The sequence below is a fragment of the Schistocerca piceifrons genome, chromosome 1, assembly GCF_021461385.2.
Source record: "Schistocerca piceifrons isolate TAMUIC-IGC-003096 chromosome 1, iqSchPice1.1, whole genome shotgun sequence".
Classification (NCBI taxonomy): Eukaryota; Metazoa; Arthropoda; class Insecta; order Orthoptera; family Acrididae; genus Schistocerca; species Schistocerca piceifrons.
The window spans coordinates 47,751,405-48,039,762 of NC_060138.1; the positions used below are offsets into that span (position 1 = coordinate 47,751,405).

The 288,358-nt window shown below is 42.7% G+C and overlaps 1 pseudogene; it reads right to left on the reverse strand.

Moving 5' to 3' along the window:
- Positions 1–81,356: 81,356 nt before the first annotated feature.
- Positions 81,357–81,538, reverse strand: LOC124721486 (annotated as a pseudogene).
- Between the last annotated feature and the right edge of the window lie 206,820 nt (positions 81,539–288,358).

The following is a 288,358-nucleotide window of genomic DNA, read 5'->3' on the forward strand; positions in this document are numbered from 1 at the left end:
TAGTAAGTCTCTCTAGACCTGCCGTGTGGCGGCGCTCGGTCTGCAATTACTGACAGTGGCGACACGCGGGTCCGACGTATACTAGCGGACCGCGGCCGATTTAAAAGCTACCACCTAGCAAGTGTGGTGTCTGGCGGTGACACCACATAATTCATAATTCTTACTGTTTTCTGTAACACTTATTTGAAGACGACCGGAGATGAGCCATCACCTTGTCTTATACCTATATTTCTTTACAAGGCCCATGAGCGTTACTTTCGAGGTTGCTGGTAAGTGTTTGACAGACTATATTTACGAATTTAATTTTGCAGTATTGCTGCTCCCACAAATGTGTATCGTTACTGTGACAACTTGCATCAGTTGACACTGGTGGTGGAGCAGCAGTCCTTCATTTCATTATTAAGTCTAAAAATGAGCTGGTTGGACCATAACCGGCCACAACAGTTAAACAGAAACACGATCTACAATATTTTGTAGATAAGAAAGCTAAACAAGTTCACTGACTTTCCTTCCTGTGCATTGGTGGATCTCTATAATTATGTATATTACGGACGGGTTCACCTTGTTTGTCTCCAGTGTCTCGATAAATATACTGCTGTTTAGAATTTATTTCATCGCTCTAAACAGGTCACACCAGCTGCTTTGACCTGTCGTCCATTCACGTTTTCTCGTTTCTGGTCTCCTTTGGACGACAAGTGCAAACACACAGACCGCTGGCGGCGTAGCCAGCAGAATAGCTGAGACTTGCCGGGGGGTTAGTAGTGATTCGGCAGTTTGGCGCCCTCCCAGTGGTGGGTGTCTCGGGAGCTGAGGCCTGCAGGACAGACCGGAATTTAATCTCGCGGCCAATGCGGAGCGGGGAGCCGGAAGGCGCGGCGCCGCGGTTCGGGGCACCCACATCTGAGACAGGCGCGCGGCCAGACACCCGTCTCCCCCCCCCCCCCTTTCCTTAATCCTGTTGCTGCATTTCTTTTGCCGCAGAACTGTGCAGGCGACAGATTATGCGTCCTCTCTGCTCCTTCCTTGAAGTAGTAATTGTTTTTTTTTTCTTCTTGTGTGGACGGTAATGCAGTCTTACGCAAAACGGATAACAAGCAAGGATCAAAAAATTTTGAAAGTGGTTTCAATAATGCGATTCACGTAGTTGTACGTAGCTTTAAATTTTTGTAAACGCATTGTAGGGTGCCTACCAAGTGACAATTATTGAACTATGTGAAAGAAAAACGCAAAAGAGTTACAAACTACGGCGTGTGCACGCTTTATTCAACTCGTAAACGTTACCACAGGTATTGGCGAAATTCTGTGTGGTGTGCGTACTGTAGGACCTTCGGTACACACACCATCAGATTATTTGACTTGTCGCTCTAACGAAGTACGCGAGTGTCAGCATTATGTCTCGTGGTCTTATTGTGGCGTGTTTGTCTTCTGCCGTTAGGTCAGACGATAGAAATGCCACTTGCACGCTCAGAGTAGCAGATAGACGGTGACCAACTTTAAACAGAACTTGATTAATTTTCACACACATTTATTAAAATAATAACAAGCATAGAAAATAACTTAACTTGGTTCTGGATGCTATTTACAATTGGCAATCTGAAGTTCCTTTGGTCTTGGTACGTTAATCTTATTCTCACATATCTCTGATACTTGACAAAGTGTCTATACATTTCTCTTCATGGCTACGTACAGGAATATGATAATCTTATTATGCGTAGACTGAAACTTGACTACAGACTAATGCAGACTAAAGCAGGCTGATGCAGACTGACTAATCGGAGGTCTGTACACTCGTTATAATACCTCGAGCGTTCAGGTATCACTACACGATTGTGATGCGCGAGGAGAAAAGGTTCTACATTAGCAGCAATCTCTTTGGCTGCGTTACATATTAATACACGCATCGGTGGAAGCAGAATTTGGTCCGTCTCTAAGACAGCGCCATCTCGTAGTGCGGAGGCGGACGAGCGCTGCGCCTGTGCTGTTGTGCTTAGCGGGGCGCGTTCTAGTGGGAAATTTGTGTACGCGCTGACTACGCAGAAATATGTACACAACATTCTGCATGACCCGCTGGTGTGTCAGAACATCGATGCTGTCGATGACCTCCTGAATGGTTCGTTTTTGGGTTTAATGCTGTACACCTTCTCTTTAATATAGCCACACAAAATGGAGTCGCATGCCTTCAGATCCGGAGAACATGGCGGCGGCCAATCGAGGCCCATGTCAGCGGCTTCTGGATACAGTAAAGCCAGAATTCCACCTCCCCCCTCCGAAGTGCACCTCCTGCTTCGTCGGGGTCGAGCTTTGTCTTGTATGAACCACATCTTGTCGAAATCTGGGTCGTAAAGTAATGTATTACATAAAATTTCTAATGTTAGGAAACTTTTAATGTCTAGATCGACATTTTCATTATACAGTTAAAGTGTAATGGCTAATTTCTGTTGCCTTCCACATCCATCTTCAGATCTGTAAAGAAGTAGAGGAATATTGGACTAGGAAAATATCGTACAATAAAGTAAGATGTAAAACAATGTATAAGGAGAGCCAACCCCAATGCTAAAATACAACGTTTAACAAATCCATTTGATGACGCTGTGCAAGAATTACCATGCTGCTTTTACGATGACCAACCGTTCAAATCGTAAAAACAAGTTGAATGTGTTTTAAAAACATCAACACTAACTACACTCATGAAGTGACATGTATTGATATTATTGGTCAGGAAGACGATGACAGTCTGTAGGTAAAAGCTTCGTCAAGAACGAGCCAGGTTTTAAGACTGCTGAAAAAAGCTCCAGACCAAAAATCTCAATCAAGATTGGACCTAAATCCAAGAAGTTTTAAAACTGAAAGAGGACTTTTTAAACCTTGTTTTGGTAAAGTATGTTGTTGGGTTGTTGACACATAAATATATATGTTAGCGTTAAAAGGACTTCATTCTTACCAATCTTTGACCAAACACCAAGGCATGATGTAGTGTCAGTAGGACTTAAGTACAGAACTAAGTGCTTTTCATTTTGAACTCTGTGTGAACAGAATGAAAGTCACTACACACGGAAGAAATACACTAATTTCTGACTACAAAGATAATACAGAAGAAGCTGCAATTCCCTTGTTTTTTATTGTTCGTGATTATTTGAGAGTTTTGAGATGGCTGACTTAGGTGAAATTGTTAAAAAAAACAACTACAAAAAAGATAAAAAGAGGAATTGTATGAGGAATGACAGCTCATTTTTAAGGTAGATAATAAAATAAGTTCGTGTGAGAGGAGGAAAATACGTAAACAGTCGGAAGAAACTTGTAAAATGATCCAATCATGTGATACACTGAATATTAATATTTTGTGGGCACAGTACTACAAGAAAATAACAATGAAAATCGAAACAATGAAACGTTCTGTGCCCCGATCTAAACAAGTTAAAATTAAGCCTTGTGCATGTATGGAATTTAAGTTCTCATCACATGCGAAAGGAAGTGTAGTAACTTGAGAATAACACTATCGACAACAAACAACACTACATTTTGAATATTTTTACAAATGAAGCGTTAAATGGACTATAAACACCATGCGCTATAAACACCTTGAAAATACGTCTGAATGGCTTCCTAAATGAAAAGTATTGTAATAAACATGATCAAAAATAACTGTACCAGCATTTACAGCAGTCTGAATTGAAGTCACGGAGCTGAAGAAGATTTCAAACAGTCTTTTTAGTTTTCTCAAGAGCAGAGGCAATGGACTTAAGCCCTTTTATCAAATCATGAGTGAATGACAAAAATAACAAAACAATGAAGTTGAAATTACAGGACGTTGAAGCTGGCTTATATGCTAAACCGGCAATGTGACTTAAGTGAAAGATAAATCCTACGTAACTATCAAATTACAAAAAAAAAATTAGTTACAGTCTAGAGCTAAAAATATGAACATGCCATAACCTCGCAAGATGCTGGTAATAAAGAAGGAAAATGGCCAGTTGTGTTAGTAAATTGCATAAAATATCCATCATTTGCAGTAGATTTTGTAGTGAGAAAAGTAACAAGATTTGCCATCTGTTCTATACTTGTGAATATACAAACGACACAGTATATAGTAATTTCATAAAAGGAGGTGCGTGATTATTTCTTTGTCACCCAGAATATGGTATTTCCCTCTAAATTAATTACCGTTCATCTAAGCTTAAGGCGCTGAAGTCGTATGGGTCGGGCGAAGTGAACAGTATATGTTTTCTGTAATATCTCTAAACATCCCTAGTGGAGCGTAGAAATGATTTCTTAATTTTTCATAAGACCATCTATGACGCATATCATTAGTGCCCCCTCTTACTCGTGGAAAATATTTCGCATCTGGAAACTTCGCTATCGTGAGAAGACGCGATTTTTGGGGTATGAGGTCAATCAGTTGTTGACCTGCGATGGTGAAACGTACAGTTACCTGCAGGCACCCTATCCTTGTAACTGCTTTGCTAGTAGTGATCGGCATGCGATGACCATTACCAGTTTTGTGATTAAATATGTGTAGTTTTATAGCTATGAAACTTCATAATGGAATTGGGGTCATCTCTTATCGGAAGTGTTACTTTTAAGTACGAAAGAGCTTCATTGAATTTTTTAAAATGAGCCAGTTCGTCCCTTTAAGAAAAACCCAGATTCGAAAAATACCTTAATACTGAAATAAGAATTATGTGGAAGAGCACAACAGTATTATGTGCAAGAGGAAATATTACGTTGTTAAAAACGAATGAGCCAAGAAAGAGGCTGCTTGTAGAGAAAAAAACATTCGAATTCGAGACACTCAGGTTGTAACGGAATTGCGCTGTCACATACATACGCAGAATATATTCAGTTCTGTGTTTACGTGTGTCATCTACGTAACTATGATTGTATGATGTGATGTATAATTTCAATTGGTGTATTGCGTATTAAAAACAATAACTAATATTTTACTAATTTGGTTAAAATTGTAACAACCTAACAATCAGATTTAATTTGTGGATTGAAACTACAAATACATTGTTGGAAGTGATAACCGTGTCCGCTTGTGTTAAACACAATCCTACATCCTACTTCGTATTATCTCATAATTATTCTATATTGCTAATCTAAGGAAATATTTTACTTATGTCTCTAGAAGGCCACGGAAAAAGACAGTGTTTTCTACTTCAAAGCACTGAATTTTGGCAATGAGTATCAAACTGTGTCATTCAAAAGGAAAGTTATAAGAACAACATTCACAAGTATTTTAGGAAGGTGACTATCAACAGCCGACAAGCTATGTACAAAATGCATCTTTGATCACCAACTACTTTTATTTTGAACCCAAATATTGACCGATTTCAGTCGTGGATCATCTCCATGGATAAGAGTTAAAATGGTTTATACTGCCGCATTATATTTGTTATTACTTAAACAATGGGTAGAGCATGTCATGAATCCCATGAACCATGGACCTTGGCGTTGGAGGGGAGGCTTGCGTGCCTCCACGATACAGATAGCTGTACCGTAGGTGCAACCACAACGGAGGGGTATCTGTTGAGAGGCCAGACAAACGTGTGGTTCCTGAAGAGGGGCAGCAGCCTTTTCAGTAGTTGCAGGGGCAACAGTCTGGATGATACACTGATCTAGCCTTGTAACACTAACCAAAATAGCCTTGCTGTTCTGGTACTGCGAACGGCTGAAAGCAAGGGGAAACTACAGCCGTAATTTTTCCCGAGGACATGCAGCTTTACTGTATGATTAAATGATGATGGCGTCCTCTTGGGTAAAATAGTTCGGAGGTAAAATAGTTCCCCATTCGGATCTCCGAGCGGGGACTACTCAAGAGAACGTTGTTATCAGGAGAAAGAAAACTGGCATTCTACGGATCGGAGCGCGGAATGTCAGATCCCTTAATCGGGCAGGTAGGTCAGAAAATTTAAAAAGGGAAATGGATGGGTTAAAGTTAGATATAGTTGGAATTAGTGAAGTTCGGTGGCAGGAGGAACAAGGCTTTTGGTCAGGTGAATTAATGGTTATAAATGCAAAATCAAATTGGGGAAATGCAGCATAGTGAACGCATTATTGTGGCCAAGATAGACACAAAGCCCATGCCTACTACACTAGTACAACTTTATATGCCCACCAGCTTTGCAGATGACGAAGAAATTGATGAAATGTATGATAAGATAAAAGAAATTATTCAGGTAGTGAAGGGAGACGAAAATATAATAGCCATGGGTGACTGGAATTCAAGAGTAGGAAAAGGGAGAGAAGGAAAGATAGTAGGTGAATATGGATTGGGGCTAAGAAATGCAAGAGGAAGCCGCCTGGTAGAATTTTGCGCAGAGCATAACTTAATCATAGCTAACACTTGGTTTAAGAATCATGAAAGAAGGTTGTACACATGGAAGAACCCTGGAGATACTAAAAGGTTTCAGATAGATTATATAATGGTAAGACAGAGATTTAGGAACAAGGTTTTAAATTGTAAGACATTTCCAGGGGCAGATGTGGACTCTGACCACAATCTATTGGTTATGAACTGTAGATTAAAACTGAAAAAACTGCAAAAAGGTGGGAAATTAAGGATATGGGACCTGGATAAAGTGTCTAAACCAGAGGTTGCACAGAGTTTCAGGGAGAGCATAAGGGAACAATTGACAGGAATGGGGGAAAGAAATACAGTAGAAGAATAATGGGTAGCTTTGAGGGATGAAATAGTGAAGACAGCTGAGGATCAAATAGGTAAAAAGACGAGGGCTAGTAGCAACCCTCGGGTAACAGAAGAAATATTGGAATTAATTGATGAAAGGAGAAAATATAAAAATGCAGTAAATGAAGTAGGCAAAAAGGAATACGAACGTCTCAAAAATGAGATCGACAGGAAGTGCAAAATGACTAAACAGGGAAGGCTAGAGGACAAATGTATGGATGTAGAGGCTTATCTCACTAGGGGTAAGATAGATACTGCCTACAGAAAAATTAAAGAGACCTTTGGAGAAAAGAGAACCACTTGCATGAATATCAAGAGCTCAGATGGAAACCCATTTCTAAGAAAAGAAGGGAAAGCAGAAAGGTGGAAGGAGTATATAGAGGGTCTATACAAGGGCGATGTACTTGAGGACAATATTATTGAAATCTGAAGAAGAAGATGTAGATGAAGATGAAATGGGAGATATGATACTGCGTGACGAGTTTGACAGAGCACTGAGTCGAAACATGGCCCACGGAGTAGACAACATTCCATTAGAACTACTGACAGCCTTGGGAAAGACAGTCCTGACAAAACCCTACCATCCGGTGAGCAAAATGTATGAGACAAGCGAAATACTCTCAAACTTCAAGAAGAATATAATAGTTCCAATTCCAAAGAAATCAGGTGTTGACAGATGTGAAAATTACCGAACGATCAGTTTAATACGTCACAGCTGCAAAATACTACCGTGAATTCTTTACAGACGAATGAAAAAACTGATAGAAGCCGACCTTGGGGAAGATCAGTTTGGATTCCATAGAAATGTTGGAACACGTGAGGCAATACTGACCCTACGACTCATCTTAGAAGAAATATTAAGGAAAGGCAATCCTATGTTTCTAGAATTTGTAGACTTAGAGAAAGCTTTTGACAATGTTGATTGGAAAACTCTCTCTCAAATTCTGAAGGTGCCAGGGGTAAAATACAGGGAGCGAAATGCTATTTACAATTTGTACAGAAACCAGATGGCAGTTATAAGAATCGAGGGGCATGAAAGGGAAGCGGTGGTTGCAAAGGGAGTGAGGCAGGGTTGTAGCCTCTCCCCGATCTTATTCAATCTGTATATTGAACAAGCAGTAAAGGAAACAAAAGAAAAATTCGGAGTAGGTATTAAAGTCCATGGAGAAGAAATAAAATCTTTGAGGTTCGCCGATGACATTGTAATTCTGTCAGAGAGAGCAAAGGACTTGGAAGACCAGTTGAACGGAATGAATGGAGGGTATAAGACGAACATCAACAAAAGCAAAACGAGAATAATGGAACGTAGTAGAATTAAGTCGGGTGATGCTGAGGGAATTAGATTATGAAATGAGACACTTAAAGTAGCAGATGAGTTTTGTTATTTGGGCAGAGAAATAACTGATGATGGTCGAAGTAGAGAGGATATAAAATGTAGACTGGCAATGGCAAGGAAAGCGTTTCTGAAGAAGAAAAATTTGTTAACATCGAGTATAGATTTAAATGTCAGGAAGTCGCTTCTGAAAGTATTTGTATGGAGTGTAGCCATGTATGGAAGTGAAACGTGGACGATAAATAGCTTGGACAAGAAGAGAATAGGAGCTTTCGAAATGTGGTGCTACAGAATAATGCTGAAGATTAGATGGGTAAATCACACAACTAATGAGGAGGTATTGAATAGAATTTGGGAGAAGAGGAACTTGTGGCACAACTTGACTAGAAGAAGGGATCGGTTGGTAGGACATGTTCTGAGACATCGAAGGATCACCAATTTAGTATTGGAGGGCAGAGTGGAGGGTAAAAATCGTAGAGGGAGACCAAGAGATGAACACACTAAGCAGATTCAGAAGGATGTAGGTTGCAGTAGGTACTGGGAGATGAAGAAACTTGCACAGCATAGAGTAGCATGGAGAGCTGCATCAAACCAGTCTCAGGTCTGAAGACCACAACAACAACATGTCATGAATGTCAATATACGACACAGGACTTTTAAAAGAAAACATACTGCCACTAAGGGTACACAGTACAGTACTGAAGAGAAGATCAGGGCTATAAGTATTCAATTGTACAAAATACCGAGTAATATTTTGTACAACGGAATACTTGTTGTCCTGATCTTTTCTTTAGTACTGTTCTGTGTATACTTAGCATTAGTACGTTTGCTTCTAAAGGCACTATGTCGTATATTGATATTCATGACATGCTCTTCCCATTATTAAAGTAATGACAAATGTAATGTGTTGGCTTAAACCATTGTAGCCCTTATCTGTGAAGATGGTCCATGACTGAAACCGGTTGATGTTTGGGGTAGAATAAAAGCAAGTTATGGTCATGCATGCACTTAATACGCTTTCATAAGGCTTCACCCAAGCCTTAATCTTTTATATGACTTGGGGTATAATTTCAAACCGCAGGGTGGTTGCAATTAAACTTTCGATAGTTAGAGGGCCCCCACGAACAACGAGTGGCCGTAGGACCATGAAATCTTAAGGACGTGCGGAAGACAAATTACAAACCTTTGAAAGGAACATTTTAATTTCTACATGAGAGGGTAAAATTTGTTACAGTGTACCACTTTTACATTCCATGTGACAAACACTGCTCAGTGTGACTTCCATCTACTTCCACGACAGCCTGGAACCACAACAGAGATTGCTCCACTGCTGCCCGAAACATTTCAAGTGAGATGCTCATCTTCAGCCTACAACGTGTGTTAATTTAGCGTCGATAAATCCTGTCCTACAATGAAACCCACCTCCAGAAATCACGTGCGTTCAAAAGTACTAATCTTGGTGGTCTCCAAACGTGTTACGGAGTAATCGAGCGACCTCACTAGCAATGGAATGTGGAGCTCCATCGGGCATCAGAACTGTTGAGTCCGAAGCACCTGTCTCCCGGAGAGCAGCGATCACTTGTTGGCGAAGAAAATCACAGTAACGTGTACCGTTCACGCTGCCATGTTCTTGGTTCTTGCGCTCCGAGTTCCTCCTTCGTCATCGTACCAGTACCGGCGCCTAAAGGCTAGTCATGATAGTAACATTACTTACAACGAAAATCCTGCAGCAAATAGGCTGCATATCGTTCCCCTAAAGTTAAGTACCCATATCGTATACGTCTTCACTGGCTCAGCTAGCGAAAGTTTAATTACAACCACCCTGCATAACGTGTAACAGAATTTCATTCAGTGCAACAAATATTAGCAGTCAATTCTGATCTTATGGTGGCAGATTTTTCAGGTATGAACCAGTATTTTCCTTACAATACAGTACAGTTGTTAAAACTGCAAAGATTTCGTTAGTTTTCCAAAAAGACAGAATTTTCAGATGGAGTATCTAATGGTGAGTGTAAGGGCACTTGTTCCAGGAAGTGGGAGGGCCACTGCACGTGGCCGACGTAAAGCTCGGAGTGAAATACACTACTGGCCATTAAAATTGCAACACCAAGAAGAAATGCAGATGATAAACGGATATTCATTGGACAAATATATTATACTAGAACTGACATCTGATTACATTTTCACGGAATTTGGGTGCATAGATCCTGAGAAATCAGTACTCAGAATAACCACCTCTGGCCGTAATAACGGCCTTGATACGCCTGGGCATTGAGTCAGGGCTTGGATGGCGTGTACAGGTACAGCTGCCCATGCAGCGTCAACACTATACCACAGTTCATCAAGAGTAGTGACTGGCGTCTTGTGACGAGCCAGTTGCTCAGCCTCCATTGATCAGACGTTTTCAATAGGTGAGATATACGGAGAATGTGGTGACCAGGGCAGCATCGAACATTTTCTGTATCCAGAAATCCTCATACAGGACATGCAACATGCGGTCGTGCATTATCCTGCTGAAATGTAGGGTTTCACAGGGATCGAATGAAGGGTAGAGCCATGGGTCGTAAAACATCTCAAATGTAACGTCCACTGTTCAAAGTTCAGTCAATGCGAACAAGAGGTGACCGAGACGTGTAACCAATGGCACCCCATACCATCACGCCGGGTGATACACCAGTATGGCAATGATGAATACACGCTTCCAATGTGCGTTCACCGCGATGTCGCCAAACACGGATGCGACCATCATGAAGCTGTAAACAGAACCTGGATTCATCCGAAAAGATGACGTTTTGCCATTCGTGCATCCAGGCTCGTCGTTGAGTACACCATCGCAGGCGCTCCTGTCTGTGATGCAGCGTCAAGGGTAACCGCAGCCATGATCTCCGAACTGATAGTCCATGCTGCTGCAAACGTCGTCGAACTGTTTGTGCAGATGGTTGTTGTCTTTCAAACGTCCCCATCTGTTGACTCAGGGATCGAGACGTGGCTGCACGATCTGTTACAGCCATACGGATAAGATGTCTATCATCTCGACTGCTTGTGATACGAGGCCGTTGGGGTCCAGCACGGCGTTCCGTATTACCCTCCTGAACCCACCGACTCTATATTCTGCGAACTATCATTGCATCTTGACCAACGCGACCAGCAATGTCGCGATACAATAAACCGCAATCGCGATAGCCTACAATCCGACCTTTATCAAAGCCGGAAACGTGATGTTACGCATTTCTCCTCCTTACACGAGGCATCACAACATTTCACCAGGCAACGCCGGTTAACTGCTGTTTGTGTATGAGGAATCGGTTGGAAATTTTCCTCATGTCAGCACGTTGTAGGTGTCGCCAACCTTGTATGAATGCTGTGAAAAGCTAATCATTTGCATATCGCAGCATCTTCTTGCTGTCGGTTATATTTCGCGTCTGTATCACGTCATCTTTGTGGTGTAGCAATTTTAATGGCCAGTAGTGTAGTTTGCGTGGAAGAGCTTCGATAAACGGCCATGACGTTCAGTGCGTTGGAAGCCTTCATTGTGTGATAGCCTTTCCATGAGTGATATAGACCGCGATTAGTTCACACAAAAAATTTGTAATAAACAGCAGTTTGCCTGTAGTTAATGTATTAATGGTTGACTACAAGATCTTTTGATCAATGCACAGAAACTGAACATCGTGTAAATATTATCTTTAATGTAATAACTCGTAAAGTAATGTTTTTATACGTCGCTTTACAAGTTGCACAGCGTATGTATATATGCATTGTTATCACATTCGTATAGTAGCCACCAACTGGAACAGTACATGATGCAACTCTCCGTACTAGCGTATGCTACTATGCAAGCCTCTTCGGCTGGTCCCGGCGTAAGTTCGAGTCCTCCCTCGGGCATGGGTGTGTGTGTTTGTCCTTAGGATAATTTAGGTTAAGTAGTGTGTAAGCTTAGGGGCTGATGACCTTAGCAGTTAAGTCCCATAAGATTTCACACACATCTGAACATTTTTGAACAAGCCCTTTGGTCTCCGAGTAACTGCTGCAAGCTTATTGTTTTGTTACCACGGTCTTCTTTCAATAGTTTTTACCCACATTTCCCCACCTTCCCCCACTCTTCCCTCCATTTCCAAGTTGACAGTAACTTGGCTCTCAGGATGTATTCTATCAATAGATCCCCCTTTAAGTGAACTTCTGCCATAAATTGGTATGCATGCGACAGCATGCTTACCTAACTTGTTCCAAAACGCCGCGCATGAACACGCGATTTTCCGGTGCCCATACCTCTGATTCTACTGTTGATAAAAATTTTGGATCAAGTGTTCTGGATAGCGCTTGCACTACGCACCTTTTGTATACCCAACAAAATGAGCGTCTTAGTGTCACTAACCTACAGTACAAAGTCAATATATGAATATTGTACACTTCCTCCTGCTTGAGCAAATGGAGCAAATCAGTTGGTTTCTTTTTGAATTTGATATGGACTACGGTTGGCTTGATGGCACTTACGGAGCCACCATTAATTCATGGGTGGTTCCTCGGAAAACCCAAAAAAGAGGGTTTTTACTACACTTTCGACGTCACCAGCGGATCCAAACCCATCCGAGGATTCCAAGATGACTATGCACAGCAATTGCTAAAATTTTAACGATGTATTCCAAAGATCCCTATTTTTAACGATATTGATGGCAAATGAGAGAAAGAGAGGGACACTGTGACAATGCTACGTAGTTGACCATTACCGAACAGTGCTAGGATAATAGTGAAGGAGACAGTGTCAGGAGGGGGAAGAGAGGAATGAAGAGAAAGTGGAAGTGAGTGAGAGCCAGAGATAACGAGAGACAGAGTATATGACAGTGACGACGAGGATGAGAGAAACAGTGACAGTGGGAAAAGACAGCAGCAGTAGGCAGGGAGGAATGATATATTAGCTGTAAGAGAGAGCAAGAGGAGGGCAGTGACACTGAGAGAAAGCCGTAATAATGGAACACAACGAAGGGGACTGTGGCTGTGACGCAGGAGACAATGACAGAGAGGTACAAAGAGATAATGACAGTGAGTTGGGCTGAATGTGTGAGTGAGAAATGGCAACTGGGAGTGGACTGATCAGAGCGATTCACGGCGGCGGACTAGTTGGTATGAGTGAGTTACAGTTAGGCGAGCCTGTTGGAGTCTGAGGTGAGTTACGTATTAAAAACGCACTAATATGTTCACATGCCGAAATTTTTGGGAAAATTTGTAACGTTACTGAGGAAGGTAGAATGAAGCAGCTGGTACCCCGCTTGTCGGTCAGAATATTTTAAATAAACAGCGACATACTCGCATTTTTTGTGCCACAATAGGCGAATTTTTCCGCTGTTTTCTTTCTTCCCCAATTCGATTCAGAACCTACTCATTAGTTATTTCACCTACCTAACTAACTTTCAGCGTTCTTCTGTAGCACCACATTTCAAAATCTTCTGCTCTCTTCTTGTCTAAGCTACTTATCGTCCACATTTCATTCCATACAGACTACGCTACAGAAAAATACCTTCGGTAAGAAATAATTAAGACTTGACGTTATATTAGACGTTGAAAAATTCCTCTTTTTTGTAAATTTTTCTCTTGGAATCGCCAGTCTGCACTTTTTATCTTACTGTTTCCAATGTCATCACTTGCAGCCCAAATAACAAATTCGACTACTACTTGTTATGTCTGATTTCCTAATCTACTTCTCTCGGCGACTGATTTAATTCAGCTGCATTTCATTACCGTTGTTCCACTATTGTTGACGTTCATCTAATGAGTTCTTTTCAAGGCACTACCCAGCCATTCGCTAGAACTGCTCTTCCATGGCATTTGTTCTCTCTGACCGAACTGCATGCCTTCGACAAGCCCCTTTTCAAATATCTACTTACTTTAATCTCTTGTTTATCTTGCAAACTGACTAACAATGAGGATATACTACAATCCTGTCCCACTCTCTTCTCAAATACTGCTATGCGTTATACCATGGAAACGTTAACTTTGTTCTGCTAACGTAAAAGTAAAAACCAACGTATTGAAATACACATAGCAGGGTCGGTACTAATGGGTTTTGCTTCAGTGAATCTGAAGAGAATATCGACATTTTGTTACCACAATAAATTTTGTAGCTCAGAAAGCTAAGAAGTGTAATTATCAATGATTTTTTTCTTAATGTAGTGCATCCATGTTTCCTTTCAGTAACTTCCAGTTTTTATAACGCAAACTTCAGTGAAGTGAGCAGATCGGGATATTTATTAGTCCTGTGAACCATGTTACAAATCTGTTCAGTTACAGATTCATCTCTGCTTAGATGAAAATGTATAACGCAGAGTATGAAAAGGTGTAACTTTTCATTACGTACAGAGTTGGAAACGGCTGGTGCCTTATTATAACTAGTACATCATCATGGATGACTACCGGGAAAAAGTTGTAAGAGCTTTTGAGAGTTTTCCAGTAAACTCAAAATGTATTATGAAGACAATAAGTATGAGTACATGTCATGATTAGCTTTACGGATCAACTATTCAAGCGGTTTAAGGTTGCATGCATGGATCTATTCTGACACGGTCATATTAGTACACGGCGTGGCTTCTACGGACAGCAATGAAGACACCAGCTAAGATGGGATTACGCACCAATTCTGTAATGTTGGTTTCCACTGTCACACAACACGAAGACAGTTCTTCCTACCCGTGACTACCATTGGCAGCAGTCAGTTTCTTCCAGCAAGGGAGCTCTGTTACGTTCCCTGTGGTACGATTCCTCAACGCGAGAACATCGTGAATTTTTTAATATTCCTCTCTACATGATGGAGGCAGAAGAAATGAATTTTTCATGACAGATACTCGCGGCGCTAGTACTCATTTCTCGCAGACACTAAGGCGCGCGTCACAAATCCCGGCGTATGAGAACACACGACGGCGGGTAACTGAAGGCGCATCAAATATTGAAGAAGCCCGTCTAGAGGCATAGCGCCGCTCGGGTGACCCTAGCAGGCTTTGATCTTCGTCTCCACCGACAGCTGCAATCGCTGGCTTGCCTTCGCGCTATTTTTCATTTACGTCGTCTCAGCTGGATGAAATAACCCCGGTAATAATCATGGTCTTTCAAGAGTAACAGTGAACTAATTCCGAAGTTCAAAGTCGACTTGAAGTATTCGGAGAGTTTTCCACTACACAGATGTCCAGTTTCACTAAGCTTTGTTTACGAACTTGACTACGGACTAAACTATAATGACCGTCTGATTTCTATTTTTGCGTTTCATCGATGTCTGTTTACAAACACGATGGTCAAAATTGACGTTCGAGTAAGGACCTTCTGACCATTTGTCTATTAGTTGAAACAAGATAGGTTCACTAGGCTTGGAATAATCAGGAATTAACAAGAAACGTAACTTAGATATTTTATTTCTGTTCATGTCTTCTAACGGTGAATGTTCGAGATAATTTTGATGCGAAATTATTGTACATAGATTTGCTAGAAAATCTAGGACCTGGACGAGTAAATTCTAAGCGTAATGACCCTTTGTACACAATGAATGACATGAAATTCATTACAAGATAGAAGTTGTCTAAGAACACAGTACCGGTACTAAAACTTTTGGAACAAACTGAAAATACACAATTACATCCTACTAATAGAAACAGACCATTAACTCCAATAGCCGACCGGAGTGGCCGAGCTGTTCTAGGCGCTACAGTCTGGAACCACGCGACCGCTACGGTCGCAGGTTCGAATGCTGCCTCGGGCGTGACTTGCTGTCCGCATTGTGGCGGCTCGCGATGGGTGATCCATCATCCTGTGTAGTAAACACAACAGCCTTCGGCGAACGGTGTTGTGTCAGGTGTCGCGTTTTACAACCTGCATTTAAGTTAATGGCACCCTTCGTAACGCTTTGATTTGGCGCCTGTCTGCAAAATTGCCAACCCAGCCAAATGTAATTCCCAAGCAAGTCTACAGTCACTATTGGATAATCTTCAATAAAAATAAGGGAATATGCTATTTTCCAATGAATTCGAGCTACATATAAAACTATGTAATTTGCATAAAAAATATCGATAATGTACAACTCGAGAAAACCCTCATTTTCGCCTTCTTTCACTTTGCTTGTAGCACGGGTGTCTTCATCTTCTCTTTTTCGTACTTCATTATTTCGCATCGCCTCACATTCTTCTTTATGGTTTTTAAGACGTAAAACTAATTCTTGGATACATGGATTTATTCTCTCTCCTGATATTTCCAATTTTTTCTCAAAGGCTCTTGCAGCTTTTTTTATTTTATTTTTTTTTTTTTTATGGGAGGTCTGTTACTTGCTGCCCACGGCCTCTCGCTTGAGGATGCTGAAAATGCATGTTCAGTAATATTGTTGCTGATGGTCGGTATTGTTTCTTTTTCTGAATGTACTGCTATCCCTATTCACATCTGCATATTTAGGACAAGTTCCTCCGGAATCAAGATTGCGCTGTCCTGAGCGTTGAAAAAACGTTGGATGATTCCTGGTAACCACCAGATGCAAGTGCTGCGTAGATAGCATAACAATCAGCCCTGATGGGAAGTGGATATTCACATCTGCATATCTAGGACAAGTTCCTCCGGAATCAAGATTGCGCTGTCCCGAGCGTTGAAAAAGCGTTGGACGATTCCTGGTAACCACCAGATGCAAGTGCTGCATTGATAGCATAACAGTCAGCCCTGATGGGAAGTGGATATACCTGAAAACTGATCATCTGCACCACTTGCGAAGACGTTTTGTCCAATAATAGGGTTATAGCAACGTCACCTGCTGTCTTAAACATGTTAACCTTGTCTTGGTTTCTTTTTTGTTTTGCCTCTCGTTTGAATTTGTCACAAAAAATTTCACGTACTTCACTGGTCTTTTCTGTATGAATTCATTCGAAATGAAGCAGTTTGCAAGATCTTCTCGGGGTTTGTCTGTTTCCTGCAAACGTTGCACCATCCGTTTTCTTGTTTCCAATTACTTCTTTCAGTTTGGAAATGACGCCCAAAACACACTTTTCCCATCACCAGAAAATTCGGATGCTCTCTTCTTTGTTTCAGAAGTATTTTCCATTTTCTTTGCATTTTAACGATGTACTTTTGAAAGCAAATGTAAATTACTACTACAAGAGATCGAATAGTTTTACTTAATTACTGTTATATTTGAAACGGCAATAAAAACTAAACGAGCAGCGATAGAAATATACCGTTTGTTGCAATATGCTTGGGACAACAGTACATTTTCAGGCAGACAAACTTTCGAAATTACAGTAGTTACAATTTTCGACAACAGATGGCGCTGCGGTCTGGGAAACTCTATAGTACGATATTTTCCACACATCCACCATGCGTAGCAATAATATGGCGTAGTCTCTGAATGAAATTACCCAAAACCTTTGACAACGTGTCTGGCGGAATGGCTTCACATGCAGATGAGATGTACTGCTTCAGCTGTTCAATTGTTTCTGGATTCTGGCGGTACACCTGGTCTTTCAAGTGTCCCCACAGAAAGAAGTCACAGGCGTTCATGTCTGGCGAATAGGGAGGCCAATCCACGCCGCCTCCTGTATGTTTCGGATAGCCCAAAGCAATCACACGATCATCGAAATATTCATTCAGGAAATTAAAGACGTCGGCTGTGCGATGTGGCCGGGCACCATCTTGCATAAACCACGAGGTGTTCGCAGTGTCGTCTAAGGCAGTTTGTGCCGCCACAACTTCACGAAGAATGTCCAGATAGCGTGATGCAGTAATCGTTTCGGATCTGAAAAATGGGCCAATGATTCCGTTGGAAGAAATGGCGGCCCAGCCCAGTACTTTTTGAGGATGCAGGGATGATGGGACTGCAACATGGGGCTTTTCGGTTCCCCATATGCGCCAGTTCTGTTTATTGACGAAGCCGTCCAGGTGAAAATAAGCTTCGTCAGTAAACCAAATGCTGCCCACATGCATATCGCCGTCATCAATCCTGTGCACTATATCGTTAGCGAATGTCTCTTGTGCAGCAATGGTAGCGGCGCTGAGGGGTTGCCGCGTTTGAATTTTGTATGGATAGAGGTGTAAACTCTGGCGCATGAGACGATACGCGGACGTTGGCGTCATTTGGACCGCAGCTGCAACACGGCGAACGGAAACCCGAGGCCGCTGTTGGATCACCTGCTGCACTAGCTGCGCGTTGCCCTCTGTGGTTGGCATACGCGGTCGCCCTACCTTTCCAGCACGTTCATCCGTCACGTTCCCAGTCCATTGAAATATTTCAAACGGATCCTTTATTGTATCGCTTTTCGGTCCTTTGGTTACATTAAACCTCCGTTGAAAACTTCGTCTTGTTGCAACAACACTGTGTTCTAGGCGGTGGAATTCCAACACCAGAAAAGTCCTCGGTTCTAAGGAATAAACCATGTTGTGAACAGCACACGCTTACAGCAGAAATACGACGTACAGAATGGCGCACCCACAGACTGCGTTGTCTTCTATATCTTTCACATCACTTGCAGCGCCATCTGTTGTTGAAAATTGTAACTACTGTAATTTAGAAAGTTTGTCCGCCTGAAAATGTACTGTTGTCCCAAGCATATTGCAACAAACGGTGTATTTCTATCGCTGCTCGTTTAGTTTTTATTGCCGTTTCAAATATACCGGTCATTTTTAAAACACCCTGTACTAACGTCACTCCATTTCCCTGCCCTCTATATGAATTCCCGAAAGAATCTCCATCTCCTTCCGTTCCAGCCCGTAATCTTGTCCTCACAACTTACTCCTCCTTCCAATCACAATCCACGGAACCCATCCCACCCCAAATGATGACTGCAACGTATCCTTTCCTCGTCTGGCTGGCACCACACGCCTATCCAAACATCTCCATCCAAACTATCAGTTTCACCCCACAAAGACATCCCTCAGCCTTCTCCATCTAATATCCAGTCCAATACCTCCCACATCCCAGTCCAAATTATTAATTACCAGGAGCCCCATCACGTGATCCTCATTATGGTGTTGAATGTTTATCAGATCATCATCACTTTTTCGTAAATAGTATTATCTAATTTTGCCTGAAGAGAACGAGTAGAAAATTAGCTGAAACTTTGCAACAGTACAACGCCACGACTATACTGGTAACCCGAGAAGAATCATCAATGAAGTTCACGGGGAAAGCCGCATTCCCGTATCACAAACCTCTAAGCAGGAATATCCTGCACAGCTTCAAGATGCTCCAAAACTACGCATCAAGAAGGCCATTCTGCTCAACAAAGTGTCTTTCTTACAGCGGCGTCGGGAAAAGGCGGTGATAGGCAGGTCGCTTACTTGCGACAACCCGTCACATGACTGGGAAAGATTTCCCCTGAAGATGATTACTGGAGTATTCGCTGAAACACTGCGAAAACAAAAGGCAACGATTGGACTGGTAATCCGGAAAGATTTCATCAACGAGACTCGCTGATAATTTCTGCATTTCCATGTAATATTCTATATTTTAACTTCAAAAATATTTGCACTTTAATCTGTAAAGTTAATGAAAGAAGTTCAATAGCCGCTTCCACCCCACTTCTCCACCGCGGCGGGGGAAGTGTAGAAAACTTTTAAATAATTTTTTAAAAAAATCAGTGGTCTCTAATTCAAGAATGTACCTTGGAGAAACGAAGGAGACTCTTGGAGCAGGATTGCTTCCTTGCTTATTGAAATGCTGACCACTAAGATGAAAATTTCGTAACTGGAAGACGGTCGTGTGGAAATGGCAGTGAGACAATATTACATGAGTACCTGAGACAAGCGGTGGTTTGAAGAGCTCGTTTTTATAACCGACTGCAGCAGTGTATTGTACATGGTAACGGGTAAAAATGGTAAAAAAAATTATTATATTCTACTTCCATCATTTTGACTTAGCCTGAGGCAGTGGCGCGAGCTGTTATGTGAACTACTCTGCAGTACTAGTGTCTGGCTCCCACACTATTACGCTGAGTTAGGGATGCCACCACAGTGCTGCTGAGTGAGATACGCGAACTTTCCGCCACAAGCCCGGCAATGGTTGCCGTCAAGGGAGGTACGCTAGAGGCTCGACGAGGTAGATGCCGGAAACGAGGTTCGCCCTCTTGCCTGCCAGCTTCCTTACGCTCTGGACGTTTCCACCAGTCCTTCACCAGAGGGTGAAATGCTCTTTCCGTAGCACGTGCGGTTCACTCCGCGGCCGCTGCCAGTTTCCACGAATACTGTAGCCACTAGTGGTAGTTCTTGGAAATAAGAACTCATTTTCCCCTGAATCCTGGCATTTCTCAATTTATGTATCGGACAAATACTCCGGATGCCCGCCTGAACACCTGACACCATCCTGACATATACAGTATTTTGAGCCGGTAGTAAGTCAGTTCCTGAAAATCTATTTAACGTGAAGCAGGAAGAAGATGCTGTAATTAGCTGCCTAACAATGCCCAGCTGTAAGACGTACATCACGACGTAAAGTTTGCGTTGCATTGTGATGCAATTTGTAATGTCACCAATGTACACAAGCAGACTGTGATATAGGCAGTGACTGCGTACAAAGCCAGCTGTCTACAAGTTACATAAAACTTCCTGTCACTGAAACCAGTATGTAATAGTCGCCGCCGGCCCTGATGGCCGAGCGGTTATAGGCACTTCAGTCTGGAAGTGCGTGACCGCTACGGTCGCAGGTTCGGATCCTGCCTCGGGCATGGATGTGTGTGATTTCCTTGGGTTAGTAAGGTTTAAGTAGTTTTAAGTTCTAGCGGAATGATGACCTCAGATCTTCACTCCCATAGTGCTCAGAGTCATTTGAACCAATTCAATAGTCGTCTTTCTTACTAGGTCATTAACTTCCAGCATCTATTCCACAGACGTGTTGTGACATATCCGCGAACCCACTGTGGTGACCTAGGGACGGACAATTTGCATTATTTTGACCTAGAAAAGTTTCTTCATGACAAAACTGTAACTCCATTATAAGCGTCCAGCTTGTGCGAATTTAAACAGTGAAATCAGTTCCTGGAACTGTTTCAACAGAGGTGTAACCGGTCATTTAATTTATTTACGTAATTACGAAGCTCATGTGTTTCATTTACATTTTAACACTGACAAACGAACTATATTGCATGGAGTCATTATAAATTTTCAGGTGAATAATTAATTGCTAACAGAAAAACAGGAAAAGCACCACAATAATTTCCCAGCATTTTAGTGAAATCAAATTGTACTTATATTTATGTGCACTGTTTCGTGTTTAACGTCATACGCATACGGAAACCTGCGGTAAAGCGTATTTATGCGTAAATGTGATTTTGCGGCACTGTCTCGTTTCCCCCACTGCGCCCACTGTGTGTATGTGGCTGAAGAGAATGATCTGCATCCACGTCTACATCAACACTCTAAGACAAATACAAAAAATACTCTCCACGAAGGAATTATACGAACAGGACCGAAATCGGCAGATGTGATGTGCATGTGCAGAAAAAAAAAATTATGTAGATTTCAGAATAATTGAATGCTTTATTCAGTAGTAAGAGCTTTGCAGATGAGCAAGTCAGTAACGCGTTGGTCAACCCCTGGCCCTTATGCAAGCAGTTATTCCACGTGGCATTTATTTGTGTAGTTGATATTCTCCGGGGGGATATCGCGCAAAATTTTGCCCAACCGGCCATACCTGGTTGGAGGGCCATGCTCATAGGCTCCAAACATTCTCACCTGGGGAGAGATCTGGTGACCTTGCTGGTAGGATTTTACAAGCACGAAAACAGTCATGTCTTGTCCGGACGGGCATTATGTTGCTGACATGCAAGCCGAGGTTGGCTTACCATGAAGGGCAAATACACGAGCCGAGAATACCATCGAGGTGCACCTGTGCTGTACCGTTGTCGTGGATAACATCCACAGGTTTACTGCTATGGAATGACATGGCGTCCAGTAACATCACTCCACGTTGTCGGACCGTAAGGCAACTGACAGTCAGCTTGCTATCCGCCTGCTGTCCGGGGCGTCTTCGCTGATCATTGCTCCTCAGTTCGAAGTGGGTCTCATCACTGAAGAGTCCAGTGAATGAGATTCAAAGCCGAACACGCTTCTGGAGACCTCTGGACAGCGGCGGGATATCAAACCTAATGTCGCCCGCCATACTGCTCTATAACCAGGACTGATGGTCTGGGGTGCTGTTTATTTCATTTCAGGACCCTCTGGTTGTCATTCCCGGTAGCTTTGCAGAACAGCGATATGTCGACGATATTCTGCTCCCAGTTTCGTTGCTTTTCAGAGCAAACCATCCTGGACTTACATTTCAGCAAGATAATGTCCGCCCAAAAACAACGAAAGTTTCTACCGATTGCCAAACCCTGCCTTGGCCAGCTTGATCACCGAATCTTTCCCCAGTAGAGAATATTTGCAGCACTTTGGGTAAGGTCCTCAGATCAGTTTACGACTTAACGCGCCTACTGGGCATAATTTTACGCGATACTCCCCAGGAGGACTTCCTACAACACTGTCAATCAGTGCCAAGACCAATATCTGCTTGCTTAATGACCAGAGGTGGACCAATGCGATTCTGACTTGCTCAGTATGTGAAGCTTTTCCTTTTGAATAAAACATCCAATTTCCTTTGCAGTGCGTCGCTTTTCTCGCTCAGAGTGTATATCCACAGGGTGGTCCAGTGATCGCAACCGGGCCAAATAGCTCACGAAATAAGCGTCAAACAAAAAAACTACAAAGAACGAAACTTGTCTAGCTTGAAGGGGGAAATCAGATGGCGCTATGGTTGGCCCGCTAGAAGCGCTGCCATAAGTCGAACGGATATCAACTGCGTTTTTTTGAATAGGAACCCCCATTTTTTATTACATATCCGTGTAGTACGTAAAGAAATATGAATGTTTTAGTTGGACCACTTTTTTCGCTTTGTGATAGATGACGCTGTAATAGTCACAAACGTATAAGTACGTGGTATCATGCAACATTCCGCCAGAGCGGACGCTATTTGCTTTGTGATACATTACCTGTGTTACAATGGACCGTTTACCAATTGCGGAAAAGATCGATATCGTGTTGATGAATGGCTATTGTGACCAAAATGCCCAACGGGCGTGTGCTGTGTATGCTGCTCCGTATGCTGGACGACATCATCCAAGTGTCCGGACCGTTCGCCGCATAGTTACGTTATTTAAGGAAACAGGAAGTGTTCAGCGAACTCCTTCTAGACAATTCGTTTCTGTTTGCTTTCAAGTTCAGCGCTACCACTGCACTGTGTAATTGGAAAGGAAAGTTGCCAGTGCAGACAGAAGCAGACCAGCGAAGACAGGTCCAGTGAGGACCCGGCACAGTGGTGGGTACCAACCTAAATGTCGTCTGCCATACAACATGATAACGATGAATGACGATCTGTGATGCTATTTGATTTCAGAGCAGTACCCATTTGGTTGTCTTCCTTGGCACCATTATACATTCTGTGCTCAGTTTTATTGCCGTTCATGCAAGTCATCCTGGGATTACATTCCAGCAAGACGAGAGTTTTTGTTGTTTGTCTCAAAGCTTGCACCTTGGCTAGAAACGTCGCCTGGCTGTTTGTTTCAAATGGCTCTGAGCACTATGGGCCTTAACATCTGAGTCATCAGTCCCCTACAGCTTAGAACTACTTAAACCTAACTAACCTAAGCACATCACACACATCCATGCCCGAGGCAGGATTCGAACCTGCGACCGTAGCAGTCACGCGGTTTCGGACTGAAGCGCCGAGAACCGCACGGCCATCGCCTGGCTGTTTCCCGAGTGACAACATACGGAGAATTACGGGCAGGTGCCCCAGACCTGTTCGGGATTTTGAAAGTATAATGCGACGTCTCAGACAGAATTTGGCATTATATCCCTCAGGGGACATCCAAAACTCTATCACGTCTGTACAACACATCTGCCGATTTCCGCCTCGTCTTGATAATTCACTTGTGGTGCATCCCTTTTCACGTCTTACAGTGTGTTAAAATCCTGTAGTTTCAATAGCAAAATTCGCATGTTTTTGTGCAGTCAGCAATGAAACTAACACTGTTCATGCAGTCAGTGTTCAGTATAGCACTAAAGTGATTTCTGACTGCACTCTACATTCCGTTCGGACCAATAGCAAATTCTTTTAAGGTTATTTCTTTGCATAGGCAGTTACTGGTCGAATCATTAGTACACCACCTCGACCATCACTGCTGGGGGCAGCATTGGTAAAAAATGACAGTATCTTATTCTGTAATGCGTAGGTGCAGTTCAATTCCACAATAATGGCAGATACGGAAAAGTGAGAAATCTAATCGCACCAGCGAGGGCATGTGTGGGTACTACGTCGGTCAGTCAGAATCACAGCTGATAACGTCTCTGATCAGCATGCCTATGGCTAGAGGGCACCAGCCATCTTTGAAACGCTACGGAGATACGCTGATCGATAGACAGCCAACACATGTGCAGATGGAACCAAACAGTGCGATCGCTTACCCCCGCATTACATGCAGGTAGGTGTGTAGTCACACGTCATCTTATTTCTCTAAGCTATACCAACTGCTCCTAGCACATGAGCAGCTGATCTCATCTGCAAGTACTATATAGCGGTGCTGCACCTGCTCCTGACGTGCAGTTAACTAATAGTCACTTGAAACGTCATTTCGACAACTTAGTGGTAATCGCCGCTACCATCCTTCCTCTCCCACCCCCCCCCCCCCCCCCTCAACGCCACTGAGTCTCCAATCCATTACCTGCAGAAGCACTTCACATCAGTGTCTGCATAATGTCACCTCTGTTGATGCCTCCAAGCAACAGCGGTGAAAAACTTCAAATTATTGCAATCTGTTATTGAAGATACTGTTCATTGGCTTACTTCCCCTTACTCTCTGTTAGTAATACAGTGAATGCAAACATCCTGTATCCTTGATTGTATCCAGATTTATTCAGTATGCTGCGTCTACTGTCATCTGTAAACTTTGATTAAACAATGACAATATTTGATTCTTCCGAGCAGCAGTTTTATAGTCTTTCCTTGTAAAACTGTGTGTCACCGCCAGACACCACACTTGCTAGGTGGTAGCCTTTAAATCGGCCGCGGTCCGGTAGTATACGTCGGACCCGCGTGTCGCCACTATCAGTGATTGCAGACCGAGCGCCGCCACACGGCAGGTCTAGAGAGACTTCCTAGCACTCGCCAAGTTGTGCAGCCGACTTTGCTAGCGATGGTTCACTGACAAAATACGCTCTCATTTGCCGAGACGATAGTTAGCATAGCCTTCAGCTACGTCATTTGCTACGACCTACCAAGGCGCCATTACCAGTTACTATTCATGCTGTAAAACATGTACCGTCAAGAGCGATGTTCACCATTTATGGATTAAAGTTAAGTATTCCACAGCTACGTTTTTTTTTTGCTAGTCTCATTTCCTAGACCTGTTCCAGACCTCACGCCAGCCTGCGTGAGCTAAAACGCTTGCCTTTCGGCTTCCTCTCATAGTGGGTTGGCGCTCTTGCCAATCCACAACAACAACTTTCCACGTTAACAGCATTTAAAAGCATTAATTATTTAATTAGGATCAGTTGAAAGTCTAAAACATTGTTTTATTCATTTGTTACCATATCTGAAACAATACTGTTTGTGACAATAATAGCAGTTTATAACACTTTCTCCTTATGACCTGGGGAATAACAGGACGCATACCGAATTGAAGAACGTAAGGAAAGGTAAATTAACATTTTTCCAGAGCAATTATGAAATATGCCTCGCTGCAGTATCTTTAGTTATACATTGATTAGTATAACATCAACAGACTAGCTCAACCCTTCATTATTATGCTGGTGCCAGTATTATCCAATGAAACTTTTATCATTTTAGAGAACAAGACTGTAATGATGAGATTCAGGAAGCAGACGTTCTGAGTACTCATTAAGGATGATCGACGTACGCGTGTGTGTCGGTTCCATCATTATCTCTGGATTGACACAGGAAGAATGTAAGTTTCACTAGCTGCGAGAAGAAATAGGCCGCCGCGCATGATGGCTACGACAGTGAATCAAATATGTTCATTTTATGTATCAGTACGCTTTGAGTTTTAAAGCAGTACACTATAAAGTGATAGGCATACGTCACATAGGAATATATAACGACGAAAGACATCGGCTAAGGGCAAGGAAACACTATACATACATACACACACACCCACACACACACACACACCCACACAGACACAGACACACACACACACACACACACACAGACAAACACATTCACATATACAACAAAAGGTACGTCCAAGGTTTGAAGATATTCATGAACCGACCAAGCGCAGCAAGAATTCTGGTTCCTGATTCGTCGGGCGCAGAGTACATTTTACAAACACAAACTCCTTCTAGACAGTTCGTTTCTGTTTGCTTTCAAGTTCAGCGCTACCACCGCATTGTCTAATTGGAAAGGAAAGTTGACAGTACAGACAGAACCGACCTACTTATACGATTATCTACTTATTTTGGTCAAAACCTGAGAATTTCGTCTGAAGCAGACAGACATCTGGGAAAATGCATTCATCTCTTCGTCACTGGTAGTGTGTAAGAAGGCATCGTACATCCAGAAGGTGATACGATCTCTCTGCAATACCGCAATCGTCGTATCTTGCATCATCAAATTACAGTTACGAAAACTGCTCACAGTCATGCTTTATCGCTGCATGTGCAACTCAATTTGCCTACTTCTCTCCCAGAGGTTTTATGATTGTAAGGTTGAAATTGGCAAGGTAGAACACAGTTCAGCTCTGAACATTGAATTCCGTTTTCCATTCGGAAAAATGCAAGTGTTAATTTCTTGTAATTTTCGTGAGAGCAATAAGACGATCAGTGCAAGATATATAGGTTGGTTAGTTTATAATCTGATTATGGGATCCTACAATTGTGAGACAGTGTTGTCCTACTTATCATCGAAACATTAGCTGGTGCCGATCACAATTTTTTTTTCAATTAATTGTTCTTTCTAGCACCCATTTCCAGCGAAGAGTTCCATAGTCAAATGCTTTTCTAGTATACAGGGTGAGTGACGTAACACTTGCAAATATTTTGGACATGGAAGGCACTACAGATATGCGGCTTCCACAGGACTGAATTGTAGGTAAGGACATACAATTTGCAGACAATACACAGATGTTGAGACGTTTCCAAAAGTGCTGTTAATGACACCAGCTACAAATCTGTATATGGGAAATGACTATTGACAATAAAATTCAAAGAGAAGAATAAATGAGAATGGAAATGCTTTTTGTTGCAGGAAGCTAGTACAAGTGGTTCACAAGTTATCGTATTGTGAACACTGCAAACACCGACAGCCGTTAGTTTCATCGTATTGGTCAAAAGCTAGGCAACGACGCTATATTCATTTACATTGTGTTATGTAAATACTGAGATTGCGCTGCGACGGTCTTGTCATTTATGGTATGATACTACACTCCTGGAAATTGAAATAAGAACACCGTGAATTCATTGTCCCAGGAAGGGGAAACTTTATTGACACATTCCTGGGGTCAGATACATCACATGATCACACTGACAGAACCACAGGCACATAGACACAGGCAACAGAGCATGCACAATGTCGGCACTAGTACAGTGTATATCTACCTTTCGCAGCAATGCAGGCTGCTATTCTCCCATGGAGACGATCGTAGAGATGCTGGATGTAGTCCTGTGGAACGGCTTGCCATGCCATTTCCACCTGGCGCCTCAGTTGGACCAGCGTTCGTGCTGGACGTGCAGACCGCGTGAGACGACGCTTCATCCAGTCCCAAACATGCTCAATGGGGGACAGATCCGGAGATCTTGCTGGCCAGGGTAGTTGACTTACACCTTCTAGAGCACGTTGGGTGGCACGGGATACATGCGGACGTGCATTGTCCTGTTGGAACAGCAAGTTCCCTTGCCGGTCTAGGAATGGTAGAACGATGGGTTCGATGACGGTTTGGATGTACCGTGCACTATTCAGTGTCCCCTCGACGATCACCAGTGGTGTACGGCCAGTGTAGGATATCGGTCCCCACACCATGATGCCGGGTGTTGGCCCTGTGTGCCTCGGTCGTATGCAGTCCTGATTGTGGCGCTCACCTGCACGGCGCCAAACACGCATACGACCATCATTGGCACCAAGGCAGAAGCGACTCTCATCGCTGAAGACGACACGGCTCCATTCGTCCCTCCATTCACGCCTGTCGCGACACCACTGGAGGCGGGCTGCACGATGTTGGGGCGTGAGCGGAAGACGGCCTAACGGTGTGCGGGACCGTAGCCCAGCTTCATGGAGACGGTTGCGAATGGTCCTCGCCGATACCCCAGGAGCAACAGTGTCCCTAATTTGCTGGGAAGTGGCGGTGCGGTCCCCTACGGCACTGCGTAGGATCCTACGGTCTTGGCGTGCATCCGTGCGTCGCTGCGGTCCGGTCCCAGGTCGACGGGCACGTGCACCTTCCGCCGACCACTGGCGACAACATCGATGTACTGTGGAGACCTCACGCCCCACGTGTTGAGCAATTCGGCGGTACGTCCACCCGGCCTCCCGCATGCCCACTATACGCCCTCGCTCAAAGTCCGTCAACTGCACATACGGTTCACGTCCACGCTGTCGCGGCATGCTACCAGTGTTAAAGACTGCGATGGAGCTCCGTATGCCACGGCAAACTGGCTGACACTGACGGCGGCGGTGCACAAATGCTGCGCAGCTAGCGCCATTCGACGGCCAATTACCGCGGTTCCTGGGGTGTCCGCTGTGCCGTGCGTGTGATCATTACTTGTACAGCCCTCTCGCAGTGTCCGGAGCAAGTATGGTGGGTCTGACACACCGGTGTCAATGTCTTCTTTTTTCCATTTCCAGGAGTGTAGATGCAGAAGGATGTTGTTTGAAGATGGTAATGGGGAAAAAGCGGACACGATCATGGTTTACAGAGAATGCTGGAAATGTGCCGTTCGTTCGTGTACCGTGTACGCCGAAAGATATCCCATTAGACGTCTACCTCTTCTAAGAATTACTGATGATATGAACTGCTGTATTACCGCTACCTGCACTGTTATTTCTGCTGAAATGCTAGAACGTGTTTAGCAGTCTTTGCATAGTAGACTGCAAGCTTGTACAGACGCTAGTGATGGCCCTTTTGAGCACAGGCTTCGAGAGTACATTGGTTCTTTACATGTCAGTCCACATAGAAGTATTACATCCACCTTTGTTTATTTTTCCTAGGCGATGTCGCAGTCAACAGCGCGACACCTCCGGAGACTTATTAACATATGTGTAGGTCTCCACATACGTACTCAGGTGAAATCCACATTCTTTTGTGCTAAAACATCGAACAAACAACTGTCGACGTTTACAATGTTCAAACTATGGTATCTGGTAAGCTACTTCCACTAGACTCCTGCAACAAACACCACTGACGTCCGAATTTAGTCTTTCATTCCGGGATTGTCAATATGCATTATCCCAATCAAATATTTGTACCTAATTTAAAAATCCCCCCCATGAACCATGGACCTTGCCGTTGGTGGGGAGGCTTGCGTGCCTCAGCGATACAGATGGCCGTACCGTAGGTGCAACCACAACGGAGGGGTATCGGTTGAGAGGGCAGACAAACGTGTGGTTCCTGAAGAGGGGCAGCAGCCTTTTCAGTAGTTGCAGGGGCAACAGTCTGGATGATAGACTGATCTGGCCTTGTAACATTAACCAAAACGGCCTTGCTGTGCTCGTACTGCGAACGGCTGAAAGCAAGAGGAAACTACAGCCGTAATTTTTCCCGAGGACATGCAGCTTTACTGTATGATTAAATGATGATGGCGTCCTCTTGGCTAAAATATTCCGGAGGTAAAACAGTCCCCCATTCGGATCTCCGGGTGGGGACTACTCAAGAGAACGTCATTATCAGGAGAAAGAAAATTGGCATTCTACGGATCGGAGCGTGGAATGTCAGATCCCTTAATCGGGCAGGTAGGTTAGAAAATTTAAAAAGGGAAATGGATAGGTTAAAGTTAGATATAGTGGGAATTAGTGAAGTTCGGTGGCAGGAGAAACAAGACTTTTGGTCAGGTTATTACAGGGTTATAAATACAAAATCAAATAGGGGTAATGCAGGAGTGGGTTTAATAATGAATAAAAAAATAGGAGTGCGGGTTAGCTACTACAAACAGCATAGTGAACGCATTATTGTGGCCAAGATAGACACAAAGCCCATGCCTACTACAGTAGTACAAGTTTATATGCCAACTAGCTCTGCAGATGATGAAGAAATTGATGAACTGTATGACGAGATAAAAGAAATTATTCAGGTAGTGAAGGGAGACGAAAATTTAACAGTCATGGGTGACTGGAATTCGTCAGTAGGAAAAGGGAGAGAAGGAAACATAGTAGGTCAATATGGATTGGGGGGAAGGAATGAGAGAGGAAGCCGCCTTGTAGAATTTTGCACAGAGCATAACTTAATCATAGCTAACACTTGGTTCAAGAATCATAAAAGAAGGTTGTATACCTGGAAGAATCCTGGAGATACTAAAAGGTATCAGATAGATTATATAATGGTAAGACAGAGATTTAGGAACCAGGTTTTAAATTGTAAGACATTTCCAGGGGCAGATGTGGATTCTGACCACAATCTATTGGTTATGAACTGCAGATTGAAACTGAAGAAACAGGAAAAAGGTGGGAATTTAAGGAGATGTGACCTGGATAAACTGAAAGAACCAGAGGTTGTAGAGAGTTTCAGGGAGAGAATAAGGGAACAATTGACAGGAATGGGGGAAAGAAATACAGTAGAAGAAGAATGGGTAACTCTGAGGGATGAAGTAGTGAAGGCAGCAGACGATCAAGTAGGTAAAAAGACGAGGGCTAATAGAAATCCTTGGGTAACAGAAGAAATATTGAATTTAATTGCTGAAAGGAGAAAATATAAAAATGCAGTAAATGAAGCAGGCAAAAAGGAATACGAACGTCTCAAAAATGAGATCGACAGGAAGTGCAAAATGACTAAGCAGGGAAGGCTAGAGGACAAATGTAAGGATGTAGAGGCTTGTCTCACTAGGGGTAAGATAGATACTGCCTACAGGAAAATTAAAGAGACCTTTGGAGAGAAGAGAGCCACTTGTGTGAATATCAAGAGCTCAGATGGCAACCCAGTTCTAAGCAAAGAAGGGAAGGCAGAAAGGTGGAAGGAGTATATAGAGGGTTTATACAAGGGCGATGTACTTGAGGACAACATTATGGAAATGGAAGAGGATGTAGATGAAGACGAAATGGGAGATAAGATACTGCGTGAAGAGTTTGACAGAGCACTGAAAGACCTGAGTCCAAACAAGGCCCCGGGAGTAGACAACATTCCATTAGAACTACTGATGGCCTCGGGAGAGCCAGTCATGACAAAACTCTACCATCTGGTGAGCACGATGTATGAGACAGGTGAAATACCCTCAGACTTAAAGAAGAATATAATAATTCCAATCCCAAAGAAAGCAGGTGTTGACAGATGTGAAAATTACCGAACTATCAGTTTAATGAGTCACAGCTGCAAAATACTAACGCGAATTCTTTACAGACGAATGGAAAAACTGGTAGAAGCCGACCTCGGGGAAGATCAGTTCGGATTCCGTAGAAATGTTGGAACACGTGAGGCAATACTGACCTTACGACTTATCTTAGAAGAAAGATTAAGAAAAGGCAAACCTACGTTTCTAGCATTTGTAGACTTAGAGAAAGCTTTTGACAATGTTAACTGGAATACTCTCTTTCAAATTCTGAAGGTGGCAGGGGTAAAATATAGGGAGCGAAAGGCTATTTACAATTTGTACAGAAACCAGATGGCAGTTATAAGAGTCGAGGGGCATGAAAGGGAAGCAGTGTTTGGGAAAGGAGTGAGACAGGGTTGTAGCCTTTCCCAGATGTTATTCAATCTGTATATTGAGCAAGCAGTAAAGGAAACAAAAGAAAATTTCGGAGTAGGTATTAAAATTCATGGAGAAGAAGTAAAAACTTTGAGGTTCGCCGATGACATTGTAATTCTGTCAGAGACAGCAAAGGACTTGGAAGAGCAGTTGAACGGAATGGACAGTGTCTTGAAAGGAGGATATAAGATGAACATCAACAAAAGCAAAACGAGGGTAATGGAATGTAGTCAAATTAAGTTGGGTGATGCTGAGGGAATTAGATTAGGAAATGAGACACTTAAAGTAGTAAAGGAGTTTTGCTATTTAGGGAGTAAAATAAGCGATGATGGTCGAAGGAGAGAGGATATAAAATGTAGACTGGCAATGGCTAGGAAAGCGTTTCTCAAGAAGAGAAACTTGTTAACATCGAGTATTGATTTAAGTGTCAGGAAGTCGTTTGTGAAAGTATTTGTATGGAGTGTAGCCATGTATGGAAGTGAAACATGGACGATAACTAGTTTGGACAAGAAGAGAATAGAAGCTTTCGAAATGTGGTGCTACAGAAGAATACTGAAGACAAGGTGGGTAGATCACGTAATTAATGAGGAGGTATTGAGTAGGATTGGGGAGAAGAGGAGTTTGTGGCACAACTTGACTAGAAGAAGGGATCGGTTGGTAGGACATGTTTTGAGGCCTCGAGGGATCACAAATTTAGCATTGGAGGGTACCGTGGAGAGTAAAAATCGTAGAGGGAGACCAAGAGATGAATACACTAAGCAGATTCAGAAGGATGTAGGTTGCAGTAGGTACTGGGAGATGAAGAAGCTTGCACAGGATAGAGTAGCATGGAGAGCTGCATCAAACCAGTCTCAAGACTGAAGACCACAACAACAACAACAATTTAAAAATAGATACATATTTGAAATTCATAACACTCTGTGTATTTATGGGCTGTATAGGCGTGCCCCTGCCTCCAATCTGGGAAATCTGCATATCAGTGGTGGCTTCTATTATAGAAATATTTGCGGTGCAAGTTTTAGGTGATTCACCCTATATTATAAAGATTAAATTAATTTTATTGCGTATGTGAGCTGCAGCACCTATTTTGTTTGTAATGCTAATATATGTTCAGGAAATCCTACAAATCCACTTCATGGCTTCCGTTTAACTGGCGGGGATATTTTACATTTTCCTCTGTGTTTAGAAATGGTTGTTGTACATTGTATACGTTAGTGACCTTTGCTGAACTTCGGTATGTCGTCTGTGTAAAAACAACTGCGTAATTGTTAAAAGCGACGTATAAATAACAACCAGAAACACACAACTGCTGGCACATAAAACGAAAACGCACTTGCAAACATTGAATTAAATATTAGAGTGATCCTACAGATAAATAAAGGCCTTCAAATTAATCGACTGTACATCTGCCCTGACAAAAACCGTTAAGACACAACGCTGTCTGAAAAATCCGAGAGCATATCAGTGAGATTCTTCAAGAATTCGATAGTATTCTCAGAACCAGATTGAAAGGTGTCCAGTTGGTACTGATGATAAATCGAAATAACTGAAGGCTAGAAAATTTAATTGAAATTTTTGTTACGAGCATGCACATCTTTGTGATCCACAGCCACAGACCATTGTTTTAATCCTGAAGTGTTTTCATTCTTTATTAATGAAGTCAAGCCACTACAGCATGTTTACTGCTGCTGCAGTTTAATGAAAATAATGGTACTAACAGTTTCTTAAATGCATTTAAACATTGATTCATTATTTATTGGGCTTATCTAACATGCCTTACTGCAGATCAGTCTAGTTGCCCAATCCAGAGATAGAGCAGGTTACGCGTTTATGTTGTTTGTAATATCTATTTTCAGTTCAAGAAGGAAGTGTACGCTGTTGCCTGTATGAAATAAAAGACACTATTATAAATATATATTTACGTGAAGAAACATGTTATTACTAATTGCAAAATTACGTGATAGTTAATCCAATGTCCGCCATTATCGATTATACCTTAGCATCTTAGCCCTCTCTCCAGTAAATCGTCCACATTTAAAACCTCTAAATATCGTTTGGCCCAATTCGCAACGAATGTCTTTGACTTTAAAAGAATTTTAGCAGCAGCTCTATATGAAAGTTTTGGTCCCTTCGGATGATTAACAAGGAACACTGCCTCGTGACGCTTCAGATATTTTGCACACATTTTAAACTGCAACCGACAAAACAAAACAATCAACTCTTACACTGCTTATCTATACACTATGCAAAAGCGCATTGAGTACAGATTCGAAAACACTGCCAGAGATGTCAGGGCGGACGTTACATTTAAAATTATGTGGTACACTTTCTTGTGGAACGGACTGTATGATACTGTGGCCCTACTATGAAGCTATTGTATGTGCTCTTCGTAACCGCTTGTTAGGGGTTACTGACGCGTTAGTTAGACGCGATACAGTTATATTATGGTTAGACTTTCTGAATGCTCCGTTCCATTATCCAAAGGAAGCACATATACACCGCGAAAAAAAGTATCACTTTTTCGAAAGACCATAATTGTCTCTTACTGCGACGCATAAGTTTGAAATTTGATTCAAAGGTGCCTACAACCTTCGTCCGTAACGGTGCAAAAGCGTGGCGCAATGCGACGTCACCCTGGGTCTCGGCGGCGCTTGAAAGAGCGAGGTGTCGACAAATGCGAAAATGAGGCCACCACTCGGAAGTTATATAACGCGTAATGTGGGCCAGTGATGTCAGACTGGCACCAAATTTCATCACAGTTCTGCCCAACGTCATGTCGACTAGGCACGCGATGGCGAGGTCGTCACATGTAACCCCTTCCACTATGGAGGCCATTACCGCGACGCCCAGCATCGAAATCACGCCGTTTCCTTATGAGTGGCTAAAGGAAACAGAAGCGACACGAAAAGCCCTCAGGAAGTGGCATAAAGGACGTCAGTGTAAACATTCCTATCCTAGGGTCATTCTGGCCCACGCGTTTCGCATTTGAAACAACAGTTTGCAGTAGGATGAGCAAAGGACGACGTTCTTGACAACGTTCGACATTGTTCACACCCTCCATACGAGTCAACCCTACTCTAAATACATTGTTAGGCTGCAAGCCCACTGAACGTGATGTGACCCCTTTAGATTATGTTCTGACGTCAATTTTTGGTTCGGTATAAGGGATAGAACAACTAGGGATCCTTAGAACCACTTCACAAAATTTGAACGTGGTCCAAAGCAGCAAATGGTACTTTTCTTTCTTTTCAGCCAACCTGTTACACACCCTAATCGTAGAGGAGTGTAACATAGACACTGCCGGCCGGAGTGGCCGAGCGGTTCTAGGCGCTACACTCTGGAACTGCACTACCGCTACGGTCGCAGGTTCGAAGCGTGCCTCGGGCATTGGTGTGTGTGATGTCCTTCGGTTAGTTAAATTTGAGTAGTTCTAAGTTCTAGGGGACTGATGACCTCAGAAGTTAAGTCCCATAGTGCTCAGAGCCATTTGAACCATTTTTGAACCTAAAGACGTGATGTTTTGCATGGTATGTAAAAAGCTGCGATCAAAGCAAACCTGTATGTTATCAACAGCTCATTAATTTGTACTACTGTTCCCTAAGGAATGCTGTAAGATATTTTGCTGATTATTGTGGTACATTTTAAAAGCAAAGATACTCTACACTCCAGATTCAGAGTAAATACACGACGTAGCAATGATTTCTGGATGTCATTTTGATTCTAGCTATAGCTTTTGTCAATTATAAGATGCAATAACCGCTACCTTTTGTCTAAAGCATGAACTATACGATCTAATACTGCCATTAAGCGTTAATTTCATGACTAGAGTATACCACCATGAAATATATTATGCTGTTTTTTATATAAACAGTTTACTGTTCTAAACTGTGTTTCTATGACAGCTCTTTTAATTTATATACTACAACGGGCAAATTTTATTTATTGGACAGTACGAAACACTAGCAAGTCAACTTGTAAGTCCAGAATGTATTTCGTTATACCATCAGACATGAAGGTGCGCGGTAATCTTACAGACAGCGTTTACACCAATGGCTGCAGCTCTCCCTAAACGACGGAAACTAGCATCCCGTAATAATTGCATTGTTTGAAAACTCGGCAAGTACTGAGGTAGTGTCTCATAACTTCTCATCTTGAGTTTTCAAAAGCCACCGTACTCAATCCAACTCGATCTCATCTATTTCTGCCCTACTTTTGCATTTTCAGGTCTACGCTGTTTCACGAACACCTCTCTCTTTTCCCATGTCATTGCCATCACATCACATCTTAAACAAAGAGGTAAACACCGACACAGATGTCGCATACGAATCACATGCAGATTCAGAAACTCACCCTCACACTCATATGCGAACACGCGCAGACATTCAATATTTCGCAAAAAGGTCCTTTGTAAATTTGATCCCATGGCGTTTCAACTCATGCACAGTGCAATCAGCACGCAGTCGTCTTCAGCGTACCGTGAACATTGACATTGTTATCTCGACTACAATCTTCTCATCATCACGTCAGCAGGCGAAATGAAGCTAAGAATAACTGCTCCAGCCACACCGATGTAGACAATTGCTTCAGTATCGCAATCTGTTCAGAAGCCATTGCATAACACGTCATCATACTGCCAGCAGTCCTGTAAAAAAGGTCAGATTACGCTATCAAGGTCAGAGTTACAGTGACGATAATTTAGAAGTTTATAAATACGATGCGTATTTGCAGTCATGAGATAAAGTTAAGATTACTCCAGAAATGACCGACTATCATACAGATTCAAGTAGTTTTTCACCTCGTAAAACATAGCGTTTATAGAGACGAATACCTATCGCCACCTCCCAGGCGTACCGTATTGTATACATACAATACTGCAGTGTCTGCGCTTTCAGAAATAGGCACTGCGGCGAATACAATCGTTATGAAATACATCAAACGTGTTCGTAGTAGCGAATACTGACAACCATCAGCTGTATAATGGAATGAGGGCCACTAAAATTTGTACCGGACCTGGAATCGAACCCGAATTTCCATCTTATCGCAGCGGTCCCTGCACTATATTATACTAGAACTGACATATGATTACATTTTCACGCAGTTTGGGTGCATAGTTCCTGAGAAATCAGTGCCCAGAACAACCACGTCTGGCCGTAATAACGGCATCTATAAGCCTGGGCACTGAGTCAAACAGAGCTTGGATGGCGTGTACAGGTACAGCTGCCCCTGCAGCTTCAACACGATACCACAGTTCGTCAAGAGTAGTGACTGGGGTATTGTGACGAGCCAGATGGTCGGCCACCATTGACCAAACGTTTTCAATTGGTGAGAGGTCTGGGGAATGTGCTGGCTAGGGCAGCAGTCGAACATTTTCTGTATCCAGAAAGGATCGTACAGGACCTGCAACATGCTGTTGTGCATTATTCTGCTGAAATGTATGGTTTCGCTGGGATCGAATGAAGGGTAGAGCCGTGGGTCGTAACACATCTGCAATGTAACGTCCACTGTTCAAAGTGCCGTCAATGCGAACAAGAGGTGACCGAGACGTGTAACCAATAGCACCCCATACCATCACGCCTGGTGATACACCAGTATGGCGATGACGAATACACGCTTCCAATGTGCGTTCACCGCGATGTCAGCAAACATGGATGAGACCATCATGATGCTGCAAACAGAACCTGGATTCATCCGAAAAATGACGTTTTGCCATTCGTGCGCTCAGGTTAATCGTTGAGTACACCATCGCAGGCGTTCCTGTCTGTGATGCAGCGCCAAGGTTAACCGCAGCCATGGTCTCCGAGCGGATAGTCCACGCTGCTGCAAACGTAGTCGAACTGTTCGTGCAGATGGTTGTTGTCTTGCAAACGTCCCCATCTGTTGACTCAGGGATCCAGATCTGGCTCCACGATCGTTACAGCCATGTGGATAAGATGTCTGTCATCTCGACTGCTAGTGATACGAGGGCGTTGGGATCCAGTACGGCGTTCCGTATTACCCTCCTGAACCCACCGATTCCATATTCTGCTAACAGTCATTGTATCTCGACCAACGCGAGCAGCAATGTCGCGATACCATAAAAAGCAATCGCGATAGGCTACATTCCGACCTTTATCAAAGTTGGAAACGTGATGCTACGCATTTTTCCTCCTTACACGAGGCATCACAACAACGTTTCACCAGGCAACGCCGGTCAACTGCTGTTTGTGTATGAGAAATCAGTTGGAAACTTTCCTCATGTCAGCACGTTGTAGGTGTCGCCACCGGCGCCATCCTTATGTGAATGCTATGAAAAGCTAATCACTTGCATATCACAGCATCTTCTTCCTGTAGGTTAAATCTCGCGTCTGTAGCACGTCATCTTCGTTGTGTAGCAATTTTAATGGCCAGTAGTGTATATTCCCGTACAGGAGAGACATTTTAACTGAAAGTCGCTTGCACGGTGTCGGCAGATAAATACAATACCGCAGTTCCTGTGTTATTGAGTTATACGATGCAATGTTCCTCCGGACATGCATGAATTAAAACCAAAACAATATCATCCGTCACGTTGATGTTAATGGCGGACGAACCCATATGAATGGCATCCCTTTCCCTAGTCACTACGCTAACAAATTACGCTTCAAGACACGCGTTTTTCAGACTACGTTCATTTTATGTTCACCCCATGCTGTCATCAGTTGTTTACATCTTTACGCGTCCTGCACATTGTTTTTTTTTTTCTGCTACGCCATTAGTAAAGAAACAATGTTCCTTTCAATGGCTGTCATGCAAGTAATTCTTTTCAGAATGAGATTTTCACTCTGCAGAGGAGTGTGCGCTGATACGAAACTTTCTGGCAGATTAAAACTGTGTGCCAGACCGAGACTCGAACTCGGGACCTTTGCCTTTCGCGGGCAAGTGCTCTAATCTGCCAGAAAGTTTAATATCAGCGCACACTCCGCTGCAGAGTGAAAATCTCATCCTGGAAACATCCGCCAGGCTGTGGCTAAGCCATGTCTCCGCAATATCCTTTCTTTCAGGAGTGCTAGTTCTGCAAGGTTCGCAGGAGAGCTTCTGTAAAGTCTGGAGGGTAGGAGACGAGGTACTGGCAGAAGTAAAGCTGTGAGGACGGGGCGTGAGTCGTGCTTGGATAGCTCAGTTGGCAGAGCACTTGCCCGCGAAAGGCAAAGGTCCCGAGTTCGAGTCTCGGTCCGGCACACAGTTTTAATCTGCCATAAAGTCTCAAGTAATTCTTTCGTTATGTTGAACTCCACATATAAACCACGAACAATAATTATTAACTGAGCTGTGTCTGACAAATCAGTGCATTGCTCCTAAGAATTCGCATATGATTGGAATGTGACAGTATTACTTTTGATATCTTCATTAATCAGACCAATTGCGCGAACAACTGTTCATCTCGATAAAGCTAGTTATTCAAAATTGTTTTTCTATCGTGACATAATACCTCTACAATGTTCAAGATACACGCCTTTCCGTATTGACCTTCATCAGAAGGCTTTAACGATATGGAAGTTTTCGTATTTTCTATAAAAGTAGCTTGAATCGAATTGTTGCACTGTGCCCTCACTTTGGCAAACATACCTTTTGATTGTCCAAATTGGAAATTAGTGTTTTAGTTTTGTCTTTTCGCAGTGGGCTTGTAAGCTGCTGTTGAACCATGTGTCTCGTAGGAGAGTGCTTCCTTCACAACAAATAGTGATTCACTACACAACAAGCAAACGGGGTTATATTTGTGTATGCTAAAAAATATAATTTCATTTCTCCTGAAATTCGCTATATTCGGCACTTAGTTTTCTCTTCTTAATACCAGATTTCTTACGAATAAAATGAGTAAAGAGGCACGCAAACCCTTCCACGCAAGTAACAAACAACTAGCACAGAATCCCATTTGTTGATTCTTCCGTCACTTCTCGGTAGAAGAATTCTATATTCAATGTGGAATAACAAGTACATTGTTTTCCTTCTATTGATTTTTTATTATTAGAAATTAGTTTCCGGCTTATCAGGCCGTCATCAGGAAAAAACTGACTAGCGTCTAAAAGATACACTAGTTCTTAGGTAACCAAGTATTATAAACAAAGACACAATTATATGCGTAGAGTGTTGTGCATCAAACTTGTTTCATAAAGTTGAAATTACACAGTACATAAAGTCAATGTTAACCCCAATAAATAATTAAACTACACAATTTACGGGCTTGGTTATGATGCTAAATTTTGTGAGTTCCTGACATTGGCTGAGACAGCAATGACTGCAACAATCTATGATTTGGTCAGACAAGTGGAGCCATAACAAATAGGCTGATTGAACATGAACGCAGCTGGAAGCTACTTAAGTTAGATCCCACCTTTGCCAAACACGTGGTGAAAGAAGGACACAGATACGAAGTCGAGACGGAAGTAGGAAGTACGGCCAACAAAGGAAGAAACCTAAGCCTCTTAGACGCACTTAAGGGAAAATGACATTTAGCTCAAAATACCTAGTTGGTTGAAAATGATCAATTATAGGTGATGCAATCACCAAGCCACATAATCTCTGTAGGGTGGGCTACAGTTGGGGCCAGCTCCGGCACAAACAAGGAAGGAGAGAAGTTGCGATGGCCAGTGGCAAGAATCCCAAAAGATCTGTACATTGAACTTCCTGATTAATATGATACTTTATTTTTATAAAGAAAGAAACGTAACTAACTTATTGTTATCAGGTGGCTTCCTGTGCTTCGTCTGCATCCTTCTTGCAATTACTTTTATCCAGTATTACTATTCGGAAGTCGCAAGCTAACTGTCGCTTTCCATTACTCAATCCTAATGCTCTCGAAGTCTACGACCGAACTGGACTCGATCAGCGATGGGCGAATGGTTAAACCAGCGTTGAGTGGGGGAGCTAAATTTTGTTATCGTGGAGGTGTGACGCTGCCCGCTCTTTCCATTCGGCGCGGGATATCGCCTTCTCGAAGCCGTTTCGCGGCGCTGCGCAGCTCGGTGTGTAGTCCATGCCTTAGGACTAGATATCCCTCCCCTCCCCCCAAAACACTGCACCGTTGGCGTGTAGGATGCCATCTTACAACAACAGGCGAGGGGGCAGAAAGTTGGGGGGCGTGAGGAGCTGGCAGCCGCAACTGGGACCGACGTCGAGTCCCCGGCCGCGCCTCAACATCCATTCTGCGCTCCGAGGTTAACGTCGGTTGGGAAACCTCCGAAAAGACGCCCACACTTTTCTGGAGCCGGTCCGTAGAAAAATGGAGATGACGATGACGACGGCGGTAGCGGCGGCGGCGGCGGCGGCAGCGGCATCGTTGGACCAACGGCGGGCGCCGGGAAGTTGGTCTGCTGCGACGACGAAGGTGATGGGTCCAGTTCCGTCGGTTCCGCAGGTGCTGACGAAGAGGCACTCGTTACCGGCTGCGCTCTCCGCAAATCCCAGTAGGATGCGAATCTGGGGACAGGAAATCTGTGGAAGAGTGTCGAGATCGACAAGCGCGAATCTGGGTCTGACGGCGGCGATTCGACGCAGCGGAACATTGAGCTAAATATATGCAAGCGCCCAAATTTCGAGGAATCATTCCTCTGCCCCAGCGCCTGATGCGACTAAAGGCTCTGATAAGAAGAGAATCATTAGGTGCTAAGCAGGATGATACGGGACGATTTCAGGTAAATTACATCATGCTCAGACAGAGATTCCGAAATCAGATACTGGATTGTAAGGCTTACCGAGGAGCAGATATAGAGTCAGATCACAATTTAATAGTTTACGAGGTTAGTCAGGTATGCATGTGGGACCGAACTACTGAGGTCATCGGTCCCTAGTCTTACACACTATTTAATCTAAACTAACTTACGCTAACGACAACACACACACACGCCCATGCCAGAGGGATAAATCGAACCTCCGACGGGAGGAGTCGCATGAACTCTGGCAAGTCGCCCTAGACCGCACGGCCACCCCGCGCGGTAAGATTAGCCAGAATGGGCGAGATTAGTCAGAAAGAATCAATATGCAAGGTAGTGGAATACGGAAGTACTAAGGAATGACGAGACACGCTTGAAGTTATCTAAAGCTGTAGATACAGCAACGAGGAGTAGCTAAGTAGGCAGTACAGTTGAAGAGGAATGGAAGTTGCAAAGAAAAACTTAGATACAAAGAAGATAAATGTGAAGACACGATGGGCAACAGAAGAAATGCTTCACCTGATCGATGATAGAAGGAAGTACAGAAATATCCAGGGAAATTCAGGAATATAGAAATACAAGACGCTGAAGAATGAAATAAACAGGAAATGCAAAGAAGTAAAAACGAAATGGCTGGGCGAAAAATGTGAAGAAATCGAAAAATAAGTGATTATTGGAAGGACTGACTCAGAATCTAGGAAAGTACAAACGACCTTCAGTGAAATGAAAACCAAGGGTGCTAACATTAAGAGTACAACAGGAATTCCACTGTTAAATACGGAGAAGAGAGAGGATAGGTGGAAAGAGTACATTGAAGGCCTCTATGAGGGGGAAGATTTGTCTGATGTGATAGAAGAAGAAACAGGAGTGGATTTAAAAGAGATTGGGGAGCCAGTATTCGTATCAGAGAGCTTTGGATGACTTAAGATCAATTAAGGAAGAAGAGATAGGAAACGTTCCTTCAATATTTCTACAACCATTGGGGGAAGTGGCAACAAAATGACTATTCACGTTGGTGTGTAGAATGTATGAGTCTGGTGACATACCATCTGACTTTCTGAAAATTTCCCAGACTGCAACAGCTGACAAGTGCGAGAATTATCGCACAATTAGTTTAACAGCTCCTGAATCCAAGTTGCTGACAAGAATAATATACAGAAGAATGGAAAATAAAATTGAAGAAGTGTTACTTGAATATCAGTTTGCTTTAGGAAAGGTAAAGGCAACCAGAGAGGCAATCTGAGGTTGCCGCTGATAATGGAAGGAAGACTAAAGAAATATCAAACACGTTAATAGGCTCTATCGACCTGGAAAAAGTGTTCAACAGTGTAAAACAGTGCAAGATCTTCGAAAGACTGAGAAAAACATGGGGAAACTATAGGGAGAGACGTGTAATATAAAATATGCACAAGGGGCAAGCGGGAATAATAAGAGTGGACGACCAAGAACTAAGTGACCAGATTAAAAAAGAGTCTAAGACGGAGATGTAGTGTTTCGTCGCTGCTGTTCAGTCTGTCCATCGAAGAAGCCATGATGGAAATAAAAGGAAAGTTCAGGAGTTGAACTAAAATTCAAGCTGAAAGGACGTCGATATAGGATTCGATGATGATATTGCTATCCTGAGTGAACGTGAAGAAGAAGTACATGATCTGCTGAACGGAATGAACATCTGATTAGTACAGAATATGGATTGAGAGTAAATCGAAGAAAGATGAAAGTAATGAGACGTAGCAGAAACGCGAACAACGAGAAACTTAACATCAGGATTGATTGATGCTCGCTATGTGGATGAAGTTGAGGAATACTACTGCCAAGGAGCAAAATAACCTATGGTCGATGAAGCAAGGACGACATCAAAAAGCAGACTAACGCTGACAAAAGGCATTCCTGGCCAAGAGAAGTCTACTAGTATCAAACATAGGCCGTAATTTGAGAAAGAGATTTCTGAGAATGTACGTTTGGAGCACATAATTGTATGAAAAGAAGAGGATCGAAGCATCTGAGATGTGATGCTACCGACGAACGTTGAAAATTAGATGGACTGATAAGATAACGAATGAGGAGGTTCTACGCAGAATCGGAGAGTAAAGGGATATGTGGAAAACACTGACAAGGAGAAGGGACAGTATGATAGGACATCTGTTAAGACATAAGGGGAGAGAGTTACATGGTACTAGATGGAGCTGTAGAGGATAAAAATTGTAGAGGAAGACAGAGATTGGAAAACATCCAGCAAATAATTCAGGACGTAGGTTGCAAGTGCTACTCTGAGATGAAGAGGTTGGATACACGAGGGGAATTCGTGGTGGATGGTATCAAATGCGTCAGAGGATTGATGATTCAAAAAAAGAAAAAAAGGGGCAAAGCGGTACTTGGTGATTGTGGGAGGCACCGTGTGCTGAGGTGGATGCAGAAATTGGAGCAGCTTGTGGCGGTTCCGGCCTTGTAGAAACTCCCCCAGCGACGGAATGTCGTGGGGAGCGGTAGGTTGCGAGGAAGAGCAGCAGCGATTGCTCCAGTGTATGGGAGGTACGTAGTTTGTTCATCCGTTGCTTCAACATGCGCACACGTCGTTCAGTTTCTCCGTTCTACTGTGGATGAAACGGAGCACTGGCAAGGTGAGTGATACCATTGGCTGTACAAAACTGTTCAAAGTCCTGAACCGTAAACTGTTGTCCGTAACCAACACGTGAAGCAAAACATTTTAGCAAGAAAAAAAATGGTTCAAATGGTTCTGAGCACTATGGGACTCAACATCTAAGGTCATCAGTCCCCTAGAACTTAGAACTACTTAAACCTAACGAACCTAATGACATGACACACATCCATGCCCGAGGCAGGATTCGAACCTGCGACCGTAGCGGTCCCGCGGTTCCAAACTGTAGCGCCTAGAACCGCTCGGCCACTCCGGCCGGCTTTTAGCAAGAAATAGATGAGAATGCCTGAATGGTACCATGCGATTTAGTTGAGTGCATGGTCTCTGCAAATGGAGATTTGCTATAAGTGTCCACAACAGTAAGTCAACAAGTGTTCGAAAAGTGACCAGCAACGTCAATACGCACTCATTACCACGGCTATCGATACTTTGGCCAAGCTGAAGACGTTTGCGGCAGGGCGGATAGATTTTCAGTAAAAGCGCGACACTGTGACGTCATCTGTTCAGTGTGGACGTCCTTGCCCGGCCAAGCACAGAGCCGAGGCGCAAACTGTTTAGTGCGTACAATTCCCCAATGTCCTTGTTGGAGCAATCGCAACACAACTATCTCCAACGGTTTAGGAATAAGCACACACAACTGTCCAGAATCATTTTGTAATAAAATCTCACCGTGCTAGATGAAGAGGCTATCCCGACGAGAAAATAGTTCCGCAGTAAGGAATTCTGACTTTTCAGCAGCCAAACAGGGAGGAGGCAGTGCAACAAAAGGTTGAAGTCAGGGTCTGCTTCTGTGGTCTCCGAAATTTTCTTGTAGTGAAGAGGAAAACTACGTAGAAGTTCAGTGTCCAGTGCATCGATCTGACAAGAAGCGGTAGTAGTATCGGATTCAGAATCAGGACCAACAGGGAGGCGAGAAAGGGCGTCAGCATTTGCATTCTTCGACGTACGCTATTCCGCACTGATATTGTGACAATAACGAAGTGCAACGTTGCAGCTTCTGAGCCGTGAGAGGTGAAACTGGTTTGGACGGATAAAACGAAGACTGATGTGGCTTATCAACATCTACATTTATACTCCTCAAACCATCCAACGGTGTGTGGCGGAGGTCACTTTACGTGCCACTGTCATTACCTCCCTTTTCTGTTCCAGTCGCGTATGGTTCGCGGGAAGAACGACTGCCGGAAAGCCTCCGTGCGCGCTCGAATTTCTCTAATTCTACTTTCGTGATCTCCTCGGGAGGTATAAGTAGGGGGAAGCAATATATTCGATACCTCATCCAGAAACGCACCCTCTCGAAACCTGGACAGCAAGCTACACCGCGATGCAGAGCGCCTCTCTTGCAGAGTCTGCCACTTGAGTTTGCTAAACATCTCCGTAACGCTATCACGCTTACCAAATAACCATGTGACGAAACGCACCTCTCTTCTTTGGATCTTCTCTATCTCTTCCGTCAACACGATCTGGTACGGATCCCACACTGATGAGCAATACTCAAGTATAGGTCGAACGAGTGTTTTGTAAGCCACCTCCTGTGTTGATGGACTACATTTTCTAAGGACTCTCCCAATGAATCTCAACCTGGCACCCGACTTACCAACAATTAATTTTATATGATCATTCCACTTCAAATCGTTTCGCACGCATACTCCCAGATATTTTACAGAAGTAACAGCTACCAGTGGTTGTTCCGCTATCATATAATCATACAATGAAGGATCCTTCTTTCTATGTATTCGCAATACATTACATTTGTCTATGTTAAGGGTCAGTTGCCACTTCCTGCCTATCCGCTACAGATTTTCTTGCATTTCGCTGCAATTTTCTAATGCTGCAACTTCTCTGTATACTACAGCATCATCCGCGAAAAGCCGCATGGAACTTCCGACACTATCTACTACGTCATTTATATATATTGTGAAAGCAATGGTCCCATAACACTCCCCTGTGTCACGCCAGAGGTTACTTTAACGTCTGTAGACGTCTCTCCATTGAGAACAACATGCTGTGTTCTGTTTGCTAAAAACTCTTCAATCCAGCCACACAGCTGGCCTGATATTCCGTAGGCTCTTACTTTGTTTATCAGATGACAGTGCGGAACTGTATCTAATGCCTTCCGGAAGTCAAGGAAAATGGCATCTACCTGGGAGTCTGTGTCTAATATTGTCTTTGTCTCATGAACAAATAAACCGAGTTGGCTTTCACACGATCGCTGTTTCCGGAATACGTGTTGATTCCTACAGAGTAGATTCTGAGTTTCCAGGAATGACATGATACGCTAGCAAAAAACATGTTCTAATATTCTGCAACAGATCGATGTCGGAGATATAGGTCTATAGTTTTGCGCATCTGCTCGACGATCCTTCTTGAAGACTGGGACTACCTGTGCTCTTTTTCCAATTATTTGGAACCTTCCGTTCCTCTAGAGACTTGCGGTACACGGCTGTTAGAAGGGGGGCAAGTTCTTTCGCGTACTCTGTGTAGAATCGAATTGGTATCCCATCAGGTGCAGTGGACTTTCCTATGATGAGTGATTCCAGTTCCTTTTCTATCCCTTGGACACTTATTTTTATGTCCGCCATTTTTTCGTATGTGCGAGGATTTAGAGAAGGAGCAGCAGTGCGGTCTTCCTCTGTGAAATAGCTTTACGCGTGTCATCCTCTGTTTCAATGCCATCATCATCCCGGAGTGTCTGGATATGCTGTTTCGAGCCACTTACTGATTTAACGTAAGACCAGAACTTACTAGGATTTTCTGTCAAGTCGGGACATAGAAATTTACTTTCGAATTCATTGAACGCTTCACGCATAGCCCTCCTTACGCTAACTTTGACATCGTTTAGCTTCTGTTTGTCGGAGAGGTTTTGGCTACGTTTAAACTTGCAGTGAAGCTCTCTTTGCTTTCGCAGTAGTTTCCTAACTTTGTTGTTGACCCACGGTGGGTTTTTCCCGTCCTTCACAGTTTTACTCAGCAAGTACCTGTCTAACACGCATTTTACGATTGCCTTGAACTTTTTCCAATAACACTCAACACTGTCAGTGTCGGAACTGAAATTTTCGTTTTCATCTGTTAGGTAGTCTGAAATCTGCCTTCTATTACTGTTGCTAAACAGATAAACCTTCCTCCCTTTTTTTATATTCCTATTAACTTCCATATTCAGGGATGCTGCAACGGCCATATGATCACTGATTCCCTGTTCTACACTTACAGAGTCGAAAAGTTCGGTCTGTTTGTTATCAGTAGGTCCAAGATGTTATCTCCACGAGTCGGTTCTCTGTTTAATTGCTCGAGGTAATTTTCGGATAGTGCACTCAGTATAATGTCACTCGATGCTCTGTCCCTACCACCCGTCCTAGACATCTGAGTGTCCAAGTCTATATCTGCTAAATTGAAATCTCCACCCAAGACTATAACATGCTGAGAAAATTTATGTGAAATGTATTCCAAATTTTCTCTCAGTTGTTCTGCCACTAATGCTGCTGAGTCGAGAGGGCGGTAAAAGGAGCCAACTATTAACATAGCTCGGTTGTTGAGTGTAGCCTCCACCCATAATAATTCACAGGAACTATCCACTTCTACCTCACTACAGGATAAACTACTACTAACAGCGACAAACACGCCACCACCGGTTGCATGCAATCTATCCTTTCTAAACACCGTACGTGCCTTTGTAAAAATTTCGGCAGAATTTATCTCTAGCTTCAGCCAGCTTTCTGTAACTATAACGATTTCAGCTTCGGTGCTTTCTATCAGCGCTTGAAGTTCCGGTACTTTACCAATGCAGCTTCGACAGTTTACAATTACAATACCGATTGCTGCTTGGTTCCCGCATGTTCTGACTTTGCCCCGCTTCCTTTGAGGCTGTTGCCCTTTCTGTACTTGCCCGAGGCCATCTAACCTAAAAAACCGCCTAGTCCACGCCACACAACCCCTGCTACCGGTGTAGCCGCCTGCTGTGTGTAGTGGACTCCTGACCTATCCAGCGGAACCCGAAACCCCACGACACTATGGCGCAAGTCGAGGAATCTGCAGCCCACACGGTCGCAGAACCGTCTCAGCCTCGGATTCAGACCATCCATTCGGCTCTGTACCAAAGGTCCGCAGTCAGTCCTGTCGACGATGATGCAGATGGTGAGCTCTGCTTTCATCCCGCTAGCGAGACTGGCAGTCTTCACCAAATCAGATAGCCGCCGGAAGCCCGAGAGGATTTCGTCCGATCCATAGCGACACACATCATTGGTGCCGACATGAGCGACCACCTGCAAATGGGTGCACCCTGTACCCTTCATGGCATCCGGATGGACCCTTTCCACATCTGGAATGGCTCCCCCCGGTGTGCACACGGAGTGCACATTAGTTTTCTTCCCCTCTCTTGCTGGTCCGCACTATGTAAACACGTCTGACCTAACAGATAATGGTGAAACTTTGTCACGCCACAGATAACAGTGGGCGCTTCCTTCTCCATTTTGAATAGTTACACTGTGTCTTGGTCAATAACTTGGAAGCGAAAACGATCGGCCTGTCCTGTGAACCAAATCTGTGAGAGAGCGCAACTACGATCCCGTAAGAAGTAGCACCCACTGCCCAAACTACAGGCTTAGCGAGATCGAAATGAACAAGGTATTAGTCACTCGACAAGACATATTTAAGTTCTGGAATGCATCCTGACGCTCTTTGGTTAAAAGAAAAGGCACATCTTCTCACGCAAACGATGCAAGGGAGCCGAGATCTACGCTGCGTTAGTTGTAAACCGAATTTAGTATGTCGGCTTCCCGACAACTGACTACAGTTTTGTCATGTTCAATGAGGCTGGGAGATCCCGGATGGCCAGTAAATGTGGGTGGCTAGTAAGAACGTGGCCTAAGTGCGGAATTTCAGTCTGATAGAAGGCACATTTGTCCAAGCGACACTTCAAACCTGCAACTGAAAGTACCTGAAAAAGCGTACAAAAGTTTCTGGTATATTCCTCTGGTGTAATTTGAACAGAATGGGACTTTAGCAGTAAGCTAAGTAGCTATCGAATATGGCAGGCTTGGAAGTGCTACCAAAGAGTAAGCGCAAAAATTCGAGCAACGCTAAATGTATGTGGACCATAAACACTTTCTCAGACTCATTATTTTGTGGAATTTAGAAATATGCCACGAGTAAATCAATTTTCGAAAAATAACGGCCTGCACCAAGGCTGTCTATTAATTGTATTGTGCGAGGGTACTGATAATTATCAATTCAAATGGTTCAAATGGCTCTGAGCACTATGGGACTTAACATCTATGGTCATCAGTCCCCTAGAACTTAGAACTACTTAAACCTAACTAACCTAAGGACATCACACAACACCCAGCCATCACGAGGCAGAGAAAATCCCTGACCCTAATTATCAATTATTTTTTGTAGATTCACAATGAATGTTAAAGTCGACACAAAGACGAAATCTTACAGAAGGCTGTGGTAAGATTACTAAGGGAGAAGCTCATTGACTACCCCGTATAAGAGCATTGTCGTGCCATCCTTTAAGTTCACTTGACACTTTGTCTCCAAGTGCTTGAGGGATGGGACGCACCCGAAAAAACCTACGTTGCGCATTGTCCTTCATTGTAGCGTGCGCCACAAAATTATTGGCTCTGCCAAGTCCTTCAGGAAATCAGTCAGGAAACTCCTCAGTCAGATGAGTAACACTGTCTTTTGGGCTGAGAACAGAAACTGGAAGTACGTCGTCCTGAATACGTCGACCAATCACATAAAAAGAATCTAACCCAAAAATGTTTTCCCGGTCTCGCGAACGAAAAACTGTAAATGTCACTGTTCTGTTGTGAGACTAGAATGTGGCAGTGAAACTACATGTACCAAGCACTGGAATATCTTGACCGTTACATGCAATAAGTTCGCGCAAGATTACGTCAACTGTGGCGAGCCGTACTGTTCATAAGCGGCATGATTAAGGTAATGGAGGAGCCAGAGTGTAACCGAAGTCGCACACTGTGTCCGGCAATGACTAAGTTCACAAATACTTGTCTGCATAGCACTCGGGTGGGATGTAGGCACATCCCGAAGTTGGCCATTGCTGGCACCGGTAGACGGTTCACTGAGTGAGAAGGTGCTCCGCGCTTACGAGGGCGAATGTGGGTAGAGTTCTTTCTCAGTTGCAAGCACGCAGACTGTATATGGCCTTTCTTTCCACAACCAAAGCAGGTCGCGTTCTGCGAAGGGGAGATCTGTCTTTCATGTGTGGAAAAGCAGTGCGGACATGATTTCACAGCAGACACACCTTGACGCTTGTTTACTCTGTCCATGGCGCGTGGTCGTTCGAACGGCCATACCTGTTTGTCACTTTGCATTCATTGCAAATGGGAGCTACGTCCAAGTTTTCCACGGCGCTATCACACGCGTCTTGCTGTTTAACAACTTGTAACACTTGTTTCAAAGAAGGATCAGAATGTTTGAGAATTTGTTCACAAACCCTATAGTCTGGTACATTGTAGGTATTTGCATCACATACCATTGTGTCACTCTAGAACTGTCCACAGCTGCACTGGAAAAGACACTGTCGTGCCAAACCCTGAAATTCAGTGATCCACTCATGGTATGTCTCTTCTGACTTTTTCCGCCCTCGAGAGACCTTGTAACGAGTTGTAGCAACCTGTACCTCATCCTTGTATTACTTAGCGAGGGCAGAAACTAGCTCATTTAAAATTGGCACCTCTGACTTACTTGTCGGGAATAACTTCTGAGCGAGCGGTAAACTCACGTGCTAGCCGTTGACCAGAAAACAGGAAGTTTTACAGTACTTTACACTTGAGTGTAGCACAATGAGCATCGAACTGAAAGAAGTAACCGTTCCATTCCTCTCGTTGTTCATTGAAAGCTTGGAATGGTGGAATGCATAGAGACAATTCCGTGTATCAGTAATGCACCGAGCATAATGTCCATTTGCGGAATATCCATCAAATAAAAACCGGCCGGCCGAGGTGGTCTAGCGGTTCTAGGCGCGCAGTCCAGAACCGCGCGACTGCTACGGTCGCAGGTTCGAATCCTGCCTCGGGCATGGATGTGTGTGATGTCCTTAGGTTAGTTAGGTTTAAGTAGTTATAAGTTCTAGGGGACTGATGACCACAGTAGTTAAGTCCTATAGTGCTCAGAGCCAGCCAAATAAAAACCAATATCGAGCGAGAGGCCCTGTCGTATGGTACTCGCGGTGTATACGCTGAAATTAAACGCAAATAACACCTCTTCTTTTGTGGGCTTCGCTTAACTGCATTGTCACACATGACGCATAGACATGAAAACAGTAGATGTCTGATGAACATTCGATTAATTTGTCTGTTGTTAGTGGTACTAAAAGTGGTAGCGTTATACATACACATGTCTATTAACGTTCGATACGTATTTCAGTTGTTAACGAAAAGCAGCATTTTTACAAACACAACGACATTAACCCTCAATGTGTTTTTCAATTGTCAGCGAGAGTAAAAGTAGTAGCGCTGACAGGGGGCGCTGAACTCTGTCTTCCTGAAGGTGTGGCACTGTCAGTTGTCTCCATTGGCGGGCGGGTCAGCGCCTTCTTGATGAAGTTTCGTGGCGCTGCGCTGATCGGTGTTCAGTCGATGCTTTAGGACTACACTCCCACAAACCGTTGACACATACAGCTACAAAATCGTAAAACACAAGAGGGTTTCATGTTTCTTACCTTCCTTCTCCCAGAAACTTCAACAATATAATTTGTAACACTTAGTGTTGTGTTTTAGCCCTTAACTCACGAGGTGACTTTTCTGTAACGTATACCACGAGGTGGGGTCTCTGGGACACCTATGTTTAAACCGAGACTTAAGGCAAAAATTATTTGAAATTTTTAATTTATGCTTTATAACATTTATTTTTATAATTATGAAAGAGTTGTTTAGATGTTTCTAGTTCATTGTATTTCATTAAACAAAGCCTGCAGCATTTTACTATTTATCATACAAAAGCACTTAATTTTATGTGGTTCTTTTAAATAGTACACGTAAATAGAGTACTGAATTTTATGTTCCGAAAAGTTATACAGTAATTGTACCAAATAAATTTCCAAATAAAATTAAATTCCAGGGTTTAAATTTGTGCATAAAAATTCCACTCTATAGGTACAAAAACAAAGTCTGCCAAATTGACATTCTTTGCTGGGAACTATATTTTTATCACCACTGTGAACACATTCGATTTTAACAGACATTTAAAGTATTTCATTGAAGATACAGACAGGTCCCCATCACAACTTTCCTGAAGTTCTTGCTCTGAATGATACTATTGTTCGCTAGTAGAACTGTGATCACTGGCTAATGTAAAATTCTTTTTCGTTTATATTTTGATCTATGTCACTGACACATTCCTCCTTAGATGAACTAACAATTTCATCAAACACGGCAAAGTTAAAAATGACACATTCGTGCCAACACATATTGAGTTATACTATACCCTACTGAAGAAAACAGGTATGTAATTCACGAGGCGCGGTCTAAGAGACTCCAGCACCCATCAATAACACGTGTCAACAATAAACACAAATTCGATAACGCAGCCGACAACGAACATAGTATGCTTGGCAGTTTTAGAAGGGTAGGGGGAGTATAGAAGCATTCCACCACAACTGGCCTTGTAAGAGCGAGCTCAAAAATTTTCGCGTTGTCTGAGAGACCACAGTCGTGAGTTAAGGGTTAACAATGTACTGTGTATTTGCCAATTGCGTAAAACTGTTATTTAGAATGTAAAACATGTTTGCTGCGCAACGTAAGTTACTAGCCGTCAGTTAGATAGTTCTCAGCCAATGTCGCGACTTCACAAACTATGGCATCATAATCGTATAACCTGTTACACAGTAAGATTATGTATTTTAATTATTGTGTACAGTACTGTCCATTGCCTAATGTTTCACTTAAAATGTTAAAAAACATGTTTGTTGCACAACATAAACGAGATATGCTCAGTTTAACAGTTTCTCAGTCAGTGTCAAGGCCTCACAAAATTTACCAAAGAACCAGTGTTCCTTTCAGATGCTGGTAAGTTGTTACCTGAAGATTACCAAATAAGCCGAAACCTAGTTCGAAATAAATAAAAATTAGCAGAACAATAACAGTATACTTGTCATTCAATTTTAAGCTAGCACAGAACTTTACAAGTGAACCAAGAAATCACAACTACTTTATTCATCAAATTATCGCCCCTACTGCCGCTATTTCAAATTGACACATTTCGAGACTACTCCGTAATTTATGAGCAACATCCGTAATACGATCTCTCAGTTGGCGACCTGTGCGTGTAGCGCAGCTGTAAGCAGTGAGCGATCAATGACCTTGCTCTTACGTGCCAGCACTCATTCGGAGGCTAATATGATACTACACCCCGCAATGACGTGAGTTGTTTCCACGACTCATCGCATACGTATGACCACAGAGTCCACAACTTCCCTCTCAGACTGGAAACATGTTTGTTTTCGTTCTTCAAATCCAGCGACGTACGGTATGACATTACGTGTACGCAGATTAAGCAAAACTTTTAACGGAATGCGTCTGTGCTCGAAATCCGAGGCGAGCCGAGAGTCGGCGGAAATATCCGAAAATGTGTCCTGGCGCAGTGCAAAGCGGGCGCCTCGCTTTCTCTCCCACGAATTTCTTCTGCAGAGCCGGATTGAAACCGATCGCGGGCCGCGGGTTGCCCATCCGTGATATAAAGGATGAGATTTTTACTGTGGGCGATTAAAATTCACATCGCACGTAGATTTCCGGGTGGAGAGTCACAGAGAATCAGTTCTGGAACAAGCATCCACTGGCCAAACGGTCCCGCTGGTAACAGTACACATGGATGAACTCTGTGTGTCACTCACACATACAAACAGTGATCAGCGAGTAAAGGTTAACGAGTCCTGGGGCACGTCCAATAATGAATGATTACGTCGCTCAGCAGTTAAGAACACAGGCGCTGAGTGTATAACCTGGAAGAGTAACGAACAGTCTGATAGAAGGCAGAATTTGCGGATCTGCATTACCGGTAACTCGTCATTTTATGAAAGAAATACGTTTGCCTGTCGCTCTTCCACATTTCAAGATCTTCTATCCGAAATGAAACTAAAGACGTGCATTATACTCTTTACACATGTATCTGCGTGTAAATATGTGCGTGTGTGTGTATGCTACAAGTAAGCTGGTAAGGTAATTTACAGAATCATAATCATGCACGTGAAACGAATTCCAGTGGTCTAAAAAACAATATTGAAAGGATGTGTAAAATGGCTAAGTGGAAATGGCTAGAGAACAAATGTAATGATTTAGAAACATATTTCACTAGGATAAAGATAGATACCGCCTACAGGAAAATTAAAGAGGCTTTTGGAGAAAAGAGGTGTAGCAGTATGAATATCAAGAGCTCACGAGGAGAACATGGCAAGTGGCGTAACGCGTATTTCCCAGAAATTACACATAATGGAAAAACGGGTCAAAACAAGCGAACACGTTCCTCGAATTCTATGTAAGTTCTCGACCGTTTCTTAGAAAACTACGGTCAAAGTTTTCGATCTATTTTATGTGCCTTATAACGTGTAAATAGCTAAACCGAAAGGTGGCAGTCGCTAGTATCTTAGGTTCATACTTTCGCGCCCATGCTGGACACCTGGCTTATTACTTCTATTTTTGTTTTTTGTTTATCTACCCACGTCTGTAGATCACTACTACACGAATGCTTTTCACCGTATATTGAAACAACATTGTCTTCGAAGTGATTGGTTATGCGTGATTTGTCCCGAAATTACTGCCAACGCCTGAAGTATTCAGCGTTTTAACGTTTATTTCGCAAGCGAAATTCTTGCGAAGGAATGTCACTGTGTCAAACATGCCTTCAGGCGCCGCTTGCGGTGTTCGGAATTTCTGTGCTTCTCAAAGCACATCCGACGTTACCTGAATGGCACTATTCCACGACGTTGGATTGTAGATTGTAAAGGAGGAGCATAAGATAAACTTTATCGCCGGTGCCCTTCCAGGTCTCCAGATCTCACACCTTGTGATTTCTATCAGTGTGGTTACTTAAAATACGGAGTTCTTATCCCCACCCTCTGCCTGACATTCTTGGAAGTCTGCGACATGGCACTGTTGAAGCTGTGAATTTCATAACGAGAGACCAGCTGCTTTGTGTACGCCAGGAAATGACGTACCGTTTTGATATTTGTCGTGTAACACATGGAGCTCACATTGAATGTATAAAAATTTGAACTTTTCTCTTTCCAGGAACGTTGGGATTGTGTCTCTTTTGTAGTTTGGAAGCAACAAATGTTTGAAACCCATTCCTACTTTTTGAATGGCCCTTCATTTCTGTCAGAGATAGTAAAATACTTTGAAGAGCAGTTGCACGGCATAGACAGAATCTTGAAAGGAGGATGTAAAATGTAAATGTCGTGTGACTAGGGCGTCCCGTCGGGTAGACCGTTCGCCGGGTGTGTCTTTCGATTTGACGCCACTTCGGTTACTTGCGCGTCGATGGGGATAAAATGATCATGATCAGTACAGCACAACACCCAGTCACTGAGCGGATAAAATCTCCGACCCAGCCGGGAAGCGAATCCGCGCCCTTAGGACTGATATTCTGTAGAGCCGACTACTCAGCTACCGGGGGCGGACAAAGGAGGATGTAGGATGAACATCAAGGGATAGTGCAATGTAATCGAATTAAATCAGTAGATGCTGAGGGAATTAGATTAGGAAACGAGACACAAAAAGTAGTAGATGAGCTATACTATTTGGGCGGCAAATTAACTGACGGTGGCTAAAGCAGAGAGTATATAAAATGTAGCCTGGGGATGGCCATAAAATCTCTTCTGGAGAGGAGGAATTTTCTAACATGGAATGTATGTTTGAGTGTTAGGCAGTCTAATCTGAGGGTATTTGTCCGCAATGCATGGAAGTGAAACATTGTCGATAAACAGAGTAGACAAAAGAGAATAGAAGCTTTTGAAATACAGTGGTACAGAAGAGCGCTGGGAAATACATGGATAAATCGCGCAGCTAGTGAGGAGGTACTGAATGAAATAGGGGAGAAAAGAAATTTGTTGCACAACTTGACTAAAAGGGGGAATCGCATGACAAATCACATTCTGGGACATGAAGGGATCTCCAGTGTATCACTGGGGTGAAGTGAGTGGGGTAAAAATCGTAGAGGGAGGCAAAGACATGAACACAATAAGCAGATTCAGAAAGAGTTAGGTTACAGTAGTTATGAAGTCAGAGATGAAGAAACGTGCACAGGATATAGCTGCTTAGAGAACTGCATCAAACAATTCTTTGGACTGAAGCCAAGGACAACAACAGACTATAAAGTTTTGCTCGCCCAGGAGCAACCAATATCCAAATTATAGAAATAAGTATCGGTAACTGATTACACTCTTCATCAATTATCTGCATGAGTAAGTAGCAATATGCGCAAGAAACAGTTTTACAATGAATGTTTAACTTGGTGAAGCGGGCTATTTTCCATCTCTGTTCTATCACCCTACGCTGCCTTTCATCCAGATGTCACGGTATCCGCTACGAAGAAACGGAGATAATCGGGAATGTAGGACGCCAGTTTTAGGTCACACAGTACGCTGCTAGACGTGTCTGTAATAATGCGCAGCAGCTTAGACTGTTTCCACTCGTGGAGTGTCAAACGCCAGGGTTAACTTGGTCGGCGGAGAGCGGTTAGCTACAGACAAAGCCGACGCGACGGCAGAGAGCGGGTGTCTCATCCAAACAGTGCGGTCGTCACGCTCTCGCCTAGTTCCGCAGTCCAGCTGGAGAAGTCGCCTTTGGCGGGGTGCCCGCTCTGCGAGCGGCTATTGAATATTTACAAAGCGACGCGGAAATGCATAACAACGGGCAAGAAAACGCAAGCATCTGGTATGAATATTTACAATGCACCAATACTTGCATCGCTCGTTCACGTATTCAGCACTGCGTGTAATTAAGATTCGGTGAAGAAGCTGAACTGTAGCACAAAAAGTAGCGCTACCGGATGAAGTAGCAGAAAAAGCTATTCTTTCTTCTTGAACATGTAAAACAGTTTATATTTGTCTCTTTTCGTCGACCACCTGAAAAATTTTACTCAAATAACATTTGTAACTCTCCACTAAATATACACCAATGATCGTCCTTCGCGTGTACTGTGTCGCAGGTTCTGAGAGGTATTTTCTTCACTTCTTTTCACTTTATAGATATTTTTCGTGGTGCAGGTACACTGAAGAGACAAAGCAACTGGTACGCGGAGAAGTGCCAGCACATGAAGTAGCATGGACTATTGTCTGAAGTAAATTAGAACGATATATTAATACCTTCAGGTGCTGACGGGCGTTAATATATATCAACGCGGACGGGTGAAAATTTGTGCCCCGACTGGGACTCGAACCCGTGATCTCCTGCTGACATGGCAGACGCTCTATCCGTCTGAGCCAACGACGGCACAGAGAATAGCGTGACTACAGGGACTATCTCGCGCACGCCTCCCGCAAGACCCACATTCTCAACTTATATCTTCACACACTACAATCGTAGTGTCCCTACCCAACACATTCGTTACTCGTGGAAGACAATCTTACCAAGACCCGTAATAGTTCGTCTAATATGTGTGCATCTGCACAGAAGAAGAAGGACATGTTCCAAAGAACTGACACCATATTTATATAAGTATAATGTCTGAAGTAGTGCCTCGTGATGACTGGGTGTTGTGTGATGTCCTTAGGTTAGTTTTTAAGTAGTTCTAAGTTCTAGGGGACTGATGACCATAGATGTTAAGTCCCATAGTGCTCAGAGCCATTCTGAAGCAGTGCTGAAGGGATTTGACACCATGAATGAAGCAGAGCGGGTGGAGATCTCAACAGCATGTTGCAAGGCATCCCGAATATGCTCAATAATGTTCATGTCTGGGGAGTTTGGTGGCCAGCGGAAGTGTTTAAACTCATAAGAGCGTTCCTGGAGCCACCCTGTAGCAATTCTGGACGTTTGGGGTGTCACTTTGTCCTGCTGGAATTACCCAAGTCCGTCGAAATCAACAGTGGACATGAATGGATGCAGGCAAAATTGAAATGAGGCGTCATTGGCCGGGAGGCCCCTTACGGGGCAGCTCCGGCCGCCTTGGTGCAGGTCTTGTTACATTCGACGCCACAGTGGTTGACCTGCGCACCGGATGGGGATGAAATGATGGTGAAGACAACACTACACGCAGTCCCTGAGCGGAAGAAAATCCTTGACCCAGCCGGGAATCGAACCTGGGCCCGTAGGACGGCAATCCGTCACGCTGACCACTCAGCGATCGGGGCGGACATGGATGCATGTGATCAGACAGAATGCTTTCTTACGTGTCGTCTATCAGAGCCGTATCTAGACATATCAGGGGTCCCGCATCACACCAACTGTACGCGACCCACACCATTTCAGAGCCTCCACCAACTTGAACAGTCCCCTGCTGATATGCATGCATGGATTCATGAGGTTCTACACGTCCTTCTGCTCGATACAATTTGAAACGAGACTCGTCCGACCAGGCAACATACTTCCGGTCATCAACAGTCCAATGTTGGAGTTGACGGGCCCAGGCGAAGCGTAAAGTCTTGTGTCGTGCAGTTATCAAGGGTACACATATCCATGATGTTTCGTTGAATGGTTCGCACTCTGACACTTGCTGATAGCCCAGAATTTAAATCTGCAGCAATTCGCGGAAGGGTTGAACTTCTGTCACGTTGAACGATTCTCTTAAATTGTCGTTGGTCCCGTTCGTGCAGCATATTTTGCCGGCCGCAGCGATGTCGGAGATTTGATGTTTTACCGGATTCCTGATATGCGCGTCGCACTCGTGAAATGCTCGTACGGGAAAAATCCCCTCTACATCGCTTCCTCGGAGATGCTGTGTCCCATCGCTCGTGCGTCGAATATAACACCACGTTCAAACTCACTTAAACCTTGATAACCTGCCATTGTAGCAGCGGTAACCGAACTAAAGACTGCGCCAGGCACTTGTTGTCTTATTTAGTTGTTGCCAACCGCAGCGCCATATTATGCCTATTTACATATCCCTGTATTTGAATACACATGCATATGCCAGTTTGTTTGGCGCTACAGTGTGTATTGTCGTGCAGCATCAAATATAATTGTGCTTTACTTGTTATGATAGGAATGTTTTATTAACATTCTAGCTGATTACCCGGCAATGCCAGCGTATGTATTTATTCTAATCTGCTATTAGCCCATCTCCTCCTTCCACCTCTCTTAGTCATCGCAACCCTTCCCTCTATGTTCCATCTCCTCCACCCCTTCTCTCCACCTATTTGATCCATCCCCCATACCAACCCCCCCCCCCCCCAATCTATATCCTCCTGTCCCTCTCTCTGTCCAACTGCTCCCCACACACTGTCCATCTGCTTCTTCTTCACTTTCCATTTCATTCACTGACCACCTCTACGTCAATCCCCTCCTGCGACTCCTCCTCCAACTCTCCCTGTCTGTCTCCTCATTTCTATCTAATTGCCGCTCTCATCCTCCCTCCCTTACTATCCATCTCGTTGTCCCCTCTCTCTGTCATTCTCCTCTTCCTCTTTTTATTTGCTCCTTCGCTTCTGCCTGCCCATCTCCATCTTCTCTCAGTCCATCTCCTCCTCCACCCTTTCTCAGTCCATCTCCTTCTCCCCCTCTCTCAGTCCAGCTCCTTCTCTTTCCTTCCTCTGTCGATTAGCTCATTCCCCTTCTTTGTATCCACGTCCTACTCTTCTATTTCTCTTTCCATTTCCACCTCTCCTTACAGTGTCCATCTCCTCCTCCCTCATGTTCCCCCCCCCCCCTCACTCTGCCCATCTGTTCCTTCCCCTTCCCCTTCCCCTTCCCCTTCCCCTTCTGTCTCCACCTTATCACCCCCAATGCGATAGGAGGCTGTTGGCTTTTAGCCCTACAGTATTTCTTTCCAAAAAGTTGTATGTGCACCACAGTTGGAAGAAATCACTCCAGGTGAGGGGGAGCTTTTAGTTTCCCAGAGTATGTACATGTCACAAATATTTCGCGTATATTTAACCTATCTCACACTTACCTGTACGTGTATCTCAACCGTATCTGTAGCGAACGTCGTCCTGCAGGCTCGATTACATGCAGCTCAGCTGTATAATGTCAGATCTTCTGAACAATGTGTCATTAAATGATATAATTTTGTTGGTACATTTCATGGTATATGGGATACTCCATGTGAAACATGTTGCGAACGGAGTAAATAACAGAGAAGTCATACATTTAAACGTCAAGCATGGTGCAGCAGTTTTTCATGTATGACAGTGTTAATAACGTCAAGTCTCTTGATCTGTGTGAATTATAACGACTAGAGATAGGCAAACTCGTTCATCCTTGGAGACTAGTTCACTGGTGATTACTCTTTTTTGGGAACCGTTCATTTTTACTCGTTCACCGTTCATTTTTGCGTGGTATATGGTTCTTATGAAAAATTGAAAATTAGCGGCATAGGTGACTGATGATGGAATGCGCCAACAGAGGCACTTGCCTTCCCCCTGGAGTACAGAGTTTTTATTCATTACAGAATTATCACACATTTGTAGACGTAATTTTGTGATTCTGCAAAAGCTCTCGTTTAGCCAACTGTAGCGTTATGTGGCTGATCGTATAGAAATTACATAAGGTGGTGCACGAAAAGCCGGCCCAAGTACTGACTGCTCGCCAATTACGCACGATTTGTTGACCGCTACGAGCAGAATAGATAAACATGTAATAATTAGACAGTAAAGAAATAACAAATAAGCTAATGCAAACAACTTCGAAACAATAATGACGATTGGTGGGCGACAGCGAGCAGTCTAGTACTTGGGGCCGATTTTACGTGCACTACCCTGTACCACTGAAATACTCGTAATATTTTAGAAGTTGTTGTGTTGGCAGAAGAGCAAACACCGTGTTACGAGAGGAGGCCGAAATGCACGCGTTTTAGCTCACGCAGGCTGGCGTGAGGAGGGAAGAACTATACTGACGTGAGGTCTGGAACATGACAAGGAATGAGAATTCAGAAAACGGGCGTAATTAGTTTGATATTTAACTTTAATCCATTAATGAAGTACGTCGCTCTTGACGATACATGATTCACAATATTATCTGTTCAGAATAGTAACTGAATATGGCGCCTTGCTAGGTCGTAGCAAATGACGTAGCTGAAGGCTATGCTGAACTGCCGTCTCGGCAAATGAGAGCGTATGTAAACAGTGAACCATCGCTAGCAAAGTCGGCTGTCCAACTGGGGCGAGTGCCAGGACGTCTCTCTAGACCTGCCGTGTGGCGGCGCTCGGTCTGCAATCACTGATAGTGGCGACACGCGGGTCCGACGTATACTAACGGACAGCGGCCGATTTAAAGGCTACCACCTAGCAAGTGTGGTGTCTGGCGGTGACACCACAGAAGTTGTCGTAATTTCTATACAAAATATGACACTGGGCACTCGAATATGGAGCGCGGGCTTCATTCGGTTGTAAGTCAGTCTGCCTTCCATAACAACGAACATGCTGTTTTACCTTGGATCAAAAAAAGACGGAATATGGCCTCTCGTATGTGCCGCGCCGACTTCATTTGCATACGTAATAACAAAAAACTTGCCTTTTTATAAGTATGTCTTCTGCTGTTTATCGAAATATCGAAATAGTGAAGTAAGCTGATATGCCCATTTGTTACCTGAAAAAAATGTATGTATTACATACTACATAATTTTATGTAATTTATATAATTATAAAATACATTTTGGATGCTGAATAGAATACGAAATCAAACAGAAGTCCTGAGTTCAAAAATGTTTGAAACTGATCTAGAATGGGTGTGCGCAGAGAACAAAATGAACAACTGGATACTGAACTGACTAGGAACAGTCGGCAGGGGAACTGAGACGAGTGCCCATGCGAAGAAAGATGAGTCCAACCGAGGGAGACAGAGATCGAGATAGAGACAGGAAAGAAACCAAGGCTAGGACCCTATTCTATATGGTTCATATCGATCAATGCGTCTCGGTAGTGACGTCATTGTCAGTTCTTTACCCGAATTTACCGTTCAGTAAGCTTCTGAGTCCTGTTACCGAACTGTCCTCTCGCCAATTTTTCGACAACTATACCGAGAGGTTTTGGATTTCGGTATGGCCCCGTTGTTCGGTTACCTGTGGTTTATTTACACATATAATTTGTTATTTTAAACATATTGAGTAGTTTTAGCTTTGGCTTTAGTGATTGTGTTACTAAAGAATCACTACAGAACGCATCTGGTTGGGAAGTGAGTTCATAATAAACTATTTTCTTTTGTTAGAAGTATGGTTAGGTTAGGTTGCTACTGTGAATGATTACAACATCAAAAAAAGTTTTCGTTCTATATACTCTCAAAATACCTGTTAATTTATGTAATTAAGAGATCATTAAATATCAAGACATAGACTCTGCTTACGTATATTACATGAGTGTTAGCTGGAATTACTAGTGACTTCCCATACTCTTTTCCCCAAATGGTTTACTTATTAACTATCGAAACGCGTTTAAAACTTTCAAGGAACAACGCAAAGGAATTTTGTAAAGCCTGATGGAGGAAACCTTCCAAAATTTCACGCATTTACGGCTTACGCCCACATCATTCGGCAACGAAGTCAGCCTGTACCTCTCTCGATGGGAATTACATAAAATAAAGCGGCAGTAATACGCAAGCTTAGTAGCGAAGTTTGTAAGGCAACGAACTGCTCTGACAAAGGATGTAAGTTCGTATACTGCTGGCTGCGATAGTATTTTTTTCCTCTTCGTGTTTTCAAAGCATTCTGAGACTTCAAAAAATGGTTCAAATGGCTCTGAGCACTATGGGAACATCTGCGGTCATCAGTCCCCTATAACTTAGAACTACTTAAACCTAACTAACCTAAGGACATCACACACATCCATGCCCGAGGCAGGATTCGAACCTGCGACCGTAGCGGCCACGCGGTTCCAGACTGAAGCGCCTAGAACTGCACGGCCACACCGGCCGGCTCTGAGACTTCGTTAATCGTCAATGTTAAGCATTTTTCTGAAAAAATTCGTTGTAATTTACACGTAATAGCGCATTTTCTCAGAAACTATCTTCAATTTTGTGACTTCCATAGGTTCACGAAGCGAAAGATGAAATTTCAGTGCATGAAATAACTGACAGTGACATATATACTTCTTCTTGTCACAAATATTTCATATTTTTTTTCGGAATACGTAGCGGTTTCCGAGAAAATGGTCAGACAGGAATCTAAGAGCACAACGTAAATTACTGCTAATGAGACTAGCAGCAAACGTCTTTATACTTTAGCTTGTCACAAGAATTTATCTGCGATCGAATCGTTAACAACAGTAGAAGGAGAAGGAAGGTTCCAGCCACCATTTTTTCAGATTATACCACCATACATGAAACATTTTGATTCATCAAATGCATGTGATTAACTACAACGAACTTCCATAGCTGCACTCACCACATGCTCTCGAAAAGGCGATTTCTTAAACGTTGTTTTTATGAACCAAATTGTTGATGTATCATTCAGGGAAGTAGGCTACGAGTATTTCGTCATTTGGATCTCTAAGAGCGAGCTACAGCCACATTCTATGCATGTTGTTATTCTTTGAGACCCTCTAAACAATTTTTCTGGCTCTTGGAAATGTGTTCCGTCTATGCAAGTAATTGAAGGCAGTTTATTCCCATACGCGCTTCGCTTCTTTTATTTGTGATGCATCATCACGAATAAAGGAAGCGAAACGTGTATGACAATAAACAAACTGCCTTCATTTAGTTGCGTAACGACGGAAAACAAAGAAAATGGCGAGTTTTTTGGGTGTTTCTGTAGATGTATTTTTACAATGTGGTACTACACTCCATTACTAACTCATATTCCGAAAAGTAAAATCCAAAGCAAGACGTCGATGTGAATGAGAATAAAATGACATAATGTGACATTTACGACAGTTTCCAGAACATAGTCAATATTCTATCGTTATCATGCATTCATGGAAGCTCGTGGTCAGCGAAATTTGATCAGTATTATGTACTCCAACCACATTTTTCGGTACTGTGAAGAATGGCAGGCCTGTGTCGGCTGCTAGCCTTTTCGAGTTTGTGTCGCTGTGGCGCTGCAGTGCGCATGCGCGGATCTGAGCACATTGCTTTTCATTGGTTGATGTGGGGAGAACTGACAACAGCGTTTTGGTTTGCTAGGACCGTTCGCCATCACTTTCGAAATGCGTACTGAATAATGCTGGGGCTCTGTTTCGGGAACAAGACTGTTCGGTGCGCTAGCGTACCGAAACGATCGGAAAATGGCGGAAAGATACAGCATAGGGCCCCTGGAACGAGACACGCCTGTGTGCTGTTGCGTTTCCCATTCCTGGGAACTATAAGTAGAAGGCAACGACCGAAGTGAACTATGGAAGACCGTTCCTTATAATTCGTTCCTCGCTCCTTCCGTTCTTCTTGGTGAACCATTCCTTTGGACCTGTTATTTTGCGAACGACCCATCTCTAATAACGACATAAATTTGCAGTTACATTGAGAGGCATATCTGAATGCCGTCTGCAAATATGAATACAGTTAACAGCAAACTACGAATTCATTTAAATGTCATGCCTGATGTTGCAGTTTCACTACATGAACAGCGACAATGTACAAAGTGACGGATTTTTGCCTCTCATCATTTTGCGGGGTTGCCAGCGAGATAAATGTTGTAGAGATCGAAATCACATATAAAGTTTGTTCCAAGTCATGATTTACACTACTTTTTGACCTCTATCCTCGCTCCTCTCACAGGTACGAGGTCGTTATCCCCAGCGATTCTCTCCAGACAGGAAGTGATATGTGTATCAAGTTTGGATGAATTCGCTCCATTTGTTTAGGGGAATGTACTAGCTGATTACCTAACATTGCCTGGGTAAGTATCGATTCCAATCGTCTATTAGTCTATCTACTTCTTCCCCCTCTCTCTGTCCATCTCCTCCTAATATCTCTCTCTGTTTCCTCCTCCTTCCCTCTGTGTACATTTGTTTGTTCCTCTTCATCTGCTCATTCCTTCTATATCTTCTCAACCCCCTCTATGTCTTCTTCACCTCGGCCCATGTTCTCCTCCACACTGTAGTCCATTTCCTCGTCGCCTTCACGCTGTCCAACTCTTCCAACCCCTATCTTTATCTCTTTTTCCTCTCTTCTTCCCTTTCTCTGTCCATTTCTTCCTGCTTATCTCTCTGCCCATCTCGTCTTCCACCCTTTCCGTCCACCTTTCTCCTTCCTCTCTCTAGTCATTTCCTCTTTCCTTTATCTGTCTGCTCCTCTCCTCCTCTCCATTTTTTGTCCATTTCCACTCACAGTGTCCATCTCCTCCTTTCCCCCTATCTGTGCCCATCTCTTGCTTCTCATATTTGTCATTCATTACCTCCTAACCACCCCCTTCTTCTCTCTTTGTCTCTTCATGTTACTATGTATAGGAGTAGGAGTACGCAGGTTCCTAACCCCACATTATTTGTTCCCAAATAGTAAGATGAAAAGATAGAGAAAGTGTATGACGACATTGAAAGGGTAATGCAGTATGTAAGGGGGGACGAAAATCTAATAGTCATGGGCGACTGGAATGCAGTTGTAGGGGAAGGAGTAGAAGAAAAGGTTACAGGAGAATATGGGCTTGGGACAAGGAATGAAAGAGGAGAAAGACTAATTGAGTTCTGTAACAAGTTTCAGCTAGTAATAGCGAATACCCTGTTCAAGAATCACAAGAGGAGGAGGTATACTTGGAAAAGGCCGGGAGATACGGGAAGATTTCAATTAGGTTACATCATGGTCAGACAGAGATTCCGAAATCAGATACTGGACCGTAAGGCGTACCCAGGAGCAGATATAGACTCAGATCACAATATAGTAGTGATGAAGAGTAGGCTGAAGTTGAAGACATTAGTCAGGAAGAATCAATACGCAAAGAAGTGGCATACGGAAGTACTAAGGAATGACGAGATACGTTTGAAGTTCTCTAACGCTATAGATACAGCAATAAGGAATAGCGCAGTAGGCAGTACAGTTGAAGAGGAATGGACATCTGTAAAAAGGGCCATCACAGAAGTTGGGAAGGAAAACATAGGTACGAAGAAGGTAGCTGCGAAGAAACCATGGGTAACAGAAGAAATACTTCAGTTGATTGATGAAAGGAGGAAGTACAAACATGTTCCGGGAAAATCAGGAATACAGAAATACAAGTCGCTGAGGAATGAAATAAATAGGAAGTGCAGGGAAGCTAAGACGAAATGGCTGCAGGAAAAATGTGAGGACATCGAAAACGATATGATTGTCGGAAGGACAGACTCAGCATACAGGAAAGTCAAAACAACCTTTGGTGACATTAAAAGCAACGGTGGTAACATTAAGAGGGCAACGGGATTTCCACTGTTAAATGCAGAGGAGAGAGCAGATAGGTGGAAAGAATACATTGAGAGCCTCTATGAGGATGAAGATTTGTCAGATGTGATAGAAGAAGAAACAGAAGTCGATTTAGAAGAGATAGTGGATCCAGTATTAGAATCGGAATTTAAAAGAGCTTTGGAGGACTTACGGTCAAATAAGGCAGAAGGGAGAGATAACATTCCATCAGAATTTCTAAAATCATTGGGGGAAGTGGCAACAAAACGACTATTCACGTTGGTGTGTAGGATATATGAGTCTGGCGACATATCATCTGACTTTCGGAAAAGCATCATCCACACAATTCCGAAGACGGCAAGAGGTGACAAGTGCGAGAATTATCGCACAATCAGCTTAACAGCTCATGCATCGAAGCTACTTACAAGAATAATGTACGGAAGAATGGAAAAGAAAATTGAGAATGCGCTAGGTAAAGATCAGTTTGACTTTAGGGAAAGTAAAGGGACGAGAGAGGCAATTCTGACGTTACGGCTAATAATGGAAGCAAGGCTAAAGAAAAATCAAGAGACTTTCATAGGATTTGTCGACCTGGAAAAAGCGTTCGACAATATAAAATGGTGCAAGCTGTTCGAGATTCTGAAAATAGTAGGGGTACGCTATAGGGAGGGACGGGTCATATACAATATGTACAACAACCAAGAGGGAATAATAAGAGTGGACGATCAACAACGAAGTGCTCGTATTAAGAAGGGTGTAAGACAAGGTTGTAGCCTTTCGCCCCTACTCTTCAATCTGTACATCGAGGAAGCAATGATGGAAATAAAAGAAAGGTTCAGGAGTGGAATTAAAATACAAGGTGAAAGGATATCAATGATACGATTCGCTGATGACATTGCTATCCTGAGTGAAAGTGAAGAAGAATTAAATGATCTGCTGAACGGAATGAACAGTCTAATGAGTACAGAGTGTGGTTTGAGAGAAAAGCGGAGAAAGACGAAGGTAATGAGAAGTAGTAGAAATGAGAACAGCGAGAAACTTAACGTCAGGATTGATGGTCACGAAGTCAGTGAAGTTAAGGAATTCTGCTACCTAGGCAGTAAAATAACCAATGACGGACGGAGCAAGGAGGACATCAACAGCAGACTCGCTATGGCAAAGAAGGCGTTTCTGGCCAAGAGAAGTCTACTAATATCAAATACCGGCCTTAATTTGAGGAAGTAATTTCTGAGGATGGACGTCTGGAGTACAGCATTGTATGGTAGTGAAACATGGACTGTGGGAAAACCGGAACAGAAGAGAATCGAAGCATTTGAGATGTGGTGCTATAGACGAATGTTGAAAATTAGGTGGACTGATAAGGTAAGGAATGAGGAGGTTCTACGCAGAATTGGAGAGGAAAGGAATATGTGGAAAACACTGATAAGAACAAGGGACAGGATGATAGGACATCTGGTAAGACATGAGGGAATGACTTCCACGGTACTAGAGGGAGCAGTAGAGGGCAAAAACCGTAGAGGAAGACAGAGATTGGAATACGTCAAACAAATAATTGAGGACGTAGGTTCCAATTGCTACTCTGAGATGAAGAGGTTAGCACAGGAAAGGAATTCGTGGCGGGCCGCATCAAACCAGTCAGCAGACTGATTGAAAAAAAAAAAAAAAGTATACCAAGTTTGGTTGAAATCGATCCAGCAGTTTAGGAGGAACCTCCAGCTGTGGCATGTACACATGTCACATATATTTCACACTTACTTGTAGACATGGTTCACCTGTATCTCTAGGGAATTTCGCCCTGCAGTTTCGTTTTCAGGTACCTCTAAGTTCATAATGTCGTATCTTCTGAATCATAAAATCCTTGGTAAACGGGTAAAATAGTTAGGTAGCAGTTCGGCAAAGTCTGCGATGACGAGCCGCTGACAGGGACAGTAACTAGATACAGAATGATAAATTCTTAGCCAATGATTCCATATCTATCATCATTAGCCATTCTGGGATTAGGCCCATCGGCCTGTTCTGGCCCAGTCTATTTTCATTTCAGTCTGCCTTGGGCTCTCTGATGAGTAGGTCTCTACGTCAGTGCCATTTTCGGAATCCTTGTATTGCACATTATTTGTAAATGATCTTAGCACTTGCTTCTGCGTTCAGTTTATCGTGTTTTGGAAATATTTGTAACTGATTCTGGATATCCTGGTTTGTTATTTTATGTGGTTGTTTCGTGTCTCTATAGTGCCCCAAGGAATTTCATTTGTGTGCCTTGAACCTATTTTAAAATTCTCTCATAAAAAATAATCTTTCCGCTTGGAATTGGTGGGTGCCCATGGAATGCTATGGTTACTTATTTTCAAAGAGAAATCTTAAAGTTATATTGTTTACAACTCTCATGAAGGAAACAAGTAGCTCTTGGAAGATAATCTTCAGTACTTTCTGTAATCACTATGTGATTAGCATCATATGCTAGCATAGTTAAAGTAGAACTTACTAACTTAATTTCTAAGTTTGCCTGATACTTCTTCCATCTGTGTAGGATATCGTCCATGTAAATGTTAAAAATGCGCGAGTGATGTTCCACATGCTTGTCTTACTCTTTCGTTAATCACTACATTTCCCCCCCCCCCCCCTCCCCCTCCCCAGCAAATAGATACAATGAGTCCGAAGCAGGTATCATTAAAAACTTTTTATACAAATGATTATTTGTGGAGGGTAGCCCACTTAGCCATTGTATTCCACAATCCACGCATGTCTACCTTATAGATGACCTTCTTTAGATCTAAAAGCACCATATAGAACTGCAAACCGCATTCCCTTCTTTTCTCTATTAGCCGTTTCATAGTAAATACCTTCTTAATATAAGCTCTTCCTTTTCGAAAACCGTCATGTTATTCTTGCAAGGGTGATTCTATTGCCATTGATCGGTTATTTAATATACCAGTGTATAGTTTATACATTGTATTTGATATACTTTAGCTCTATGGTTTCTCAGTTTATTTCTTTCTCCTTTCTAAAATACTGAAGAAAGTCTTGTATTTGGTATCCTCATTGTGAGATGGCAGGTGATCAGTAGATGAAGAAGGTGGAGTTTGAGCAACAGTCCTCGAATCTTCTCGAATATCCCCTATGTGGATTCTCTATTCCTGGTGGTTTCTCATTCTTTTATTTTCATATTGCTACTTATAAAGCTCCTAATGTTAGTAAGTCAATATTTTTTACTATTTCTTCGGTCATATGTTCAGTATAGGTGGAAATGTCTGCCTTAACGTTTAATCAAAACTTATATAACACTCAATTCATTCTTGATATCTTATCACATCCATTCTCGTGTTGCCTCTTTCTAGTTAGTTTAAGTTCTTTAATAAAGTATTGTCTCCCATATACATCGTGTTCCACACTACTCACAAATTTTTCCCAACTGTCTTTATGTGCTCTTGTTAAAGTCTTTGGAATGATTCTTGTAGCTATATAATGTTGTATATCTTGCTGTTTTTAATTGTAGTAAGTTTAATGAGCTATTTCTGTATCTGTGAGGGCCTTTTTCTATTTTGTCTTTCCATATTCTCAAACATTCCTTTCGTTTCAATGTGGTTTGCTTGCCCAATAGTCTATTACCTAGTGCTTTCATACCCCTACCATTCTTCATTAGTATCCATATTTTTTATTTTCTACTAAATATCTGATAAATCTTTGTCGATAGGGAACTGCTACCAATTTTTCTTGCAGCTCTACAATTTCCTTCATTTTATTTTACAGTTCTAATTTGTTTCTTAGCTTTGACATATTTTGGCCACCTGCAGATAATGGTCAATGTAAATATCACATTTCCTGTATATTGCTACATGGTTGAAGTAGTAGCATAATATTCTTTCTAGGACTCTTTTGATATCATATTGATGTGCTAATTAATTAAATAGATCAATTGAAAAACCTTCCTCCATGTCCACTTAGTATATTGTTATCTTAATTGATTTAAACCCAATGAGGGTTTACTTATGACTGCCAGGCTAGAAACTGTACTTCTGAGAAACGCCTCCATCCCTTGCTTTCTCCCTTCTCCTTCCCCACCCCTGTGGGAAAAGTGGTACTTTCCTCTGTCACACCTCCGTAGCTCTTTTGAGAGCCAATTTTTCTCCTCCTAGTGACCCCTCCGTCCTCCCCTCCCCTTCCCCAATTACCCCCTCCACTCCTCCACTTACCCTCCCCTCCTCCATCTGTAAATAATCAGGGAAAATTTTATGTGTATGCTGGAGAGGAAGGATCTCACAACACGAAATTGAAATCAGTTTCAATAATAATAATATTAATAATAATAATAATAATAATAATAATATATTGTTCAATTTCCATATTTTTTATTTAATCAGTTTGCAGCAGACAGGACTTCCACACTTGGGTAGAGCCCACATCCACACCCCCTTCCTGCCCCATATCCCATGACGTAATAACTTTATGTAGGAATGGAATGAAGTGCGGTATCATAGCTACAGTTTTGAGTCATCCATGCCTATTACTGCGTCTGGTTGCTGCCATGGAGGTCAAAAGCCGCCTAAGGCCCTTTTACAGTTCACACTACGAAATACTACCGATCATGGACTGGATGTCAGCATATTTTCGTCTCGGAGCCTCAAACAAACCGTCAAGTGATAGCATTCTGTTGATTGGGAACTTCTACACTCGCATCCTGTCTCTGCCTCTCTCAAGTGGTTACTTCTTGTTTGTGTGTCGACCAACATCTTAAAACACGTAGATGGAGGTTTTCATCTCTCCGCTGAATACTGTGTTCCTATTAGCTAATGGTGGGGACAAAGGAAGAGGTGGCAGAATTACGATAACAAAACTGGTGGGAAACAGTCCATTTGCACTCTCACACTAAGTTAATTGTTTACCAATTTACAAGACTCAAACAGATCACCTAAAACACTCATCATCACTTTACAAGGAATCTTTTTCATAACATAAAATATTTTCATTGTCTGACAATAAGAAACATTCTGCAAACGACGTAATTGAATTTCCGCCACAAATAAATCATAGTGTTAAATATATCCGAGGTCCTGCATGCACTAACGTTTGACAACACAAGCATTTCCTCCACCACAACGTTCCCACCTTACACTAAACGTATCTGGTGAAAAGAACCTTACTATCACATAAACTCTTGATCAAGAAGAGAGCACCAACTACTGGCGTAGTGTGAACCGTGACAGCAGAACATGGCGTCTTCACACATGCGTTTGTCAGGAGAGGCTCGTAAACACCTCGGCAATGCCGGCGCTTGCGTGCACATTTCCAGATGTACAGGATGCTCGGATGTTGGACAGACTGTCACCATAACTACCAAGCAGTCAACCGATGAATTTACGTGGGGAGAATAATCGTCCAGTGTGAATAGTATACTACCGACTTTGCTACGCAGCCATCTGGAGGGCGCCGTCCCAGGGACTTGCCCTGTGGGCAAGAGCCGACAGGTCGAAGAATTCTTTGTAACTAACCAGTCATCACAGGCTAAGCCTTGGCTTCCAGTCGACCACTGACTGCAGACAGTGAGACACAAACAGGTGTGGGTTGGGCAATTAGTTCTAACTGCAATTCCATCCCAGACATAGATTTTCTTTGCTTTACGAATCCACTTTGCCCGAACCGAGAAAGGGATTTCATTGTCTATACACACCGAGTTTCTCACACAAAATGAAGTTTCCTACCTATTAAACGAGTTATTTTCGAAGGTAGAAGAAATAAGAGCATACACACATATTCACATTGCTAAAGTATGATTACTTGCTGTCAAAATCCTATACAACAGTACGGCATTGGGTATACCTCCTCTAAGTATTCGGTCATCAGGTAAAAAAAAATCTCTCTTCTTACCAGCTTAACATCTGCTATGTCCTGTATCACAGGACTAGACTATCAAACTCATTGTTGTCCCATTATGGAGTGCTAAGTGCATTCTCTACCTGTGTCACATGATGCCTTCTCATTTTCGAACTCTCTTAAAAGCAATCAAATGCTTCGTCACATACAATGTCTTTTAAGGTAGCAGAGCAGAGGAGTTGTATATATCAAGTTTATACTGTATATCCCTTTATAAATTCGGTAATACAGTGGACTTTATTATAATGGTCATCTCTGGCCTTGTAGGTGAGAGACTGAAATTTTGTTTAAAGATTTCGCCTAAGCACCGCTCCGCTCTCGAATCTTATCCATGGTACTCTAGCCTTCGTTTCCACCTGCACGGATAAACGGCACTGACAAGAAACTGAGTGACCATTTAGTTAAGGTGATCATGAGAATCACTTTGAATGGTGAGTAAATATTTTCTTTCAGTCGGGCTACACTCTCCAGGTACCTCAAATGGGAATTCCTGGAGGGTAGACGTTTTTTTCGATGAACAGTACCATAAAACTTAGAGAGCAGACATTGGCAGCTGCCTGAAAATGGTTTCTATTGCCACGACCATACATTTCGAATTCGGATCATGAAGATGGGCAGGCCGGAGTCGCCGAGTGGTTCTAGGCACTACAGTCTGGAACCGCGCGACCGCTACGGTCGCAGGTTCGAATCCTGCCTCGGGCATGGATGTGAGTGATGTCCTTAGGTCAGTAAGGTTTAAGTAGTTCTAAGTTCTAGGGGACTGATGACCACAGCAGTTAAGTCCCATAGTGCTCAAAGCCATTTGAACCATGAAGATGGGATACAAGAAATTAGTGCTCATATGAAGGCATCTAGACAGTCTTTTTCTCTCCCTCTGTTTTCGAGTGTAATAGAAAAGAGGTTAAGAAATAAGCATATAGATATGAATGTAAATTTAGTCCACCTCTTAAGATGTATTTATGGGCATGGAAGAAAGCTATGTCTTCTCTATCGAGAAGACAAATGATGGAACATTTACTGGTGATTCTCTCCCGGTAAAAGTCTTCTTATTAGGTCCTAATTGGGTCACTGCATTCACTTTGCGATATGTATGTGACAGGCTGTAATATGTGTTTGTTCATAACAATCAGAAGAAGCTGTATAATGGTCACATCTCAACCACCATTTCGTCAACTATCGCTTACCTCCTACTTTCTCAAGGTTCTTCCAGTCTTCGACGTTCAGCATTTGAATCCGCCTGATTCCGATGAGTAAGATATGTACCCCGCCAAGGCAAAGATCCCTACTGATTCTCTCGAAAGCCAATGATATTCTGACAGCACTGTTCCATTAGTTAGAAGACTGTCTATTCCTCCATGTGTCACTGACTAGATAGACATTTATCATAAGGAAAACACACTAACGTACAGGAGAAAATTCACAACCATACAAGAAATTCAGATGCATAATACCTATAATTCTTCGATATCGAATTACGGTGTATAAGTATCCCCTTGCACATATCCTAGTCCCCTTTATTGTATTTCTATGATTACTACACTAAAAATACGGTAGTGCAATGGCGTCAGAAACTTAGTTGACATCACAGCGTCTCTCTCTCTCTCTCTCTCTCTCTCACCACACTCATCGTTATTTTTATAATATCCAGTGGTGTTGAACTACAAACTACCTCTAATGTCACCTGGTAGAGAACTTGATAAGATTTTGCCGTGTCTGTCTCTTCCGACATATCGAAAACACATAATGTCTGTGTGTAAATATAGAGATTTTGGGTGATCCCATTAAATACACACGTACTGGTCGCCTTGAGTATGTAGCGGGTGGTCGAAGTCGCTTCCAAACACTTGTGTAAATTTTGGTCTCCTGTACTTTAGGAAGACTGTATCCCACATACTATAAAACGTAAGACATAGTTCCTGTGCTGTTCTTTCATAAGCAGTTTGACACTTATTTCTATTTTATTTTTATTTTTTGCTGTAACAATCCCAAGCTGTTTATGACTACAGCTATGTATTCTGCCATACAATTTGTTTTTGTACCATAATTTGAAGTCTGTGTCAGGTGCTAAATATGAAAATATTTCTATCCATAGGCTCTCACAGAAAGCTGGACATCACATGGTTTAAGGTAAGCTGTTCCCGCAACACACACGATGGCCGAAATTAAAGACAGAGGTGTGTTTTTTGTAGATAAAAATGTGGAAGACATTGCCACATATGAAAACTGGAGGAGCGTGTGATATTACTGAGCATTTACAAATATCTTTCCGAAAGTGATGACATCGGCACATAAACTCACATTCCACAGTGACAGGGTCGCAGATGTCTCTCTGCTCCATTGCTCCATTCTTTAAGATACCAGAAACATTGATTCCTCATATTGGTGGTGCATATTGCATGCAGGTACATTATCACTGTTTCAGTGTCATAGGTGGTGGTCATTATTACCTCCAAGTGTATGGACACGGTATCTTCATTTTATGGCTTACAATGCATAACTGCAGTTGGAATGAGGGGGTACTCTGCAGGACTTAAATCCATATAGCATGGATAGAAAGCACCATCAGTTATCAATCGCTCCTGTTGGGGAATAGAGGGATTTTCATATACGGCGTATTTACCTCAGTTTTACGTATTTCCCATCAATTTTCGCAATTTTACCAGGTTTTTCGTAATTTAAATGCATTTTACCCAATTATTTGAGTTCAAACCCACAACTCCCCACGACTTGTCACGGTAACATAACGCCTCATCGCGCCGATCTCATGATGCAATCAGTCAATGACATTCCAGCTTGATTTTCTATTTATGTATAATTGCCAAAGCACCTCATCCATAATCTTGCGAATGCTATATACATGTGGACACATTGTGAATCCTGCTGCACTGCTTACATTAAATAACACAAATACTGTTTCTTAGTGTCGGAAATAGCCATCAGCAGAGAGCATGTGCGAAAACTACGTTCCTTACCCGAATCACTTTATAAATTCGGTTGTATTTTACTACGATTACCCAGCTCTCCCTATCTGGGTGGGAGTCATGAGGTGTTCTCACATTCATGAATCCTGGGCAATACACTAGATGCGCTCCCTACAACATTGTCGCCGATTTTATTTGCAACTTACTAGGAATAGGAGGGCAGTATAGAAACTAAATTTGACGTTTCGTGAAGGAACGGAACGAGATGAGTTCCATGTAATCAATACACTTTGACATCTTGCTTTTGGAAAGATCATAAACCATGTTCTAAACTGACGCTAGTAATTCAGACCAGTATTCTCATTCCAGTACTGTAACTGCCACTCTGCAAAGATTGTTTCATACCAATCTTACCCACGCCACCCATGCAAGTACGCGCGATCTCTCTATATGCATGCATGCTGATGAGGTTAGCACTACTTACTGTTGTGTTCCAGGTGTAGAAGTATGAAACAGGAATATCTCTATCGATGGTGCTAGTCGTCATTGTATGGCTCATGAGACCACTCTGCAGCGCCATCTGCTTCCTGCAACGGCTGACAACGAATGTCGACACACAGTAACCCAAGTTCCATCAATCGGTATCTGTTTCAAACCCGTGAACAGGTCAAGTTTGTGTCTACCAACTCCGATTTGCGGACAGAATTGGTTTTTTTGCTATCATTTGAAGAAAACTGTTGTAGAATCGCATCGAATGCTTGTCGAAGCTTTCGGCAATCATGCTTTTCGGAAAACACAGTGTTTCGAGTGGTTGCAAAATTCAAAGGTGGTGATTCCGACGTGAGAAACGACGAGCGCAGGAAAGCACCGAAAAAGTTCTAAGACAAAGAAATGTAGGCCTTATTGAATGAAGATGATACTCAACCTCAAGAGGAACTCGCGGAACAATTGAATGTGATGCAGAAGGCCGTTTATCGTCGGTTAAAAGCTATAGGAAAGGTGCAGAAAGTGGGGAAAATGGGTTTCGCATGAACTGAATGAAAAACAGCAAGCAACCACTTGTGAAATGCTGCTCGACAGATACAAAAGAAAGTCGTTTCTCCATCGAATAGTGACAGGCGATGAAAAATGGATCCCAAGCGTCGTAAATCATAGGTAAATCCAGGCAAACCATCGACATCCAATGCAAGACCAAATCGCTTTGGAAAGAAGACAATGCTCTGTGTTTGGTGGGATCAGAAGGGTGTCATCTGTTATGAGTTGCTAAAACCTGGTGAAACCGTTAACACTGGTCACTACCAACAGCAACTGATCGATTTAAATCGAGCATTACATGAAAAACGACCGGAATATGAAAAAAAGGCAACACAAATTCATATTTCTCCATGCTAACGCCCCATGACACACAGAAAAACGTGTCAGGGAAACGATCGGGGCGTAAACCTGGGAAACACTAGGGCAGGCAGCTTGTTCTCCAGACTTGGTTCCGTCAGATTGTCATCTATTTGCATCACTGGGACACGCTCTCGCTGAACAACGCTTCAATTCCTGTGGGAATGTCGAAAATGGCTCGCTAACTGGTTCGCTTCAAGAGAAGACGTTCATTTCTGAGGAAGAGGATGTGGAACAAAAATGGAAAAAATTCAGAAACATCGTCCAGTACGCCTTAGATAAGTTCGTACCGACTAAGGTCCAAAGCGAGGGGAAAGATCCACCGTGGTATAACAATCATGTACGAAAGGTACTACGGAAACAAAGAAAGCTTCATCATAGGTTTAAGAGTAGTCGAATCATAGCTGATAAGGAAAAGCTGAACGAAGCGAAAAAGAGCGTAAAGAGAGCAATGAGAGAAGCATTCAACGAATTCGAACATAAAACATTGGCAAACAATCTAAACAAGAACCCTAAAAAGTTTTGGTCATATGTAAAATCGGTAAGCGGATCTAAATCCCCTATTCAGTCACTCGTTGACCACGATGGCACCGAAACAGAGGACGACCGAAGAAAGGCAGAAATACTGAATTCAGTGTTCCGAAACTGTTTCACTGCGGAAAATCGTAACACGGTCCCTGACTTCAGCCGTCGCACGGACGCCAAAATGGAAAATATTGAAATAAACGATATCGGAATTGAAAAACAACTGCTATCACTTAGCAGCGGAAAAGCATCCGGACCAGACGAGATACCCTTAAGATTCTACAGTGATTATGCTAAAGAACTTGCCCCCTTTCTATCAGCAATTTATCGTAGATCGCTGGAAGAACGTAAAGTACCTAGCGACTGGAAGAAAGCGCAGGTCGTTCCCATTTTCAAGAAGGGTCATAAATCAGATGCGAATAATTATAGGCCTATTTCGCTTACGTCAATCTGTTGTAGAATAATGGAACATGTTTTGTGTTCTCGTATTATGACGTTCTTAGATAATACAAATCTCCTTCAACATAACCAACATGGATTCCGCAAACAGAGATCATGTGAAACTCAGCTCGCCCTATTTGCCCAAGAAATTCACAGTGCCGTAGACACTGGCGAGCAGATTGATGCCGTATTCCTGGACTCCAGGAAGGCATTTGATACGGTTCCGCACTTACGTTTAGTGAAAAAAATACGAGCTTACGGAATATCGGACCAGGTTTGTGATTGGATTCAGGATTTCCTAGAAGAAAGAACACAACATGTCATTCTTAACGGTTCAAAATCTGCAGCTGTAGAGGTAATTTCGGGAGTACCGCAGGGAAGCGTGATAGGACCTTTATTGTTTACAATATACATAAATGACTTAGTTGACAACATCGGTAGCTCCGTGAGGCTATTTGCAGATGACACGGTTGTCTACAAGAAAGTAACAACATCAGAAGACTCGTACGTACTCCAGGAGGACCTGCAGAGGATTAATGCATAGTGCGACAGCTGGCAGCTTTCCCTAAACGTAGACAAATGTAATATAATGCGCATACATAGAGGCAGAAATCCATTCCAGTACGATTATGCCATAGGTGGTAAATCATTGGAAGCGGTAACGACCGTAAAATACTTAGGAGTTACTATCCGGAGCGATCTGAAGTGGAATGATCACATAAAACAAATAGTGGGAAAAGCAGGCGCCAGGTTGAGATTCATAGGAAGAATTCTAAGAAAATGTGACTCATCGACGAAAGAAGTAGCCTACAAAACGCTTGTTCGTCCGATTCTTGAGTATTGCTCATCAGTATGGGACCCTTACCAGGTTGGATTAATAGAAGAGATAGACATAATCCAGCGAAAAGCAGCGCGATTCGTCATGGGGACATTTAGTCAGCGCGAGAGCGTTACGGAGATGCTGAACAAGCTCCAGTGGCGGACACTTCAAGAAAGGCGTTACGCAATGCCGAGAGGTTTATTATCGAAATTACGAGAGAGCACATTCCGGGAAGAGATGGGCAACATATTACTACCGCCCACATATATCTCGCGTAATGATCACAACGAAAAGATCCGAGAAATTAGAGCAAATACGGAGACTTACAAGCAGTCGTTCTTCCCACGCACAATTCGTGAATGGAACAGGGAAGGGGGGATCAGATAGTGGTACAATAAGTACCCTCCGCCACACACCGTAAGGTGGCTCGCGGAGTATAGATGTAGATGTAGATGTAGATGTAGAAGACCAGGTTTTTTTGGTGTGGCATTCATAGCGTGCCGGGGAGGTGGGAGAAATGTATAGATAGCAGTGGAGATTATTTTGAATAAAATATTGTTTATCAGTTTCAAACAACAGACGTGTAATTATTGCAACCAGTTTCATACTTCTACACCCGGTAGTAGATATGAGTCTGATATATTTGAGTGTATTATAGTAATGTAACCAATGCTTAAGAAGAAGAAGAAGAAGAAGAAATGTATGGTTTATGCATGAAGGAGCTTGACATGGAAAAAATTTGAAACATTTTACGTAAATCACTTGTGTTATCCAATCTGGACTATCGTTCTAGCGTAAGAAGTCCATACCAAGGAGGTACTGGAGAGAGAGTATGATCACAAAACATAAATACCCACTTCTACGGCTACACGGTTCTGCACTTAAATGTGCTATAACGTTAAATCAGTATGTTTCCAATATATAATCACGTGGAATGCAATGCTATTAATACTCCAATGCAGGAAATATATTTCCATCGCCTGACATAAATTTAGCCTGCAAGTTTTCTGTCCCATTAACTATGGCGAGAAACTTAATATGATAGAAATACTACCTTTTACACCAAAGGAAAGAAAAACTATATTCTTTGTGATACATACAATATACCGCTTTCCAGAGATGTGTAGCGCTCACTGTTCACATCCAAATACAGCTCAGAAATTGTGCTATGCTCGCATCAATCATGTAAAATGATCGTCAGCGAAGGAAAAATGCTGAAACAATGACATCTTATGGGGAAATAGACATATGCGTAGCAGCTGCGTTTGACATGTGAAAGTACACTCCATGCTGTACCAACTCCGCAACCAGAACACAATCTCTTCCATACACAACGTCTGTCAAGAAAATATATGCACAGGGGTTGTAGCGCCTCACAAACGTCTGTCGCTGACTTAGAATCACTGCAGTTAAGAAACTGAAGACTCGATTTATGCCCAAAATGTTGCAGGGAAATGGTGTACGTCACATATTTGTCCGTTCGTCTAGAGGAGGGCGCTGAAATAAGTTTTCCATTGGTTTTGTGGACATGATTCCCTACACAAGCGTTTTAAGTCCTCTGCTGACTGTGGTTGAGAGTGGTTTGCTGTTAACGAGAGCATGTACTTAGAGATCTAAGTCGCTCACAGAATACGTATTTGTATGTGAGTCAAATGCACGTTATACCTCACAACAGATACTGCCCAAGAGAGACACGGAAAAAATGGGAAAATGTGCGATAAAATGACGTACCATAACATCTCTCTCTCTCTCTCTCTCTCCCTCTAGAAAGACTCATCAGTCTACTGTTAAATCCTACCTCATCACAACACCTCTCATACGATTATTGCACCTACTTTTTAAGATATTTTAACACAAATCCATGTCAGTATAGCTGCAGATAATTATCTATTTTAGGAAAGCATCCAAGACAGTAATCAGTTTGGATTTATTCCTATTACCTCACCAGACATACAGCATAATGTTGTTGAAAACAATCGTTAGGTGACTCGAGATGGTTATGAGTAGTACAGAGAGCACAAAGAGATACTTCGTAAATCTTGTTTATAAGAGGACGTAAAGTTTATCGTAGTCACATGTCCAACTACTTCATAAAAATCTATGAGGTGGTACCCGATAACTTTGTGGCCACACCTGAGCTTGTGTTCTGACATACATAATTTTTTTATTCCACAGCTGGTCGTCATCCATGTCAAACAACGAAATCAAGTCGCCTTATGGCCATCCACGAAAAATTATAATTTGCATGGTTCCCAGTCGTTCCATTTCGAGTTTTTCTCATTTTTCTCTGGCTTTCATGCACTCTGTTTCCATATACTGGTACAAGGATTTTCCTGCACCAAGCAGATATGTAAGTACTCAGTATTTCTCCTTCAATTTTCCTCCATTTTTCCATATTTTCCCTAAATTTATACGCATTTTCCGTTAGTTTTCTTAATTTTACCGATTTTATGCCATGATCAGAAGTGACATATGGATTTAATTAATTAGTCAATCAATTTGATGTCAACGACGGGCCGCAATGTGTTTGGAATCGAGGGTTAGAGTACTATGGATATGATTCACGAGTTGGAGTGGTAATCAGGCGTTTTTTCATTGTGGCATGATGTTTTAACGGAATTTCAAACTCCCACGTCCACAGGCAGAGGTGACCATAGTAATAAAATGAGCTATATTACCGAATTTATGAAGTGATGCACAATATAAACTTGATATTTACAACTCCTCGGTGCTGGTACCTTAAGTGACTTTGTATATGAGAAAGCATTTGGTTACTTCGAAAGTGAGAAGGCATCCTGTGACAGAGGTAGTGCACGCAATTATCCCTCCATCATGAGGCAAAAACTAGTTTAATATTATAGTCCTGTGATGCAGGACGTAGCAGATATTAAGCTGATAAGAACAGACATTCTTTTAACTGATGAGAGAATACTTACAAGAAATGTATCCTGTGCTATACTTTTGTACATAAGTTTGACAACAATTAACGATAATTTGGCTACGTGAAAATGTGTGTCTGCTTTGATTTCTTCTTTTGTCGAAAATAACTCGTTTAAAATGGAAGTAATCTAGATTTCATGTGAGAAATTCGATGTGGTATGGACAACAATATCCCTGTCTCAGATTGGGTAAAGTGGATTTTTTTTAAGTTGGGAGAGTCTGTCAGGGGTGGAATGGAGTTAGAACTATATGCCCAATCGCCACCTGTTTTTCTCACAGTGTTTGCCGTTAGCAGCAGACCAGAGGCTGAGGCTTTGCCTGTGACGACTGGTTGATTACAAAGAATGCTTCGACTTGACCTGTCAGGTCTTGCCTGCAGTTGCAAGGACTTGTCAAGAGGGCGGCACTCTCTGGATGACTGAACTGTGCAGTATGCTGGTTGAGAAGCGGACATGTGTACGGCATGAGATGGTTCTGCATGGTGAGTGTTTGGGCTGGACGATTACTCCACCCATGTAAATTGATCAGTTGACTGGTTGATGGTCACAGTGACAGTCTCTCCAGCCTCTTTGTGGCTGGTATGGTTATAGATGTGCAAAAAAGTGCCAGTATGACTGACACATGTGCCGGCCTCTCCCAACCGGCGCATGAACGTAGATGTGGTGTTCCCATTGGGGTGACTCCCGGCATGCCTGTAATCGACGAGAGCTTCGCGGTCGTGTGTGCGATCAAAAGGTTTCTTTCACAAGATATGTTTAGTGTAAGGTGGAAACGTCATGGTAGAGGAGCACGCTTGTGTTTTCAAATGTTGGTGCACACAGGGTCTCGCATATATACAGCGCTACAATCTACACTCCTGGAAATTGAAATAAGAACACCGTGAATTCATTGTCCCAGGAAGGGGAAACTTTATTGACACATTCCTGGGGTCAGATACATCACATGATCACACTGACAGAACCACAGGCACATAGACACAGGCAACAGAGCATGCACAATGTCGGCACTAGTACAGTGTATATCCACCTTTCGCAGCAATGCAGGCTGCTACTCTCCCATGGAGACGATCGTAGAGATGCTGGATGTAGTCCTGTGGAACGGCTTGCCATGCCATTTCCACCTGGCGCCTCAGTTGGACCAGCGTTCGTGCTGGACGTGCGGACCGCGTGAGACGACGCTTCATCCAGTCCCAAACATGCTCAATGGGGGACAGATCCGGAGATCTTGCTGGCCAGGGTAGTTGACTTAGACCTTCTAGAGCACATTGGGTGGCACGGGATACATGCGGACGTGCATTGTCCTGTTAGAACAGCAAGTTCCCTTGCCGGTCTAGGAATGGTAGAACGATGGGTTCGATGACGGTTTGGATGTACCGTGCACTATTCAGTGTCCCCTCGACGATCACCAGTGGTGTACGGCCAGTGTAGGAGATCGCTCCCCACACCATGACGCCGGGTGTTGGCCCTGTGTGCCTCGGTCGCATGCAGTCCTGATTGTCGCGCTCACCTGCACGGCGCCAAACACGCATACGACCATCATTCGCACCAAGGCAGAAGCGACTCTCATCGCTGAAGACGACACGTCTCCATTCGTCCCTCCATTCACGCCTGTCGCGACACCACTGGTGGCGGGCTGCACGATGTTCGGGCGTGAGCGGAAGACGGCCCAACGGTGTGCGGGACCGTAGCCCAGCTTCATGGAGACGGTAGCGAATGGTCCTCGCCGATACCCCAGGAGCAACAGTGTCCCTAATTTGCTGGGAAGTGGCGGTGCGGTCCCCTACGGCACTGCGTAGGATCCTAAGGTCTTGGCGTGCATCCGTGCGTCGCTGCGGTCCGGTCCCAGGTCGACGGGCCCGTGCACCTTCCGCCGACCACTGGCGACAACATCGATGTACTGTGGAGACCTCACGCCCCACGTGTTGAGCAATTCGGCGGTACGTCCACCCGGCCTCCCGCATGCCCACTATACGCCCTCGCTCAAAGTCCGTCAACTGCACATACGGTTCACGTCCACGCTGTCGCGGCATGCTACCAGTGTTAAAGACTGCGATGGAGCTCCGTATGCCACGGCAAACTGGCTGACACTGACGGCGGCGGTGCACAAATGCTGCGCAGCTAGCGCCATTCGACGGCCAACACCGCGGTTCCTGGTGTGTCCGCTGTGCCGTGCGTGTGATCATTGCTTGTACAGCCCTCTCGCAGTGTCCGGAGCAAGTATGGTGGGTCTGACACACCGGTGTCAATGTGTTCTTTTTTCCATGTCCAGGAGTGTATTTGAGGCGGAAATTTAATTGCTTCATTTGCAATATGTTTGTGATTCTCAAGTGTTGAAAATATCTTTTCTTTGTGAAGAAGAATCACTGTAAATTTTGATGAGTGTTTTAAGCGATCTGTTTGGCTCCCATAAGTTGTTAAACAATTAATTTGATAGGGTAGTGCAAATACAGTAGTTTCGAAGGTTTTTGATAGCGCAATTCTGCCTGCTCTTCGTTCTTCCCCGGCATTAGCCAACAGGAACACACTATTCTGAGGGGCAGGGGACATGATTTAATCGATCAGTTTCATTAATTAGCATATCTATTTGGTATCAAGTGTCCTGGAACGAACATTATCCTACAACTCATTCTCTATAAATCTTCCTTTTAATTAGCTACGACATAGCTTACGGTTGAACTAGAATCTCTAAAGATCCTATGGAGTGTATCATACCTTCAAGGAACTTTAACTACAAAATTAGAACATCTTCCCGCCGTTATTGTTAATTTTGGCTTATTTCTACAATGTCCTTGAATGGCTATTCTAAACTTGGGCGTTCCAGCTTCCATAATGGTATAGCATATTTTTTTTATTAATCTATAAAAATTCTATTTTAATTTCTCCATCTCTTCTTTTCTGCCATCTTCTGGACTATGAATTCGTACTATCGCTCTATGTCCTCTAGGAATTTTAAAACGAACTGTCATAAATGTCTCATTATAAAATTTGCATTCTGTTATTTTTCCTTTCCATTTGTGGTCAACTATTAGAGCAATTCGATATTGAGTGAAAGATGTGCTCTTGTTTCATTCTCTTTTCTTGATTTATATCGCTTTAATCTTGCTCTTAATTTGCTACATCTAAATCACACTGATACGTGAGGGACAGTGGGAGCATGAACTTGATCCATTTTTCCTGAAATTTAGCAGTTTCTCTCTCTTTCCTGTAGTTATAGCGATTTTTTCTCTTGCTTTGACTGCTAAGCTGTAAAGCATGGTTGAGTGGTCTGAATGTTTTGCAGAGGCCAAGGAAGTCTCTTTACTTATTCTTTCAATTACTAGTACCAACCTTCAGTATCTCGCTTTTCAAGTATCTTTGGTGCCGCAAAGAGGTCTCCCTGAACCAATTTTAACGTATCACAGGCCATCCCGCTTCGTTGGGGTTCTCTTCTGAAATAATAAGCAACTTTTCGTCTTACCTACTCATTCCCATTGGCTAGTGGAGAAGGCTCCGCCTCCATCTGCTACAAAATTCTGCCTCCTTTCTTGGACAACGGTTGGCTTTGGTGAATCGTATTCTAGTTTACACACACACATGCCCACACACAAGCAAGAAAGAAGTATACTTTAAATACAAAGTGGGCAAATAAAAGAGGCCCGTCAAATATTTCATTCACCTTAAGAGAGGCCCGATAACTTGCATCATCTACATGTGGAGCTGATGAATTAAATGTGTTACCCGTCTTAAGGTCCATGAAATATTTTCCTGGCCACTTTCATTTTGTGTAACTTTTATAATCCCAAAATAAGATAAGCCATAAATTTGACGAATTACCATGAAATTCTTCGTTGACTGGTTAAATGAAATATTTTCTCCAAGGTAAGACAAGCGGAAGATATAAACAAATCAGTAAGAGGATTGCCGCCTGCCGGGTATGGAGTCCCAGACTAGTTCACCTGTATTCAACCTCTCGGACCAGAACAAGAACCATTAGTTTGAGTTAATGGAATTTCCTTCTTGCGCTCCGGAAATCTCTCTGCTCTACAGAGATCGAGCAACATTTCAGCAAACTGCGTAGCGGCACTCACGACGGAAATTCGTCCCCATAAATCTCGACACGCTGCAGCGAGGCGATGAGCCATCGTCCAGAGTTGGGCAAGAAGATAGAGCGAGTCGGCAGCCAACTAGTAGGCTGGCGTGGCGGCACTTGGGCGAGAGTAAATGGGAGGGGGAGGGGATGGCACTGAAACACTGGGTCCTTATCTGCTCGCCGCCGCCTACAGCGGGATGCTTAATACCCCGGGCGCGTAAACAACAGAGGCGGGGATGGATGTTCAGCTAGCTACCTCCCGCACTCCCATCGACTTGATTGTTCCACAAGTGACCGCGATCAAAACAACGACACAGTAATCCATGGAGACAATCATACAGTCGTAACGTGTATCGGTTAAGGTCACTCAACGATTGGTATAATTCAACAATTTAATTCACTTTCCTACTGACATTCCATGAAGTAGTATTAGCATGTAATAGTCAATGAGAAGGATTGGTTTTAAGGCTCCGAGCGGCACTGGGCATCGACTTATTGAACGTTTGTAGCTTCCCCTTAGCAAAATTATGAATGACTGTGCTAATAAACTCCAACGTTATTTGATACAAAGACAGCTGAGTAAAACTGAACGTACTCAGACAGTTCTCTTTTTACCTATTCTGATCGTCACTAAACTGACACACAATAATTTTTAGCGCAACGCAATCAGATTTTCAAAAATCCCCACAAAAGTATGTTCCTGACAACAATAATCTATACCTTTTATGAATCACTTACATCACAAAAATCTTCGGTATTTGAACTACTGCAATACAGTGAGAGCCAACACTGCCAGCTACATAAAAGATTTCAACTACTGAAGGCACTAACTACTGATAGGCAGAGTTAGAAAATGAAAAATTTTGATACAGAACAAACAATGTATTTACCCTAATAATGTCCAAAAGTCATCATATATATATATATATATATATATATATATATATATATATATATATATATCTGTCAATTCATGACATACATCTTTACAAATTTCCTTTTTCTGGCGGACACACGTCCAAATCGCCCGCTTATAGTAACCTCTCAAAACTCTGGCATCTCTCTCCCCACATCCACCACTACTGGCGGCTCACCTCCAACTGCCCAATCAGTGTTGCCAACTCTAAAAAACCAGAGTCGCTAGATTCAATATCAAAAGTCGCTAGAAAGTCGCTAAAACTGATTTTACTAGGGGTGTACTGAAAATTTCATGCTGTGAATGGTGCAATAAGCCAGTTGGGGCGGGGGGGAGGTAATAAAACATTAATATCGTTTGCAACAACATACATATAAAATACGCTAACGATTAATTAAACATGTTATCATAAATGACGCAACACATAAATTGTTGTTTCAATCACAGTAGTCAAATATACTAGAAATATACAACCATATTTGTAACAAAAGAAAGCAAAAACTCAAATTAGGTTACAATATATATACATATCGGTATGTGAGCTATTCATCGTCGTCACTCAGAAGATCGAATAACTCATCTGTTTCATTTTCTGACAGAACTGTAGTTGATGTAGAGGGTTGAACGTCGCTCAAAAGATGATGTTGCAGTTCGACTGGTTTTGTCGCAAAAGAGTAACTTATGTTCGTTCCAATAAGCTCCAATACGTCTGACGGTATGTCAAAAGATGCACAATCTTTATTTTGTTTCTTCAGCTGGTCTCTTAATATCATCAAAGCATTAATTGTCTTTAACGATGATCTGTTACGTTGTTTAATTTTTTTTAATGTTCATAGAACTGAATGTTCTTTCCACTTCTGCATTTGAATGCGGTAGGCATAGAACAGTCATTGCTAGCTGTGAAATCAAAGAAAAAGGATTCTCCCGTGCGGCGTTTTTATGCTGCAAAACCTCACTCAAAAATCGAACAGTGTTAGTAGTGTTATTCCGCCTAATGAAGTTGATATTATACCATTCTTGCAGCATACCGTCTATGAAATCGCCACTAAAACCCAATTCTTTGGCTACATCCGCTACAGCATTATTTTTATTCACTTTTAGTGTTTCTTCAACATTCAGCATTGACATTTTTTTCAGGATCGTAACGTTACTTGGCTGTCTTTGTTGAAATTCTTTTATGTGTTTCAGACTAAACTGAATGCATCTCTTCTTCAAATAAACTTTATTTTCTTCAGACAAACTCGACTCAGACAATTTCTGATCAAACATAAAGCCAAGGTTCGGATTTGCGTACATACATTCGCTTGGAGCTGGTGTTGTCAATAAATCAACAGTTGGAAAAACTATGTTTTGTCCGAATGACTGCATGATAAATACAAGTGTATCTAGTAATTTAGTGGGGTCACTGTCTTCTCCTTCAAAAGGTTTGATTGCTATTTGTACGTCTTTTAAAGCATGTTTAAGATAAAACGTGGAAAGATAATTTGAGTCGTCACAATACATCTTGTACAAAAGATCGGCAGTGTAACAATTGTCTCAAACCACGGCAAGTGAAAAATGTAGCTTTAATTCTTCACACTGCTCCAGAATTCTTCGTATTGCCGGTTCAATTGAAAGCCAACGTGTTGCACAGACCTTCAAAATTTTTAGTGCCTGTTTTCCACAATTTATTGTCTCATAAACCTTTTTGTATTCCTCTTGTCTTTTGGGTGAAATGGAGAACCAATTATAGGTTTCCCGTACAAGAATATGTTTCTAGGTATGGTATTCACTGTGGCGTGCGACACTGCAAGCGGAAGAGAGTTTCAAATGCAAAGGATCAATACCAAATGCTTCAAACCATATTCTGTCTTTGTTCGAAAAGCCCATTGTTTATTCCAACCATTGCAGAAGCATTATCTGTGCCAATTCCTACCATATTAGCGATTGGAAGTTTGAGATCTTTCATAGAATTCACAAGAACAGCAGCCAGATTTCTTGCATTTGCAGTTTCTACTACAGCGAGTTTGAGAAATGCTGATCTAATGGTTTGGTTGTTTGCACTATAGTACCGTATAACGACACCTAGCGTTTTAGATATTGATACATATGTGGATTCATCTATTAGTACACTATATTTTTGGTTACCTTTATCTTCAACCAATGATTGAGTTTGAGAAATGCTGATCTAATGGTTTGGTTGTTATCACTATAGTACCGTATAACGACACCTAGCGTTTTAGATATGGATACATATGTGGATTCATCTATTAGTACACTGTATTTTTGGTTACCTATATCTTCAACCAATGATTGAGTAAAATATGGAGCCAAAACTTCAGTTATAATGTTAGTGCACTTTGTACGATATAATTGCATGTTTTTAGCGCCCTCATCACCGGAAAACACCTTCCTGCACAATATTCCTAAATTATCTACAGCTAAAATAGAACAATGTTCAGCAATAAATAAAGAAGGGGCGCCTTCCGCTCTGCTTGCTATTCTAACTGAAGTTTTCGGAACAATTTTCACGGGTAAGGTGGTTTTTGTTTGTTTTCTTAAATCAAATTTTTTTTATGCTTGATAGTTTTCGAATACTTTCTAATATCACACAATTTAGCATAAAACTCTGTTGCACATAATTGACATCTTGCCTTGGATAAGTCTCCAACGACTGGTTTCAGCCACCCATTGAATTCAGGTTCTGCTTCCCACGAATCCCGATATTTTTGAACGTACCTCTTCTTCTTCTGCGGTAAATCCATTATGTAAGCCACCACAACATAAGTTTCACCAATTTATAATCACTGAAAATACATTAAAACTCAGGGGAACTAGAGGTAATGAATCAATCTATTCACTTGGTAGCTCGATATCAGTCTTATTGTTCATTGTTTAAAACGTAATAACGTCTAAGATACCCCCACCGAATTGTTCTTGCGTTGCCACTGCGCATGTGGTAATAATTTGACTGCGAGTTACCATTTCGAAAAATTAGAGGTTGCTGGACAGAAATGTATTTTATTATACTTAATATTACGTATGTTTTTTGTCAATTCGAAAAATAAAGGGAGTTCAAAAGTTAATGAATTATAGATCGATACGCTATCGACGATAACAGGCTAGTGAGTAATGAATTGTTCTATAGTCAAGGTTTTCTTACTCTGTAGGCAGTTCCCACATTCAGGTTTACTAAATGCTGAACAATGCTACATGATCTGCTAAGAACTTAAGATAGTAAATCTAGAACAAAGTCAGTGTAGTACCCATTCTATAGTTAAAATCTTAGTTTTGTTGATGAAAATACTGGCCCAAAATAGTTTTGATTTGTACTTCAAAAGTCGTCGGTACTCCAAAAGTCGCCAGATAGGTCGCTAAATAATTTTTGTCGCTAAAAAGTTATTTTTTGTCGCTAAGACGAAGGCAAAAGTCGCCATTTCTAGCGACAAAGTCGCTAAATTGGCAACACTGTGCCCAACGCTACGCGCTGTTCACATTCAACTGCCCAACACTACTCTAGCGAATATTCCAACAATGAGTCCAACCAGGCACAGACTGCACACAGCACAGAATGAATTTCATACAGAGCGCTACGTGGCGTAACCAACATAGAAACCTATACAGCCTGCTTACACGTTGAGTGTCATTACCTGAGAACAGACTATACTGCCAGTTACTGCGGTACCTGCTGTTGTTTATTAAGGAAGAAAATAAATTCCCCGAACAAGTCCGCGACGCTTGTGAAAATTTAGTGAAAGGAACCACATAGATCGTTTAATATACGTCTTTCTTTCTTACGCCGTTTCGGCTGCTGCCATCCTCAAATCTGTAATGGACATTAAAAAAAGCGCAAGAACGAAGGCGTTTATTGTACGTAATCAGGTTACAAAAGACAAAAATTTGAAAAGTTAAAAAATGTTAAAATCTTGCCTCACCAAAAATTAGATACAGTCAAACAAGTTTCAATGTCAGTATAAATACAACCTAAGTCTAATCGGAATATCAACTGTCAACTATATAAAAAAAATTCTGAAAGAGGTAAGTGCAAGCCGAGAGGTGCTGCTAGAGAGGGGACGTTGCCTCCAATCTCAGTTACCTCCCTACTTAAAAACTAACAGTATTTCAACTACAACCAATGAAATTCGGTTATGATGCAGGATTTAAATGAACATAGCTGCACATTCATAAAATTAGCTTTTCAGTTAGCTACAATTACTTCATATGGATTTCACCTCAGTCTCAGAACAAGAAATCACTGAATCTGCTTTAAATAATATCTACACAATACCGCATAATGCCGTATACTGTAGTTCGTACGTTGCTATAATCTCAGTTATAGATCTGATAATAGAAGTAGCTGGAACAACGTTATAAGTAAAGCCATATATCAAGCGACAAAATCTTTCAGCTGAAAATCAGAGCAGGGTACTAGTTGGAATATGTAACATACGAATGTCACTGGAACAGGTCAACTTTATGTTACATTTTCGAATAGAACCTTCGAACCAAGCCGGCCGCGGTGGTCTAGCGGTTCAGGCGCTCAGTCCGGAACCGCGCGACTGCTACGGTCGCAGGTTCGAATCCTGCCTCGGGCATGGATGTGTGTGATGTCCTTAGGTTAGTTAGGTTTAAGTAGTTCTAAGTTCTAGGGGACTGATGACCACAGATGTTAAGTCCCATAGTGCTCAGAGCCATTTTGAACCTTCGAACCAATAGGGGATCTAAGAGTTTGCGGTCTCGCGCTTGTTTACAAAAGGCACTAAATCCAAGTTGTAAACTGTAAAGGAGCTTTCTTAACATCAAAATTGGGAAAGACAGAGTGAAAGATGAGTGACGTAAACTAGAAAGACAAGTACACGAGATAGTGAAAGCAAAGTAGCTATCTACAGGTGACTGGCGCTGGTATAGGAAGTTGTCTTCCATCTGGTAACACACACTGATGTGGAAAGTCGTGAGGTAGCGTTATACACATAACAAATGACCGTAGTTTCACATACACAATGTATAAAGTGGCCGTTTCTACTCAGGTGATTCATCTGGAACAGTTTCCGTTGTTACAATTAAATGTTTCCCTGAGACATTTAAGTCTCTTTTTATTATCTACGATAATGATCGAAGCTGACGAAATAAATTAAAATTTGGGCTGCTGCCAGGACCCGAACCCTGGTGTTCTTGCTTCGTAGTGTCGTGACAAGGGAAAAAATGAATTGAAGTTTGTGTTGGGGAGGGCAGTAAGCTTAGGTAGTTCGTGCAGCAATATCAGCGTACTGCGGTGGTGTAATGGTTAACATTTCTACCTCACAAGCAAGAAAACTAGGGTTCGAGTCCTTGCCGCAACCCAGATTTTATTTCATTTCGTCTGCTTTGATCATTATCGTAGTCTCCGTTGTGGTTATGGCCGCACGACTAGAATTAAGAGACTCTGAACGTGGATTGGTAGTTGGAGCTAGTCACATGGGATAATCCATTCCGGGAATCGCTACGGAATTTAGTATTTTGAGATTGACAGTGGCAAGAGAATACCACATTTCCGGCATTATGTCTCACAACGGACAACGCAGTGGTCGACGGCCTGCTCTTAACGACCGACAACAGTGGCTTTTGCGTAGAGGTGTCAATACTAACTGATAGGCAATATTGCGTGAAATAATCGCATAAATCAATGTGGCGCGTACGACGAACGTTTCCATTAGGATGTGTACGGGAATTTCACGTTAATGGGCCATGGCAGCAGACGATCAACGAGAGTGTCTTTGCCAACTGCACGACATCGCTTGCTGCCCTTCTCCTGGGCTCGTAACCTCGTCGGTTGGGCCCTAGGCGACTGTAAAACGGTGACCTGGACAGATGAGTCCAGATTCCAGATGATAAGAGCTGATAATAGGGTTAGAGTGTGGCACAGACCCCTCAAACTCATGGACCCAAGTTGACAACAGGGCACTGTGCATGCTGGTTATGGCGCCATAATGGTGTGAGCGGCATTTACTTACATTAGACTGGTTCCTCTGGATGTTCGGCTACTTGCAGACCATTTGCTGCCATTCATGAACGTCGAGTTACCAAACAATGATGGGAAATTTATTGATGATATTGCGCCGTGTCACAATTGTTCGCGATTTGCTTGAAGAACGTTCTCGAAAATTGGTGTAAATAGTCCGGCCATGCAGGTCACCCGGCATGAAACTCATCGAAAATTTATGGGACCTAATTAGTAGGTTAGCTGGCGCAGAAAATCCTGCACCCGCAACACATCAGCAGTTTTGTACAGCTGTAGAGGCAGCATACCTCAGTATTTCTGCAGGGGACTTCCAGCGACGTATTGAGTCCGTGACGTGTCTAATTGCTGCACAACGCTGGGCAAAGGGAGATCCGGCACGAATTAGGAGGTATCCCATGACTTTTGTCACCTCAGTGTACTCTATTTAGAACTGAGGAACAAGTATTGGAAAGTGTCTGCACTATGAACAGTTTTGTGCTGAGTGAAACATAGACAGTGAGAAAGCTGAGAATGAAGAAATCGGAATTTAAAATGGAGTGCTAGAGAAGGATGATTATAAGGAGCCTCTCTAATTGTGTGAGTCCTGTTTGGAAAAGCAGCCATACATCTCTCCATCTTAACCTGTCGACAAGGCAACCATTAAACCATCTTCGACAACGTCCTTTATCGATACCTGCTAAATCACACGACTTCGTGAACTGATCGATAGCCGCAAATATATCCAACATTTCTGTCCATGCCAGCTGCTTCTAGCGCTAGTGGAAATCAGACCCCGATCCAGCATACGTCTTTCTATATGGAAAGGAATTTGTAATCACGGAATCGATAGAAATCACCTCTCAGGCCAAGTACGCCATTAGAGGTACAGGTGAATGTGTGTGCGAGGCATATGCGACGATTGTCGTTTTGATCAAATTATAGCACACTGTATTAGCTAATGCATACAAACACAAATGTTTCCATATGCCCTTTACCGCCTCTTCAACGTATACGAGTACAGAACCTCCTATCTACCCTTCGAAATCGTCACTCTAAAGCGCAGCAGAAACAGCCGGCCGTAGTGGCCGTGCGGTTCTAGGCGCTGCAGTCTGGAGCCGAGCGACCGCTACGGTCGCAGGTTTGAATCCTGCCTCGGGCATGGATGTGTGTGATGTCCTTAGGTTAGTTAGGTTTAATTAGTTCTAAGTTCTAGGCGACTGATGACTTCAGAAGTTAAGTCGCATAGTGCTCAGAGCCATTTGAACCACAGCAGAAACACATGTTTCCATCAACGACAATAATTTTTTCTGTACGAAGATGTCTGAAAGAACAGATACCACTGGTCATCTTGCGCCTCTACAATGAAATTACAATGAAATCGAGATCATTAGCTGCTTACAGCCGTTTATAAATATCAACGGGGACTGTTGAAAACTTTTGCCCCGACCGCAACTCGAACCCAGGCTCTCCTGATTACATGGAAGACGCTCTATCCGTCTGAGACATTTTTTAGGCGCTTACCATGACACTTTTTTTACCATTGCACTATTTTTTAGACACTCTATCCGACTGAGTCATTTTTTTGTTTTGTTTTTGACACTCTATCCAACTGAACCTTATTTTCCAGAGTGCCTTCCCCATACGTGTCACTGAGTAGCACCATTATTCCTATGTATTCCCATATATACATTAAACCGTAGAACAAAACGGGAGTAGTAATTAATGTAAATTAAATAGCAGGTTGCCACTTCCAATGGCGTGAGCATCTTGTAGGACATGACTCATAACAGGCAAAAGGTGAAGTAAAAGTCCATAACAAACATTCATTCAAAAGCATTTCACAATGTAAGTAATTATGCACTGGAGGCATATGATATCTCCAGGGAAGCCATATGTTTTTCAACAAATGACTCAAAATTCGCAGCCGGAGGGGTTTTGCCAAATTATAACAGTTGTCATTTTAGAACCAACATAAAAAAGATTCGAAGAACAAGAAAAAAATAAAGAATAAGTATTCTGATTCTAATCAACTGTCCTCTTTGTAGCTCTCATAAAGCCGTAGATAAAAAGCTTTGAAACAATTCCTTATATTTGTTATTATTCTTCAACTTAAAATGTTCTTCTCCAATATGAATCATGTACTCTTCTAAGTTTGAAGTTTTTTTCGTTAACACGTAAAACACAAACTGTCTCAGAAGCCATGAATAGCTGTTATTCTTTGCGGACGGGTAACATTTCCAGTCGGGATGTAAAGCTTCAGTTATTCGTATATGACATTCTATGGTACTGTTGATAAGTGCTAATTTCTTCCTAGTGCAGTTCAAAATTATAATTTTATTTTCACATAATATCATGTGCGCAACAGTTTCTACAAGCTGACATTTGTCGCAGTATGGAGATGGTCTCAATTTGATTTTCCATAGTCGTTCTGCTCTGGGTATGGTTTCGCTTACTGCGTCATACTATTTCCAAATTTTCGTCCAGTTTTTAACAGGATATTTTACCTGAACTGTGTTGTGAAGACAATTTCTGGTAATATAGTCATAAATGGTTCTAGTGTTTGTTTGTGCTGGCGGAAGTCTTATGTAGCTCCAATCGACACAGTACTTTCGTACGTAATCCAGGCTGTCATCCATATGTGCTACATTAACAGGAGCGTTCCTGTGCCCAGGATCCAACGGATGTTCCGTAATGGCTGTATCAGTGTCATGTATTAGTTTAAAAGCACGAGTTAGAAACAGTGCGTCACATCTAGATTTAACGTCATTATTTCCAAGTTCCCAGTCATACCCCTGCAAAGCCGCCGTGTGGAAGGATACTTTGAGATATTTTATTACCACACATACCAACATTCTGCAGCTAGTACTGTGTGTGCGGTGACGTGCGGTATCGATAAGACTGCTGCTACATGATATATTTTGCTATGTATGTATGTATGTATGTATTTATGAACCAAACTTTCTGCACTCGGTCGAAAGATCGCATGTTATGGTCCTTCAGCAAGGCTCTGATGACATTAAGTTTCCGCTCCCAGTTGTTCGTAGACATGAGCTGGGGATTCGCCCTTAACCACAATCTGAGTTGGAGTCTCTCTTCAGTTACATCTAACATGTGAATACCTGTTGCACTGTTGTAAGAACCGAGATGCATTATTTTGGAGTTTTGAAGGTTGAGTTTTGCGCCAGAGGATCGTGAGTATTGGTGTACCAAACGCTGCACTTAATCGACCTCACTATTCGAATTTACAATAACGCTTAAGTCATCAGCATAACCGAGAGCCGGCCGTTGTGGTCGAGCGGTTCTAGACGCTATAGTCAGGAACCGCGCGACCGCTACGGTCGCAGGTTCGAATCCTGCCTCGGGCGTGGATGTGTGTGATGTCCTTAGGTTAGTTAGGTTTAAGTACATCTACGTTCTAGAGGACTGATGACCTCATATGTTAAGTCCCATAGTGCTCAGAGTCATTTCAACCATAACAGTGACAAACTGTCCTAATATTGGGGAGCTATTGTCCTCTCAATTTCTGGTGCATATAATGTCATAGACAGTGGACATCCTTGAGGAACTGACTGTTGAACTGGAAAAGTTTCAGTCAGTTATTCATTGATTTTAATCCTTGAAAAAACACCTCTGATATATTTACGTACGACAGTTATAAAGTGGTCTTCGAAACCCATTTTCTGCATGGTGTTGAGTAAGAAGCCATGATCGATCGTATCAAAGGCCTTATCAGAATCTAAAAACAATAAGGAAAGACTATTGCCACTTAACCAAGTAAGGTTTATGACATCCCTATACTCACATAACGTACCTAGCATTGTTATACCCTCATTTCGTAAGGACCTATGGCATTTTGCAGGAGGCAGGAGGGCCTTCATCCCGTTATTCAGGATGCGAGTGAGAATCTTGAAGTCAGCGTTGAATAAGGTGAGTGATCTTAAATCGCGAATCCTCTTCCTGCTTGTTTTCTTTTCTTTTCTTTCTTTTTTTTAAATGATGGAGGGAATGCATGGTTAGTTAATAACTCATTGTACATACCTGTGAGTTCATTCTCTATTACATCCCGCCACCCCACATGCGTACATAAAATTCGACCGGTAGTCCATCGGGACAAGATGAGCTGTTGCTCGGAGCGTCGTTATGTCTCCCTTATCGCACGCTATATGGACGTACGTTCTTGCGTAATATGGTCCTTGCCTCGACCTCGCGTACGCACCCCATCCAGACGCTGCCGTGCTATGGCGGTTAGTTTGGTATGTTAGTCGAAAGGCCATCCGGTTGTTGATAAAGGTCTCGTAAACAGGAAAAATAATATTCCGCCGTTTGTCTGCGCCAGTATGCTTGGGCTTTTGCATACTGTATGATGCATTTACGAAGTAAGGCTTTTGCATATTTGGTCCACCAAATGATCCGCTACCGATACCTCGTTTGGGAGCGCAAGCATTTGTGTCAACTCTGTCTAATATGTTACGTAAGTTCTACATCCAGCAATAGTGAGACGTTAAGTTGCCATACCTAGCGTCCATGAAAGGTTTTTTGTGGTATATACCTGAATGAAATATGGTATGCACAATCATCGGAGAGGTTTATAGGCCATATCTCACAATCACCAATATTGCGCATGAATTCTTTGGTAACATAGATTCTATGTAACCTGAATGCTGACGTGCTACTGACATAAGTATATCCAATAAATTTCCCTTAATTTACATCTATGTTCACAAACTTTTTGTTAAGAGATTACCGGTTTCCGTCTATAATGACCACCATCAGATCTGTTTCATAAAAACAAAGGCCTAAGGTGCTGCAGCCATGGACTTTGTTTTTATAAGACAGATTTGATGATGGTCATTATAGACCGAAACAGGTAATCTCTTAATAAAAGGTTTGTGACCATAAACGTAAATTAAAGGAAACCTTTTTATACACATGCCAATGTTTTATTCGCGACAATGTCGCAGCTTGTGAAAATAAGTATATCTTGTATGGTGGGGATTCAAGTACATCCACGTGTCTTGCAGTTCTAACACAGCCACCAATGTTCGTAGCTCTTGACAAGTACTAAAATTGGGCGTCTGATCTTCACGGTGCAACACACAGTTAAAATCTCCGGTAAGCATGGCAGCGGCTCCAACGTTCTTTAGCAGTTCAACTATCCTATTCCCATAGAAGTTACTTCTGTGCGGTCTTTCATTAGTCCCAGATGGCGCGTATACGTTAATTAAAATCAGTTCATGAAGTTGGAAGTTATCCGACCACCCTCTAATATACACTACTGGCCATTAAAATTGCTACACCACGAAGATGACGTGCTTCAGGCGCGAAATTTAACCTACAGGAAGAAGATGCTATCATGTGCAAATGATTAGCTTTGAACGCCATTCAAACAAGGTTGGCGTCTGTGGCGCCAACTACAACGTGTTGACATGAGGAGAGTTTCCAACCGATTTCTCATACACAAACAGCAGTTGACCGGCGTTGCCTGGTGAAACGTTGTTGTAATGCCTCGTGTAAGGATGAGAAATGCGTACCATGCCTTGTATCACTAGCAGTCGAGAAGACAGGCATCTTATCTGTATGGCTGTAACGGATCGTGCAGCCAGGTCTCGATCCCTGAGTCAACAGATGGGGACGTTTGCAAGACAACAACCATCTGCACGAACAGTTCGACGACGTTTGCAGCATCATGGACTATCAGCTCGGAGAACATGGTTGCGGTTACCCTTGACGCTGTATCACAGACGGGAGCGCCTGCGATGGTGTACTCAACAATGAACCTAGATGCACGAATGGAAAACGTCATTTTTTCGGATGAATCAATTTCTGCTTACAGCATCATGATGGTCGAATCCGTGTTTGGCGCCATCGCGGTGAACGCACAATGGAAGCGTGTATTCGTCATCGCCGTGCTGGCGTATCACGCGGCGTGATGGTATGGGGTGCCATTGGTTACACGTCTCGGTCACCTCTTGTTTGCATTGACGACACTTTGAACAGTGGACGTTACATTTCAGATGTGTTGCGACCCGTGGCTCTACCCTTCATTCGATCCCTGCGAAACCCTACATTTCAGCAGGATAATGCACGACCGCTTGTTGCAGGTCCTGTACGGGCCTTTCGGGATACAGAAAATTTTCGACTGCTGCCCTGGCCAGCACATTCTTCAGATCTCTCAGCAACTGAAAAAGTCTGGTCAATGGTGGCCAAGCGAATGGCTCGTCACAATACGCCAGTCACTACTCTTGATGAAATGTGGTATCGTGTTGAAGCTGCATGGACAGTTTTACCTGTACACGCCATCCAAGCTCTGTTTGACTCAATGCCCAGGCGTATCAAGGCCGTTATTACGTTATTAGGTGGTTGTTCTGGGTGTTGATTTCTCGGGATCTATGCACCCAAATTGCGTAAAAATGTAATCACATGTCAGTTCTAGTATAATATATTTGTCCAATGAATACCCAATTATTACCTGCATTTCTTCTTGGTATAGCAATTTTAATGGCCAGTAGTGTAGCTTGAAATCGACATGCGATATCCTCTTTGTATAAAAGCACTGTTGCTCCTTCATATCCGATGTTGATGATAGTTTCATAACCTGTTATGTTCGCTACTTTACTTGTGACAACCTCTCGTAACACGGCAACATCCATTTCAGAGGCACTGTAACTTTACCGCCAGCTTGTAAGTCTGCATATAACCGTCTGCTACTGCTCAGTATCTTCCGACCAAAGCGTGCCGCGAACTGGGCGATACTCGGAAGATTGTAACACGGTTGTATTCACGTGATTGTCTAATTCCAGCTGAATGCCTGCATTGCGAATGGGAGGCATTGCCATAACTGCATCAGCCGACGCCATTTCCCCTATTTGAGTTCTCAAGGATATCTCTTTTGCGTGTCTTTTTAGATCTTATGGGACTTAACTGCTAAGGTCATCAGTCCCTAAGCTTACACACTACTGAACCTAAATTATTCTAAGGACAAACACACACACCCACGCCCGAGGGAGGACTCGAACCTCCGCTGGGAGCAGCCGCACAGTCCATGACTGCAACGCCTAAGACCGCTCGGCTAATCCCGCGCGGCTCGTGCGTGTTCTTTTCCTTTCTAATTCCTGTGTCTCTCCATGACTTTGTATTCTAGGGGACCGTTTCGTTAGTTTAGACCACTTTTTGAATTGTCCTTACATGATGCTGGGCGATCAGATTGGTTGCTGAATGTTGGGTTGTTTGGGTTTGTGTCCGGGTGTACTAGCACGTAACTAACTACTGATGGCACTGGAACATCATCGGAATTAGTACATAGTGGTACCTCGGGATGCATAACAGGCATAGTACACTGCTGGCCACCGTAAATGCAACATCCTGAAGGAAGCATCCGAATCAAGTGAAATTTACACCATGTGTTTGCAGCGATGAGATATGCAACTGATTAGAATTTCAGCGCAGACGCACATCACGCGCGCCTGTGTCGCCACCTCATAGTGCCATTCAAGGCTTGGCGATTTCGACGAGTGTAAGTTCGGCACGTGTGTTTACCTTGTGGTTGTTTCACAAGACGATCAGTTATGCCCCGTAGACAACAGCGAACATCGTTTGATCAAGTATCCGAGTTCGACAGAGGAAGGATAGTGGCTTACCGAGATTGCGGATTATCACACAGAGAAATCGCTAGTCGTGTTGGACGAAACCAAACAACTGTAATGCGGATATGTGACCGTTGGATGCAGGAGGGTACGACGGACCGACGTGGTCGATCGCATTCACCTCGGTGCACCACTGCACGTGCTGATAGGTAAATTGTGCGCATGGCAGTGACGGATCGCTCAGTGACATCCCGAACCACAGCGCATTGCGTCTGTAACGCATCATACAGTGTCTGCGCGTACCATTCGACGCCGTTTACAGCAGAGTGGTCTGTCCGCAAGACGTCCATTGCTTCGTCTACCATTGACGCAGAACCACAGACGTCTCCGTCGCCAATGGTGTGATGACAGACGGGTGTGGACGGCAGAATGGAATGACGTTGTCTTTACTGACGAGGCATGCTGCACCACGATGGTCGGATTCGAGTGTGGAGACACCGTGGAGAGAGGATGCCGGACAGCGGCTGTATGCACCGCCACACTGGTCTTGCACCGGGTATTATGGTATGGGGCGGTATTGGATATTACTCTCTCACGCCTCTAGTACGCATTGCCGGTACTTTAAATAGCCGGCGCCACATATCCGAGGTGCTGGAGCCAGTTGTCCTTCCTTACCTTCAGGGCTCGGCCACAGCCATATTTCAACAGGATAATGCGCGACCACACATGGCACGCATTGTTCAAAGGTTCTTCGTCAATAACCAGATTGAATTGCTTCCCTGGCCGGCTCGCTCTCCGGATCTTTCGCCGATAGAAAACATGTGGTCCATGGTTGCTCAACGAGTGACCCAGATAACATCCCCAGCTGCCACACCAGATGACCTTTGGCAACGTGTGGAAGCTGCTTGGGCTGCTGTACCCCAGGAACACATCCTACGTCACTTTGACTCAATGCCGAGACGTGTGGCAGCGGTGATCTCCAACAATGGTGGCTACTCTGGCTACTGATTCTGGTAGGAACCACATGTCACAGACGTCTGTAAACGTAATCATTTGATACTTGGTCAACATGTTATCTACAAAATAAATTTTGTTGTGCTACCTCTTGTCTTTCTTGGTGTTGCATTTACGGTGGCCAGCAGTGTACTTTCTTTTCCAGCTGTCTTGCAACCTACTAAGGTCTGGCTATTAGTCTCTCCTGGAGAGACCTGATTCGTACACTTGGGCAGGGTAACCGTTGAACCCCGTTCATTTGTCAGTACGCTACGTGTAGCTGAAACCTGCTTTCCTTCATTTTCTCCCTGGCGTGATACGTAAAGGCCATGCCCATTCTCAGTGTCCTGCGATATGGCTGACAAAGTCACTGCGTACGACAGTTTTTGTTGATGTCGCACATCGCTCGTGGAGGTGAGTGCCTGGTTTTCTCTCCATAAAGATTTGACACGGGTACAGGTTGCCTTAAGGTGATACGTTGATCCACATACTTCGCAGGTCCTTGGTTGGCGATCATAAGCAACTACGGCTTTGAAGCCTTGAACCATAATATACGACGTTATATGCTTATGAAGAGCAATTCTAACATTTCGCAGATGATTGCCAACATTAAAATGTTTGTTGCCCGTTCAGTTCTCAACAGTAACCTGCAAAACGGTCCCATAAGGCGTTTACGCTTGTTTAATGAGATCGAACCAGTTCAAATGGGAGGTTGAATATGGGCACATGTCACAACTCTAAAAACGCGTAAATGACCGTAATTGAACCAGACTGACCGCTGGAATGAAGAAGGTTCGCCAAACCGCCTGTTTTTGTCATAATCCGAGTACGTGTTTCAACATACAACACATTACCAAGGAAATCATACGCCAAACCGTGGACATCATCATCTTTTAAACCTATCTTTTCGAAGAACGAATCGTCGATTTCATGCACTTTCGGCCTTTAATATCCAAACGGGAACGAAAATTTCAACGTAGACTTCAGATTCTGAGCGTACAACAGGATGGCTGTGTTCCGCTCTCAAGCTGCATCGATTCCAGGCCGACGGCGTGCCTCTTCACGGCGACCTCAGCACGCAGCGGCGGCCAGGCCTGCACTGGGCCACCGAGGACACAGAGGATAGTGCGATTGCAGGGACTTATCTCTGGCACGCTCCCCGTGAGACCAGCATTTCTCACTTGCTGTCCACATGCGACAAATGGTTCAAATGGCTCTGAGCACTATGGTACTTAACATCTGAGGTCATCAGTCCCCTAGAACTTAGAGCTACTTAAACCTAACTAACCGAAGGACATCACACACATCCATGCATGAGGCAGGATTCGAACCTGCGACCGTAGCGGTGACGCAGTTCCAGACTGAAGCCCCTAGAACCGCTCGGCCACACCGGCCGGGCACAAGCGACACTTGTAGTGCCCCCGCCCCCATACTTATTACTATGGCAGCCAATCTACCGTTTCCCGTAACAGTTTGAGCAATGTGTGCATCCGTAATGAAGAAGATCATTGGCCTGTAATCCATATCCATATGAAGATGGTATCTGTTATTTCGGACATGTCCGAAAGAACTGATACCATTGGAGATCTTGCAGCTCTCGAAGAATGAAATTACAATGAAATCGAGAGATAAGTCCCTGCAGTCGCACTATCCTCTCGGCTCAATGCCGGTACGGTAGCTCAGCGTGTTCGGTCAGAGGGTTAGCTGCCCTCTGCAATAAAAAAAAAAAAAAACTGAATGAATGGAACAACTAGGAACTTAAGCGGATGTCATAGAACGTCCGCCCCGAATAAGTGGAACAAACTATAAAGAACAAAATGAGATCAACAACAAAAAAGTCGGATATAAGGTGTGTCATGTAAGCAGGAGATCCCGGATTCAAATCCCGGTCAGGGCATACATTATCAACTGTCCCCGTTGATATTTATCAACGCCTGTAAGCAGCAAATGGTCTGGATTTCATTGTAATTTCATTTTTTTTCTGTTCGACTCCATAACTTAGCGGCCTTCTGTGAACACAGTGCCTTAGTAGGAATGCAATTTTCACGTGGTCTCCCTCACAGTACCAGATGAATGTGTGGCGTCCATCATATTTTGAAAAATTTTTGGATTTGCACTCGGGTCACGCCGTAACATCTCCGCAACATTTCCGGAATTTTGAGGTGACAAGAACTTCTCCTCAGTGATGGTGACCTGTTGATGAGCTTTGACGTAGTGTCTCTCTTGGCCAGGATACCTGGAAATGATAGGCAAGGAATTCGAAACCAACCTGACGAGATTCCTCAGGTTTGTGTTCACCTCAACTTACTTTCTGTTCGATGGAAATTGCGACGAAGAAAAGGACGGCTTAACTTCGGTGTGTCCTCTGTCTCTGGTTGTGGCGAATTTGTTCATGAGCCGGCCGCTGTGGCCGAGCGGTTCTAGGCCCTTCAGTCTGGAACCGCGCTGCTGCTACGGTCGCAGGTTCGAATCCTGCCTCGGGCATGGATGTGTGTGATATCCTTAGGTTAGTTAGGTTTAAGTAGTTCTAAGTCCTAGGGGACTGATGACCTCAGATGTCCATTTGAACCAATTTGTTCATGGTAGCATTCGAGAGGGCCCTGGAGTACGCCCAACAAAAACCAGCTGGTTTCTATCGTTACCTGGACGATATATGGGTTGTTCAGCCACATTGACGTGACAGCTTAAGTGAATTTCTTCATCAGAGTAACTCGTTCCACGTCAACACACAGTTTAGTATGGAAGTGGAACAGGACAACTCCCTCTCGTTTCTTTACGGATACCACATGTCAAGCAGACACACACTGATTTGTGTCTGCACATTACCACAACTCCCAGTGTGAAGACGTTTTGCGTACGGTCGTTCACAGACCGTCGTCCATTTGCGACCAAGACAGCTTTCTAACTGAGAAGAAGCACCAGGAGATAAAATTGCATAGTAGTCAATACAGCAGTAAGCAGGCAAGATGTGTTTTTGGTCACGTTACACCTAAACACCAGCGACAAGAAATAGACGAGCGCGAATCACCAAGGGAGCATCGAATTTGTCCATAAAAGTTCGCAGAATGTTGGAGCGACGCAATGTCGAATTACGTATTTGGAACACCCCTTAAGACCACCCTCCCTATTATCCGCGTGAGTTAACGCGACCACTTCAGAATTATACAGATACACACGGTGGCTAGAGGATTAACGAAAAGGGTTGGTGTTCGTGCCAGCCTGGATGTGGTTTTTAGGCAATTTACACATCCCACCAGGTGAACACCCAGCTGGTTCTCATGTTTCGCCTAAGATGCCTTCTATGCAAACATTTAAAAAACACTGGCTCATACTTACGTACAGAATTATTCTGAACGCAGCACGCTTGCGTCCTGAGTGATGACATTCGCTGTTTGAGCTTCTTAAACATTCAACAAAACAACCCTACGATCATGACACTACTAGGATCAGTAAATGCCTTTGCAATCCAGGGCTCTACCAGATCCCCTCCCAATGCAGCAAATGGACTGGTGAAACTACACACGCACAAGAACACAGGTATCATGAACAAAGACGCCACAGTGAATTACGTCAAACGACGGAATTAGCCATGACTGACCATATTACAAAAACTGGCCGTTCTACAGGGTGTAACAAAACCATGATACGTGGGCAATCTTCGTCCTTCTGTGACTGCGTGAATAAAGGCGCCACTAATATTAGTGTCTAAGACGATCTGGAGGTAGCTGTCTAGAACTGATTCAGGTACGGAACTATGCACTAAGCTGAGAAATAGGAAAGCTTTCCCCCACAGTGAGGTCCATGCCCGACGACAGTATCGCTGACACTGGAGGTTTGCAGCTGGGCATCGCCACCCCCACCCCCGCCCCCACAACCGGCACCATCACCACCAACTGCGGTGGCTGCTCGTTGATACCAACAGGAGTGGAGGTATGGAAGGGGCAACGGCCAACGTTTTTAGGGCGTCCACTAAAAGCAGAGCAGCAGTCAGCAGGAAACACCTGGGGATGAGAACGAGTCTGCTTGCCGAAATATCATGGATATTCTTCGACATGAACCTGTTGGTCAGCCAACAGCGGCAAAACATCAGATCGCAATGACATCCATTGCTTGAAAATAATGTCTGTGTTTCAGTAAGAGCACACACTCATATCTCTTTATGACCCATTACTGCCTTTTGTAATGGTTTGCCTAGTATGACCATCAAAATATATTTGAATCCACAAATTCATCATCAGGTTATCATATTTTTAATAACCATCGCCGCTGACAGCCCATGAGGGCTACAAGTAGGGGAATATTTTTGTGCTAGACTTTGTAGGGGCGAGAGAGCATACGATATGTAAGCAATAGGACGCCTTACACCACTGTTCTCCAGTAAAAGCACGCCTGCTACCACTGCCATCAACGCGTCTATTTGAACAATGAACTCCTTATTGAAGTCGGGTATTGCCAGCACTGGCGCACTGGATAATGCAGATTTCCGACTATAGAATGACCTTTCTTGCCAAATGACCAACTGATATTTCCTCTCCTCCATTGAGGTCAGTAGCAGTGCCGCCAGCAGGGCAAAATGGCAAATATGTATTCTCAGAAAATTGATTACGCCTGCAAATCGTGCTACTGCTCTCCTATTCTTTGTGGGTTGGAATGACTGAATAGAGCGGCCATGATCTAGTCTGATACGCTAAGCGGAAACAAAGTGCCCCAAGAAGGAGTTTCGGGTTGCTGAAAGTCACCTTCGATGGCTTCACAATGATCACAGATTGTGTAGATGCTTTAATCGTTGTAATTGTTTTATAAGGCCACTATCTGCGAAGCACCCTTCTCCTCCTGCCAAACACTAGGCTGTTTCTTTCTATGGGCAATTCGTCGCGAAGTGACACTTCGTTTGACATTTACAAACTTTGACCTCTGTCTATGAAAGGCAGTGTTCTGACTGACTGACTGAGTGGGTCTTCATCGCCCAAGCCAAACTGCTACGGATAGAAATTTGAAATTTGGAGGTGTGGATCTTATACTGTAGCCGTCGTTTAAGAAGGGATTTATCGAAATTCCAACCATGAGGGGGTGAAATAGGGGATGAAGGAGTTTTTGAAAGATGTAGCTGTTGAGGCGATTTTGAAGGTAGAACTACGAAAATTGGTATTTGGTTTCTCGGTTAGAAATAAAGAAGTACATGTGTCAGCACTGGTGATAATTTAACCCTGTGGGGGAGAAATAGTGGATGCAAGCTTTTTTTCAAAATATAGTATTACTGAAGAACTTCTACAGTACTTCAAAGCTACATCTATGAACACTGGTATTTGACTTCTCGGTTACAAATAAAAAAAAAAAAACGTGTTTCAGGGTTATTGGACGTTGAGCCCCTAAGGGGGTGAAATAGGGAACGAGCTTCTCATGAAATTGTTTAATATTTTACTATGGAAGAATTTTTTAAGCGAAATCTACGAAAATTTAAATTTATCTTCCTGGTTAGAAATAAAAAAAAGCATGTTACACTATTTTTGAAAATTCAGACCCTATGGAGGTGAAATGGGGGATGGAATTTATTATGGAAATATGTCACTGTGTAAGATTTTGTATTCAAAATCAATAAAAATTTCTATTTGGCTTCCCTATTAGAAATAAAACATGTCATGGTTTTTGGAAATTCAATCCCTAAGTGGATGAAATAGGCAGTGAAACGTTTCATGAAAGTATTTCATTGTGAAAGCATTTTTAAAGCTCAATCTTTGGAAATTGGGGTTTGGTTTCTTCATTAGAATTGAAAACATACGTGTTTCACTGTTTTTGGAAATTTAAGCTCTAAGGGGATGAAGTAGGATCAGATTGATTGACTGACTCGTCATCGGCCAGCCCAAACTCCTAAGGATAGAAACACGAATTTTGGAGAGGGTGAGGACCTTATAGTGTAGGCATCGTTTGAGAAGCGACTGTTCGAAATTCCAGTCCTAAGGGGGGTGAAATAGTAGATGAAAGGCCTTTTTAATTTATGTCACTATTAAGGGAATTTCGAAGCTAGAATTACCAGAACTGGTATTTGCTTTCTGAGTCAGAAAATAAAAATAGGTGTTTCAGGATGTTTGGTAATTCAACACTAACGGAGTAAAATAGTCGGTGAAAGTTTTTCTGAAAATAAATACGAAAGAACTACTAAAGGATTACTAAGGCTACATCTATGACAATTGATATTTCGCTTCACAGTATAAAAAGAAAAGAAGTATTTCAGTGTCTCTGGAAATTAACCCCTACGTTTCAAAAAAATATTAAGTTACATTAAAAAATATTAAAGCTAATTTTGTGAAAATTGATATTTCATTTCTCGGTTAGATATAAAGAAATACTTGTTAGAAAATGAATCTTTCTATAGAAATACCTCTACCATAATGCAGAAATCAGAAAACTTTGGACTGCAGTTTCCAGAATCGCTGTTTCGTCAAAGAGCGTTCAGAAAAGACCATGTTTACATGGCCTTAATTAGGGCGTTAAGCTTAGAAAGTGTTACAGTTCGTGAAAAACATAAAAATCTAATTAAATAAAAAAAGTATCGGCAGGCCATACAATCAATGGGAACGGAGCACCAATCGCTAAGCTAGTACCAGATAAATGCGATCGATTATTGAACACTTATTCTTTGTCCGGTTGGCAGTAATAGTACGACAGGGGGGGGGGGGGGGTTTGAGAGCATGTTTATTTGATTTACAACCAGACCCCTGACCTCTCATAACATAAAAACTTAATTAATTCCTTGTTAATTGGTCTCTCACAGAACTGGGCTCTGTCTCTCTCTGGACGCTCTCTGACAATCTCTCCTTCCTCCCTCCCTCCTGGCCTAGTGTCTGAGGGCTCCAGCAGTGTCCGAGTATCGCGGCCTTTTGGCCAGTGGACCCCTGAGCTGGAGAGACTATCACGTCGAATAGCATATTATACTATCCGCTCCCTGAGCACTCCAGTAAGTATTTGCAAAGTTTGTCAAATACTGATATTATTAAAAATACGAATATGTAACGCGATGGGCGACCAGCGATGGCAGGACTACAGTCCCCACTGCAGAAGCGTGTCAGAACTCCATTCCTGAGTAATGAGAAAAGATAAAACTAGTGTTATTCGTTGATCTGACCACTGAATTGGATTTGTAAACGACATAACCACCAGGCGAAGACTACTGCGATGGGTGTTTGGCCTGTAACGAGAATTGGTGGAGGTTAGGGAATACTGTGGCGCTTTATCTGTACTAAAAGTAAAACTGTAAAACCGTTCTCTCTGTCTTTTTGTCTGTTCGATCACAGTAATCAACAAAAGTAATATACAAATTTTCGTGGGATTACAACAGGTAATTTGAGCCTAGCTGGGTGAAACGTAGAGGTTTTACTTAATAAAAATCGGAACATGAAAAAATGGTACCATAATTTAAAATCTGAAATCTACTCAGCTTAGTACTTCTGATGTTTACTTCAACGAGTATATGTCTGTTAACATAGTTATGGAGCAAGATGACTCTAGCAGTTATCCAGCAAAACTTTAAACAGTTTTTCCTAACCTGGCCCTCCATCACACAAAATTTCAAAAACGGCGTGCTGGTTGTTCAGTTGGGAAAATTAAGCCCAACGAAATTGTTTAATGGAACGAGGGTTGAAGGTACTTGTCTCCAACGTAACATCACAGTAAAGAGAATTTTTGATGGGAAGTGACGCTAACGAATTGGTTTTTATACCCCGAATACCGCTTATTCCCAAAAATATGCCGTTCCGCTTTAAAGGTGAAAATTCCCGGCGAGCTTAAGTTGTACCATGACCATAAACAACGCTCAAGGCCAGACGCTGGCTGGTGCGGTCGTGGACCTTAATGTCAGTTGCTTTTCCCACTGCAGGCTCTACATGGCTCTCTTCCGCGTTTTTGAGGCAAACAAGCTCTTCTGGGATGTTCCTAATCATACTACTACAAAATTGTGTGCAAAGGCGCTTCAAAAGTAGAAAATAAATTCCACGCATACAAGATCTAAGGTACAGCTATAAATACGCTGGAAGCCGAAACGTTACGACCACTGCCCATCGACCGTCAAGCGGTAACAAAAGTATGTTAGCGGAGCAGTCACGGACGGGGGATCACACTAGCGAAGGTATGGGCTGCAAATGGGGAAATACAGTGGGAGAAGCGACTTTGACAAAGGGCAGATTATTGTTACGCAGAATGTGTGAACGAGTATCCAGAAAATGGCGAAGGTGGTCGAGTACTCACGTGCTACCGTCATGAAACTACCACTAGGTGCTAAATGATAGGTGTCCACGACTCTTCACAGAAAGTGAGGTTCGGAGGCTAGTCTGTTCTGTAAAGTAGCATACACTATTCGCCAATAAAATTGTACAATACGAAGATGACGTGCTACAGACGCGAAATTTAACCGAGAGGAAGAAGACGCTGTGATATGCAAATGATTAGCTTTTCAGACCATTCACACAAGGTTGGCGACGGTGGCGACACCTACAACGTGCTGACATCAGGAAAGTTTCCAACCGATTTCTCATACACAATCAGCAGTTGACCGGCGTTGCCAGGTGAAATGTTGTTGTGATGCCTCGTGTAAGGAGGTCGTGATTGCAGTTTATCGCATCGCGGCATTGCTGCTCGCGTTGGTCGAGATCCAATGACTGTTAGCAGAATATGGAATCGGTGGGTTCAGGAGGGTAATACGGAACGCCGTGCTGGATCCCAATGGCCTCGTATCACTAGCAGTCGAGATGACAGGCATCTTATCTACATGGCTGTAATGGATCATGCAGCCACGTCTCGTTCCCTGAGTCAACAGATGGGAACGTTTGCAAGACAACAACCATCTGCACGAACAGTTCGACGACGTTTGCAGCAGCATGGACTATCAGCTCGGAGACCATGGCTGCGGTTACCCTTGACGCTGCATCACAGACAGGGGCGCCTGCGATGATGTACTCAACGAGGAACCAGCGACACGAATAGCAAAACGTCATTTTCTCGGGTAAATCCAGATTCAGTTTACAGCATCATGATGGTAGCATCCGTGTTTGGCGACATCGCGGTGAACGCACATTGGAAGTGTGTATTCGTCATCGCCATACTGGCGTATCACACGGCGTGTTGGTATGGGTGCCATTGGTTACACGTCTCGGTCACCTCTTGTTCGCATTGGCGGCACTTTGAGCAGTGGACGTTACATTTCAGATGTGTTACGACCCGTGGCTCTTCCATTCATTCGATCCCTGCGAAACCCTACATTTAAGCAGGATAAGGCACGACCGCAAGTTGCAGGTCCTGTACGGGCCTTTCTGGATACAGAAAATGGTCGTCTGCTGCCCTGGTCAGCACATTCTTTAGATCTCTCACCAATTGAAAACGTCTGGTCAGTGGTGGCCGAGCAAGTGGCTCGTCACAATACGCTTGATGAACTGTGGCATCGTGTTGAGGCTAAATGGGCTGCTGTACCTGTACACGCCATCCAAGCTCTGTTTGACTCAATGCCCACTCGTATCAAGGCCAGAGGTTCTGGGTACCGATTTCTCAAGAACTATGCACCCAAACTGCGTGAAAATGTAATCACATGTTAGTACTAGTACAATATATTTGTCCAGTGAATAGCCGTTTATCATCTGCATGTCTAGTAGTGTAGATGGTGATCTGTGGCATCTCTGTCGAAAGAGCACAATGCTGGTGCATTCACAAATGTTTCGGAGCACACCATTATCGTAGATTGTTGAGGATGCAGCTCCACAGCAGACAACCCCTACGGGTTCACATGTTGACTCAACCTCATCATCAGTTACGATTGCAGTGGGCACATGACCATTGGGGTTTCGACAGTCGATCAACGGAATCGTGTCGGCTATACGTGTGACTCACATTTTTACTGCACTAGCTCTGCGGTAGTATCCATGAATGCCATCATCGATGTAAACGGCGGCTCGAAACGCGAATCGCGCTACTGAGGCAGGAATGTAGGAGCATTATTGTGCTATGGGAGACATTCTCCTACGCTTGCATGGGACCTGTAGTAGCAATCGAAGACATATTGACAGCTGCGAACAGCCTGCATCCCTTCATGCTTAATGTCTTCCCCGACGGCCATGTCATCTTTCAGCAGTGTAACTGTCTGTGTCTCGGAGCCAGAAAAGTGCTACAGTGATTTGAGGAGCATTATAGTGAACTTCCGTTGATGTCTGGGCAACCAAATTCGCCTGATATAAATCCTGTGGATCCCATCTGGCGCACTATCGAGCGCCATCACCGCGTTCTCAATACATTGGCAAGATTTAACGGGGATTACATGACCTGTGTGTAGACACCTAATGCCACATACCTCCACAGGAAACTGTCAGATCCTAAGACCCAGAATCAGTGAATTGCTTTTGTTCCAAAGACGGACAAACAAGTTACTGAGCAGTCATAGTGTTTTGCATCATCGGTCTCACTATCCAGGCAACGCTAGTTTTCTGTAAATAATATTCTCAGGATATATGAATATTTTGTGACTGTATTCGTGGTCTTCTGACTTGTAGTCTGCTTTTTAACGAAGTGATTGCCTTTTGTGGTTGTTACTATGTGAAGTTTAGCATACAATAGTTTTAGCTAAACCTGTTAGTAATGTTCTATATTCTTCTGGACCCGCTGAACAGTATGGGTCTTTTAAAGGCATTGTATAAATACAACTTAGAATTCAAAGTACACTGCTAAGTATTATTTCTTTTATTTTACAACGGGCCTATTTCGGCTGAACTGCCATCATGAGGTTATCTAGTTTCGTCACTGTCTAGTGTATTTTTACTTACGTTCGGTTGCTCTTATTTTAATAATAATGGTTCTATGTCAGCTTATTGGACTTATTATGTTATGTAGTTGTCAGACTGTATTATTGCACCTACATTTTCGTGACAACTTGTCTGACAGATTGTGGTGTCACCGCCAGACACCACACTTGCTAGGTGGTAGCCTTTAAGTCGGCCGCGGTCAGTTAGTATACGTCGGACCCTAGTGTCGCCACTATCAGTGATTGCAGACCAAGTGCCGCCACACGGCAGGTCTAGAGAGACTTCCTAGCACTCGCCCCAGTTGTACAGCCGACTTTGCTAGTGATGGTTCACTGACTAAATACGCTCTCATTTGCCGAGACGATAGTTAGCATAGCCTTCAGCTAAGTCATTTGCTACGACCTAGCAAGGCGCCATTACCAGTTACTATTGATGCTGTAAAACATGTACCGTCAAGAGCGATGTTCACCATTTATGGATTAAAGTTAAGTATTCCAGCAGCTACGTACGTTTTTTGCTAGTCTAATTTCCTTGACCTGTTCCAGACCTCACGCCAGCCTGCGTGAGCTAAAACGCGTGCCTTTCGGCTTCGTCTCCTACCTGTGGGCTCTCCTGCCAACCCACAACGCAGATAATCAGCAATATTGTATGGTTACAAGCAGTACCGTTTATCGTTGCTATGATGTAGTTACTGATCTATACATGTCCATATGACATAGCTGGATGTTGTCATTATAATCTATTCTCGTTGTCGGATTTCGGAATAGGCCGTGTTTAGTTCTATTTATTTCTATGTATTCAATTATAAACGGAATGTAACATTAATTTCTTCTTATTTACGTCCTTTTTAATTTTCGTACGTGCGTCTTCGTACCTGCTCCTTCACACGTTTCTTAGCCATGCTGTGTGGTTGCAGCACTGTTTGGTCCAATCTATGTCGTGACATGAATTTAGCTATAACGTCATCCCTGGTCGTCTAGTATTATTTGATTTTATGCACTTGTCCATTGACCCGGTGGATAATTTCAGTGAATTTCTCTATGAATTGCTTGTGTTTCGGGTGAATTTGCTCATTTAGTATTTTTTGCGGGCATTTGTGTGACTGTACATAGATTTATATCTATTTCAAATGTTCAATAGCTATCCATTCGGTGTTATGTGCAAAATCTGGACAGCGGGCTCTAGATTATCTACAGTGTGTCATTATCTCTTTAGATGGTCGAAAAACATTGATGTTTGTCGCTGTCTTTAATGTGTTCACGTTATCCAGTAGTGACGTTTCAACCTATCTGCTCTACGTGGAATTTATCGTTGTCCTTGCACTGAATTTTGTAAACTCCTGGGTTCTATCATATTGCTGAGTTCGTTTGACACGACTGAATTTCTGATCTAAGAATGGGTCTTGTTTTCCTTGCGGTTCTTACATTTATACGAGAACGTTACATTTATGGGTTGTAGTAGTGGGTTAATTTACTTTGATATCTTTCGTAGGTATGTAGTTGGTACATATATAAGTTTTGCTTTTGTTGGTATTTTCCTTATCAGTCTCTTTTCTCTTCTTATCTTAGATGTGCTGGTTTGGTACGTTTATTGCCTGGTTGAATTTCTATTTATTGATTGAAATTCTTTTGTTGTGCCCCTTACTGTAGGATTTTAATCTCTTTTTATAAGGTTGTCCTATTTTAGTGGTAGGTTTATTATTCTGTTAAACATGGAATGAAAGTACCGGTGTTTATGCACTTTTGAGTGACATGAATTTGCATTAATAATGTTATCTTTGGCAGTGGACTTACTATTAATTTCACATTTGATTGTGTTTTAGCGTATTTTATGGTCACGTTGAGGAAATTAATTGGTTTATTGTTTTCTGGTTGTACTGTAAATTTTATTTTATAGTGCTGCGCATTCAGCGACCTACGTTTTTGTTGGATGTCTGTATTGCCACCACCTATTAGCGTTAGTGTATCGTCAAAGTGTCTATAATAATACTCAATTTTTGCAATCACCTTCTTTTATTACTGAAAAAGTTTGCTTCTAATGTATTTAAGAATATATTTACTATTGACCCAGCAATGTTGTAAACCATAGTCACATCATCTGCTTGTGTATAGCTTTTAACGTAACTAACAAGCAAACCGATAGTGACAGAATGACGGATATCGTATGGATGTCAAAACCATCAAACGTATGTAAAAATGTATAGTAACGTAATCCATTTAATAATAACTTAAAGAATTAGAAATAACGTACCAAAATTATGTACGATTTACTTAGAGATAACCTGATCTTGTTAGTTCAGCCAAAATAGGACTACTGTAAAATAAAACCAAACAAATTTTGCAGCGAATCTGGAATAATAAAGTTTAATTATGTAATTGGTAAAGGTTTACTGCAAGGGACAACTCGTTATTCCATGAAAATGCTAGAACCTCCGTGAGCATGGAAACGTTTACCACTTACGAGTAATCACGATTTTTCATTCGATACCCCACACAGTTGGATGAGAATGTTTCTATCACAGTAAGTACCAATCATTGCGCATTCTCAAAGGACATTTTTAGGTGCTTTCATCTGGCGCTTGCACATGGATCGGCTTTTAGACTCGTCGCGTGTCCATGTTCGGGAAGACGGGAAAGGGAACTGAATTCCTAACACCGGCTGTAACATTCATCCCCAGAGACGCGGACCGCCACAATTTATTCGCCAAGACCTTTCCCCTTTCCAAAAACTGATCTCTGGCCAATATATTCGAAAATTGTGTGAGTAGAACTGTTGATATCTTGATTATGATAACTTTCTGTAAATGTAATAATAACTTTAGTATAATAAGATTATAATAATTACACACACACACACACACACACACACACACACACACACACATATATATATATATATATATATATATATATATATATATATATATATATATATATATATATATATAACTTGTAATAACAAATGGTATATTTACAGCAGTATAATGTGATAACTTGTTGTGAACAATACAGCCCAGTTATAGGCTATGAATTCTTTTCCTTTATTTATTTAGGAAGCATAATCAACTAAGTTACTGAATACGGCAATAATTCCACTCAAATTGAAAATATGTAAAATCACGCATTTCTGTGCAAGTTTATTTTCTTGGACTTTTCAGTTCTAATAGCAAGAGATCCCGTCCATTACAGGGCCTCTCTTGTTTTCAAACAAATATCAGGCTAATTGGAAGGGAGATAGGGAGTGATCCACTTGGGAATAAATGGTGAATGGCTAGGTATACATGTTACAACCCAGTGGAACCTCCCGAAAACCTTGGTCATAGCCGAAATATTGGAAAATGTTTTAAATTTATTCCTACCAAGTTGTCCATTGTCTTTGACAAAATAAGAAATTTTGTGTTTGCTAGTATCATATATGCATGGCTGAAAGGGGCGAACGTTTTCTCACATCGTAGAGAGAGCTTCTGCAGTAATGGCACATGCTCGTTTTAGGGTACGTGCAGGTAAATACCGGTAGAAATGGTGGTGGAGGACAGTATGTACCAATGTGGAATATACGGGAGGGGAGTTCTTGGTTACGACAACTGTGTTATACACACGGGAAGCGCCGAATACTTTGGTCAGAACTGAAGGATGGGCAGTATTTTTAATTTAATTCAGGGATGATACGTCTCAGGCAAAAAATATTAAACCTAACGTACACTGCCTGTATCCAGAGATCTATTAGTGGACATATTATGGGGAGCGTCTACTCTTCGCTTTTATGAAGTCTTAAATTATGCTGGGGACACTATCAATGATCTGCCTAAATGTCTGTGGTGTAATCGCAGTCCATCCATTCTTCATCAGAACCCGAAACCTGAGACGGTAATGATTGTTGCGCGCTGGATCATGCAGCAAATTCGATATTGTAACTTATCCCACAGGTTCCATTGGGTTCACTTCGCATCTCGGGCCAGGTCAGTCCATTTAAGCAATATTATTTGCCCATCTGCCAAACGCAAACTCCTCCATCGGACTGCCACGGTGTACAGCGTAATTCATCATTCTGAATCACTAGTTTCCAGCGATCCACTCCCCAGTGGCGTTTCTTGTTCCCAACCTAAAGCGTCGCTTAACAATGACTACGGAAATGGGTGGCTTATGGAGAGCTGTTCAAAATCCAGTGACTAGTCGCCGTTCGAAGTCAATGACCTCTCCTGACAGACCTGTTCTACGGTCACTGCCTCCCTACTGGCAACACAATCCTCACCAACCTCTTCTTATACTGGCGGAGCAGCCTCTAGTGACCTCTGGTCGTCAATTTAGCTGTACCTAGCGGAGTCTAGATACTTCGTGTATGTGAAAATGTGTTTGATTGTGAGTATTTAGAAAAATTCGATGAGTTGCTAGACTTATACAGTGTAACTATGTCCTGTTGAGATGAAAAGTATGCCGACACCCGGCTGAAAGTGACTTACAAGTTCGTGACGCCCTCCATCGGTAATGCTGGAATTCAATACGGTGTTGGCACACCCTTAGCCTTTATGACAGCTTCCACTCTCGCAGGCATACGTTCAGTCAGGTGCTGGAAGGTTTCTTCGGAAATGGCAGCCCATTCTTCACGGAGTGCTGCGCTGAGAAGAGGTATCGATGCCGGTCGGTGTGGCCTGGCAGGAAGTCGGCGTTCCAAAACATCCCAAAGGTGTTCTGTAGGATTCAGGCCAGGACTCTGTGCAGGGATGTTATTGTAGTGTAACTATTCCGCCACAGTCCGTGCATTATGAACAGGTGCTCGATCGTGTTGAAAGATGCAACCGCCATCCCCGAATTGCTCTTCAACAGTGGGAAGCAAGAAGGTGGTTAAAACCTCAAAATGTAAGCCTGTGCCGTGATAATGTCACGTAGAACAACGCTGGGATCGAGCCCCATCCATGAAAAACACGATTACACCATAAGTTTCTCTCCGAATTTTATTGTTGTCAGATGATGTTCACCGGGTATTCGCCATAACCACACCCTGCCATCGGATCGCCACATTGTGTACCGTGATTCGTCACTCCACACAACGTTTTCCCACTGTTCAGTCGTCCAACGTTTACGCTCCTTACACCAAGCGATGCGTCGTTTGGCATTTACCGGCGTGATGTGTTTCTTATGAGCAGCCGCTCGACCCTGAAATACAAGTTTTCTTACCTCCCGCCTAACTCTCATAGTACATGCAGTGGATTATGATGCAGCTTGGAATTCCTGTGTGATGATATGGATAGATGACTGCCTATTACACATTACGACCCTCTTCAACTGTCTGTTGTCTCTGCCGGCAGCTGTGGCCGAGAGGTTCTAGGCGCTTCAGTCTGCTACGGTCGCAGGTTCGAATCCTGCCTCGGGCATGGATGTGTCTGATGCCTTTACGTTAGTCAGGTTTAAGTAGTTCTAAGTTCTAGGGGATTGATGGCCTCAGAAGATGTCCCACAGTGCTCTGAGCAATTTGAACCACTTCTGCCGTCTCTGTCAGTCAACAGACTAGGTCGGCCTGTACGCTTTTGTGCTGTACGTGTCCCTTCACGTTTCCTCTTCACTATCACATCGGAAGCAGTGGACCTAGCGATGTTTGGAAGTGTTGAAATCTCGCGTACAGACGTATGACACAAGTGACACCCAATCACCTGACCACGTTCGAACTCCATGAGTTCGGCGGAGCGCCCCAGCCTGCTCTCTCACGTCGCCTAATGGCTGTTGAGGTCACTGTTATGGAGTACCTGGCTGTAGGTGGCAGCACATTGCACCTACCTTATGTATTTGGGGGTGTCCAGATACTTTTGATCACATAGTGTAAATGATTTTAATCCTATTTACCAGCCTGGAATAGCGGAAGAGCAAGTATTTTTCTAAATCTGTACGAGAGAGAAATACCAGCTTTTCAAAAAGAGATGCGCTCTCGCCTAATTACCTAGCTCCCAGGCTTGCGAAAAATTAATCACCTGGAGTAGAGAGCGGAAAAGCACAGGACGAAGGGCGGAGAAATACCGGGGGCGAAGCTGGGAGCTAAGTGACGTCATTACAGAGATTACACGACTCCGCAGCTCCAGGTGCTGAAAGGGAGGCGGGCAAGAGCTGAAGGCGTAGAACTGGCGCAAGTAACTGCGGGTAACGAGCGAAAGGTGCACCTTCTGACGTACTGGCCTTAAAGTCGTGCTTTATTTCTGCCTCCAATTTCGGCAGGTGCATTCATCTATACAGTAGTCGCAGCTACGATGATAGAAGCGCTTTTGTCAATTACGTGTAGAGTAAACAGGGGACAGATGGAGCACATTTTCAAAATCGCTTGTGTGAAGTCAGTGGTTAATTTTTACTAATTTTTTTTTGTACAACTAAACACACCAGTTGTCTATGACATAGATTTTTATTTAATTTTCTCGGTGTATCATTTAAACTTAACATTTGACCATGAAAACATCTTTACATTGTGGCGTCTATTCCTTAAGCTATGGGTGATACGCAGTATCCTTCAACACCACAGATCTACCCTATTTTTTAAGTCAAAACTTTTAAGTATGCGCTTATAAAACATTTTTGGTAGTAAATTTGCTGTGAATTGATAAGAAAACGATTACGTGTTAACAGTAATTTCTTCTTATTTATATGTCTACGTAGTCGCTTTGTTAGATATTAGTTTACTTATTGATGCATGAAAACATTAAAACTAACATTTTATAATCCACTTATCTTTAGTCAACAAACTCAACAATTCCTAGTGAAATACTAAATCAAAAACAGAAGTAATATTTACAAATTTGATTTGATGTTTTACACTAAAAATCAAAAGCATAATTTTATTTACATATTTGGTACACTTATTTCGTCAGTACTCGGCTAAATAATTTTAAGTAATTGGAAAATATATATATTCAGGAATACTGAATAATATTGCGCACTGATCTTCATGCAACTATGCGAATACACTTAAAATGTGGGCTAAGCCATTTGAACAAAAGTGCAAGCAAAATAGAGATGTTTTCACGTATTTAAAACTGTACTTTATTTGTGCAGCAAGTATCCCTAACGAAAAAATGTGTGTGGCATATGTACCGTATTTTATTGCGCCATGTATCCCGATCTGTAGGGGAGAGATGCCTAACTTTATAAATTCATGACATTGATATCCAAGATGGCCGTGCTAGAATAATAACACCTATGCGAATACACTTAAAATGTGGGCTAAGCCATTTGAACAAAAGTGCAAGCAAAATAGAGATGTTTTCACGTATTTAAAACTGTACTTTATTTGTGCAGCAAGTATCCCTAACGAAAAATTGTGTGTGGCATATGTACCGTATTTTATTGCGCCATGTATCCCGATCTGTAGGGGAGAGATGCCTAACTTTATAAACTCATGACATTGATATCCAAGATGGCCGTGCTAGAATAATAACACCCCCAGCAGAACTTCCTGTTAATAGGCCTTCAGCTACACAAAAATTTTGAAATATTTGAGTGTTAAGTATTGACTAAGAACTGAGGGTAACGGTAAAAGGTTCTGAAGGGATACTTATACCTCAGTTATTCCTCCAGAGCTTGTGTGAAACGTGCTCGATCGAAACGTAAACTCTTTTTACAATACAGCCAATAATGTCTGGCATCTACCGGACAACTGCATTTCCGGTGCGTGCATCCTCTGTGCTATCCGAAACTACGAGGGGCGCGCAGTCTATACCATGTGGCGCCCTCAAAAAAATGGCTCTGAGCACTGTGGGACTTAACATCTATGGTCATCAGTCCCCCAGAACTTAAAACTACTTAAACCTAACTAACCTATGGACGTCACACAACACCCAGTCATCACGAGGCAGAGAAAATCCCTGACCCCGCCGGGAATCGAACCCGGGCGCGGGAAGCGAGAACGCTACCGCACGACCACGAGCTGCGGACTGTGGCGCCCGCCCGAACATACAAATCATATACAGGTAGGGAAAACAACTGATGGCTGGTCGATACTTTGGGTTCGTCTAACACTACAGAATATTAATTTTATACTTTTATGTTCTCAGACGACTACTTAGCTGCCAGTCCTGCGTTCTTTATAATGGGTTAAAATTTTCGTAACAAGTACGAATATTATGAAGTCACTTATCAGGATAGGGTTGAGTCATTGCTCTTGTTAACCCAGTTCCATGAAATGAAAAAAACAAGAAACCAGTTCCTGTGCTTATTGAAAGAAATTTAAGCGATGTAATATGTTTATTCCTTTAAGAACCAGGAATTCTTTTAACTAAAAAACCTCTAGGTAAGTATTGCAGCCTTCTGCACTTCCTTATCCAAAGCGACGTATATCTTAAAAAATGTTTACCCTCTTTACACTACTTTCATTTAGGTACTGATAACTAATTTGTCTTATTTTTAAATTACTGTTAATATTTTATATGTATGATGTAGTATAAACGACATTGTAGCAGACGTGGTAAATACCCAGGAAATTCTACATAGACAGAGACTAATCATACAAAATACTCGATGTTTTTATATTCCTATATTGTTTGAATGATGATATAATTAAATATATTGTGTAAGGTTTCGAGCTTACTTTTCGTATTCTGTGGGGTGATGTGAGCTCTCTTTTTATTCGACGTGTCGTACTTCACATCTGCACACAGAATATTTTTAAAATAGAAGTCTTCAATAGTCGAAATGTTATGCCAGAGATTTTTTGAGTGCAAGCAATGTGATCTTGGTTTGTCGGTAGCACTGTAGTTCCCAGTGGAGTAATCAGGGTAAATTAAGTGAGAGATCGGGTGTTACTCACGCTGTTGAGCAGTCTGGAAATAATTAGCATAACACAGAGACTCAACTGCAGAGGCCATTACTCTTTAAACTATGATTTTCTAAAGATTGATTTGAAAAGTGTGAAGGTATTTGCGTAATGTTGTCACGGCGTTGCTTGATCGTGTAGAATTTATGATGAGTTCGAGGAAACCTAATTTTTTAGCATGATTCCATTTTATTGGTCCGGGTTAGTTAGTTTAACTGTCGAGACCTGATTGAACAAAGTTATCTGCTCATATATCTTGGATTCACCATCCATTTACCATTTCATTAACGTTATACATGACAGAGAAATATTTTTGTACAAGAAGTGAATTTGGTGAAGATGGTTGTATTTGTTAAGGAATCAGAGTTTTACAATACAGTTTCTTGATTACTATTCTCTTTTCAATCATACAGTAAGTTTAGTTTCTTCCACTGTCTCCTCACGAAAGTTTAATTTTTTAATTATGCGTGGCTGCACTGCACTTAGCAGAACGTAGCTGCTGAAAACATAAAGTATGATATGCGTAGCATAGCTACCTTTCCTTGCTTTGCACTTGGCAAGGTTTTTCTTCAGCTGGTTTGCAGCTGCACTGCATTTTAATATACACCACTTTCGAGCAGTACCGAGTTACCGTTGCCACAAGGTAGCCCATGAAAATGTGCCAGAGGCAGTTTAACCTTACAGTTAGGAAACAATACGATCATATAGAGCTAAATGTTGCATTTCAAAATTATTATCAGGTTATGTTTAGCTACAGGTCAGTTGAGATTTCATTTCTCTGTTGACAATTTTTCCTTACAGAGCAATGTTACATATGCGTCCGTGCGTCCGTGTGTTGTGTTGTGTGTGTGTGTGTGTGTGTGTGTGTGTGTGTGTGTGTGTGTGTGTGTGCGTGTGCGCGCCATGTAATGTCCGAGATTTTAGGTACACGGTGTGCGTACGTAAATTTACAGGTCATTTTCACAGAAGCATTTTCTTCGCCACACACTGTCAGGTGGCTTGCGGAGTATAGATGTAGATGCAGATGTAGAATACTGGTTTTGTAATTTTATTTAGAATTTTATACAGTGTTAGTTTTGTGTGTTAGAACTGACATGCAAGAAATGTGACGTCACGGACTGTAGCACTTTTAATGGGCTGCACAATAGAAAGTTCCACAGCATGGCTTCCCTAGTATTCAGTTTCCCGTTTTCTAATTATTATTGGTAACGACTCTGTTTATCAGATAGCGTTCACTTAAGCACACTACTTGCATTCTTCATGATAACATTACAACTAGGACATGAACGATAGCTTCAGACTAGGAAACCAATTTACATACAAAACAACGGAAAAGGACAATAATAAAACAGTTCCAGTTGGACTCCTGCTGCTGAGAAGTGTTCCTAAATATTTTATCTAAGTGCAATGTATAGATAGTTTCATATCGTTCGCTCGCAGATGAAAATATTCCCTATGTCCTGGGTTTAAGTATGGGTCTCTCACCGTTTGTTTTCTATCTCTTCCTGGTAATCGCAACATTCAGCTCTCCATTTCTCGTCGTGAAAAACTTAACTCCTGCATGGCTTTCGCTTTAAAAGCCCAACTTTCAATGCCAAAGGAAAAACTGGAGGTCCTTTTTTTGATAGCAAACCTACATTCAGAGAGATCGGAAGTTTTGTTCTAAAAATTCTGACTAGGTTACCAAAAGGTCCCCAGGCAATTTCTACTCCATTGGTTGCTTATTTTTCTGCTAATCCACTTGATGATTTTAATGGTCTATACAAGAACTCAACAGGCAATTCATTTCTTTCATTTTGATATGTGCTGTTTTGTTTTCAAATTTTTTGATGATACACTGTTTTAATGTAACTGTATTTTATTTTTGTGCTCGGTTTTAAATTTATTCTGTTACGCTCTCTCATTTGCTGTGATGTCGATCTGCACTAAAAGTGAATAGTAGTGTGTCATCAACATAACGTGGATTGTTTCGATGTATTTCATAGCATGTATTCGAACTTTTTGCTCCTTTAAGAATCTGCAAACTTCCACTGTGTCGCTAAAAGTAGTGTTGGTCATACGGAGTTTCATTTCCCACTCCTGACCAATCCAGAATTTCTCGCTATCTCGATGAAATCCGATACAAAAAATTCCAATACAAACTACGGTGTTGGGAGAAATCTGCTGTAGTCTGGAAACACAGATTCTACTCAGTACGTGGTTTCTCGACAGCTGTTATTGGAGATTGAACAAATTCAAACCGAATCAACGCTTTCTGAGTATCTCTTAATTCCATAAATAATGGCAATTTATTTTCATTGCTTTATTCTACGATTTCATTATCGACTTGAACATAGTCCATTGTTCTATATCCATTTCTGAAACCTGCTCGTTGCTTTGGGTAGTCCAAATGCAATATCTCCCTGTGAGAATGATGAAATTTTATCTGAATTTCCTGTAAATTTGAGGTGGCAGATGGGTTTTAACTTTTTATGTCGTTTAATGTGTGTGTGTGTGTGTGTGTGTGTGTGTGTGTGTGTGTGTTGGTCTTTTCAGTTTCAGTTAGTTATGAAAGTAAGTATAGATTTTTATTTATCTGATGAACGGAAGGAGATGTAGACTGTACAAGTGGCTTAGTTTTTCTAAGGACTGACATCGTAACGTCTGTGCATGTAAAACACTCGGATTTTGTTTATGCCGCTACATTAACGTAACAGGCTTTTTCTTTTCTTTTCGCTGTTAGTGCACATTCAATGTACCAGTAACTCATAAGTTCTGTAGTATATGCTTGACGATGTATGCGATGAATCTACTTTAGACGTCCAACGTAGCCATTTAAATATAAATACTTTTATTATTACCGAATGGTCATTTTTAGCAATCAACTTATTCTCTGTAGAAAAAGATAGTTCATGGACAACGTACTTGTTTCGGATATTTTAAGGTCCTTAGCAGAACAGAAGCGTTGATATTCAGTGTCGCTCCACGTGAACTTTATAGATTAGTATGTACTATATCCGCCGATTGTCCTGTACCGTGCATCCGACAAACAAACCTGTGAAACCGATCCCCCATTTTATTCCTAATGTCTGCTTCATGGAAATTTAACAGGTGGAAATCAAATATCCTGCTGCAAAATTGGACGGAAAACGTGGAAGTCTCCAAATTCATTCGGGGAAATAACTTCACTATTTGACGTACAGAGGCAAGTGATTTCCACGTTCTCATCCTGATACGTGCTAGAAAATTATCCTACATCCCAAGTCGAGTGTGTGCCTTTCGATATTGCAACTAGGAGGATGAATATTGTCCAGCCGGAAGAGACACGGAATGTATAAATTATATCGTATCAGTTGCTCGCACGAACTGTTACTTGTTTTAGAACATCTGGTTAATAATATCATATTTCCTTCATTATATTAGATTGCTGAAGCAGTAGCGTCATCAATATCGTTATTTTCAGTTATACTGATTCTAATGAAATATCCATTACCAATGAGAACCATTCCCGTGAATAATAAAGAGATCTTAATTATTATTGAGACGTGGAGAAGCGCCATTTCATTCCTGATTACCTCTTAGTTATGTGAGCATGCAGATGTATTATTGTTTAATATAATAACATGATAATAATTTTTGCAATTGACAGTTTCATCATACTGTACTCAAATAACAACATTTCATTAACGGAAGAATGGAAGGACTGTAAGACGCAGAACAGGGAACACACAAGTCAATATTCAATGATACGTTAGAAAGTAGGTATAAAAAGGTAAATCTGACAACTGTAGCTCCGGAAGAATATTTTGACAGTGATGACTCATAAACGCTGTTTTAAATTCTGACGACAGTAAGTATAGTATTCAGAGTGCGGAAGGTTATCTACAACTTGTACAGACACCAGACTGCAATTATGAGGTCGAAGGACGTACAAGGTAGTCAGTACGTGATAATGGAGTGAAGGGAGATTGTCTTATATCCACACATTGTGGAAGCAGTAAATCAAATCAAGTGGAAATTAAGAAAAAGGAATTAAAAGTTCGCCTAAAAATATAGAAACGTTAGTGTTTGACGATAACGTTTATTTCTGTCAGAGAAGGTAAATTTCTTCAGAAATCAATTGAACTCATTAGATTATATCATTAAAAGTGCTCATAAGATGAAAGTGTACAAAGTAAAATAAAAACGGTGAAATGAAATTGGATTAATTGAAATGAGAGTAGGGAATTAGATTATGAAATGTGACACCAAAAGTAGTGGAGGAGTCTTAGTATTTGGGGAGCAAAATAACGAACGATTTCTGGGAGTCAGAGGTATTTTAATATCTAATAAAAATGTATTACGAAATCTTTTCTGAAAATATTAATGTGACATGTAGTCTGGCAAAGAAATGAAACAAATGGTTCAAATGGTTCAAATGGCTCTGAGCACTATGGGAATTAACTTCTAAGGTCATCAGTCCCATAGAACTTAGAACTACTTAAACCAACTAACCTAAGTACATCACACACATCCATGACCGAGGCAAGATTCGAACCTGCGACCGTAGCGGTCGCGCGGTTCGAGACTGAAGCGCCTAGAACCGCTCGGCCACTCCGGCCGGCAGAAATGAAACAGTTAAAGGTAAGGACAAGAAGAGAATAGTTTAAAGCATGATGCTGCAGAGCAATACTGAAAATCAGATCTGGTCACTCATAAAGAAGTACTGAATTGAATTTGGAAGAAAAAAAAAAAAAGTGTCTCACACCCCCTAGATTAAATGAAGGAATCGTATCGGAGGTCATATTCTGTAGCACCAAGGAACACTCAACTTGGTAATGGGGAGGGGGGGGGGTGTTTTTCTGGAGTAGGGGAAGATAAAAGCTGTTACGGGAGATTTTCAGAAAGCAGGTTGAAATGGATGTAAGTTACAATAGTTATGCAGAGATTAAGAGGTTTGCACAGAATAAACTAGTGTGGAGGACTACTTCTAACAAGTTTGCCGACTAAAGACCCCAACAACTGGAAATGGCTGTATGTCATTTTGAGAAGATGACTGCGCCATTCATTGAACCAGGGTCGAGGAAGAACGTTGATGCTCAATTTCTTGTTCTCAGCGTCACATGTGTTAAGGAGCTTATTGTGTCAGGTCATGGAAAGAGAGTTCTGGAAGCACTGTTCATCTAGCAATAGGTGTATGTGAACAGGTGACTGCAACGCTACACTGAGAAATCCTGAAATGCCCTATCTCTTGTTAAACCATTCAATTAAAACGTAGGATCCGCGCGCTGAATGTTCCGGTTTTTTTTTTTTTTTTTTTTTTTTTTTTGGACATCAGTCTACTGACTGGTTTGATGCGGCCCGCCACGAATTCCTTTCCTGTGCTAACCTCTTCATCTTCCCAATTATTTGCTTGACGTATTCCAATCTCTGTCTTCCTCTACAGTTTTTGCCCTCTACAGCTTCCTCTAGTACCATGGAAGTCATTCCCTCATGTCTTAGCAGATGTCCTATCATCCTGTCCCTTCTCCTTATCAGTGTTTTCCACATATTCTTTTGCTCTCCGATTCTGCGTAGAACCTCCTCATTCCTTACCTTATCAGTCCACCTAATTTTCAACATTCGTCTATAGCACCACATCTCAAATGCTTCGACTCTCTTCTGTTCCGGTTTTCCCACAGTCCATGTTTCACTACCACAATGCTGTACTCCAGACGTACATCCTCAGAAATTTCTTCCTCAAATTAAGGCCGGTATTTGATATTGGTAGACTTCTCTTGGCCAGAAATGCCTTTTTTGCCATAGCAAGTCTGCTGTTGATGTCCTCCTTGCTCCGTCCGTCATTGGTTATTTTACTGCCTAGGTAGTAGAATTCCTTAACTTAATTGACTTCGTGACCATCAATCCTGATGTTAAGTTTCTCGCTGTTCTCATTTCTACTACTTCTCATTACCTTCGTCTTTCTCCGATTTACTCTCAACCCATACTGTGTACTCATTAGACTGTTCATTCCGTTCAGCAGATCATTTAATTCTTCTTCACTTTCACTCAGGATAGCAATGTCATCAGCGAATCGTATCATTGATATCCTTTCACCTTGTATTTTAATTCCACTCCTGAACCTTTCTTTTATGTCCATCATTGCTTCGTCGATGTACAGACTGAAGAGTAGGGGCGAAAGGATACAGCCTTGTCTTACACCCTTCTTAATACGAGCACTTCGTTCTTGATCGCCCACTCCTATTATTCCCTCTTGGTTGTCGTACATATTGTATATGACCCGTCTCTCCCTATAGCTTACCCCTACTTTTTCAGAATCTCGAACAGCTTGCAGCATTTTATATTGTCGAACGCTTTTTCCAGGTCGACAAATCCTATGAAAGTGTCTTGATTTTTCTTTAGCCTTGCTTCCATAATTAGCCGTAACGTCAAAATTGCCTCTCTCGTCCCTTTACTTTTCCTAAAGCCAAACTGATCTTCACCTAGCGCATTCTCAATTTTCTTTTCCATTCTTCTGTATATTATTCTTGTAAGCAGCTTCGATGCCTGAGCTGTTAAGCTGATTGTTCGATAATTCTCGCACTTGTCAGCTCTTGCCGTCTTCGGAATTGTGTGGATGATGCTTTTCCGAAAGTCAGATGGTATATCGCCAGACTAATATATTCTACACACCAACGTGAATAGTCGTTTTGTTGCCACTTCCCCCAATGTTCCGTACAAACTTAATTATGTACACTCCTGGAAATGGAAAAAAGAACTCATTGACACCGGTGTGTCAGACCCACCATACTTGCTCCGGACACTGCGAGAGGGCTGTACAAGCAATGATCACATGCACGGCACAGCGGACACACCAAGAACCGCGGTGTTGGCCGTCGAATGGCGCTAGCTGCGCAGCATTTGTGCACCGCCGCCGTCAGTGTCAGCCAGTTTGCCGTGGCATACGGAGCTCCATCGCAGTCTTTAACACTGGTAGCTGCCGCGACAGCGTGGACGTGAACCGTATGTGCACTTGACGGACTTTGAGCGAGGGCGTATAGTGGGCATGCGGGAGGCCGGGTGGACGTACCGCCGAATTGCTCAACACGTGGGGCGTGAGGTCTCCACAGTACATCGATGTTGTCGCCAGTGGTCGGCAGAAGGTGCTCGTGCCCGTCGACCTGGAACCGGACCGCAGCGACGCACGGATGCACGCCAAGACCGTAGGATCCTACGCAGTGCCGTAGGGGACCGCACCGCCACTTCCCAGCAAATTAGGGACACTGTTGCTCCTGGGGTATCGGCGAGGACCATTCGCAACCGTCTCCATGAAGCTGGGCTACGGTCCCGCACACCGTTAGGCCGTCTTCCGCTCACGCCCCAACATCGTGCAGCCCGCCTCCAGTGGTGTCGCGACAGGTGTGAATGGAGGGACGAATGGAGACGTGTCGTCTTCAGCGATGAGAGTCGCTTCTGCCTTGGTGCCAATGATGGTCGTATGCGTGTTTGGCGCCGTGCAGGTGAGCGCCACAATCAGGACTGCATACGACCGAGGCACACAGGGCCAACACCCGGCATCATGGTGTGGGGAGCGATCTCCTACACTGGCCGTACACCACTGGTGATCGTCGAGGGGACACTGAATAGTGCACGGTACATCCAAACCGTCATCGAACCCATCGTTCTACCATTCCTAGACCGGCAAGGGAACTTGCTGTTCCAACAGGACAATGCACGTCCGCATGTATCCCGTGCCACCCAACGTGCTCTAGAAGGTGTAAGTCAACTACCCTGGCCAGCAAGATCTCCGGATCTGTCCCCCATTGAGCATGTTTGGGACTGGATGAAGCGTCGTCTCACGCGGTCTGCACGTCCAGCACGAACGCTGGTCCAACTGAGGCGCCAGGTGGAAATGGCATGGCAAGCCGTTCCACAGGACTACATCCAGCATCTCTACGATCGTCTCCATGGGAGAATAGCAGCCTGCATTGCTGCGAAAGGTGGATATACACTGTACTAGTGCCGACATTGTGCATGCTCTGTTGCCTGTGTCTATGTGCCTGTGGTTCTGTCAGTGTGATCATGTGATGTATCTGACCCCAGGAATGTGTCAATAAAGTTTCCCCTTCCTGGGACAATGAATTCACGGTGTTCTTATTTCAATTTCCAGGAGTGTATATTGACGGAGAAAAGATCGCATCTCAAGAAGGAATTGTGCGACATAAATCGAACATGGTAGGTGTGTTTTTACATATGAAAAATTATGTCTCTTCAAATTTTACGCCAGACGCCAGCAGCGTCACTATGAGGAATCGAATAAGGCTTGCTACAAATACGCGCTGCAACGGTCGTGAGGGTTAGTTTCCTTTGAGACTGGACGTGGTGAGTTGATGTTAGTCAAGAATGCCTTTATGGCGACAGTTACGCCATTACCGACACCTGAGTTTGAATGAGGTCGTGTAATAGGGTTACGAGAAGCTGAAGTCCGGGCTAAGGGCGGCCACGTGGCACTACCGAGAGCGATGGCCATCATGTTCGGCGTATGGCTCTGGCGCTTCGTACTGCACCTGCAGCATCAGTTTCAGCACTAGTTGGCACCGCAATGACACGACGTACTCTTAAAAATTGGTTTTTTCAGAGGAAACTCCGAGTCAGAGGCCCTGTAGTGTGCATGCCACTGGCCGCAAACCACCACCATCTGCGACTTCCATGGTACCAAGTGGGATCTCATTGAAGGGCTGGTGGACGTCTGTTGCGTTTTCTGATGAAAGCTGGTTCTGCCTCGGTGCCAGTGATGGCCGTGTGTTGGTTGGATGGAGATCAACTGAGAGTCGGCAACCAACCTGTGTACGTATAGCTAGATACACTGTACTTTAACCTTGAGCTGTGATCTCGGGTGCGGATTCATATTACAGAAACAGCACTCTCGTGTTTATCCCACGTAGCATGACTGAAAATTTGTATATTAGTCTGATGATACGACCTGTTGTGCTGCCATTCATGATCAGCAGTCCAGAGGGTGTTTTCCAGTAGGATAATGCTCGCCCACATACCGCTGCTATAACCCAATATGTTGTACTAAGTGTCGGCATGTTGCCTTGATCTGCTCGATCATGAGATCTGTCTTCAATCGAACATGTATGGGACATCATCGGGCAACAACTCCAGCGTCATCCACGAACAGCATTAACCGGCCCTGTATTTGCCGACCAACCGCAACAGGCATGGAACTCCATCCCACAAATTGCCAACCGGCACCTGTACAATTCAATGCATTCGCGTTTGCATGCTTGTGTTCAACAGTCTGGAGGTTACACCGATTATTAATGTACCAGCATTTCAGATTTGCAATGGCTTATCTAGCCCTTACACTAACCTGTGTATTGCAATGTTAATCACGTAAATACGTTACCTAGGCATATGTATTACCGAAATTTCATTACTCTATATTAATTATTCTCGCTGTAACGATTTTTTCTTTTAGATTATATAGACAATTATCCATTTCAGGAATCTGTAATCTCGACGACTTTCACCTGTTATCGACATTGATACTGGCAAAAAATCGGCTCCAGAGTTTCCAAGACTTCAGAGAATGAGATAATTTGATGTTTGACATGGGATAACAAATGGCAAAGAAATATTTTCTTCGAGAGATATAGTTACAGAGTAACAATTTTCTAATTTTCCATTTAGTAGTGCTGTAAAACCTTGCTTACTGCCACATTTAATGATCCTAGATCGGCGGGAAATGTCCTGTTGGTTTCGATGAATGGATTGGCGGATATTAAAATGTGTGATATAAACTGCCGTACCTTCTGATGGCATGGAGTTAGAAGCACCTCCAAGGGATTGAAGACATTAGTGTGGGACATAAATTTTAAGATACGTCTAACGATTCCTGAGAAAAAGGGTTTTAACAGGTAGACAAACAGACTGACAGATATATCGACGGACAACAAAGTGATTCTGTACAAGTTACGTTCTTTCCAATTGAAGTACGTATCCCTAAAAATAGCTGCGACGTTTTCAAAGTACGCAATTATTTCTCTGAACCGATATAGGAGAGGTAAGGATAGTGGGATCGGATCTGAATCCAGACCATTTACAATGTGTTAAACACAGTGTAACTTAACCACGTTAAAATAATAAGAAAAGTGTGTGATATATTTAAGAGCTTTGCTTGTTTGTACTCATAAGAACTTTTACTACTGTGACCGTGTGACTAATGCCGGGTGCTTCTACTAAAGGCACAGACACTGCGCCTAGAACTGCATGAGAATCACTAGCCACGGACGCACGGGCCGAAGATTGCACGACGCTGCGGTTGGATGTTGCGATTTTATGGCAGGTGTAACATCAGTTTCATTCAACAATAAGCTAGACGTGTATTGGGTGGCCTTGAAGAAATGACAGAAAGAATCGTTGCGTCATTTAGAAATTCGTTCTTGTTGTGTCTGTAGTTTCTGCTCGCAAAAATGCACGCTAACTCGTACCTCACAAAGAAAGGGTGAAAGCCGCCTGCTATAAGCGTCACTTACACTACACTCCTGGAAATTGAAATAAGAACACCGTGAATTCATTGTCCCAGGAAGGGGCAACTTTATTGACAGATTCCTGGGGTCAGATACATCACATGATCACACTGACAGAACCACAGGCACATAGACACAGGCAACAGAGCATGCACAATGTCGGCACTAGTACAGTGTATATCCACCTTTCGCAACAATGCAGGCTGCTATTCTCCCATGGAGACGATCGTAGAGATGCTGGATGTAGTAGTCCTGTGGAACGGCTTGCCATGCCATTTTCACCTGCGCCTCAGTTGGACCAGCGTTCGTGCTGGATGTGCAGACCGCGTGAGACGACGCTTCATCCAGTCCCAAACATGCTCAATGGGGGACAGATCCGGAGATCTTGCTGGCCAGGGTAGTTGACTTACACCTTCTAGAGCACGTTGGGTGGCACGGGATACATGCGGACGTGCATTGTCCTGTTGGAACAGCAAGTTCCCTTGCCGGTCTAGGAATGGTAGAACGATGGGTTCGATGACGGTTTGGATGTACCGTGCACTATTCAGTGTCCCCTCGACGATCATCAGTGGTGTACGGCCAGTGTAGGAGATCGCTCCCCACACCATGATGCCGGGTGTTGGCCCTGTGTGCCTCGGTCGTATGCAGTCCTGATTGTGGCGCTCACCTGCACGGCGCCAAACACGCATACGACCATCATTGGCACCAAGGCAGAAGCGACTCTCATCGCTGAAGACGACACGTCTCCATTCGTCCCTCCATTCACGCCTGTCGCGACACCACTGGAGGCGGGCTGCACGATGTTGGGGCGTGAGCGGAAGACGGCCTAACGGTGTGCGGGACCGTAGCCCAGTTTCATGGAGACGGTTGCGAATGGTCCTCGCCGATACCCTAGGAGCAACAGTGTCCCTAATTTGCTGGGAAGTGGCGGTGCGGTCCCCTACGGCACTGCGTAGGATCCTACGGTCTTAGCGTGCATCCGTGCGTCGCTGCGGTCCGGTCCCAGGTCGACAGGCACGTGCACCTTCCGCCGACCACTGGCGACAACATCGATGTACTGTGGAGACCTCACGCCCCACGTGTTGAGCAATTCGGCGGTACGTCCACCCGGCCTCCCGCATGCCCACTATACACCCTCGCTCAAAGTCCGTCAACTGCACATACGGTTCACGTCCACGCTGTCGCGGCATGCTACCAGTGTTAAAGACTGCGATGGAGCTCTGTATGCCACGGCAAACTGGCTGACACTGACGGCGGCGGTGCACAAATTCTGCGCAGCTAGCGCCATTCGACGGCCAACACCGCGGTTCCTGGTGTGTCCGCTGTGCCGTGCGTGTGATCATTGCTTGTACAGCCCTCTCGCAGTGTCCGGAGCAAGTATGGTGGGTCTGACACACTGGTGTCAATGTGTTCTTTTTTCCATTTCCAGGAGTGTATGTATTCATATGTGTATCGATAAACACTTTCTTGTTTGAAAGAATATGTAATAAGTCTTGCATCTGCTGGAGTAGCCTCTTCAGTTGTTCAGATCTGAAAACGTACTTATGCTCTGAGAGCTATTCAGCCAATAACGTTGCTTGGTGCAGCGATCGATCACGAAGTATGGCTTGTGGAAAAAAAGTCTTTGGCTTTCAGCTTCCGACTGCGTTCGTGTACAGGTTCTGCTTTCTTTCTGGTTGGATGTGCCGAATTGTTTGGCATAATATATGTTTGTCTTATGATACTGAAATGAAGTGACATCGTCCACGATTCTGATGAGATGGTTTCTTACATGCACTGCCTCTGCATTATTATCCCACAGTAATTTGCCACCATTTTGTGGTTAATTTTGTTTACAGTACAATGGGCATATTTGCTAAGGGGAAATCTTTGCATATTCCTCACTGGGAAGGTGTTCTTCCGCTTTGTGCCTGTGTCCTCCCTATCGGCAGAAAGGTATCAGTGAATCTTATTAGGAAGATGGCAGAAGGTCCCCTGGAATTCAGGCCTGCTTCGTGCTTTCGTCAGAGTCTTCTAGCCCTGAGCGGAAGCCACTGTGCCGCCACTGCCATTTACAGGGAATAACTGAGAACGGCACTTTTGCCTATTCTTTTTGAGCGTCAAAGGACGAGACGGACATACCACCCAACCAGCATGGGAATATCCATTGCTTTCGCTCCCAAATTTGGTGCACACGGTAGACTCAGTTACATTGTCACTTTTCTTGAGTGGAAGTTTCTGCAGTGTTACCCGTTATTTCATTAATAAGTGATTTTCTCGTCCATCACATTGACAGTAACTACGAGCCATTGCCTCCTCATAAGGTATTTTTGAAAGTAGAGAGCTGCAGAGAGACATCTATAAGTGTTGCAATTTCATTAGGGGGATCCTTCTTACGAGCAGCCCGTTCCTCGCTTACTGTGCCAAGCAACTTGTGTCGCTTACTTTGATTATGATTTGTGGCATCTTATTGTGTTGTTCACTTTGACTTCACGAGCTGCTCAGAAGAGCAGATCTCGCCATACATTCTTCATACAGCCTTCCATACTTTTTGATTCCTCCCCACTGTGTTAGCGTCAGTTTGTAACCTGATCTGAGTCTTAGAGAATTTTGTCAGCCATGAGAATAAATCAGTATTTCATCATTTGGATTTACTGCTACTTGTGTTGAGCGTGTTTGCAGTTAAGATAGTAGGATGTGAGGTCCTTCAGTTATGCAAAACACCGTTTCTTCTCAGTACCCAAACATGATTCAGCAAATATTGTGCCATCATCACTGATGATGGCACAGTGGTGCTGGAACATGTTTGGGTACTGAGAAAAAACGGTGTTTTGCATAACTGCCGGACTACTGATGATGGCACACTAGTGCTGAAACATGTTTGGGTACTGAGAAAAAACTGTCTTTCGCATAACTGGCGGACCTCACATACTACAAATCAGTATTAGTTAATCCCAATCTTGACCTCTGAATGATCCTTTATGTTCATAAAAAATTTTCCACGCGTGGGTGACCCACTAATAATAAATATAACTTGGTGTCCCACTAAGTTTATGCACTATGTTATCAAAACTATCCTTACACCTGGCTGAAAATGACTTAAGTTCGTGGAGACCTCCATCGGTAGTGCTGTAATTCAATATGGTGTTGCCCACACTTAGACTTGATGACAGCTTCCACTCTCGCAGACATACGTTCAATCAGGTGCTGGAAGATTTCTTGGGGAACGGCAGCCCATTCTTCACGGAGTGCTGCGTTGAGGAGAGGTATCGATGTCGGTCGGTGAGGCCTAGCACGAAGTCGGCGTTCCAAAACATCCCAAAGGTGTTCTGTAGGATTCAGGTCAGGACTCTGTGCAGGGCAGTCCATTACGGGGATGTTATTGTCGTGTAACCACTCCGCCATAGGCCGTGCATTATGAACAGGTGGTCGACCGTATTGAAAGATGCAATCGCAATCCCCGAATTGCTCTTCAACAATAGGAAGCAAGAAGGTACTTAAAACATCAATGTAGACCTGTGCTATGATAGTGCCACGCCAAACAACAAGGGGTGCAACCCCGTCCATGAAAAACACGACCACACCATAACACCGCCGCCTCCGAGTTTTACTGTTGGCACTACATACACTGGCAAATGGCACTCACCTGGCATTCGTCACAGGTGGTCGACCGTATTGAAAGATGCAATCGCAATCCCCTAAATTGCTCTTCAACAATAGGAAGCTAGAAGGTACTTAAAACATCAATGTAGACCTGTGCTATGATAGTGCCACGCAAAACAACAAGGGGTGCAACCCCCTCCACGAAAAACACGACCACACCATAACAACGCCGCCTCCGTTTGTTACTGTTGGCTCTACACACACTGGCAAATGACATTCACCCGGCATTCGTCACACCCACGCCTTGCCATCGGATCGCCACATTATGTACCATGATTACTCACTGCACACAACGTTTTACCACTGTTCAGTCGTCCAATGTTTAAGCTCCTTACACAAAGCGAGACGTCGTTTGGCGTTTACCGGCGTGATGTGTGGCTTTTGGCCAGCTGCTCAACCATGAAATCCAAGTTTTTGCACTTCTCGTCTAACTGTCATAGTACGTGCAGTGGATCCTGATACAGTTTGGAATTCCTGTGTGATACGGTGGTTAGATGTCTGTCTATTACATATTACGACCATCTTTAACTGACGGCGGTCTCTGTCAATTAACAGACGAGGTCAGCCTGTACGCTTTTGTGCTGTACGTGTCCATTAATGTTTCTACTTCACTATCACATCGGAAACAGTGGAGTGTGAAAATCTTGCGTACAGAAATATGACACAAGTGACACCCAAACACTTGTCCATGTTCGAAGTCCGTGAGTTCCACCGAGCGTCTCATTCTCATCTCTCTCAAGGTTGTCTAATTACTACTGAGGTCGCAGGTATGGACTACTTGGCAGTAGGTGGCAGCACAATGCACCTAATATGAAAAACGTTTGCTTTAGGAGGTGTCCGGATGCTTTTGATCACATAATGTAGTTCTCACTGTGACAGTATTATCGTTGTCAAGAGGGTAAACTCAACAATCATTTATAATAAGAATTCAGGGAAAAGAACGAACATTGCACTCCTCTTGTATCATGAAAGATTTGTTTTATAATGAGCATTGCGTTTACGCTCCTCCACTTTGATCCAAAACAAAGGTAATGCACAATACATTTCATTGGCTTCAGATTTATTCGCAGAAAATACACACATCAAAAAAAGTTTTGCATCAACTCGATTCCGAGAGTTCCGGAACCTGTACTGAAAATTGGAAGAGAGATCAACATAAACATCATTTCCGCCCTTTTTATTGCTCATGAAAACCACACATTGCATGTTGCATCACCATACAGCGACACATTCAGAGGTGGTGGTCCAGATTGCTGTACACTCCGGTACCCTAATACCCAGTAACAAGTCTTCGTGCATTGGTCACGTCTTTATCCGACGTGGCATACTATCCACAAGTTCATAAAGGCACTGTTGGTCCAGATTGTTCCACTCCCCAACGAAGATTAGGCGTGGATTCCTCAGAGTGGTTGGTGGGTCAAGTCGTCCATAAACAGCCCTTTTCAATTTCTACCAGGCATGTTCGATAAGGTTCATTGTGTGGAGAACACGCTGGCCACTCCAGTCGAGCGGTGTCGTTATCCCGAAGGAAATCATTCACAATATGTGCACGATAGGCGCGCGAATTGTCGTCCATGAAGACGAATAATTCGCTAATATGCTGCGCATATGGTTGCACTATCGGTCGGAGGATGCCATTCATGTATCGAATGGCCATTATGGCGCCTTCCATGACCACCAGCGGCGTTCGTCGGCCCCACATAATGCCACCCCAAAACAGCATGGAACCTCCACCTTGCCACACTCGATGGACAGTGTGTCTAAGGCGTTCAGCCTGACCTGTTTGCCTCCGAACATGTCTCTGGTGCTTGTCGGGTTGACGACATATGCCAGACTCATCGGCGAATAGAACTTGATGCCAATCCTGAGCGGGACATGCGGCATGTTGTTGGTCCCATATGTACCGCAGTGTATGGTGTTGTGGTTGCAAAATGCACCTAGCCATGGACGTCAGGAGTGAAGTTGCGCATCATGCAGCCTCTTGGGCACAGTTTGAGTCGTAACACGACGTCCTGTGGATGCACGAAAAGCATTACTCAACATTGTGGCGTTGCTGTCATGGTTCCTCTGAGCTATAATCCGTAGGTAGCGGTCATCCACTGCAGTAGTAGCCGTTGGGCGGCCTGAGCGAGGCATGTCATCGACAGTTCCTATCTCTCTGTATCTCCTCCATGTCCGAAAAACATCGCTTTGGTTCACGCCCAGACGCCTCGACACTTTCCTTGTTGAGGGACCTTCATGGCACAAAGTAACAATGTGGACGAAATCGAACCGCGGTATTGACCGTCTAGGCTTGGTTGAACTACAGAAAGCCAAGCCGTGCACCTCCTTCCTGGTGGAATGACTGGAACTTACCAGCTGTCGGACTCCCTTCGTGAAATAGGTGCTGCTCATGCATGATTGTTCACATCTTTGAGCGGGTTTAGTGAAATCTCTGAACAATCAAAGGGACTGTGTCTGTGATACTATATCCAAAATGAACGTCTATCTTCAGGAGTTCTGGGAACCAGGATGACACAAAACATTTTTCAATGTGTGTACTTTTCGACAGCACTTCATGCGAGCGTTGTAAGTTCTTTTGTTCCATTTTAGAATTCGTTTGGATCACGTGGGAAATGATGATCGTTTTCTATTCCTTCACCCAAACCTACATATTGTTTATGCCATTGCAAAACGGTTCAAATGGCTCTGAGCACGATGGGACTTAACTTCTGAGGTCATCAGTCCCCTAGAACTTAGAACTACTTAAACCTAACTAACCTAAGGACACCACACACATCCATGCCCGAGGCAGGATTCGAACCTGTGACCGTAGCGGTCGCGCGGTTCCAGACTGACGCGCCTAGAACCGCTCGGCCACTCCGGCCGGCTATGCCATTGCATCTCCACTCATTAAGTAATAGTATGGACTTTACTTTTAATACAGTATTTTTTCTTTGGTTTTGTAAATGTATATTGATGGGAAGTTACGTGGTCCGTTGATGAGCATTTGTATGTCACACATGTAGATTTATGTTTTTATGCATAATATATGAATGTTCATTCTGTTTTCATGTAACTTGGGACTTTATAGATGAGATTTGTTGAATAGGTTACTGTTTCAAGTAAAATTTGTTTACTTATGTTAACCTCCTTTGGTCCCCCCCCCCCCCCCCCTAGCGTTATGGAAAAGTTCCCAGTCACTACAGCATGTGAGATAAAAGTAATCAGATTTTGTTCTTCACTCACTTACGAGTCACATTTAGTTTAAAGGAGAATGTTTCAGGGCATTAAACCCAGAGTGTTAGTGTATTCCAAATAAATATAGCGACCGGTTTTCAACACAGCTCCACTGAACCACCAACTGCCGTATTGTTGGCCGACGTCTTACAACAGGTTATTTCAGACTGTGCGTGGTGGAGAGTTCGATCCGGAAATGCTCATGTCTGTGGCAGTGAGCGGCTATATTTATTGGGATGTATGAACTCGCAGAATATACGGAGTTGGCTACTTGGAATTCTCACCAGTTACATCAAGAGTTTACGCGTTATGTCAAAACGTATGTGAGGTGTCTAATTAACACAACACTAACTGCTGGACCTGTTCTTTTTCATGAAACCATAGCTGCCGATAGATATGGGCAATGTCCAAATCACAGACATAACTTTGCAAAGTATGATTTGGTCATATGTTTTGTTCCACAACCATATCAAGTGAACAAGTGATGCTAAATGCCAGTAAATTAGTCTATTACACAAATGTTCTCCTATTTTCTTTGACAAAATCGGTTTATACAACCGACGATACATATTTTGACGATGACTTGTGTTCTGCTCAAGTCTAATGATTTTTATTGCTTGTGACACTTGAAGATGGCCTAGGACCGATATCTAGAGTGTGGAGTAAAACCCATTGTTCAGTGAGACAGCGGTTATATCATTCAAAAAGTTTTATACGGTTGTAGCTCCACACCAATGTAAAATGATTAACTTTACTGTCGTCAGGAGCATTTCGAGAAAATGTCACAGAACAATTTCCAGTGTGTGCTCCTTCACTGTCTTGCGTGGAATAACGGTAAGTCTTCCCGTTAATTATTATTTCTCAGAAAATAAAGCTTGCAGTATAGCAGGTATGGTTTGATGATAGCTCCAGCAATTCGTGTTGCGTTAACTTGACACCGTACACACGTTTTAACATAACGCATAAGCTCTTGATTTAACTCGCGAGATTGTCAGTAGCCTAAAGCTGTACATTCTGCGAGTTCATGCATCCCAACACACTTGAAGATGGTCTAAGGCCGAAATGTAGATTGTCGACTAAAACCTGTTGTACAGTCAAATGGCCGTTATATCTTTCCAAAAGATGGCTAAGTTGATCCGCATCCTCCATGTTGAAACTCATGTGATCTTGATCTTAGGAAGACGTTAAAAGATAAAGTAAATACAAACCACTCCCATGCAGTATTAAATTACTTAAAGTGATCTGATTAGGGCCATCAGGCACTCTCTTACATCGAACCAGGGTTTCGCGCATACAGTACCATTTCTACTCCATAGTTACCTAAGAAATAACAAATTTTAATGTGACAAACATTATTAAAATGATGTGAGCGTCTGTTATGACAATGTGAGTAAATAATAGAGACTGTGAACTGATGAATGTTAATGTTGGTAATAATTCTACTACTGCTGCTGCTACCAGCAGTGTTAATATCCTGCCAGAAAAGAAAATAGTATAAATGGAAAGACAGCGTGAGAATGGTTTCAAAGTTGTCCGCCACCAGATACTGTAGTGGCGTATCCATCAGAGCGTGATCTGTGTCAGTCCCTCAAAAGGGGAAGCTCACAGCCAGAAGGTTCAGTGTGGTGCAAAACGCGTGAAGCAACCAGGCAATCATACCGCGCAGATGCGCTCGTGCTTCACACAGCCAGCTGAGCGAGCCTGAAAGGGGTCAAATTGTAGCTCTCCGGGTGGCGAGGTGGTCATTTGAGAGAACTGCCACACACTTCGGCTGTGATGCTTCATTTGTGCGACGATAGTGGTACCAGTGTCGCGTGAAAATTTTCACACCTGTAGACGGGGTTCTGGACGTCCACGCATCACATATGTCCGCAAGGATGTTCGTATTTTAAGTGCACCACTGGCAGATCGTACAGCTACCACAGCACAGAAAAGAGTGGTGTGAACCAATATGCGTCAACACGAACTGTTGCGAATCGGTTATTAAGCGGTGGGACTACAGGCACGCGCATCTCTTGGACAGCCCATCTTCCACTCACGCCACATCATCAACGTGGCCAGCTCGACTGGTGCCTTCAGAGGATCACTTGGAAAACCAATAGCGCGCCGTGGTCTTCACGGTTGGAAGCAGATTATGCCAGCACCCGAGTGATGGTCCTTCGCACGTGCAACGTAGTCCTGGCGAGCGCTGTCTCATAGACTGCGTTTGTCAGAGACATACTGGCCCCATAGCAGACCATAAGCCAGGCTATTTGTGCAGGAAACGCTAACGAGCGCTCGGTACGTGCGGAATGTTGTTAGACCCGTTATTTTGCCGTTCTTCCAACAGAAGCTGATGTATTCTTCCAGCAGGATAATGCTCGTCCCCACACTGCCCGTAAAACTGAATGTCCTCTGCAAGACGTGGAACAACTTTCCTGACCTCCACAATCTCGAGGCTTGTCTCCAATCGAAAACGTGTGCGACATGATGCGACAAGAAGTGCTGAGCATGAAGGCTATACCAAGTGATGTGATAATAATAATTATAATTATAATAATAATAATTACAATAATAACCCAAATGGTAGTGGCAGACATAAAAAGAATTTCTACGTACGCAAAATAGGTGTTTTCTAGTGTAGCAGGTTCTGGGGAATAGAAATTTAAGGAGAATGCACCAGCTAAGAGAACTTGGAAATAGGAGGATTTCGATAGAAAGAAGGATGACAATGGTAACGAGTGCATACAGGGACGATGGTAATCACTATTGTTCCTTTGGTAGATATGTCATCAACTGTCTCCTGATACTGGAGACGTTATTCGTACTCTCACATTATGCGAGACGTTATTTCAAAGTCGGTGTCCACCCCGATGGCTGAGTGGCCAGGGTGACGGATTGCCGTCCTGCGAGCTCCGGTTCGATTCCGGGCTGGGTCGGGGATTTTCTCCGCTCAGGGACTGGGTTCTGTGTTGTCTTCATCATCATTTCATCTCCATCCGGCGCGCAGGTCGCACAATGTGGCGTCGAATGTAATAAGACCTGCACCAAGGCGGCCGGACCTGCCCCGTAAGGGGCCTCCCGGCCAATGACACCAAACGCTCGTTTACATTTTTCCATTTCAGAGTCGGTTCCTGCTATTGAAAAGGACTTCGACAAAGCGGCTGAACGATGGAATGCGACAGAAACAATTTTGCTCTGAAGGGAACGTGTGTTGCAGCCATCTTGTTCAGGCAAACTACGCTAAGGTTGACGAGAGATGTGGGTGACAGTTTATGTTGATAAGACGGTAGAAAAAGCAGAGAGACTCAGCACTTATCTGCAAGCACATGGAATGGTTGTGAGCATGATGGTGAAATACGGTCAAGGAGGGGAACACCACATATATAACGAACACAAGCATTCATAATCAGTTTCTGGCGTCGTCAGTATTCCTGACAAAGACCTTGCTGGATAACAGCGCTGTAATCAATAATTGGAAGTGTAAGTGTTTGTACGAGTTCCTTTGTCAGCAGTTATGGGCTCAGTTCAATTTAAATTTTCAGTTCTTAGTACTCTTTGACTCTTTGCTGAAGAGAGGTTGATATTTTGACCCATTTAGGGTTAATATCTAAAGGGATTCCTGATATTTCGAGCTAATCAGCCTGGAATGGCAAACCCGTACCGCTTGGGTTTCGGATGGATTGAGCTTTAAACCTACGTCTTGTGTCCGTTTTAATAGTTCACACAGATCGGTACTGAGATTATCGAGTGAGAAGAGATAGAGGACAGGATTCAGATCGAAGTGCTCTCATGTGGGACATTCGTGTCCCCTCAATACCCAGTATCCAAAAAACAACCAAAATGTTAATCTTAATTCAATACTTTGCTTTTATGGGATCGCATGTATCATTATTTTATATTACAGGGAAAACCGGCCGCCGTGCTACGGACGGAGGTGCAGCAAGGTATTTAGTTTTCTCCTTTAGCAGAGAACATTATTCAGTCGTGTCAAGGAATGGCGTGAGCGGCGTGGCCTTGGGGTAGGGGCGAGAGGCAGGGGAAATACGTGACGAGAGTGTAAGATGAGATACCGGCGATGGTTTCCTATGCAACGGAGAGACATCCTTACAGAGTAATAAGTGGCATTACAGAAAGTCAAAGGCAAGAGGAGAGCTAGTAAAAAGAAAATGGAGGTCAAGTACAATGACCAGCGAGACAAAAATCACCAGGTCCGGATGCAATTCCACTTAGATCTTACGAAGAGTACTCCATGGCTTTGACCCCTTACCTACCTTGCATTTATCGTGATTCTCTCACTCGGTGCACCGCTCGAGTTCGTTCTGCATGCTCCTGTGAGTGATGCTGTTGATCTTGTCCCAGTCGTCTCGATGCATTCTGCTACTTAGTTGATAGAAAACGTCCAAAAGTTACTGATCCGTTCTTGTCAAGTCTCTCCGTGTTGTATGAATTCGCTCACGAAGAAAAGCTCGTTCCATTCCGTCGTAGATACGATGTGCTTGGGCCGTGGTGAATAGGCGTTTACATTTCAAGAACTTTGGTGTAGTACCTTCAACTCGGCACCGTGACAGAAAGGCGAAAGAGGACATCAGTCGCTCTTTCTTCTTCTGTCGTTCGTCAAGGCGTCGGTACAATCTGCAAATCTCCTCCCCGTAGAGGCGATATACAAAATTGTTGAGTCTTTCGTGGCCACTTGTTGACAAACTGCCTATTGGCTTCTGTCTGGGGTTCTTCGGCCGACGTTCATATGATGATTTTACTGACGTTTCGCCTGCAAGAGTGACTGGCATCGTCAAAGCTTCACTCTCCATTGCCGGTGGTGAACTGGAGCCGAGCTCGCGGCCGCAGATTATATGTACCTGGCGCGCCAACTTCCGAGGGCTCCTCCGTGGTCATTTAAGGTGCGGTGTGTGGTGTCACCGCCAGACACCACACTTGCTAGGTGGTAGCTTTATATCGGCCGCGGTCCATTAGTACATGTCGGACCCGCGTGTCACCACTGTCAGTGATCGCAGACCGAGCGCCACCACACGGCAGGTCTCGAGATACGTACTAGCACTCGCCCCTGTTGTACGGACGACTTAGCTAGCGATGCAACACTGACGAAGCCTCGCTTATTTGCAGAGAAGATAGTTAGAATAGCCTTCAGCTAAGTCAATGGCTACGACCTAGCAAGGCGCCATTAACAGTTGCTATTATTTATACCGTATCGTCAAGAACGATGTATACAAATGATGGATTAAAGTTAAGTTTTCAAGCAGCTACGTACTTTTCTTTACAGCATTCATTCCGTATCCTGTTTCAGACCTCACGCCAGCCTGCGTGAGTTTAACGCGTGCATTTCGGCCTCCTCTCTCAATTAGTGTGCGTAGTGTTGGCTAACTGCCAACACTACACGGTTCTCCTCTTGCTACCGGCGACGGTCGTTCGCTGCACTACGGGAAGCCAGGATCCTTTTACCTTAAGGATTTCCTCTTTCTTGGTGAAGCTGTTCGCGTGTTTTTGTATTTCTACAGCTTCTCGGATCAAGCGGGAGTGATAGTGCTTCTCTACAGCCAGAACTTCCGTCTCGGCGAATTTTATTACGTGGTTGGTATCACTCAGTGCGTGCTCTGCCACGGCCGATTTCTCCACCTACCCCAACCTGAAATGTCGCTTATGCTCTTTGATCCTGGTATTGATTGATCGTCCAGTTATTCCGCATAAACTTTTCCGCATGTGCATGGTATACGGTATATTCCCGACATTGCAAGTGGGTCCCTTTTCTCCTTTGCCGATCTAAGACACGCTTTGATCTTCCTTGTCGGTTTGAAAATCGTCTTTACGCCGTGTTTGCGCAATATACGGCCGCTTCTGTCCGTCACTCTGGGAATGTATGGCGGAAAGGCCGTACCCGACATTTCTTTTTCTGATTCGTTACTTCGCCGAGTGTTTGGCTCTGTTACACTTCTAATATAATTTGTGGAGTACCCATTGCTCCTCTGAACACTTTCTAGGTGTTGCATTTCGCGACTCAGGTGCACATATTCCTCCTGCTCGCGTTACGAGCGTGTTAATCACATCTCTTTTCTGGTTCGGATGGAGGTTTGATAGTTTGTGCAGGTATCGGTCCGTGTGTGTCGGTTTTCGATACACGCTGTGTCCCAGGTTTTCGCCATCCCTAGTGACCAGCACATCTAGAAATGGCAGTTTTTGTCCTTTTCTACTTCCATGGTAAATTTTATGTTAGCATGGAGGCTGTTCAAGTGTCAGAGGAAGTCACCGAGCTGTTCTTCACCATGGCTCCACACAACGAAAGTATCATCGACGTACCTGTACCACACCTTAGGTTCGCAATCGCCAAGTCCAGTGCCTGTGCTTCGAAACGTTCCATGAAGAAGTTGGCCTCCACTGGACTAAGAGGACTACCCATGGCGACAGCTTCCAGCTGCTCGTAGAAATTTCCATTCCACGTGAAATAGCTCTGGAGCACATCGGTTCGATTTTCCCACAAGACTTCACAAAGCTCTTTCAAGCATGTCTCATCACAAGAAGGGTTGTTCTTATCAGAATCGACAGCAAACCAACACCAACAACGATAGTTCAGGTATACATGCCGACGTCGCAAGCTGAAGATGAAGAGATAGCGTATGAGGATATTGAAAGGTTAATGCAGTATGTAAAGATGGATGAAAATCTAATAGTCATGTGGGACTGGAATGCAGTTGTTGGGGAAGAAGTAGAAGAAAATGTTACAGGAGAATATGGGCTTGGGACAAGTAATGAGAGAGGAGAAACACTGAGTTCTGTAACAAGTTGCAGCTAGTAATAGCGAATACCCTGTTCAAGAATTACAAGAGGAGTAGATATACTTTGAAGAGGCCGGGTGATACGGGAAGATTTCAGTTAGATTACATCATGGCCAGACAGAGATTCCGAAATCAGATACTGGATTATAAGGCGTACCCAGGAGCAGATACAGACTCAGATGAAGAGTGGGCTGAAGTTTAAGACATTAGTCAGGAAGAATCAATAAGCAATGAAGTGGGATACGGAAGTAGTAAGAATGACATACGCTTGACGTTCTCTAAGGCTACAGATACAGCAATAAGGAATAGCTCAGTAGGCAGAAGAGTTGAAGAGGAACGGACATCTCTAAAACGGCCATCACAGAAGTTGGGAAGGAAAACGTAGGTACATAGAAGGTAACCCGGAAGAAACTATGGGTAACAGAAGAAATACATCAATTAATTGATGAAAGGAGTAAGTACAGAAATGTTCCGGGAAACTCAGGAATACATTAATACCACTCGCTGAGGAACGTAATAAATAGGAAGTGCAGGTAATCTAAGCCGAACTTGCTTCAGGAAAAATGTGAAGCATCGAAAAAGATATTATTGTCGGAAGGATAGACTCAGCATACAGGGAAGTCAAAACAGACTTCTATGACATTAAAAGCAAAGGCGGTAACATTAAGAGTGCAACGGGAATCCACTGTTAAATGCAGAGGAGAGAGCGAGTAGGTGGAAAGAATAAATTGAAAGCTTCTATAAGGGGGAAGATTTGTCTGATGTGATAGAAGAAGAAACAGGAGTATATTTAGAAGATATAGGGGATCCAGTATTACAATCAGAATTTAAAAGAGCTTTAGAGGACTTAAGGTCTAATAAGGCAGAAGGGATAGATAACATTCCATCAGAATTTCTAAAATCATTGCGAGAAGTGGCAACCAAACCAGTTTTCACGTTGACGCATAGAATGTATGAGTCTGACGACCTACCATCTGACTTTCGAAAAAGCATCATCCACACAATTCGGAAGACGGCAAGACCTGACAATTGCGAGAATTATCGCACAATCAGCTTAACAGCTCATGCATCCAAGTTACTTGAGGATGCGCTAGATGACGATCAGTTTGGCTTTAGGAAATCTAAAGACACGAGAGAGGCAATCCTGTCGTTGCTGTTAATAATGGAAGGAAGATTAAGAAAAATCGAGAAGCTGTCAAAGGATTTGTCGACCTGGAAAAAGCGTTCGACAATGTAAAAGAGTTCGAAATTCTGAGAAAAGTAGGGGTAAGCTATAGGGAGAGACAGGTCATATACAATATGTAAAACAACCAAGAGGGAATAATAAGAGCGAACCATCAAGAACGAAGTCCTCTTATTAAAAAGGGTGTAAGACAAAGATGTAGCCTTTCGCCCCTACTGTTCAAAATGCATATCGAGGAAGCAATGATGGAACTAAAAGAGAGGTTCAGGAGTGGAATTAAAATTCAAAGCGAAAAAATATCAGTGATACGATTCGCTGATGACATTGCTATCCTGATTGAAAGTAAGAAGAATTACATGATCTGCTGAACGGACTGAACAGTCTAATGAGTACACGGTATGGACTGAGAGTAAATCAAAGAAGAAGAAGGTAATGAGAAGGGGAAGTAATGAGAACAGCGAGAAACTTAACATCAGGATTAACGGTCACGAAGTAGCTGAAGTTAAGAAATCTGATACCTAGGCAGTAGAATAACCAAAAACGGACAGAGCAAGGAGGACATCAAAAGCAGAGTAGCAATGGCAGAAAGGCATTCCTGGCCAAGAGAAAAATTGGACGATTTATTCAGAAGATGGAGCTTCACAAATTGAGCGTCACTAAGGCTTTGGTCCACCTGTGACCCTTATGCAATCAGGTATTCGGCTTCGCATTGATTGCCAGCCTATCAAATATCAGCCTTAAATTGAGGAAGAAATTTCTGAGAATGTACGTCTGGAGTACAGCATTGTATGGTAGCAAACCTTGGACTGTGGGAAAACCGGAAGAGAAGAAGAATCATTTGAGATGTGGTGCTACAGACGAATGTTGAAAATTAGGTGGACTGATAAGGCAAGGAAGGAGGAGGTTCTACGCAGAATCGGAGAGGAAAGGCATATGTGGAAGACACTAAAAACGAGAAGGGACAAGATGATAGGACATCTGTTAAGACAAGATGGAATGACTTCCATGATGCTGCATGGAGCTGTAGAGGGCAAAAACTGTAGGCGAAGACAGAGATTGGAATACACACAGGAAATAATAGAGGACATAGGTTGCAAGAGCTACTCTGAGATCAAGAGTTTAGCAAAGGAAAGGAATTCGTGTCGGGCTGTATCAAACATCAAACCAGACAGAGAACTGAAAAAAAAGAAAGAAAGAAAGAAACGGATACAGACAGTCGTTTCTCCCGCGCTCTGCTTGCGAATGTAACAAGAAAGGAAATGACAAGTAGCGGTACAGGATACCCTCCGCCACGAACCGTATGGTAGCTTGCAGAGTGTCTATGTAGATGTAGACGTAGTAGTATGCATCATGGGCTATTTTTCATACAATGTTAAACTCACCGTACAGATTAATTATGGTATCCAATGTCGAAGAGCCATAAAGGCACCAGGAATATAGAGGTGATGAAAACATTAGCTGTCTAAAGGGCATAGGGAATAAGTAGTTCATTTTCTAGTCAAAATTCTAGTGGATTTGTGCACCCAACCTATTTGGAGATGTTTTTCCTTTTTTAGGTACGCAGTCTGCAACTCTACATCGTTCTGTTCTATTCTGTTACGGTTCTGTTACAGTATACGGGAAATACCTTCCCGTGGAAGCTCTGGTTTCTGTTTTTTTATTATTATTATGCTCATTTCCCCCTATGTAGGTGGATGCCAACAAAATATTTTCACAGCCTGAGGTGAAAGTAGGAAATTGATATTTCATGAGAAGATTCTCCCGCAACGAGAAACGCCTTTCTTTTAATGGCTGTCATCTCAGCTCGTGTATCATATACGTGGCACTCTCTCTTCCCTTCCGATATGATACAAATCGAGCTGCCCTTCTTGCAACATTCTTGATGTCCTCCGTCAATTCTATTTTATGTGGATCACACAATGCACAGCAATACTCCAGAAGAGGTCAGACAAGCTTAAAGTAAGCAGTCTCTTTAGTAGACCTGTTACGTTTTCTAGGTGTTCTGTCAGTAAATCGCACTCACATAATTGAGGCAATACTTCTAAGGCACGCAGTTGTTTAGAAGCCTCTAGTGAAGAAGGGTGACAAAAGCTTTTTGGAAATCTAGACACAAGAAATCAGTTTGAGGTCCCCTGTCGATAGCACACATTACATTGTGAGAATAAACAGCTAACTGCGTCGCAAGAACGTTATTTTCTGAAGCCGTGCTAGCTATTTGTCTATAAATCGATTTCTTCGAGGTGATTCAGTGTTCGAGGATAGTATATGTTCCAAGATCTTAGCCAGAATCGACGTTTGTGATATGGATCTGTAGTTCATCATAATACTCAAATTTCCTTTCTTGGGTATGGGTGTGGCTAGTGCAACCTTCCAGTCTTAAGTTATGAATTTTCCTGCGAGCAGGGGGTTGCATATGATGACTAAGTACTGAGCTATTGTATCAGCATATTCTGAAAGCAACCTGTCTGGTATACAATCTATACTGGAGCCTTGACTTTATTAAGTTTTTCAAACTGATTCACTACACTGAAGATATCTACTTCTAAGTTACTCATGTTGGTAGTTGTCTTCGATTCGAATTGTGATATATTTACTTCCTCTTCTTCCGTGAACAAATTTCAGTTTAACGTGTTTAGTAACTCTGTTTTAGTGGCAATTTCATCAGTAACATCACCACTGTTATCGCACAGTGAAGGTATTAATTGCGTGATGCTGCCGGTGTACTTCACATACGGTCATAATCTGAGTTTTCTGCCAGATTACGAGAGAGAACCATGAACCTTCGACCTTGCCGTTGGTGGGGAGGCTTGCGTGCTTCAACGATACAGATAGCCCTACCGTAGGTGCAACCACAACGGAGGGGTATCTGTTGGGAGGCCAGACAAACGTGTGGTTCCTGGAGAGGGGCAGGAGCCTTTTCAGTAGTTGCAGGGGCCACAGTCTGGATGATTGACTGATCTGGCCTTGTAACGCTAACCAAAACGGCCTTGCTGTGCTGGTACTGCGAGCGGCTGAAAGCAAGGGGAAACTACAGCCGTAATTTTTTCCTAGGGCACGCAGCTTTACTGTATGGTTAAATGATGATGGCGTCCTATTGGGTAAAATATTCCGGAGGTAAAATAATCCCCCATTCGGATCTCCGGGCGGGGACTACTCAAGAGGACGTTGTTATGAGGAGAAAGAAAACTGGCGTTCTACGGATCGGAGCGTGGAATGTAAGATCCCATAATCGGGCAGGTGGGTTAGAAAACTTAAAAAGGGAAATTATAGGTTAAAGTTAGTGGGAATTAGTGAAGTTCGGTGGCAGGAGGAACAAGACTTTTGGTCAGGTGAATACAGGGTTATAAATACAAAATCAAATAGGGGTAATGCAGGAGTAGGTTTAATAATGAATAAAAAAATAGGAGTGCTGGTAAGCTACTACAAACAGCATAGTGAACGCATTATTGCAGCCAAGATAGACACGAAGCCCATGCCTACTACAGTAGTACAAGTTTATAAGACAACTAGCTCTGCAGATGATGAAGAAATTGATGAAATGTATGATGAGATAAAAGAAATCATTCAGGTAGTGAAGGGAGACGAAAATTTAATACTAATGGGAGACTGGAATTCGAGAGTAGGAAAAGGGAGAGAAGGAAAAATAGTAGGTGAATATGGATTGCGGGGAAGAAATGAAAGAGGAAGCCGTCTGGGAGAATTTTGCACATAGCATAACTTAATCATAGCTAACACTTGGTTCAAGAATCATAAAAGAAAGTTCTATACATGGAAGAATCCTGGAGATACTAGAAGGAAGCAGATAAATTATATAATGGTAAGACAGAGATTTAGGAACCAGGTTTTGAATTGCAAGACATTTCCAGGGGCAGATGTGGACTCTGACCATAGTCTATTGGTTATGAACTGTAGATTAAAACTGAAAAAAACTGCAAAAAGTGGGAATTTATGGAGCTGGGACCTGAATAAATTGACTAAACCAGAGGTTGTACAGAGTTTCAGGAAGAGCATAAGGGAAAAATTGATAGGAATGGGGGAAAGAAACATAGTAGAAGAAGAATGGATAGCTCTGAGGGATGAAGTAGTGAAGGCAGCAGAGGATCAAGCAGGTAAATCATGTAGAAATCCTTGGGAACAGAAGATATATTGAATGTAATTGATGAAAGGAGAAAATATAAAAATGTAGCAAATAAAGCAGCTAAAAAGGAATACAAACGTCTCAAAAATGAGATCGACGGGAAATGCAAAATGGCTAAGCAGGGATCGCTAGAGGACAAATGTAAGGATGTAGAGGATTATCTTACTATGGGCAAGATAGATACTGTCTACAGGAAAATGAAAGAGACGTTAGGAGAAAAGAGAGCCACTTGTATGAATATCAAGAGCTCAGATGGAAACCCACTTCTAAGCAAAGAAGGCAAAACAGAAAGGTGGAAGGAGTATATTGAGGTTCTATACAAGGGCGATGTACTTGAGGACAATATTATGAAAATGGAAGAGGACGTAGATGAAGACGAAATGGGAGATACGATACCGCGTGAAGAGTTTGACAGAGCACTGAAAGACCTGAGTCGAAACAAGGCCCCGGGAGTAGACAACATTCCATTAGACCTACTGACGGCCTTAGGAGAGCCAGTCCTGACAAAACTCTACCATCTGGTGAGGAAGATGTATGAGACAGGCGAAATACCCTCAGACTTCAAGAAGAATATAATAATTCCAATCCCAAAGAAAGCAGGTGTTGACAGATGTGAAAATTACCGAACTATCAGTTTAAGAAAGCAGGTGTTGACAGATGTGAAAATTATCGAACTATTTGTTTAATAAGTCACAGCTGCAAAATTCTAACGCGAATTCCTTACAGACGAATGGAAAAACTAGTAGAAGTTGACCTCGGGGAAGATCACTTTGGATTCCGTAGAAATGTTGGAACACGTGAAGCAATATTGATTTTACGACTTATCTTAGAAGAAAGATTAAGGAAAGGCAAACCGATGTTTCTAGCATTTGTAGCCTTAGAGAAAGCTTTTGACAATGTTGACTGGAGTACTCTCTTTCAAATTCTAAAGGTGGCAGGGGTAAAATAAAGGGAGCGCAAGGCTCTTTACAATTTGCACAGAATCCAGATAGCAGTTATGAGTCGAGGGACACGAAAGGGAAGGGTTGTAGCCTCTCCCCGATGTTATTCAATGTGTATATTGAGCAAGCAGTAAAGGAAACAAAAGAAAATCAGGAGTAGGTATTAAAATCCATGGAGAAGAAATAAAAACTTTGAGGTTCGCCGATGACATTGTAATTCTGTCAGAGACAGCAAAGGGCTTGGAAGAGCAGTTGAACGGAATGGACAGTGTCTTGAAAGGAGGATATAAGATGAACATCAACAAAAGCAAAACGAGGATAATGGTATGTAGTCGAATTAAGTCGGATGATGCTGAGGGAATTAGATTAGGAAATGAGACACTTAAAGTAGTAGAGGAGTTCTGCTATTTGCGGAGCAAAATAACTGATGATAGTCGAAGTAGAGAGGATATAAAATGTAGACTGGCAATGACAAGGAAAGCGTTTCTGAAGAAGAGAAATTTGTTAACATCCAGTATAGATTTAAGTGTCAGGAAGGCGTTTCTGAAAGTATTTGTATGGAGCGTAGCCATGTATGGAAGTGAAACATGGACGGAAAATAGTTTGGACAAGAAGAGAATAGAAGCTTTCGAAATGTGGTGTTACAGAAGAATGTTGAATATTAGATGGGTAGATCACATAACTAATGAAGAGGTATTGAATAGAATTATGGAGAAGAGGATTCTGTGGCACAACTTGACAAGTCGAAGGGACCGGTTCGTAAGACATGTTCTGAGGCATCAGGGGATCACAGATTTAGCATTGGAGGGCAGCGTGGAGGGTAAAAATCGTAGAGGGAAACCAAGAGATGAATACACCAAGCAGATTCAGAATGATGTAGGTTGAAGTAAGTACTGGGAGATGAAGAAGCTTGCACAGGATAGAGTAGCATGGAGAGCTACATCAAACCAGTCTCTGGACTGAAGACGACAACAACAACAACAATAATATTAGAAGCATCTCGCGTTGAGCTTCGTGCTAAATTTCAAGCTCCCGTAAAACGTCGCTAATTTTGGGGATTTTACGTTCTTTTAAATTTAGTATGGTTTTTTCGTTGTTTCTGCAAAAGTGTCCTGACCTGTTTTGTGTATTATGGGGTAATCTGTACCATCTCTTATTAATTTGATTGGTACGTATCACTCGTTACCATCGATACTATTTCCCTGAATTTAAACCACATCTGGTCTACGCTTACGTAGTCAGATTGGAAGGAGTGGAGACTGTCTCTTAGGAAGGTATCAAAAAATGTGTGTGAAATCTTATGCGACTTAGCTGCTAAGGTCATCAGTCCCTAAGCTTACACACTAGGTAACCTAAATTATCCTTAAGACAGACGCACACACCCACGCCCGAGGGAGGACTTGAACCTCCTCCGGTGCCAGCTGCACAGTACATGACTGCAGCGCCTTAGACCACTCGGCTAATCCCACGCGGCTAGGAAGGTATCAACAAAATTTTTATTTAAATGGATATATCTTGCGTTTATTTTTGGTGACTTCGAAACCTGTGGTATTCATTGCAGCAACAAGAACCTTGTGGTTTATAATCCCTGTATCTGTCATGATACTCACTGATTGGTCAAGATTATTTGTTGCTAAGAGGTCACGTTTGAACTTCCCTTTTTCTCCTGTTCGGTTTAGTACCTCCTCATTGAATATTCAATCAGCCCATTTACTCTTCAGTTTTCTTTTGTAGCACCACATTTCCAAAGCTTCTATTTCCTTCTTTCTGACCTCTTCATCGTTTGAGTTTCACCTGCGTACAAAGCTAGACTCCAGACGAATAGCTTCAGAAAACACTTCTAACATACAAACATGTATTCGTTATTAACATATATCCCTTTTTCACCAATATTTTCCTTGCTATTGCCAGTCCGCGTTTACCATTTTCTGTACTTACGCTATTACTTATTATTTAGCTCCACAAATACCAAAACTCATCTGCTGCTAATAGTGTCTGTTCCTAAGCTAATTTCCTCAGCATCACCGCTTTTAAATGGACTGCATCACGTTACCCTCGTTTTACATTTGTTGATGTTCATCTTATACCTTTTCCGTTCAGAATCTCTACCAAAATCCTTTACCTTGTCTAAAAGAACTACAGTGTCACTACGTAAACGTCATAGTCATTACACACTCAGTCACGTTGAATCAAATTAAAATCTCTTCTTGGTTTCCTTCACTGGTTGCTCAATGTACAGACTGAATAACATTGGGACCAGGCTGCAGATGTGTCTCAGCAACTATTTACATTTCATGTTTTCGACACTTATAACCGCAATCTTGTTTCTGTACACATTTTGAATACTCTTTTGTCCTTGTATTTTATAAAAACTACCTTCAGGCTTTCAGAGAGTGTGTTCCATTGTCAACAGACTTCCCTAAATCTAAAAACTAATAACGTGTGATGTTTTTCTTTGACGAATCCTGCAAAATGAGTCGTAGATGCAGTTTTTCTCTGGATCTCTAGATGACCTTGCCCGGGGCAGGCTTCGACCAGTTCTTCCATTCTTCTGTAAGTAATGAGTTTCAGTGTTTTGTAACTACTACATCTTAAACTGATAGATCGGTAACATTCATAGATGTCGGGCCTACCTATATTTGGAATTCGAATCACCACACTGCTCTGGAGCTTTGAAGGTATTGCACCTGCAGTGAGCAGCTTCCCCTGCAGGTGAACGCTTTTATCATGGCCGGCTCGGCAAAAGTTCGTAATGATTCCGAGGTAATGTCCTCTAGTCTATGAGCCTTGTTTCGACTTAGGTATGTCGGTGTTCTCTCAAACTCTTCTTGTTCGTAATATCTCTGGTCTGATATTCATTTACATCCACTTCTGTTTTATTCAAGTTTATTTTTATTTGTAGCCTTCTATATATTTCCCCCACCTTTCGGTTTTTCCTTCTTTCTTTAATACTGGCTAGCCATGTGGGCTCTTAATATTCATACAGCTGCTTGCCTTTTCTCAGAACGTATCTTCCATTTTCCTGCCGGCAGAATATACCTTTCCCACAGCCATTCATGTTCCAACAAGTTGGATTTCTCCATTATTCATATCTGCTAGACAGTTTGCATTTTCTGACAGTCTCATTTGTAGCAATCTGTACTATCTTTTACTTGCTTCCCTCTGTATTATTAAATTTTATTGTTTCATCAGTTAAATTTGATATCTCATGTGTTAACCAAAGATTTTATCTCTCTACCTATGTCATCGTCTGCTCCTTTCACTATTTGATCTCTCAAAATTAGCCATTTTTCACCTGTTTTATTTCTTTGTCCCCTTTTTCCGCATATTATTACCTAATAATTCATTTGAAACTCTCTGCAACCTGTGATTTTTTACGGTTTATCTAGGATCATCACTTGAATTTTCTACCTTACTGCAGTTTCTTCATTTGCAATTTGCAGTTTGTAACTAATGAAGTTTGGTCAGAGCCCTACCTACTCTTGAAGTTATTTTGTGTTTAAAATTCAGTTTCTCAATTTCTGATTTACAGCTATATAAGCAATCTGAAAACTGTCAGCGTGTCTTGGTCTCTTTCATGTACTAGCACTTCCATCATGACTCTCAAATCAAAAAACTGCAACGGTTAAATTATGCACCGTGCAAAATTCCTCCAAAGGACATCCCTGTCACACTTTTGCCGCACTCTACATTCTCTTGCTGTTTTCCTTCTCTTCCGTTCACTACTGTCTGATTCTAGTGCTCAGTGTCAATTAAATTTTCATCTACCTTAATTGTTGGAACAATTTTTACATAATTTTGTGTTCCGGAGAAATGTACACACAAGCGAGGCTGTATTGACGATGAGAGATATCTTAGGACGTAGGTTGAAGAGAAGAAAACCTACGTTTGTATCGTCTGTGGGTTTAGAGATAGCTTTTGACAATGTTGGCTCGAAAACAGTTTTCTAACTTCTGATGTCAGCAGGGACCAAATTACAGGAAGAGAAATATTATCTATAGTTACTACTGGAACCAGATGGTAATTACAAGAGTCGTAGGAAGGAGCACTATGTAAGAAGGGATTGAGACTGATTTTTAGCGTATCGCAGTGACTGTCTGTGCAATGAACAAATTGTATAGGAAAGCAAAGAAAAATTAGGAAAAGAAATTAAAGTTGGTGGAGATGAAACTGTAACTCTGTCAGGAAGACAAAGGATTTGGAAGAGCCGTTGAACGGAATGGACGGTGTTCTGAAAGGAGGTGATAAAATAAACAGAGTCAAACAGTGTTAATGGAATGCAGCGAAAATAATTCAGGCGATGTTGAGAAAATTAGATTAGGATATAAGACACTAGAAGCAGTATAAAAATGTTGGTATTTGGGCAGGAAAAAAAAACTGGTGGCGGTCGAGTAAAATGCAGACTGGGAACAACGAGAAAAGTATTTTTGAGAAGAGAAATTAGTTTATATAATATAAATTTAAATTTAAAAGAACTTTTACTGCCCAGATCGCAGTTAATACATATCGTGATTACTAGTTTCAGCAAAGTTATATCTTCAGATCATGGGGATGGCCTTAAGAGTCCCATGTCCTATGACCTGAAAATGTCTGTGTAACATTTCCGAAATTGGTAATCAGGAAATGTATAATCAGCGATCTGGGCAATAAAACTTCCATTCTGGAAGCTATTTACTATGACATAGGAGCAACTCTTTTTCTGACAATGTCAGGTGATTACAATAAATTTAAATGTTTTGAAGTCTTCCCTTGTGGTGAGCGTACTGTAAGACCTTCCGTACACACACCATCAGATTATCTGACTTGTCTCTCTAACGAAGTAGGCGAGTGTCAGCAATATGTCTCGAGATCTTATCGTGGCGTGGTTACCTTCTGCCGTTAGATTAGACGATAGAAATGCCACTAGCACGCTTAGAATAGCAGATTGACGGTGACCAACTTTAAACAGAACTTGATTAATTTTAACACACATTTGTTAAAATAATAAGAAGCATAGAAATTACTTAACTTGATTCTCAATGCTGTTTACAATTGACAATCTGAAGTTCCTTTGCTCTTGGTACGTTAATCTTATTCTCACATATCTCTGATACCTGACAAAGTGTCTATACATTTCTTTTCATGGCTATGTACAGGAATATGGTAATCTTATTAGGCGTAGACTGAAACTTGACTATAGACTAATGCAGACTAGTACAGACTGGTGCAGACAAACGCAGACTAACGCAGACTGACTGACCGGAGGTCTGTACACTCGTTATAATACCTCGCGCGTTCATGTATCACTGCGCGAGTGTGATCCGCGAGGAGGAAAGGTTCTACGTTAGCAGCAATCTCATAGGCTGCGTTACATATTAATACGCGGATCGGCGGAAGCAGAATTGGGTCCGTCTCTAAGAGAGCGCCATCTCGTAGTGCGGAGACGGACGAGCGCTGCGCCTGCGCTGTTGTGCTTAGCTGGGCGCGCTCTATTGGTAAAGTTGTGCACGCGCTGACTACGCGGAACTATGTACACAACATCCCTGGACGTATTTTTCTGGAGTGCAGCCTTATACAGAAGTAAACCGCGGGCACTGAATCATTCATGCAAGAAGAACATAAGAAATTTAGTGCTGAAAATTGGTGGATAGGTCGGATAAAGGCATTCCGAAATGAATTTTGGAATAAAGAAATTTATTCGAATAAAGACTACCGAAATCAATTGTCGTATAAAGAAATTTATATTATAATGTGGGTAAAAGAAGGTACTAGTTGATGTGATAAATCCTGACACATCAAGGTATCGTCAGTGTCGTCGCAAAGCAAACTGTGTGTGTGTGTGTGTGTGTGTGTGTGTGTGTGTGTGTGATTGGTGTGGTGCTGGGAGGGGGTGACAACGGAAAGTGGAAGGGTTAATAATTGTAGAGCCAAAGGAAAGCTTGAATGCAGTGAGCATGTAAGTCAAAGGGTTGGCGTAGGTTGCAATAATTAAGCAGAGGTGAAGAGGCAGCGAGGGCGGTAGCACAGTGGTTAGCAAACTGGACTCGCATTCGGGAGGACGACGGTTCGAACCCGCGTCCGGCCATCCTGATTTCGTTTTCCCGCGATTTCCCTAAACCGCTTCAGGCAAATGCCGATATGGTTCCTTTGAAAGGGCACTGCCGAATTCTTTCCCCATCCTTCCGTACTCCGATGAGACTGATGGCCTCGCTGTTTGGTTCCCTTCCTCCAAATCAACCTACGAACCAAGAGATGAGGAGACTTACACATGAAAGGTTAGTTTGGGAAGCTGCAGTAAACGAGTCTTCGAACTGAAGACCACACCACCACCACCACCACCACCACCACCAACAACAACAACAACAAATAGTCACGTGTAATGAGGACAGACGCCACAAGAGGACCCAGAGGTAACAATTAAGGCTGAGCGTCGAACTTGTGGGCGACTGACCAGGGCACAGGTCCTGGCAGACTCTGGAAAGATCGACTGGCGGATGAGAAACGCAGAAGTCAAATCCCGCAGGTCAGCGTGAACGTAACATACAAGCCCGATAGCTGTAGCAAAATCTATACAGAAGGGCCGCTAAGATTTATACAGTGCTTACCAAGTTCCATTTATTAACCGGTGAACTTTGGACTGTAAATAAAGAAGCTGTACGTTGATACGCTCATGAATGACTTCGTATGTCTTAAAACTAAATAACCCAGTGTGCTTTGCTTGCTTCTTTTTGTTGCTCGGGACGACTGTTGTACCGCTGGTTGCAGTATCTTGCCCTTTCTGAAAGAGTAATATTATTATGACTTTGTGAGTTTCCTTTTGTCTGGGACACCTTTGTTTAAAGGTCAGCGTGGCAGAAAATGCCTTTGCAATGCTCTGTTTCCGTGAGACAGTTTTAATGGACGGTGTTAGGAAGGTTGTATCTCTCTTGGGTTCTGTAACGTCGCATAGAACTCGTAGAGCAATCGTGTTCTAACATTATGTTCATCTACGAAAGGTCTTTTTGATATAGTGCCAAGCACAGATTACGACGAAATTTGTGTCAAGCAAGATTGTTACAGGCCATCGCGTCTCAACAGTAATTTATCTTTATAAAATACTTCATTCTGTACTTGCTTGCAGGCTACGCATTATCCTTCCCTGGATTGCTTTTATTAAAGTTTCTCGACGTACTATGCGAGGTGAGAAGCAGTGTTGTCTGAGTGCTGTCTTAATCCTGGATTCTGTCACCAGCGGGGGGAATTAGACAAGCATAATATTATTATAAAGTGGTTCTCGTTCTCGGTATGGCTTGTAATTTCACGAGTTTCGGCCTCCGAAATTCCAGAAGTGTTTGAGAATATGTACAGAAGGTATGAGGCTGGTTTTACTGCAGAGGAACGTCGTTTTTAGGACCAGCTTTAAACAGCGTTAACCTTGATGTCGGCACACTGAACCTAGGTACATTATCAGCTCAGGAAAGATGCGCCACCCGTCACCAGTGCACAACCTGTGCGAACTTCGGGCATTGCTTACGTCGAATATCAATCGTCCTTTGTAGTCCTATTTAAGCATCAAGCATTTTTTTTCGTTGCTAACTTTTAGCTGAGTTCCTGTCGAGTGGAATGAACGAAATTCGCGTATTTGAAATATTTCTGTAGAACTATCAGCTGTCATTCGACACCGGCTTGCCGCAGTGGTAACACCGGTTCCCGTCAGATCACCGAAATCAAGCGTTGTCGGGATGGGCTAGCTCTTGGATGACCATTCGATCTCTCGAGCGCTATTAGCAAGCGGAGTGCATTCAGCTCTCGTGAGACAAACTGAGAAGCTACTTAGCTGTGAAGTAGCGGCTCCGGTCTCGTGAACTGACATACGGCCGGGAGACCGATGTGCTGACCACATGCCCCTCGATGCAGATCCAGTGACGCCTGTGGCCTGAGGATGACATGGCGGCCGGTCGGTACCGTTGGGCATTTTATGGCCTTTTCGGGCGGAGTTTAGTTTTATCAGCTGTCATTACTGGCAAGAAATTAAATACTACGGTTTATATTTCACAGAGTCGGCTACGTAACGAATATACAAAAGACTTTCAGCTTTTATGTATTTATTCCAATGAAACTCAGTTCCCTTGTCGCTATACTTATTTATTATATTTTGAAGTTTTCCTCGTGCATGTACATGCAGTCAGTTTTGAGACAATACTGTCTCTTTTTGAGGTACCTGTCAGGCATGATTCAAGAACGGAATGTCGGAAGTACTGCGACTGTGGTTCCATCAAGGGAGAGGCCTATAATGCGTCTGCCGTATAGTTTGATAATTCGTGTCAGGCACCCACTGTTCTATGCACTGAAACGGAAATAAGTAGAAAAAGGTGCTAAAATACATTAGGATTTTTAAGGTTCCTTACCTCAGTCAGCAAAAATGGAATTTACGACAGCAGCTGCTAGTGGGCATTGATATAGATTAGTGGTTCCCAGTCTTTCTTAGACCATTACCCCTGAGTTCAGTTTGATTTTAGCTGGTACTTGTTCCCTCCTACACCCTCCCCCCCACCCCATGCCATCCGTTACGCACTCCCGCCACTCCCCCACATTAATACCAAAATTAGCGCTTTAGGAAAATATATCATGAAATTTATTTTTATAATAATGAAAATGGATGTTATTTAGCTTGTAAGTGTGTGTGTGTGTGTGTGTGTGTGTGTGTGTGTGTGTGTGTGTGTGTGTGTTAGCATGAATAACGACGGAATTCGTAGTGCATCGCAGGTGCTCCCCACAACTCCTTCTCAGATAAGAAAGCTACCTATCCACTGTGACGGTAGACACTTGTCGCAAGACGCACTTCCCCCGCATTACTTGTTTCCATTGCGGCACTTGCTTGACCTGCACTCTACAACCCCATTTAGAATCAACCAAGTTAAAACAAGTTAAAATGTGTGCACTATACGTTCCTAATCACTTGATTACTGCACTCCATACTTCTCAGAAGGCAGAAATTGGAAGACTTCAGGCTGTTAATGCTTTGTGTCCGATCACAGCCACTAATAGTAATGTAATAATAGTGATGTCAACAATAAAAATAATGATAATAATAATAATAATAATAATGCTGTGTAGAGCACTATAGTAGCCCTTATGCAGTTATATCTGTGTCGTTCTGCCCATCACTTGATTACTGCACTTTTTACTTCTCAAAAGGCAGAAATTGGAAGACTTCAGGCTGTTAATGCTTTGTGTCTGATTGTGGTGTCACCGCCAGACATCACACTTGCTAGGTGGTAGCCTTCAAATCGGCCGCGGTCCGTTAGTATACGTCGGACCCGCGTGTCGCCACTATCAGTGATTGCAGACCGAGCGCCGCCACACGGCAGGTCTAGAGACACTTCCTAGCACTCGCCCCAGTTGTACAGCCGACTTTGCTAGCGATGGTTCACTGACAAATTACGCTCTCATTTGCCGAGACGATAGTTAGCATAGCCTTCAGCTACGTCATTTGCTACGACTTAGCAAGGCGCCATTACCAGTTACTATTGATGCTGTAAAACATGTACCGTCAAGAGCTATGTTCACCAATTATGGATTAAAGTTAAGTATTCCAGCAGCTACGTACTTTATTTGCTAGTCTCAATTACTTTACCTGTTCCAGACCTCACGCCAGCCGGCGTGAGCTTAAACGCGTGCCTTTTGGCTTCCTCAGAGTGGCCTGGTTGTCTTGCCAAGTCACAACACTGATGACAGCCACTAATAATAATGTAATAATAGTGATGACAACAATAGAAATAATAATAATAATAATAATAATGCCGCGTACAGCACTATAGTAGCCCTTATGCAGTTATTGCTTTGTCGTTCTGCCAATCACTTGATTTCTGCACTCTTTACTTCTCAAAAGGCAGAAATTGGAAGACTTCAGGCTGTTTATGCTTTGTGTCTGATCACAGCCACTAATAGTAATGTAATAATAGTGATGACAACAATAGAAATAATAATAATAATAATAATGCTGTGTACAGCACTATAGTAGCCCTTATGCAGTTATTGCTGTGTCGTTTTGCCAATTGCTGCATTTATCTGTTTCGAAGCAAGTAATGAAGCAGTTTCTGGATTATTGCAGATACTGTCTGCAAGTTGGAGAAAACGTTTTCTTGAGATGTTTAGCATTTGGTAAGCACATGTTCTCACTTTTATCATCAGTGATGTACGGGACAAAGCACAACATAAGTGTGTGGTGGGTGAAATTACGTGAGGAACCTGCAACCTCCACCGTATTGATGCTGCTGATTCCATGGTACACAAAACGGGTCAGGACACTGTTGACGTAACAATGAAACAAGCACGCCAAATTCAAACGAAGGTAAAAACTCCAAGATTGGCGATATTTTACAGAATCTCGAAATTTAGCGCGGGCTTCAAGGCGAGATGCTTACAATAGTTCCCACAACGAAACTATGTCTGGAAACCTGCCAGAAAGTCCAAAGAGATTCTGGTCGTATGTAAAGTACGCTAGCGGCAAGACGCAATCAATGCCTTCTCTGTAAGACAGCTATGGAAATACCGTCGACGACAGTGCTGCCAAAGCAGAGTTACAGCCTTCCGAAATAGCTACACCAACGTAGACGAAGTAAATATTCTAGAATTCCAAAGTAGATGAAGTAAATATTCGAGAATTCGAATCAAGAACAGCTGCAGAGGTTAGCAACTTAGAACTAGTATCCTCAGAGTATTGTATCAACGAATAACTCAATAAAAGCAAGTCTTCTTGTTCAGAATGTATACCAATTAGGTTCCTTTCAGAGTATTCTGATGCAATAGCTCCATATTTAACAATCATATTCAACCGCTTGCTCGACGAATGATCCGTACCCAAAGACTGGAAACTTGGACAGTTCACACCAGTATTCAAGAAAGGCCATAGGAGTAATACATTAAATTACAGACAAATATTATTAACGTGAATATGCAACAGAGTTGTGGAAAATATATTGATTTAGAACGTGATGAATTACCCTGAGAACGGTCTATTGCCACACAGTCAACACAGATTCAGAAAACACCGTTCTTGTGGAACACAACTAGCTCTTTACACACACGAAGTGTTGAGTGCTACTGACAAGTGATTTAAAATTGATTCCGCATTTCTAGATTTCCAAAATGCTTTTGACACTGAGCCACTGAAGCGACTTGTACTGAAATTGCGTGCCTATGAATTATTGTCTCAGTTACGTGACTGGATTCGTAATATTCTGTCAGAGAGGTCACAGTTCGTAGTAACTGATGGAAAGTCATCGGGTAAAATAGAAGTGATTTCTGCCTTTCCCCAGGGTAGTATTATAGGCCCTCTGCTGTTCCTTATCTATGCAAACGATTTAGGAGACAATCTAAAAACCGTCATTGGTTGTTTGCATATGATACTGTCATTTATTGTTTAGTAGAGTCATCGGAAGATCAAAACAAATTGAAAACGTTTGAGAAAAGATTTTCGTATGGTGCGAAAATTGGCAATTGACCCTAAGTAATAAAAAGTGCGAGGTCATTCACATCGGTTAAGCTTCGGTTACACGATAAATCAGTCAAGTGTAAAAGCCATAAATTCAACTAAATACGTGGTAATTGCAGCTACCAACAAGTTAACTTAGAAAGAATGGGTAGACAATTTTGTGGGGCAGGCGAACCAAAAACTGTGTTTTACTGGCAGAACACTTAGAAGACACAACAGATCTGTTAAAGAAATTGCCTGCATTACGCTTTTCCGTTCTCTGTTGGAGTACTGCTGATTGGTGTGGGATCCTCACCAGACAAGATTAACAGAGTACACAGAGAAAGTTAAAAACAGCACATTTTGTATTGTTGTGAAACAGGCGAGAGAGTGTTACTGACGTGATACAGGATCAGCGGTGGACATCATTACAATAAAGGCGTTTCTTTGTTGCGGTGGAATCTTGTCACAAAGTTTGAATCACCAACTTTCTCCTCCGAACACGGAAATATTTTGTTGACGCCAACCTACACAGAGAGAAACGATCATCATAATAAAATAAGGGAAACCAGAGCTCGCACTGAAAGATATAGGTGTTTGTTTGCTCAACACACTATTCGAGATTGGAATAATAAAGAAGTATTGTGAAGATATGCGATGAACTCACTGCCAGGCTCTTAAGTGCAATTGGCAGAGTATCCATGTAGATGCATATGTAGATTAAATATCTACTTACAGAACTCAATTCGTACCATACGGTCAACAACGCGAGAGCTACTCGTCTTATCTGGTATTTCTTATTTTTACCGACTGTTTTACCGACAGAGGGTATAGTGGGAAGACATTCGAATCACGAAGCACGCCTAAAGTTTCTGAAGATTATAAAATATTGAATGAACACAAAAAAAGCTACAGCGGTAAGGAAAATGACTTTCACTGGAATAAATACTAAGGCTTCACGATTGCCACCATTGTCGGTCATATTGGACATCTGCAACGGTTCTCTTTCATCTCACAGTTCTCGCTTCGAGAATATTTGCTATGTTACTTATTCAGTGAGAACATCCGAACAAAAAATAAAGTTCCTCTCATTTCAGTTGCTTCTCTCCACGTGTCGACCTGAGAAATGCGCATGGAAGCGAAATTAATCTGTCGGCCAGTACAAAGAGTTGGTCGGTACGGAGGATCAGCGTCCCGCTGTTTTCTTCTGTCCCTTTCAGCTGGCGGTCTGAACGATGACGTCTGCGGTGTACTTCATACATTCAGGCCATCACAATGGAGACGCGTAAGCTGTGCGCACACAGGAGCGGACAGAATGCCCGCTTGCCGAAAGCGGATTACAGGCAGTGCTAGCCCAGGCATAGAGGGGAACAAAGGGACAGTGCATTGATCACCGTCGGCGAGAACAGGACCACGTCGTGGATGAGAAGAGCGGAAAACATTAGGCGACGGCGTCGGCTGGCTGGTACGTAATGCGCCACTGTAACTAATGCGCCACCTGCAGCAAAGTTTTTTTATCTCATGCACATTGTCCCACAAAAAACTGCGCTGCCACACAGCACCACGAGCTAAGTGTAGATGCAGCTTCCCTCTTGTCACGTAGAACACGTCTGCTGGTGGATGAATTGCGACTGCTTCATATATGATGCCTTCCATCTCACGACAGCATTCGGGACGGAAAATAAGAGAGTCGAACGGTGCCTTGACTCGAGACCACAATTAAAACCGAAATATCTATTGAATTCTAAGAAAGTAGTTCAGTCCAATACTTGTGCTATCATCGTGAATTGTAAACATTCATTATGGTACAAATGAAAACGGACAACATTTTTGTGCATTAAGTTAGAGAAGTAAGGCCCGATTTCTTCTCAGATGGAAATATTTTCGTCTCAGAGGACCACACGCACCAAATGTCTTCAGCTATTTGTTTTATATGTTCCTACCTCAGTATTCGACTTATATTTTGTCCTCTACCATTCTTTCAGTCTGTGATTCCAAATATTTTTTTCCCCTGACATTTATATGTGGATTCTTATCATCTCTTACAGATCTACCTAGCTTTCAGCATCTTTCTACAGCACCTCAACTCAAAAGCTACGATTACGTCTTTGATTATTTTTATTGTCAGTAGCAACCGGTGCCGTTGAACTCATTTAAAGTTTCCGGTCAAATATCAGAAATATTTGATATTTACAGCCGAAAGGGGTCGTACTGTGGCTACCAAAACTAATACCACAGATAAGTGAAGTTCTTCATTGATGACAAATTCGTGATGAAACGCGTCGGGACATCACAGACAAATTTCAGCAGAACTGTTTTGGTTCCAGACAACTTCGTACAATATTTTTGTCTGTTTGTATGACGGAACTGATCTATCCAATCATGGCCGGCGATCCACCGTCGTAGCCCTCTTCCAGAAGTGCTGGACCCCAAGGAATGTTGGGGAACTTCTGTGGTGCATGGAAGGTAAAGCTCTGAGGAAGGGTGGTGAACACCACTATGATAGCTGAATCGACTGAGCACTTGCCCGCACAAGGCGCAACTCCCAGGGTCGAGTCTCGGTCTGACAGAGTTTTAATCTTCCGGGAATTTCCTAATCGGAACTTACTCCACCGCGGAGTTGATATTTCATTGCAATTCATTGTGCTTAATCACCGCAGCCACTTCAATTGCACGATATACTGATGGAGCATGGATGAATAGTTACAAATCTTTTATGAGTAGATGCTAATTACTAACCTTAGTAGTCAGTATTTACTACATCTTGTTCATATGCCACATAGGCCCAGCGCGCGACCGCTACGATCGCAGGTTCGAATCCTGCCTCGGGCATGGACGTATGTGATGTCCTTAGGTTAGTTAGGTTTAAGTAGTTCTGGGGGACAGATGACCTCAGCAGTTAAGTCCCATAGTGCTCAGAGCCATTTGAACTTAGACTCATCTTCTTGGATGAAGTTGAGAGTCCCTTTCTTCGCTATTGTCGGAAGAGTCACATTCGGTACAGAGATGAATATGTAGTGGTAATGTGAGTACTGCAAGATTTGCAACTCGTCGTTGTCACACGCTACAGAAAAATATGACACTTCGAGTGACTGCGTAGAGAGTGAAACTAATGGTGGTAGTAGCTTGTTATTAAGCCAGAGGCCAAGAGATTTTTTAGGGGCTACAAATTTACAACCCACGGTGCTAGCTAGTCTCGGAGGACTTGGTTGATCGCATACAGATTGTGTGTGCCGTTTGTCAATAACTTGTTTTGTTATTACGATAGAATCATTATGTTGTTGAATCTGGCACAACAGCAGAGCAAAGGACGGTGCCAGATTATCAAAACATTGTCGTGACAATAGTAGGAAGACGTTTTGTGATAACTTATAGCCGCGCGGGATTAGCCGAGCGGTCTATAGCGCTGCAGTCATGGACTGTGCGGCTGGTCCCGGCGGAGGTTCGAGTCCTCCCTCAGGCAAGAGTGTGTGTATATGTCCGTAGGATAATTTAGGTTAAGTAGTATGTAAGCTTAGGGGCTGATGACCTTAGCAGTTAAGTACCATAAGATCTCGCACACATTTCAACATTTTTTTTTGACAACTTATAACTTGGGAACTAAAAAACAAAAGGAATCGAAGTAAGAGTAACTGATTTAGAACTCGTTAACACCAAAGAACACAAGTAGCTACATTTGAAACCAAGAGGTAGTGCTATATCCTCACTGCCTTTATCTCAAGCAATCAGCAGCTTCATTTTGGGTGTGAATCTTTCGACTTTCGACATGACAGCCTAGACATTTCGCCAAGTGACTTTGATCTTATCCGTTTTCTGAAGCACTTACGTTTCCAAGACGACACTCAGTCACAAACAGCATGGATTCATATGTTGTTGGCAGACTAGTATCACAAGTTCATACACTTTGTAACACAATTAAGTACACCAGGTACAGGGAGACAATTATTGAACCATATGAAACAGAATCGTCAGATTTCTGAACAGTTGGGGTTAGGTCGTTCAAACTGCACGGTTGGACGCGGGATATGACGGGAATTAGTATCCACATTGTGGTTTGATTTGGCGACGAAGCCCACTTTAGTTTGAATGAGTTCGTCAATAAGCAAATTCGGCGCTTTTGGGGACTGATAATCCGTATTTCGCGATCGAGAGGTCTCTTCACCCTTAACGGGTGACTGTATCTTATGTCCAGTCACGGGATAACATGTGCGATATTCCTTGATGGTACAGTGACTATCGAACGGTACATGAAGGTTTTGCAAGATGATTTCATCCCCATTATCCAAAGTGACCTTGATATCGCAAGATGTAGTTCAAGCAAGATGGAGCTGGACTCCACCAAAGCAGGAGAGTGTTTGATGTCCTGGAAGAGCACTTTGGGGACCGCATTGATTGTGGATCTGGGATACCCAGAGGCCACAGACCTGGGCCTCGACTGGCCGTCATATTCTCCAGATCGGAATAGATGCGAGTCCTTTGTGTGTGTTGTGTGTGTGTGGGGGGGGGGTTAGAGGATGGGTGGGGGGGGGGGGGGAAATTAAACACAAGGTGCACTGCAATAACCAGAAAACCATTGAGGAGTTGAAAACGGCCATTCAAGAGGTCACCGACAGGTCACCGACACCATCGGTTTTCCGACACTACAGCGGGTCACGCCGAATTTCGCTATTCGTCTGCGCCACATCATCGCCAATGATGGCAGGCATATCGCACACGTCATAACCTAAATCCCAATATCTGTAGTGACGTTTACATGTTGAATAAAATGTGTGCACGCCTTAATTTGTAACTAATTTACACTTATTTTCATACAGTTCAATAATTGTCACCCTGCATTACACTAAAGAACACAGACGCATGAGTTACTTTATGATATACTGCGTGGTGGCTTTGTTTGAAAGACATGTAGACTATTTTGTGACAGTGGAACTTGAGCCGTTTCGGTGCGACAGATCTTTTGTGATCATCTCTGGATGTCATCGCGGCCCAGCAAGTGTCGCAATGCCCTACGTTGCGTGACGTTGGCGGTAAGAAGACATCATGCTCCGTGTCGCCTTCAGCTGGGGCTTCTCCTGCAGTGTTGTCCTTCAGTTAGTCATATACCTAAACTCCACGGACTTAAGACAGATATACTGAGTGTCTGGGTGTGCCTAGCGGTGGTGCAGTTAAATCTTCTGACCACGTGTTGCGCAGAGACGATTTTTCTATTCTAATGACAGTATAGATCAGCGTATGCGGCATCATTTGAAAATGTATGTGATATGACTGAGGTGTAGTATACCGAAGCAAGTTCTGGTCAGTGCAGTGTATAGCCCGCTCTGTGTGCAGCGATCTGACACCATTTGCAACCTGCAGCATGTTGGCCGTTGATGACTCGGACAGATTTTTGAACTAATTTGAACATACTGAGAAAGTCACTAGACTGCATTCGACGTATTAATGCTATAACTAAATTTTAATTCTTTAACCGAGTCAGATTCTATTGGGTACAATAGTTTTTAGTTCTTTTAAAATGGTTGTTTTTTTATTTCTTTTTTAAGTCATCAGTCGTATTATCATGATTCCTCCTGATTATAAGGAATTACAATACTACGTAAACAGTGTATTGTACAGTCACTAGCCTTTACGCTACCTGTTGCGCTCCCTGTTGTCCTAATGCAAGAAGAAAAGATTGATAAAACGGTTCTATGTTGCAGCACTTCCTACAGATCTTTCTGTGTCTGTGATAGAAATTTAAGAATTCTGGATCACTGTGAATCTTTTTTGTGGAACTGAGGTGTTTAAGTGTTAGGTAGGACTTCTTAATACCTGCTGTTATCCATCTGTTTTTGTGAGATGTTGATACAAACTTGCATACTATTGGAAATGCCTTTTCAAAGTTTAAGGAAGACCCATCGTGGATTCGAACGTTAGTGACAAGTGGAGGAATCGAGAAAGTTGTGCAGTAAGTGAATAAAAACAAACAGTGAAATGTGAGTACTAAAAGTGATACAATGAATATAAATCGAAAATAGTGTGAAAAGTGTGTTAAGTATACTTAGTATTTGTTAGTAAAAAGTTGATTTGAATTATCTTTAGACAATTCCCATACCTAAAAAACGGGGAGATGTTGCCAGTTTTGAAGCGAAACGGTAAAAACGAAAAGAATAGCCATAAAATGAAACAGACGAATAGTGCGAAGCACGTTTAAGTTCCCCACAAACTAGAATGAGCTCCGTGAGAGGCAGAGAAACCGAAGAACAACGAAACGAACGGATTGACGAATCAAGAATTGTGACACAATTTTATAATGAAAGACTGCGAACTTAAGCCAGCCATGAAAATATCGTTCCACAAGAACCGCTGACGAGGACAAGTAAACAGTACAAACTAACAAATGGAGTACTCCAGTACGACCCGACGGAAGAATTTAGCAAACACACACACGTCTCAACCTGAAGAATGGGTAACATCTGCCAATTTTGCAACTTGAATGAATTCAGTAGAGAAGCACCAGGACTCTGCTGCATGAACGGAAAAATTCGATTACCACCACTGGAAGGACCTCCGCAGGAATTGTTACATTACATGACCGGGGAAACTCCAGAATCAAGACACTTTCTTCAATATATAAAAGCGTACAACATGTGCTTCGAAATGACTTCTTTCGGTGACATTTGTATTCGTATTAACACCAGCAAAGGTGAAATCGATTATGTTTTTTCCATCCAAGGACAAATCTATCTCATGGGATAATTAGTACCACTACCCAACGAAGACTATACATTTCTGCAAGTATATTTCATAGGATATCAAGAAACAGAAATTGCTCAACGATGCACAAATACCAGTGGATTGAGACGAGACCTAGTCCAAGATGTACAGAGGATCGTACAAAAAATCCAATCAACTTATTCACATACTCAAAACCGCACTATACCAAATGATTTCTGATGACTGTAAAGTTATAATTCAAACCGCAAAAGACTGCCTGCCGAACACGAACGTCGATACAATGCACCTCAGATACGAAGTCGCCATCGTAATTGTGGGCAATCAAAACACAAGCCATAACACAATTATGCAACGAACAAGAGAAGGACTACAACGCATTGCAGAGACAAGCCATTCGAATGGTACCCTCCAGGACGGATATCATTTTAATGTGAAACACATCCAACCTGAAACAATCGTAGAAACAAACAAAAGAGTCTCTTCCGAGAAGTTCTATGCTGACCGCTTAATCATCAAAGACAATGGAACATACATTTACATTCTCTACTCTCGCCGTTTATTCCAACAAATCCTGGTAAATACATGTGCAAAAATAGAAGCGTAACGGATGTTTTACGTAAGACCGACTCAGAAGAAACTACGCACGGAAGAACACATCCATCTTCGAGACGCAGTCATAAATGACGAAAACATTGATTACACTGGAACAACGCTAACATTACCGTCATCACGCATAGGAAGTACGAGACACATGAACGAATACTCAGAATGCCATGACCTACATGAGAAAATATGGCCGTCCTGACCTCGTCATAACGTTCATATGCAACCTGTCGCGGTCAGAAATCAAAGAACAACTAAGATATGGACAAGCCCCGATCCATCGACACGACATAATAGCCCGAGTTTTATAACAAAAGCAAATTAGATTTGTTGAAGTCGTCACAAAATAACACATCTTTGGGGGCGTTAGATGTCGGATGTCAGATACGAATGGCAAAAATGAAGACTGCCTCACTCAAGCAGTCTCATATGGCTGCACGACAGAATTCATTCCACAAGAAGATCCGGAACTGTACAGCATAGTATTGAAAAACACGGACCATGCGGGCCACTAAACCCCAATTCGCCACGAATTCGCGACGAAGTGGAAATATTTGATCGATGGATAGTGCCATGCAACACACTACTTCCTAAAACGTGCCAAGCACACATAAAAGTACAATACCAAAAAGCATTGAAATCCATAAAATATGTCTGTAAGTATGTCAACAAAGGTAGTGACGTGGCAGTTTTTCAAATAGCCAAGGAGCGAAGAACAAAACAGAAACGACGAGATCCTCATGCAGCAAATGGGAAGATACGTCAACTGTAACGATTCAGCGTGGCGGATTTTCGGTTTTCCCATACAGGAACGCGAAAGAACTGTGCAACATCTAGCAGTACATTTGTAGAATGGACAGAGGGTTTACTTCACGAAAGACACCGCCAGAAAAACTGCAAGCGAAAAACCTGAGAACAAAATATTAACAGCTTTTAACCAGCTGTGCCAAACGGATCTAGTCGCACGTAGAACATACCAAGAAAAGTCTTTCAATCAGAAAACGAGGAATTCCAGTAGGACATCGTTCAGGAATCATGAAAACTGGCACGGTAGGCCGAGTATACACCGTACATCCGAACGATGCCGTATCATTCTGTCTTTGGGTGTTGCTATACGAAATACGGAGACCAACAAGTTTCGAAAAGCTCAAGACTGTTGACGGTTACCTGTGCCAGACGTACTGAGAAGTATACCAGCGCTTAGGACTACTGGAAACCGACAACCAACCGTACAAGAGGCCTCACTCACAGCATCAGCAGAACAAATGACAGACTTACTCGCGATTATTCTAACATGTAACCCATGGAATCAAAAACAGCTACTGGACTTCTTCAAAGAGAGTATGAGTGTACCAAATCCGATAAGCTCATCCTGAACTGACCATCGAATTCAACGGCGATGTCTTCAATGAAATGTCGTGTGACGAGGGCCTCCCGTCGGGTAGACCGCTCGCCTGGTGCTAGTCTTTCGATCTGACGCCACTTCGGCGACTTGCGTGTCGATGGGGATGAAATGATGATGATTAGGACAACACAACACCCAGTCCCTGAGCGGAGAAAATCTCCGACCCAGCCGGAAATCGAACCCGGGCCCTTTGGATTGACAGTCTGTCGCGCTGACCACTCAGCTACCGGGGTTGGACGATATCTTCAATGAAACATTCATTCGCCTAGAAGATAAATATTTTGCAATAAAGAAGCCAGAGCTTAGTAGTACTAGAGATGCAAGCACCACGAAAAGCTGCTATCAGGGTGCTAAACTTCGAAATTACAAAGGAAAAGACCTACATCAACGAACTATTTCAATACATTGCTCATAACAAATCACATCTCAAAGACAATCATAAGTAGATTTACAATGTTATCATGGACCGGATCGACAACACCATTCGTGGAATTATGTATTTAGGTGCACAAGGAGGCACCGGGAAAACGTTTCTAATAGATCTATTGCTGGCGGAAATACGTGCTAAACAAGACGTCGCGCTTGCACTGGCAACCCCCGGAACTGCACCCACAATATGGAACTACAATACCGCTCTACAACTGCAGCTGAATATATCCGAAGAACAATCCCCGGTATGTAAAATCTCAAGATCATTTGGGCGGCGTGAACTTCTAAAGCCAGCTAAAATTATATTCTGGGACGAATTCACATTAGCGTATAAAAAATAAATCACTCGAAGCCATGGACAGAACATTACAAGACTTGCGAGGAAACTCTGGAGTGATGGGAAGGGCTCTACTCACACTCTCAGGAGATTTTCGACAAACACTTCCACTTGTCCTCAAGTCAACACTAGCAGAAGAGATCAACGCATGCTTAAAAAATAACATTCTTTCCCACGCATTCAAATATAGTGGCTAACAAGAAATATGGGAGTTGAACTATCGAGAGACGAAACAACAGCACATTCTTCTCAAAAACTTTTACTAGTAGACGAAGGCACATATACTACTCACCACACAATCGGCCTCATTAAATTCAACAGCGATTTGTAACATAGCCATTGCTGAAAAATGAACTCATCGCCCAAATTTATTCAAACGTTGTTCACAACTATACTAGGCAGGACTGGATTCTTGAAAGGGCAGTTTCGGCAACTAAAAATAATGTTGTCACCGATATCAGCTTTAATACTCGAAAGAAAGTACCGAACTTATGACTGGAAAGTACAAAGTACACGCTCTATTTATACCCACAATAGCACTGATCTCTTATGAATTGCCATTCCAATTTAAGAGACTGCAAATTCCAATCACATTAGCCTACAGTTTTACAATTAACAAAGCGCAAGGACGAAACTAAAAGCATTGTGATTTCAATGTCATAGACTCCTGCTTCTCTCATTGTCAGCTATACGTAGCTTGCTCTAGAGTAGGAGTTTCGAAAAAGTTGTACCTATATACCCTGGATAAGTAAATGAAAAATTTTTGAAACCTGGTAGTTAAGGAAGGCAGGATTCGGTTACGATTGGGGACGGGGCCGTAATCAATTACTTATGGTTCTCTTTTGCAATTACACACATTTATTTTAAAACGGTAATTCCAGACTCAGCAATAAATAAAGACATCACACCTTATTAATGAAGGAATAAACAAGTGTGTAATTAATACTGCTTTCAGTGCATTACAATTTACCAAATGAGACACAGCAAATAATGTTTTTAAAAAAAAAGCCAATGTGATACCAATTAGAATTTTAAGGCAAGTAACCACAGTCACGGCTGAAAGACTTTAACGCCAAGAATGGCAATTATAAAAAATTTAACAAACAGCAGTGCAATAGCAAAGGTTAATGTAAAAGGACAAGCAACTGATCACCATACATGTGAGACAAAATGATGGTAAACTTGGTAGCACAGTCATTTAAACCAGCTGTAACGCCAAGAATGGCAATTATATAAAAAATTTAGAAACATACAATAAAATCGCAAATAAAATAATAAAACACAAGGGCCAGTAACAGACAGTGCACCAGGAAAGCAAACCGAACGCAATAAATAGTAATTAGAAGTCCAGGAAAGCTAATCATATCCGCCTTCCCCAAGCACTCCACTCGCTGCCCTCCGCCGCGGCAACAATACGAGCAGCAATACGAACCCAAGTCACTGGAGAATCGCAAGATCTCACAATGGTGGAGGTTTCTCTACTTGAATCCAAATGCACTCAAATTAGAGCTTGCAGGATCCGGTTTCCGACGAGGTCGTGCACCCTAGTGACCACAGGTCTTCGATCCTGGAGTCCATGCAAGCTGCCAGCGGTTCTGGCACTGCGCTGACCTGGCTCCTCCTGAGTCCCCCTACCGAACTGCACACTCACTCGACCCGCAAGAACAACAACGTCGCCCCAAAGATAGGGCCACAGTTACTACATATCGATAACCGCCACTGCTGCCACTAGCGGACAGGCAACGCTTACGAAACAAAGTGGCGCCAGTCAACACGAGACGAACAACCGCAACCATGTCTACCAAACGATACGGTCTGGCCTCCAACAGAGGACGGAAATCTACAAACAGCATCAACGTGAGCCGCAGCTTGGCTAAATTTTGTTAGTAAACAAGTATTGTAAATAGAATATATTTCCAACATTTTTTTGGTTCTTATACTTTAACAAGTATTGTAAATAGTTAGAAAATGTTTTCAATAAATTTTCTTAGCCCTTATACCTTAAAGTTTATCCTCTTATTGCAACCACCTCACAATCTCATATCAACTCCCTGATCATATCATCACAAGACGGTGCTCAACAACGAACGAAATTTCCACGTGCTCATTACACCCCTCACGTCACCAGGCGGCGTCTATCAGTAGTTACAGAAAGATCAGCACTAACGCTGAGCGATGGTCCGTTGTGACAATTTGGTTCTTCCCATCGCAGAGATCGGAATTTGGTCTCTACTCAGGCCGGTGGAATGGCTGCAGAGGTATCAGAATGGCATCCCGTTTCCTAGCCTCCCGATGTGCATTCAGTGACGATGGTGAGCTGGAGTTGAATGGTACGAACCATCAGTAGAACATCCCTGGTTAAGACAGTTCTTTATTCATAACAGTTGCAGAGAGAGAATCATAGCTGGAGAGGAGATCGGTGGCTTTGTGACTTGGCAGTTCCTGTAGCGGTCACATGCAACTCAGCGGATCAGGAGGTGCTAACCTGTGGCTTCCGGCTTCGCTGAAGACGATGGCGTGCGCCCATTCTATGCACTGTACACCAACAACGTAGGCGAGCTCGGGCCAGTGGGCAGTGACGGATCAGCTGGAGAGGTAGCTGGTCAAGACTCGAAACCACGGCTGACTTGGAAGTCAGTGGAAGGTAGTCACCCAGCAGGTGACTCGAGGGTACAGTGCCGCCAAGCTGCTGCTTTGTAGCTTGTGCAGAGGTCTGCAGCTGGCGACAGTAAACACTGGCGACAGAGGCTGGTTGCTTCATCCTGAACAGCAAGCGGCCTTCGTCTCGTGGGTTGGTGTTACGGCGTCAGCGGGCGCACTTTGCACACCTGGACACAACTGAGCACAGTCTAAGAAACAGCGTCTGACTTGGGTGGTGTACAACTGAGCCAGTTGGATAGCGTTTCTTCAACTGCAGCATTTCCACCCCAGAAACCATATCTGCCGTGCTTTAATGTCGGGCAACAGGGACTTCAGTTGCCCAGATTTTCCTGTCTAATCAGCTCCTTCAAAAGCTCTGCCGTAGCTGTAAAACGTCTCAGTGTCCTGAACGATTGTTCTTAAGTTCTGAATACACGGTGTTGCTACGCGGCGACTGCTCATCAAGCTAACGTGCGCTTCTCCCCCTATGACGCCATTCTGATGATCGACTCAGGTACAGTTCATCACCCCCTGCAAACAAGTAGTGCAATACCATCGTTCCTTATATCCGTCTTGTGTCCACCTGTTCCACACATGTATCATAGGCTAGAGCTAAATAGTCCTATGTCGACGGTCCAGTACGCGATCGTGAAGTAGAAATCCATGTGTCGTCTAGCATAGCACTCATTTGACGGTCATGACAGCGTACCCTGCAGCAGACGAAATGGCGTGAAATGGCCAGAGACGATCTAACAAGCTGATATTGCTCCTTTCTCAGCGAGGAATCACTCTTGGACTTGCTTTTACTTTTTTTTTCCAAAAGAAAACAAGCATGATTATGTAATTCATGCCAAACAAAGAGTCATCGTCCAGTGGCACCTCTCTTAAACGTAAAAATTTGCTGACTTTAACAGTGTGATGTCACCGCCAGACACCACACTTGCTAGGTGGTAGCCTTTAAATCGGCCGCGGTCCGGTAGTATACGTCGGACCCGCGTGTCGCCACTGTCAGTGATTGCAGACCGAGCGCCGCCACACGGCAGGTCTAGAGAGACGTCCTAGCACTCGCCCCAGTTGTACAGCCGACTTTGCTAGAGATGGAACTGACAAACTACGCTCTCATTTGCCGAGACGATAGTTAGCGTAGCCTTCAGCTACGTCATTTGCTACGACCTAGCAAGGCGCCAATATCAATTGCTATTAATCTTGTGATGCACGTACCGTCAAGAGAGATGTTCACCAATTGTGCATTAAGGTTACCTCCTTTTTTTACTAGACTCAACTCCTATAACTGTTCCAGACCTCACGCCAGCCTGCGTGAGCTTAAACGCATGCCTTTCGGCTACCAGTCATAGTGGACTGGCTGTCGGGCCAGTCCACTACAGTTGGCAACGAGGCCAACTCGCGTTCATAACTATACTTGATTTACTTGTGTCATGGCTTCGCCACAATCTCCAGATATACTGTCTGAATTTTATCGCTTGCAGAATCAGCAGACGCAGGCCTTGCTGGATGCCCTTGGACAGCTCGTCCAGGGTCAACGTGCAAAGCAAAACGATGCGGCAGCCGCCGCTCCACCGCTGCCGCAGCCACAACATGCTGTTCCACCACCTTTTCGTCCTTTTGATGCGGCACTGGAAAGCTGGACGGAGTGGTCCCGCCAAGTTGGATTCCATCTCGCCGCCTACAGAATTCAAGGTATTGAGCAGCAGCCTTTTTTGCTTTCTTGTGCAGGAGTGTCCACCTACCGTGTGATAGTGAAATTGTTTCCCCGACGTAACGTAGCAACTCTGTCCTACGACGAAATTTTTTCTGCATTAGATGCATATTTCAAAGAATCAGTCAATGTAGTTACAAAAAGGTATACTTTCTTTCGTACAAAACGTATGGCAGGTCAGACTAATAGGGGGTGGGTTGCAACTTTGCAAGGCCTTACTAGGGATTGTGCTATTGAGTGTGAATATGGACTCCCTTATTCAGATACTATGGTGCGTGATGCACTTGCTCAAAACGTTTCTGATGTTCGTATATGGGAACAGATTTTGAAACTAGTCAATCCCTCCCTTCAACAAGTGATAGACATAATGGATCGGCAGGACACACTTGACTTTGCTCAGGAATATTTTGAAACTTCGCCACCCGTGTGTCAGGTTAACCGGCCCACTGGGCGAGCTGCATGGAACAGTAAACAGGCCTTGCACCCGTCTGCGCAGCCACGTGTGCCGCACAAGCAAGCAAATGCAGTGCTAAAATCATGTCCGTGGTGTGCAACTAGACATTCGCGTGAGAATTGCCCGTCACGCCAAGCTATTTGCTTTTTCTGTAATAAAAAGGACATGTTCAGAGTGTTTGCCAGAAAAAGCTTAGATCGGACACTCACAACCATTCCAGGCCCTTTGCTTCGCGCCGGAATCGGAATCGAACCAAGAATACTCAGGCTCATGAACCTTCGCCCATGGACATTCATGCAGTTAATTCCACTCCGCCCAGTGCCACTCTCTCTCGCAGTGACTGTGTTTGTCCCACAAATAGTGTGCATCGACATTGCAGGAAATCCCGTCAAGTAGCAAGTGATTCTGTACCAGTGTCAGTTCATGTTGCACGAGGCAGTCGCTCTTGTCGTCAGCAAGACAATAAACTTTTTGTAGACTTGGACATTAATGGCAACGTGATCCCATTCCAGCTCGATACCGGAGCTGCAGTTTCATTGATGAATAAAGACACGTACAAACAGCTGGGCACACCTCCGTTGCATGTCGCAAATGTTAAGTTAAAATAGATATTCAGGACAAGCTATCCCTGTGTTAGGACAGTGCAGCCTTCTTGCAACATACAAGGGACAAACAAAACCTGTCTTTTTACGTCCTTCATTCTTCTTCTGCAGTGAACTTGTTTGATTTAGATTTATTTCAGTTGTTTAACTAGTCTATAGTCAATCAGGTCCTATCAGTGAACCAGACTGTGCCTTCAGCCAGTGTTTCTCTCCTATGTGACGAATTTTCAGACATTTTTGCACCGGGCCTTGGTTGCGCTAAGAACTATGAAGCACATTTGGAACTGAAAGTAAACACGCAAACGAAATTTTTCAGAGTGCGCAATGTTCCTCACGCATTGCGTGATGAGGTCGCAAGAACATTAAACGATTTAGAATCACAAGGTGTAATTGAACCTGTGCAGGCTTCTCTCTGGGCATCACCCTTAGTAATTTAGCAAAAACCTTTCGGAAAATTGAGACTTTGTGTGGACTTCAAGGCAACAGTGAATCCACAACTATAGATTGCCACTTTTCCTTTACCCCGCCTTTCGCCGGTTGAAATCGGCGTTGCTTTCCAATACTTGCCTTACGCCATTCGATCCCCAGCAACCCCTTTTGTTGATTGTGGATGCATCGGATTTCGGGATCAGTGCTGTGCTTGCGCACAAAGATTGTTCGCACGATCGCCCTATTGCCGTTGCGTCCAAATTGCTCTCGTGTGCGCAAAGGAATTATTCACAGATCGAGAAAGAAGCATTGGCTCTCGTGTTTGGTGTTACCAAGTTTCATGATTTCTTGTATGGTCGTCACTTTACCATCATCACAGACCACAAACCTTTGACATCGCTTTTTCATTCACACAAGCCTGTACCTCCACGTACAGTGCAGAAATTCATTCGATGGTCTATTTTCCTCTCGCAGTACCGCTACGATATCTTGTATCGGTGCACTGCTAACCACGGAAACGCCGATGCGTTGTCCCGTTTGCCTGTTGCTGAGGATAGAGCATTCGATTCCTCCGAACTTGCTTGCATGTTAATTGATGCGGAAACCGATGACGTGGTCGAATCGTTTCCGATTGATTTTCGTCGTGTAGCTACAGAAACAGCTGCTGACCCTGTCCTGGCTACCGTTCTGCGTTTTGTTGCTACACATTGGCCCTTGTCAAAGTCACGGATCAAGGATCCGTTAGTTCGCCGATTTGTTGCTCACAAGGAGAGACTTTTTGTTCGACGTGGTGTTTTGTTGATGCGTTCTGAGAATTATCAGTCCAGGGTCGTGGTCCCACGTTCAGTACAGTCTTGTGTCTTACGGCTTCTCCACCAAGGACATTGGCGTATCGTGAGAAGAAACAACTTGCTCGTCAGCACTGTACTTGGTCCGGAATCGATGCTGTGATTACTCATATGTGCTCTTCTTGCATGGCGTGTGCCGAACAACAATCCGCAACACCGCGGAAATTCTTTGCATGGCCGAAAGCCACTACCCCTTGGCAACGCTTACACGTCGATTTTGCTGGTGCATTCTCGAATGCTCGATGGTTGGTTGTGGTAGATTCATTCAGTAATTTTCCTTTTGTTGTCCAGATGTCTTCCACGACGTCATCTGCCACCATCCAAGCGTTATCTGCTATCTTTTGCATTGAAGGTCTTTTGCAGACTATTGTTTCCGACAATGGCCCACAATTCAGTTCCGCAGAATTTCAGTCATTCTGCAAGGGCAATGGTATTCAACATCTGACGTCCGCGCCGTTTTCGCCTCAGTCAAACGGTGCCGCTGAACGATTGGTCCGGACTTTCAAGTTGCAGATGTTGAAGTTAAAAGAGTCGCATTCTCGGGAGGACGCGTTATTGCTCTTTTGTCCACGTATCGCTCTCAGCCCCGAGATGGTCGCTCGCCGGCTGAATTGCTCCACGGTCGTCCTCATCGAACCTTGATGTCTTTGCTGCATCCGCCGCATCAGGTTTCTGTGCTGCGGCAGCCACCTGCTTTTGCTCCAGGCGACGTTGTATACTATCGCAACTATCGAGGTTCACGGCGTTGGCTCGCAGGGCGCCTTCTTCGCTGTCTCGGCCGCGCTATGTATCTGGTTTTGGGGGCCTCTGGTGAGGTGCGTCGGCATCTCAATCAGCTGAGCCTCTGTCATCGCACGGGTTCTGCCGCCCCCCGTCTGCTTTCAGCGACGGTGCCGTCCAGTCAGCGCCCTGGGGACCCATCTACTGGCTCGCCTCATCCCCAGGTGTTACCGACGCTGCCTTCCACTTTGCCCCATGGCGACGCGCCGCCGCCTGTTCTCCCGCCGGCGACGCCCGCAGTGGACGCGTCGCTGCAACCGCTGGGTGTCTCCCTGGGTCACGCGCCGACGATCGCTTCACGTGACCAGCTGTCCTCCGACTTGGAACTCTTGCCCGCTCCGGACCAGATGTCGTCTTCGCCAGTCGGGTGCACCGCCCCGATCGAGGTCGACTCTTCGGCCCCTCCTGTCTCTCTAAGGGAGCATACACCACATGTTGGCGTGCACCCTGGACTAGGTTTTTAGGCGTTTCCTAGCTCCCCTCGGACCGAGTGCCAGGGTGCGGGTGGCACAGCCTCGCCTGTTGTTAGGCTCCCCACCTCGTCGCATACGGCAACATGGGGTCCTCCCCACGGCGGGCGGAAGCCTTATAGCAACCGTTCGCCGATTTGTGGGGGAGGAATGTGGTGTCACTTGCTAGGTGGTAGCCTTTAAATCGGCCGCGTTCCGGTAGTATACGTCGGACCCGCGTGTCGCCACTGTCGGTGATTGCAGACCGAGCGCCGCCACACGGCAGGTCTAGAGAGACGTCCTAGCACTCGCCTCAGTTGTACAGCCGACTTTGCTAGAGATGGAACAGACAAATTACGCTCTCATTTGCCGAGACGATTGTTAACATAGCCTTCAGCTACGTCATTTGCTACGACCCAGCAACGCGCCAATATCAATTGTTATTAATCTTGTGTTGCATGTACCGTCAAGAGAGATGTTCACCAATTGTGGATTAAAGTTAAGTATTCTACCAGTTACCTCCATTTTTACTAGACTCAACTCCTATAACTGTTCCAGACCTCACGCCAGCCTGCGTGAGCTTAAACGTGTACCTCTCGGCTACCAGTCATAGTAAACTGGCTGCCGGGCCAGTCCACTACAAACAGAACCAAGTTTCTGTCTATTTACAATTTACATTAGTTTAATCATGCAGAAAAACTATAAAACACACCAAAATTACGAAGATCTTTTTAAAGCACCTGATACACTACTTTCGAAGCTGCAGTAGAATCGTTTGTCTCCAAACGTAAATGCAAATTAGAAAAGAAAAATAAAGTACTTTCAGGATTTACGTAAAACGCACTCCCTTGAGTAGAAACGATAATCTGTACTTGCTAAGCAGTTGTACAATTTCACCCACTGACTCGGACGGACTGTTAAATGGCAAGTCCAAACAAACGCTATTGTCATCAACGAGCCGTCAGATTAAAAATATTCCATTCTGTCTGAACATTTGACAAATAAGAAACACTGCATGGCATTATGAATGACGAGAGGCGTACGAGGTAATGCCGGATGCCAATGTATGGTCGAAGGATTATGAGAAACAGACACTTTACCTAAACAGTTGAACATAGAAAGGGTTCTAAATAAGTTACCCATACAGACAGTTGTACCTAAAGGCATCACACATTGCTAATCGTGTATATAATTCATTCTTCATTAGTTGCGCCTTCGCTCTTAACATGGACGTAATGTTATGTCTCAACAGGTCAGGCTGTAATAAAAAATTCCCCTATAATCCCTGTTGTTGTCACATAATATGAGTTTGTCACTTACTACAATGTATTAAATTGCTTGCTCTGTAGGTTTCTGTATGATGTGATGCTCATATTTACGTCGAATGGAGCCTGCAGTATGTGTGTATTTACAGATCCCAAATTGAAAAAAATCTGGTTATTCTGTAAACTGTGGAATTGATATGTCTATCCATAGAGCACACTTAATATAGAGGGCCGAACTAGTGACATAATGAAAGGAATGATATGCTACATATATTTATAATGCCTCTGGTGCATATATAGGAACTTTAACGTAGAATGTAACACTTTGGTTTGCAACTCAGTTACTATGATGGTTTATTGAAAAGTGAAGGTGGTTATAAAAAGAAATTATATTATGTGTTTCCTACAGTAATTTTACAGTATTTGCGTTCCTTCTTTTGGGATTAATGTCTGCTTCCTTTCTCAGCGCCACACTACGTACAGACAGATTATTTCCTACAGCCAACCATTGATATAAGATTCGTTTTAATTATTTCAAAATGGTATTCCAATATTAAAATCTATTGATTTGCGTATAAAAAGCCTCTTTCTTGATTTTATGTTCTCCAGTAACAGTCGTAAATGTTTTGCTTTGTTGAGTGTGAATTGTTGCAACCGAGAACGATTTTACAATTTGAGTACTAGCAGACTTAGTATTCAGAGAAAGAGTTGGTTTTCCTTTTATTGGAGAAAGAATCTAATCAGTAAAGGCACATTCATTCTCATCCATTCTAGTCAGTTTATGTATTTTTTCGTTACAGCTAAGGACTAGAAACACAGAGAAAAAGCTTGACCATCTGCAGTTACTTAATAATGAAAATGTACGGCAGGAAATTGTATCATGTTAAATTCTCGACGCAAGTAAAAATGCGTGAAACGAAATAAACGTAACACTTTTCGGCTTTTAGGATGTTCATTAAATACGAAGCGAGGGAGAAACACAATTATGCGGAAAAGACTTTACAATTTCTTTCAAAAGAGCCACGCCTGTACCGGAAACTTCCATTACGGTTCGCTCGAGTGGCAAATTAGGCCTCCTAGCTGCTTTACTTGCATGGAATTTCTTCTTCCTCCGTAAACGGAGAAACAAAGACCTGTGACACGAGAGGTTTCATTTATTCATGCGGAGTGCCGTGGTAACAAACGCAAAAAAGGAGAGTTTACCATTAATTTAGGAACAGAGCTACAACAGCTCTTTCGGGAAATGTTTCAGCACATTTATTCGATAAATAACGGTCGCATGCAATGACTGTAAACTATGTTAGTTTAAATGCCTCTGCCATACTGCTGCAATAGAATTACTTAATTTTCTTTATTTGCTCTCTGTTGAATGAAGTTACAGCTTCAATTTGCTCTCATTTATTTCACAGTGGTGCACAGAAGTCCAGTTTTTGCTTTCTGTTGGCGACACTATTTTATATGCCATTAACTTACTGACTGCATTAATAAAAAGCAACACAAAAATATGTAGAATGAATGTGAAGTAACTCTATAAAAACGCGAAACAACCTTCTTATTTTTAGGACAAGATTCGAATGGCAGTGATGTACTACCATGGAACCCAACCTCTTGTCGGAACAGTCGTTTGACTGTACAAAAACCAGTAGAGATCACTCGTCTACATGGCTGTTAACGCAGTTGCAAATTAATATTCCGACCACGCCAATACCAGCGAAGACAATTTGAGATCAAGCAGTCTTTAATGCGTATAACTGAAATTCATTACAGTAAATGAGATTTCGAAATGCAAGTTTCAACTCGAAATTTAATGATGAAAATTTTTATAGCACCCGGAAACCGGGATTCCTACCTAGTAACCCCTGTCATTGTTAATTAACCACGAAAAGCATAAATGTAGATTCCATAACAAGTAACAAGATAAACGAATGTTTGAACTGGAAATGACATGACGTGAATTTGTGTTGGAAAGAAATTTATCGAATTCTTAATTGCGCACGATAAAATGTTGAATCTCGAACGTTTTGACAAGTAGTGAGATGACAAACTGAAGTGACTGTACGAAAAAGTTTTGCCTCACCCTTATTCGAACCTAGCAGTTATAGACGCAGTTTCCTAGCCGTAAATAGATGTAAAATCTTGATTTATATCAGTAAAACGTCATTCATGTCATCGTTGTGGACTACACATGAAGAGACCTTAGCTGTTGAATTATTTTTCATCAGTAGGTAGGCGCGGCATATTTGTACTGAAACGATGTGATGAATTGTTCTGTGTCTGACCGGGAATCGAAACCACCACCAGTCTTATCACTGACAGAGGGTTACTAAAGCCTATGCTTATTTTTCACCTGTATTTGAATGTAGGCAAGGTACAGCTTGAAATAACGGGATGAAAGGTTTCGTGCCAGATATGGATTCTAACAACGACACGCATGTTACTTTACATGACGACTGTTTCTTTAACAACGTAAGATTTCCAGCATAAGTAGGTTTACTGATGACAAAGTTTCAACTTGCTGTGACCTCCGCTTCTGTCATGGTCCAGCCTACATCGACTCTGATACAGTATAGGTTGTGAAGGGATACCCTGTGGAATGTCTATTTGGAGCCATGGCGCAAGCCTTCTTCTTTCAGCTGGTATTGCTACACGTGAAGGTGGGTCTCTCGGTGTACGTTAAAATTAACGCCTGAAGAGTGAATCAGACCTTAAGCATTTCAAGGCAGAATCATTCCAGCAGACCACCAAACTGCATATTTAGCTGGATCATGATTTCATCGTAATGAAGGATACTCCACACACAACGAAAATTTGATTCCTTTGAGTGGGATTGTAGCCTGTTCAAAACATTCGTTTTCTGGTTAGCCCACAGAGCCAGTCACTAGACGCCTTGGCTACTCAATGCGAACTTCGAGTTTGATTTTCTAATCACTGAAATAAAATCACATAACTGCCAGCTTCACGAACTGTCAACATGGTAGGACGCGGAAATTTCTGCAGGAACTCTTGCTTTCCACATCAGCTCATGTGGTCTCCTATGTATTTATGGTCGCATTAAACCGTTTACCGCTGTGGTGAGAGAGTTCGCTCGTTGCATATGTAGCTCCGTCCCCATGTTCCGTCTGCGGTGGAGCATGACCGGAGAGGTTACTGTTACTGCAAGTATTCTGATTCGAAAACAATGGACATGAATGCCAGACACCATAAGTTCTTTCCCTTGGGGCCTGCAGTACAAAATATGTCTTGTAGTAAAATGATTACGATAATGATATAACGGTTATACTGCTCTTTATATAAGTTACACCCCAAAATGAAATTTTACATAGAACACGTGACCTACAAAACAATTAAGTTTATCGTCTTAACTACTAAAAAAAAACATCAACAACAATCATTATTTCGAAATCTACAGATGGACTGTATTATCAGCGCACACTCATGTCGTCCCAAAGCCCACAAATTCGCTTTTGTAACAGACTGATAAATGTGCCACTAAGACACAAGCAGTTCAGATGAATGTAAACGTTAGAATACGTAGTCCAAGAAAATGATTATGACCTCAAAATTATGCCAAGCCTATCCTACATTAAAAGATAATCAAAAAGGCTCAAAATTTATAAAGAAATAACACACCTAGACACACAAAACGAAGACGAAGAAAGCGACATACGGAACCACAATTTATCTAGGCATTGTCTCAAACAAAATTAATATATTATTCAACAAAACCAACATCGTCTGTGCATATCAAAACAGACACAGCCCCAAAAACAAAACCTATAAAGACAATTTGGCCATTTACACTCATAACAAACCAGCCATTTATAAAATTTTATGAAATGAATGCCACAAATTCTACATAGAAAAAACCGGCAGAGTCTTCAAGATAAGATGTAAAGAACGGTGGACGTTTTATATACTAGTATAGCACTTTCAGCCTCTGAAGCACTACAAACTGAGAAAAAAGGATTTCTCTTGGCTAGGTTTGTAACACTGAAACTGCATATTTGCTGCATAAGCAAGTATAAATACGAAATCTACCAAACACGGTGCGATAGCTTCGGAAACTGCGAAATCGAGATTGTGCTAGACAATACGCCTTTGTTACACATCATGGACACAGGACACATGATCTAGTTATCCAATCAGTACACAGAATAAGATTAGATTACACATTATGTAATCAGCCAATCGTATCATCATGTTTTCAATGGGTGAAAACACAAACGAATGAAACATTTTAAGAATGAAACACGAGTAGATATACCAATGGAATGTACAAAATGTCCGTTACAAAGCAAAGCGTTGCTATAACATACCAGTAATGCTTATGAAGCATCTGTTTCTCCGAAAGGCACGGAAGAGTAGTCGCTGGTCGTGCTTGAAACATTTTTCGAAAGAATTATTGCAGTACAATTCCGCAGGGTGGGTCAATTTTACGTGCTTCAACAAATGGGTGACGTAATATTTCTTCCTGGCAACGTGCTCGACGGAATGTATATACTCAGCTAGGTGACCCACGAAATGTTTGGTCTTTCTGCCATATGGTGGGCTTTCACCTCTGACGTCCTGCCACCTTCTGTCCACGTTGTTTGTGTAAATGGACCCATCTTTCGTGTCTACGTTCAGACTATGGTTAACTTTAAGGTGCAGAAAACCTTCCGTACCTAGAGTGTTGTATGACCTGAAGCAGTAGCTAGAGATCTTCGTCCCAGGAAAAATCTTTTCTTTTATTATTCTGAACAACAATTCCTTAGTTCGAAATTCAACATTTTCTACTTATTGTGCATGTGAAACACCACTGGCAACTTTATAACTGTAAATAACAAGTGCATAAACAGAAAATTGCGACTTACTTTGAATAAAATCTGGAGTCATGATATCTACGGTGGTTTAATAACAATGTCACCGTGTCCTCCCCTTTAATGTTCTAGGGATATTGCGATGTGGAAAGGAAGCATTTTTGGTCCTTCTTTGAACTGCACTGAACACCCACTTTCCAACGACATCAGGGCCTCTATTGTGTTTGCTTTTCCCAAGTTTCGCTTCTCAAACTAACAACTGAAGTGTTGCTTTCCTAACCTGCTTAACCTCTGGCTGCGCTGCAGATTAGTCTGTTAGCACAACCAGATGTTTTGCTATCACAGGCGTTGGCGTCGCCAATGCTGAACTACACTGTTGCATTCCAACCTAACATAATAGACCTCTGGTTACCCTACAGATCAGTCTGTCACAACACTCCTGGACATCGCAACCTTATCGTAGGATAACAGTCACGTATTTGTAACAAGGAAGAATATAAAAGTCACTATTTCAGTCTTAGCATTTTTATCCTAGATCACTAAACCGTCCTAGAATTAATGATTGCAATAGGTACCGTAACAGTTCCATGTTCCCCCTAATATTCTGGGTAGTACAGTTGTCAATACAGAGTGTAAAAGGCATTCTGTAGTTATCGTGTATGTGAAATACCACTGGAAACCATAAATTTCGACTTCGTTTCAATAAAACAATGAGTTACAAAATTTATAATCGTATACTAAAAATGTCAGAAAGTCCTCCACTTTAATGTTCTAGGATTAAATTTGTTACGTCCAGGTCGTATCACATGCTCGGATATCGCGGTAAGGGAACCACGACATATTCGGAATAAAAAAACCATAAATTTTTCCCAAACAATAGTAGCAATATCACTTCTTCAATCACATCGGTTTAAGATATCTTATATCCCAGCCTAATCATATCTCTGTCCGAAAACAAAAGCAGAACCAGAATTACATATGAAACTGGCTATAGCTCCACTAATTTCTATGTTGCATCTATTTTAGTTTGTGTGTGCGCGGGACATTGTCGTTGGCTGAATAGATCACGTCTGCTACGCTCGCTCTATTTAGCTAACTACACTCATGCTCATAAATTAAGGATAATAGCAGAATGTGGTGCCACACAACGTAGCACTACACAAAACTGGCGCTAATAGCATAGGCACATAGGTAACACACGCGACACAGATCTGTAAGTCCAAGTTATTGGTGATAAGTTGAGAAAACTCTATCGAAACACCTGTGCCACAAGGCACCACAGTTTCCTGGGCATGTAATCCGACATCAGTAAGGGATATGATCAACATGCACACGTACACAGCCTCTACAACGGGTTGACACACTCTGGATCAGGTGGTCTAGCAGCTGCTGGAGTATAGCCTCCCAATCTTGTACCAGTGCCTGTCGGAGCTCCTGAAGTATCCTAGGGGTTTGAAGACGTGCAGCGATACGTCGACCGAAAACATCCCAGACGTGCTCTATGGGGTTTAGATCTGGAGTACAGGCAGGCCACTCCATTGCCTGATATCTTCTGTTTCAAGGTACTCCTCCACGATGGCAGCTCGGTGGGGCCGTGCGTTATCATCCACCAGGAGGAAGGTGGGACCCACTGACCCGTGAAAAGGCGGACATACTGGTGCAAAATGACGTCCAGATGTACCTGCCCTGTTACAGTTCACTGTTCAGACTATACCTGGGCTCGTCCGTGAACATAACCTAGGACACTGTGACTATGTACTGATTTTTTATTTAAAATTTCTGCTACCAGTAGCAGAAATTTGAAATAAGTAATTATCCCACACAGTCACGATGCACAAACATAGCCATTATGGCTGAAAATAATTATGACCATGTACTGTGTTCTGGACACCAAGCTGTACGTGCTCGCCTGTGACCAGGGGTCAGTGGAATGCACCTTGCATGTCTCCAGGTGAATAAACCATGTCTATTCAGTGGTCTGTAGACTGTGTGTCTGGAGACAACTGTTCCAGTGGCAGCGGTAAGGTCCCGAGCAAGGGTACCTGCGGTACTCCATAGCCGTCTGCGGGCACTGATGCTGAGATATGGGTCTTCTTGTGGTGTTGTACACCGTGGACGCCCAGTACTGTAGCGCCTGGACACTTCTCCTGTCTGCTGGAATCGTTGCCATAATCTTGAGACCACACTTTGTGACACACGGAGGGCCCGTGCTACGACCTGCTGTGTTTAATAACGTCATCAATATGTGATCTTTAAGACATTTTCAACGCACAGTCACCATTATCACGTCTGAAAACGTCTGCACACTTACTCGCTGCACCGCTTCTGACATGCACCAACACACCTCTGCGTATGTGGACTGCTGCCAGCGCTACCGTGCTACGATCTCAGGTCAGATGCACCGCATGGTCATCCCCGAGGTATTTTAAACGCGCAAACCGCCCACCAGAGCGTTGTTTCACCGTGTATCAGCATTATCCTTAATTTATGAGCATGAGTGTAGATCACGTGTTCTGTGCTCAGATTGTCTGACAAAACCACTCGGTACAGCGCAATCTCGATTTCACAGTTTCCGAAGCTATTGTGCAGTGGTTGTGGATTTCGTATTCAGTGTGAGTCCTACAGCTCATGAAAGGTTATTTTCTTGTCGGTGTACAGTGTCCGAAAGTGCGATACCGATGTATAAAAATTTTGCACACTAGAAGCAATGATAACAACCCATCCACATTCCTTCAACATCTGCAAGTAGAAAAACACGACGTAAACGAAGCACTGAAATTCTTCAATATTACGCAAAATGGAGCAGTCATGAACATCGTTGAAGAAATAGAGATATATTCACATCCACACATAAACCCTCTAACTTTACTCAATTAAATAATCGATCTCCAGCACAAAAAATATATTGAAAACCTTATTAATATTATAATGTGGAAAAACCGGTGAAATAAACAAACCAAGGATACTAAGTAACACACGTCAACAGTAACACGACCATCATACACCATAACAAAACTATTACGTAAACATAAAAACAATAAAAATCAAAGATAGTGTCAACACAAACCAGGGAAAATTTCAGCTAAAAAACATAACCGGAACCAGGCTTAAAAAGTTAGTCAAAAGATAACCGAATTTCCACACATCGCCTACTTCTAGTGGTAACTATGTAAACGTGTAATATCGCAAAAACTAATTTATACATTTCAAAAGGGTTTTGCATCACCATTGTTCTCAGAACTACTGAAGATAGATGTTGACTGTGGATATTGTATCACAGACACAGTCGGTTTGACTGTTCAGGGATGTCACTAAGCCCACACAAAAAGATGTAAACAACCATGCATGAGCAGCGCCTATTAGACAGACGATCAGTTCCAGTCATTCCACCAGGCAGGAGGTACACGGCTCGTGTTGTCTGTAGTTCAACCGTGCCTAGACGGTCAATACCGCGGTTCGATTGCGTCCACATTGTTACTTTGTGCCAAGGAGGGCTCACAACAAGGGAAGTGTCCAGGCACCTCAGGGTGAGCCCAGGCGATGTTGTTCGGACATGAAGGAGATATAAAGAGACAGGATTTGTTGATGACATGGCTCGCTCAGATCGCCCAACGGCTACTACTGCAGTGGATAACCGTTGCCTGCGGATTATGGCTCGCAGGAACCCTGACATCAACGCTACCATCTTGAATAATGGTTTTCGAGCAACCACAGGACGTCGTGTTACAACTGTACGCAATAGGTGCGTGATGTGTAACGTCACTCCCGACGTCCATGGTGAGGTCGATATTTGAAACCACAACACCATGCAGTGCGGAACAGATGGACCCAACAATATGCCGAATGGACCGCTCAGAATTGGCATCACGTTCTCTTCACCAATGATTGTGGCATATACCTTCAACCAGACAATCGCCGGAGACGTGTTTCCAGGCAACCCGGTCAGGCTGAACGCATTAGACACACTGTCCAGCGAGTGCAGCAAGGTGGTGTTTTCCTGCTGTTTTGGGGTGGCATTATGTGAGGCGGACATACAACTCTGGTGGTCATGGAAGGCGCCGTAACGGCTGTACGATACGAGAATGCCATCCTCCGTCCGATAGTGCAATCATATCGGCAGCATATTGGCGAGGCATTCGTCTTCATGGACAACAATTCGCGCCCCCATCGTGCACCTCTTGTGAATTACTTCCTTCAGGATAACGTCATCGCTCGACGAGAGTGGCTAGCGTTGTTTTCCAGACAATGAACCGTATCGAACATGCCTGGGCTAGATTGAAAAGGGATTATATCTACCACGTAACCCACCAACCACTCTGAGGGACCTACGCCGAATTGCCGTTCAGGAGTGGGACAATCTGGACCAACAGTGCATTGATGAACTTGTGGATAGTATGCTACGAGTAATACAGACATGCATCAATGCAAGAGCACGTGTTACTCGGTATTATAGGTACCGGTGTGTACAACAATCAGGACCACCACTTCTGAAAGTCACTCTGTATGGCTTTACAACACGCAATGTTTTCATGAGCTATAAAAAGGTCAGAAATGATGTTTACATTGAACTCTATTCCAGTTTTCTGTACAGGTTCGGGAACTCTCGGAACCGAGGTGATGCAAAACTTTTTATGATGTCTGTCTATCTAAAAATCAGATGTAACAGAACGTATACAACGAACGTCCAAGCAGCTTCTAAATACAAATTGCAACGAAGACAGCATAAGGCATCATTGGTATTACTCGTAAGGTAAAAACACCGGCTAATGTATAAAATGGCTCAAATGGCTCTGAGCACTATGGGACTCAACTGCTGAGGTCATTAGTCCCCTAGAACTTAGAACTAGTTAAACCTAACTAACCTAAGGACATCGCAAATATCCATGCCCGAGGCAGGATTCGAACCTGCGACCGTAGCGGTATTGCGGTTCCAGACTGCAGCGCCTTTAACCGCACGGCCACTTCGGCCGGCGGCTAATGTATAATACGAGGGTTGTCCAGAAAGCCAGTTCCGATCGGTCGCTAAATGGGAACGACAGTGAAAATCAGAAACATTTTATTTGCAAGAATTAGCTACACTTTCCAGATACTTCTATATATTGTCACCGTTACTACTTATACATTTGTCGTAGCGCTGTATCAACTTCCCAATACCGTCATCAAAGACGGCAGCCGCCAGTGCTTTCCACCAATTCTCAGTGCTGGACTACAGATCGTTGTCTGTGCCAAAATGTTGTCTTCATAGCCAGCGGTTCATGTGAGCAGAGATGAAACTCAGAGGAAGACATGGGCTGTATTGTGGGTAATCAAACATTTCCAATTGAAGATGTTGCAGGACCATCTGCATTGCCCCTGCAGAATGCGGCTGAGAATTGTCTTGAAGAAGAAAACGCACGACAGCTAAGTAATTTTGGCTGCATAGCTCAGGCGAAATTTCTCACCAGGCTCTCGTACTTGATGGGAGACACTATTCTTCTAGGTACCTTTATGTGCTCTCTGTGTGCTCAGAACTAAAAAGAACGACGTAACGCGATCGACGGGCGTACTAGATACACTGTCCAATATACCTGTGTGAAACTGTATCGGATTTTCACTGTGGTTTTCATTTAGCGACCGATCGGAACTTATTTCTCTGGATAACCCTCGTACCTTTACTACTATAGTTACAGTTCACAATATCAATATTATCATCTATTAATGTGTTTACAGCTCACCTGACGATAGCAAATGTCGAAATGAACCCATTGTGTTTTACACAATAAAACTAATTCAAAGAGCAGTATAACTGGTATATCATCATCGTAATATACAGTGAGATCCGTATTTCCGCACGGACACGACAGACACCGACTTGTGGACGTAAATATCTAGTTAAAGGCGACCGATGGAGTGTAAATAGGTGGAAGGATTGCAATAAAACTTGGTCACCTTTGTGTTACGCTTTAGGACGATCGATGGTGCCTTGATGCGGTCGTATTGTGAACTGGATTCCTGGGAAGGTAGACTTCGTATTTCACACTGCAGAGGTCCTTAAAGTCGTCGTGGTGGTATCGCACGCACTAGTAAGTTTGAGGGTGTTAAGTCTCTGTCCGCTAAAATTTCAGACAGTGGCATGGAGTGTGCTTTGTAAAGATTCAGAGCTGTAAAAAAAGTGATCTTGTACTGTGAGTCATGTACGGTGGTAGCATTTGAAATAGTTTAACGTGGGCAGTGTCGTCCGTGCATTAAAAATAGATCTTTGCAACATGTACCATCATTTATTGATGTCCAGGGATTCGACGCGTTAATTAGCTACGACTGCTAGCTGAGGACATGCGCCGCGTGCGACTGTTTGCGGACACAATGTCCAAAAATCATCTACACAGAGTATGCGACAGCGAGCGGTACAAGAAATATTTCGCATTCGCCAAACCCTACATATGCAGAAAGAACTGATGGTATAAGTTCCGTCAGCTCTTTGTCAACACCCATCGGTTTTGCATCGCAACGGGAACAGAATGATGACGCCATTGTACTCATTATAGATCAACCCAGTTTCCCGACGGTTATTAATTCAGACAGAGATAATGATAGTGCTGCTCTAACAAATCTGGAGCGTTCAGCTGTTCGCTCTGGGGAGGCTTGGCCTCACGAAGATAACTATGGAACTATGTGGTGTCACCGCCAGACACCACACTTGCTAGGTGGTAGCCTTTAAATCGGCCGCGGTCCGTTAGTATACGTCGGACCCTGCCACACGGCAGGTCTAGAGAGACTTCCTAGCACTCGCCCCAGTTGTACAGCCGACTTTTCTAGCGATGGTTCACTAACAAACTACGCTCTCATTTGCCGAGACGATAGTTAGCATAGCCTTCAGCTACGTCATTTGCTACGACCTAGCAAGGCGCCATTACCAGTTACTATCGATGCTGTAAAACATGTACCGTCAAGAGCGATGTTCACCATTTATGGATTAGAGTTAAGTATTCCACAGCTAAGTCCTTTTTTGCTAGTCTCATTTCCTTGACCTGTTCCAGACCTCACGCCAGCCTGCGTGAGCTAAAACGCGTGCCTTTCGGCTTCCTCTCATAGTGGGTTGGCTGTCTTGCCAATCCACAACAAACTACCTACCGAGCCCAACACAGATGGACCGGGTAAAGCATGGAACGTAAACCACAACTCGGGAGTCTAGGAACGCGGATATAGGCTTGACGAATCTCCGAAAACCAAGTTACAGATTAGATTCAAACGCCCCTTGCAACAACACCAGGACGTACTCGTGGGAAAACAGGAAAGAGAGAGCAAACAGCTCAGGACAAGAACCCGGACTCGGCGTAACAGCAAGCCTCAAACAGATTCGGAAATCCAGAAAGAATTTTTTTCTCGGCAGCGGAGTGTGCACTGATATCAAAATGCCTGGCAGATTACAACTGTGTGCCGGACCGAGACTCGAACTTGTGGCTTTTGCCTTACGTAGGCATAGTTGTAATATGGCAGAATGTTCCGCTTCAGCACACGCTTTGCTGCAGAACGAAAAATTCATTCTGTAAACAGACTCAGGCTGTGGCTAAGCCGCGTCTCTACAATATCCTTCTCTTCTAGGAGAGCTAGTCGTGCAAGTTTCACAGGAGGACTTCTGTGAAGTTTCGAAGGCAGCAGATGGGATACTTGCGGAAGTAGAGCTGAGAGGAGGGGTCGCGAGTTGTACCTGGGTAGCTAAGTCGGTAGCGCACTTGCTCTATCGAGGCAAAGTTCCTCAGTTCGAGTCTGTCCGGCACACAGTTTTCATCTTCCAGTAAACTACAGATTCAGAACTGGTTGAAGCGCATGCGGATCAAGAACACAGTACTGCTGATGGTACTTGCACTCCACATACGGTGTATAATAAACAGGACGCATACAGTGACATGCCACTAGGCAGAGTTTTAATATGCATAGACCACCTTTGGTATTGAAATGAAGCTGTAACTGACATTCACGGTTTCGAAATTTGATAGAATTTAGGCGAATAGCATGGCTTCTCCTTGTAAAATATTACAATTTATACACTCTTATTTGGACGCAGGGACTAATATTGCTCTATTGCAGTAAACTCTAGCAGCAACACTTTCCTATGTGCCAGGCTTGGACGCAGTCGCAGACGTTGTGATGGAGGTCTTTCTTTTCAGACAGGTAATAAAATTTACTCCCCCCACCTTTCTCCCAGGCTCTATTACATATATGTAAAGGCCCCGTATGATGACCCAGGAATACTACCCAGCAACCAATGTCCGTGTTAAATAACCATGGACGATTTTAAATATGGTTTCAGTCACAAGCAACAAAATGTACACAGGTTTCAACTTGAAATGAAGTCACGTATGGTTTCTATTGGGTGTCGATTCGAACCCAGTACCTAATCGGATTATTAACTGAGCGCAGTCGAATGTTTCACATACAAATTTTTCAGCAGTAGTGAGATGACAAACTCAAATGAGGATACAAAAATACTACACACGACGAGACACTGCTGTTCAATTCCTTTTCATCAGGAGCTAAGTGTGATATGTTTGAACCCAAAATGACGTGATCAGAAGCTCAATTCTGTGTGGGAATTGAAACTGGCACCAGTCGTTGTTGTTGGCAACTCACAAAGATTTAAAAATCATGATTGTTTTTCACCATTAGTGTGGTGTGCGCGAGGTACAGCTTGAAATGACGGGATGCAAGGTTTTGCGCCTGACCAGAATTCGAACCCAGACAAGCGATTTTTTTCGGAGGCCATGAAAACTTTGAAATCTTGTGGTATCGATGAAATGGTGGGACGCTGTCATCCCGCAGGGGTCAGTCCCGCGAAAGCGTAGATCTGTGTTCGAATCCGAGTGCAGCATCAGTTTCAATGTAACGTAGAAAAACATCATCTAAGTTCTCTGCGACCTTACATGACGATTTCTGGGATACTAAAGCTCCTACGGAGCGAGAAAGGTAAACATTTGAGGGTGAGTGACCGGAAGAATAATTGTGGTAGGGATTGCTTTGGAAGCCGCGCGGGATTAGCCGAGCGGTCTCATGCGCTGCAGTCATGGACCGAGCGGCTGGTCCCGGCGGAGTTTCGAGTCCTCCCTCGGGCATGGGTGTGTGTGTTTGTCCTTAAGATAATTTAGGTTAAGTAATGTGTAACCGTAGGGACTGATGACCTTAGCAGTTAAGTCCCATAAGATTTCACACCCATTTGAACATTTGATTGCTTTGGAGCCAAGTTCTTGAGTACGTACTGTCGCGAAATTAGCAGAGTAGAGAAAGGGTTCTCGTACAGTAACAAAATTTAATGCTGTTTCCTTACTCTCGCTTTTACTCATATTTTTTTAATTTTTTTATTTTTTATATGGAGACAAAACTAATCTTAATTGTTGGCAACAGATTCAAACTGCTATGGAAACACCCTTGGTATGCAGTGCGTAATAGAAAACACCTTCCTAGTGGCAGCACATGCTTAACGTTATGTTTTGTGCAATCACACTGGCCTTTGTTTAATATAATTTTTATTTGGATCAACCAGTATCTTACTTTTATGAAGGTAACACATGGTAACTAATAACCTCGTTCTGTCATCCTGATTTAACTTTTCCGTTATTTCCTTAGAATGATTAAGACAAGTGCTGGGGTCTCTTATTTCAAAGGGTACAGTCGGTTTCCTTCCCCATCCAATCCAGTCCTAACTTCTGTTCCGTCTCTAATGTCCCTAATCATCCTTCCTTTCATTTCTCCCTAACATTGCCCACCGAATGCAAGTGCCGCTCGAATTTTAAATCGTTGCAACTCATCACGTTTGCCAATGCCAATAATCGGGTGGACCATAGTGGTAAACTACTCGTATAAAAGCTTCATTCACCAAAACCTGTTAAGTCATCTTGAATGTGCCAATTAACGTGTCTAGCGACTGTTGCGACAAGCTTTGAGGCGTTGTAGAGGATGCCTCAAGGGAAAAATCATAGAACAGGAACCCGTGTCCGGAAAATTCATCCAGCGATAATAAAAATAAATGAAAAGCACCAGTTTGCTTTTGTTCTACATATTGTAGAACAAAAGCAAACTGGTGCTTTTCATTTATTATTATAATGTTGTTCTACCAAGAACCGACGGCAGATTCTGTTAATATCATCCAGCGATGCTACATAACGTCGAAGTTATAGGTGCAGTCACTTGCCACTAACTGGTCGGCAAACGTGACATTGTATGCTGATGGACCGTAAGCGGAACGTCTCGCAATGCTGTCTGTTATTCAGTGTTCGCGAATGATTGCCATATTCGCCAGTGGAGAAGATGGAGTTAGCCGCTACATAGACAGACCTTGTCTGTAATCAGTGCATGGCTCTGTTACCTTGATGGATGATGCTTTAGGACACGGGTTCACATCTGCAGTTAATTATCCGCTGTGTACCGAAAAACATTAGAGATATTAGTGGGTTGTAGCAGAAAAATAAGATGTGGTTGGAAACATGTGTCCAACTGTTATGACGATTACGTATGAAATATGAACATTTCACGTATTTTTTTCTGTCATCTTGGCTTCAGTCATTCTTATAATTGTGCTTCCTAGAGAGGAGAATTCCTTCACTTCTTTCACTGCTGAGTCCTTCCTCACCTTCGCTTAGTTTGGTATTTATATACAGGTTGGTCCATTGATAGTGACCGGGCCAAATATCGCACTAAATAAGCATCAAACGAAAAAACTACAAAGAACGAAACTCGACTAGCTTGAAGGGGGAAACCAGATGACGCTATGGTTGGCCCGCTAGTTGGCGTTGCCATAGGTCAAACGTATACCAACTGCGGTTTTTTTAAATAGGAACCCCCATTTTTTATTACATATTCGTGTAGTACGCAAAGAAATATGAATGTTTTAGTTTGACCACTTTTTTCGCTTTGTGATACATGGCGCTGTAATAGTCACAAACGTATAAGTACGTGGTATCACGTAACATTCCGCCAGTGGGGACGGTATTTGCTTCGTGATACATTAACGGTCTTAAAATGGACCGTTTACCATTTGCAGAAAAGATCGATATCGTGTTGATGTATGGCTATTGTGATCAAAATGCCCAACGGGCGTGTGCTGTGTATGCTGCTCGGTATCTTGGACGACATCATCCAAGTGTGCGGACCGTTCGCCGGATAGTTACGTCATTTAAGGAAACAAGAAGTGTTCAGCCACAGGTGAAACGTTAACCACGACCTGAAACAAATGATGATGCCCAAGTAGGTGTTTTAGCTGCTGTCGCACAGACAAATTGCGCGAGAATCGGAAATCTCAAAAACGTCGGTGTTGAGAATGCTACATAAACATCGACTGCACCCGTACCATATTTCTATGCACCAGGAATTGCATGGGGACGAATTTGAACTTCGCGTACAGTTCTGTCACTGGGCACAAGAGAAATTACGGGACGATGACAGATCTTTTGCACGCGTTCTATTTAGCGACGAAGCATCATTCACCAACAGCGGCAACGTAAACCGGTATAATATGCACTATTGGGCAACGGAAAATCGACGATGGCTGTGACAAGTGGGCATCAGCGACCTTGGTGCGGCATTATGGGAGGAAGGATAATTGGCCCCCATTTTATCGGTGGCAATCTAACTGGTGCAATGTATGCTGATTTCCTACGTAATGTTCTACCGATGTTACTACAAAATGTTTCACTGCATGACAGAATGGCGATGTACTTCCAACATGATGGATGTCCGTCACATAGCTCGCGTGCGGTTGAAGCGGTATTGAATAGCATATTTCATGACAGGTGGATTGATCGTCGAAGCAACATACCATAACCCGCACGTTCAGCATATCTGACGTCCTCGGACTTCTTTCTGGGGGGAAAGTTGAAGGATATTTCCTAACGTGATCCACCAAAAATGCCTGACATCATGCGTCAGCGCATTGTCATTGCATGTGCGGACATTACGGAAGGCGAACTACTCGCTGTTGAGAGGAATGTCGTCAGAAGTATTGCCAAATGCACTGAGGTTGTCAGATTTCATTTTGAGCATTTATTCAATTAATGTGGTATTTACAGGTAATCACGCTGCAACAGCATGCGCTCTCAGAAATGATAAGTTCACAAAGGTACCTGTATCTCAATGGATCAAACGAAATAAAATGTTCAAACGTACCTATGTTCTGTATTTTAATTTAAAAAACCTACCTGTTACCAACTGCTCGTCTAAAGTTGTGAACCATAAGTTTGTGACTATTAGAGAGCCATCTATCACAAAGTGGAAAAAGAGGTCCAACTAAAAAATTCATATTTATTTACGTACTATCCGAATGTGTAATAAAATATGGGGGTTCATATTTAAAAAAACGCAGTTGAAATCCGTTTGACCTATGGCAGTGCCATCTAGCGGGCCAATCATAGCGCCATCTGGTTTCCCCCTTCAAGCTAGACAAGTTTCGTTCTTTGTAGTTTTTTCGTTTGACGCCTATTTCGTGAGATATTTGGCCCGGTCACGATCAGTGGACCACCATGTATATTTAGTACTACTAATCCTACTTATCTCTTTGGACAGTTCTAAATCTGGATCACGTCTATGCGGAAGGATTATGTCATCTACAAATGATAACATTACTTTCCACCTGTTCCCATTCACTTTTTATTGAATTTCCTAAAAATACTCTCAGTTACATGACGGCTTCTCCGGGGTACAAATTAAAACTACAGCCCCACCTTACACTAATCCTAACACGAACATGCCTTCCTTCTCTTCCATTTTTATTACTACCATTTAAGTTTTGAAGTTGTTGTGGATCATTCGCCTTTCTCTGTTCTTTAGTTCATATCCTGTGAGGACTGTCAAATCATTCTTTCATCTAACATTTTCGAAGGCTTTTTGCAATCTTGCTTCCATATGCCTTTTATTACTTACTGCAATATCAAATTTGATGTTCTGGTACCTTTTCTGTTCGTGACGACAGAGTAATAATTTTCGTCCACCACGTCTTCAGTTTCCCTTTCTGTTCTGCTGTATTTTCTTAACAACAATTCTATATTAAATTACACTCTTGACATACAATGACACTGAGAGAAAGCAGCAGCTAAACGTGTGAACCGAACTTTTACCAACGTGAAACTCTGTTCACTCTGACGTGCAGAATATGTCGAATTTCACTTTGTATTGAATTTATGACCAGCGGCGAAGAGAATCATCCTGAAGAAGACTTCCATTGCTTAGCGGGAGTTCTTAAGCATTGTTCAACGTCCTGAATGCCTATGCGGCACCAGAAGACGCTACTAGACTTTGTGAAGAAGATACGGCTTCAACATCTCGTCGATAACAAGGTTATGAGAGACGACGCACAAGCGTGCACTGAAAAAGGACCAGAAAGTAAATTGGCCGTGTCAGTTTCACATGAACTACCCCATCATACGTAATGCCTAGACTGGGTGATCGAACAATGTCAGTGAGCTTAGAAACTGGGTCACAGATTACTGGAGCTTACAACGCAAAAAGGCAATTCAAGAAGCTAATGATAGGGCCTTAAGTCTTGAGAGCGCTCAGGATGCGTAGCAGGTTCTGGTCGACAGCGCTTCAGGATCACTGGTGCGAAGGCGTCGCGTCCCGAATGATGATCTCAGGACACTGAAAACTTCTTGTAGATTTATTCGCGCCTTGTATAAAATGATGACGGTATTCAGGCATTCCCAGAAGACAGCGCCTCTCAGCTGTCTCCAGTTACTCCACTGGCGATCACGTCAATCAGTCGCGATCACTGAATAACAAAGCTGCGATACCTTCCGACTACGATCCATCAGCGTACAAATTCACGTTTACTGCCGAAAGGTTGGTCTATGGCAGGCGTCGGCGCCTGTAATTTCGGTGCCATGTAGCATCACTGGATGACGTTTCCGGACACGGGTACCTATTCTCGATTTATTCCTCGAAACACCCTCAAAATCCCATCGAAGTTTGAAGCAATATTTCTCGAACACCCTGCATTTCTTTAAGAGAAGCTTCTTCCTAACACAGATTGATGAAATGATAATCAGACAATAATCAATAACGATGAATCCATTCAAAAACGTATTGTCTTAGGCAAACAAAGCATCTTTGTAAATTATATACATTTGCTGGTCCTCATTTAAATATAATAAAAGAACGAATTTCTTGAGAAAATAGTGGACTCGTTCTCAGGACACAATAGTGACTGTACATGTATAACATTCCTTATGAACCAAATTGATTTCTTCTAAGAAGAAAATTAGAAACTTCTAGCACAACAGCGAATGCCAACAAAATAACCACTCTTGTTGACACAATGACGCACTACCACCATCATAAACCCACCAACACTATCCGAAAAATGTATTGTTAGTTCGGCTGAGATTTGGTGCCGAGTTTGTTTCGTATGGTCCAGATATTAGAAGGAACTTTATAGTTCTTAGGTGTGGCGGGGCAGCAGTCGTCAGTGATCTATAGATGTCAGCCTCCCTTTTAGAGTGTTGTGCCCTAAATAGCTCGTCTCGAAATAATATTCCCACACGTAATAGATCCCTTTTACGTGACATGACAGTCCCAAAGATGCCAGTATGCTCCTTGATTACAACATATCGAATAACTGCCGCGGAAGGGTCGCTGCTTCGTCCACTCTTAACGCGTTCGCGCGGTACGGGAATGTGGACTTTCGGAGCCGTCCCGTTCTAGGGCCACTTAAATTTCCATTTGGAAAAGGAGAGGCAGTAACAATGAAGGTGACCTCAAAAATGTGGCCACCCCAGAAGTGCCAGCATGTGGATGCTGGAATGCTTCTCTTGACAGGTTTCAGACTAGGGAAGCATCGATGTAACTTTGACCAACCACGGCAAGGAATAGAAAATGCCGCTTATATAAGGACTGAAAATGTTTCATTACGTGTTGACGGATTTCTGACTGTTATTCCACAACACCATGCGAGTCTGTAATTCGAGGTATGAGTGTGTCCTTAGCTCTTTTGCATTCCTTTATGGTGCACTGAAGGTGTCAATTGGAATATGACTTGCGTTTCCTTTCTACACGCTGTACTGCGATTCATGCTGATATTTATGCTTTGTACCGCCTAATCGTTCCTACGTTTCACGTTGTCTGTATTAGCGTAAAGTTGTCTCAAACCTAGGAAATGAAAAACTCTATTGTTCCTATTGTACTCAGCTTTTTCACGAGAAAACCTTTTTAATTTGCGAACTATTCTCGGTTTTGCTTTGTCCACCCACCATTCCAATGGGCTTCTCTTTTTATAGATACCTCTGAATGATCTCTTCCATGGCGTTATGAGGTCAATTTCCAGTTGTGGTTCTTTTAAAATGGCACAACTCAGACTTGAAATACCTCTCCCACGATAGCGCTTTTGTAGGGTTTGTCTCAACGAAATTTTGCATGCCATATCATAGAAAAAAAGACGTCGGTCAAAATTCCTGTGACTAATGCACAGGATGCACGGCAGTTGTATGTAAATTCTGTCCAAACGGCTCGGTGCCTCACGTTACAGGCATGAATAAGGCGTTGAGAGTGGAATTAGGTCCAAGTGTGTCATCAGCCGTCGCGCTAGAATGTTTAGATCTTCATGAAAGTGTGAATATGGTTTCCGAGCCCACTGGTCATTAACACAACTTAACTTGCACTCAAAGATCATTTGTCTGATAAGGCTTGTAAATAGTGACAGTAACTACCCCTTCGCTATAAAATTCGCGTATCGTCGCCCATGCACTCAAGCCCGCTGGCACGTAAACATTTACTACATGAATGTTGTTGAAGCATTTGAAATAAGTCTTTTAAAATTAGTAAAACAACTATTGTTATGTCTATTAGGATTAATGAACTTGTGCTTATTTAAACTACAAGGATCTGTGCTAAGAAGAGTCTTGTCTTCAAGAAAAACAGGGTTCAGAAAGAAAAGAATTGCGTGGCTTTAAAATAATGCGACGGAGTGGCAGCAGCATTGCAAAGATGGTAAGAGTTGAAAAATTTTCGAAAAAACATGTCAAATTAAAAAGTTGGCAGGGCTACTGACGCAGGCACAAAGTGACACATAACCGTGTGACGTGGTCTAGACAGGATAGTACGCGCTGTTCTGAAAACATTTCCACGAAGATAACTCCGTGAAAACTGTAGGTGTCTGATTTAAGGATGTATGAAAGACGTGAATATTCTTAATAGTCTCAGGTCTTCATTGCAGTGATACCACGAAGTTGTAATTAAAGTGCAGATGCTCACGAGGTCCAGTGTGTGCTCTAATTATCGTATGGCAGCGAAATTTGGTAGATACTCAAGCGTGTCAGGTCCAGTTTTGGCCACCAGATGCAAATTTGACGCTGTGAATGAAAGAAAGACGTACGGAAATGTTTCAAGATGTAATGGATTATGAACAAGGCACGGGCAGCAAAGGTCAGACAAGTGAGAACGGCATAATGGTGATTTTATTGTTAATCGACGCATTACGTTCAGTAATGAACACCGGAACCGTCGAAGAGTTGTTATGCAACACCATTATAACTTATATTTTCCTAGTGTAAATGGGTTCTGCATTAAAGCATTGGCGTATCTAACACATGTCGCTGCCATACGATAGTTACAGCCCACGTTAGATCTCCTTGAGTAGCTACACTTTAAGCAGAACCACTCTGTACTTCTGAAATAGTGTCCGTCAAACACTCCATTTGTGTACATTGTTTCAGAAAGTGATGTATAAACTGTGTATGCAACTAGTGATATCGACTTTTCCCATTACAATACATGTTTCGTATCATTCAATTTAATCTTTTCTCGTCTGTTTATTGTTTCTAATATCGATGTAACGTCTGCATTAATTTTTCACCAGAATTTTCGCCTTTGACAGTGGAGTTGTATATAAATAATGAAAGAAACACCGAGACCACAACTAGCGAAGAATGACATAAAAGGCTGACAATGAAGTTTATAGGTAAGGCAATATTTTTCGGTCTGCCAGTAGCACATATCATAAGTAAAAGCTGGGAGGGGAGTGATGGTGCGGGGGAAGGACTGTTTCCCCGCTCCCCGCCACTCCGGTCATCCACGTACCTCTCCATGTTCGTCTCTACCTGTTCAGTCTGCAAAAGCCGCATGTGGCACAAACCTGGCCAATGTTCTGCATGAGTCTGTCTGGATGTGTGGACAGCTCTGTAAAGTACTCCAGCTGCCGATCCGAGTTGCCATTTTCTTTTCTTAGTATCAGGTCAGTCGTGTGTGTATGATACAAGACGTGTCCAAGCAGAATGAGAGAAATTTGAGTAAGACATTGGATGTTATGTTCCTATTATGGTGAAACAAGGAAAATGTTCCCTAAATGGTAATGTAATGTTGTCTTACTAGAGACACTGCAATTACTTTCTTGCGTCAAAGCCCACTTCCCCACAAGCACACTTATTGAAGACCCAAGCCTTCACGTCGACATACCTAAAATGATAGGTTCTTCCATATCTAACGAAAATTCTTTTCGTTTACCAAATAACTGTATAGTTCAATAACATCGAAAGTAGCATTAGTTAAATTGTCGGGTGGAGATCTCAAATTCTCAGCTATTTTTGTGAGCAGCTTCTCACGGAAGATGAGAGTATGGAAGAGAAAGACGAATGAGAGAAACGGGGCTAGAATAAGTAAAAACATAAGGACACTTGAATCTTGGGGGTTAATAACTTTTTATTTTATCACCACGTCTAGCAAATACAGTGCTTTTTGTGACAGCTGCTTCTGAACCAAAAACTCCACTGTCATTTGAATTAGCTTGTCACAATTGAACTTAAATGTGAACATCTCAGCTCCCTGCATGTTTAATCGTTTAATGCACACTCAGATTATTTAGTTTTAGGATACACGTCGATTTTTAACTAGAGAAATAGTTTTCTCTGTCATATTAGATTTCACCTTAGTCCCACTGATCTGTTCCCACAATATGGGATTAAAACGCAATTTTTACATAGTAAAAGTGGGCTGTTGCTGACATCGTGAATTCTTCTGATGGGAAATCTAGCAGTACAGCAATAACATCATCGACATTTCTCAGAGACAAGATAAAGTTTCTAGAGTCCAGTAGCGTGTGGCGCCCAGTATTGCGGTTTGAACTGAAGAACGCCCGACAGAGGCAAGCTCAAAAATGTGGGAATACTAACTGCTGCTTCCCAATATAAGTGTTCCGCATTATCTTTTGTCATAATCAGTATACCTTGTTTCCAACCCAACAGTTCGCAGAATCAGTAGAGTTACCCGCATAAAGGTTAATATACAGGGTGATTCAAAAAGAATACCACAACTTTAAAAATGTGTATTTAATGAAAGAAACATAATATAACCTTCTGTTATACATCATTACAAAGAGTATTTAAAAAGGTTTTTTTCACTCAAAAACAAGTTCAGAGATGTTCAATATGGCCCCCTCCAGACACTCGAGCAATATCAACCCGATACTCCAACTACGGACAGATAAGTGCCAATGTGGTGGCGCTCCATCCTGCTGAAATATGAATTGTTGTGCTTTGTGGGGCGGCGGATGAGTTTGTAATAATAATTAATCTATTGCTGTATAAACACTTGCGCGTTGAATCAGTTTCTAGCTTTTAGAATGTTGTTATTGCTGTCTTTTGCCGTTCTCAACACTGGCTCTCTATTTACTCCGTGACCCCCAGAAAGTGATTTAATAAAACTTGGAGCCAGTAAATAGATATCCTAGTGCCCACTTTACCTGAGAATGTTCTTATAGCTGCAGCTTATAGCTCTGAGGAATTAGGAGATTGTCCGGGATTTCTAATCAAAAACGGTTTTCCAAAATAGTTGAGTATATTCTGAAATTCACTAATAAAAACCACAAGTATCCCTACAACCTAACTAACAGAACAGTTCAGAGTCTAATGCGCTGATGCAACTATAAATGTCCGAATCAAATGTTAAAAAGAATGCTCGCCAAAATTTGATGAAAATATTTCATCAAACGCCACGCTAAATATTTGGTAGAATGACTGTCCCGCGACGGCACGTGAAAATACGACAAAACGCAAACTGAAGCTAGATAATGAAAATCATTCCAGAATTAACACTTCACATAAAATGTTTTCATGGTTCCGCATATCTCTAGTAACTTAATACGGCACCCGAGGCTGTTTGTAGCAGATACACTGATGCGACGCGACTACCGACACAGATGGCGTGTCATTCAGCGTCTGGAGAGAACTGGGGCCTTGCTTCCTCGCGCAGTGTTCTTATATATAAAGCCGCAGTGCGGACGGCTGAGGGAACGCCTGATTAAATCCGCTCTCCCGACTAGCCGCTGGGCTAGTAACGCACCACTTCAAGTTACATAATAATTTATAGCTTCTTTGGCTGATGGCCGAAGAAGCTCTTAATTTAAACGTGCATTCAGCACGCAGGTAAGTATTGATAATAAAATTTTGACGTGGCTAAGTTAAATACTTTGAGCGAGAGAATTAATTAAATTACACTGCACGCAGCAGATGAGCTCTGAACTGTCCCTTTTGAGATCCGCTATCGCTATAATTTTATAGGTATTAAAAAGAAACTTTACACATCTTCATAATCATAGCGGACCTCCAACCTATTTAAATCTAAACATCCTAGCCTTATTTACTAGCCTACTTAATCTATCTTGCTTCCTTCAGTTTTGAGACGAAAACCAGAAAATCATGAATTTCCACTAAAGTCTTAATTTGTGAAATCCAAAGTACTGTTTTTATTAAATCATTATGAAAGATGAATCTAAATATAAATTTTGAAGTCTCTAGCTCTGTTCTGTTGCGCCAATGATTTTTCCAGAAAAACGTCCAAATCTCGGAAATGGCTGAAGTTATCGAACTGATATTTAACACACATTAATTTAGTATTATTTCTGACATGCTAGAAAAGTTTTAGTTCATTTGCTTGATTTTTAAGGTATTGCGCAACATTTATGACGTCAGAGCTAGTTACAGCAGACTGACTTGCACATAATGGAAACTGATGTGAATTTACTATAGCGTGAGTAGGCTGCTTCCCTACAGCTTCTTGTTCGAGCTGAGGGAACATCCAATTCTCTAACATCTCCAGATACTGTAGTCCAGTTACAGTAACACCTTCGAAGAAAAAGGGACCAAAAACTTTATTGGCTGAAATGGCACAGAAAACGTTCACCTTAGGCGAGTCACGTTCATACTGAGTTGTTTCCCGCGGATTCTCAGTGCCCCATATACAGACATTGTGACGGTTGACTTTCCCGTTAGTGTGGAAAGTTGCTTCATCACCAAACACAATCTTTGAAACGAAAGATTCATCTGTTTCCATTTGAGCAAGGACAGAAATCGATTCTTTTAATCTTATCAGCTGCAGACAGTGCTTGAACCAGTTTCAGACGATAAGGTTTCATAACTAACCTTTTTCGTAGGACTCTCCATACAGTTGATTGTGGAATTTGCAGCTCTCTGTTAGCTCTGCGAGTCGATTTTCCTGGGCTGCGAACAAATGCTTGCTGGATGCGTGCTACATTTTCATCACTCGTTCTCGGCCGTCCAGAACTTTTCCCTTTGCACAAACACCCATTCTCTGTAAACTGTTTATACCAACGTTTAATACACCACCTGTCAGGAGGTTTAACACCATACTTCGAAATGCACGCTGAACAACTGTCGTCGATTCACTTCTGCCGTACTCAATAACACAAAAAGCTTTCTGTTGAGCGGTCGCCATCTTAGCATCAACTGACGCTGACGCCTAGTCAACAGCGCCTCAAGCGAACAAATGTACAACTAAATGAAACTTTATAGCTCCCTTAATCCGCCGACAGATAGTGCTTAGCTCTGCCTTTGGTCGTCGCAGAGTTTTAAATTCCTAAAGTTGTGGTATTCTTTTTGAATCACCCTGTACTTTTGTAATCTAGAAATGTGTCTATTATTTGGAAACGTGAGTTTTCAAAAACCTGGCAAAAACAGATAGCAAAACGTTCAGTTTAGGAGGAGGCTAATGTATTTAACAGTAACCAACTCTTCCTACTCCATTGGCGACATTTCGTAATTGAATCAACTGATGTATGTATTATCTGTAATATCAAACAACATATCTGTTTGCAAACCCTGAGTTTTGCGAATCGTCAGTGTATTAATGTGAGTAATAGTATTGTAAAATGGTTTCAGTCTGATGATACTTGGCTACAACAGCGTAGCAGTTATCCTTTGCCCTTCAGTTTATATACGTTTATAGTGCGTGTTTATAAGTTTGATATTACTTCTTAAATGAAAATCTCATTGTGATTTTTGACGTATTATACATCCATCAGGACCATTTACAAAGTAACTGAGAAAGTATGAAAGAAACGTTATAATTTATTTTTGTAAATGTGTATTGCGTATTTCTGTTTTATGACATGTTATACATCCTTGAGAATATCTTCTGTATCTACGGGACGAAAAATATACAGTTTAACCTAATCTAATCTCGACGATCTGTACTATTAATTTTTGTTCCTATGTTTTTATGACTGAAGCGTGACGTAAATCTTTACATAACGGCCTTAAGAAATATTACACACGGGACTGTCAAGAATAATAGTTACAATTTGTACCTTCATACTTGGAATGTGCGATGTTTGCAGCCACCTCATTACAGGCTATGTTTTGCGTAGTGTTAGTGCTCAACTACCTCTTCCGTTTGTAAGACGGATGTTTTCACTCAGTCGTTATGTGTACACGTCGGTTTTATGGCACTAGTGTAGTTCCTGTACGAAAACATTACCGGAATGAATTTTTAGCTTTGTAGTTACGTAGGAAGTATTACAGGGCCTTTCACATCTACACCTACATCATATTCCGCAAGCGGCGGTGGGTACAGAGCCCTCCAACCCTGCTCCACTCGCGAATAGCGCGTGGGAAGAATGATTGTCGGTAGACCTCCGTATTGGCTCCTCTTTCTCGAATTTTCTCCCCGTGGTCATTACGCGAGACGTATTTTCGGGGAAGTAATACGTTGTCCGACTCTTCCCGGAAAGTGGTCTCTCGAAATTTCAAGACTAAATCTCTCCGTGATGCACAGCGGCTCTCTTGTAACGTCTACTAATTGAGTTTGTTGAGCATCTCTGTAACGCTCTCTAGCCAGCTAAACGATCCCTTGACGAAACGTGCCGCTCTTCCTTGGATCTTCTCTATCTCTTCTATCAGTTCTATCTGATAGGGATCCCCGACAAATGAACGATACTCAAAAATAGATAGAACAATCGCCTTATAAGCTACTTGATTCGTGTATGAGTTACACTTGCTCAAGATTCTTCCTGTGACTCTGAGTCTGGCAAGTGCTTTTTCCACTATTGGTTTTATATGGTCATTCCACTTAAGGCCGCTCTGGATGATTACTCCTACATATTTTACGGCAGATACTGTTTCCAGCGCTTTGTCATCAATAGTGTAGCTATATCATAGTGGATTTCTTTACTTATGTATGAGCAATAAGATATATTTATTTGCGTTCCGGGTCAACTGCCAGAGCCTGCACCGTTCGTCATTTCTCTGGAGGTCATTCTGCAAATCACTACTACCTTCCAGTGTAGCTACTGTTTTTATAGACAACCGCATCGTCTGCAAACTGTCTTTGAGAGCATCCAAAGCTTTCTACTAGATCATTTATATGTATTGTAATCAGTAGGGTACTCCGGAAACGACCTTTACATCCGCCGATTTTGTTCCGCAATGAGCGATGTGTTTTCTGTCTGCAAGGAAGTCTTGGATCCAGTCGCAAATATGCTCCGATGCTCGAAAACCTCGTATTTGTTTCACTAAATCGGATGGTGTCAATTGCCTTCTTGAAGTCAATGAACACGGCATCAACCTGACCGCCATTGTTTATGGTGCTGTGGATCTCACGGAGGAACAGAGCGAGCTGAGCTTCGCAGGATCTCTATTTGCGAAATCCATGTTGATTCCTGTAGAGGAGATGTTCCTTCTCCAAGAACGTCATAATTATTGAGCCTAAAACATGTTCCATGATGCTACAACAGATTAATGTCAACGATATATGTTTATAATTGTGCGGACCTGTCCTACACCTCTTCTTGAAAACGGGAATGACCAGCGCTTTCTTCCAGTCGCTAGGTACCCTTTGTTGCTCAAGCGATCTACGATGAAGTACTGCTAGCAGAGGAGTAAGTTTTTTCGCATAATCTTTGTAGAATCTTACAGATATCTCATCTGTTCCTGACGCCCTTCCACTGCTAAGCGAGTGTAGTTGTTTTTACACTCCTGGAAATTGAAATAAGAACACCGTGAATTCATTGTCCCAGGAAGGGGAAACTTTATTGACACATTCCTGGGGTCAGATACATCACATGATCACACTGACAGAACCACAGGCACATAGACACAGGCAACAGAGCATGCACAATGTCGGCACTAGTACAGTGTATATCCACCTTTCGCAGCAATGCAGGCTGCTATTCTCCCATGGAGACGATCCTAGAGATGCTGGATGTAGTCCTGTGGAACGGCTTGCCATGCCATTTCCACCTGGCGCCTCAGTTGGACCAGCGTTCGTGCTGGACGTGCAGACCGCGTGAGACGACGTTCATCCAGTCCCAAACATGCTCAATGGGGGACAGATCCGGAGATCTTGCTGGCCAGGGTAGTTGACTTACACCTTCTAGAGCACGTTGGGTGGCACGGGATACATGCGGACGTGCATTGTCCTGTTGGAACAGCAAGTTCCCTTGCCGGTCTAGGAATGGTAGAACGATGGGTTCGATGACGGTTTGGATGTACCGTGCACTATTCAGTGTCCCCTCGACGATCACCAGTGGTGTACGGCCAGTGTAGGAGATCGCTCCCCACACCATGATGCCGGGTGTTGGCCCTGTGTGCCTCGGTCGTATGCAGTCCTGATTGTGGCGCTCACCTGCACGGCGCCAAACACGCATACGACCATCATTGGCACCAAGGCAGAAGCGACTCTCATCGCTGAAGACGACACGTCTCCATTCGTCCCTCCATTCACGCCTGTCGCGACACCACTGGAGGCGGGCTGCACGATGTTGGGGCGTGAGCGGAAGACGGCCTAACGGTGTGCGGGACCGTAGCCCAGCTTCATGGAGAGGGTTGCGAATGGTCCTCGCCGATACCCCAGGAGCAACAGTGTCCCTAATTTGCTGGGAAGTGGCGGTGCGGTCCCCTACGGCACTGCGTAGGATCCTACGGTCTTGGCGTGCATCCGTGCGTCGCTGCGGTCCAGTCCCTGGTCGACGGGCACGTGCACCTTCCGCCGACCACTGGCGACAACATCGATGTACTGTGGAGACCTCACGCCCCACGTGTTGAGCAATTCGGTGGTACGTCCACCCGGCCTCCCGCATGCCCACTATACATCCTCGCTCAAAGTCCGTCAACTGCACATACGGTTCACGTCCACGCTGTCGCGGCATGCTACCAATGTTAAAGACTGCGATGGAGCTCCGTATGCCACGGCAAACTGGCTGACACTGACGGCGGCGGTGCACAAATGCTGCGCAGCTAGCGCCGTTCGACGGCCAACACCGCGGTTCCTGGTGTGTCCGCTGTGCCGTGCGTGTGATCATTGCTTGTACAGCCCTCTCGCAGTGTCCGGAGCAAGTATGGTGGGTCTGACACACCGGTGTCAATGTGTTCTTTTTTCCATTTCCAGGAGTGTATTTTACGCAATCGATTATCTCAATAACTCTCATTCCGACGTTCACACGACAACTGAATGGAGGAACTGTGTTATAGTCTTCCGCGGTGAAACAGTTTCAGAAGACCAAATTGAATATTTCGCCCTGCTCTCTGTTATCTTGCGTTTCGGTGTCTAAGTCCGAATTGACGTCACGCGCTATCGCGCGTCTATAAAAGCGAGCGAGCACCGCGAAGCGGATCACTCGCGCTGCTGCTGCTGCACAGGGAACTGCATTGAACGCTGCCAAGATGCCATACAGAAGATATCGTCGTCGTTCCAGACACACAATATATAAAACAATTGAGAACATCGAATTCACCACATCTGCTGCAGACAAGAAGAAGAATACAGTCAACAACATTGCTGCCAGTGCACTTGTCGATGGACCATGTATTTTCTGTGGTTGTAGACTTAATTTCAGCATCGACATTAACGATTCCTTTACCCATGGGAATGGTTGGCTTACTGTAGCAATTGTACGAGGTGGTACCGGAGTGCCGTCGGTTGGTGGTGTGCGCTAAGTCCGCCGCTGGCGCGCTGCCAAGATTGCGTCAGCCGGCCTTATCGGTGCGGGGTCAAAGGTCAACTGCTCAGTATGATGACGTAACATGCTGTTACATACTCTATGCCGACAGATTCTAGATGTACCCTTGTCCGGTTCTCAGCTACGCTACAGATCAATTTATTTATGAAAATACAAAGTACAACCTCCAACAAATTTTACATATTCACATACACCTTTACCTTTAATCCAAATGAACACAGACTCATTTACAGATACTTTTCTCTTATTACGGGTATACAAAGAGAATGGGGAAGGGGACATATAAACAGATTTTCCAAAGTCTTTATTTGCAAGTTCTCCAATATGATAGGTGCGGTAGGCAATAATGTCTCTGTCTAGAAAACTTTCAAGACCACCAACCGACGGCACTCCGGTACCACCTCGTACAATTGCTACAGTAAGCCAACCATTCCCATGGGTAAAGGAATCGTTAATGTCGATGCTGAAATTAAGTCTTCAACCACAGAAAATACATGGTCCATCGACAAGTGCAGTGGCAGCAATGTTCTTGACTGTATTCTTCTTCTTGTCTGCATTACTTGCAGACTCGTAAAGCAGACAAGAAGAAGAATACAGTCAAGAACATTGCTGCCACTGCACTTGTCGATGGACCATGTATTTTCTGTGGTTGAAGACTTAATTTCAGCATCGACATTAACGATTCCTTTACCCATGGGAATGGTTGGCTTACTGTAGCAATTGTACGAGGTGGTACCGGAGTGCCGTCGGTTGGTGGTCTTGAAAGTTTTCTAGACAGAGACATTATTGCCTACCGCACCTATCATATTGGAGAACTTGCAAATAAAGACTTTGGAAAATCTGTTTACATGTCCCCTTCCCCATTCTCTTTGTATACCCGTAATGAGCGAATGAATAGATGATATTAAATCAATTATTGATTTTACGAGTACATACAATCAACACCTCTTAGGGTTCTTACTCAGATCGGTTGACAAAGTTTTACTTTAACAGTCGTTGAACGTTTCTCTCATTGCTCTCCTTAGCTCATTTTCGGTGCGTTAAGCTTTACTTTTGTCATCTACGTCTGAGATGGCGTTTTCTTTGATTAAATAGCAGTTTTTTCACACAGCTATGAAACCATGGTTGGCCTTTCCCATCCCTTAATACTTTACTCGAAATATACTTGTCTATTATATATTGCACGATTCCTTTGAATTATGTCCATTCGTTTTCCACATCTTCGTCCTCATCACCGAATATGTGTTGCTGACTGCTCAGATACTTTGAAATTTGTATCCTGTCACGCTTGCTAAGCAAAATTATCTTCCCATTTTTCTCAACATTTTTTGTCAGACCTGTTGTCGTAGACGCTATCACTGCCGTATGATCACTGATACCTGCCTGTGCGTTAACTGATTCGACAAGCACACATCTGTTTGTTGCCGGGAGGTCTAGGTCGTCACCCTCACGACTTGGTTCTCTAACTATCTGCTGAAAGTAATTTTCGGACAAGACATTCAGAACGACACAAGAATTCCTGATTTTGGCACCAGTTCTGACAACATGACACTCCCAGTCTATACCTGGCAAGTTGAAGTCACCCCCTATTACAACAGCATGATCACGAAAACTATTAAGGACCCTCAGCAAGTTCTGTCGTGCTCTACCACTAGAGCTCCTGACCCAGGTGGTCTGTAAAAGCACCCGATTCCCATTTGCGACCGATCTTTGGTACTTAACTTCACCAAGATTATTTCACGATCGGAATCCGCTAGATTTTATCGGGTTTCTTACTGCAATAAACACGCTGCCACCATTGGTGATTAACTTATCCTTACGATAAATATTACAATGTGAACTTAGGATTTCGTTGTCATTAACGTCTGATTTCAACCAAGTTTCTGTTCCTAATAAACTACTGGCCATTAAAGTTGCTACACAACGAAGATGACATGCTACAGACGCGAAATGTAACCGACAGGAAGAAGATAGTGTGATATGAAAATGATTAGCTTTTCAGAGCATTCACACAAGGTTGGCGCCGGTGAGGAAAGTTTCCAACCGATTTCTCATACAGAAACAGCAGTTGACCGGAGTTGCTTGGTGAAACGTTGTTGTGATGCCTCGTGTAAGGAGGAGAAATGCGTACCATCGAGTTTCCGACTTCGATAAAGGTCGGATTGTAGCCTATCGCGATTGCGGTTTATCGTATCGCGACACTGCTGCTCGCGTTGGTCGAGATCCAATGAATGTTAGCAGAATATGGAATCGGTGGGTTCAGGAGGGTAATAAGGATCGCCGTGCTGGATCCCAACAGCCTCGTATCACTAGCAGTCGAGATGACAGGCATGTTATCCGCATGACTGTAATGGGTCGTGCAGCCACGTCTCGTTCCCTGAGTCAACAGGTGGGCACATTTGCAAGACAACAACCATCTGCACGAACAGTTCGACGACGTTTGCAGCAGCATGGACTATTAGCTCGGAGACCATGGCTACGGTTACCCTTGACGCTGCATCACAGACACGAGCGCCTGCGATGGTGTACTCAATGATGAATCTGGGAGCACGAATGGCAAAACGTCATTTTTTCGGAAGAATCCAGGTTCTTTTTACAGCATCATGATGGTCGCATCCTTGTTAGGCGACACAGCGGTGAACACACATTGGAAGCGTGTATTCGTCATCGCCATACTGGTGTATCACCCGACGTGATGGTATGGGGAGCCATTGCTTACACCTCTCGTTGGCATTGATGGCACTTTGAACAGTGGACGTTACATTTCAGATGTGTTACGGCCCGTGGCTCTACCCTTCATTCGATCTCTGCGAAATCCTACATTTCAGCAGGATAATGCACGACTGCATGTTGCAGGTCCTTGTACCGGTCCTTCTGGATACAAAAAATGTTCGACTGCTGCCCTGGCCAGCACATTCTCCAGATCTCTCACCAATTGAAAACGTCTGGTCAATGGTAGTCAAGCAAATGGTTCGTCACAATATGCAAGTCACTACTCTTGATGAACTGTGATATCGTTTTGAAGCTGCATGGGCAGCTGTACCCGTACACGCCATCCAAGCACTGTTTGACTCAATGCCCAGGCGTATCAAGGCCGTTATTACGGCCAGAGGTGGTTGTTCTGGGTACTGATTTCTCAGGATCTGTACACCCAAGTAGCGTGAAAATGTAATCACGTGTCACTTCTAGTATAATATATTTGTTAAATGAATACCCTTTTGTCATCTGCATATCTTCTTCGTGTAGCAATTTTAATGGCCAGTAGTGTACTATCCGCGCATTATAACTTTCAGTAAGCGATACTAATTCATGGACATATCCTCGGATGGTCCTGCAGTTTACTAAAATCGTGTTAAGCTTTTCTGTCGCTGATTTGCGACGACGAGCGTTCACAGACGGCGCTGCGGCTAATTTGCCAGAAAAATCTTCTTTGATCCCAAGGGAGGGTTTCTCTAGCCTAAAAAAGCCCCACCACACATACTCCGCAACCGCATCTTGCGTGTAGTGTAGGCCTGGACAAGTAAGGGGAACCGTACAAATCCGTATCCTGTTGCGGATGTCGACAAATTAGCACCCGATACCGTGGAAGGGTCATCTGAGCCTCTGGTTTCGACCTTTCGCTCAGGTCCAATCCAGAGGACCCCGATCAATCCTGGGTATGATGCAAGAAATAGAGAGTTCAGCCTGCAGCCTGCGTGCGATGCTAGTTTCATTCACCAAATCAGCCATCCCCCGAAAGGACCCGAAGATGCCATCAGCATCCAAGCAGCAGGCATTCTTCGTGGCTACATTTGCCACTATATGAAGCCAGTTACACTCTCTGCGCTCGACAGCCACCGACAGGGCCTTCTCCACATCACGGACGAGATCCCCCGGCAAACATACCGAGTGCACACTGGCATCCTTTCCCGCCTTGCCTGCTATCTCCCTGAGGAGCTCCATCCCCGCTTAACATTGGAGCTCCCAATGACTAGTATAACCAACCTCTGTACTTGTCCGGACTTGGCACGGAAATCGGCCACTGGCCCAACAGTAGAGGCATCCCTTGCTGTCTCAGAGTTACCATCAACACCGGGTAGCTCCTCGTGCCTGTTGCTAGGACGCAGGGAGCCAGCCGCACGACCTGCTACCTCCTACGCCTTTCGCCCAGTGACACGCGAATCCACCACTGTCTGTCACCCATTCTGGAGTGATGACTGACAGATCAGATGTTCCGTATCAGACAATGCAGTGACAGCCGGGTCCCCAGGGGATTCCACCGGCACCAAAGGCGTTGCAGATGTCGTTCCCAGCGCCCCGAGGTCACCACAACTTTAATCATTAGCCAGGAGCATATCGACGGTCTGCTTCCAGCAGTTTACGGACAACAGCCAATTTCCCTTGCCTCCACTCACAACAAGTAAAAAAAAAAAAATGGTTTAAATGGCTCTGAGCACTATGGGACTCAACTTCTGAGGTCATCAGTCCACTAGAACTTAGAACTACTTAAACCTAACTAACCTAAGGACATTGCACACATCCATGCCTGAGGCAGGATTTGAACCTGCGACCGTATCGTTGGCAAGGTTCCAGACTGTAGCGCCTAGAACCGCTCGGCCACCCCTGCCGGTACAACAAGTACAGTCCCTAGCCATATTGTAGTGTCTGAAAATAGATATAAGACCTCATATGACGCTGCTGAGTTTGAAATGTAAGCAAAATATACCGAGGAGAATGAAGAACCACTAAAAACTGCTCTGGAGATTTATCACTATGTCCTGAGACGGCAGACTCTTAAGCAGAAATAGATTTCTCTACTGAAGTTGACGTATCTGGAATTACCTGTTACAAGAAACTCTGCATACTGCATGAGATAAGTATGTGAACTAGAACGCACTTATCTAAACCATATACTGTGTACCAGCACGAGGTTTTAACACAGTGGCGTGACTTGACCATCTGAAAAGTCGAGAAAATTACACTAGGAAGACCCTTACACAAGGATGTGTATCAAGATTTACAAAAAAATAGAAACTTACAGAAATTTCCTAAACACAAGTCCGCACAGTAAAATACACAGGTATAGTCCAGACAATTGCTTCTCGGCTATCGCTGCTGATGCGTCTGTTCGGTTCGGCACCTGTCGGTATACTTTTAGATGGAATGATCAGTCTAACGAGCACAGAATATTGACTGAAAGTAAACGGAACAAAAACAAAAAAAAAAAATGAGAAGTAGCACAAATGAGATTAGCGATAAACGTAACACCAAAGTTGGTGATTACGAAGTAACAGTATTCTCCTACATTGGAAGTAAAATTACCTATGACAGACAGAGCAAGGCGGACATCAAAAGCAGACAACCACAGGAGAAGAAGAACTGTCCAAAAGTTGTCTACTACTATCAAAAACAAAGGCCGTACCTTGAGAAATAAGTTGATGAGAATGAACGAGTACATTAGGAGTACGGCACTGTGTGGTGGTGAATCACGGACGGTGAATAAAAGCGGAACAGAAGAGAATTTGCTGACATGTGGTGCTATGTATGGACGTTGAAAATTACATGGACTGATAAGGAACGAGCCGATTCTCTACGGAATCAGCGGAGAAGAAACATACGAAAAACACTGACAAGAAGAAGAGGCAGGACAGTGGGTAGTGTGTTAAAGACATCAGGAAATGACTTCTGTGGTGCAAGAGGGAATTGTAGAGGACAAGAAGTGCAGGGGAAGATAGAAAATGGAATATATCCAACAAACAATTGAGGACTTAAGGTGTAAGTGTTACTCTGAGATGAAGACATTGGCACAAGAGAAGAATTCTCTCGGGCAGCCTCAGACAAATAAGAAGACTGGTACCTTAAAAAGAAAGAAGTGACTTGACATTGTTTTAAACTTCTTGATTCATAACAAGTATGACGAGGAACGGAGCATGTAATTGGACACTTACTTTTCGAGGGAAGTGTTCTTAGTGAATGTGTATTTCAGGTTAGATGCTTCCCGAGAATTTCCGACATGTCCACCAAAATCACATCGAATGGTGACTTTCAGAATTAGTGTGTGGTCAGCTGGGACGTAATGGGATAAGGAAAATCTGACGACTTTCCATTCGTCGACAACAGTACCATATTCGTGAAGTCATTAATCTTTTTTTCATGTGGGAAAATAGAATGTTAGTCCACAAAGAGTGATAGAACATTCGACATAATTTGTTGTCACTGAGCAACAGTTACAACGATTTAGTTTAACCCATAAGCTGTTAAGCGAAATTTCTGACGCCATATATTTCGACCAGCAAGCATTATCCCCGGCTAATAACTGATTATAAGTCTGATTGCTTTAATCGACGTAACTGAATGGCATTGAACACTCAATTTCTCTCATTACTCTACATGTACGACTAAATTGTGCGATTTTATGAAAATGGATTCCACTAGTGACAACAGCTTTGAACTCTTATAATCTGGTGTAAATGCAGAGAAGTATTCTCTGTCATCTGCGATGACGCCCATTTGAATGTGCATGCCTCTAAAGCTATGCCAAACTGATATACAGAGTTCTCACTGATTTAATTTCCAATATTAAGCTGTACAGACACACAAGCTCAGTCGTTCTCATTTGCATTCAGCCTGTTATTAAGGGGTATTCGTGGTGCAGTAACTGTTTATGCAGCTGAAGCAAAATGAATCATCAGAACTGCAATAGATTTAGTGGTGACAAAACTGGGGACCACTTCCATATATATGACACTGTGTTGGCGTTCGTGTAAAACAATTACGCCTGGGACAAAATCTGTTAGTCTGCTTCCCTCCTGACAAATGTTTCCTTGGGTGACCAACCATAACATAGGTTTATTTGCATACATGACCTTCCTGTGCAATTCTGCGGACGCTGTGGTTCGTTTATGAAAGACATGCTATGCCCATAAAATGAATGGTACTGTTTCATCGCAACTACGAATCAAAAATCGTGAGGAAATACTTTCAAATTATTTTATTTGTGTCTAAAGTTTTTGATGTTTAGAAATCCATTATTGTAACTGGAAATTTGAGTACTTGAAATTACAATGCTGACCCAGAAAGTAAGTGCCATATGGGTACTAAAAATTATTAGCAATTTGTTTTCACCTATATTTTACTGTTGGAAAATCTACACACCCTAAACTGCTTTTTGAAATATTTACCATCTGAAATAAGGCACCTGTCATACCTTGACATTAACTGCAACATATTCACTTCACATAGTTCGGGATTCTGCAGAGTGAACATGTTTTGGACGTTTACCCTGACCTCATTGTCACTTGCAAAGTGCTCGTTGGCAATAAACGTCTTCAAATGAGGAAACAAATAGAAGTTGCACGGAGACAGCTAGGTCCGGAGTGTAAGGAGAGTGACAGGACTGTAATTTATTTTTCCTTTATTGTAAGTTCATGCTTCAGCTGAGGCGGGCCGGCAGTGGCCTACATACGCCGCTCTTCGGCCAAAAGACACAACATGAATACACGGAGGGCATAGAAGACATAAAAAACATGGTAAACTCAAGATGAACACTGCACATGAAATCACAAGTCGTTCGACGGAAGACACTGTAATGAAGGGTGGCACCAGTTCCAACAGATGAAAACGTCCAGGTGGACACATGAACGTAGTAGAAAACACTGACAAAGACACTGTACACAAATGGAGAGAGACTGACGCACGGAAACACTGGCGACGATCATCGGCGAAGCACATACACTGACGAGGGAAAGGGGGGCTGCCTCCAGGTGAAAAGGAGAGGTAGGATGGTGGGAAGGATGGGGATGGAGCCAGTGGGAGAAAGAAGGGAGAGTGGAAGGAGGAGAGAGGGGGGTTACAAGCCAAGGGAGAGGGGTGGAAGTGGGAGACGTGGGAGAGAGGAGAGGGGAAAAGGAAGGTGAGGAGTGAGCCCTGGGGGAAAAAGGGGGGATGGGAGGGGAGAGTCGGAACTGCTATGAGGGGTTGATGGACGGGACAAAGACATTATCAGGGAGGGGTAGTTGCTGGAAGCCACCTTGGGAAAGGGTATGGAGGGTGTGAAGATGGAGAGCAGATGGGATGATAGAATTCAGGGACTGCAGCAGGCTGGGATGGGTGAGGATGGGAGCAAGTGTGGGGGATCAAGCTTGCAGGAGGTGTAAAGGATCTGTATCCATTCGAGGAAAAGCAGGTGTGGGAAGAGAATCAAGTCATATACGATCTGCGTGGGGGATGGTAGATGGATGAGATAGGCGATTTGGAGGGGCTTATAGTAGGTGGTAGTGGCAGAGATTCGGGTGGGATGGGCATAGCAGAGGATGGAGTGGATGAGGGATTTATAAGTGTGGAGGATGGTGGATGGGTCCAGACCCCATGTGTGGCCAGAAAGGAATTTGAGGAGGTGGAGTCAGGAATGTGCCTTGGATTGGGTCATCCAGAGATGGGGATTCCAGGAAAGGCGACAGTCAAGAGTGACGCCAAGGTACTTGAGGGTCAGGGTGATGTGAATAGGACAGCCATAGATGTTAACATAAAAATCAAGGAGGCAGAAGGAAGGGGTGGTTTTACCTACAATGATTGCCTGGGTTTTGGAAGGATTGACCCTGAGCAGCCACTGGTTACACCAAGTGGTGAACCGGTCAATATGGGATTGGAGAAGGTGCTGGGAGAGTCACAGCGTGGGGGCGAGGGTAAGGAAGGCAGTGTAATTGGCGTACTCGAGAAGGTGCATGGGGGGGGGGGGGGGAAGGGGAATGCCGTGGCATATCCACAGTGAATAGAAGGTAGAGAAGAGGGGAGAGGACAGATCCTTGGGGCACCAGGACTGTAACCAGTGACACGACTATAACAGCACAGTTGTCACACATGTGGCATGGGATCGCGCGTTCTTGTGCCCAAACGCAATACTGCTCACAAGTAAACGTACCCAACGGATATACTTCAGCTTTGATCGGCTGTGACTATGTTGTTCGCAGTCTTAAAGCATCGACTGCATATCGAGCAGCGCAGCGCCGCGAAACGGCATCAAGAAGACTCTGACCTGAGCGCCTTTGAAAAGAACGGGCAGCGCCACATTTTCAGGAAGACAGAGTACAGCGCCCAGTTCAGTCGCAGACCTCGAGAGCATCAGTACTGAGTAGCAGGAAGCCAGTAGATAGCCTGCGTCCCGCGAGTAGTAATAATGCGTAAAAGTAATTGCATGCAGAAGGCACAAAAAGTTAAATAATGGTTATACAGGGTGGTCCATTGATCGTGACCGGGACAAATATCGCACGAAATAAGCGTCAAACGAAAAAACTACAAAGAACGAAACTAGTCTAGCTTGAAGGAGAAACCAGATGGCGCTATGCTTGGCCCGTTAGATGGCGCTGCCATAGGTCAAACGGATATCAACTGCGATTTTCAAAATAGTAACACCCATTTTTATTACATTTTCGTGTAGTACGTAAAGAAATATGAATGTTTTAGTTGGACCACTTTTATCGCTTTGTGATAGATGGCGCTGTAATAGTCACAAACATATGGCTCACAATTTTAGACGAACAGTTGGTAACAGGTAGGTTTTTTAAATTAAAATATAGAACGTAGGTACGTTTGAACATTTTATTTCGGTTGTGCCAGTGTGATACATGTACCTTTGTGAACTTCTCACTTCTGAGGAAGCGTGCTGTTACAGAGTGATTACCCGTAAGCACCATATTAATGCAATAAATGCTCATAACGATGTCCGTCAACCTCAATGCATTTGACAATACGCGCAAGGACATTCCTTCAACAGCGAGTAGTTCGCCTCCCGTAATGTTCGCACATGCATTGACAATACGCTGACGCATGTTGTCAGGCGTTGTCCGTGGATCACGATAGCAAATATCCTTCAACTTTCCCCACAGAAAGAAATCCGGGTGCGGGCCATGGTGTGCTGCTCAGACGACCAATCCACCTGTCATAAAATATGCTATTCAATACCGCTTCAACCACACGCGAGCTATGTGCCGTACATTCATCATGTTGGAAGTACATCGCCATACTATAATGCAGTGAAACACCTTGTAGTAACATCGGTAGAACATTACGTACATTGCACCACTTAGATTGCCATCGATAAAATGGGGGCCAATTATCCTTCCTCCCATAATGCCGCAACATACATTAACCCGCCAAGGTCTCTGATGTTCAACTTGTCGCAGCCATCGTGGATTTTCCGTTGCCCAATAGTGCATATTATGTCGGTTTACGCTACCGCTGTTGGTGAATGACGCTTCGTCGCTAAATAGAACTCGTGCAAAAAATCTGTCATCGTCCGTAGTTTCTCTTGTGCCCAGTGGCAGAACTGTACACGACGTTCAGAGTCGTCGCCATGGAATGCCTGGTGCATAGAAATACGGTACGGATGCAAACGATGTTGATGTAGCATTCTCAAGACAGACGTCTTTGAGATTTCCGATTCTCGCGCAATTTGTATGCTACTGATGTGCGGATTAGCCGCTATAGCAGCTAAAACACCTAACTGGGCATAATCATTTGTTGCAGGTCGTGATAGCCGTTTCATTTGCTGAACACTTCCTGTTTCCTTAAATAACGTAACTATCTGGCGAACGGTCCGGACACTTCGCTGTCGTTGTCCTGGATACTGAACAGCATACATAGCACACGCCTGTTGGGCATTTTGATCAGAATAGCCATACATCAACACGATATCGACCTTTTCGACGGTTGTTAAACGGTCCATTTTAGCACGGGTAATGTATCACGAAGCAAATACCGCCTGCACTGGCGGAATGTTAAGTGATACAACGTACTTATACGTTTGTGACTCTTACAGCGCCATCTATCACAAAGCGAAAAAAGTGGTCCAACTAAAACATTCATATTTCTTTACGTGCTACACGAATATGTAATAAAAATGGGGTGCCTATTTAAAAAAAACGCAATTGATATCCGTTTGACCTATGGCAGCGTCATCCAGTGGGCCAACCATAGCGCCATCTGGTTTCCCGCTTCAAGCTTCAAGTTCGATCTTTGTAGTTTTTTAGTTTGACGTTTATTTCGTGAGATATGGGGGTTGCTATAAAAAAAAACGCAGTTGACATCCGTTTGACCTATGGCAGCGCCATTTAGTGGGTCAGCCATAGCGTCATCTGGTTTCCCGCTTCGAGCTTCAAGTTTCGTTCTTTGTAGTTTTTTCGTTTGACGCTTATTTCGTGAGATATTTGTCCCGGTCACTATCAATGGACCACCCTATAGTCTTTGTAGAAATTGTTATATTAATCAGCATGTGCTATGAGTGGATCATTTTAAATTCCTCCCACCGGCCATCGCAACTTCTCTCATTTTTTGTTTGTGTGAATGTACCTTTAGTATGGACCCAAGAGTGTCAGGATGCACTCTAGAAATTTAAAAATTCCTTGTTGAGTGCCAGATGCCTTGTTTATTTCTATCTCGCTACGCCTGTGGTGTTGGCAGTCGAAGCATATTTGTATGATATCGAAGTTGTGCTCTCGCACAGATTCGGTGCACGGGAGAGGTCGATTGCTTTTGCTTCCAAGTTAATGACAAGTTACATTAACTATTCCTACATCGAGATGAACGCATTCGCTATAATGTGTGTCGTGACAGTGTTCCACCATTATTTGTTTGGTGAGAAATTTTACCTAGTGAAGGATCACAAGTCACATCAGTCTTTGTTCAACCCGTCCAAACCTGTTCCGTCTTAAAGACGTGAGCCGAGAAGGACAATACGCTGTGCATCCAACACTCGGCTTGTGGCCATCACAATCAGTGATGCAAAACAGGTGTTCCACTCACACCACTTACCCCCCTCCCCCCCCCCCCCTCCCCGCTGCTTATGCACTTGTGTAAGGTTGAACGGCCGAGGGAAAGACGTGAGAAACCGTTTCTTCCTTCATACTTCTGTCATGAAATTGCAATTGGCCAATGTGCTTGTTGCACAAAATCAAAGTGCATTCTCCATTTTTGGCCCAAACGGTTCTGTAGTTCTCAATGACTCTGTAGATTTACGTAATGTTACAAAAATAATGAATAAACAACGTCATATTTACCATAATCAATCAGAAAAGGTTTCAAATTGCAAAAGAAAGAAAAATTCTGCAAATTTAGAAGTAAAAGACAAATACAAGGTATTTTATACTTCATAAAATTAAAAGAACGTATATAATACATGTATGTATGTGTGTGCGTGTGTGTGTGTGTGTGTGTGTGTGTGTGTGTGTGTGTGTGTGTGTGTGCGTGCGTGCGTGCTTGTGTGTATGTGTATGTGTAAAATACACTTACATTGTATTTATCGAGGAAAACATATGAAACAATCCAGTACGACAACTGATATTGAAGCGTATAAATATCTGTCATGCGTACAGCAACCTGTCGTGCATACAGCGATATAGAGATATTTCTAGCTTATTTCTGAAAAAGCATCTTTGGAGTACCGCTTCCATATATGACTGAATTTGGTAAAAACATCGCTATATTTTCGGTATTACTCAGATGTTGAAATAAGAAACAAAGGGATTTCGAAATAAATGACGTTTTCAACAAATCTTTATGTGGTGTTGTAATGTACATTAATAAACGTAGAACTTTTTGTTCATAGTTTTTTTATATCTGCTACTGTTTATGCGGTGTTCATTCAACAATATTGAAGTTAGTTTTTTTCCAAGGGGGTGTTTCATCCCCTTAATGGCCATATGGGCACATATAAAAAAATATATGTCTCCTGTTTTGCTCTACACTACAACATATTCAGAGCCAATAAAAATCGAAGTGTATCCCTTGGCATTCTACGCCTTTTCTTCCTTACTGCAAACCATAATTTCTTCAGTGTGTTACAGTAACCTGGTGCGTTGTTGTGCCTCATTCCATCCAGTCCACCCAACAAAATTCCTGACAATGCCAGAAGACGGTACAAATGATTTCTCATGAGAAAGTAAGTAGAAAATGGTTCAAATGGCTCTGAGCACTATGGAACTTAACATCTATGGTCATCAGTCCCCTAGAACTTAGAACTACTTAAACCTAACCTAAGGACATCACACAACACCCAGTCATCACGAGGCAGAGAAAATCCCTGACCCCGCCGGGAATCGAACCCGGGCGTGGGAAGAGAAAGGAAGTGACTACGCTTTCTTGAGTTTCAGAGAATCACTATGCCACCTGTCGTTTCGTTACAGGTGTCTCGTTGCAAATCTACGTCTCATCGCCTGTGACAATCCTCTTCAAAAAATTTTTTCCTTCTGCTGCATAGCAAAACTCTAAGGCTGCTACCATGCGTTTTCGAACGTCAGTTAGTTCTTTCTGCAACCATCGCAGACACACTTTTCGTAGCGTAAATGTTCAATCACTATTTCGTGCAGAAAATTAAAATCACAAAACGTTACTCATCTATTGGGATGCACTTATCCGTCTATACAGTGCACAGATTCTTCAGTCAACAACAAAGCGGAGCCACTGTGCTTCTTGTTGTGAACATTTCCCTTCCTTTGCGAAACATTCTAACCCGTTCACGCATGGCGATCTCTCCCCATGTTTCGCTTACCTGACGATAAATTTCATGAGGATGAACGTATCTTACATTCGAAAACTTGATAACGGCTCTAATTTCACAGCTGGCAGGCTGATCGATTGATTTTATCGTGGTCACTCCTGTATCACGTATCGATACCACACCACAGGCGTCACAGCAACGGAATTGCACATTTCCGTTCGACGCCAACAGCAGTCTCGCGGTATCTGGCAGATCCAATGGTGCGCTCACGCTGCGCCACGCCTCCAGAGGATGTTGGACGCCCTCTGCCCCACTTGCACCTGAAGCGTCATCACAGTGCCACCATAGTTCGTGCTTAGTACAGCAGGTCTCATCCTAGTGAGCGTTGTGACACCCCCACTGTGTTTCTTGCTACACTATTTGTGTCGAATCTTCGTTCGCATGTAGAAATACAAGTTAAGTAAATCTTCTCTTTGTCGTATTACCTTGTTCGCTAATCGTTTCTGCTGCTGTCCAGCATTCTTACAACTTTTGCCGCATCATTCTGTAGTCCACCTGCCCTTTCCGTCGTGTTCGAAGCTGACAAACGATGACTTCAAACGTTAACGTAACGAAACAAAGTGACTGGGCTGCTTCGTCCTAGAGTTGAAGGGTGTAACAGCGCAGGCTTGGCCTTTCTAAATCAATTACTTTTGAATGCATTACGGGAACAGCAGTAATCAATGTCTTATAAATAATTACTATTAAAAACAGTCTTGATCACAATTTATTTAACAAGGTGACCGGTTTCGACCACTACTGTGGTCATCTTCAGACCTATAAGTTGTATACAAAGCTCTAATTAGAGGGCTACATACATTAAACAAAATACATAAAGTTATAAAGCTATAAAACGTTGAATTACCATCGAGTAGGAACCTCTTTCTGTTGGAGAATCACTACTGGAGAAACCAGTGCACGTCTTACTATATATAATGGAGGCTCCACCCACTTCTGACTGCATGATGTCATTATTAACCAATGAGTTATAAGTCGAATTACAATTTAAAATTTCTTAGTTAAAAGAATATTGACAAGAATTAGAAATAAATACGCACTAAGCTTATTAAACAGCTATTGTCAATTAAGAAGCGTCAAAATATTTAAATATGTAGGAAAATGAACTTCGGTTTGGCAGTACATGGGTTGCCCTCTGAAGGCCTGTCAGTGAACCATTTGGAACCACTGGTTGCTATGGTGAAGTTAGACGCCGTTGCAAAGATGAAGCAGCAGGCTTTTTTCACTGAAGTTGTTGTAAAGTCGATAGTCGAACTAGTGGTTGCCATGGTGAGGACAAACGCCAGTGCAAAGATGTGGCAGCAGGCTTCTTTCCAACGACGTTGTTGCGAAGTAGAATGGCAAAGACTGTGGCGTCGGACGATGTATTATTGAGGAGCAACTTGTCTTTATTGAAACGAAAAGAGTAAGCTACAATAATCTGTAGCTCACATGTATACTACATGCTGCCCAAATACGATATGAAGTAGTTGTCCGTATATATGAAATATTATCTATGAAGTTGATATGTAGATTACATGAGCCTTTTTTTCATTTAAGGCATTACTATTCCTCCAGTTATATGCCAGTCATATAAGAAAATAAAAATGAAAGAATTTAAAATTATAAAATTATGAGCCTGAGTCAAAAATAAAACGATGTGAATTAGCAATATGCAGTCCAAAAGCATAAAAGCAAAAATTCAATAACAGATAGTCAATCGTAAAATAATGTTTGGCAAAAGACAATTACAATGTAAAGATAAAATAATTGCTAAAAGTCTTTATAATTAATATATATATATATATATATATATATATATATATATATATTATTTAACCTTTTAAAACAAAGGAGAGAAGAGTAAACATTCTAAAGCAGATCATCGAAAAGCTCAAAGAAATGTTTGTCTTTGGCACAGTATGTAATATTTTCAAATTGCTAGAAATGCAACCCTCAGAATGATTGTATCCATCAAGGCCTTGAGAGGGCAATCCATGTACTGCCAAACCGAAGTTCGACAATAGCTGTTTAATAAGCTAAGTTTAGTGTGTATTTATTTCTAATTCTTGACAATGTTCTTTTAACTAAGAAATTTTAAATTGTAGTTCGACTTATAACTCATTGGTTAATAATGACATCATGCAGTCAGAAGTAGGTCGAGCCTCCATTATATATAGTAAGACGTGCACTGGTTTCTCCAGTAGTGATTCTCCAACAGAAAGAGGTTCCTACTCAATGGTAATTCAACGTTTTATAGCTTTATAACTTTATGTATTTTGTTTAATGTATGTAGCCCTCTAATTAGAGCTTTGTATACAACTTATAGGTCTGAAGATGACCACAGTAGTGGTCGAAACCGGTCACCTTGTTAAATAAATTGTGATCAAGACTGTTTTTAATAGTAACTTTCTAAATCAGCTTAGGCCAGTCCGTAACAGAATATTTTTCTTCATATTCGTCCAGTTATTCGTTCGTGAGACGAGCTTTGGTCTTTCGTTGTTGCAGTTTTTATTCAGAAGATTGATTTATGGTAGCTCTCCACAGACGTGTATCGAGTCCAAATCGTTGCTTTTCTACAAAACTACTATAACGCTCATCCATTTGAACCTGCATATTACATTTTTCTTCTCCCTAAGGTGTTTACACCTAATTTTACTTATATTAAAAAACAGATAGATCCTAGGATGTGTGATTCTTTTGAAACACCACATTTCGCAAGCGTCTTACCCATATTATTAACGTTTCACTTCCATATATCGTTAAACTGCAGTGAAATATTTTTGCAAAAGACTTTTTAGGAAAACAAAAATAATCGATGTTAATAGAATTCTGTTTTAGTGTTTTCTGTAATTTTTGCTCCTGCTGACTTCAATTGTTTGCTGCGCAAATAACAAGATTCGTTTGCTGATTTCGTTCTCTCCTTTTCTACTGCAGTTGTGTACCCTTCAGTGACTTAGACTACACTCCATTACCTTTTCATATTTTTGTTGATGTTCATCTTACAGCCTCTTCCTAAGGCACGATCCATTCCGTTAAACTGATCTCAAATTCCCTTAACAGTCTCGGCAGAAAAACAATGTCACAAGAAATGCTTTAAGATGGTTCAAATGGTTCAAATGGCTCTAAGCGCTGTGGGACTTAACATCTGAGGTCATCAGTCCCCTAGAACTTAGAACTAGTTAAACCTAACTAACCTAAGGACGTCACACACATCCATGCCCGAGGCAGGACTTGAACCTGCGGCCGTAGCAGTCCCGCGTTTCAGGACTGAAGCGCCTAGAACCACACGGCCACCGCGGCCGGCAATGCTTTAAGAATCTGTTTCTTCTCCCTCAACTTAAATTCTAGTTCCTGGTTTGTACGTAGTTGCCATTATAGCTTGTTCACTATACAAATTTAATAACATGGGGACCGTATTAATCATTTCTCAACAACAGCCTCTCTTCCGTTTCTTTTACTCCTCTAAATGGTGTCCGCCTTCCGCATAAATTGGGAATGAGCTTTCGCTCCCTATATTTTGTTGCTTACAGGATTCTTCTGTCATATTTTGAGGCATATTGTCAAAACAGCAGAGCTCTCAAAGGTCCAGCATTACCTCCATGGTTAAAATCGTTAATCTTTTCTCTGTCCAAACAGTAAAAGTGCCCTCAAATCCATATGTCGTTGCATTAGTCCTATCTCAGCAGCAACGTAAACACAGTATACTTACCGAAAAATGAATGTCGGCTAAGCGTTCATTGTGTCTAGTGATCACTGTCGGTTAATTTTCTGAAGTTAACGGAATGATAACTAGGTTTATTTTGTTCTCTGCGTCTCCATTTGACAATAACACAATTTAGAAAACAATAGTTTCTCAGTGTCTGTCACGTGAGTGAAACTGAGAATTTTTTAATGTATAAATTTCACAATACATTCGCAGCCCCCAACTGAAATTCCATGCAACATGGAGATATTTAAGAATAACGTCATGAGATGCCGTGACACTGTGTCTGCAGTAAAAAAAGTACAGATGCGATGTCTGACGTTGCACAGGATGCGGGAGTTGAGAGTTGTCAACGGACGGTGTATGATTGGGTTTTATACCCTACGGAGCTCTTATGCAGCAACACAGACAAAATTTTGCGACATATTATTCAGAATATATTTCTGCTCTTACATTTCACTAATTTGTTTTCCTCCACTGTGTCTGTTTATTTGATACAACTTACTTTGCTGCGTACAATGAGAGAACAAAGCAGGAGTACGACCGCCGACATCCTCTGTATAGTCATCAAGCAGAAATATCCCGCCTTAAATCCCACAAGAGTTTCCTTGCTAGGACTGAGCCACTGGAGGAAGCACCAGAGGCAATTCGTCTTGCAACCTGGAAGAGCTCACTGCCCGTAGGCGTCTCACCATAGAAGGACGAGCTCCTGGCGTAAACCTATAATATCCTGTCTGGAAGTCACTCAACCGCCTAAGAGTGGGCATCTCCCGATGCAAGACCAACCTGAAGAAATTGGGAATCCTTCCAGCGAGCGCTGACACTTTTTTGCGACTGCGGTGGCTGAAGAAGATCCGAGCCACCTATCTGTATGTCCCCTCCTGGTCAGCCCGTACGCAATACCAGATGTTTACGAAGGAAATGACAAAGCTATCGCAGCTACAGTTTTTTGGAAATGCTGACCGGACACGGTAATGAATTAATGACTCACTTTGGGAAAAACTTCCTTACTGACAATGCGTTACATGCAGTGTGGCGTTTAGGTCACATCTCTGTTCACGTTTATTACATATTTGTTCCTGTGTCTTAATGTACAGTATAGGAAGATTTTGTTATGGGAGGCTAATGAATAGGTGGGATCGCAAGGAAAACTCATGGAATGACGAACCAGATGGTCACACAGCTTGAGAACGGCTTGGCGAGCAGAGCCGTATCGTACTCGAACAGAGAGAGAGAGAGAGAGAGAGGGGGGGGGGGGGCGGGGGGGGAGGGGATTCACCTACAACATTGGACACCAAGAAGCGAATCTTTTATTGCTTATACGCATTGTTTAATGTGTGCTGATGGCGTTTTTTGAGCTAAGAACTTGCTAATAATAATTTCGGTATCACTCAATAAATCAGGATATCATAATTACAAATCTTAGTTGCTGTCAGTGCTTATTGATGGATAGGATTGGCCAGTCACAGACGGCAGGAATGGCCGAGCGGTTCTAGGCGCTTCAGTCTGGAACCGCGACACCGCTACGGTCGCAGGTTTGAATCCTGCCTCGGGCATGGCTGTGTATCGTCCTTAGGTTAGTTAGGTTTAAGTAGTTCTAAGTTCTAGGGGACTGATGACCTCAGATGTTAAGTCCCATAGTGCTCAGAGCCATTTGAATTTTTTGACCAGTCACAAGTGTGGCCCGACAGATTAGGGGCCAAACTGCTAAAATTGCTCACTACTAGTCTACGATCGGTTTCGGAGGAGATACTATATGAGTCGGTGTATAAAATTAGATCTTATGTCGAGGCGGAACAGTTTGCTGAAAAATTGCCTTGGATGACGTACTTGTGCGATTTTGTGTTAATACAAGGCAAACTGCAATAGGTTTTCGAGGTGTCAACACAGGAAGTGGTGTGTGCAGTGCAATCCCAGGTGAAGACGCAATTGATTGTTAAAGTGGCATCGGAAAACATATTTGTGCAATCCCTTGTGGATTCTAAGATCGTATGAAGCATTTTTGTGACTTTGGCGGTCTGCAGGAATTAGTGATTAGTGGCCAGGAATATTGATATGAATTTGACGATAGATTGGCTCTAGAAATCGTTTTACTGATTTTTCGATAGGAAGAATAATACAACATTTTAAGATTCTCATTATGCTTAGCACTTAAACCTACACGCTAGCCACATTATTATGCACTGTTTATTTCACAAGCGTAAGAGCTCGCGACCGTCGATAAAGAAACCAATTGGGACAATGTCTACGAGATGCAGGGAAGCGGGTTGACTACAAGTCAGTTACGAGGAGAAATGGGGGACGCAATGGCTTTGTCAGCCACACGCAACGTCGCTATGCTTGCAGGTATACATACTGCGGCAGGCAATATTTCGAACATTCATTCCTCTGTCTCCTGTGATAGTGTTACAGCAGGCCAAAGATTTATCCATAATATTTAGTTGTTGTCCTCTATATTCTCTGAGGGACCTGTCTATCGGAATTCTGCTGGTCAGTCTACTGTCTGTCTTCCAATACAGCAGATACAACAGTGAGATTAACCGGGGCGTTACAAGAGATCTCCAACAGACTTATTTTGGGAATTTGTGGTAAGGTCTTATGGAACAAAACTGCTGAGGTCATCGGTCCCTAGGCTTACACAGTGACTAATGTCACTTAAACTAACTTACGCTAAGGGTAACACACCCATGCCCGAGAGAAGACTCGAACCTACGACGGGGGAAGCCGCGTGGACAGTGACAAACCGCCCAAGACCGCTCGGCTATCCCGCGCGGGTCAACAGACTTATCTTCTGGCACCGTGTTGAAGGGCATCCTAACATGACTACTCTTTAATTCACAGTTAACTGCGTGGCAGACAGTTTATCGAACACATTACCAAAAGCGATATCGAAATCTGGCAGAAAACCCAAAGAGATTCTAGTCATACATAAAGCACACCAGTGGCAAGGCGCAATCAATACCTTCACTGTTTTCCGAAACTCCTTCACTAAAGAAGACGAAGTAAATATTCCTGAATTCCGTTCAAGAGCTACTGCCAAGATGAGAAACATAGAAGTAGATATCCTCGGTGTAACGAAGCAGCTTAAATCACTTAAGAAAGGCAAGGCCTCCGGTCCAGATTGTATACCAGTCAGGTTCCTCTCTGAGTATGCTGATAAAATAGCTCCATATTTAGCAATTACATGCAACCACTCACTCACAGAAAGATACGCACTTAAAGACTGGAAATTTGCTTAAGTCACACCAATAACCAGAAAGGGAAGAAGGCGTAATCAGCTGAATTACAGGTCTATATCACTAATGTCGATTTGCAGTAGGATTTTGGAACATATACTCTATTCGAACATTATGAAGTACCTCGAAGAAAACGATTTATTGACACATAGTCAGCACAGTTTCAGAAAATATCGTTCTTGTGAAGCGCAATTAGCTCATTATACTCAAGAATTTATACGTGCTATCGACAAGGGATGTCAAATCGATTCCATATTTTTTAGATTTCCAGAAGGCTTTCGACACCGTTCCTCACAAGCGTCTTCTAACCAAACTGCGTGCCCACGGAGTATCGCCTCAGTTGTGCGACTGGATTCGTGATTTCCTGTCAGAAAGGTCACAGTTCGTAGTAATAGACGGAAAGTCATCGAGTAAAACAGAAGTAATATCCGGCGTTCCCCAAGGAAGTGTTATAGGCCCTTTATTGTTCCTGATCTATATTAACGACATAGGAGACAACCTGAGTACCCGTGTTAGATTGTTTGCGGATGGTGCTATCATTTACCGTCTTGTAGAGTCATTAGATGATCAAAATGACTTGCAAAATGATTTAGATAAGATATCTGCATGGCGTGAAAAGTGGCAGTTGACACTGAATAAGGAAAAGTGTGATGTTATTCACATGAGTACTAAAAGAAATCAGCTAAATTTCATTTACGCGATAAATCTAATAACCTAAATTCGAACGATCACATGGATAATATTGTGGGTAGAACACTTAGAAAGTGCAACAGGTCTACTAAAGAGGCTGCTTACACAACGCTTGTCCGCCCTATTCTGGAGTATTGCTGTGCGGTGTGGGATCAGCATCAGATTGGACTTACGGATGACAACGAAAAAGTACAAAGATGGGCAGCTCGTTTTGTAAGGGAGATAGTGCCACAGACATGATACGTAAATTGGAGTGTCAATCATTAAAACAAAGGCGTTTTACGTTGCGACAGGACCTTCTCATGAAATTTCAGTCACTAGTTTTCTCCTCCTATTGCGAAAGCATTCTGTTGGAATCCACCTACATGGGGAGAAGTTTTCATCAAGATAAAATAAGAGAAATCAGAGCTCGCACAGAAAAATTTAAGTGCTTGTTTTACCCGCGTGCCTGTCAAGAGTGGAACGGTAGAGAGACAGCTTCAAGGTGGTTCATTGAACCCTGTGCCAGGCACTTTATTGTGAATAGCAGAGTAATCACGTAGATGTAGATGTAGAAGTAATTCAACATAATGACGTGGTCACACACTCAGAGGAGTTTTGCGAATCTTGGTTAGTCAGTTTTAAATATTATGGACAACAGCTTAAATACTGTATTCTAGAAGTCAGAAGTACATCACTCGTCGTTAGATTTTTCAAAAATTAAATGTTGATAATAAGAAGAAACGGTTATCAGCATTAGTTTTAGAGAAATTCCGAGCTGTGGAAAAATCCTACGGAATCCTTGAACGATAACAAAAATTCAATAATTAGTCTGGTTGATACAAGCATTACATTCTGTTTACGCGTGATGGTGGATCACTGAGCTCAGAATTACAGCAAATTCAGTGTATTATCACCAGCGATACGCGTAGGGCGTAAGTTGCAGTTTAAAAGTTCACACAAAGACAAGTGTCAAGTTGACAGGGAAACGGGAGCACACTCGGATAAAGGCGGCGCAGCGTGGAAAGGTCATTTACTGTCTTTCTTACGTTTTGCTTCGCCACGCCGCTTCTTCCAGATCTGCTTAGCGCTTCACTGTGAATTGACAGCCCGTGGTTGTTCTCGCCGTTACATGTCAAACGCATATGATAAGACCTACGATTTTTATTCTTTCATTTATTATGTTTTCCTTGACATCTTAGAGTCTTCTGCTCGTCTTATTTTCATTTTGGGTTCATGTATTTCACTCCAGTTTATACGAATTTACTACTTTTATATTACCTTCGATTACATGGCGTGACACGATAATACGGTTGTTTTCCTCCAGATGAGCATGTTACGAGAGATTTGTATTCGTTTTTGTCCATTACTTGGTCTCGTTGATATACCTTTATTCTTCCTGTTTTGTCCGTTACTTGGTTCCGTTGATATACCTATACTGTTCCGTCTAGAGCTAGAGGCATTCATCTGATATATCTTCATCGTTCGCTTTTTGTAAGTTACTTTGTCGCATTGATATACCCTTATTTTTCTATCCGGAACTAGAGGCATTGACCATGGCATTTACCTTCATTCTGCCATTCGTATTTCGACCAGTAACGACATATTATTGCTGACATTCGCTGACTAGTTTGCCTAGTAGGCATACAAAAAAGGTAGTAATGAATTTCTGAGTACTCATATCCATTAACGTAAAAGCATGTCAAATTTTAATTAGAGATTTAATTATGTTTCTGCAGGGTATTTATACAAGAACAAACTAAATAATTTAGGAGTCATTTGTTTCCCAGCGACACAAACACACTTCAAAGCACGATATTAGGGTACAATCTACGTCACTAGCATCTTAGAATACATTTATTTATTTCCGTCTATAATCACAAACTTGTTAGGTCCTTAGATTACCGGTTTCAGTCAGCAGTGACCATCTTCAGATTTGCCTCTGATGGATGAATTATATTAGTCTCGTTGATTTCTAAGGACCTAATACGTTTTTGACCATAGAAACAAATAAAGAACTTCGTTTTACACTTTCTGGATCTCTGTTCTGTTTGCAATGATGTCCCTGCTTGTGAAACTAGCATGTCACTTGAGAATCTCACAAATTAGGTATGATGCTGGCATTGAGAGTCATTCGCCATGCATGTCAGATTTTTTAGTTGCAAGTAGAGAACTATTTTTCTCCTTCTTTGAGTGGTGTAACTGACAAGCTCTTAAAAATATCAAAAGGCACGATTTTTGTTCAGTTTTTTCAATCACTCACACGACATTCCTACTCTGAAGCAAGTCATCATTCTCGAACTACATTTGTTGAATATTTTCGTGCTATCCTCTTTCTCAGAGATTTTCGCCGAGAGCGTGAAACAGCACTCCTACATTCACGTGTACATAACTCAGAAATTGGCAACATTGTCTCTATAACTGAGGCATTTTCCAGATGAAAGTCTCAAAGGTCAAATTGGTTCTTCGAGAGAGGGCCATTTAAATACTTACTTTTAATATATTCAAATAATAGCCCGATCAAATCACACTATTATATTTTAATAGGATTAAGTAAATCTTTCCATACTAATACATAATTTAATTTATGTTTTAATGTAAAAAATAATACTTCTGATAAATATTTGTAGGCACTTTCCCATTAATCAGTATAGGTAGGTTATAATGAACAAAGATTTATTTCGTCAAATGTTATTTTAACCACCAGAACACATTAAGAAACAACAGTAATATTATTCTTAGTAATACCTACGATCAGCAAACCGACAGAAAGGTACAAAAATTAAACAACAAAAGCTATACTGATAATAGAATAGGACTGCACAGATAAAATACCACTCTTTCGTCCTGTGGTCCAAACGTTATGATGGACAGTTTCTCTGGTATAGTTCCAGCAGGCGAAAGGGAATACAAGTGTAAGGACTTAGAAGCATATATCACTAGTGGTATGATAGATACTGCCTTCAGAGAAACAAAAGAGACCTTTATGAATTCCAAGAGCTCAGATGGAAAACCAATTCTAAGCAAAGAAGGGAGAGCAGAAAGGTAGAAGGAGTAAATAGAGTGTCTACACAAGGGCAATGTTATGGGAACGGAAGAGGACGCAGAAAAAGATGAGAAGAGAGATAGGATTCTGCGTGAAGAATTTGACAAAGCTCTGAAAGCCTTAAGTCGAAACAAGGTCACGGGAGTAGAGAACACTTCGTTAGAGCTACTGATATCCCGTTGAGAGTCAGACTGACAACACCCCTCCATCTGGTGAGAAAGACGTAAAGAGGCAGGAAAAATGCCCTCTGCATTAAAGAATAATTTGTTGTTGTTGTGGTCTTCAGTCCAGAACCTGGTGTGATGCAGCTCTCCATGCTACTCTATCCTGTGCAAGCTTCTTCATCACCCAGCACCTACTGCAACCTACATCCTTCTGAATCTGTTTAGTGTATTCATCTGTTGGTCTCCCCCGACTATTGCCCTCCACGCTGCCCTCCAATACCAAATTGCTGATCTCTTGATGCCTCAGAATATGCCCTCCCAACCGATCCCTTCTTCTGGTCATGCCACAAATTTCTCTTCTCTCCAATTCTATTCAATACCCCCTCATTACTTATGTGATCTACCCATCTAATCTTCAGCATTCTTCTGTAGCACCATATTTCGAAAGTTTCTATTCTCTTCTTGTCTAAAGTATTTATCGTCCACGTTTCTCTTCCATACATGGCTACACTCCATACAAATACTTTCAGAAACCACTTCCTGACACTTAAATCTATATTCGATGTTAATAAATTTCTCTTCTTCACAACATTTTCCTTGCCATTGCCAGTCTACATTTTATACCCTCTCTACCTCGACCATCATCAGTTATTTTGCTCCCCAAATAGCAAAATTCATTTACTGCTTCAAGCGCCTCCTTTCCTTATGTAATTCTTGCATCACCCGATTTAATTCGACTACGTTCCAATATCATCGTTTTGCTTTTGTTGATGTTCGTATTATATCCTCCTTTCAAGACATTGTCCATTCCATTCAGCTGCTCTTCCAGATCCTTTGCTGTCTCTGACAGAATTACAATGTCATCGGCGAACCTCAAAATTTTTATCTCTTCTCCATGGATTTTAATTCCTACTCCGAATTTTTCATTTGTTTGCTTTACTGCATGCTCAAATACGGATTGAATAACATCGGCGATAGGTTACAACCCTGTTTAACTCCCTTCCCAACCATTGCTTCCCTTTCATGCCCCTCGACTCTTATAACTGCCATCTGGTTTCTGTACAAATTGTAAATAGCCTTTCGCTCCCTGTATTTTACCTCTGTCACCTTCATAATTTGAGGGTATTCCAGTCAACATTGTCAAAAGTTTTCTCTATGCCTACAAATGCTAGAAACGTAAGTTTTCCTTTCTTTAATCTAGTTTCTAAGATTAATCGTAGGGTCAGTATTGCCTCTCGTCTTCTAACATTTCTACGGAATTCAAACTGATCTTCCCCGAGGTCGGCTTCTACCAGTTGTTCCATTCGTCTGTAAAGAAATCGCGTTAGTATTTTGCAGCTGTGACTTATTACACTGATAGTTCGGTAATTTTCACATCTGTCAACACCTGCTTTCTTTGGGATTGGAATTATTATATTCCTCTTCAAGTCTGAGGGTATTTCACCTGTCTCATACATCTTGCTCACCAGATGGTAGAGTTTTGTTAGGCCGGGCTCTCCCAAGGCTGTCAATAGTTCTAATGGAATGTTGTCTACTCCCGGGGCCTTGTTTCGACTTAGGTCTTCCAGTGCTCTGATAAACTCTTCGCTTCATCTTCATCTACATTCTCTTCCATGTCCATAATATTGTCCTCAAGAACATCGCCCTTGTATAGACCGTCTATATACTCCTTCCACCTTTCTGCTTTCCCTTCTTTGCTTAGAACTGGGTTTCCATCTGAGCTCTTGATATTCATTCAAGTGGTTCTCTTTTCTCCAAAGATCTATTTAATTTTCCAGTAGGCCCTAGTGACATGCGCCCTTACATCCTTACATTTGTCCTCTAGCCATCCCTTCTTAGCCATTTTGCACTTACTGTCGATCTCATTTTTGAGACATTAGTATTCCTTTTTGCCTTCTTCATTTACTGCGTTTTTATATTTTCTCCTTTAATCAGTTAAATTCAATATCTCTTCTGTTACCCGAGGATTTTTACTAGCGCTCGTCTTTTTACCTACTTGATCCCCTGCTGCCTTCAGTATTTCATCTCTCAACGCTACCCATTCTTCTTTTACTGCATTTCTTTCCCCCGTTCTTGTCAATAATTCCCTAATGTTCTCTCTGAAACTCTCAATTCCAAAGACAGCAGGTGCTGACAAGTGTGAAAATTACCAATTCACGGCTGCAACATACTAACACGAATCCTTTACAGGAAAATGGAAAAACAATTAGAAGCTGACCTCAGGGAAGATCAGTTTGGATGCCGGAGAAATGTAAGAACACGCGAGGCAGTACTGACCCTACGACTTCTCATAGGATATAGGTTAAGGCAAGTCAACCTTCGTTTATAGTATTTGGTAGATTTAGAGAAAACGTTTGACAATGTTGACTGGAATACTCTCTTTCAAATTTTAAATGAGTCAGGGGTAACACACAGGTAGCGAAAGTCTACTTACAATTTGTGCAAAAATCTGATGGCACTTACGCATTGAGAGGCACGAAGGGGAAGTTGTGGCGGAGAAGAGAGTGAAACAGGGTTGTAGCCTATCCGCAATGTTATTCAATCTGTATACTGAGCAAGCAGTAAAGGAAACAGAAGTAAAATTTGGAGTAGGAATTAAAGTCCAGCATGAAGGAATTAAGACTTTCAGTTTCGCAGATGAGATTGTAATTCTGTCAAAGGCAACGAAGGACTAGAAAGAGCAGCTGAACGGAATGGACTGTATCTTGAAAGGAGGAACAAGATGAACATCAACAAAACCAAAACCAGAATAATGGATTGTATTCGAATTAAATCAAGTGATGCTGAGGGAATTAGATCAGGGATTGAGAAATTTAAAGTAATAAATAAGTTTTACTTTTTGCGAAACAAAGTAACTGATGATGGTCGAAGTAGAAAGGATATAAAATGTAGACTGGCAGTGGCAGGAGAAGCGTTTCTGAAGAAGAGAAATTTGCTGACATCGAGTTTAGAGTTAAGCGTCAGGAATTCCTTTCTGAAAGTATTTGTATGGAGTGTAGCCGTGTACGGAAGTGAAACATGGACGATAAACAGTTTGGACAAGAAGAGAATAGAAGCATTCTAAATGTGGTGCTACAGAAGAATGCTGAAGATTAGAGGGGTATATTACATAACTAATGAGGAGGTATTGAATAGAATTGGGGAGAAGAGGAGTTTGTGGCACAACATGAAGGGACCGGTCGGTAGGACACATTCTGAGGCATCAAGGGATCGCCAGATTAGTACTGGTGGGAAGCGGGGGGGAGGGGGGGGGGTATAATTCGTACAGGGAGTCGAAGAAATGCATACAGTAAGTAGATACAGAGTCACTGTAGGTTGTTGCAGTAGTTACTCGGAGATGAAGAGACTTACACAGTATAGAGTAGCATGTGCAGCTACATCAAACCAGTCTTTGGACTGAAGACCACAACACCAACAACAGTTTGTAGTTACTGGAGGACCTCCTGTGCCTCCTGCTTCTTATTCCTATCCTGCATGGATGTCTATTTTCTGAATAACGTCTGGTTGCTGGTGACTGTCTTCAAGACTAATGTTGAACAGTGAACTGCTATCGTCATCCATATAATAAAGGTAATCGATGACACCATATTTCTTTTCTGGCTTCACTGGATTGAACCAATATATTAGTAGTCTCAGATCTCGCTATACCCCATTACGATATATCTGTATCAAAAGTCAGAATAATGTAAGTGAATCTTTGTATCTTAGGGAGCCTAGTTATGAACCACCTTCTTTGTATATCAGAAGGAAACACTTCTCAATTTTAAACACATCTGCAGGAACATTTAACTGGATGAGAAGTGCTGCGCGTAGACGCATCGAGAAGACGCTGGTCTTACCTCCAAAAATGGTTCCCAAGACTATGGGACTTAGAGTGAACCAGAACCTCACCATCAAACTTTCAGATGTTGTCCAAAGAAACCTTCCGAGTATTTTGAAATAAAAGGGTCATGATCTGCAGCGCCTTGTTAAAACAAACTCTTTCCGAGAAGCCTTCTTAAGACTCAACGGTAGCGACCGGCCGCCGTGTCATCCCAGCCATGGGGCGTCACCGGATGCGGACACGGAGGGGCGTATGGTCAGCACACCGCTCTCCTGGCCGTTGTGAGTTTTTCTGACCGGAGCCGGTTCAATGCGAGTTATTGTTGTCTGGCGGCTCGTTGGAGAGCAATAATGTACTTACGATTTACTCAATTAGTTACAGCAATTACTTTCGTTTCTGTGCAGATACCGTCAAAATAACGGAAGAAACGGTACTATGAACATCCGGTTCTATGTAGAAGCCCACGTACAGATGCCCTGTGGCTGTCGTCACTCCGCGAACCGCTCAACTTTCGCATACACCACTGCATTCGGTGAAGCCATACACTATGTGCATATCGTTCAACTCTTTACAAGTAAATCTATCCGTATTGTTGAGTACCGCTGTTGACGTGCATGTAAATTCCATGCTGTCTGGCGAATAGTAAGATGCATGCTATTATTGTCAACAGCAAACACGACAGACAGCGCACATCGTCGGCATATGCACTGTTGTGTACTATTTTCGGTGCAGTACAACGACAAACCTAATTGTGGCAATAAACCAAACGAAATGGGACACCATTGGAAAGAGCCGACAGAAACCGTGGATCCCTTACACCAAAATTCTCAGAGTATATCCCTGAACCAACTTTGAACGTATATTGGTGGACTTCTGGTTCACCCTGTGCACGGTGAGAGGCCCATAAATCTAGAACATAACACCATTATTATGTTTCATTTCTTCGTGATGCATGTTTCTTTGTGTGGAGTTTGACCCACATTCTTGTTTTTGTCTTGTAGTTTGAGACTACCCTAAATGTATTCCTTTTTACCTACTGAAATTATAGAAAACTTTCCCTGTTACTGTTCTGCGCATGAACTCCACCAAAAAAACCAAAGCAGCCATTAATAGAATTTGTTTCACACACCAGAAAATTTACTGATACTGCTACGGCACTGCGTTGAGTACTTAGGCTTTCACAACCTTACAGATAATTCAAAACCACTCGCGGTCACTCAACAACATCACATTTCCAACTCAAATTCATTTTATAGTTCCCAGAACATTCTGAGAATTTCAGTAAAAGTCTGGAATTTTCAACAACATTCATGAAATTCAGCGAACGTGGTGGAAATTTCAATAACGATCGACACCACTAAAAGAATTATTAAGTTTTTCAAAATATTTCTAATCAAAATAACACCATTTGACTAATTCCTGTTTTTAAAATAAGTCACTACAATTAAATCTTGTAGCAGTCATAAGTGGCAGGCGTGACTTCAATTACTTCTCACCCGACAAGTTCCACATTGTCGAAAGCCAGGCCAAACAAACACACTTTAGCACAACGGAAGATGCACACACACACACACACACACACACACACACACACACACACACACACACACGGACATAGCGACAGATGGTTGACAGTAATCGGTTGTGGAGATAACCCAGTTTTGTTTCTTTTACAATATGTGTTATTGGTTGCGCTGATACATTTGGTGCCAAAAGAAGTCACAATATAAAATCCGTCGACTTGGGTGACCTCTGTCAACATAGTACTCAGAGGTGAACGAACCTATGAACTACCATTTTCAAGTTATGATAAGTAGTCCAGTAGTATGTTGGAGAGCAGTTTCTTCGCCGAAAAAGTGTGGTAGTGCAAGAGAGTTATTTCAGTATCAAGAACGTTGACTTCACTTCTGAGGTAAGTCGTCTTAACACACATACAAACTCGAGTAAGACGCTTCGTGACAGAATTTATATGAAAATTAACTCGGTTCTCACATAGCTAAATGTTTGTGAACGCCGTTTAGATTTGTCATTTTGTCAATGGATGAAAATATCTTCTCTACAATAATGTTAAATGAATGTGTATTGGATAAGATTAGGTGGCATAATCTAAGTCAAATTAATCGTTTCTTACATAGTTTTGGTTCTTTCGCAGTGGTTGGTGCCAAGGAAAGTAGCTGACAAACCATTCTATGGTTTACTTAGATGGCAAAAAAGAAACCTATCTACAGCACGGGCGGTAGTTGTGATGACAGCTTGGTGACGTGAGTTTGAAGATATATAACTCTTCTACGAAAGTTCTTTTTGAGGAAGCAAACGAGAAATTCTGTGATTTATGACTTCCGCCTTCAATAACTTTGGAAGGAGCAGGACCTCAGGAAATCTCGGTCTTCGACAAAATTCCCGTCACGTCAGCCGCCGACCTCGGCCCAAGCCGAACTTGGCCGGTATAAAGATCACGTCCCCAGCAGGGCACTGGCTCCACATTAAGACCCCCTCCCCCACATACCCCGCCCCCTCACCTCCACCACACGACTTTTTCGGCGATCTATCAATACGAGGTGTTATTGCATACCGACAGTGGACTTGGTAAACCATAATTGGTCTTCTTCTCACGGACTGCTGTTATCACAGAACATACTGCAAAGAATTTAGCATTTCTTACGACTTAAACAAGTTCACGGAGAGAAATTCATGAGTGTTTGTCTTTCAACAGCCAATGCATACAGGTTCCCAGTTACCTGAGATTAGTCGTTAACAGGTCTGATAAGAAACGACTTTTTCTTATTCCTTTTGTTTTTTTTTTATATTGGCAGATAAGTTCATGATTTCATTACCAAAATAGTAAACTAAGATTTACGGTTAGGAGATTGAGCCTTTGCGGACCGAATGTATTGGAATTCGCCTTCGGTTTGGTGAAGAGGTCTATTGTAGGAAGTCTGTCATTTGCTCACTTTTGTTAGACACTGTCTAATCGATGTTTATTTCTTTCCCGGAGTGATACGATTCTTTTTGTCGACACCATTTTCTCTCTTGCGCGTAATTCTTCGTCTCAGAACAGCACGTACATCCAATATCATCAGTTATTTGTTGTACATAGTCCAGTTATTCCTTGACGTATTAAGGGGAACGACAGGGTGATCGATGAAAGTGTTGCTCAAATTCAGGATATTGTTTCCGTACTGGAGTGCAGTAGACATATAGAGTTTGCTATAATGAATCAAACATACATTGAAGGTTTTATTGGTATTTTTGTTGAAAAATATTAATATATTCACTGTCTATTTGGGATTTTCCCGAGGCAGCTCTCGAAGGAAGTAGATTGACGGTTATCATTACAAGTATCACGATGATCCTTACAGACGTATTTTTAGTTCATCGTAGTGATTTTAGAAAAATTTTTCTGCGGAATAATAGATATTTTCATTTTAAGAATATTTGCCACCTGCATCAATGCAGTACGGAGTACACTGAACAGGCATACGGCCAAATTCGAAGCAATGTTGACAATTCCGCTTCTGCTGGATGTTATATTTGGAGCGTATCTTCAAATGAGACTTCTGAATCTTTCATTCACATTTTGAGTAAAACCACCAAAACAACGCTCCAGCAAATCAGGTGTACTCAAATCGATATAAATAGTGGTGATGGCATCCATAACGACTTGTGGCAACCGGTTCTCTAGCGCCGAGGCATGCCGCGAGCGCTCGGCTTCCAACGCTCACAGAATCGTTACTTTTTGGAGTTCTCACATAATATTTTGGGGAATAATTCTTCAGTGTGTACACATTAGAATTCCGCAATAAAAAAATTCCAAGGTTTTTCGACCGTCACCCAGTCCACCAACGTCGTGAAGGTGTTCTGTACGACATCGAACACAACGGTAAGCAGAGGTGGGAAACAGAGTCGTGTAGCAACTGTCGTAGAAAAGCTGGCGAGGAGCAGAAATTATTAGTGAACAAGTTAACACAATAAAGAGAAGAAATATTCAACGAAGACTCATTAAAAATTGTGTAGCAAGAATTATAGTCCAGCTCAAACAACAGCAAATAAGATGAGACTCGCTGTCCTAAGCACCAATGAAGGAGTCATAGCGCAAGGGCTCCAGGTGCAAGTGGTTGAGCGGCTGCCGCCCGCCATCCAATATTGCGGCAGCAGAGGGCGCTCGTAACACACCCGCTGGAGGTACGGATCACCGGACACGCACCATTGGGTATGCCAGATTCCATGCAATCACTGTCGGCATCGAGGCAGAAGCTTGCCATTTCATTACCAACCTTCGTATGCCGTGGGGTGGTGTTCATATGTGATACTACAAAAGGGGCATGATGAGATGGTATGGTATGCCATCATACACTGATCTGAGACACGTTTGATACCTTACATGAAATCAGTATACCACCTGACAAACACTATTGCGTCTGCCATATCCCGCGTGACCTCTGTCAGCTTCAGACGGAAATATACCACTTCATTACCAACATTGATATGCCATGGTGTGGTATTCATACATATACCACAAGTGAGATGTAATGTGATGATATGCCATCATATACTGATCTGACACAAATTTAATACCTCACATGAAGTCAGTATAAACCGCCTAACAAAAAAAGTGAAGCTCCCAGAAGACATGGTCGAATGTCAATGCAACTTTGTACATATACACACCACTCATGCGTATCTAAATGTTTACAGCTTGAATTCTTTCTGATAGAACAGCCTCCAGATGGCACTAGTGTTGTTCTTGTTTATTGTTTTTATTAGTCCTGGATGTGTATATAAGGGCCGTGGACAGTGTCAAAACGACACAGAGACGTCACATACCCATGGGAGACAGGATTGTCAGCCCTCGACAGAGATTCAAAGGGGCCTCATTGGGGAGTCTATTTGGCAGGCTGGTCGAATTGTGCAGCATCTAGGTTTGTGGGGCTTTCGAATGCGACAGCAGGCTGATGGTAGCCTATGTGGGAACGTGGGAGCAGGTATACTCACTGTCAGTACTCTGGTCGAATACGTCTGACCACTACGTCGTAACCCAGCAAAGTCGCTATTGTTTTAGAAATTGAATTTACTAATGCAAGTAGAATAGTAAAGCCCGGCTTGTTATAAATAAACTGATGACCCAATACTCAATTTCGTAAAGCTGTCTGACTTCTATAATGGATAGGAAAGTAAATAAATAGCTGACACTTAGCAAAGAATTTGGCAAATAATGTATGGCAAGCATAGCCTCTACAACTAAACATCAAGAGATGTAAGATCACTTGCAGGATCTTACACAGTGATCAACATATAGTTGATCATTGTGCACTGAGGACGAGAACTTTTTCTGTAACAAATATGAAAGACGAATACGTATTCTATATCACTTTCCAAGTTAATTTCAGCAATGATATAACTCGAAAGTTTTGAAAATTCATGACGCATTTAGTAAGACTGCACACATTGATATTGTATTCTTTGGAAGATATCTTGGGAACATGAACACTTATATACATTACAGCATCAGCCAGAACAATTCTTCACTCAGCAACTGACGTTAACACTTGGCTGCACCGCTGAAATCCCCATTCAGAGAACGGGAGTATTTATTACCAAAAACAGGGAGACACAGTCTGCGACTTGAATTAATTCGTTACCACAGTGCCACACTTAGGTAGACAAAAGGGGCGCCGCGTATTGCACAAGACGAAAATGGCCATTGACAAGCTAAACAACAAAATATACGTCAATTTTCAATAAATGACTGGGAAAGTCTAAATGCAAAACAGTAAGTCTAATTCGATATATATAGACCTCAAATCAAAGACAGAACCATCAGACGTCACTTGTATTTCAAGATACAAGGGCAATAGAAATAAAACATTTTGGCAATGACATACATTCGTATACCCACGCAAGACACTAAGAAAAATATGGCATGTGTTGAATAGAAGGGGACAGTGACGAAGTTGAGTGCATAACGGTTCAGACTGAATGACCAGAACACGATACTGTAACCAGCTTCAGTCCAATGCTAGCACAAAGACTCAGAACTTTCGCAGTAATACACATCTCAATATTATCTCACCGACAGTTCTATGAGTACCACTGTATAATAAGTCATAAATATCAAGGAACTTCACGACAGTTATAGCACGGCTACAATTTAATCATTGGAAGCTCAACAAACTCTTATATCGGCTCAACCTAAGCGCCACCCCTCTACGTGTTTGCACAGAGGTACAATTTCCAAACCATATATTTCTACAGTGTCTTCGAAACTCGTATCTCGTAACCGTCTTTTGAAGAAATCTTCGGGCTCTTGGTCATCAATTCCCAAGCAGCCTGCAAATCTTGTCAGCAACCAACAATGTAGCAACTTGTAAGCTATTGAATGTGCTCGTCAATAGTGCCAACATCAAAATATAGCTCTATGGGCTGCTAATCTAATGCTGCTGGTACTTAGAACACCAGGGGAAGACCAAAGCGCAACTGACTGACTATATCATCAAGTGTTGTTCTGCAGAATATGAAACGCTCAATCTCTAAATCTCGACAAATTTTCAATTCTCTATCCTCAGCTTTTGAAACAATTCACATTGGACATACAAAAAACATTTTATTAACAATTTAGGTATACAGTCATCACAAATGTCATTTATCATTTTTTTTTCTTTTTCTTTTTAGCAATAGGATTTCTACAGTATCCTAACACTGTGTCCCTGTTTCGTCATTTTTAATTGTTTTAGTATACTCTGACGGTAAATCTTGTTTTGTGTTTAATCAGTCCTTTGTTAATCCTATTTTACATAGTACCTGGTTACATCGTGAAATAATGTCGCCATGAATTGTCAAAACCAATTATAATATAACATATAACATAACAAATAATATAACATATAACATAATATAACATTTCCTGTGTATGGATGGCTTAATGGCATGTACTGAAGACCAAAACATTCAGAAAAAAAGAAATTTATCGCACATTTATCACGCGGAGTTAATGAGAAATAAGAGGTTGGGTGCACGGCCTCACGTATGATTTAAAAGCAAGATTTGCTGTATGGTCAACCACTTCGTATACCAGAAACCCTCTCACGTGTACTGCCGAACTGCTGCTACCGTATCCGACCTGCATGCAACCAGAACAAGCCTCCAGCAACGAGTGTCTTTCGAAGCTGTACGACATTTTTTTCTTATTTGGTCTTCTGAGTTGCAATTCGACTTAGCCATCAATAACGACTGTACATATAATGAATCAAAAGAATACAGAAATGCATATTTACAAGCAGATAAAGCTCAAACTGTCACAGCTCTATGCCTTATATTTTTGCAACAGTTAAATGAATAGGTAGTTAAAATTGTGTCGAGTTACAGTTCACGCCATTCCTGAAATATCTTCAGGGGCAAGACAGATTGTGCCCAATACTCTTAACAATCAGTTTAAACTTTCGCCTGAATGTCTTTGGTAAATAAAAGAGAAGTAGCTGACTGAGAAAGGTGATATCCCATAGTGACCAATTTCTTCACAAAGTCCAACAGTTCGCAGTCAAGTTTGGGACACGTAAACAAGATGTGCCTGACACCAGCTCCGGCTCAGGATCACATTCTCGCGCCGACGAAGGGTAATCGTTGATCCAGTGTAGATGTTGAGGAAAAGAGGCGTGACTGAAGCAAAGTCGTGTGACAGTAGAAATCGTGGATCGGTCCAAATGTGTCCTCATGAACCACGGCTGTGAAGGAATCCGAGGTTGGAGCACTACATAACTACCGACCTTCGTTTGCTGGGAAACGTTCCACATGTCTTGCCATTTTTGGTTTGGGTGGCCCTTGATCTCACGTAAGTAGTCTGTGTAAGGTAATTTCAGATACAGGACAGTGCCTTAAGGTGTCGCTTACTTATCTGAGGCATCAAATTCGTGATTACATTGGATACCTGCGTGCGAAGGCATACACAGCAAATGAATTACCCGCCCCTTCCGTGTTCTGTGAATGTATTCTGAAACCACGCCAAGATATAGCGGGTAGTTGATTCGTTCCAACTCCGGCGTTGAATATTTTGCAGAGCGCTTTGAGAGTCAGACGCAATTAATTTCTGGGGGAATGAAGGGGAAGAGAAAAATTTAAGATGCTAGTGTCTGGGCCGTAAATAAAAAAGCACTGGGGGGGGGGGGGTCAGTTGGGAGGTTTTCCGTATCTGAATCTGGCGGCAGAGAAATGCGCATCCAGTACACTCTTTCTGCGGAATTTTGGATCCACAGGTAAATACACAGAGAAAACCAGGCCAGTCAGCTACGACGGTGTGACTGAATCCACTATCGACATTAGCACTTACCAAGCAGTTTGCATTAAATTAATAGACTGGAATATGACAGCTGAGTGTATCAAGATCACAGTCAAAGAGAGGCAAATGCGATGAACTTCACATAGTACGTAAGAGAGATGACAAACTATCAAAGCAGGTACAAAAGGCCGGAGCTTTATTTCTTCTGTAGGAGGCAGTTCATAGTCGGTAAATGCAGTCTCTGCTTTGGTAGAGAGAACTGTCCACAAAGGCCATGCCTTGGATGTGGAATTTATCCGATACTATGTGGCGTCTCATGCTCGAGGGCGTCTCCCGTACTTTCAGCACGCCAGAATGCACACTTAACTGCCTGCACGGTCATTGCTTGAATGCGCCCGGAACCGGCCGAAGGTGACCATGTTTCCTCTAAGATATCTCATAAAGCCAACTCAGAAAATTTACACTTATATATCGATACATGTTTCATAGCTTCTTAGTACGCAATCAGCAAAGACAAATTCCCGAGTTACAGTATTGTTGAAACGTCGAAAGTGTTGTTTAATGTGTAACTTTAAACCGTTCCACATGCGTTCCTACCACACTAGTACAAGTAATGAGTTCACGGCAACATTCTGTCTCATCCTGTACCACTAGCTGCAGATAGACTAGGAAATTACGCTGGCCGGAGTGGCCGATCGGTTCTAGGCGCTGCAGTCTGGAACCACGCGACCGCTACGGTAGCAGGTTCGAATCCTGCCTCGGGTATGGATGTGTGTGATGTCCTTAGGTTAGTTAGGTTTAACTACTTCTAAGTTCTAAGGGAGTGATGACCTCAGAAGTTAAGTCCTATAGTCCTCAGAGCCATTTGAACCATTTTAGGAAATTAAGAGACCATGCATAGGCTTCTGCTAACATCACAACATAATCGGCTGCATTGCAGAGGTTTTGGGGCCCGGGATCATGGGCACCACCTCAGTTGATCATCATCATCATCATCATCATCAAAGGTGAGTACGGCCGCGACCTAGTGCAGGTCCCATTCTTCCAGTGTGTTTTCTGAGAGGCACAGCAGTGTTACACCGGACGTCATAGCGTGTGGAGCTGCTGGGAATGACGTCAGATCGCGGCTGGTGGTGATCGAGGAAACTCTGATGTCACTGTGCTACCTCACGGCCATCCTCGAGTGTCACCTCACATGTGCCTACCGCAGTGCTATTTTTCAGCACAAAAATACTCGTCGACACATGGGATGCATCTCTGTGAACCGTCTATGGGATGTTGAGGTACTCTCGTGGCTATCATGATCTATAAACCTGTCCCTCATAGAACATCTGGGAGACCATCTCTGACGTCAAATCCATCTCAATGCCAGTATTCAGATTATCAAGGAACAGTTACACCTATTGTTAGCCAGCTTGGTTCAGGGGACACTTCAACAGCTTTCAGACACCATTTCCGACCGAATCAGGTTGTGTGTAAACGGGAGGGGGAGGAGATGCAACTGCGTGCTGGTAGGCGGGCTCATACTGGCAAGTTTTTTTACATTTTTTTGTTTGGGTCGATTTTGTAATCACTGAAATAACATCACATACTAATTCAACACTTGAAGCTGCATTTTGTTTCCTCTTCCGCATCTTGGGGCCTTAGCTATTTTTCCGGGCAGTGTATATACACCGAAGGAAAAAATCTCAGTACCAAGAACAAGCTGAGTGACGTAAACGACAGCTCATAGGTGTGTTCCTACAGCTGAAAGATGATGTATGTTCAAAGTTCGTGCCAGTCGGTTAAGGGTGACGCTAGTACTAACACTTTAAGCACCCGAAGTAACGACCGTCAGCGTTAGTTACCTTTGAGACTAGACGTGGTGTGTTGATGTTAGTCAACAATGACTTTAAGGGGACAAAGACCTCATTATCAGCATCCCATTGAGTTTGAACGAGGTCGTGTAATAAGGCTACGGGAAGCTGGATGTTCTTCCTGCGATACTGCAGGGAGTCTTGGTAGGAATGTCTAGACTATGCATGACTGCAGGCAGCGGTGGTTTCGGAAATGCTCGGTTGCAAAAGGACAGGTCTCTGGAGAGCCACACGGCGCTACCGACAGGGAAGACGGTAGCGTTGGGCGTTAAGGCCCTGGCGTAACGTGATGCAGTTGAAGCAGCAATTTCAGCAGCAGATGACACCGCAGAGACGCAACGACCTGTTACACATCGGCTACTTCCACCACAACTCCCATCCACGAGCTCTGTAGCGTGTGTTTCACTGACCCCAAAAGCCACCGTTCGTACTTCAATGGTGTCAAGCAAGAGCTCACTGGCGGACAGCCGGGAGGTCTCTCGCGTTTCGTTCGAAAACCTGTTCTGCTTCGGTGCCAGTCATGGCTGTGTGTTGATTAGAGAGAGGAACAGTTGAGGTCTTGCAAACAACCTGCGTGCATGCTAGACACGCTGAAGCTACACCAGGAGTTATGGTCTAGGGTGTGATTTCGTATGACAGCAGGAGTACTCTCGCGCTTATCCCATGCACCCAGATTGCAAATTTGTAAGTCAGTCTCGTGATTCGACCTGTTGTGTTGTCATTTCTGAAAATCATTCCAGGTATTGTTTCCCAGCAGAATAACGCTCTCCATGTACCTCGATTGCAACCCAACAAGCTTCGCAGAGTGTTACAAGTTGCCTTGGCCAGCTCCATTTCCAGATCTGTCTACAGTCTAGCTGATATGTGACATCATCGGACGATAACTCCAGCGTCATCCACAAACAGCATTAACCGTCTCTGTGCTGACCGACCAAGTGCAACAGGTATGAAACTTCATCCGTCAAAATGACATTCGGCAATTCCACAGCACAACAGATGCACGTCTGGATGTTTGCATTCAACATTATGGCGGTTACACAGGCTACTAATGTACCAGTATTTCACATTTGCAATGGCATGTATCCCACTTACATTAGCCAGTCGTCTTGCAATGTTTATCACTTATATATATTACTTGTTGTTGTTGTTGTGGTCTTCAGTCCTGAGACTGGTTTGATGCAGCTCTCCATGCTAATCTATCCTGTGCAAGCTCCTTCATCTCCCAGTACCTACTGCAACCTACATCCTTCTGAATCTGCTTAGTGTATTCATCCCTTGGTCTCCCACTACGATTTTTACCCTCTACGTTGCCCTCCAATGCTAAATTTGTGATCCCTTGATGCCTCAGGACATGTCCTACCAACCGATCCCTTCTTCTAGTCAAGTTGTGCCACAAACTTCTCTTCTCCCCAATCCTATTCAATACCTCCTCATTAGTTACGTGATCTACCCACCTAATCTTCAACATTCTTCTATAGCACCAAATTACGAAAGCTTCTATTCTCTTCTTGTCCAAACTATTTATTGTCCATGTTTCACTTCCATACATGGCTACATTCCATACAAATACTTTCAGAAACGACTTCCTGACACTTTTCAGAAACGCTTTCCTTGCCATTGCCAGTCTACATTTTATATCCTCTCTGCTTCGACCATCATCAGTTATTTTGCTCCCCAAATAGCAAAACTCCTTTACTACTTTAAGTGTCTCATTTCCTAATCTACTTTCCTCAGCATCACCCGACTTAATTCGACTATATTCCATTACCCTCGTTTTACTTTTGTTGATGTTCATCTTATACCGTCCTTTCAATACACTGTTCATTCCGTTCAACTGCTCTTCCAAGTCCTTTTCTGTCTCAGACAGAATTACAATGTCATCGGCGAACCTCAAAGTTTTTAATTCTTCTCCATGGATTTTAATGCCTACTCCAAATTTTTCTTTTGTTTCCTTTACTGCTTGCACAATATACAGATTGAATAACATCGGGGAGAGGCTACAACCCTGTCTCACTCCCTTCCCAACCACTGCTTCCTTTTCATGCCCCTCGACTGTTATAACTGCCATCTGGTTTCTATACAAATTGTAAATAGCCTTTCGCTCCCTGTATTTTACCCCTGCCACCTTTAGAGAGTATTCCAGTCAACAATGTCAAAAACTTTCTCTATGTCTACAAATGCTAGTAATGTAGGTTGGCCTTTCCATAATCTAGCTTCTAAGATGAGTCGTAAGGTCAGTATTGCCTCACGTGCTCCAACATTTCTGCAGAATCCAAACTGATCTTCCCCGAGGTCGGCTTCTACCAGATTTCCATTCGTCTGTAAAAAATTCGCGTTAGTATTTTGCAGCTGTGGCTTATTAAACTGATAGTTCGGTAATTTTCACATCTGTCAACACCTGCTTACTTTGGGATTGGAATTATTATGTTCTTCTTGAAGTCTGAGGGTATTTCGCCTGTCTCGTACATCTTGCTCACCAGATGGTAGAGTTTTGTCAGGACTGGCTCTCCCAAGGCCGTCAGTAGTTCTAATGGAATGTTGTCTACTCCCGGGGCCTTGTTTCGACTTATGTCTTTCAGTGCCCGGTCAAACTCTTCACGCAGTATCGTATCTCTCATTTCATCTTCATCTACATCCTCTTCCATTTCCATAATATTGTCCTCAAGTACATCGCCCTTGTATAGACCCTCTATATACTCCTTCCACCTTTCTGCTTTCCCTTCTTTGCTTAGAACTGGGGTTCCATCTGAGCTCTTGATATTCATAGAAGTGGCTCTCTTTTCTCCAAAGGCCCCTTTAATTATCCTGTAGGCTGTATCTATCTTTCCCCTAGTGAGATAAGCCTCTACATCGTTACATTTGTCCTCTAGCCATGCCTGCTTAGCCGTTTTGCACTTTCTGTCGATCTCATTTTTGAGGCGTTTGTATTCCCGTTTGCCTGGGTCATTTACTGCATTTTTATATTTTCTCCTTTCATCAATTAAATTCAATATTTGTTCTGTTACCCAAGGATTTCTACTAGCCTTTGTCTTTTTACCTACTTGATCCTCTGCTGCCTTCACTGCTTCGTCCCTCAGAGCTACCCGTTCCTCCTCTACTGTATTTCTTTCCCCCATTCCTGTCAATTGTTCCCTTATGCTGTCCCTGAAACTCTGTACAACGTCTAGTTTAGTCAGTTTATCCAGGTGGCATCTCCTTAAATTCCCACCTTTTTGCAATTTCTTCAGTTTTAATCTACAGTTCATAACCAATAGATTGTGGTCAGATTCCACATCTGCCCCTGGAAATGTCCTACAATTTAAAACCTGGTTCCAAAATCTCTCTCTTACCATTATATAATCTATCTGATACCTTTTAGTATCTCCAGGATTCTTCCATGTATATAACCCTCTTTTATGATTGTTGAACCATATATTACGTAGGCAAATATATTTCCGAAATTTCATTAGTAATTAATTATTCTTTGATGATGTTATTTCTTTCCCGTCAATGTGTGCAGAGCGTTCCATTTATGTTGACGACCCCAAATAATTTATTGTCCAGAAGCAAAGTAAGAGACGAGTCAACTAGATTTAGTGTAGCTGCCATTTTGACATTGACCATGATGGCCTTCCCTCACATCTTCTTTATATAGCTCCCTGCAGATTCATTAGTTAATTCACTTCCCCTCCCCAAGACCTGTTCGCAAACGTATCACAGCGTACCATTCCGCTAAACACGTTATTACTACAAAAGTAAGTCGAAATTGACTTTGACACTCTTGCAGTGGCACACAGTGCATGTACTGGGTTTAACGTATGTCGTCCCCTTACTGGAGTTGACAGTGAATCATTGGAGGCACAAGAAAAATGCACAACCGGCCATTCAGTCAACCATCTTCACTAGAATGCCACTGTGAGTACAAGGAAGAGGAGGCAGAAAAGCTTCACATCTATGAAGAATTTTAAGTTTGCCTAGCAGTAATGACGTGTTGCCTGGAACAGTTTAGTTCTCATTTCGTCACTGTGGCAAAGACTTTATCCACAAACGTAAGAAATCCCATTACTTACACAGGTTGAAAGTTATCTAATATGACAAACTCTGACAGGATGCATGGGACTCGGAGACAAATATTTTCCTCCCATGTCATACTTTCCTGTGCGGAATTTTTTAAACCCGTAGAGGGAGTTTTCTATGAACGAAAAGCAGTTAAGGCAAGAAACTCTGGAAGGCTGCGTGGGACAGTGAAAACACTTCTTCCTAATGTGTTTTCCTGTGATGACAAAAAGTGACACAAACAAGTTTCAATTCGTTGCTACCAAGTAATAATAACATTAACACAAAGCAATTACTTGAGTTACATTAGAGGTTCAAAAAAATCCTGGATTGACTTGTAAACAGAGTTTACATCATTAGGTCATGTTCTGTCTAACACGGTTAAAGGCTGCAGGAATGTCCTTAATTCCTACTACTGGTGCTAATCGCCAGGCAACCAAATCTTCTTCTGATTCAACAGGGTTTTTGTAAACAACGTTGCACATCTCTTCCCGTACAAGAAAAACACTAAGGGGTAAAACCAGGAAATGGAGTAGGCCATGATTTAGGACCAGCATGGCCAGGGCACTTGTCTGGAAACTGTCGGTCCAAGAATTGACGCAAGGGGGCGACTCAGATGTGGTGTATCATACAGCAACACTGACAACGCATTGGCTAGGAAATTGTAGTAATACCTGTCATTTAAGGGCCCAATTAAACAGTCTCAAACAATACCTGTCCACACATTCACGTAGAGCCGCACCTTATGAGCGCTAGTAAATGTGGCGTGTGGATTTCCTGATTCGAACATACGATCTGTGAACGTTGAAGACCCCATCACGGCCTAACGTTGCTTCACCTGTGAACAGTACAGAGGACTGAATTGTAGCGTTCGTGCATTTGACACTGTTCCAGGTACCACTGCGAAGATCGTGCTCCAAGTGGATAACTCCTGGTTTAATGCTGTATACACGCTGTAACTCAACTGGATTAACAACTGCTTGTAAAGAGAATTTCTCACATTCGTCTGATTCGTCCCATTATGAGGAATTGCATGAGTGCTGGGAGTGATTAAGCCCTCTAGCGGATTAAGAAATCCTCACTGGTAATTATGGTATTCCAAAAAATGTTTGTTTTGGTGTCCAGTGCAACCTCCCGGAGTCTGTAGGTTTAAATTATTATCAACCTATAGAATTCTGTGTATGCTGTGCATCTTTGTTGCTTTGGTATCAGTTACAAACTTAGTTGCCTTAAAGTGAAATGCATGCCACCACAGAAACCAAGACGACGGCGATAAGATTGGAGGAATATCTTCACTAGATATCCATAACAGCCACTTTGCAGTACATCAAGGAATACATTATGATAAGTGGCAAAACGCCCAGTAGGAGTAAATTTATTGTCTTCTGAAAGCTTATTCGTCTGGAATAGCCTCATATAATCTCCCAACAGATTTAAGTACTACATAATTTCGTCTGGTTCATTTTCATATTCTCAGTAAGATTAGAAAACGGCTACTTCTTCACTATCATATAAACTGTCACATGGGATAATTTTCCCTTTCTTTCAGTTTTTTCATTGGAAGTGACTGTCATGGAGAGACTATTGTAGCTACGTTGAGCACCATAAAACATTTCAAAACGATATATTATTCTCATCTCTCGGCAAATTATGATATTCAAGAACTTTCTTTAATATTCAATTTTATATAAATTCTTCTGTGGTTTAAAGGAATGTTCAGATGTAAAACATAATAGAAAATAATGGAAATAACCTAGAAAAATGTTACTGCACTTAACTGTATATTTATTAGTGTAGATTACTTTACCACAGAAGACATTTGCCAGATTTGCCTGAGACTCGAATATGCGTAAATTTGTCGAACAGTATTCAGAATGACATAGTATGATGCACATTTAGTATGCACAAAGAAGCATTGTATTGTTCCAGTTGTGTCAGAAAATGTCTCAGCAGCAATTAAAACGGTAGTGAATAGAGTTCAATGCGCCGCTTTGTTACATTCCTACGCAGTTAATGTATTCTCTGGGGTCGTTGTATCATCCTTCTTCATCTGAAACAGTAAATTTCATTCTGCTTGTCGACTTTTCTTTTTAGCTGCTCTCCCGCTTCTTGCAGATCAGATAATTTCAAAAGTAATTACATTTTCAGTCTAGTAGGAAAATACTCTCTCCGGGAGAAGCGTCGCTAATTAAATTCCTGCTGTGACGTTATCGTTCGCCGACTTAACCTGACGGACGATGAATAATTCTCTTTTATTACCGCAAGGGCGTGGGTCGTCCGTCCCCGAGACCCTCCACTGTTTCTGCCTCTGGCTAGGCCCTTCCTTGTCTCCATGTATCTCCTGTTATATAAGTTTTTACTTAAATCTGGCCGTTTAGATAGAATCACGTATTTCTATTTTTAATACATATTAGCACTGGGAAGTTTTAATTAAATTTTAGCTACTTGGGAGGGCCCTCACGACAGTCGATTTATCGTTAGACAATGAGACTAGGTGGAATTATTTATATGGACAGATGAGATATAATGAATAAACCATTGAAAGGAACACATTTTAATTTTCACTTCAGAGGGTAACATGTTGATTCTGCATCATGTTTACGTTTCAGGTTACAAGCTTTGCTCAGTGTGACGACCGTTTTCATTCACCACAGCGTGGAACACCACTAGCGTTTACTCTACAGTTGCCTGGAACGTCGCATTTGGGATGCTGACTACCTGCCTCGCTGTGCTGATCGTCAGCCTCCAGCGTGTGATAGTCTCCCATTAATAAACTCTGTCCTTCAGGGAAGCCCACTGCCAAATATCACCAGGGTTCGATTCTGGTGATCTTGGTGACCGCAAAATTTTGAATGATCGGCTAGTGATACGGTTTCTCCCGGGTGTGTTGCAGAGTAATCGACTGACCTCGCGAGCAATGTGAGGTAGCGCTCCGTCGAGCATCAAAGCAGTTGAATCCGAAGCACCTGTCTCCCGTAGAGCAGGGATTACTTACGTGTTGGCGGCGCAGATCATAGTAACGGCTGGCATCACGCAGCTTGTCCTTGGTCACTGAGGTCCTAATTTCTTTTACGTCTCCACATCAGTATAGCCGCCTAATGGCAAGTCATCACACTAACATCATCAATAACACAAATTCTTCAGCACTCAGTTTGAACATCATTTATATACTGGGTGTTTCGAAAGTGATGGTCAATAATTCACATATGGAAAGTACTGGCGAAGAATAGCTAAAATGCTCCAATAAACATTTGTGAACAAATCAACCTTTATCGAGGTACAACACATTTTCTGTTGCAGTTAATCAGTCTCTAGGAACACACACATGCCATCTCTAAACGTTATAGTAGATGTTCGAAATGTTGTGCATGCGTCTGAATGCAACATTTAACCTGTGTTTGAAATGAGTTGGGAATCGTCTCAGACAGTCCTGGGGAATTCTGCAAATCCTGGAAGGCAGCTCAAGAGGATTTACTTTCGTAGCGTAGACTAGGCTTTTGACAATTCCACACACAGAAATCCCTGGAATTAAAATCTGGAGAGACCATGGAGACCATGCCGCAGGCCAGTCTTCCCTATCCAATGTTGACCATACGTCCGAGCTAGAAGCCAGCGCACTCGTAAACGAAAACGTGCTGGACGCCGTCACGCATGAACCACATGTTGGTTCGGTGGGACATAATCTTGTACATCTGGAAGCACAGCCTGCTGAAACCGCACGTACTGCTGTTCAGTTAGTCTCTGTGGTAGAAAGTGTGGTCCAGTTATGCTATCTCTGAGCCCTCCTGCCCAGACGTTCGACAAATAACGCTGGTTATGCCCTGAGACGTGTCTCACATTAGGATGAAAACGGCTCAGACGTGATGTTACGTTATTTAAAAATAGCGCCACGGGTAAATCCAGCCTCATCCATGAACAGAATACTGCTTACAAACAGGGGATTCAGGGCAGTACACTGTTGTTGCTGTCATTAGCAGAAATTCTCTCTAGGAGGGAGGCCTGCATTGTTGAGGTCTCGTACTCGCTGCAGATAATATCAATAGAGTACTTGCCGATGTAAAATCCACATCTACATCTATCTACATCTACATCCATACTCCGCAAGCCACCTGACGGTGTGCGGCGGAGGGTACTTTTCAGTACCTCTATCGGTTCTCCCTTCTATTCCATTCTCGTATTGTTCGTGGAAAGAAAGATTGTCCGTATGCCTCTGTGTGGGCTTTAATCTCTCTGATTTTATCCTCATGGCCTGTTCGTGAGGTATACGTAGGAGGGAGCAATATACCGCTTGACTCCTCGGTGAAGGTATGTTCTCGAAACTTCAACAAAAGCCCGTACCGAGCTACTGAGGGTCGCTCTTGTAGAGTCTTCTACTGGAGTTTATCTATCATCTCCGTAACGCTTTCGCGAGTACTAAATGATCCTGTTACGAAGCGCGCTGCTCTCCGTTGGATCTTCTCTAGCTCTTCTATCAACCCTATCTGGTACGGATCGCACACCGGTGAGCAATATTCAAGCAGTGGGCGAACAAGTGTACTGTAACCTACTTCCTTTGTTTTCGGATTACATTTCCTTTGGATTCCTCTAATGAATCTCAGTCTGGCATCTGCTTTACTGATGATTAATTTTACAGGGTCATTCCATTTTAAATCACTCCTAATGACTACTCCTAGATAATTTATGGAATTAACTGCTTCCAGTTGCTGACCTGCTATAATGTAGCTAAATGATAAAGGATCTTTCTTTCTATGTATTCGCAGCGCATTACACTCATCTGCATTGACATTCATTTGCCATTCCCTGTACCATGCATCAATTCGTTGCAAATCCTCCTTCATTTCAGTACTATTTTCCATTGTTACAACCTCTCGATACACCACAGCATCATTTGCAAAAAGCCTCAGAGATCTTCCGATGTTATCCACAAGGTCATTTTACTGCTACGACTCAGGACACGCTCTTGGGTAGCAATCGTTCTTGATGAATGACTCGGACGTTCGTGTACAACTCGTAACACCCTTTCCTCAGCATCGGGTGTTATGGATCTGGACTGATCTTCTCGTACATGGTGTGCGAAACTTACGGTTTCTCTAAGGTGCTGATGTAGGCGGCGAAATGTACGCCTGTCGGGCTGCCTGTGAAGAGGAAAATTTCCTTCATACAATCTCGCAATGTCAAGGGCGCTGCCATTAGCTTTACCGTACGCGAAGTGCGTGTCAGCGTACTCTTCATGGGGATATCCTCTGTCCAAGGTGGCTTCACGCTCGAAAATAACTGTGAGGCTGGTACGGCACAGTGCAACGACGGGCAAAGGTAAGTAGCAAACAAACAGATAGTCGATCCCAAACCTTGAGATACCAATGTAAATACCGTGGTATCCAGGGCCATTTACCGTTGGTTCCCAGCTCGAGTTAATGCGATACTCTGCCATGTACTTTCCATGTGTGAATTATTGACCATCTCTTCCGAAACATCCAGTGTAGCGGTGAGCCAGAATGCTGAATAGTATTCCGTCTACAGTGGCTCAAGTAGGAGAAGTTTAACTATAACTATCGTGTATAATAAATTTCGTTATCAGCACCCAATCAGTTGAACAGCGATCAGTCTTAGAGAATAGAGGTGTGCATTTGCAAACGAACGGGTCCAAAAGAACTGTTCACTAAAGTGAACGAAAAATGCAATGACGAATTCTGAGAAACGGTCGTTTACCGGTCATTTCATTCGCGACTGGGGTCGTTCCTGGGAACGATCGTTCAGTTCACTGCAGTCGAGGACGGTCTCGTGCACGGAAACGGTCTTTCACCATGAACCTCGGCCGGTCTAGTTTCTTCTCCTCCGTTCCCTCCTCTGTCTAACTCGGCAGTTTCGTTCTTCTTTGTAGATCACTCGTTCCAGTTTTTAATAATCATATAAAATTTAAGTTGTGTATAACACATACGTTGTTTGCAGGTACCAAAGAGAAACCTGCTTAGCACTTCGTCATTTGGGTCAAATGTTTTTTTTGTTTGACCATTACTTTTTTACTCGTACCTTAAGTTTCATCTAACTTTCAATAATTTTTTTATTGTATAAAACTTGCAAATTTATGCATTTTCTCTGAAGATAGAACATGGTATTTTCCAAGTGTTGTACTCGCTTGTTTGCTTTCTTTTCAGAAAAAGAAAGTTGGGTATGATTTCAGTTCAGTGGGAAAAAGGGAAACTGCGCCTCACCACTAAAAAGAAGTCTTAGAATGGGATGAAATCGAATACAATTTTCATCTCAAAAAATGTTGTTCAGAAGAAGGTTTTTGAAAGTTTCTTTTGAGCTCGATTACTAAAACCTTATTGCAGCATTATCTTTAATAATTCACCGTATAAATGTACTGCTTATTAACTGCGTGAGGCAACTATGACGAGAAAAGCTTACTTACTCTACGATAAAGTTTCGTTTTTGTCCTGGAACCTGATGGGAATACTGAGACCCAACCTAAGACATACGTAAATAGCTTCGGTTTCCTGTTTTTGTAAATCATATAGTACAGCGTTCCAAGAGCTTAGCGCCTCTGTTACCCGGATAATTTACAACTTCTTGTGTGGTAACTAGGTGTAGAAGGTTGACGACATTCTCGTTTTCATGTCACTGTGAAGAATCTGTCTTAAGATCTTGTCACTCAAACCACATCTGTGTGAAGATACTTTTATTTTATTACAAACGAACTGTTTACAAACATTAGACATAATTTTTGAGATTTGATCGATTCCCATATATATATATATATATATATATATATATATATATATATATATATATATATATATATCTGTTGTTTTTGCTTAAGGGTTCGGTGTACGTACTGATTTCATGTTTCATATTTTACTCAGTGGGTTAAGGAGACAAGAGAGGGGACAGGAATCACAAAGGACTTTTAGTTTTGCAAAGCCACACGTGCTGTATCAATATCGTCGATCTGATATACATGTATAAAGTTTTGAAAGATTTCTGAAATCCAAATACAGTACTTTGGCTCGTGAAGTAACAGAAGACCAAGCTTCGACCTACATACTGGTAAGGAAAATTAGACTAGAACCATGTACAGTCTCTTCTACCAGTTGTAATTTAATTTAATCAAGAAGTATAAACATTTTCAATACATGTGTGCCTTTCTCTATCCATCCTATGTTATGGACCCGCTTTGAGCGTGGAAAGATAATCCATGATATGGTTCTTCGAGAAGAGAGTTTGCAGTCAATTCAAAAATTAGCATTATAATCCTTTCATATATCTTATATCTATCGAAATGTGGATATGGAGTAGAATGGAGAAGATCAACTGGACTGATAAAGTCAGGAATGAGGAAGTACTGAGGAGAGTTGGAGAAGAATGGAGGATGCTGCTGTCGGTTTTAAAGGCACATATGCAGGATGGATACATAGCAAAAACGTAGATATAAGTTCAGAATATAAATAAAGAATTACATAAGACATTAATAATAATAAGCGGTTGTATCGATTGCGGCGTGCAACCGCTGAAACATTAGAATAACTACGCAGATCAGTTGTCTTGCCGAAAAGACGGCACCTTTTTTGTTCTGGAAGCCGTCCTGATCGGACGCATATCTACCGTCACTGCAAATAATTATTTGGCACATGCCATTATTATATGTATTAAGACGCAATCTAACTAGGCGTACTCATAGTTGCACACAGCAATAGAATTAACGTAAGTGTCTATGTTATTTCATTTAGTGTAATCTTTTGTGAATACAGTGATATTATTTAATCTTCCGTTTGATTTATGTTGCAACCTATTGTTCCATTTAAACGGTGTCTTGGCAAGGTGAAAGGTTCTGTGTTCAAATTATATCAAAGGTCCAGTACGAACCAAAGCTTTGGAATTATTCAAAGTACGAAATCCGATATTTTCAGGAAAACAACTTACGGTTAAACTTGCAATGAACGGAACTAACTCAAAAAGCCATTGTCAAGCGTATAAAGTTGGTATGATCTGATCACATACTATTATCATTACTTATTAGTATTTTTTTGTTCTTCGATATTCTCAAACCACAATCTAAGAAGAGATTGCCTTCTAGTTGAGGAAATTGAAGATTTCGTTCCGGGAAAGAGAGGGAAGGGCAGAATTAGGTTCCAGATGCTGGATGATGTCAGCAGGCTAGAAGGAAGGTACCAAAAAATTGAGAGGATCGCAGAAGACAGAGAAGCGTGGAGGGATATGCAGTCAAACCCAACCGCAAGGCAGACAACCCAGTGATGATGATGATGATGATGATATCTGCAATGTAAATATAAGATAGTTTTTATAAAATGCTTTCAATCAAAACAAATGCACTTCTGGAAGCTGTCGTATCTTATGCTTTTGTGGCAGAAATAAATGATTTAACTTAAACACCATGAAGCACGAGTTTTTCCCCCTTACCTCCAGTAATTTAAACGAACGATTATCAGCACTGAACTAGTAGTGAACTATAACTTTCTTTCATTTTCAAATACATTTGTGTACAAAATTTATGTTTTAAGCACATTAATATGTATTTAATGAATAGTTGAATTTCATATTCGTTTCATTCTTGCTCTGATAGTATCTGCCTGTGCTTAATCAGAGATATTCTTTCTCAAGTAACTGATGACTGATTCGATGCAATAACCTTGGCGCCCCTTTCAGCTAGTGACTAATCAAAAAGTGGTTACCTTTTTCGACTGTACTATGTGGTGGAGGTCTTGAGAAAAAAAGTCTTGTTTCTTTTCACTTAGGAAGTTTTGACACAAAGCTTCTAATTTTAGTACGCAATCTTTCTACTCATACGTCAGAAGTCTTGGTTTTTCCTAATAAATCCGCACTTCCCACACATGTAGTGTTTACTTTGATGTGCAGTTAATTCAGTCACCAGCACATTGTAGAAAGTTTGGAAGATAGGAGACGAGGTACTGGAAGAAGTAAAGCTGTGAGGACCGGTCCTGAGTCGTGCTTCGGTAGCTCAGATGGTAGAGCACTTGCCCGCGGAAGGCAAAGGTCCAGAGTTCGAGTCTCGGTCGGGCACACAGTTTTAATCTGCCAGGAAGTTTTATATCAGCGCACACTTCGCTGCAGAGTGAAAATCTCATTCTGGTAAATTTATTATTGTTTCTTGAATGTAATATATACCAAAATAGAATCGTTACTGTCACACTGAAAAACTGTAATGTATGTTTCTATCTTAGTTCATTAAAATACTGCCAGTATCCACTGTACATCACTTCGGGCCTATGTGACAAAAGTGGCACTCACTTTAGAAAATCCTGGTATACTCCGTTGATAATAAGAATAAAAGTGATGCAAACAAACACAAACGCAACGATTGGTCAGCAGTCGTAGCTCTCGTACAATGGTGTTGTTCCGCTCTTGGAAGTAGGTCCAACTTATGTATTAGACATTTTATTACTATGTCACCGTAAATGAAACTTTAAGACATTCTCATGTACTAACAACCATAAACGTTTTTCTTAATAAAACTTTAGCTATGGAATTCTTATTTCAAAAATCGTGTAGAGTCACAGTGTCTGTAAGCGCTACTTGTGCTCTGATTGTCTCACTGTTCCTACGTAGCACGAAATTGGATGACATTGCTTCCATGTTCGTAGTGAAACACGGGCGCGGAACGCCATTAATGGCTAGAAAGAAGTTGTCCATAATGTTTTTCACAACGTTACAGAGAAAAATTGGCTTTGAGGTTTGTTGAGAAGCGCTATGCGATAAACATAAGAAATTTGTCGTTGGCTGTAGTCTTGGAGTAATGGGCAGCGCCGTTGCTGCCCAATACAGCGGGCTGGTGGACGGTGGTTTAAAACCTGTTGTGATCAATAATTTGTTTTTGGTCCGTTTCAATACCTAAATCCTTAAAGTACGAAATTTATTATTGTGTGGTAATTAACTCATACTTAACAATAGTTTTTCAATAAAAATGCATGTCATCTGGTTTCTAATTACGTATCTCACGCAGAATTCTGGTTCTCGTTCCAAATACACATTCTTCATTATCGATATATTATAAAAGATACTTACAGATTTTTAAGCTAAGAAAACATTACACAATTAATTTTTTTGAAGAAGAATGAAAAATCGAATACTCTTTGTTTGAATCTGCCCACTGTTTCATAGGACAGATGTGGTGTCACACAAGCCAGAGTATAAGCGTCGTAGAAACACTGAAAACAATTTTCACGGTGTCAGGCACACTGTAAAAGTACTGCTGTTTTACTTTTTTTCATCGTACCACTGCTACCTGTAAACAATAGAATTGGTCTGGAACCGAGTTAAGTGATATGTCACGAGAAATAACAAGACATTTAGTCTGGCAAACTTACTGGAACTAATTCACGAAACTTTGTGACACGTCACTGCCGAACGAGGGCGAAATGGAGAACAGCACGGCATAAAAGAAGAGGAGGAGGAGGAAATGTGGACTTGTTGGTGGCTTTGGATTCTGTTGTTGATCGCCTCGTTATCAACGTAGCAATACTGAAATTTACCGCTTTTCTTGGAGTCCAATATGGAAGAAGTTCAGAAATTTCCAGACGACTGACTGTAATACCTTCAGTAGCTTCAATATGATAAAATCCCAGCAGTGCACTTTTACGCCGTAAGTAGCTCATGCAGAAAATATTAGCCTTGTTAATGTCAGGAATTTTCATCACTCTTCTTATTACAATTACAATAGTATGTTAGCTAAGATATAGCAATTGTTTTCCTTCAATTCACCTAAGAAGGCTATCGCCTGAGTTTCAGCATTATTTCCTTCTGTTCAAAAAGGAAATTCCATTTACGTCTTTACTACGACTGTTCACATCACTGCAGGTTTGTTGGACCAGGTGGCTCGCCAATTCTTTCCAAATAAAACACCGATAAAGCTGTTGTCCCGTATTATTGCTGAGTCGATATACGCGGAACGCACAGCATAAATGCATCGCCTTTATCGTACTTGACTGTACTCGATATAGATTCGGTGCTGCTGCACGTGAATCGAAATCCAAGGAGGTTCCAGCAAAAGCGGATAACTACATAGTATAACGTTTACATGAGGTTTATTCTTATGATGAACCAAATTTCGAAGCAGGGTTAAAGAAATGGATAATGCGAAAGGGGGAGGGGGGGGAGGGATTATTACTGATTCCAACTAACCAGCGGTTTGTAGGTTTGTACGCCCAGTAGAACAACACACGCATACGTCATTTCTTTGTTCCCGTTGTATTATGTGTTATCAATATTTTCTATTGCAAAAATAGTAAACATAGATATCCACGTTAATAAATTTTCATAATTTAAAAACATAGTATTAAATGAAGTGAGATCAATATTATAATGGCATTAAACACGAAGAAGAGGCAAAAATTATTCAGGTCATTTCAGATGACCTCTGTATGACAAGCATATCTGTGTTTAACGTCACCATCTCTCTTTAAATGAACTGAAGTTTCGTAAAATAACTGAGAAATGAAAATATTACATTCTGAATTTAAATAACTAGCAGTGACTGCAACGTTAAAGAAAACTTAGGTTTCCTTTCGTGAAGCATAGTTCCTCTGATTCTACTAATAATATTTTTACGTAATTTGCTGAACAATTTCCGTAGCAACATTTAAATAGGCAGATCTTTGGTAATCTATAACTTGATCGACAAATTTAATGCTGTTTCCTTTCTGAAAAGAATATGTAGTTTATAACTGGGCTTCGTAATGTATAAATCACAGCAATTATCGGAATTTAAGGACAAAAGATAGCTCTCCATGAAATGGCACATGAAAATTTCTCGGACCGAAAGAAAAACTTCCTTACTCAATTATTCCACAATTACTAATATTGTAAGGAAGGGAGTAGTATCTTAAATAAAGTAAAGTTGAATTTAACAGTGTATTTTCAAAGTAAATGACATGCACGCTTACATTTCGTCATCACAGTGAATAATCGATAGTTATGACAGAAAAAATTCTGTTAATATAATATTTTATATGATTCCTATACATTTAATTATTATCAGAATCTGAATAAACATTTCTTCTCCAGATAAGAATTAAAGCTGAACAGCTTGCTAAATGAAAATCGGATGAAGGCTGGCTCAACTCAGAATAGAGAGACCTACAAAGTGAACCAGCAAAATAAGCAAAAAATTAGGTCAAAAAGTGAGATCTATGACCCTTGTAGAATGGTTTATATAATCATATATGTCGATGACCTTTGTCAGTTTAGAGATTACGTACACAGTTATATCCACACTCTAACGTAACAGTCGCAACACCCCGTCTCGTTTTTCTTGCCCACAGCGATAATAGCGTCCCAAGGGGCCAGCAAGCGGCGCCTCAGAATAAGGTATCGGATGAGAGGGAATGCTAATGTTTGTACTGAATTGTAACATAGTTTTTAGAATGCACAGTGTGTGTAATGCCATAAAAACCGGTTATAACTAAAACTGATACCACATTTGTCTTTATTGAGTCTCCTAAGGGGTCTGGGAGTTACGAGACGGTATAGAACAGTTTACTTACGACTATGTAGTAACTTACGGATATTTGCTGAGTAAAGTCGTTTTCTCTAACACCATGAAATTACTGGTAAATAGGAGCAGAGCTGACCTTCTGCACAGGATGTCGTATTTCTGCCCAATGAAATAGAGTTTTGTTCGATACACTTTCAGCCAAATCAGTGATATTAGAACGTAGAAAAACTATATCATACGTAAGACCTATATTATTTAACGTATCAAATAAGCCATCACACCCATAGCTTCAAGAAAAACTGCGTAGACGTGATGATAAATCGTCAAAGGCAATTAAAATATTTCCCAGCCCAGAAGAACCCAGTTCCACGAGTTTGCTAAATCTGAGTCACAAACACCAAAAATCTTCAAACACATTCGCTTTTGAAGGAAAGGTAATTACATTTAGAAGAATATTTGTGTATTAGAAAGTCGAGTGAAGAGTAAGAATGTGCGAATCATTAGATACCATAAATAATTATAAGATAAAAATTGTTTTCTTGTACCTTGGCCTTGTGGTACAGCAACCTTCTATTGCTACTATTTAAAAAAAAGTCGTAGGTTGAGAAGGTTCTTTATTAACTTAAGAACAACGCGATTCACCCGGATAGGGCATCAACAGGTTATGTTACAACATCATACATTTTCTTCGCATAGACCATACATAATGATGTATACTATATACAGTGTGTTTCACTAAATGTGTTTGCCTCTGTAAGTTACGAAGTAATAGGCGACGGAAATATTTTATGCAGTAGCTCACTATAAGAAACGTTACACTGTCTGCAGGGCAGTGAACATAGTTTTTTGTGTTATTGTCCAAAGAGTTACAGCAAAAAGGTACAATTTTTTAAATGGAACAATAGTTGTTTCTATGATGCACTGGAATCAGTAACACCAGTTGTGTGTACATCAGTTTAAATTACATTCCTATCACTTTTAGTTTGGGAGCTACAACCCTTCAAAGTTTCAGGTGCAGATATCACACATGTTGCGCATAGTGCAATGCGCCTTCTAAATGTGGTGCGGCCGAGTTGTAACGTCGCCGGTGTCACGGAGCGAGAAGCTTCCTCGATGCGCTGTTAGACTGCCGACTGTCGCCGCACACGGCCGTATACCCAACAGTTTGAGCCACACAAACAAACGGGGCTCAATATACCACAGTTACTGACATCGGATGAAGATGGCATACACGAACAACGAGTACGTTGGCATGTTGCTGATGCTCGGCGAGTGCCGACACAATGCCACTGAAGCAGCCATGGCGTACGCCGTGAGACATCCTAGGCGATGAGCTCCGGCAGCCGTTACGTTCTTACGTGCCAAACAACGACTTCGGGAAACAGGCAGCTTGGTAATGCGCCGCGGTAACAGACGAAGAACTGCAAGAAGTGAGGAGACGTTGGTGTTTATTTTAGTGGCAGTACACCATGACCCTCATGTCAGTTTACGAGCCGTTGCTGCAGTCGCTGGTGTCAGTCTCACATCTGTGTGGCGTATGGTACACGGTCACAGGTTCTACCCGTACCGCCTGTCACTGACCCAGGAGCTGCATGAGAACGATCCCCGTGCGAGAGTTACATTATGACAATGGGCCATGAATAATTTCATGCTTTACAAGGTGTTATGTTCTCTGATGAGCTCACGTTCACAAATTATGGTGCAATGAATCGCCATAACGTGCACTACTGGGCAGCAGACAATCCTCGGTGGGTACGACCTGTCGACCGTCAACGTAGGTGGTCTGTTAATGTATGGTGTGGAATCCTTTGGAATGAAATCATTGGTCCACGCTACTTCCCAGGTACACTGGCATCGCACGTTTATAATTGACAAATTGGGTGGTCTCCTTGAACATGTGTGTCTACACACGGGAGTCCATATGTGGATGCAGCACGATGGTCACCCTGCCCATCGTGCGCGTGATGTTGTGGAAGAACTAAATAACAGGTTTGCAGAAAGGTGGCTGGGGCCCCATGCTCCTAATTCATGGCCCGCAAGGTCGCCTGACTTAATACCATTAGATTTCCAGAATGAGATTTTTCACTCTGCAGCGGAGTGTGCGCTGATATGAAACTTCCTGGCAGATTAAAACTGTGTGCAGGACCGAGGCTCTAACTCGGCACCTTCACCTTTCGCATGCATTAGGTTTCTTTTGTGATCTAAAGGATCGTGTTTATGTCACTGAGCCCACATCCCGAGATGTCTAAAACGGCGCATCGAGGACGCATGTTGCTCCGTGACACCGGTTATGTTAGACCCCATCCGTAGATCCTTTAGAAGGCGCATTGCATTGTGCATTCAGGTACATGGACACACATTTGAACATCTCATTTAAATCAACTTCCCACCGCCAGAACATCCATCACCCGCCACACAGCCATGTATTATGTACAGCGTGTGGTATTTACCCCTGAAACTTTGGAGGATTGTAGCGCCCAAACTAAAAGTGATAGGAATATAATTTAAATTTATGTGGATATAGCTGGTGTTACTGATTCCAGTGCATGATAGAAACAACTATAGTTCCATTTAAAAAAATTTCTTTTGCTGTAACTCTTTGGATAATAGCACAATGAACTACGTTCATAGCTCCGCAGACAGTGTAACGTTTCTTATAGTAACCTACTGCAATAAATATTACTGTCGCCTATTACTTCGTAAGTTACAGAGGCAAACACATTTAGTGAAACACCCTGTATAAATGCGGACTGGACTCTGGGACCGCTGTAGCTTACGGTTTGCGCGCGAGGTCCAGTTTTGCGCTGCTATGCCTGTCGCACTCTTACGAGGTTGCCTTTTCGTATGTTTTATGCGGCATTGTGCCTTCTTGACGGATGCTTTATGACAGACCATTTCTGATCATTTAACTAACTTAATGATGATTATTAAATAGTAAATTTTTGACAAGGGAAATGCCTATGATAATGATAACACACATAAACAGAAGGCACTTGCTTATTCTGATCGCATCCTCTTTAATAAACAAATGAAAATTGCTGACTTTTCAACGAAATTTCAGTTACACAAAGCTCAAGCTGGGAGTTACTTTCTATTGCTGGTAAAATTCGAATGTTTGCTATAAATAACAAGCACAGAACGTTTTTTCGAAACGGACACGAATATTCAATAGAACATTCACGTAGATTGTGACAATAGGTGGATTTGTGAAATACTACCGTAAAAAGCGTTTCAGCACCTGAATATGGGGAAAACCCCTGAGAATAATGGGACAACAACTGGAATCACAAAAGCAGGAGCGGAAATAGTTAAAATCAAATCTTGCACAGTTATTCACAGGAAGTTCGTGTTTGATGACGACCCCAGATAACTAGAACAATAATGTAATAATTTTAATTCACAAGAAATGGAGGACAGAAGATGTGAAGAACTGCAGGCCAGTTACTCTTTCGTTAGTGATACACAAAATTTTCACAACATATCTTGATAATCGTAAGAAAAACGAACAAGCGTGCTTTGGAACTTGCTATAATACAACGAAGCTATAAACAATCTATAAACAGTGTATATTAGTAGCCAGTTTTTGTGTGGTGCATAGAGTGTGAGACAGTGTTTCACTCTATCATAGTAACGTACACTCCTGGAAATGGAAAAAAGAACACATTGACACCGGTGTGTCAGACTCACCATACTTGCTCCGGACACTGCGAGAGGGCTGTACAAGCAATGATCACACGCACGGCACAGCGGACACACCAGGAACCGCGGTGTTGGCCGTCGAATGGCGCTAGCTGCGCAGCATTTGTGCACCGCCGCCGTCAGTGTCAGCCAGTTTGCCGTGGCATACGGAGCTCCATCGCAGTCTTTAACACTGGTAGCATGCCACGACAGCGTGGACGTGAACCGTATGTGCAGTTGACGGACTTTGAGCGAGGGCGTATAGTGGGCATGCGGGAGGCCGGGTGGACGTACCGCCGAATTGCTCAACACGTGGGGCGTGAGGTCTCCGCAGTACATCGATGTTGTCGCCAGTGGTCGGCGGAAGGTGCACGTGCCCGTCGACCTGGGACCGGACCGCAGCGACGCACGGATGCACGCCAAGACCGTAGGATCCTACGCAGTGCCGTAGGGGACCGCACCGCCACTTCCCAGCAAATTAGGGACACTGTTCCTCCTGGGGTATCGGCGAGGACCATTCGCAACCGTCTCCATGAAGCTGGGCTACGGTCCCGCACACCGTTAGGCCGTCTTCCGCTCACGCCCCAACATCGTGCAGCCCGCCTCCAGTGGTGTCGCGACAGGCGTGAATGGAGGGACGAATGGAGACGTGTCGTCTTCAGCGATGAGAGTCGCTTCTGCCTTGGTGCCAATGATGGTCGTATGCGTGTTTGGCGCCGTGCAGGTGAGCGCCACAATCAAGACTGCATGCGACCGAGGCACACAGGGCCAACACCCGGCATCATGGTGTGGGGAGCGATCTCCTACACTGGCCGTACACCACTGGTGATCGTCGAGGGGACACTGAATAGTGCACGGTACATCCAAACCGTCATCGAACCCATCGTTCTACCATTCCTAGACCGGCAAGGGAACTTGCTGTTCCAACAGGACAATGCACGTCCGCATGTATCCCGTGCCACCCAACGTGCTCTAGAAGGTGTAAGTCAACTACCCTGGCCAGCAAGATCTCCGGATCTGTCCCCCATTGAGCATGTTTGGGACTGGATGAAGCGTCGTCTCACGCGGTCTGCACGTCCAGCACGAACGCTGGTCCAACTGAGGCGCCAGGTGGAAATGGCATGGCAAGCCGTTCCACAGGACTACATCCAGCATCTCTACGATCGTCTCCATGGGAGAATAGCAGCCTGCATTGCTGCGAAAGGTGGATATACACTGTACTAGTGCCGACATTGTGCATGCTCTGTTGCCTGTCCTATGTGCCTGTGGCTCTGTCAGTGAGATCATGTGATGTATCTGACCCCAGGAATGTGTCAATAAAGTTTCCCCTTCCTGGGACAATGAATTCACGGTGTTCTTATTTCAATTTCCAGGAGTGTATATGAGGGCGGCACCTGTGAACCAAACAGTAGAATTGTCTACGTTAGTTTGTCGAAGAATGTATACCAGAAGGCTACAGATTCCACCAGAAGACAAGCGAGTGAAAAGTTCATATATGAAAAACAAGTTTAGGAATGTGATTGCATTTTAGGAAAAATGTTTTTGTAGCCTTCAAGCAAGCCTTCAGGTTATTATACTGCGATGAAGAAAAGATGCGCAAAACTGAATCTTATCTGAACAATACTCATATCGAAAAGTAACATTCATTTTAGTGAATGTTGTATGGAACTAATATACCAAATTAAAGTACTACCAGACCGACAGTACTAGATAGCAAATGTTAATAAGAAATCTGTGGAAACTGTTGATGAATTGGTATACTTAACACAAATCAAAACAACATTCGGAAATTTACTTAAAATGCAAACAGAAGACTAAAATCGTTTGTACTTCATTTGGGAAATTAAATGCTAAATAAGAAGTAAGTTCCCAAAGTGACTTTAAACGGAAAGGTCACAAAACAATGCATACTCCCGGTGTTACCTTACGGAAGTAGAGTATGGACGATAAATAGTCCGAGGGTTCGAAAATTGAACGTTGTTCAACAAGTAATGCAAATATGAAAGCTGGATCAAACAGAAACGGATGGGAAAACGAACAAATAAACGGCACTGTTGATTTGGCGGTGTGGCTAAGAAATAAAGCAGGCTCCTGTGTGTTGCCATCCAGCAATGCCGACAAAGTGCAGTAGCAGCCGAGCAGCGGCTCATTACGCAATTGCCTTTCTCAACGACTGTTGTTCCGGCGGCCTCAGCTAAATACTGACTTTAGCGTGGTACATGACTCATGTCCCCCTAGCTGTCTAGCAGGGGGCATGCAGTTGACGTAATGGCAGTGACCCATCGCCCCGCATAGATGGACGATGAACTGCTTCCCATGGCCCATGCTGGCCCGATGATGTGGCAGCAGCTCCAACTGACCTGTTTTTCGGGTCGACTGCTCTGCCGCTGAGCCAAACTGTGGTCCGTTAAGAGCATTACCGAAGGCGGCCTAAGCGTCACAAAGCATTAGAGGTGTGATATTAACACAAATCTCTATAGTATGAAATTAATGGGTATTTATAAACTTTCCGGCTGCGCTTGGGTTGTTTCAATATGACTGTGTACCATAAATAAAGGTACTTGTTAATATATAAGAAACTATCAGCTTTGATTGCGGTAATGAAACCAACCTTTAACTAGGTTTCAACCCAAATAATAGAGCCCTCTTTAGAAGATATACCTGAATTTATAATTTGTCTAAGAGGGCATGGTCTACAAGTAAAACTAAAACGACCTGAATAGGCGTAGTCACATTTTAAAAATGCGGTACATTAGTACTAAGTCAACACCTAGGCTTAAGCACTGGCGTGCGTCTCGTCTCCATGGACGCCATGTGGTGGGCCTCGGAACCTCACGTGAAACTAAGTAGGACTAGATAATGCGCTGCAAATCAACACGGCGGGGAACATTGCGTATGTCTAACTGAGACCATGACTGTTAAAGATAAAAGACCAAGGCAGTTATATCTTAAAACAAATAATTTACAGAACGGTTAAAAATCTTAAACATAAAGCCTCTGCACCAGGTGTAACAAACTATGCATAGATTTATATAATCTCGAACACACTACCCCGACTTACACTATTAGAATATATCAGCCCTTTCACAACGAATGCTGCATAACGCACCCATCGTTATTAATTAGCGATGTCATAGGACATAAAATAGCGAAAGTGTAGTATGTAAACGCCACAATGCAGTAATCTCAGTTGACCTGTACACAGATGGTCGAGTAGGTATCTTTATCAGTTGATGTAGATATACTTCTTATTGCTGACACACAATGAATGAAGAATATTACCAAGAAAATTTTTTTATCTTATTACTAAAAATAACGTGTGAGTAAACGAACAATGCCACTTCATCGCCATGTAATAGCAAATGACCAGATAGGCAAATTATGTTTTGCGTGTAAAAAATATGGTAATTGCGCGAACGGAAGTGCAACGCCCTTTCATCGCCCTTATACTCTATCGACCGACAGAGGTCAATTTCACTACGTCCTACAAAAGAGAATTATCGCCTCTTATATTAAAGGTCATTGTTAAATCGATATTATAAAACGTGCGTGACCCGAAAAGACACACAGGAAAATTTTTGTGGATTCTTGACATGGGAGACTGGCATGCTCTTCACAGGGAAGAATTAAGAAGAAATAAAAGATAGCTACTAATATGCCCATGTGCATGCCATAAATGGACAAGGATGCAACACAAATAAATCTAAAGGGAATTAAATCCCAAAAGGTAGAGACGGACCAGCTAAACATCATCTTCTCACCTGAGGCTCAATTTCACCGCTCGTGTGCTAGTAATCACTTATATGAATATGACTATGGTCTATGGGATAGATACCGCATTATATAAGCACCGTATGTGGAAAGATCACCTGATGGGAATTATATACCAAAATGTGACGTGCTCAAATGCACGTATGCTAGCCACTACCTTAAGGGATGTCTAAAATAAAGTAAATCAAACACCAACCATCTGTGTCACACCGCCCCCGAAATACTGCTCGGCTCCTGCCAACCAACCATTATCTGGTCATGATATTCTAAATAATAGCATGAATATTCAAAAAGTTCTTGTTTTTTAACTGAAGTTGATCATTAAGGAGGTTATCCTTATCAAATTGCAGATGTTTAAAAATCTCCATTTCTTCTAGCATGTCTGATCTAGTACCTTTAATCTGATGATGAAGTTGCTCCCTGCTGGTTAGGGGATTAGGCGCATGTGCCATTTGGATCAGGTGTTCGGCGAAGGAGCAACCTCGTGTGCCGTCACCACTTTTGGTTGGAATGTGCTCTTTAGTAGCAAATGGCTCAGCCTGTTTGACCTATAATATAGTTCGGGCAACCCCACAGGTGATTTTATAAACCCCAGAGTGAAATAGTTTGTCATGTGGTGCTTGCAATGTATGGACCACAGTTTTTTTCAGATTATTGTTGGTTGAAAATGCTACCTTAAACCCAAGATTCTTAAGCATTCGGTCTGATCTGTAAGAAACCCTGCCTATGAAGGGAATAGATAAAATGGCAGCAGGTTCACTTTCTCCCTCGTCATCTAACGTGTATGACGTGTTATTTCATTAGCCTCACCAAGTCAATCTTGTAACCATTATTTCTAGCAATTTCCTCAAGCGTTACTGATTCAGATTCTAAAGCATCTTGTGACAGTGGAATTGTCAGGGCACGCTGTATACTGGAACGAAAAAAGCTAACTCCTGAGCCTGCGAATGGGCGGAATTGGCCGATATGATACTATCAGAGTATGTACTTTTATGAAAAATGCTGAGCGCAATGTGGCTATCTACTGTAGTGAAGGTAGGATCTAAATAATTTAAAGATCTGTTAGAGGATTGATTTTCAAGTGTAAAATTAATCTTCTCATGGAGCTCGTTAAATGACGTCGCCTATTATCACGATTGCTGACTGAGTTGCACATAATTTTTGAACTTCTAGATAACATATTAGAGAAGCTTTCATCTACTTAAGAATTTTTGTAACTTCAGTGTCGCCAAGTATGCACCGTTATGTGTTCAGATAATCAATAATGGCTTTTCAGTCACATCTCAAAACCTACTGACATGTTCTAGAATATCTCAGATATCTGTAGTCAGACTTTTGGTATATTTATAACACAAAATTAAGTATTATATTCCCAAGAAGTTCACTAAATAATGTTTGTTATAGCATCCTGGGTAATGGTAGTCACCGTGAGTGAGTACACAAAGAGTGTCTAAGCGTTGTAGAGATTCTGTTCTTGGTGGGAAATCTCCGATCGCCACATATGCTGTGCCGTGATCACTAGAGTCTCACACAATTGTTGTATTATATAAGGGGCATTCAAATTCTGTGTCCGGCATCGTGCAGATTTCAGTACCGGGGAGGAGGGCTCCAGTCTGATACGCTGTGCTCTGATCATTGGACTCTGACAGGTGTTTCATCAATTTCAACAAAACGAAGACAATTTCTTGATATATACAACAGACAGTTTTGTCGTGGGAATAACATTGTTTACTTTGGTGCAAAGATCAAACCTTTAGTGTAGACAAGTTCACTTTAAGCTGTAAGTTAGGTGAGCAGTAGAGCCATATGTGCTCTGTAATGTTATAGAAATTTTTTTTGTGTAATTTGATAACTATTACAGACAATTTTGCTTTCTTTAATCCCTGGTACACAAATCGAACTGAGCTGTGCCGTATGTTAAATAAGTGAGCCACGGATGTTTTCTTAAGTTGCAGAAAAACGATGTTATGATACCGGTGTGAAGTGTGTTTTGTACTCGAAATCTATTTTTTATGCAATTTTATTTTGGTGCAAAGATCAAATTTTCATTTGCAATTAGGAAGTAAAGGTGCTAAATTTAGGTTTTGCTACTCGTTAAAAAAACTTTCAGCAATATTATCCAATTGCACATTCAACCCCTAGTTTGACATGTTGATAAAACTGTGGAAAAATTTCATAGTCATCCAATTCTTATTAGAGGAATAATAAAAGGTTTTCTAAAACGTATTTTTGCTCACACTTATCTCATGCTATCGGGTACAAGTACACAAGTGCTGGGCAAGATTACACATTACGTACTTCTACCCTAATTGAAGAAATTAAAAAGGATTACGAATAAATAAGTCGAAAAACAAATTAGAAACCATTTTATTTTTCAGGAGGTTCAGAAAGTAAGTATCGTACGCATCTGAGCGTAAGACCGAAAAAAACATTTATCGAGGGAAATTCAGTGCTACAATACTGCTGGTCCTTTCCTAAATGAAATCGCTTTTATGAGTTGGCCAAGATGCTCACTATCTGTGTTGATTTTAAGAAGTTTTCCTAAGGCCGCCTCTGAAAACCTGGTAGCTTTGGATGCTTGCTCTATTGAGCTCCTGTTTTCCATAAGACCAAACGCTTGATGACAGAACGGCCCTGTTAACCGTTGTCAAGTTCATATTCTCGGGCAGTTGGTGAAAAAAAATTACAGCTATGGAAGACATTACTACAAGGATGGTTTCATAAGTCTGGTAAATTACCATATAATAATGAAAACATTCTTGTTGGACCTTCATGGATGGTAAGTTTGATAATTTCAACAATGTACGATATACAGTTTACTGCTCACAGCCGTTTAAATGATTCAGTGTGTCGATTGTTACTGAAATTGGAGGATACCTAGTATCGTACTGTAAGTAAATATTTCAGTTTGAATGGTAGGACTGCCACACAATTCAAAAGAGAACTGGACGAAGTTCATGCAGACTGTGCACCATCAGTGAAGACCATTTACTTTTGGCTTAATGAAATTAAACGTGGTCCGACAACCACCGGAGACGAAGTGCTCTCCCACCGTCCTGCTGAGGTCACCACAAAGGAAACCATTCACAAAATCCATGATATGGTAAAGCAACACCTGCAAATAAAAATTCTTGAGGTTTCAGAGACTGTAGACATGTAAACAGAGTGAGTGCATAGTATTCTGCACAGGGAATTGACTGTGAAAATGCTGTGTGCGTGGTGTGTGTCGTGACAGTTCACAATCGACCAAAATGGTATATGACACAAGATTTTAAGACTATTTCTGGCGATGTTTAATTGCAATCTGCAATTTCTTTTAGGCCGATTTGCGACTTTTGGTGAAATATTGATGCATCACAAGACGCCGTGGTCACACCGGCAGTCAAAACAATAGACAAAAGCAGCTGAAGGTGCATTGAAGAAGGCAAAGACCATTTTGTCATCTGGCAAGACGGTGGCCACTGTGCTATGGGATTCCCAAGGTATAATCCTCATGGATTACTCGGAAGAAGGCAGAAGCATGACAGTACCCTATTATGCTTCATTGTTAGATGATATGTAACCTGCATCATCTGAAAAATGACCCCAGCTGAGACGCTAAGAAGTGCTCTTTCAGAAGGGTACTGCACCGAACCACACATCAGCGATAATTGCATGATTTGAGCTCTGAATTGGTTCCTCATCCGCCCTAATCACCAGACGTAGTCCCACGTGACTTCTTCCTGTTCCAGAACTTTAAATTTTGGCTTGATGAGAAGATATTTGCATGAAATGAGGAACTTATAGTTGCAGTCAACTAGTATTTTGCAGAGAAAGTAATTTCTCAGTGGGATGAATCGTTGGACCAAGTGTATAGCCCTCAAAGCAGACTATGACATGAAAAGAGGCTTGTTGTTTACGAAACAAATCTTTTCTTTGGCTTTTCATCAGACTTATCAAACCACTCATGTAAATTCGAAATGTGATTGGGAGGTAAATATGGCGGGAAAAAAACCACGACCAAACGACAGAAAAGCTACAGAAATGAAAATTTAATTCAAGATCTCTAGGGTGACTAATGTGGCATCTAAGATCCGTAAACACCAACAAATATACTGGAATACGCTGGAAGTCAAAGTACATATTAGAAGTACAAGTTCTGGTGGTCATGGAAAGCGTCGTAACGGCTGTATGATACGTGAATGCCATCCTCCGACCGATAGTGCAACCATATCGGCAGCACACTGGCGAGGCATTCGTCTTCATGGACGACAATTCGTGCCCCCATTGTGCACAACTTGTTGAATGTTCTCCAGACATGAACCCCATCGAACATGCCTGGAATAGATTGAAAAGGGCTGTTTATGGACGACGTGACCCGCCAACCACTCTGAGGGATCTACTCCGAATGGCCGTTGAGGAATGGGACAATCTGGACCAACAGTTGCCTTGATCAATTTGTGGGTAGTATGCTACGACGAATACAGGCATGCATCAATGTAAGATGACATGCTACTGGGTATTAAAGGTAGCAGTGTGTACGGCATTCTGGATCACCACCACTGAAAGTCTCGCTGTATGATGGTACAACATGCAATGTTCCTCTTCATTTATTAAGGTTATTTGTCCCCTGCTTATTTTTTTGCTTATATTGTTCTTATTTATATAGATTTTATTAACTGTATGAAGATTTTATCCACTTCCCACGGTTTTGTGTCCCAACGCATTAACTACTGTGTCAGTGTTCCTATCATATAGCAGACAGTGGATTATTCTGTCTTGTCATGACGAAACATTATTATTACTGTGTTTTTGATTCTGTATTTTTGGATGTATGCTTGCTGTTAACAAATTTCTGCACGTATTGCTTGTATTTATACTACAATTTTTAAATGTCCCTATCGCCTGAAATCTTCGTACATCCATAATGTGTATGCAACAGGTGCTGACTGATAATCTCTGACCGAAACAAGTCGCAACATAAAGAATAAACTGAACAGCAAGTTAATCTGTTACTTTTTGCCATTTCTATAGTTTATAAATTCTGTGGAACATTGTGAAGAAAAACATATTTTGTAACAGATAAGAGAGAAGACAGAAGCTTAAGTGCAGTACATGAGAGCCCATCGAATGGCAGAAGTTGCTCCACAGCAGCTTGTTCAGCTTGTGGGAGATTACAGCAGATCAAGTCACCATATGGAGTACAGAAGTTATCCTCATAACTACAAAGTTTTCCATCACCCCAGTTCCCAGAACTCCTGAAGATAGTCGTTGACTGTAGATATTGTATCACAGACGAAGTCCCTTTGACTGTTCACAGATGTCACTAAAACCGCAAAAAGATGTAAACGACCATGCATGAGCAGCGCTTACTAGAAGGAGGGGGTCCGACAGCCGATCACTTCCAGGTATTCTACGTGTTGTCTGTAGGTCAAACATGCCTAGATGGTCAATACCGCGGTTAGATAGCGTCCGCATTATAACTTCGTACCAGAAACGGCATGAAGTGAACCAAAGCAACATTGTTCGGGCATAGAGGAAGTACAGAGTAACCGTCGATGACATGCCTCGCTTAGGCAGCCCAGGGTAATGGTAATGGCTCTGAGCACTATGGGACAACTTCTGAGGTCACCAATCCCCTAGAACTTAGAACTACTCAAACCTAACTAACCTAAGGACATCACACACATCCATGCCCGAGGCAGGATTCGAACCTGCGACCGTAGCAGTCGCGCTGTTACAGACTGTAGCGCCTAGAACCGCTCGGCTACTCCGGCCGGCGCCGCCCAGGGGTTACTACTGCAGTGGATGACCGCTACCAACGGATTATGGCTCGGAGAAACCATGACAGCAAGAACACCATGTTGAATAATGCTTGAGGTGCAGCCACAGGACGTTGTGTTACGACTCAAACTGTGCGCAATAGGCTGCATGATGCGCAACTTCACTCGCGACGTCCATGGTAAGGTCCATCATTGCAACGACGACACCATGGAGCGCGTTACAGATGGGCCCAACAGCATGCCGAATGGACCGCTCAGGATTGGCATCACGTTCTCTCCACCGATATGTGTTGCATACGCCTTCAACCAGACAATCGTCGGAGACGTGTTTGGAGGCAACCCGGTTGGACTGAAAGTCTTAGACACACTGTTCAGCGACTGCATTAAGGTGGAGGTTAGCTGCTGTTTTGGGATGGGACTATAGGGGCCGACGTACGCCGCTGGTGGTCATGGAACGCGTCGTAACGGCTGTACGATACGTGAATGCCATCCTCCGACCGATAGTGCAACCATATCGGCAGCACACTGGCGAGGCATTCGTCTTCATGGACGACAATTCGTACCCCCATTGTGCACAACTTGTTGAATGACTTCCAACAAGATTACGACATTGCTCGACTAGAGTGGCCAGCATGTTCTCCAGACATGAACCCTATCGACATGCCTGGAATAGATTGAAAAGGGCTGTTTATGGACGACGTGACCCGCCAACTACTCTGAGGGATCTACTCCGAATGGCCGTTGAGGAATGGGACAATCTGGACCAACAATTGCCTTGATCAATTTGTGGATAGTATGAGACGACGAATACAGGCATGCATCAATGTAAGATGACAGTAGCAGTGTGTACAGCAATCTGGACCACCACCTCTGAAAGTCTTGCTGTATGGTGGTACAACATGCAATGTGTGATTTTCATGAGCAATAAAAAGGACAGAAATGATGTTTATGTTGATTTCTATTCAAATTTTCTGTACAGGTTCCGGAACTCTTGGAAACGAGGTGGTGCAAAACTTTTTTGTTGTTTGTATATGGCGACTGAGTTGTCTCCTCGCTCCTAGTAGTGGTATTGTATTGTGATTTTGAAATGTCTTTGTATCCTTGATGTTTTAAGATGACGATTTCTCTCTATGTCGGGTACTCTATCGGAGAATGAACCAAGTGCCAAAGTTGCTCATAACTGTTAAAGTTTTCCGAGATTGTGAGTGCAAATAAAGTTATTTTGTCCTCTACGTTACTTTTAAGCAGATGTGAAGGAATGCACTTATTACCAAATGCTATGCTAGAAAACCTAGCGATTACTTCTTCTTGATAGGTTACACAGTCAACAATGCGGCTAAGACGAAACAAAAGGGGTTGTGCGCGCCTGTAATCTTCTATTTCTTGCCGTTAATATCGTGTACTACGTGACCTGCTGTAATCAAGATTCGGCAAATTTATTTTATTTGACTTTGGAGCCGGGTCCCTTTCTTTCGCCACAGCCGTCAGTTACCTGAGGTAGGGGAGTCTAGTTCACCCGCTGCCTGCGAATTGTGTAAACTTTTGTTCTCTGTACGACCGTATTTCAACCGTTTGTGTACCGTATTTACTGAGGCGGGTATTGTGACCTAGCCCAACATTTGCTTAAAACAACGTGGGAAACCACTTAAACTTGTTGGGGTTACAGATTATGCCCGTTGATACGATCCGGGTCTGGTTCAGTTTCCAGTCCCGTATGGTACCGCGCTCCGTGTTACACGCTCGGAAAGCCTCAGTTCACAAGAAACTCGTTGTGCGGAAGCTTCAGATTGAGATACAATCCACCTTTAGACGTTTTCCTTCCTAACTGACAACGGCCTTGCCGCAGTGGATACACCAGTTCCCGACGGATCACCGACGTTAGGTGCTGTCAGGTGTGGCCGTCACTTGGATGGGTGACAATCCGAGCCGCCATGCGCTTTTGCCATTTTTCGGGGTGCACTCAGCCTCGTGATGACAATTGAGGAGCTACTCGACCGAACAGAAGCGGCTCCGGTCAAAGAAAACCATTATAACGACCGGTAGAGGGGTGTGCTGACCACACGCCCCTCCTATCTGCATCCTCAGCTCAGGATGACACAGCGGTCGGATGGTCCCGCTGGGCCACTTGTAGCCTGAAGACGGAGTCCCTTCCTAGCTGAACAGATTGAACTCAATTAATTATTCCACCACAACAGTTTGTCGTTGTGAATTCTATTCCCTTTTACTCGTCCTCCATTCCATAAGATACTCTACAATTCCTGCAACAGTTTCAGAGCTTTTGATACAGGTGTCGAGATGTTCAAAACTGCAGTTACGTTTCAAAACAGGCTGCTTATAGTCGTAAATATGAAGGATTATTTTCGAATCTGTTTACTTATTCAGAGCTCTGAATACTAAACGATACTTCACTGTCAGTTTGGGTTTATAATTCATATGAAATACACTCCTGGAAATGGAAAAAAGAACACATTGACACCGGTGTGTCAGACCCATCATACTTGCTCCGGACACTGCGAGAGGGCTGTACAAGCAATGATCACACGCACGGCACAGCGGACACACCAGGAAACGCGGTGTTGGCCGTCGAATGGCGCTAGCTGCGCAGCATTTGTGCACCGCCGCCGTCAGTGTCAGCCAGTTTGCCGTGGCATACGGAGCTCCATCGCAGTCTTTAACACTGGTAGCATGCCGCGACAGCGTGGACGTGAACCGTATGTGCAGTTGACGGACTTTGAGCGAGGGCGTATAGTGGGCATGCGGGAGGCCGGGTGGACGTACCGCCGAATTGCTCAACACGTGGGGCGTGAGGTCTCCACAGTACATCGATGTTGTCGCCAGTGGTCGGCGGAAGGTGCACGTGCCCGTCGACCTGGGACCGGACCGCAGCGACGCACGGATGCACGCCAAGACCGTAGGATCCTATGCAGTGCCGTAGGGGACAGCACCGCCATTTCCCAGCAAATTAGGGACACTGTTGCTCCTGGGGTATCGGCGAGGACCATTCGCAACCGTCTCCATGAAGCTGGGCTACGGTCCCGCACACCGTTAGGCCGTTTTCCGCTCACGCACCAACATCGTGCAGCCCGCCTCCGGTGGTGTCGCGACAGGCGTGAATGGAGGGACGAATGGAGACGTGTCGTCTTCAGCGATGAGAGTCGCTTCTGCCTTGGTGCCAATAATGGTCGTATGCGTGTTTGGCACCGTGCAGGTGAGCGCCACAATCAGGACTGCATACGACCGAGGCACACAGGGCCAACACCGGCATCATGGTGTGGGGAGCGATCTCCTACACTGGCCGTACACCACTGGTGATCGTCGAGGGGACACTGAATAGTGCACGGTACATCCAAACCGTCATCGAACCCATCGTTCTACCATTCCTAGACCGGCAAGGGAACTTGCTGTTCCAACAGGACAATGCACGTCCGCATGTATCCCGTGCCACCCAACGTGCTCTAGAAGGTGTAAGTCAACTACCCTGGCCAGCAAGATCTCCGGATCTGTCCCGCATTGAGCATGTTTGGGACTGGATGAAGCGTCGTCTCACGCGGTCTGCACGTCCAGCACGAACGCTGGTCCAACTGAGGCGCCAGGTGGAAATGGCTTGGCAAGCCATTCCACAGGACTACATCCAGCATCTCTACCATCGTCTCCATTGGAGAATAGCAGCCTGCATTGCTGCGAAAGGTGGATATACACTGTACTAGTGCCGACATTGTGCATGCTCTGTTGCCTGTGTCTATGTGCCTGTGGTTCTGTCAGTGTGATCATGTGATGTATCTGACCCCAGGAATGTGTCAATAAAGTTTCCCCATCCTGGGACAATGAATTCACGGTGTTCTTATTTCAATTTCCAGGAGTGTAAATTAGGAAGTAATCTGGTTCTGTATTATTTACGTACAACAGATGTATCTTGTAAAAAACCTCAGTTTCCATTATATCAATCGATACTCGAGAGGCAGTAAAATCGATGTGCAGTAAAAGCACAACGTAGCCGAGAGTGCTGGATTTTTTAAGCCGTGGCCGAGAGAAGGCGCGGTGCGGAAATGAGACGGCAATTCCACCAGCAGCATTGTTCCGCTGGGCGAACAGCAGATAATTACGACTCCTTTCTGCGAGAGGAAACCGCGGTCCAACGCACGGACTTGGAAGGGAAGGAAAAGGCCGTAGAACGAAAGGTTTCTCGCCGTGAGGTATGTATTCCGGAGGAAGGAGGCGGCTACTGAATTACTGACGTAGCACTCGTATCTCTCCTTCGTAATTGCTGCTGCATTACCGTCCGTGATTCTATAAATGTGTCCCTCCGAGAGGTGTTTCAGCCACACACACACACACACACACACACACACACACTCACACATACACACAGGCCCGCGTGCGCCCGCTAAAAGTTTTGTTCCTGTTTTGAAATTAAGTATGATGTTTCCTTGGGATGAGTTCCATATTAATTTGTGTTATGTTTCCTTTTCAGCCTCCATTTGAAATCTTTCGGCAGTCTACTTGAAGACTCTACTTTGCGTTTGATGTAACATTCTACCAGCTGAATTACAAGACTCATTACAAAATCTCTATCCTTCACATTAGAGCCAGTGCTTGAAAACAGTAGCAACTGCGCAATAATTGCAGAAATATTTATTATTGAAAAGAGGACTGATAATGGTCTGCTCCTTCAACTCCTTGAAACATTATAGTTTGAACGCATTTCGTCAACTGTATCGAATAGTCAAGCTATAGAAGATTGTGATTTCCCTTTATTTATTTTTTTAAATTTCTTTTGGCGTCTCCTGTACCATCATCTGACTTCTTGTTATGATGCATAGTTGATAATATGAGGACAACTTTACCCTTTTTTGGGACTTAGTAAACTAATGTGGTGTTAGCTTTGAATCTGAATAAAGAAGAAGCTACTTATTTCTTCTGTGTTTCAACAAACTCTTCTGGAATTTTCGGTTTGTATTTTCTCAAGGTTGCAACAACTATCAACTTACGTTGCTCTAAAGGATTAGTGGAGAGTAGAAAATTCGAAAACCAATGATCCACAGTTATATTTCTTGTTATACCAGAAATTGCAGGAACTGTTCTTTTGCACTAGGAGAATTATTCACTTTGAAGGGGCCCACGTGTTTTTCCCCTGCGTTTATTTCCAGATTTGCTGTTTAAAATATCCGAGAATGTACCAGAGAAAATATTTTTAATCCATATTTGCTTGGCTCATTAGGCATATGCTGCCAACATGAACATCGACGACGGAACTTAACGAGTTTTTCATCTAACACCACTTTTTCCGATAGAGTAATGTGTTTGACATTTAGACACATAATATTGAAAATAGTGCCTTATAGGAGCCGGTTTGCCATTTTATTTGTGTTCTAGTTTCCTTATTGTCTAAATGAAGACACTGAAGTAAAAGGGGAAACGAAAGAGGGAGATTGTCATCTCGAAAATTTCTATGCCACTTCCGTCAGTTGCCCATAGATAGGTTCAGCCTTTTTGATTTATATAAGCCACCTAGATACAGCAAACAGCGCAGAACACATATTTCCTCGTACTCAGTTTTTTTTCACAGCTTATTAGTGAGCTGAACCATATTTCAAGGCTTCTTGCTCAATAAACTTATTTGTGTTTTCAGGTATGCTCAAGCACTGGTTGGGTGATAGATAACAGTAATTATTCCAAAATTGTTTTCACGTTTTTTGCGTTTCCTTTGAGTCCAGTCAAATGGGAAATTACATTATGGGCTCGAATTCTCACAGCCGTATTTGAAGGTTATTTCAACTATTTTCCTAAAACATTTTACAATGACACTGGTTACCAACTTCGCGATTAAATTTCATCTTCAGCTTCCTCTTCTGTATCACTGTCATGACTACTAGCGCTCCTATCAGGCCAGTCATCTGCTTCTTCTTCTCATTCAAATCCTTCGTCCTCCACCTCTTGCAGTAATTTTCTGACATGTTCTTCGTGAGACACCTTTATAGTAAAACCACAACAGCTGAGTAATAAATAATTCATAGACTACATTAAAGGAATCTATATTACTACTTCAGCTTACCGTAATTGTGAAACCAGAGTGCAGTGGTGGGTTTTGAGAAACCCCAGCGACCAAAAACGTGTCTGTCTTCCTCCACAAACGAAAGCAAACCTTCGTGAAGTACAGTAACGCCATCTACAGATTTTAACAGTAAGCTACCGAAGTGTTCAAGGTGAAAGCAGGTGCGTCTCCTGACTATGTTGAGAAGTACGTTAGCTGGGGTTTGTGAAACACCAGCACAGTAATGAAGGATTAACTAAATCATCTAAATAGTTGTTAAACAGAGTACGTGAAAGGCAATAACCTTGTATGACCCCGCTTAGACGTTAAATACCTTCTGTCAACACTTCTCGTATTTCTGCTTTTATACTTTGTGACATATAAAATCCATGTCAGCTTCCTTTCCTTCGATCCTCTTCACAGTGTTTAACGGGTTTATTCCTCTGAACTCTCTCGAAGGTTTTTTTCAAAACAGCAAAAACTTCAAGAGTCCCTGTTCTCTGGCAGGTAACTTTCCCCACTTATTCATTACGGTCAAATTGTATCTCTTTTAACGCTTCTCCTTTTGAAGCTGAGATACTGTTTGTCCATATCTCTTCAGTATTCTAAATCGATATTTCACTATATGATGAAACAACCTTGTTGTATTATATTCCGTACATTTCCTCGTTATTGGCACGTCATTGTTTCTGCGAAGTCTTTTGACCACTCTCCTTTCTGATAAATGATATTACAAAAATGTGGTATTTTCACCTTTCCTTGGCATAAGCCTCTGATAAGTTCAATAAAAATCCTATCTACACCATTTGCTTTTCCGCATTTCATTTCCGTAAGTGCCATCTCAAATTCCTCCGTAATGATTTGTAATCTTATGTATTCCTCAAAGTAATTATTTTTCACAATTGATGAGCAAAGCACTTTGACGACCTCTTGCTTCAGATAGTTGTTCTATGTATGAACGGTATAGACATCAATATTTACAGTACATCCAAATGAAACGCATAAGATCCACTAGGATAGCAGAGAGCACTAACGCACTGCCTCTTAGACTCGGGGGTGCCGGACCCGGATCGAGTCCGCTTGGCGGATTCACGACGACGGCCGATGTGCCGGCCAGTCTAGATGTGGTTTTCAGGAGGTTTCCCACATCCTACTAGGTGAATAACGGGCTGGTCCCCACGTCGCTCCTCAGTTACACGACTCGCAGACATTTGCAACACATTCACACTATATCACGATTTACACTGCACACAGACAAGGTGGGGTACACTACTTCCGTCCCAGGGGTATGGGGTGGTGGCAGGAAGGGCATCCCGCCATCCTTAAAATTAACCAAGCAAATTCCGTACTTAACCCCGCCGACCCTGGTCACAATACGGGATAAAGGCAGTAGTAAAAGAAAGAAAATTAAGTGTGTGCAACAGACTCGAAATCATGAGACTGAGGACTGTAGGAAAAACAAAGTAAGCTAACGATATGAATTCCACTAGTGTTGTGAAATGTGGAAAGGAACGTGGTCATTGTAACTGAGGTCAGAGCGTTTGTGGCTAGTAGATTACAGCACGTGCAACCTCAAATTTCAGGTATCGGGTACACACTGCTTATGGTGCTCCTTCCCGTCTATACATAGACACCGTAACAGTCTGCTTAACATAGATCTTTGAGAAGTTACAACAAAAACACTGCAATTTCAGAACTCTTGTCTTTTCGGACTACTATAGTTCAATTCTTTTATCTTGGCGACTCGCGCATGCCCACCCAGACGCGGGAGATTGCTGCGTTGCCAGTTGCACACGACACACGTGCCAATAGAAGCAGCGCCATAGCATAGCATAGTCGCAAGCTTACGTGTAGGGGTGAGCGCGCAGTTCATGAAGTAAAGCTACCACGGCCGCATTAACCCTTTCGCTGCTACAAAGACGTGCTCCCTGCATTCCGCGCTGTGCGCGATTTTGTCACTGCATTGCTCGCCGATGCAGACACATCCTGTTCCGACTGTTTTGACACTCTTGTCAATCGATTCCACAAGAACTATGTGGCCCAAAAATTAGATTTTTACATATCTCCTTGACTGATACCTTCCCCCCATAAATGACTTAATTTTGTTTCGATGTTCAACGCAGTTATTATGCAGCATTAAATATAGTAAACCATTGCACGAAATTTTGAAGAGTTTGCAGAGGTAAAAGTCCATAGAGTATACTTTCCGTATGGTCGATCTTAGTTGCCACAACGTTGAGAATGAAATGTGGACAAGATACCTAAATTTTATATAAAATTTACTGTATAACAATAGCTCATTTAAGTACCACATAGGTGTCGTATGTAATATTGATAAATATTCCGTCTTTCGCGACTGTAACAAAAGTTTTATTTACACTGAGCACGTTTGGCTTAATTTTAAAGCACTTCAGTCAATCAAAAGGAAGTAGACAAAATACATTAAACAAAACTGTGGACTTACAAAAACATTAGGACTTGAATATACCGTTTATCAGTGAAGTCCTCTTAGCTACGTCAAATATAATTTTTGTGTGTGGCACACACAAACATCATTTATTTGCTACAACACTGATCTGCCAACACAAACGTTGAATATTGTGTTACCGCAGCACAAAACTACGAAAGGTGACTTGGCAATAGAGGAGACAAAATACTGTCCACTGAAGATGCTTCAAAAGAGAGAAGCGCGTCTGGTCTAAATAAGTCCCTTATTACAGTTGCAGAAGAGGAATATATTTCAGTACCATTGGTAAAACTGTCGACTGTGGGGCAAAAACAAGAAAGAGAACATGAGTACCATTGTGTATGTGCCATACCTTTCCTTGATTGAAGTGCTTTAAAATAAAGCCAAATGCGTCTGGTGTAAATAATACTTTTATTACAATCGCGAAAGACGGAATATTTCTCAATATTACATACGACACCTATGTCGTACTTAAATTAAATGAGATATTGTTATACAGTAAATTTTATATGAAATTTAGGTATCTTGTCCACATTTCATTCTCAACATTGTGGCAACTAAAATCGACCATACGGAAAGTATACGCTATGGACTTCTACCTCTGCAAACTCTTCAAAATTTCGTGCAATGGTTTACTACATTTAATGCTGCATAATAACTGCGTTCAACATCGAAACAAAATTAAGTCATTTATGGGGGGAAGATATCAGTCAATAAGACGTGTAAAAATCAATTTTTTGGGCCAAATAGTTTTTGTGAAATCGAATGATAAGTGTGTCAAAGCA